The sequence below is a fragment of the Megalopta genalis genome, chromosome 9 (genome assembly GCF_051020955.1).
Source record: "Megalopta genalis isolate 19385.01 chromosome 9, iyMegGena1_principal, whole genome shotgun sequence".
Lineage (NCBI taxonomy): Eukaryota > Metazoa > Arthropoda > Insecta > Hymenoptera > Halictidae > Megalopta > Megalopta genalis.
This window is the reverse complement of record NC_135021.1, coordinates 15,732,520-15,965,179: the sequence shown is the minus strand read 5'-3', so window position 1 is coordinate 15,965,179 and position 232,660 is coordinate 15,732,520. Positions and strand designations below refer to the sequence as shown.

At 38.8% G+C, this 232,660-nt stretch overlaps 25 protein-coding genes and 2 long non-coding RNA genes across 57 annotated transcripts; 15 read left to right on the top strand and 12 right to left on the bottom strand.

Annotated features, from left to right (window-relative positions):
• Positions 1-3,003: 3,003 nt before the first annotated feature.
• On the bottom strand, positions 3,004-55,478 carry trc (Serine/threonine-protein kinase tricornered). The gene is given in 12 exon segments (XM_076524444.1): positions 3,004-9,259; positions 9,370-9,528; positions 9,862-10,014; positions 10,129-10,329; positions 10,410-10,549; positions 10,648-10,765; positions 11,104-11,311; positions 12,149-12,382; positions 13,332-13,408; positions 51,124-51,518; positions 51,520-51,661; positions 54,559-55,478. Coding segments are annotated over 11 exon segments (1,848 nt in total). The 5' UTR covers positions 51,567-51,661; positions 54,559-55,478; the 3' UTR covers positions 3,004-9,143.
• Positions 55,479-74,504: 19,026 nt separating this feature from the next.
• Taf11 (TATA-box binding protein associated factor 11) lies at positions 74,505-77,011 on the top strand. Of its 2 annotated transcripts, none has more exons than XM_033464931.2 (7): positions 74,505-74,934; positions 75,222-75,359; positions 75,464-75,634; positions 75,709-75,971; positions 76,173-76,260; positions 76,363-76,459; positions 76,535-77,011. In XM_033464931.2, the coding sequence occupies exons 3-7, from the start codon at positions 75,491-75,493 to the stop codon at positions 76,666-76,668; spliced, it is 726 nt and encodes a 241-aa protein (XP_033320822.1). In that variant the 5' UTR covers positions 74,505-74,934; positions 75,222-75,359; positions 75,464-75,490; the 3' UTR covers positions 76,669-77,011. The 2 variants fall into 2 exon arrangements, with proteins under 2 accessions (XP_033320822.1, XP_033320821.1); XM_033464930.2 differs by having other exon boundaries at positions 74,508-74,934; positions 75,450-75,634.
• Positions 77,012-78,850: 1,839 nt separating this feature from the next.
• On the bottom strand, positions 78,851-81,635 carry Blos4 (biogenesis of lysosome-related organelles complex 1 subunit 4). Of its 3 annotated transcripts, none has more exons than XM_076524446.1 (4): positions 81,516-81,635; positions 79,573-79,644; positions 79,281-79,502; positions 78,851-79,219 (listed from the first exon to the last, which is right to left on the bottom strand). In XM_076524446.1, the coding sequence occupies exons 2-4, from the start codon at positions 79,642-79,644 to the stop codon at positions 79,127-79,129; spliced, it is 387 nt and encodes a 128-aa protein (XP_076380561.1). In that variant the 5' UTR covers positions 81,516-81,635; the 3' UTR covers positions 78,851-79,126. The 3 variants fall into 3 exon arrangements, with proteins under 3 accessions (XP_076380561.1, XP_033320825.1, XP_033320826.1); XM_033464934.2 differs by lacking the exon at positions 81,516-81,635 and adding an exon at positions 80,254-80,453; XM_033464935.2 differs by lacking the exon at positions 81,516-81,635 and adding an exon at positions 80,197-80,223.
• Positions 81,636-82,283: 648 nt separating this feature from the next.
• LOC117217372 (putative fatty acyl-CoA reductase CG5065) lies at positions 82,284-88,924 on the top strand. Of its 2 annotated transcripts, none has more exons than XM_033464929.2 (9): positions 82,284-82,558; positions 85,136-85,343; positions 85,609-85,806; positions 85,978-86,174; positions 86,258-86,367; positions 86,865-87,060; positions 87,153-87,392; positions 87,467-87,724; positions 88,134-88,924. In XM_033464929.2, exons 2-9 carry the CDS (start codon positions 85,146-85,148, stop codon positions 88,294-88,296), a joined length of 1,560 nt encoding a protein of 519 aa, XP_033320820.2. In that variant the 5' UTR covers positions 82,284-82,558; positions 85,136-85,145; the 3' UTR covers positions 88,297-88,924. The 2 variants fall into 2 exon arrangements, with proteins under 2 accessions (XP_033320820.2, XP_076380560.1); XM_076524445.1 differs by lacking the exon at positions 82,284-82,558 and adding an exon at positions 83,516-83,973.
• A 498-nt stretch (positions 88,925-89,422) lies between these two features.
• On the top strand, positions 89,423-91,821 carry LOC143259991 (uncharacterized). Its single transcript, XR_013034057.1, has 2 exons — positions 89,423-91,214; positions 91,538-91,821. It is a non-coding gene; the product is annotated as an uncharacterized LOC143259991 (long non-coding RNA).
• A 1,600-nt stretch (positions 91,822-93,421) lies between these two features.
• LOC117217344 (otoferlin) lies at positions 93,422-130,578 on the top strand. Of its 3 annotated transcripts, none has more exons than XM_076524392.1 (27): positions 93,426-94,095; positions 98,701-98,759; positions 101,280-101,468; positions 102,607-102,878; positions 102,973-103,303; positions 103,547-103,723; positions 104,687-104,749; positions 106,445-106,529; positions 111,051-111,394; positions 112,020-112,330; positions 113,158-113,401; positions 113,466-113,702; positions 114,486-114,794; positions 115,080-115,232; positions 116,302-116,502; positions 117,307-117,555; positions 118,730-119,121; positions 120,563-120,927; positions 121,511-121,693; positions 123,807-124,551; positions 125,528-125,698; positions 125,788-125,957; positions 127,148-127,466; positions 127,601-127,799; positions 128,300-128,518; positions 128,609-128,709; positions 128,801-130,578. In XM_076524392.1, exons 1-27 carry the CDS (start codon positions 94,017-94,019, stop codon positions 128,979-128,981), a joined length of 6,348 nt encoding a protein of 2,115 aa, XP_076380507.1. In that variant the 5' UTR covers positions 93,426-94,016; the 3' UTR covers positions 128,982-130,578. The 3 variants fall into 3 exon arrangements, 2 of the variants coding, with proteins under 2 accessions (XP_076380507.1, XP_033320772.2); XM_033464881.2 differs by having other exon boundaries at positions 117,307-117,558; XR_013034054.1 differs by lacking the exons at positions 127,148-127,466; positions 127,601-127,799; positions 128,300-128,518; positions 128,609-128,709; positions 128,801-130,578 and having other exon boundaries at positions 93,422-94,095; positions 117,307-117,558; positions 125,542-125,698; positions 125,788-125,928.
• Positions 130,579-131,487: 909 nt separating this feature from the next.
• On the bottom strand, positions 131,488-133,400 carry Alg3 (Alg3, alpha-1,3- mannosyltransferase). 2 transcript variants are annotated; one of them, XM_033487220.2, is made up of 2 exons: positions 133,150-133,400; positions 131,488-133,059 (listed from the first exon to the last, which is right to left on the bottom strand). In XM_033487220.2, the coding sequence occupies exon 2, from the start codon at positions 133,050-133,052 to the stop codon at positions 131,742-131,744; it is 1,311 nt and encodes a 436-aa protein (XP_033343111.1). In that variant the 5' UTR covers positions 133,053-133,059; positions 133,150-133,400; the 3' UTR covers positions 131,488-131,741. The 2 variants fall into 2 exon arrangements, with proteins under 2 accessions (XP_033343111.1, XP_076380515.1); XM_076524400.1 differs by lacking the exon at positions 133,150-133,400 and having other exon boundaries at positions 131,488-132,910; positions 132,982-133,061.
• A 698-nt stretch (positions 133,401-134,098) lies between these two features.
• Positions 134,099-136,124, top strand: Manf (mesencephalic astrocyte-derived neurotrophic factor). 3 transcript variants are annotated; one of them, XM_076524405.1, is made up of 5 exons: positions 134,099-134,374; positions 134,765-134,863; positions 134,972-135,096; positions 135,171-135,312; positions 135,391-136,124. In XM_076524405.1, the coding sequence occupies exons 2-5, from the start codon at positions 134,779-134,781 to the stop codon at positions 135,564-135,566; spliced, it is 528 nt and encodes a 175-aa protein (XP_076380520.1). In that variant the 5' UTR covers positions 134,099-134,374; positions 134,765-134,778; the 3' UTR covers positions 135,567-136,124. The 3 variants fall into 3 exon arrangements, with proteins under 3 accessions (XP_076380520.1, XP_076380518.1, XP_076380519.1); XM_076524403.1 differs by having other exon boundaries at positions 134,107-134,402; XM_076524404.1 differs by lacking the exon at positions 134,099-134,374 and adding an exon at positions 134,431-134,450.
• A 268-nt stretch (positions 136,125-136,392) lies between these two features.
• Positions 136,393-148,591, bottom strand: LOC117230114 (sushi, von Willebrand factor type A, EGF and pentraxin domain-containing protein 1). 2 transcript variants are annotated; one of them, XM_076524390.1, is made up of 32 exons: positions 147,903-148,591; positions 147,527-147,814; positions 146,827-147,082; positions 146,454-146,651; positions 146,202-146,366; positions 144,924-145,106; positions 144,635-144,847; positions 143,898-144,098; positions 143,546-143,794; positions 143,162-143,410; positions 142,794-143,006; positions 142,607-142,695; positions 142,211-142,532; positions 141,928-142,140; positions 141,697-141,858; positions 141,319-141,615; positions 141,095-141,237; positions 140,935-141,034; positions 140,626-140,839; positions 140,332-140,488; positions 140,157-140,246; positions 139,986-140,095; positions 139,733-139,905; positions 139,308-139,522; positions 139,017-139,224; positions 138,706-138,879; positions 138,550-138,641; positions 138,356-138,492; positions 137,307-138,189; positions 137,073-137,232; positions 136,819-137,007; positions 136,393-136,756 (listed from the first exon to the last, which is right to left on the bottom strand). In XM_076524390.1, the coding sequence occupies exons 1-32, from the start codon at positions 148,167-148,169 to the stop codon at positions 136,587-136,589; spliced, it is 6,780 nt and encodes a 2,259-aa protein (XP_076380505.1). In that variant the 5' UTR covers positions 148,170-148,591; the 3' UTR covers positions 136,393-136,586. The 2 variants fall into 2 exon arrangements, with proteins under 2 accessions (XP_076380505.1, XP_076380506.1); XM_076524391.1 differs by lacking the exons at positions 146,202-146,366; positions 146,454-146,651; positions 146,827-147,082; positions 147,527-147,814; positions 147,903-148,591 and adding an exon at positions 145,512-145,661.
• LOC117217332 (uncharacterized) lies at positions 144,741-146,212 on the top strand. Of its 2 annotated transcripts, none has more exons than XM_033464867.2 (4): positions 144,741-144,993; positions 145,384-145,534; positions 145,598-145,718; positions 146,030-146,212. In XM_033464867.2, exons 2-4 carry the CDS (start codon positions 145,404-145,406, stop codon positions 146,171-146,173), a joined length of 396 nt encoding a protein of 131 aa, XP_033320758.2. In that variant the 5' UTR covers positions 144,741-144,993; positions 145,384-145,403; the 3' UTR covers positions 146,174-146,212. The 2 variants fall into 2 exon arrangements, with proteins under 2 accessions (XP_033320758.2, XP_033320757.2); XM_033464866.2 differs by having other exon boundaries at positions 144,747-145,216.
• Positions 148,592-148,819: 228 nt separating the features above from the next.
• Positions 148,820-154,155, top strand: LOC117230119 (uncharacterized). Of its 7 annotated transcripts, XM_076524397.1 has the most exons (8): positions 149,447-150,273; positions 150,907-151,206; positions 151,720-151,831; positions 151,911-152,208; positions 152,284-152,379; positions 152,473-152,687; positions 152,759-152,917; positions 152,981-154,155. In XM_076524397.1, the coding sequence occupies exons 1-8, from the start codon at positions 150,068-150,070 to the stop codon at positions 153,170-153,172; spliced, it is 1,578 nt and encodes a 525-aa protein (XP_076380512.1). In that variant the 5' UTR covers positions 149,447-150,067; the 3' UTR covers positions 153,173-154,155. The 7 variants fall into 7 exon arrangements, with proteins under 7 accessions (XP_076380513.1, XP_076380514.1, XP_076380512.1 ...); XM_076524398.1 differs by adding an exon at positions 148,820-149,440 and having other exon boundaries at positions 150,115-150,273; positions 151,911-152,687; XM_076524399.1 differs by adding an exon at positions 148,820-149,440 and having other exon boundaries at positions 150,115-150,273; positions 150,893-151,206; positions 151,911-152,687.
• On the bottom strand, positions 153,160-156,361 carry LOC117230120 (protein SHQ1 homolog). 2 transcript variants are annotated; one of them, XM_033487237.2, is made up of 9 exons: positions 155,841-156,361; positions 155,592-155,782; positions 155,328-155,518; positions 154,842-155,246; positions 154,644-154,767; positions 154,407-154,570; positions 154,184-154,338; positions 154,038-154,085; positions 153,160-153,720 (listed from the first exon to the last, which is right to left on the bottom strand). In XM_033487237.2, the coding sequence occupies exons 1-9, from the start codon at positions 155,981-155,983 to the stop codon at positions 153,588-153,590; spliced, it is 1,554 nt and encodes a 517-aa protein (XP_033343128.2). In that variant the 5' UTR covers positions 155,984-156,361; the 3' UTR covers positions 153,160-153,587. The 2 variants fall into 2 exon arrangements, with proteins under 2 accessions (XP_033343128.2, XP_033343129.2); XM_033487238.2 differs by lacking the exon at positions 154,038-154,085 and having other exon boundaries at positions 155,841-156,357.
• Positions 156,362-156,464: 103 nt separating this feature from the next.
• On the top strand, positions 156,465-162,756 carry RpI1 (RNA polymerase I subunit RpI1). Its single transcript, XM_033487225.2, has 6 exons — positions 156,465-156,703; positions 156,814-157,031; positions 157,351-161,696; positions 161,776-161,931; positions 162,009-162,312; positions 162,401-162,756. The coding sequence occupies exons 2-6, from the start codon at positions 156,848-156,850 to the stop codon at positions 162,526-162,528; spliced, it is 5,118 nt and encodes a 1,705-aa protein (XP_033343116.2). The 5' UTR covers positions 156,465-156,703; positions 156,814-156,847; the 3' UTR covers positions 162,529-162,756.
• A 455-nt stretch (positions 162,757-163,211) lies between these two features.
• Positions 163,212-165,712, bottom strand: LOC117217333 (thioredoxin-T). 2 transcript variants are annotated; one of them, XM_033464870.2, is made up of 4 exons: positions 165,554-165,712; positions 164,028-164,144; positions 163,847-163,960; positions 163,212-163,763 (listed from the first exon to the last, which is right to left on the bottom strand). In XM_033464870.2, exons 1-4 carry the CDS (start codon positions 165,575-165,577, stop codon positions 163,701-163,703), a joined length of 318 nt encoding a protein of 105 aa, XP_033320761.2. In that variant the 5' UTR covers positions 165,578-165,712; the 3' UTR covers positions 163,212-163,700. The 2 variants fall into 2 exon arrangements, with proteins under 2 accessions (XP_033320761.2, XP_033320762.2); XM_033464871.2 differs by lacking the exon at positions 165,554-165,712 and adding an exon at positions 164,762-164,904.
• Positions 165,713-165,862: 150 nt separating this feature from the next.
• LOC117230123 (pancreatic triacylglycerol lipase) lies at positions 165,863-171,901 on the top strand. 2 transcript variants are annotated; one of them, XM_076524402.1, is made up of 9 exons: positions 165,863-166,104; positions 166,195-166,308; positions 167,743-168,051; positions 168,427-168,529; positions 169,212-169,360; positions 169,695-169,940; positions 170,694-170,900; positions 171,349-171,505; positions 171,589-171,901. In XM_076524402.1, the coding sequence occupies exons 3-9, from the start codon at positions 168,003-168,005 to the stop codon at positions 171,644-171,646; spliced, it is 969 nt and encodes a 322-aa protein (XP_076380517.1). In that variant the 5' UTR covers positions 165,863-166,104; positions 166,195-166,308; positions 167,743-168,002; the 3' UTR covers positions 171,647-171,901. The 2 variants fall into 2 exon arrangements, with proteins under 2 accessions (XP_076380517.1, XP_033343136.1); XM_033487245.2 differs by lacking the exons at positions 165,863-166,104; positions 166,195-166,308 and having other exon boundaries at positions 166,349-168,051.
• LOC143259990 (uncharacterized) lies at positions 169,701-171,351 on the bottom strand. Of its 2 annotated transcripts, none has more exons than XR_013034056.1 (4): positions 171,176-171,351; positions 170,669-171,018; positions 169,913-170,172; positions 169,701-169,840 (listed from the first exon to the last, which is right to left on the bottom strand). It is a non-coding gene; the product is annotated as an uncharacterized LOC143259990 (long non-coding RNA). The 2 variants fall into 2 exon arrangements; XR_013034055.1 differs by having other exon boundaries at positions 170,669-170,894.
• Positions 171,902-172,048: 147 nt separating the features above from the next.
• On the top strand, positions 172,049-180,947 carry LOC117217334 (uncharacterized). Its single transcript, XM_076524572.1, has 21 exons — positions 172,049-172,458; positions 172,586-172,764; positions 172,851-173,159; positions 173,304-173,431; positions 173,556-173,717; positions 173,802-174,016; positions 174,085-174,299; positions 174,901-175,169; positions 175,632-175,841; positions 176,005-176,139; positions 176,208-176,236; positions 176,668-176,817; positions 177,168-177,337; positions 177,810-178,118; positions 178,356-178,483; positions 178,656-178,817; positions 178,936-179,147; positions 179,215-179,429; positions 180,000-180,271; positions 180,339-180,545; positions 180,736-180,947. Exons 1-21 carry the CDS (start codon positions 172,290-172,292, stop codon positions 180,830-180,832), a joined length of 3,942 nt encoding a protein of 1,313 aa, XP_076380687.1. The 5' UTR covers positions 172,049-172,289; the 3' UTR covers positions 180,833-180,947.
• A 148-nt stretch (positions 180,948-181,095) lies between these two features.
• On the top strand, positions 181,096-185,844 carry LOC117217342 (ionotropic receptor 75a). Of its 2 annotated transcripts, none has more exons than XM_076524393.1 (9): positions 181,096-181,331; positions 181,482-181,657; positions 182,753-183,070; positions 183,248-183,375; positions 183,464-183,625; positions 183,763-183,965; positions 184,525-184,739; positions 185,029-185,297; positions 185,365-185,844. In XM_076524393.1, the coding sequence occupies exons 1-9, from the start codon at positions 181,121-181,123 to the stop codon at positions 185,690-185,692; spliced, it is 2,010 nt and encodes a 669-aa protein (XP_076380508.1). In that variant the 5' UTR covers positions 181,096-181,120; the 3' UTR covers positions 185,693-185,844. The 2 variants fall into 2 exon arrangements, with proteins under 2 accessions (XP_076380508.1, XP_076380509.1); XM_076524394.1 differs by having other exon boundaries at positions 185,345-185,507.
• On the bottom strand, positions 185,793-190,869 carry MetRS (methionyl-tRNA synthetase 1). The gene is made up of 16 exons (XM_033487226.2): positions 190,638-190,869; positions 190,092-190,243; positions 189,900-190,007; positions 189,666-189,815; positions 189,456-189,581; positions 189,254-189,375; positions 189,053-189,169; positions 188,943-188,981; positions 188,689-188,853; positions 188,245-188,521; positions 187,756-188,137; positions 187,467-187,680; positions 187,153-187,389; positions 186,522-186,858; positions 186,213-186,446; positions 185,793-186,138 (listed from the first exon to the last, which is right to left on the bottom strand). The coding sequence occupies exons 1-16, from the start codon at positions 190,738-190,740 to the stop codon at positions 185,989-185,991; spliced, it is 2,913 nt and encodes a 970-aa protein (XP_033343117.1). The 5' UTR covers positions 190,741-190,869; the 3' UTR covers positions 185,793-185,988.
• A 713-nt stretch (positions 190,870-191,582) lies between these two features.
• Pus1 (Pseudouridine synthase 1) lies at positions 191,583-193,859 on the top strand. Of its 4 annotated transcripts, none has more exons than XM_076524401.1 (7): positions 191,583-191,738; positions 191,945-192,083; positions 192,250-192,636; positions 192,758-193,100; positions 193,170-193,425; positions 193,505-193,650; positions 193,718-193,859. In XM_076524401.1, exons 2-7 carry the CDS (start codon positions 192,011-192,013, stop codon positions 193,776-193,778), a joined length of 1,266 nt encoding a protein of 421 aa, XP_076380516.1. In that variant the 5' UTR covers positions 191,583-191,738; positions 191,945-192,010; the 3' UTR covers positions 193,779-193,859. The 4 variants fall into 4 exon arrangements, with proteins under 4 accessions (XP_076380516.1, XP_033343133.2, XP_033343131.2 ...); XM_033487240.2 differs by having other exon boundaries at positions 191,655-191,839; XM_033487239.2 differs by having other exon boundaries at positions 191,655-191,874.
• An 820-nt stretch (positions 193,860-194,679) lies between these two features.
• Positions 194,680-198,553, top strand: LOC117230117 (clotting factor C). 2 transcript variants are annotated; one of them, XM_076524395.1, is made up of 8 exons: positions 194,680-194,896; positions 195,457-195,493; positions 195,576-195,959; positions 196,043-196,455; positions 196,530-196,745; positions 197,247-197,545; positions 197,619-197,946; positions 198,020-198,553. In XM_076524395.1, the coding sequence occupies exons 1-8, from the start codon at positions 194,860-194,862 to the stop codon at positions 198,265-198,267; spliced, it is 1,962 nt and encodes a 653-aa protein (XP_076380510.1). In that variant the 5' UTR covers positions 194,680-194,859; the 3' UTR covers positions 198,268-198,553. The 2 variants fall into 2 exon arrangements, with proteins under 2 accessions (XP_076380510.1, XP_076380511.1); XM_076524396.1 differs by lacking the exon at positions 194,680-194,896 and adding an exon at positions 195,150-195,248.
• Positions 198,554-198,684: 131 nt separating this feature from the next.
• Positions 198,685-201,964, top strand: LOC117230122 (beta-2-glycoprotein 1). Of its 2 annotated transcripts, none has more exons than XM_033487243.2 (5): positions 198,685-198,851; positions 198,922-199,846; positions 200,588-200,627; positions 200,746-201,281; positions 201,357-201,964. In XM_033487243.2, exons 2-5 carry the CDS (start codon positions 199,810-199,812, stop codon positions 201,731-201,733), a joined length of 990 nt encoding a protein of 329 aa, XP_033343134.1. In that variant the 5' UTR covers positions 198,685-198,851; positions 198,922-199,809; the 3' UTR covers positions 201,734-201,964. The 2 variants fall into 2 exon arrangements, with proteins under 2 accessions (XP_033343134.1, XP_033343135.1); XM_033487244.2 differs by having other exon boundaries at positions 200,588-200,664.
• A 185-nt stretch (positions 201,965-202,149) lies between these two features.
• On the bottom strand, positions 202,150-204,337 carry LOC117217378 (charged multivesicular body protein 7). The gene is made up of 5 exons (XM_033464941.2): positions 203,991-204,337; positions 203,619-203,915; positions 202,752-203,523; positions 202,478-202,673; positions 202,150-202,403 (listed from the first exon to the last, which is right to left on the bottom strand). The coding sequence occupies exons 2-5, from the start codon at positions 203,894-203,896 to the stop codon at positions 202,315-202,317; spliced, it is 1,335 nt and encodes a 444-aa protein (XP_033320832.2). The 5' UTR covers positions 203,897-203,915; positions 203,991-204,337; the 3' UTR covers positions 202,150-202,314.
• A 2,101-nt stretch (positions 204,338-206,438) lies between these two features.
• Positions 206,439-221,027, top strand: Rtel1 (Regulator of telomere elongation helicase 1). 3 transcript variants are annotated; one of them, XM_033464939.2, is made up of 12 exons: positions 206,439-206,572; positions 216,934-217,067; positions 217,315-217,738; positions 217,810-218,326; positions 218,396-218,703; positions 218,779-218,985; positions 219,043-219,205; positions 219,282-219,539; positions 219,616-219,855; positions 219,917-220,405; positions 220,495-220,639; positions 220,699-221,027. In XM_033464939.2, exons 2-12 carry the CDS (start codon positions 216,935-216,937, stop codon positions 220,776-220,778), a joined length of 2,964 nt encoding a protein of 987 aa, XP_033320830.2. In that variant the 5' UTR covers positions 206,439-206,572; position 216,934; the 3' UTR covers positions 220,779-221,027. The 3 variants fall into 3 exon arrangements, with proteins under 3 accessions (XP_033320830.2, XP_033320828.2, XP_033320829.2); XM_033464937.2 differs by lacking the exon at positions 206,439-206,572 and adding an exon at positions 215,961-216,541; XM_033464938.2 differs by lacking the exon at positions 206,439-206,572 and adding an exon at positions 216,530-216,621.
• On the bottom strand, positions 209,529-213,036 carry LOC117217379 (uncharacterized). The gene is made up of 2 exons (XM_033464943.2): positions 211,934-213,036; positions 209,529-211,495 (listed from the first exon to the last, which is right to left on the bottom strand). The coding sequence occupies exons 1-2, from the start codon at positions 212,454-212,456 to the stop codon at positions 210,723-210,725; spliced, it is 1,296 nt and encodes a 431-aa protein (XP_033320834.2). The 5' UTR covers positions 212,457-213,036; the 3' UTR covers positions 209,529-210,722.
• On the bottom strand, positions 213,788-215,903 carry Oscillin (glucosamine-6-phosphate isomerase Oscillin). The gene is made up of 4 exons (XM_033464945.2): positions 215,625-215,903; positions 215,230-215,514; positions 214,785-215,143; positions 213,788-214,714 (listed from the first exon to the last, which is right to left on the bottom strand). The coding sequence occupies exons 1-4, from the start codon at positions 215,746-215,748 to the stop codon at positions 214,637-214,639; spliced, it is 846 nt and encodes a 281-aa protein (XP_033320836.1). The 5' UTR covers positions 215,749-215,903; the 3' UTR covers positions 213,788-214,636.
• On the bottom strand, positions 220,432-232,344 carry LOC117217381 (transmembrane reductase CYB561D2). Of its 2 annotated transcripts, none has more exons than XM_033464949.2 (3): positions 232,189-232,344; positions 224,765-224,945; positions 220,432-223,710 (listed from the first exon to the last, which is right to left on the bottom strand). In XM_033464949.2, the coding sequence occupies exons 2-3, from the start codon at positions 224,924-224,926 to the stop codon at positions 223,189-223,191; spliced, it is 684 nt and encodes a 227-aa protein (XP_033320840.1). In that variant the 5' UTR covers positions 224,927-224,945; positions 232,189-232,344; the 3' UTR covers positions 220,432-223,188. The 2 variants fall into 2 exon arrangements, with proteins under 2 accessions (XP_033320840.1, XP_033320841.1); XM_033464950.2 differs by lacking the exon at positions 232,189-232,344 and adding an exon at positions 231,797-231,984 and having other exon boundaries at positions 221,118-223,710.
• Positions 232,345-232,660: the final 316 nt, after the last annotated feature.

The following is a 232,660-nucleotide window of genomic DNA, read 5'->3' as shown; positions in this document are numbered from 1 at the left end:
GTGGGGGCATCTCACGATCGCTGAGCGACAAGCGGCGAGCGACGCGCGACGCGTCGTGGCTCTCGCATAATCGTTCGATTTGTACTTGTCGGTTTTCGAAAACGACGCGTACTACGGTTTTCTCGCGTATCGATTCCATTCACCGTACACTTTCCTCTTCGCGAGTCTTTTAAATACCGCGGCCGTACTCGTTTCACGCCGTTACAATACATACGTGGAAGAAAACTGCCGCGAGACGGTTAGCTACACACATACACGCACACACAAAGTTTGTAGTCTCTTTGAAACATTGGCGAGAATAAATGTGCTTTCTGCGTGAACTACAACCGATCGTTGCTCCTTCGGGGAAATAATAATAATAATCGCTCGAGCCTCGGATGCTGCGATTTCGGTTATTTTAGGTTATATTTTCGACTTGATTATACTTTAATCTAACCTAATTTATTTATATATACCGGTGAAAGCCCATTTTGTACAATACAGAACTGAAAGTTAATATTAATATAATATATGAATAGATTATGTAAACTCGTTTCGAATTGTGTAATATTGCCTGTAAATATGTATGTCTATTTCGTCGCTATTGTCGTCAACAATTTGAAGCGTCCCGTAAAAAGGTTAGTATCCTATAATTAGACGCGACAAAAGGATCGCCGATAATTTCAAGTTGTCGACAGAATTTACTTCTTCAACAGTTAAGGAATCGCGTTGAAAAACCTGTTGCTATTGGTTTCGAAAGAATCTCGACGAACGAATAAATTTCGAAGAAAATCTTGCACCAAAAATACCGTCAAGCGAACCAAATGGATCACTGGACGAAAGGATCGGCGATAATTTCAAGTGGTCGACAGAATTTACTTCTTCAACAGTTAAGGAATCGCGTTGAAAAACTTGCTACTGGTTCCGGAAGAATTTCGAACAAATTTCGAAGAAAATCTTGCACCAAAAATATCGTCAAACGAACCAAATGGATCACTGGTCGCAAGTCCCCGGAAATAATTATCGGATGGCAGTGGTCAGCAAGGATCTTCGACGTTGGCAAGCGTTACCATTCGATCCCCCTAACGTCCTCGATAGGCTATTTCGCGAGGCTCGACACCTTTCGCTATACCGATTGAACGCGCAACGCGTACTTGCATTTTTTTCATGCGAATATTTAAGCTTTCTCTCGGTTCCGTTGAAATCGACGTTTTTTACGGCGCAGTCGATTCGATATCCTACACGTTATGTGTACTGTAAAATTCCAATGGAACTTCAATTATCCGGCATGCTTGGAATCAGAACAGAATTGGATAATCAAATATGCCAGATAGTTGGTCCACGCCTTTATTTTCCTCCTTATTATCATTAGCTACTTATGGTCGATTTGTGGTATATTCATGCTCTATTTACGGTCTACTTATGATTTTTTCATTTTATCTGGCAGCGATAAACGCACGGATCGAATCTGTCGCTTCGGAAAAATTTATCTGCAGGATGTTAGACGAAGTCTAGCAATTCGATGGTTAAAGAAATATTTTCGGGAAAGGTGCACTTATTGTTATAGAGAAAATTGTATACTTTGTTATAGAATAAAAATGATTCTTGCCACGAAAATATAAAGTATAAAATAACTTGAAATTTAACAGTATTAGAGATAGATCATATATTTTGAAGGTATACCAAATTTTTTTTTATTACAAATATCGAGACCAGATGAATCCTGCAAGTTTTGCCATTAGAATCAATGCAAAATTCGGCACGAATCATCTGCTGCACGATTAGCTACACAGCGCCAATTAATAAGTGGCAAAACGCTGAACCTACTAGCCAAAGTTAGTTCAGAATTCCAACGCAGATGGTGCCACCATATAAATGCTATGACAGATGTAGATAATTGATGTTTACTACTTTATTATTTTATGTTAAAAATGTTTTCGTCACTGTATAAATATTAATTCATTTTTTATTGTTACCTACCGACGAGTAGAAAAATTTATAATAAATCTTCTTAAAGTGAACAGAGGTATGTATGAAACTGGAATAATTTATTTATTAATTCGATAATTTCGTATGAAAATATTTAAACTTAAAAATATCAAATACTTAAATAAATTATAAGTGTTGAGTGGAAATATTATAATCTATTAGTTTATTTATTCTATAACCCCGCAGTGCCACCACGATTGAGCCTTGTACGGTGACGCCATCAGTATCAAATTTTGTAACTATCTTTAGCTAGCAGTTTCAACGTTTTGCCACATACTAATTGGCGTTACTTCTATGTGGGCACAATACAGGATCGCCGAAAGATTAATTGCAGCTAAATTAGAGCAACAAGAAAGTTAACCGAGGGCTGACAAGTAGAATCTGTTGTTTTTTAAAACTTGAACAAGCATCGCGCTTTAAAAAATTATGCAGTGCAGGTATCACTCGCTCATCGTTTGAACCAAATAATCGTCTTCATATGCACTGTTTCATACTTCTTTTGTCTTCGCATCGATTTACAACAGTCTATAGGGTGTCCGAAAAATGTCTCGCAATCCGGAAATGGCGGGTTCCTCGGATCATTTGAAGCAACTTCTTCCTTTACAAAAATGTTCTCCGAGGCACCGTTAACGAGTTATCAACGAAAAACAGTGACCAATAAGAATCGAGTACGGCTGACGCGAGGCGGCCCAGTCAACCAGCGCGCGAAGCCCAGTTCCGCTCGTTGGCTCGATCGCCTCGCGCCAGCCGAGCTCGCCTCTCATTGGTCACTGTCTTTCGTTAATAACTCGTTAACGGTGCCTGGGAGAAAATTTTTGTAAAGGAAAAAGTTGCTTCAAATGGCCCGAGGAAGGCTCCCTGTATATACAGACAGAATATACAGTATCAGACTCTGCCATCCAGAGAAATAGCCTCGCGCAGAATTCAGCCGTACCTAAAAGGTTAATTAATACGGAGCACGTACTGCTAGCTTTCCCAGATCTGTTCGACTTATCAGATTTTAGCTATTTAGACTGCGAAGAAACGAGCACGGGCTAAAATAAAAAACAATTTATTAACGACGATCACTATAGTTACAATATTACATATCGCATGTGAAAAGCAATATTTCACTTTATACATTGTGTTCCTGGTTGTTCCTTGTTCTCTCTGCGATTGTTCGAGGATAATTGTACGGTCGAGTAGCAAGTTCGCCGATAAACACGTCCGGACGGTCGCGCGGTCGTCTCGACTTCGGGGCTTCTCTTCCGTCCACGTCTTTACTTTTGTCCTCTACCTTAATCCCCATCCTTCATCCTCACCTTCATCTTTATCTCTACCTTAGACTTTCTTGAAAATAGAATCGCAACGACAACGAAGATAGCGGGCGGTACGGACCGTGCAAATTACAAATATAGTACTTAATGCTACGTGCGATCAGACCACAGCCCGATCGAAACACGTTTATTCGAGACGAATGCGCCGTTTTCGTTCAACTTTGTACCAGGAGCCTCGTTTAATTAAAAAAAAAAAAAGAAAAAAAGAAGAGAGGGAGAGAGAACTGGGACGATCCAAAGACGACCGGTACAGTATCGATCGTCTTTGGATCGTCTCAGTTCTCTCTCCCTCTCTTCTTTTCTTCTTTTTTTCGGTTTGTACCGATCGTCTTTGGATCGTCCCAGTTCTCTCTCCTTCTCTTCTTTTCTTTTCTTTTTTTTAAATTAAACGAGGCGTCGTTTGTCCGACGCGTCCGCGACCGTCCGTAAAATTTAGAATCCTCGTGTTCACATAAGCGGAATGACCGTCGAATCGAGTGTACCCAAAAGAGCGCATTAATTTTCATGAATTTCATTAATTTTCGCAATGAAACGAACGCAACGCGCGACTTTCCTTAACCTTCACGCTTGTTTATGCGCGCGCGCGCCTGTAGAACCGGTGGACCGAAATATTTTGCGTCACGGGCCGCGTATCGAATTCCTCGAATGAAATGGGAGACGGGATACAATACATAGATCGCAGGCGCGCGTCGTGTAGCTGCGTTGCGCGACGCAAATCGAAACGAATACGATCACGCGTTTACGAAGGTCCGTTGCTGCTCGGCCTTTTGCTCGGTCGACAGTGGATTATTATTTATCGACAAGCGCGCTGAGATGATTTAGTTGTTTCCGTAATATTTACAATGTACACCGACGACAATTACTGGCATTAATCTATTGGAGTTTCTCTCGGAATACGTTTACATAGAGACGGTAATAGCTAGTACGCTCGCTCTCGATCACGCGTTTCGGTTCGCGCGAGGCGTTTCACAAATACATACTCTTTCCACATTCTTTGCACTCGTCACTCTTTGTTCACACTGTTCAACCGTCCGAGTCGATGCACTTTCGTTCCTGTCCGTTTCCTAATTCCCACGGGAACGCACGTGACACGCGTGTCCATCTAAATTCCCCGCTATCCCCTCCCCGCCCCCACCCCGCTACCCTCGCTATCTCCACTGCGTTTCTCTTGTCTCTAATGCGTACCGTTTATACGTCCAGGGCACCATACACTTGCTGCATACAAGGCATCTCGTGGCTATTGTTACTTTTCTTTTATTTAATCATCTTCTCTTTAAATAAATAAATAAATTGCGTTTCGCTTCGTTTCTTTACTGGGTAGCAATTGGACGTCAGAGCATACATCTGTTCACGGCTACAACGAAATTATGATATTTATTCATCTCTTCCTCTTCTCCTCCTCCTTCCTCTTCTTCTTCTTCTTCTTCTCCCACTCTCTTTCTCACGCGCATACACGCTCGCACACACGCACACGCACACGCGCACGCTCTCTCCCCTTCCATCTCGTTCAACATTCGTCCGTCGATATTCGTCGCGTCGCAATTGTCCTTTCTTTTTCTTTTCTTTTTTCATCGTCTTGTACATCCGTTTCTCGACGCTTATTTCTCCGCCGGTGCAGAAAATAGTTTGGCTTTCATCGTTTAAAAACTTCCGACTTAAATGGTACCCCGTAAAGCTAAGTGTGTCCGGCATCGTGAAGTCGGAGCATCCGAAGCCTTCCTCGACACCGTTGCTCGACGGAAACGGCGAACACGAGCGCGACACCTCGATTCGCGATTGCGTCAGCGAAAAGCAGGACCGCTTCGAAGAACGTGTATCGAACTGGCCGCGTCGAATTTTCTTGAAATTTTCCAACGTTCGAAAACGACGTAATTATAATAATAAACGATATAATCTTGTTTCAATTCCAACGCGGTACCGCTATCCGGTATCGTCCGATCTTTTTTCTTTTCTATTGTTTCTAAAAATCGAGCACGCAGAGTTTTCATGCGTTTTCGCGCGTGCACGTTCCATTACCTAATCGTGCTGTACTTGGGAGAAAATACGATCGAAACCGTATATTTGGTTGGATCGAGGCCGCTCCACACTCTCTCTACAGCCCGTACCCTTCTACACCCTATACCCTACGCCCTACACACACTACACCCTACACCCTATACGCGACGAGAGCGAGAAGCGGGAAGCGAGAAGCGTTCGCTGTGTTGCGCGAAACAAAACAGACGAATATATCGTTTCGTCGCGACTCGTCGCAGCTTCTCGGAGCTTCCGGATGCGGCGGGCAGGGGGCGAAACGTGTGTGTGTGCAACGTGCAAGTAGAAGTACTGTCAGCCGGAACACGCTACGTTACGCGTATCCTAAGTGTGGCGCGTTATTGTAGGTGTACACTTTGTATGCGAGAGAATAAGTTTTCAGCGGTGGTCTTACAATTAGAGTTTCGTCGACCCCACGGAATCATTGAGATTCTCGATTTTCCGTGTGGAACCCCTCCCTGCCGGCACCCTTCTTAGAAGATAAATCCTTGAAAAATCATCGGAAAGACATGGACGCGGCTTTCTTTCAAGATTCGTTCGAACTATAACAACTGCGACTCGGGGAACGCGTCTCAAAGGCCATCGCGTTCGAGGTTAAATCGTTCGATCGACGTAGAACGGTTGGCTCGTCGTTCGACGAGGTCGCATTAAACGCTTGAACGCTTCTCTTTCGGCGCATAGTGTCTAGGGACGGCTAGCCAATAGGTCGAATAGGTCGAATAGATTGGAGAGGTCGATACGGGAAGTTCGCTCGAAATGCTAACGATGCAGGGAAGGTCCGTAGGAAGGTAGGGTCTATCGTATTTTCAAGAATATACGAGGCGAATGATCGACTTTTTTTTCGATACAGGATAGAGTTAAACGCGCAGAGCATTGTGCGGTAATGTCTCTCTAACTGACGCTCAGATTGTCTACGAAAATGGACAATCCGGGAAGAGGAGATACGATTGTTCGAGCCTTGCGGTTTATTTTTATAGTTATGAATTGTCCACAATTATAAAAACGAGTCGCAACGCTCGAATAATCGTATCTCCTCTTCCCAAATTATCCAATTTGGTGAACGATCTGAGCGTCAGTAAGGGAGACATTACTGTACAGCAATGTCTCTCTAATTGACGCTCGGATCGTCTACAAAAATGGGCAATTTAGATAGAGAAGATATAATTATTCGATCCTTGCGGTTCATTTGTTATAGTTACGAATTGTCGACAACTATAAAAACAATCGTATCGCTTCTCACCAAATTGTTCATTTTTGTGGACAATCTGAGCGTCAGTAAAGGAGACATTGCTGTGCAGTAATGTCTCTCTAATTGACACTCGGATCGTCTACAAAAATGGACAATTTAGGTAGAGAAGCTACAATTATTCGATCCTTGCGGTTCATTTGTTATAGTTACGAATCGTCAACAACTATAAAAACAATCGTATCTCCTCTTCCCAAATTATCCATTTTAGTGGACAATCTGAGCGTCAGTAAGGGAGACATTACTGTATCGCGAATCTATCTCGCCAATAACATTCGCCATATTTTTCTTCCCCCCCGTAAGATATCGTAAGCTTCCCCTTACGCGTACGACGTATTCTTACATGTTATCTAGCAACTTGTTTTTACGATTAGTACTATCGCTACCATGGTGCCCTGGCTGTCTCTGCGAGCTACACAACATACAAACGTTATATCGTTCACGGTGCTAGATTCGAAATAAATCCGACAGAACATGCGGTGCACTGTTTCTCGTTCTCCTGTTCCGTGCATCGGTTGCATGGCGCGATCGAGTCGCGCGGCTGCTTCGAACGACGCTGCAGCGGCAGTGGAACCGGCAGTAGAACCGGCAATAGAACCGGGCGTAGAACTGGATGTAGTAGCATCGGGTCCGATGATATCGGTCGAATCGAATGGTCGGAGCAGGCTATGACGGTCGGTAAAACGTTCTTACCGGCAGACATTTTCGAACCTAGGATGATTAGTAACACGCGTTTATTTCTCATTTAAATCTATTCTCCAGCGAAATTAATATAAAAGCTATGCACACCGAATACCGATCGATTTTATCCCTCGATTTCTCTCGGTTACGGTAAATTTTCTCGTTTCTCGATTTCTTTCGTTTTCTCCCCCCCCCCCCTCCCACCCCCCACGTTTCTTATTACCTATATACGTTCTATCCAGGGACGAAGAGCGTTTCTTTTCCGTTTCATCGTTCGTTATGGATTGGGCTGCACGCTTGGAACGCGTTAGGAACCTTGATAAGGCAACGAACGAGCCCTGTGTATCTCACGAGTCGAGAGTCCTCTTCCGACGTCGCGTTAAAACTCGCGTTTGATTCGCGTATCTCATTAAAATACTCGGGCACGAACTGGAACATTTTCAGGAAATTGTTGTTCCGTAAGAAAGAGACCCGGTGCCTGTATGATTCTCCTTTCGCCCGGTCACGCGTCTACGCGATTCGATTCGTTGCAATCATAGCTTTATTCAACGATTTACATGACATACGTTGGTACAAAGGATCCCAAAGAACATAAAGTTACGCTGAAGCTCGGGCCACGGAGCAATTTGCTCGGCAATCGACAGTATTCCACGATTCGAGGCGGTCGCGTCGATTACGCGGCAAGCGAAACGTTTCCAACGGTCTGCTACGCGCGTCGGAAAATTTTGGAAATGCGATCGGTGAACGTAGAGAAACTGTAAACTCGATCGAAAGAGAAATAAATGATACGCGACCGATCGGTGGACGTTGCGGGGAAAATATTTGGGAAAATATTCTGTCGATCGTGTTTCGCGCGGGACTACAAATTCGGGCAGAAGCTCTCGGAGAAAGTACGCAACAAGTTTCGCATGTGTCAAGAAATATTGAAAATTTCGGGGCAAACGTAGGGACAATCGAGTAGAATACAACATTCGTAAAGATCAGTATTTGTTAACAGACAAAATAGCAATTTGTATACAAAACTTTCTTCAAACAATTTCATATCACAGCACTAGCTATAAATACAACGTTGGAAAGAGAGCTAAATAGGAGAGCCGAGCCAATGTTAGGATAAAGGGGCGAAAGAACGCATCGAATGAAATTCCACGCAAAAATTGTATGCACTGCGAGAATCACGGGACCGAGGCTCCATCTTGTTTTCATTTTTTCCCCCAGTAATGCGGTCACTGCAGATAGAGAGAGAAAGAGAGCTTTTACTGTGTTGCGCGCCGACCCTCGGATAGAAACAATGCCGAGAGCAAAACGCAACCTTTTCATCTTTTCAACTTTTCACAGTGTTTCGCGACGTTCCTAGAGAAAGGTTCGCCGTAGAGTTCTATTTCTGTCTGCGATTCTCTAAATGCTTCGGTTCTTCCTTATCACATGTGCATCAATTTTCGCACTCGCTCGTTTAGAAAATGTTGTTGCGGTTGTTGTTGATCACTTGTCGTTCTTTGTTTTCTGGATACAAAGGGGAGCAACGACGCGACGCGACACGAGGCAACGCAACGCGACGCGACGCAGCGCGACGCGACGCAACGCAACGCAACGCGGCGATCGTTGTCGTTATCGTCCCCGTCATCGTCGTCGTTTGCTTCCCCTTTTTCTCTTGTTTCTCTTGCTCCTCTTGCGTGTTATAGCGCAACGCGATCATCGCATCGCGTTTATATACAGACGAGTACAAGAATTAATCACCCTCGACGATGATTGACCGTGACGTATACGGAAAATAGAACGGATCAACCATCCGTTCGCGACGTCGTCGATGACAGCGGAGGGTGCGGATGATGTACCAAGGCCGGAATACCAGTAGCGTCAGACTGCTGACCGCCGGTTGAAGCCGAACAAGAAATAGGGTGTTGCTATTTCTTGGTCGGCGTTCCTCGTTGCGTCAGTCCCTCGAATCGCTTGAACGTGTAATTTATAAACACCCAGTCCTTGTAATTCACTTCTCCGTCCTGCGGCATCGGCGCGGATGCTGAAATCGACGGAAACCGACCGTTCAAATATGCCAGCAGGACCATGGGGTTCCGGTGAAACGGAAACCGTGACGTTCGTGGAAAAACGATAATGTAGCGGTGTACTCACGTATCTCCAATTTCACGTCCGGGAACTCGTCGAAGTTGGAGGTGTCGTCGATGGATCGAACCTCGACCGGAATCGCCGCCGGTCTCTCCCTAATGTGTTCCCAATCGACGCCGCGAAAGAAGGGTGCCAATTTCAGCTCCTCGATGCCTCGTTGCGCACCTACAAATTTTTATCGATTGTCAACTGCTCCTAATCTTGTCCCTACTTCCTAATCCATCGAGTAGCCGAACGACAACTGAACTATAACCCTCGCACCCCGTGGCCATTTCAAATCTGACTCTGGACGCGTGCCACCGCGGCAACGAAATTAAACACGTGACACGAATCGTCGAACGAGATGCAACGATGCGCGCTTAAGAAGCGAGACGGCGGCTCGACTGAACTTGATTAAGAAAACGAACGAGCCAATTTAACCGAACTCGTACCGCAATCGCGGAGCGTAATCGGAAATATTCCTTCCTCTAGAGAGTTGAACCTTCTCAAGATATTCACCTAATCTTCTGTCGGCTTCGCAACAGAATCTGATTATGGTATCCTTGGCTTCCTCGCTAATAGGGACTTCCGGTGGAAATACCAAGGTCTCCCTCCAATTCATAACTTTTCTGTAGGTCTCCTGCGGATTCTCGCTGCAGAATGGAGGATACCCTGAAAAAAATTCGGGGAAACTGAGAATCCGTGACGTACAAATCTTCTACGGGAGACGCTGACAAGAAACAGAGACGAAAGGAGAAAGAACGGACAGAAAATACAGATAGTTACCTATCAGCATTTCGTACATGATCACGCCCAAGGACCAACAGTCGCAAGCTCTTCCATAACCAGTTTGCAGGAATACTTCCGGGGCTATGTAATCGGGCGTGCCCACCGTACTGTAAGCCAGCGCTCTTCTATTTCTTTTCCAACTTTCGGCTCTCCTTTTGCTGTCCATCGCTCCGCCGCTGCCGCTGCCGCAAGACGCCACTAAGCGAAACACGTAAACGCGGTCAGTACGACACGGGAAAAACCGTATACAAAAAGATCGCTGACGCGCGAATACTCACTGAAATCGGAAGGTTTCGCCTGACTGAGATCTCTGTAGAAGTCGGTTCTATGGGACTTCTTCAAACCCGTGCACAGACCAAAATCGGAGAGCTTTATGTGTCCTCGCGCGTCCAGCAACAGGTTGTCCGGCTTGATATCCCTGCGAAGAAGGTGCAAGGAGGAGCACGGTCAGAGGAGTCGTAGACAAGAAGAAAAAAAACGAGAATTTCTTCTCTTCTGGTATTCGATCCGGCTTACCTGTGAATGAAGCCCAGCTTGTGGATCGAGTCGATCGCCAACGCCGTCTCGGAGATATAAAACTGCGTGCACTCCTCGGAAAGCGTGTCTTTCTTCATCAGCAGCGTCATCATGTCGCCTGGAATAATCATTGCGTACAATATACGGTAATGTCTCCCTAACCGACGCTCAGGTTGTACACGAGAATGGACGAATTCGGAAGAAAAGATACGATTATCTACGCTTTGCGGCTCGTTTTTATCGTTGTCGATTGTCAACGATTATAAAAACGAGGCGCAAGACTCGAATAATCGTGCCTTCTCTTCCCAAATTCTCCACTCTTGTTCCCAAACCGAGCGTCAATTAGGGGGAAAAAACTGTACTGTTCGTAGACGTTAGTTCGGAAGAAACCAGCTCGAAAATGTTCGCGCGCGAGATACCAGAATCCGAAGAATCGGAACGGACGAACACACTTACCGCCCGGAAGAAACTCCATTATTAGATAAAGGTTTATAGGATCTTGAAAACTATAGTACATCTTCACGACCCACTGATGATCCGCTTCCACCAGAACGTCTCGTTCGGCCCTGACGTGCGCCACTTGCTCCTTCTCCAGCATATCGGCTTTCCTCAGAATTTTCATCGCGTAGACGTGACCGGTGTCTTTCTTCTGCACGAGTCTCACCTGTTTCACACACGCGCGCGTGTTAAAACGACGCGAATCAGATATATATACAGAATGTCCCAAAAATGTCTCGCAATCCGAAAGTAGCGGGTTCCTCGGGTCATTCGAAGCAACTTTTTCCTTTGCGAAAATGTTCTCCGAGGCACCGTTCACGAGTTATTAACGAAAAACTGTGACCAATGAGAGGCGAGCTCAGCTGACGCGTGGCGGCCGAGCCAACGGCGCCAGCGGTCAAGGCGGTCGAATCCCAGCTCAGCTAGCGCGAGGCGACCGAGCCAATGAGCGGAACTGGGCTTCGTGCGCGGTTGGCTGGACCGCCTCGCGTCAGCCGCACTCGATTCTTATTGGTTACTGTTTTTCGTTAATAACTCGTTAACGGTGCGTCGGAGAACATTTTTGTAAAGGAAGAAGTTACTTCAAATGATCTGAAGAACTCGCCATTTCCAGATTGCGAGATATTTTTGGAACACCGGTGCATATATATATAAATACTATTTATAATAGTAATAATAATAATAAATACTATTTATAATAGTAATAATAATAATAAATACTATTTATAATAGTAATAATAATAATAAATACTATTTATAAATAGTATTTATATATATATTTCTTCGAGATTTTCGAAGTTATTCCGAAGGTCGTTTCGCGAAAAGAAGCGGGAGAGAAACGCGAATTCGAGAGGCTATTTTCGAGCGACCCTTGTAATCGATTCAAGGACGCGGCAGAGCAACCTTGTCTTAAAGCCGCGATTTCGTAGAGAACATTCGTTTGGCCGCGAGACGAACGGCAGACATTTCTAGACCGTAGACGCGTGGACACTTCGTAACTCACCTCGCCGAATGCGCCTCTGCCAATTACTTTGAGCGGCTCGAAGTCTTCGACGCCGAGTCGGGAGCGTTTCAGCCGAAGAAACTCGGTTTCTTTCTGGGCATGCTGCAATCGTTTCTCCTGCTTTTGCTGCTCCGAGAGCCCTTCGTCTTTCAGCGATTCCTCCAATTTGGCGAGCCTCTGCTGTCGCTCGATATGCTGGGCTATCAGATTACTGTAGTAATTCTCCAACGTTACCTGTTCACGGACAAAATTGCGAGTTCTCGGTATCGGTTTGCGAACAGACGAGGCGTCGAGCAGTGCAAACGACAGCGAAAACGACGCACAGTGCGCGTCGTTTATACGAGGGACGAAAATCATAACTTTTAAACTGATCAATTTTCGAACAAAATGCGAACGTAACAAAGACGCGTCGATTTTCATGAAAAAAAATATGTGATTTCATAAAAAACAAATTCTTATCACTTTTGTCTTTCATTGAATCGAAACTTCTACGCAGATTTAATTTGCAGACACGGTTTATTGTTAGCCGAATATTGAATGACTATCGAACGAAAGATTTTCTCATTAATATTGCATTAGTGCCTGAAAATTCGTAAGCGATCGTGTCGCATATAAGAATTCGAGACCGGTTGCGGTTACATATTTAATTAAATAACTCGGAAGATTGCAGCTTCTTGCAAAAAGGGATTTTATAATATCAAAATGTACTATCTGACGAACATGTTGGAATAATATTAACAATGTAAACAGAATATATTTTGAGCCGTTTCTTTTCTCAAAAACCTTATCCAAAGTGTGAGAAAATAAGTCGAACTCAATTATTTCATTTCGGATGAATGATTCTATTGCATAAAATTTCTATGGATTAATTACAATCGTATAACGACTGGCCATCATCATTTTCTGTAAAGATCGCATCGTAAAATAGTCTTTTGTTCATAAGAAAATGTGAATAAGTAACGTACTATACTTCCTAATGTTCGCTGAATTCTTTGAACATGCTATTGCAAAAGTATGTTTATTTAGACACTTCAATACATGGTACACATAGTTTTGAACAGACACGAAGCAGCGACTGTTTCGAATGTTGCCCACTGACGGCCGCGCTTGTGTGACAATGTGAACGACAGTGGAAGCGAGAAACGGATAGAGGAAACAAAAGTGTAGAAAACTCGGGTCTCACCTTGGCCTTTGTAGCCTTGTCCAACGTATGGCCGCTGAATCGGATCGTGCTCTCCGTGGCCGCCATCTCCAGCACCCCTGCAACACACGCAAAACGAGGTCAGAACGGAGCGTCGCGCAACAGTCTCCGGAACCGAGGCGGTCGAGTTGGTCAAGTTGGTCGAGTTCGCCGAGTTGCTCGAGGTGATGTGCCATGACACTGATACGGATCCTTCTGAATCCTCCGCTGACCCCCCACCCCCCTGAATTTCATTCAGAATCTCTCCTCTCACTCGCATCCAGGAAATGATATTCTTCGAACTATTCGAGAAGAAGTTCTTCAGAAACTACTGCAAAGTAAAACATTCGAACCTCTAGATTCAGACTGTAAATCCACGAGAATGAGGCATAAGGATATTAACGCTTTGCATTCGAAGACATTTTAACTGTAAATCTGAAGTAACTTTTTTCATTTATAATATTTCCATTTTATACGACAAAGTGTATTTCATGCATATGAAATTGAGTCTTGTGACTCGTACAACAGTTAGACTTTTAACAATCTTTTTATATCTATGCTCTTTGATAATATAAATATTATCTTGGAACGTGATGTAACAATTTTAGTGGTGCCTCGGAGTCACCACTCGAGTGCAAAGGGTTAAGTTACGCAGGGCGGCGGTTGCGTCAATTTTGACTCAGAGTATTTAAATCGTTTCAATCGATTACTCAATTTTCGACGATTAAATGAAATAAATTGCTGCCACATTAGGAACAACGGAAAGGTCAATAAGTCTGCAAGAAATATCTTCAAAAATACGTTTTGAAATATTGCCAAATAAAGGTCAGAATTGTTATAAACATCGTCGATGATATAAATTCAGACTAAATTCAAACTATAAATCCACGAGAATGAGTTATGAGGGTATTAACCCGCGCAGAGCAGCGACTGAGTCAATTTTGACTCAGAGTATTTAAATCGTTTCACTTGATTACTGAATTTTCGACAATTAAATCAAATAAATTGCTGTCGCATTAGAAACAACGGAAAGGCCAATAAGTCTGCAAGAAATATCTTCAAAAGTACGTTTTGAAATATCGCCAAACGAAGCTCAAAATTGTTATAAACATCGTCGTTGGTATAGGTCATATAGAGCTTTATTAAGAAGTTATAACAAAAATTCAGAACTTATTCTATTCTAAGAAGTTATAACAAAAATTCAGAACTTATTCTATTCTAAGAAGTTATAACAAAAATTCGGAACTTATTCTATTCTAAAAAGTTATAACAAAAATTCAGGACCTACTATTCCTAAATAGTAATCAACTTGCTGTTACTGCGAGCATTGGCTTGAATAGATCAGCACATGCCGTGTGTTTATGCAAGCTGTGTTTATCAATACATTTCGAAATGTATTAATAACCGTTGTTGACTATACATGATTGACATCGATCGAAGATTTCTTTTTTTATTTTTTATTTTTTTTTTAGTTGATTACTATTCCTATTCTGAATTTTTGTTATAACTTCTTAATAAAGCTCTGTATGACCTATGTTTACATAACATTTCTGTCTTACTTCGTGCCATAGAATAAACCGACAAAGTTTGAACATTAAAGCCTGGGACACTCTGTACAGTCATCGGCACTCAAATTCCAATCGCGAAAGTGAGATTGGAATTGAAATATCGGGATCGAAGTCGATAAAGAAGCCGAAGTCGATGCGAGTCTAGGATGACGCCAGGCGACGGCCATTTACCATTTACGTTGTTGGTAACTCGCAACTCGCAACAAGCAAGGATTAGGCTGCACACTCGCCCTCAAGGTGTACTCTGCGATCCGATCCACGCGGAACTAGGGAGTAGGTACAATGACGTCACGCGCTGATTACATTACGGATTACAAGGCCGCATTAAATCATTCTAGAAGCCGTACACCGCGAGGCTCTGTTGCGCTCAGTCTGCAAATAAAAGGTAATAGAACACGCGAAGAATTTACGGCGAGGAGAACAAAGGACAGAAATCGGCATGCGTTGCTCGTGCGGGGCTCCGTGTTCGTCGCTCGAGCGCGAAAACAGTTCGGAGCACGGATTTTTCGCCGTGGTCGCCGTGCCTCCTGCCGTTAGATTCGACTCGGGCGCACAATTTAATCGGGCCAGCCGATTCGCAGAAAGTTGTGTCGTTATCGTCCTCGTTATCGTTAACGTTATCGTTATCGGCATTGCTGTCGTCGTCGTCGCCGTCGTCGTCACCATTATCTTTGGTCCGTCCGACCTATAGACAGCGGAAATGTTGGGCTCGTTCGAACTCGCAATTGAGTCGCAGACGAATTGCAACCGAGTCGCAACAAGAGAAAGAAACAAAGGAGGATGAGAATGCACCCGATCGATCCCCGGCTGCAAAACGCGTCCTATAACGTCGAGGGCAGATTTGCAAGGACGCGTGCGGTAACCAAAATACAATACACTCGTCGCCCTAACGTCGACTTAACGTGCGGCTTCCGCGTGGTGATCATTACGTAAACCTAATCTCGAATATATCAACGGAGAAGCGAACGCGTTTCTGTCTCCGACGTCCACGTCGTCCTGGTACACTAAATTCTCCCCGATTGACGCGCGGATTGTGCACGAAAATGGACAATTTCGGGAGAGGAGTTTTTATAGTTGCTGACAATCGGGAACTGTAAAAACTATGGTTATCGATAACTATAAAAACTCTTCCCAAATTGTCCATTTTTGTGGGCAATCTAAAGGCCAATTGGGGAGAATTTACTGTACAGTAATGTCTCTCTAATTGACGCATAGATTGTACACAAATATGGAGAATTTGGGAAGAGGAGTTTTTATAGTTGCTGACAATCGGGAACTGTAAAAACTATGGTTATAGGTAATTATAAAAACTCTTCCCAAATTGTCCATTTTCGTGGACAATACGAGCGCCAATTAGGGAGAATTTACTGTACAGTAATGTCTCTCTAATTGACGCGCGGATTGTGCACGAAAATGGACAATTTGAGAAGAGGAGTTTTTATAGTTGCTGACAATCGGTAATTGTAAAAACTATAGTTATAGGTAATTATAAAAACTCTTCCCCAATTGTCTATTTTTGTGGACAATCTAAAGGCCAATTGGGGAGAATTTACTGTACAGTAACGTCTCTCTAATTGACGCATAGATTGTACACAAAAATGGACAATTTGGGAAGAGGAGTTTTTATAGTTGTTCACAATCGGTAACTATGAAAGCTATAGTTATCGGTAACTATAAAAACTCTTCCCAAATTGTCCATTTTTGTGGAGAATATGAGCGCCAATTAGGGAGAATTTACTGTACAGTAATGTCTCTCTAATTGACGCTTAGATTGCTGACAATCGGTAACTATAAAGACTATAGTTATCCGTAACTATAATAATTGTCCACAAAAATGGAGAATTTGGGAAGAGGAGATACGATTGTTCGAGCCTTGCGGTTCGTTTTTATAGTTTCGAATTGTTAACTATAAGAACTCGAATAATCGTGTCTCCTCTTCCCAAATTGTCCATTTTTATGCACAATCTGAGCGCCAATTAGGTAGAAATTTCTGTATCTGTTTGCGACTCCGATTTCACGTGGACAGAAACAATTTCCACGAGCGATTCTCAACGACCACACTTTTTATTGTTTCGAGCAATTTCTCGAAAGACGGGACGCAGATACGAACCATTCGTCCGTATAAATTCCGAGAGCTCGAACTTCCGACTTCCAAGTTTCGAGTTCCGAGTTTCAATGCGTAATGATGAATAAGGCGGTTCAACATCCGATAGAAATCGTGTGAAAGTGAAAACTCTCTGACCTCCGTTAAGAATCTCAACGTCCTGGTCGATGGAAAAATTCGTATCAGCGTCTGTCGCGAGTACGGATCGCAGGAACTACAGTATTCGACGAATTCTCCCTAATTGACGCTCAGATTGTGCAGAAAAATGGGCAATTTGGGAAGAGGAGATACAATTATTGCGGCTCGTTTTTATAGTTATTGATCACAGTTTAGACTCAAAGAATCGTTAAAAGTGTAACTGTTGCATGAGTCACAAGACTCGATTTTACACGCATAAAAAATGCACTTTGTCGTATAAAAAAGTTACTATAAATTATTATAAAAAAATCATTTATATAATTATTATTACTTACATAAAATTATTATAAAAATTATTTCAGATTTACAGTTAAAATGGCTCCGAGTACAAAGGGTTAAGTGTTACATATTAAGTTAAATTTGTTGAGAAATTATACAACTTGTTTAATAATTGCTTGTACAATAAATATTCCGTTTACAATAAATAGACAAGTAAATAAACGAAAAAATGGAATCTAATCGTAAAACTCGACGGCTAAGGCCGCGCTGCTACGATTCGTCGGTTTTCACGGTAGAGATTCGATAAAAAGTATCGACTCGCGAACAAGCGGACGAGCAGAGACGAGCGGGGCAACCATCGAACAGTGCGTGAGTCATCTATGCAGGCGTAGGCGTCGGTGGTAATACGCTTATCGCCGCGAGTGCTTTTAGAAATTATTTACTCTGAACGATCGTGTAAATAATGGAAGATGAACCCATCGGGGCCGGCTTGCGTTCAACCGACGACACGAGACAACGAAACGAAACGAATCGAACTGTAACGAAGCAGAACGGAACCAACCGATTTCGACGTCGTCTACAGGGCGTCCCAAAAATGTACCGTAATCCGGAAATGGAGAATTCCTGAGGTCATTTGAAGTAACTTTTTCCTTAGCAATAATTCAATCCGCGGCTTTGTTTCCGAGTTATTAACGAAAAACACTGACCAATGAGAAGCGAGCTCGGCTGGCCCGGGGCGGCTCAGCCAACGGGCGCACGTAGCTCAGTTCCGCTCATTGGCTCGGCCGTCTCGCGCTAGCTGGTCTCGCCTCTCATTGGTCACCGTTTTTCGTTAATAACTCGTAAACGAAGCCGCGGATTGCATTTTCGCTAAGGAGAAAGTTGCTTCGAATAACCTCAGGAATCCACCGTTGAGAGATTGCGGGACATTTTTGGGACACCCTGTATAATTTCGAAAGCAGGCACAGGTCGCCTAAGTAATTGCTAGAAACCGATAGCATATATTGTCCTAGGTAGGTACGTGTCGTGCGCCTTCCACCGTAAACGTTTGTCTACGAGCGTTGTCGCTGTCGCGAGTCGTTTCAGAGACGGGGATTTTCAAAGAGCACTTTGCCTGAATTTCTGAGAATCGGATCTCGCTATACCGACACACCTAAGTATTTCTTTGCCGTGTTTACGACCACGTGATCCATCTGTATACGTATCTTTTTATTGTTCTCGTATATATTTGTATATACAAATAAAATTATTATTATAATAATAATTATTGTGGTTATTATTATTATTATAATGTTATTATTATGGTTATTATTACTATAATTATTATTATGGTTATTATTATAATAATTATTATGGTTATTATTATTATAATAATTATTATGGTTATTATTATAATAATAATTATTATGGTTATTATTATAATAATAATTATTATGGTTATTATTATTATAATAATAATTATGGTTATTAATATTATAATAATAATTATGGTTATTAATATTATAATAATAATTATGGTTATTATTATTATAATAATTATTATGGTTATTATCATAATTATAATTATTATTATGGTTATTATTATTATTATTATTATTATTATTATTATTATTATTATGGTTATTATTATTATTATTATTTTATTATTATGGTTATTATTATTATTGTTATTGTTATTATTATGATTGCTATTATTATAGACATGCGACCATAAGCGCGATTATATGTATACGAGAGCGAGCGAACGAGCCTCTGCCACGTCGGAATCGAACAAACGGTACATTCACCTACAAAGCCAAACGGCCATACCGATTTCGTGAGAGGTGGTTTTGAGTTTTTCGAAACTGGCTTCGGTTCCGTTTCATGCGCAAACCGCGTCGACGCCGGCGCCGACGCCGACGCCGAGGCTGCACAAATATACAAATAAAACCGACAAAAGTTACCGCGATCCAGTTTTTCATTGCGAACGATATGCTCGCTAGCTCGAAATATCAGCCAGTCGAATGGCGGCTATCTAGATAATCAGACAGCAAGACATATTAAATATTTTCATTCAGAAGAGAGCAAACGAAATAAAAGAGTAAAACGATTTAATTGGTGTTATTCGAGAAATATAAAGATAATTATGCACGAAAAAAAATCAAAGGAAGCGCAATTGGTCACTCTAAAGTAACTGGATCCACTACCCTAACGACAAGTTCATGCGTTTAATATTTGTTCCATCAGAAAAGATTTGTTAGCGTCTGAAACATCGGAAAATCGAACGAGACGACACCAAAGAGCGATGCATCGATTTCTCGTTTCTCGGAGAAAAGAATATTCCTGAAAATATTCTTGTATTTCAGAAAATATGTAGATCCTTTAACTGTTGCAACCGTATGTTTATGCTTGCCGGTAGCGTTCACGTGGATGCTAATCTTTTCGATAATTCGTCTACCGTGCTGAAAACTTCGCTACGTAATATTCCTATTTAAGTTTGGTCTATTTAAGTACGAAATTAAACGACGCGTCTTAATCGCATCGGCAAATAGGGATTTGCTTCTGCTTTCGTAGCAACCGGGAAAGATACGTTTAGAAACGTACAGTGGCCCACAAAAGTGTTCGCACACGTTTCAAAACGCAATAACTTTTTCAAAAGTGAATCGAAATGAATTTTTTTTTTACATGACAGAGGTGCTAGTCTACTAGACGATAACTAAAAACCTTTTCTTTATTTTGCCATTGCTCGGAATGAAAAGAAAAAAATTAAAAACCCTCGTCTTTTAACTTATATGTATGCTGAAAATTTGATCGAAATCGGTTAATCTAGAGTCGAGCTAACAGGCGTCGAAGAATTTTAGAAACTGCAGAAAAACTGCAGTAAAAATCGTGATAAAACTGCGACTGTTGCTATATTTAATTTCTTGTGATTCGTAACAACGTGTACCGGTTTCGATAAAATTTTTAACATGCACACAAGATGCCGAGATCTACGGAAGACTTAAATTTATTATTAAATTTATTTTTAAATTTTCGTTACAGGCTCGGATAAAAAGGTTAAAAAGAAACGAGAAATTTTTATTTCTTCGTCATCCAAATAATAGCAAGATTAGAAAGAAAAGCATTTCGGTCGTCGACTAGTAGACTGGTGTCCCTCTATCACCTAAAAAAGAATGCCAGTCATTTGGCTCAGTTTTAAAATAGTTATTGCATTTGAACAGGTGTACGAACGCTTTTGCCGGGCCGCCGTAAATCTTCTCGAAAACTGCGGTTCGTTCATCGTAGAAACGATTTCGAAACCGAGAAGGTGAACCAGCAGGCAAACGTTGTATGAAAAGTATTCCGAATGTTTCAAAAATACACGCCTCGCGCCGCAGACGGTCGACGGGCTGCGACGGTATGTATCTGTATCTGTGCCATGCGTATTATACGAGTCCGAGCCTGAGTTCGAGCTCGCATTCGAGTTCGAGTTCGAGTCGGTGGCGCATTCGCCAGCACGGTCGCTTCGACGCAGGCCATTGTGCCCCGGCCTCGTGCTCTTTCACCTACTAACGGTTGCTTTATTACGGTTCTTCCGAGTCCCGGCAAACGCAGCTATCGTGCCTCGCGATGCCGACCTTCGCCGCGTCGGCGACTCATCGAATTTCCATCCTGCTTCCACGATCCTGCGCGAGACGTTTCGCAGAGGTCTCTACGGCGACCGACGGGTTTCGATTTGTGATCGAGAAATCGACAAATTCGAGTGGGAGAGCGCGCGGTCGACGACGAAAACGATACTCGCAGGTGACGAGGATAACCTTCTGCCTAGAATGCGGGTCACGCGATTCTCCGTATCTAAGCCAGACCTTTATAAATAATAATAATAATAATAATAATAATAATAATAATAATAATAATAATAATAATGATAATAATAATAATAATAATAATGATAATAATAATAATAATGATGATGATAATAATAATGGTTTGTTGATGCGTCGACGGGAAAAACTCTTTGTTACATACTGTAGAAAATAAGATATGAGATGATATATACAGAATTAAATAAATAAATAAATGTTTCGTAACAATGATTAGATCAAACCGAATTTCATTAGATATTATATTATCGAAGTTCTGTTTAAATATACCGTATTTATTTTTACGAAGTCGTCTTCTTTTACAAGAGGAACACGCGTAGGACTTTATTTGGCCAATTGAACTGTTTGAACAGGATTTTCATAAATGTAAATAAATATTGTACCAATATTGTAATAAATATTGTAATATTGTAATATTGTACTAATATTGTAATAAATATTGTAATATTGTAACATTGTACCAATATTGTAATAAATATTGTAATATTGTAATATTGTACCAATATTGTAATAAATATTGTAATAAATATTGTAATATTGTAATAAATATTGTAATATTGTACCAATATTGTAATAAATATAGTAATATTGTGATATTGTACTAATATTGTAATAAATATTGTAATGTTGTAATGTTCTAATATTGTAATATTGTACAAATATTGTAATATTGTACCAATATTGTGATAAATATTGTAATAAATATTGTAATATTGTAGATCTAACCATAAGTTTGAGCTTGACATTAAACATTATACCACCAATGCTGTATAACTAACTTTAAGTACCAAACAGTTTACAGCCGTCAATAAATAAATAAATAAATAAATAAATAAAGAAATAAGCTTTGTGATTTCGGTCTCCTTAACCAAAACCTGTACTTGAACTTCGCGAGATTTCCGAAGGCGCGACGTGGTGCGATGGTCGGCCGCGAGGTTCCCGCTCGCGCGGCTTCGAAGCGGAATCGCGACGCGACCGAAGCGAAATTGACAGCTATCGTTCCGGGAAGTCGGCGATTGGCGCGAACAACACCGCGAACGAAGTCGGCCGTCGGCACGGTTTCGAAAAAAAAGAAAAAAAGAAAAAAAAGATTTGAAAAGACGGACGCGTCGGTCGCGGCAACGGCGGCGGTCGATCTAGTAGCGGCCGTGCACGTCGTTACGTAAAGTGTAACGCGAAGGAACGTTCGAGGTTGGAAATAGCTGTCGGCTGTCGCTGGTCGGCTGTCGCGGGGATTCGAGGGAAACCGATTCCGATCCCGACGAAGGCTGAACCCCGGTTGGAAGAGCACGGATGGTTGTATAGCTCGGCTCGCTCTTACACTCGCCACGAAAAAAATGTACCTTGCTACTCGTTATAGTCGACTCGAGGTTTTCACACGACTGCGCATCGTTCGACGGGTATTTCGATTCGGTCAGCTGAGAATATCGCGTGGTCGGTGCGCCGTGTCCAATTTTAGCGGGCCTCGGGAGAGAGAGAACCGCCGCGCGTGTTCCGTGGCTCGGGCCGCGTTGCAGCCGGGATCGCGAGACCGACGACGGTGTATACAGATCGACGACGTGTCCGTCCGCGCACTTCGCTCGATTCGGCGGCGGTCGAGGTTGTCGCGCACAAAGGTGACCCGACCGCACAGCGATCACCGATCGCGGGAACGCGCGAGCCGCTCTCCTACGATTCTCCGAGCTCGAATCTCGGCTCGATCCTCGACGCTCGGGACGCGTCGTCGCGCGAGCGCTAACCGGCGACTCAGTCCCGCGCGCGCGCTCTCTTCTCTCTTTCTCCGGCCTGTTCTCACCGTGTGCTGGCCGTCGGTGCGCGGAGCAGTACGGAGCGGAATGGAGCGGCGTGGAGCGGCGTGCAGCGGCGTGCAGCGGCGTGGAGCGGTGTGGAGCGGCGTGGAGCACACAGCGCGGCGAGATCGCTTCGGAACTCGAGGGCTCGAGGGGAGCCGAGCCGAAGAGCCGAACCGCCGAGGAATAGGAGAGACCGAGGAAAGGGGACGGACTGAAAGAGCGCGATTCCAACTTGTCACCTGATCGCGGCCGTCCGCCTGCGCGTTCTCCTCCCGCTCCCCCCTCCCTTCGCCGCGCTCTTCTAGATTCCTGCTTCGCATCGTTCCTCGCGTCGTTTCGATCGTCGCATCCCGCGATCAGAAGCCGTCGTGGCTCGAGGCACACCGACCGCCTCGCAAACGGTACCGCGCGCAGCACACCTCGTCCACATCCGCATCCGCGTTCACCCGGTCGTTTATCCTCTTCGCCCGGCATCGCCGATGCCACGGATACACCGCCGCAGCCGCGACAAAAGCGAACACCGCGACTTCTCTGCAGCGAGACGTTCTCGCTCTCGTTTCTCGGTCTCGGTCCCGTTCTTGGTCACGTGGCACTCGAGACGCGCCAGGCTCTGCAGGACTCATCGAGTGAGCCGAGGAGAGAGAAAGAGAGAGAGAGAAAGTGTACTTGCTCCGACACCCGTCAAATCCATCGAATCGCGAACAAGTGAAAACACCGTGCGAGAACGTGTAATAACACAGTGCGCCCCTGACAAAATGAAACGGTTTCCGATCGAATTTATTTTATTTAGTTTCATTCGGATCAACGGGAAAGAACCCTTTGCTATACGGAATGCCTAAAAGATAGAGTGGAAAATAACAATAACGATGGAAATAGAAATTTAGAAGTGCAATGTAATTCCCGGAGTATAATTTACCGACGAGATGCGTTCGTCTCTTTTCTTGGCTTGGCGTCGCCTTGCAGTCTGTCTGTCTGTCTGTCACCTGTACGTCGTCCACGCGTATTATTCGCACGCGTTCGTTATTAGAAATCTTCCGACAATAATAAATAGGATCGATAAATGTCGCGGATAAAAAGCAGAAGAGTACAGGATACGGTAAAAAAAAAGATGAATCGGAGCTAGAATTATACTTTGAGAAATTATAGATAGGGTAGAGACTGATATAGAACTTGGTAAAAATTATTTCGATACGTTCATAATAGATTGGTATAATAAATATAAATATTTCACTCTCAGCTCTGCCTAAGTTCGGACGCGTATCCGCAGAAATAATTGAATTTTTCTAAAAAGAAAAAAGTAAAGAAGTTATTGAAGGAATGAAGTGCTTCGCGATAACGATTAACGTTTAAAACGGTCAATGATGAATCGACTCTCACGATCCCCCCAACAAAAGATAGCTGCGAAGGGCAACCGATTCGTTACCATGATCGACACATTTCTCCGCGACGAGTTTTCCCTCGAAAAACACGGTATCGACGAACAACGTAGAACTTATTTATTTATTCATTTTATTTGAACGGGATAACCCCCATCGGTGCAAAGAGGAATATAAACATTAGGATTGGAAGAGGCATTTTTATTTTTATTCTTATTCTTATCTTTTTCGTAATTTTATAACTAATGTTTAACTGCTCGTATATATTAAATAAATAAATAGAATAAATAAATAGAATAAATAAGTAGAATAAATAAATAGCATAAGCAAATAAATAGAATAAATAAATAAATAGAATAAATAAATAGAATAAATAAGTAGAATAAATAAATAGAATAAGCAAATAAATAGAATAAATAAGTAGAATAAATAAATAAAATAAATAAATAGAATAAATAAATAGACTAAATAAATAAAATAAATAAATAAGTAAATGGTAAAAATAAATAGATAGAATAATTATCCCCATCGATCGGTAAAGCGAATCGCCTCGTTGCTCCAAAGTAGAGTAGTAAAAAAAAATAGTCTCGTGCACGCGTAATTCTCGTTACGCGACTAGTGCGTTGCCATCTATCTCGACGGCGTGCATCACCTTCGAGCGATCGTATTCTTACGGGAACGGGAACGCGATTCGTAGCGGCGAGATTATCGTTTCGGTGTCGTGAGTCATCGACGAGGAACGTTGGTTGCGGTGCAAGCGAGCGAAAAACATTCGTCGGCTCTGACGTCGCGGGACCGGCGCTAAACGAGACTGATCGCATTACCAATCGGATGTCCCGTAAATCGAATTTTTGCGCGCGAGCCGTCGAGCTTTGTTCGAATCGTTCGCGCTGTAACCGAGCCGTCTTTTCTACAATATTTCGCTTCGCGTGTTTCGATCGACTTCACGACCGACGCCCTTGCGAAATATTCCGAAACAAATGCATTTTTCATGCTCATATCGTACCCTTCCAATCTGAATCTCGCCGCATTCTACGCTACAAATTTAATTGCCAGATCGTTTTACTCGCTTCGAATCTCGTTTCTACCGATGCTCTTGATTTTCTTTTTAATCATTTCTTGTGCTTCTTTCTTTCCTCTCGGCCTCACTCTTATCTCTTTGTATATCTTATTCTTTACTGTTCACCACGCAACAATTTCGCCCGTTGGCATCGGTAAACTGTTGTTATTCTGATTATTTTCGTCGGCTCGGACACTGCTACACGAACGCCACCGAATTAACCCTTTCGCTACGGGCGGATTTTCCGCCGCGGTACTTCTGCTGAACGGCGCGCTGCGACATCACTGCACGCTACAAGACGTCGATCGTTGCGGGGGTACTGCAGCGGAGAAACCGCCCGTAGCAAAAGGGTTAATCCAAATAAAGTTAAACAAAATTGAAAGAAAAAAGATAAAGGCATATCTATTTATCCCTTGTTGAGAGAAAAATAAGGTGAATTATCTTTCTGCAGTAAGCACTGACTTTATTCGCTACAAACGATCGAACTTATGGAGGGCCACTATACAGGGTGTCCCAAAAATGTCTCGCAACCCGAAAGTGGCGGGTTCCTCAGGTCATTTGAAGCAACTTCTTCCTTTGCAAAAATTTTCTCCGAGGCACCGTTAACGAGTTATGAACGAAAAACAGTGACCTATGTGAGACGAGCTCGGCTGACGCGATGCGACCGAGCCAATGACCGGAACTGGGCTTCGCGCGCTGGTTGGCTGGGCCGCCGCGCGTCAGCCGTACTCGATTCTTATTGGTCGCTGTTTTTCGTTAATAACTCGTTAACGGTGCCTCGGAGAACATTTTTGTAAAGGAAGAAGCTGCTTCAAACGATCCGAGGAACCCGCCATTTCCGTATTGCGAGACATTTTTGGGACACCCTGTAGCGGCCCGTAGCACCTCGGTGGCATCTTATGGAAGGCCGCTATAGTGGCCCGTAGTATCGAAAGGGTTAAATACGAATCGCTCGAACGATACTCGTACAAGAAAAGCGGCGGAGTCCGCGTAACCGTGTCTCGGAGCTTCGACGTATGCAGCAATCGGTCTTCGAAGCGGACGAGAACGAAGAGAAGCGACCGGCGACAGAGGCGAAGGAGAAGCTCTCTCGGAACGGAAGACAGCGCGAGGGAGCAAATACAACCGAACGCGAGCTAGCAAACGGAGCTTTCTCTTTGACACGAGACGCGTTACGAGCATTACGAGCGTCTCGAACGTTCGCGAAATACCTGGCTGGCGTGTCGTTTGCGGACAGCAATGCAATGGCGCGCGGTTCGAGGTTCGAGGCTCGAAGCTCGAGGCGCGCTCACATTGCCCTCTATCCACACAGTCTACCTCTACTTACACGTGGGAATATTGATTTCGCCGCGTCAGCTGCGAGCTCGCCTCCGCGTCGTTCCGTCCATGGTTCGTGTCTTTGGTCTTTCGACTTTTACAGTCTATTTCTGGCCAGGAAATCTCTGATCGTCGGGTTATCGGTGCGATCGACGATTCGCGAAATTTCGATTTTTCGTTCTATATTTACTCGTCTGCTCATTTAACCCTTTCGATACTACGGGTCACTATAGTGGCCGTCCATAAAATGCCACCGAGGTACTACAGGCCACTATAGTGGCCCTCCATAAGATGCCACCGAGGTACTACGGGCCACTATAGTGGCCCTCCATAAGATGCCACCGAGGTACTACGGGCCACTATAGTGTCCCTCCATAAGATGCCACCGAGGTACTACGGGCCACTATAGTGGCCCTCCATAAGATGCCACCGAGGTACTACGGGCCACTATAGTGGCCCTCCATAAGATGCCACCGAGGTACTACGGGCCACTATAGTGGCCCTCCATAAGATGCAACCGAGGTACTACGGGCCACTATAGTGGCCCTCCATAAGATGCCACCGAGGTACTACGGGCCACTATAGTGGCCCTCCATAAGTTCGATCGTTTGTAGCGAATAAAGTCAGTGCTTACTGCAGAAAGATAATTCACCTTATTTCTCTCTCAACAATGGATAAATAGATATGCCTTATTTTTTTCAATTTTGTTTAACTTTCTTTGGATTAACCCTTTTGCTACGGGCGGGTTCTCCGCTGCGGTACCCGCGCAACGATCGGCGTCTTGTAGCGTGCAGTGATGTCGCAGCGCGCCGTTCAGCAGGAAGTACCGCGGCGGAAAATCCGCCCGTAGCGAAAGGGTTAACGCTGGAACTACCCTTGAACGTTAACCCTTCTGTGGGTCGAATTTTGTTCTTAAGTATAACAAGATTCGTGCAACGGAAAATCTATTATTATAAACCTTCGTATGGTAATTGAGAAAATATTTAACAGTTTCAACAACTTTGTTATAATTAACCCCTTAACGCGAGCTTGCGCGTTAAGGGGTTAACCGATCGGAATCTCGCGGAAGAAACATTTCCGAACGCTTCCATCAGCCTCGATGCTTCGATACCGTTCGGATCGAACGCCGAAAGCTGTTTACGATTTTCGAGACGGACGCGTATTACGCATTGATCGGGCCTCGCCGATCAAATTCGTCGTATTCCGTATTTCGTACCACCGCAACGGTAGCCCTTCTGTATTTCGTACCTGTGTTGCCACGGTAACAGCCTAGATTAGAGAGACTGGTAGATTCGGAGCCACGAAGGAGACAAAGGGGCAAACAGAGTGCAGAGACAAGCTCGCGCGCGCGCGCGCGCGGCCGTGGACGCGTCTAGATTCTACATAGATATTTCACGTATACGTACACATACATATGTATATATACGCATACATATGTATATATACGCATACAGATGTATACATACACATACATATGTATACGTACATATACATCGGCGTAGAACGGCGACAGGAAAAAAGAATCATTGTTGCTCGTTCGTGCCTCTTTGTTTCCGATTTCCGGTATCGTAGGTTGCCGAGCCGCGTAAACATCGATTCGCTAGAATATACGAATATAGGAACGAGGAGCGAAGTGTGTGCGGGGGCAGATAGGGTCGATAGGTAATAGCATGAGGTCCAATCAGAGACTGGAATATTTTTCCGTCGAACTCGTGTGTTTAATGAGACGAATAAATGAATAATTATACAGGGCGGCATATAAACTGGTGGTGCAATAGGGGTTGATTCTACGTCAAAAAATAAAAGTCGAGGAAGAAGAATAACATTTTTTCCACTGAACTGTTGCGGCATGGCGAGAAGTAGAAAAGGTATGCGATGAGCAGACACGCCACTTGATTCCCATTCAATCGTATTATTTTGACCGTTGTATGAATGATTGTATTTTATTTCGGTGTAATTTATTGTATTTTATTTTCTTGTTTTATCTTGTCTATTTTATTTTATTGCGTGGTGTAGGATGTATAAGGAGATGGACCGTAATGAAATCAATAAAGTTCATTATAGTATTATCTTTTCAATCTACTTTTAAGAAAAAGAAGTCTCGAAAGAAAAAGATTTATTCTACATTTTCGACTTTTATTTGTTTTGTATTGTATTTTATTTCAGTGTAATTTATTGTATTTTATTTTTTTGTTTTATCCTCTATTTTATTTTATTGCGTGGTGTGGGATGTATAAGGAGATGGACCACTTGTAATCCGTAATGAAATCAATAAAGTTCATAATATCTTTTCAACCTATTTTTTCTCGAAAACGAAGTCTCGAATGAAAAAAATTTATCCTACATTTTCGACTCATTTTTTGTCTTCGAATCAGCGCCTATTCGATCGTACCAGTTGCCAATTACATGACACCATCTATATTTCCGATGTAACTTGCTACACGTGCGACGCTATAGAAGCAATTTCGACTTATTTTTTGTCGTCGAATCAGCGCCTATTCGACCGTACCAGTTGCCAATTACATGACACCCACTATATTTCCGATGTGACTGCTGCACGTGCGACGCTATACATGGTGTCCCAAAAATGTCTCGCAATCCGGAAATAGCGGATTCCTCGGATCATTTGAAGCAACTTCATTCTTTACAAAAATGTTCTCCGAGGCACCGTTACCGAGTTATTAACAAAAGACAGTGACCAATAAGAATCGAGTACGGCTGACGCGAGGCGGCCCAGCCAAGCAGCGCGCGAAGCCCAGTTCCGCTCGTTGGCTCGGTCGCCTCGCGCCAGCCGAGCTCGCCTCTCATTGGTCACCGTTTTTCGTTAATAACTCGTTAACGATGCCTCGGAGAAAATTTTCGTAAAGGAAAAAGTTGCTTCAAATGACTCGAGGAACTCGCCACTTTCGGATTGCGAGACATTTTTGGAACACCCTGTAGAAGCATGCCAACGAGCACAGATATATGTAATCCATAATAGGAAGAAGACAGGCGACGAACATTTCCCTAAAACAAAGATCGACGTTCAATTTTTCAGCCTCGAATTCCTGGATCTCGGATCGCGGCGGAACATCTTCTAAATTCGAAATATTTACTTTCTCTTCGCGTATCTGATACCGTCGATCCCAACGCGAACGGAGCAAGCATTCGCTGTTTTAGCGCGATCAACAGCCTTGAACCGATTACGCTATCTTGCTCTCTCGTTACGTTTTTGTTCACAGGCGTCCCGAGTTCGATGGAATCGCGAGGATTTCGTCGACAACCCGACCTCGTCCCGAATTTCGTTTCTCCGGGGTCAGGCCTCTTCCTCCACCCTCTAACCTCCCCCTACCCCCCTCGCCCTTCTCCTGTTCCTCCACCGCCCTTCTGTTCCAGCTGCAACACCGCACCGCTTCGCTTCCGTTCCTCGAGGAGTTAGGGCACGCTGCCAGCCCGAAGGAAATTGTTTTGTGGAGAACGTTGTGCCCGAAAACGACGCGAACAAGTACGCGGCCTGATTACGAATTCCCTTTTCGCTCGAAGTCCCGTGTCCCGAAACATTCTTCACCGTATAATTCGCGACGAGCCCGCGGTTCCCAAGCTCGCGGGACAACGATGTGAACGGAAACGCGGCGTGGCCCAACTGTGCGTACTATAATATCGCGGAAAAACACGATGCCCGCGAGACGACGAGACGCGTGTGCGCGTGCCCGTGCGCGACAACCACACGCGTTCGAAAAGATTAGCACGCGATGGATGGCTTCGAATGGGTGTCGGAAAGTGAAAGTACATCCGTCTAACCAGCAGGCAACGTTTCGTTTCGTTTCGTCTCGTTTCCTTTCGTTTCCAGCTATGTATTCTGTCGCGAACAAACGCTACCCGCTCGCTTCGACATCGTTGAATAAACGATGCGTAGCGAAGGGTGTCCCAATGTTTACGGCACGGCCGAGAGGGTGACGACATCGCGTTGAAAACGTAGCCCGTGATATATAATAACTTTGTTTACAGGCGGTGCCGTTTTCAAGATAGGCGAGCAAGAAATGTTCGCGAGCCACGCGTGCTGTGCCTAAGCGATAGAAAACGGCTGACGCGTCCGATCTCGACTTACCATTTCTACTTTATCAGTGCGCTGCGCGACGCAGACGTGCTCGTCGACCTTTCAGGCTCGATGTGCTTTCGGAGAAAAGTTTTGTACGGATAACATTCTATTTTATACACGGACGGTGCTTCGAACGCTACGAATACTAAAACACTTTGTATTTACGCAGAGCTTTAGGAATATTGAGCTCTTGTAGGTTTGTATCTGTTAGAGCTGGCTGTTGCAATTATACTGTAGTTACTGCAAGTTACTGCGATTATACTGTATACAGAGTATCCCAGAATTATGGTATTTACGGGAAATGAGGGATTCCTGAGATCGTTTGAAGCAACTTTTTCCTTAGCGAAAATGCAATCCGGGGCTTCGTTTATCAGTTATTAACGAAAAACGGTGACCAATGAGAGGCCAGCTCGGCTGGCGCAAGGCGGCCGAGCCAACGGAGCTGCCGCCTTGCGCCTGTCGAGCCAACGAGCGGTGGAAGTCCAGTTCCGCTGATTGGCTCGGCCGCCTAGCGCTAGGCGAGCTTGCCTCTTATTGGTCAGCGTTTTTCATTAATAACTCGTAAACGAAGCCTCGCAGAACATTTTCGCTAAGGAAAAACTTACTTCAAATGACCTCAGGAACCCCTCATTTCCCGAAAATATCATAATTTTGGACACACATATTATTTGATTTTCTTCATAGTTTGTTTAACACTGAATCTACCGAGAAGTAATGGTAACGGGTAATGACTCATAAGTGTGAAAAGATAGAATTCATTTGGATTTTATAAAATCCAAGTCATAATATTTGCTCTAATAATGTAATTTATTCAATCATTTATCACTGAGAAGTCTCTAAAGTTTGTGAAATCTCTAAAGTTTGTTTGTAAAATTAAAAACTGGTCATTTCGACCGTGCTAGATTTAACGTTAAACGAATATGTAATTTAATCAAGAATATCAAAATATGCATTCTACTTAACCAGTTTGCAGATATTAACAAGCATACTGCTCACGAAGAAATGGCAAAATTTTGTTTCGCAGCGAGTATAAAACAGTCAACTGGTTAAACCTAACACGAAGAAGAAGAAGAAGAATAATACAAAATTGATCGAGAGAAAGAATAGGACCAAAAGTCCCGCGAGATCGTGGATTCCGTTTTCATCGTTGCGGATTACAACAATCGTCGACTCACTACTCGCGGCGCGATAACCGACCGAACTGATTGCGATTGCGGCTACCATCGAGATTGCGATTGCAATCCCGTATTACAATTGTCCGCGATCGGAAGCAGCGATCGTCGATCGAACCTGATACACGTCGATACTTCGATACTAGCCGGTCTCGATACCGGAATCGCTCGTTCGTCGAACTGACCTGAAAGATAAGACTTGGCGCAGGTAACGTAGCTGCACATCTGACCTATCTTGGTCCACGCGGTCTTGAACAGTTCCGAATCGTACATCGATAACAACTGCGGCAGTCCGGCGACCTTCCGTAACTTGTCTCTCGAGTCGGCCGACTCGACGTTGCAACGTCGTTCACTATTTTATCGGTTCACCATCAATCGAAGAAACCACTCGTCCCGACCCGATCCGATCCGATCCGAACCGATCCGACCCGAGCCGAACCGACCGGCGAGAACGCATCGACGCTACTGTCTGATTCTTTTATTCCAACGAACTCTTCCTTGGTAGCATGATCTCGCGATTCTGCATCATCTAGTAGATATTCACAGGACGCTTTACCGTAATGTCTCCCTAATTGACGCTCGCGTTGTCCGCAAAGATGGACAATTTGGGAAGAGGAGATACGATTGTTCGAGCCTCGCGGCTCGTTTTTATAGTTATTGGCAATCGGTAATTATAAAAACGAGTCGCGAGGCTCGAATAATCGCGTCTCCTCCTCCCAAAATTGTCTATTTTAGTGCACGATTTGTGCGACAATTAGGGAGACATTGATTACCGATTGGCGAATTACCGATAAGGGCGAACAATTACCGATCGTCAATAACTATAAAAACGAGCCGCGAGGCTCGAATAATCGCGTCTCCTCCTCCCAAAATTGTCTATCTTAGTGCACGATTTGTGCGACAATTAGGGAGACATTGATTACCGATTGGCGAATTACCGATAAGGGCGAACAATAACCGATTGTCAATAACTATAAAAACGAGTCGCAAGGCTCGAATAATCGCGTCTCTTCCTCCCAAAATTGTCTACTTTAGTGCACGATTTGGGCGACAATTAGGGAGACATTACTGTATTTCGTCCCACACTCATATGTATATCGTGTAATCGTGCAATCGAAGGAACAGAACGAGCATTTTACGTAACCGACGCGTACGGTGTGTCCCTTTCGAAACGAGAACACCTGCCGGAAACCGATCGACAGACTTCCGGATCGCCGTGTTGCATCGGAAACAAGTCGCGAGATCTTCTTTTCGCGGGAATTTCGCCACCGTCTGTCGAACGACGGAAAGAGAACGGCGTTCCGTCGTCGAATCGGCATAATTTCACGCGCGACGAACAAAACAAACGAAGCGATCAGCATAATCGCTCGCCTCGAGTCACGCCTAAACCATTAGGCTACTTCGTTTCTTCGTGTCCTCGGGATTAGCAAGCGTCAAGGCCTGTTCGGTTACTCGTCGCATCGGCAAAAACTAACGGCTGGTATACTTTGCGGGACTCGTCGTCGCTCGTAACACCGAGGATCGCTTCGATTCGTTGGCAGAAACATTGTATAACGTCGATGCAGCGATTTCCCCTACAATTTGGAGGAATCTAGAAGAATCTGCGCGGAAGAATTTATACAGAAGAATCTGGGAGAATCTATGCGGAAGAATTCGTGTAAACAAATTTAGGAGAATCTATGCAGAAGAATTTATGTAGAAGAATCCAGAAAAATCTATGCAGTAGAATTCGTGTAAAAAAATTTAGAAGGATCCATGCAGAAGAATCTATGTAGAAGAATTTATGTAGAAGAATCTATGCAGAAGGATCTATGCAGAATTCATCTAAAAAAATTTAGAAGAATCCATGCAGAAGAATCTATATAGAAGAATTTATATAGAAGAATCTATGCAGAAGAATTCATGTAAAAAAATTTAGAAGAATCTATGCAGAAGAATCTATATAGAAGAATTTATATAGAAGAATCTATGCAGAATTCGTCTAAAAAAATTTAGAAGAATCCATGCAGAAGGATCTATATAGAAGAATTTATATAGAAGAATCTATGCAGAAGAATCTATGCAGAAGAATTCATGTAAAAAAATTTAGAAGAATCTATGCAGAAGAATCTATATAGAAGAATTTATATAGAAGAATCTATGCAGAATTCATCTAAAAAAATTTAGGAGAATCCATGCAGAAGAATCTATGCAGAAGAATGCATATAGAAGAATCCAGAAGAATCTATGTGCAGAAGAATTCATGTAAACAAATTTAAAAGAATCCATGCAGAAGAATTGATGTAGAAGAATCCAGAAGAATCAACGCGTACAAATATCTGATTACTATCCTTGACTCTGTATTAAATCCTGCTACATCGACGTGGCCTTCGCACTCGCCACGAATTATGACAAATTATGACAAATTACGAGAAATTACGTCATCGAAGGCGAGCCAACACCGACTCTCACAGCACGGTACAACACCGAGCGTTCCTCTAAAATGCAGCTCCAACCGAACACAAAATCTCAAAAATGTATTCCCCGCCAAAGATACACGGATCAATTTCTATCTGGAGCACGGTTTTCCAAAATGGAAGACCGATCGTAGAACGTTAACCCTTTTTAGGGCGTTGAACTTCAACCGTCGCATCGACGAGCAAGAAAAGTCTAATCGATTTTTCAAATGAAGCGCGCGTTTAAAATAGCCTTGGCACGAGATCCCTCGATAGACCGATTTGTACGTACATGTATACCGTACGAATTGTACAGACTGTACAGACAGTAGGGACAACAAAGGCTGTACAGATTGTACAGATTACACAGATTGTACAGATTGTACAAACAGTACAGAGTCTTCGCGATTCGCACAGAATTTCCGAACGGATAACGCACTCACCGATTCGCGCCAATGAGCCCCCGAAGACGCCTCGTCGTTTACTCGGAACTTTTTCAACGTGGAAACGATATTCTTTTCGTTCTAACCCCGTTCTAGCCGCGTGCCTAGTCCCGCTTTAGTTTGCGGTTTCCTCGTCGGCCGTACATCGATAACAGCTCGGCCAACGAAAGCTTCCTCCTCTTCGAGAAAGAATATCGATACGCGACACGTATTTCGTACGTTATCGAATGCACGCGATACATTATCGCGGCTCGCCGTTCGCCTCTGACGGTTTGGTAATTTATGTCGGAACTGTCCCTCGATTTCGTCCTCGACGATAATACGATAATACGATGATACGGAAAGATCAGAATATCGAGAAATCGGATCGGAGAACTAAAGCGCCAACTGTTCTCTTCTTCCTCCAACCTGCAACGTTCCGAGACCCGTTGTATAAATCGTTCGGTTCGATCGATCGAACGATTAATTAGTCACGAAGACGATTCACTGGGAGCGCGGAGAACGTTTCGGTAACCGTGCGCAGGCGCGCGACTCGTCGGAGAGGCTGGACCAAAATCACAGTGTACGTATAAGGGTTCGAGGATCGGAGTCGATATTGGGATTCGAGATCGAGATCGAAATTGAACGTAACAACCATCGGCAACTGGTTGCGCTCGTCGATGATCGCAACTCGGTGACCGTCTAACCGAGTGACTGAACGATCGACTAACCGTTCGTTGCTCGGACGAACTCGATCGTACACGAGCAAGTCCGACTAGATGACACGCGTTATGAAAATAGGGGGAGAACACGATGAGCCCACGCGTGAACGTGCACGAACGTGCGCGTTGTACGCGTATGCGAGTGTGTATGTATTAGGTCTACCGGGAAGTTCCGTCCGTTTGAGAAATGAAAGGGAATAATGGATTTTTCGTAAATTTAGTAATATCTCTATTTGTACAATATAATCTTCCGTCGTTACTTATGACCTCTCTTGCCAGCGTGATGGCAATTCGTGAGCGTGTACTCAAATGAATATGTGCATTTGCAACGACATTATCGGGCAGAACTTTCCGGTAGACCTAATATGTACGCGAGTCTACACCGATCAGGAAAATAATAATACAATAAATATAATAAATAAAAAATAATAATACAATCAAATAATACAACAAATCGATTATTATTTTATCGAAACGGTCGATAAAAGTATGCGTAAAAAAAGCAAGCGTAACGAACGTCGACACGCGTTTCTGCGAAGTCCGAAGACATCATTGTTCTTGTTTCTGCTGTATTTTTCTAGCATTTTTATGAATACAGTAATGTCTCCCTAACTGACGCTCCGATTGTGCACAAAAATGGACGATTTAATTAATTTAATAATTTGGACACGAATAATCGTGTCTCCCCTTCCCAAATTGTCCATTTTTGTGGACAATCTGAGCGTCGATTAGAGAGACATTACTGTACTTCCACTTTTCTTCCCGAACTGCACCGTACACTGTTCGATTGCCATAACTGTTTGAACCGCTTACTAGTTAAGGCAAATCTCGTTATCGACTCTTTTTTGATTATTTACCGTTCACCGTCCTACCACCTAATTTATCCTATTTATTATTGAGCTCTCGTTTGTATTTTATTTTTAGTTTTTGTTTAGCAATGCTACTACTTGTATGTCCGATCGTTTTACATTTGTTATATTTCTTACATCTTACTTTTACTTCTAATTTATCGTATTGTATTATTATATGTATACGTATATTTGTATTGTTCTCGTGTGACTTCTTTTTTTATTACGTTTTTGTAACAGAGGGTTGTACATACAATATATTTGTATATACAAATAATATTATGATAATAATAATTATTATTATTATTATGGTTATTATTATTATATAATAATTATTATTATGGTTATTATTATTATTATTATATAATTATTATTATGCTTATTATTATTATTATAATTATTATTGTGCTTATTATTATTGTTGGACATTTTTGTGGACAATCTGAGCGCCAATTAGAGAGACACTACTCTATACTCGTGCGATTGTTTTTTTATTTCTCCCCGTGTATTTATAGTATACAGTCCCCATGATTTTTCAGCCCTTTCCGATGGTCTGACAAAAAAATGTTTCCTATCGAAGTTAATTAGTACTTTACCGACGAGAAATTTCAGTTGTTTAAATTTAAAAACAAAGTGATATTGTCGATAAAAAATCAAGATCACCGTGGTATTTTTAAACGTAACTAGGAAATTTCAACTTCGTAGTATTGTAGGCGACGTCGAGACGAATTCAACGAACTGCTAATTGTTGATGCTCGGATGACATCGAAGAAAACATCGCCATGGATCGATTGCCACAATATTTGAAATAATTCGGCGATACATAACACCAAGGACTCGCCTCTTGTAAATGTAAGCAAATGAACGTAAACATTACAGATGTTCGTTTATTCAATTTCAGAGCTCACGAGTGAAACAAAAGATATTCTTCCTTGAATGTCGTCTGAAGGTCATATCATCATGTAGCAGGTCGTTGAATTCGTTTCGACGTCGCCTACGATACTATTAACAGTTAAAATGGCCTCGTTTCATTTAAAAATATAACGGTGACTTCGTTTTTCTGATCGAAAATCAATTCGTTTTGAGATTTAAACAATCGGAATTTCTCGTCGGTTAAACACTAATTAGCTTCGGGAGGAAACATATTTCTGTCAGACCATCGGAAGGAGCCGTGAAATCGAGGAGTCTAATCTGTGACTCATCCTGTAATATGTATATGTATATACGCACACAAGATATTTCACAATTCATGGTACACAAATTAGGTCAGGTATATTCTGTGGCTGGAAACATGACGAAAATCAAGATTAATAAAATTGCGCGGAAGCCTTCGTTTTCGAGGAAATTCAGTTCAAATATCAGTCGAGTATACGTTTAGTTAATTAATAGCCTATCGTTACGGACCGCTAATACGATCGTTTGTTTACACGGCACAATGTCAGGACTTGTTTACTATCTGGATACGATTGAAGAATACATCGAGCACAGGATACTAAAATAATCAGCGTACTTTTCCTTGAACTTAGTTCACTATTTTCAGTCAAGAAATCGTTTGAAATGCGTGTATTTGACTGATAATTAAATCTGATAATTTTCGCCTCATTTCCAGCCATATAGAATCTACCCGACCCAATTTGCACCATTAATTATCAAACACCGTGTATACAACGCGAGGTAAGATTACATGTCGCCAATGTAATAAACGATCGTCCCGTACACGTATTCATAAATAAATAAATTATTATAAGAGAAGAAAGGAATCACCGAGCAATCGAAAATAATGATTAATATCGGCGAGCCGCGACTGATAAATACAATGAACGTCGTTGACCGTCCGCTGTCCGCTTTCCGCCGTGCCAAATGCTAGATGGCTGTTGTCGGCTGGCGGTTGGTGGTTGGTGGTCGGCGATCGGCGGCGGTTGCCGTTTGCCACGATCGGGCCGCGTGACGTCATCGGTCCAAAGTTGCACGCGCTCCTCGAATAACTGTACCTCGGATCGAAGCACGAGCGGCATACCCATTCTACGCACGACCGTTCGGACACGACCGTTCGTACACCCGTCCAAACGGCCGACGAATAAAATAATCTCTGAAATCGATTTCCGCGTCGCCGCGTGACTCTGTGTGTCGCCCGGTCGACGACAATAGATCGAACACACCGAGCGCGATGCTCGTATCGCGCGTACGAAACGATCAATATCGGTCGCGAAAGCGATCGAACGCGCGCTATAGTGGCCCCGATTGTTCCACTGGCCGAGATAAGCTCGCCGACTCATCGATTCCCCGAACCCCTCGATTTCGTTTTACCGAATGGAGTATTATTATTGTTATTATTAGCATACCCAACGGATTGACGACCTTTCGTATACAAAACGTAAAAGTGTATTTCCAAGTATAGCATACTATTAGCAGTATCCTACAACGTAGACGACCTTGCTAACATTTGCAAAACAGTCGACTGCTTGAGAAGAGAGTTACTAAAACGAAACAATTACGATTCACAACGAACGAAATCCAAAATGATATTCTAATTTAGCTTGCAAAATTATTTAGACGCTTGCCGATTAAGCTTCTGGTGAGAATAAAAACACCCACGCGTTTGGAGCAAAATTATAAACATTTTTAATGTCCTGTAATTTACCCTCGGTCTGCGATTATGTTGTTTTAACCCTCAGTGTATTTAAATTGTCTACTAATTAGCCAATTCTCGGCAACTGAATTGAACAATACAAAAATATTGCGCAGAAACTGCTCGCGTCGACACTTTCTTAAACTTTGACATCAATTTGTTGCTATTTAGGACCAAAAACAATTATTCGGGAAACTCACCTCTATCTTTTAACACCAATTAGAACTTTCTAACGTTTCTACTTTTCATGCAATACCTCATTTTTGTCGAAAATTTTGGGTTTTTACAGAAGTTCGTTTATTTAAAAAACTGAGGGTGATGGAGCAATTCGGTTTTCGGATTCTTGTTCAGGGAGTGAAGCTCTACAAGAGTTTCATAGTGGCTATAGGAACCCAAAAATCGTGTCGAACAGTGTTATCAAAGTTTAGATTTTTTTTGAAAATCATTAAAAACGTAACTGTGTTGTATGAATCGCGAGACTCAGTTTCATATACATAAAATGCGCTTTGTTATCTAAAACGGAATAATATATATATTTTTTTTATAATATATAATATATATTATAATATATAATATATTTATATAAGGCAGAAAAATTGTTTTAGATTCACAGTTCAAGTGGCTTTGAGTGCGAAGGGTTAATCGGTAGTCAATCGTCGCGTATCAAACGAGTTTTTACCTGTAACTAAATAAATAAAAAAAAAGAATGTTCAACGATTGGAGCAACCGGCGGGACCCGTCGAACAATTTGACTCGCGGAACCGCGAGATCCTTGGAAAGATACCGACCTCGGGGATGGAGAAGCGAGACCGCGAGAAAAGCGAAAGGAGCGAACTATAAGCGGCCACGGTCGATCACAATTAATCGGCAATAGAATTTCAAGCTAGTTGCGAAACAACCGGAGTTGGAAGCCGGAGCTCCGGAGTGGTTCGATTTAAATCGCGCGATGTTGCACGCGGAACGCAAAATGCGGAAAGCGTAAAAGTGTAAAGGCGTTCACGGCGTTCGGCTGAAAAACCGTGGCGTCGAATCGACGCGACGCGTGCGCAACACAATGCTCGCTTTGTTCGCGAACAAACGTCTACGTGTACGCGTCCCGTATCGGCCGTGTTGAAGTGTGTGCAGTGAGTGTGCGTACGCGTGTACACACATGTACGGTGTAGACGGCGGGTCGGTAAATAGTGTAAATAGCAGTCTCGTTCGCGAGCAGACCTCACCCGTGACACTCTTTGTCTCGTGTCTCGGTTTTAAGGATGACCGATTTTCGATTTTCGATTTCCGATACGTGCCATACAGTCCCATAATATTGGCCATTATTTATGGTTATGATTTCAGACTGCGGATTTTATGCATTTATCACAAAACGTAAATAGATAGTGCTCGGAAGAATTTAACACACACAATTTGATTGTATTATTTATAAATCGTTAAGATCATTCAAGGCGGAAGTAAATGTTTAGCCAGTTTCTATTTCTTGCAAGAGACGCACACAATTTTTATTTTAGTATTATTATTATTAATTTACTCATGTACACGGATAGAAAAGCCCTTCATTGCAGAAAGAGTAATAACAAATAGAGAGATTTCATGCAGCGATCGCGTGTGTACAAACAAAGAGAATTTTGCACAAAGATCCGCAGTCTATTCATGACTATGAACCTATTCAATGCAGCTTAATCTGATATCTCTCGAATCCGGGCGACCGACGGCTGACCCCTTGTTTCACCATAAAATTATTAATGCTCGCATACGCGCAGTCTACGAGTGTCGGTATTTATTAACATAAATGCTCCGTCGAGGCGTTCGAGAAATTTTTAAATTATCTGGTCGAATCGACATTTTTAACCATAAAATTATTAATGCTCGCATACGCAGTCTACGAGTATCGGTATTTATTAACATAAATGCTCCGTCGAGGCGTTCGAGAAATTTTCGAATTATCTGCTCGACTCGACACTTCTAACCTCTTAATTTGAAACGTTGCCAATAATTAACTTTCTTACTTTGTATATTAATCTCGCACGATCATTTTACGCTGCGTAATTTTATAGTTCTATTTCATTTCATTTCTTTCCCCGTAAATGATGTTCCTTCTCGCAACCGACGCCCTTAACACGTTGAATGCCACAGGGGTCACCGGTGACCGGCGCTTAACTTGGCGGTGGTGACGCCATTGGGGGCCACCGGTGGCCGGCGCGCCCAAATTGATAGAATTATATATAATTTCAAACAAATGTCAATATCTAAAATTTGGTATTATTACCATCGTCGATTCGAACAGTGACCCCTGTTTCAATTAACATGTCAAACATTGTTATACACTCTGTAACATCTGTTGCAGATAATATTTCAACATTATATGTATCACATAAAAGAAAATTCATCGTGGCGCCACGGCGTGCCGTTCAACGTGTTAACGAACAAACGTCTTCCTATATTGCGTACTAATGAGTTTTTCGACCGGCGCGACGAATGAACAAATAAATAAATAATCGCACGGTTTTAGAAGACCGAGTACATACTAGCGACCGGACCGCGAATCGTCGTCGCGGACGATAACCTTTACGCCCGACATGCGACAAGTAGCAAAGACAACGCACTCGGGAATGCGAGAGAATTCCGATTACCTATTCGGAGAATTTCAATTCCACGTTTGTTGCTCCCGCCACGAATTTCGTAAAGACCGTTACGCGCGAACGTGCCTTGAAAAATAACAGCACTTTCGCTTTTAGAGCGTTGCGTTGCCGGTTGCCTTCGACACGAAATACGCTCCGTTCCCGTCCCCGGCTCCCTCTGGATTTTCAAAGTCCAACGCCGCCGACGAACAACTGGAACGCGATCGGCCACGATACTATCCAACACCGTACAAACTTTCCTCCCGCTGTTGAAACCTTGAAAATCGTCCGTTGGGAAAGTAAACGGCAACGCCGCTGCTCGAAGCGTTACACGACCGAGGCGGTATCGTTTCGACTGTCGTTGTTAAAGATCGTATCGAGTATTTATGCCGAGACCAAACAGCCAACAGAAACAACAAATAACCTCGCGTTTCGCTGTTCCTCGCGTTTCCCGTTTCACGGTTTGCGTCACGCGTCCCGCGCGTCGTGCTATTGCTCGCGCGCACCTAATATCTTTCTTTGTTCCTGTTGGAAACGACACATTGCGGACTCGGCTTGCGACGGGACGTCATAATGCGCGAGGGCACGTCTCTTCTCTCCTGATTGTAGGCAATGCGCGAGTAACACGTTCCGTCGCCCGGGTTCGAAAGAACGATCGTGACTTTGACGTCTAGATTTATGGTGTACTAAAAGCAGCTGTTTTATTTATTGGTTTATGCAAAGCTGACAATAAGACGTTTATTCGGACTTTTAACGAGTGTCATTGCGATAATAATTCGCAGATTCTATATCGTGTTGACTCTTCGTACTTGAGGTCATTTTCATTCTAAATCCAAGATAGCTTTTTCTGAATTACGCTGTTTCTATTTTATATGACTTGGCGAAGTTTATGCGTATAAAATCGTAACTTATAAAACAGTTACCATTTTAACAGTCTCTTAAATATAAACGAACACGATAACGTAAAAATCATTTTATAACGTGATGCAACAATTTTCAGTGGTGTCTCAGAGTGACCACTCGAGTGCAAAGGGTTAATAGTAACTTTTAGTTATGTATTGTAAAAATGAACAGGTTTTTACCCATATATTTTAAATAAATTAAATTAGATATTTGCCGCGAGTAACGCATATAGTGACCACTCGGAAGTGGCCACTCGAGTGCAAAGGGTTCATATTAACTTTTAGTTATGTATTATAAAAAAACGGGTTTTTTTGCTTGAAGAGAGTTACTGAAACGAAACAATTACGATTCACAATAAACGAAATCCAAAATGATATTCTAATTTAGCTTGCAAAATTATTTAGAAGCTTGCCGATTAAGCTTCTGATAAGAATAACAACAGCCACGCGTTTGGAGCAAAATTATAAACATTTTTAAGTTACCATTTTAACAGTCTCTTAAATATAAACAAACACGATAACGTAAAAGTCATTTTATAACGTGATACAACAATTTTCAGTGGTGTCTCAGAGTGACCACTCGAGTGCAAAGGGTTAATATTAACTTTTAGTTATGTATTGTAAAAAAGAACGGGGTTTTGCCCGTATATTTTAAATAAATTAAGTTAGATATTTGCCGCGAGTAACGCATATAGTGAATAAATAGCTCATAAATGTATGTTTACAATCTGAACAATCGTAAATTAAACAATCGGTGACCCGTCGTTTTGACCGGTTCCGTGAAGCTAGTATTAAAGCTTGCTTGTTGCTACCCTCGATAGCTACCAGTTGCGACCGGGGAGCCAACTCGTAGGGTTGGAAAGAACGATTTCGAGCAAGTGACACGCACTCGACGTGGTTACCTGCCCGAGCACCTGTTTAAAACCGCCTATGACGATTACGAGGCAATGACCTCGCGGCATATGCGATAGCGGTAGTAACAACGCAACGTCGCTCTAGCTACCCCCCCTCTTTTCCTCTCTTTCTCTCCCTCTCCATTTTTTCGACGAACAAAGGCGTAGCGACCCTGATGTTGTAATTACAAATGCAAGGAAAATTCAATGGAACATTTAAATACATTTCCATGACCGAAGCCGACGAAATCAAATAAAACGAGCATTTTGTAGTCGGTCTAGTTTCCGCATTGACACACATTTCCGGAAATAAAATTTCCGTTACGAGAACCTTCGACGATGGAATAAGATCGTTGCTATATATTTTATTTCTATCATTCAGCAAAACAGTTGGTGTTTTCCAGTGTATTGTTGCTAGAATTCGCATCTTTCTGCAAAATAAAAATCATCTGTGTCCAGTGCGAAAGACTGAGGTCACGTAGAAGTTTCGTTTCTTTTCTTAAGAATTTTAGTAAATAGCAACGTATTAGTAACACATCGACATTATTAAATGCTTTTAATCTTTTTGTTGTTACGAATTGCAGATACAATAATGTCCATTTTTATGGGGAATCTGAGCGCCAATTAGGGAGAATTTACTGTACAGTAATGTCTCTCTAATTGACGCTTAGATTGTACACAAAAATGGACAATTTGGGAAGAGGAGTTTAGTTGGCAACTATACAATAATAACTAATAAATAAAAGCTAGTCTACAACTATAAAAACTCCTATAACAACTATATATAATAATATAATATAATATATAATATAATATAATATAATATAATATATATATATATATTATATTATTATATATATATATATATACATTATATTATATTATTATTATATATATATATATATGTTATATATAATTGTTATTAATATTGTTATATATAACATATATACCAAAAGTTATTTACATAGTTGGTAACTATAAAAACAAAAGTAATAAATAAAAACTAGTTAACAACTATAAAAGCTTCTCTTCCCAAATTGTCCATTTCTGTGGACAATCTGTGCGTCAATTAGGGAGACAATTACTGTAGTTCGGAGGTTGTTCGAACGATTCTCGTGCATCATCTCCACCCTGTCCGGACCTCCGCTTTCGTTCGATCGGCAATCATTCTCCCCCGATCGAATCGATCTCGATGAACGGTGTATTTCTTATTCCGTTCGATTTTGTGCGCGCGGGCATCGGGTTCTCGAACGTCGATCGCCACACGATCGCGCCTGATATTTGGAGCAAAACGAATTCTTGTGTAACGACTAACGGGTTCGAAAAATCCCGAGGAAAGAACCCGAGCTGCGCTTCCAGCGGCGTACAGTAATGTCTCCCTTACTGACGCTCAGATCGTCCACTAAAATGGATAATTTGGCGAGAGGAGATACGATTATTCGAGCCTTACGGCTCGTTTTTATAATCGTGGACAATTTATAACTATAAAAATAAACCGCAAGGCTCGAATAGTCGTATCTCCTCTTCCCAAATTGCCCTTTCTTGTGCACAATCTTAGCGTCAATTAGAGAGACATTACTGTATTCGCCAAAATGATACCAGAAACATCGACTACCAAATACAGTAATGTCTCCCTTACTGACGCTCAGGTTGTCCACTAAATTGGATCATTTGGGAAGAGGAGATACGATTATTCGAGCCTTGCGGCTCGTTTTTATAATCGTGGACAATTTATAAATATAAAAATAAACCGCAAGGCTCGAATAGTCGTATCTCCTCTTCCCAAATTGCCCTTTCTTGTGCACAATCTTAGCGTCAATTAGAGAGACATTACTGTATTCGCCAAAATGATACCAGAAACATCGACTACCAAATACAGTAATGTCTCCCTTACTGACGCTCAGGTTGTCCACTAAATTGGATAATTCGGGAAGAGGAGACACGATTGTTCGAGCCTTGCGGCTCGTTTTTATAATTGTGGGCAATTTATAACTATAAAAATAAACCGCGAGGCTCGAATAATCGTATCTCCTCTTCCCAAATTGTCCATTTTTGTGCGCAATCTGGGCGTCAATTAGAGAGACATTACTGTATTTGCCAAAAATGATACCAGAAACATCGACTACCAAATACAGTAATGTCTCCCTTACTGACGCTCAGATTGTCCACTAAATTGGATAATTCGGGAAGAGGAGACACGATTATTCGAGCCTTGCGGCTCGTTTTTATAATCGTGGACAATTTATAAATATAAAAATAAACCGCAAGGCTCGAATAGTCGTATCTCCTCTTCCCAAATTGCCCATTGTTGTGCACAATCTTAGCGTCGGTTAGAGAGACATTACTGTATTTGCCAAAATGATACCAGAAACATCGAGTATCGAAATATTCCGCGGACAAATTATACACGGAGAAACGATACCGAGAATCGTGAAACGGGCGCCGATCTGAGCTCGGTTTGTATGAAACGGACTAAAGGACCCGACGCGACAGCGTAGAATAACGTGCGACAGCGTCGGACAATAGGCAGAGATTTAATATGCGTGCGTTAGAAACAAGCAGATCGGAACGATCGAGACGGTCAGGTTATAAATGGCAAGCTTGCGTAAGCTGTTTTTTTTCTCTCATTAGACTAATTCGCGAGTCGAGCGATGCTAGAGCATCGTCTGTGTTGGTTGTGTGTCGCGATCGTCCGTGGTCGTAACGCGTGCTCTCGATTCAGAGAGTCGTTCCCGTGGCCCGTGGGTGACGAATACAGAATACGGAATACGTAACGGATGTTCCGCGAAGAATAGTTATACGACTCGCGACGAATCAACCGCAGAGAAGGAACGATCGTTGGCGTTTCCTCTGCATGCGAAACGCGCGCGTGTACATTTCCAGTGTTCATTTCTGTAGCGTGTGCCGAACCGATGACCAATGATCAAACAACGATCACTGAAAAGGGAACGGCACCTTCGCAGAACGAAAGACGTTGCGCAGCGAGGTGCGCTCCAACGCTCTTGGTGCTCCGGTGATGTGCCCGTGATCGTTTAATTATTAGGTCTACCGGAAAGTTCTGTCTGATAATGTCATTGCAAATTTCGATAGATATGCACATATTCATTTGAGACATATATTTTTGAAAAATGTTGCTCACAAATTGCCATCACGCTGACAAGAGGTCATAAGTAACGACGGAAATTATATTGTGCAATAAATGTTACTAAATTTATGAAAGATCTATTATTTCTTTTCATTTCTTAAACGGACACACACACACACACAGAACTTTCCGGTAGACCTAATATTAACCCTTAGCGCTCCGAAGGCTCCGCTACGGAGACATTTATCAATTCTTCCGTAACTCCGAAGGCTCCGCTGCGGAGCCAAATGGTTTTAGCATACGTTATCGTCGGCGTTAGCAATTGTTATCCGCAGTTAAAACGTGCTAAGTCTGTACCGTTACGATTAAACCATTTGTTGACCTTTTCTATGGTCAGCAACATGGAGAAAAGTAAATATTACGATGAGAATTTAGAGCCGAGTGATACCGAAGAGGTATTTGATTTTGAAGAGTTAAAAGACATCGTGGAAGACAATGTTGGTTACGATTCCGACACTTCGAGTAGCAGTAGCGAAATTATACTACCAAAGAGACGAAGAATGAGAATTATTGAAAGTGAAAGCGAAGATTCGTTACAAGACTCGGACGAATGGCGCGGATGTTACGGAAGAATTACATATTCCAGATAGAACACCTTTTAGCGTATTGCCACAGGTCATAGGACCACAAGTTCCTACAAACGTTGAACAGCCGATACAATATTTTAAATTATTTCTCACGGACGAATTGGTGAATGAAATTATAAAGGAAACCAACAATTACGCAGAAAATGTTCTAAACTTGAAAGAAATATCTGGTAACTCTATTTGGCAAAGCGAATACTGTGACACTTGTCCAAGTAGACCCAGAATGCGCATGGGAAATTGTTACCAAAGATATCGCAGCGTGGTGAATTACAGAATTAAAAATGTATCTTTTATTTACAATAGGAAAATGTATATTTAAAAAATGAATAAAATCAAATGCATTCGCAAGGACGTGTAATCTTTTCCGCTGAAAATAAGGCTTCCTTTATCTCAGGCACTCCGCTCTAAAAATGTGCCGCAGTTGCTGGCCAAATGGTCAAATTATTATTATTATATATTATATATTATATATTATATATATATATATATATATTATTATTATTATATATATCAAAATTATTTTCCGCTCAAAATAAGACTTTCTTTATCTCAGACACTCCGCTCCAAAAATGTGCCGCAGTTGCTGATAGGCAGTACTCGAGAAACGCGCGGAGCACTAAGGGTTAATACACGCGCAATCGCAGAAAGAGGAGGCCTAGCACACAGAATGAAACGAACTAAGCGCGGTTATTACGAATTCCGAGGCACGCCGTTACCAGCAGCGATCGCGACCTGGTTTGCGCACCGACTCTAATGTTTATTTATCAAGTTTACGGTTCGTCCTCTTTCCGGCCCAGTTATCGTGTCGCCCCGTTACGCTGCTCGCCGCCAACTTCCAATCTCAAGAATAATCTTCTTTTGTTGACACGCCGCGCGGAATACGCTCGTTCATTTCGAACGACGTTGAACCGCGCGCAAGTGTTCTGCTGCCTCGTACCGGTCATACTGCTCGTGCTGCTTAAGAAATGTACGTCTGCATTCACGTTCAACGAGCTCGACGCGTCGACCGCCGTATGGCCGTATACCGTACATCGTACACCGTACGCCATATGCCGTGTACCGTCTGGCGTCTGCCATGTTATCCGCATTTGACGGAATCTAGTTCTTCGGACGGGAACATTTATTTGCGACCAATCGAGTGTACGAAATTTTCGTTGGGACCCGCGAAACGTAATGTATCCTCCCGCGCATTTACAATTCGAATATATTTATTTATTTATCGAATATGTACGCGAATATTTTCAATTTAGATTTTATATTAATGATTTTATATTATGGGGAATAAGATTATAAATAAATTTAATTTTTGATCTGTATTTAGTGATTATTTAAGTTTGATTATTTTAATTTTTAATTTAAACTTTATACTAATTATTTTATTATCGATAATGAAAATTATAAATAAATTTAGTTTTTATTTTAAAAGTTGGGCTGAGGATTTAATTATGCAGTTTATATTTTTAATCTAAATTTTATAGCAATGATTTTATTATGGGGAGTGAAATCATAAATAAATTTAATTTTTTAATCTGTATTTAACGATTATTTAAGTTTTATTATTTTTATCTTTAATTTAAATATTACATTAATTATTTCTTTTTACAAAATCACAAGAAAAAAAAGTTAAAAAATACGGAAGAGTAGAATTACTTGAGACTTAGACTCGAATCGAGAAACTTTCGTCGTAGATTGTTCTTCCGATTAGAACACACTGGGTTGCTCTCTTTCGTACGTACAATTTCGAGGTTAGAACCGCGTTCGATTCGGCAACGTCTTTCTTTCCCGCGTAGACGAAGAGGATCGTAGAAGAGACAAGACCCGTTAATACGATTCCGTGCTCGTCGTCACGGTAGCGCGAGTACATTGCGCCGAGTACTGCTCGACCGATCGTTAAATACCAGAAACTTTTACGCGGGCAAACAGATGCCGCGAACGGGGATACGAAGTCGCGGCGTTGCTTGCGTTCACACCGGCATCTGCGTGAAGCGTGCCACTCGGAAATCAGATGACGGGACGACGCTGGGCGAGCAGTCGCGGAAGCTTGTCAATATTTCGGGGCAAGAAGAAGAATTCGGTGTCCCGGCGTCGCGGTATCGGGAGAAGACACCGTTATCGGTCGAGCTCTGGTATCGATTGCGCGTTCACGAGCGTTCCATCCACGTTACGAGAGCAAGTGTCCCCGCGACCGTGCACTGTGCACGCGTCGCGCGGTAAGCGCCGTCTTTTTATTCAGTGGTCGCTGCCGTATGCGCGGGGCACCTGCGACTAACAGCAACTAACAGTACCGTGCGGTTCATTCTAATGCCGAGACGCGCTCAAACCCACGCTGTCTCCAGCATAAAGTTGCCCAATACAGTAAGTTCTACCAAATCGTTCCTCGGCTTCGAAACAAAAATGGACAATTTGGGAAGAGGGGGCACGATTATTCGTGCGTCTAGTTTTTCTAGTTATTGATACAGGCGGCCCTCGACTTTCGCACAATTCGCCATTTCGCACATTCTAACCCTTCGCACTCGAAGCTACTTTAATTATATTTTAAACATATTTTCTGATCTACAGCGTTTCTATTTTACATGATTTATGGCGATTTACGCATACGAAAGCCTATTGGCAAGTACAAAACTTACAATTTTAACCTTTTAGGTACGACTGAATTCTGCGCGAGGCTATTTCTCTGGACGGCAGAGTCTGATACTGTATATTCTGTCTGTATATACAGGATGTCCCAAAAATGTCTCGCAATCCGAAAGTGGCGGGTTCCTCGGGCCATTTGAAGCAACTTTTTCCTTTAGAAAAATTTTCTCCGAGGCACCGTTAACGAGTTATTAACGAAAGACAGTGACCAATGAGAGGCGTGCTCGGCTGGCGCGAGGCGATCGAGCCAACGAGCGGAACTGGGATTCGCGCGCTGGTTGACTGCACCGCCTCGCGTCAGCCGTACTCGATTCTTATTGGTCACTGTTTTTCGTTGATAACTCGTTAACAGTGCTTCGGAGAACATTTTTGTAAAGGAAGAAGTTGCTTCAAATGATCCGAGGAATGATGACATCCGCGAAAGCCACTATAGTGGCGCGTCGTGCCTAAAAGGTTAAGAGTCTTTTAGATATAAACGAGTCTGATACTATTACAATTATTTTGAAAAATAGTGTAGCAATTTTTAGTGGCGCCTCAGAGTCGCCACTCGAGTGCAAAGGGTTAAAAAATTCAACTTTGTAAGCCCTTGCGGTCGAATGTTCCCTCTGAGCGGACATCGTGGGTCGAGCAGGCTACATTGTAATTGAATGCCCCCTCTCAGGGGACATCAGACTTTAGCCATCGGACTACAATGTTGATCCGATCGAGAGGTCGAGACTTTGACAATTAAAAATATGAACGAAGCCTTTGTGGATCTAGACAAATTTTTAACTATTATGGAAGAATGCGATCCCAACGGAGAACGTATATCTCAAATACGTAGGGCAATACAAGAAGATACTGCGTGTTATAGAAATCTTCATCACGAAAAGAAAGAAAAAGGAGATACTCAACTAACTCTTGACAAATTTATAAAGAAAACACCCGAATGCTAAATAAATAAATAAATACTTTAAAACACCGTTTTTGCTGCATATTTTTTTACATCCCAATACTTTCGAACATTCAACATTCGCACACACTTTCAGGAACCAATTGTGTGCGAAAGTCGAGTGCCCACTGTAATTAGCAACTATAAAAACCGTCGCGAACGGTCGTCTAATTCGAATCTACCGATTCGCAGGCTCTTTTTGGAAAAGATTAAAGTACTCGAAAAGGACTTGGAATACTTTTTGTCACGACGATCGAGATATCGTTTCGTTGGACGTTCGAGTCAAGAGATCGATCAGGATTTACCTGACTTTCCCATCGGTGGTTGTCCGAGTCTGCTAAACCATCTGAGAAATCTCCTAGCCGTGGTTGCGGCCGGCGGTCTGCATCCTTCGAGTATGACAACACCATTATTATTGTTGTTGGCAGCGATGTTACTGTTGCCGCTACTGTTGCTGTTGCGACGGTGATGGTGATGGTGGTTGTGATGATGGTGGTGATGATGATGGTGGTGGTGGTGGTGATTGTTGTTGTTGTTGTTGTTGTTATTATTGTTGTTATTGTGGGAAGACGGCGTTCTGCTGTACGGCGACATCCAAGCTGTAGTCGTGCTTTGAATGGTAGCACCTTTGACAGTGGTGATGGAACTGGTTATGTTGGCCGGATGCGGCATCCAGTCTTCCGACGCGACAGGCATTTGTTCTCTCGTCGAACCAGTCGAAAACGAATCCACCAACTGGGAAAGTCATTCAACGGTTTCCACCTTTGGGACGAAATGCGTGTTTAGGCCGATGATGCGTGTCAAATGTCGGGTTCCGATAAGATCGACACGTATGCGGCGGCTCTGTTTCGATTATGACACTGTTTATCGCGCGAACGGTACCTCCGTCCTTGGTCAATATCGTTAACAATCTCGTGGAATGTTACTGAAGTAATAACTTATTTATTTATATTTAGCGGCGAATGCCCATTACGGGGTAACGCTGAACGAATATGGAACAAATACAGCAACAGCGAGTACACGATGAAGGGAATCCAGTAGAAATGTATAGAACAATTTCGGTGGATATAAAGTACATGGCCGAAACAATTAGGAGGATAAGCATCTGTACACTCGTGATCCAAATATGGGATCATACATTGATATACAGGTTGTCCCAAAAATGTCTCGCGATCCGAAAGTGGCGGGTTCCTCAGGTCATTTGAAGCAAGTTTTTCCTTTACAAAAATGTTCTCCGAGGCACCGTTAACGAGTTATTAACTAAAAACAGTGACCAATGAGAGGCGAGCTCGGCTGGCGCGAGGCGACCGAGCCAACGAGCGTGCGACGCCGCAGTTGCGCTATTGGCTTGGCCGCCTCGCGCCAGCCGAGCTCGCCTCCCATTGGTCACTATTTTTCGTTAATAACTCGTAAACAAAGCCACGGATTGCATTTTCGTTAAGGAAAAAGTTACTTCAAATGACCTCAGGAACCCCTCATTTCCCGGGTGTGCCATAATTAAAAAAAAATTAAAGTACCATAATTATATTAATATTAAAGGGAGAGATTAAAGAACAATAGTCATGGTCAATGATGGACACTGAACGGCCAGTTTTGGAAGCAATAAAGCGAAGCATTTGGTGCTCGACGGTTTCAAGCATATATTTATGCTTCAAGGTACGCTTAAGGCTAATTAACTAAGGAATAAACGCTTCCGAAAATGACGAACATCGACAGAATCGTACGAATAGCTTGTTAAATCCGAAAAGCGCGAAATGATTGTCTCGAATGACAATTACGTATCGAGAACTCGCTGGGGATCGTCGTGGAAACTGCGTCAATTTAAACAAACGTCATCCGATAAGAGATACGAGATTTCTGTTATTCACCGAGCAATCCGACATTTCGTATGTATCAATCTACAAGCCCGCGCAACGAGACGAGAACGAAGAAATAAACAAAAAGTTCACGCGTAGGCGCTGCGTCCACTCACTTGCTACTTCAGAAAAGTAGCTTGTTATTTCCTTATACATATTTTAGGGTACATAAACCGTGCGCCGGCCCCGTTCTACTCACGCTTCGATCACGTGCCTTATCTACTCTCTCGTCTCGTTGCACGGCCTACACCCTAGTATATTTTTGGCCAGGACTCGATGAAAAGTGCTCGATGCCGAATGTCTTCTATGCACGATCCCTCGCCCCCCTCACCCCCACATCTGCCTTATTCCCAGCTGTTCTCGCTATGTTACTAAATTCGCCGAGATTTCGACCATCCTCGAATCTTTCTTACGACGGTACGAGAAAGAGAGACAAAGAGACACAGTGTGATAGCGAGAAAGAGGAACCGAGAGAGGAACAGTGCGCGGGATAGAGAGGGCAAGACGGATACGCGATTCGGATAACGTCTGCGCTACCAACGTTATCTATGCTGTTGCTCGGATCGGATGTTTGCTTCGGTAGCTGCTCCAAGGGTCACGTGCTTCCCTGAACTTGTTGCGTACACCACGACCACGCCGAACCACTTTCCGTATTACGCGTACTAAATACTCCGTGTGCTATTACACGTACGTGCTTCTCTATATATATTCGAAGCGCAACGGTAGCTGCGCGCACGATCGCGCGATCGATGCAAGACCTGTTATCGTGGTTGCACCGTGAATCGCGCGATCACACGTGTTTCGCAAGATCCTCCCAATCCACGTCAATTCCGAGCGTTTATCCTTATCGGTGAGTTCGCGGTAACCAAGTACGGGGGAAGATACCGCTTTCTTTCAAAACTAGATCCGACAACGATCGTCTGGTCGTTTTCCTTGGGACACACTTGTCGGTAACGTACCCCCGTCGCTCCGACCAATTTGTTTAACCTTTTAGGTACGGCTGAATTCTGCGCGAGGCTATTTCTCTGGGACGGCAGAGTCCGATACTGTATATTCTGTCTGTATATACAGGCTGTCCCAAAAATGTCTCGCAATCCGAAAGTGGCGGGTTTCTCGGGTCATTTGAAGCAACTTTTTCCTTTACAAAATTGTTCTCCGAGGCACCGTTAACGAGTTATTAACGAAAGACAGCGACCAATGAGAGGCGAGCTCGGCTGGCGCGAGGCGACCGAGCCAACGAGCGGAACTGGGCTTCGCGCGCTGGTTGGCTGCGCCGCCTCGCGTCAGCCGTACTCGATTCTTATTGGTCACTGTTTTTCGTTGATAACTCGTTAACGGTGCCTCGGAGAACATTTTCGTAAAGGAAGAAGTTGCTTCAAATGATCCGAGGAACCCGCCATTTACGGATTGCGAGACATTTTTGGGACATCCTGTAGTCTGTTGTAAATCGATGCGAAGACAAAAGAAGCGTGAAACGATGCATATGAAGACGATTATTTGGTTCAAACGATAGTGGCGCGTCGTCCAGAGAGATAACATCCGCGGAAGCCACCAATAGTGACGTGTCGTTCTGAAAGATGACATCCGCGGAAGCCACCATAGTGGCGCGTCGTGCCTAAAAGGTTAATGCGTCTAGGATCGGGCCGAATCGAATCGAATTGAATCGAATCACGTGGATTTTATAATCCTCCTTGTGGCGCGGTACGAATAAATTTCAGCTTGAAGGAAACTGTGGCTCGCGAGTAACAGCCGCTTCCTTAAGTAGGATTATTGCACTTCGTCCTACTTAGCTCGATCCGATCCAGGCTCGCGATTAACGGTTTCTGGTGGAGCAGCGGGCGTACCTCGGCACGCATGCCGATAACCGAAGCGCGATTAACCAACCTAAAACGAAAATAATCGTTTCGACGAATAATCTGCTGGCCGATCGCGCGAGTCCCTAGGCCGGACAACGACGGTGCGGCAGGCCGCGGCGGTTCGGGATCGACGTCGATCTTGGCTGGTCGTATCGATGGTCGTGGCTCGGTCGGTCGCGCAGTTGCGGCATCGTCCACGGCCGGTCGCGCTATAGTCTATCGTCCGTCGTCCAGTCTCCGCGCGCCGGTTATTCTCGCCCTCTTCCTCTTAGCTCGATTCGAAACCGAAGAAATTCACGGATTTACCAGTCCCTTATCGTTCCCGCGCGATGCTCGCGGTGCTCTTCCTTGTTCCTCGCGCCGACCGTATATTACGTATACGGCGCATAGGCGTATACCGCGCATAGGCGTATCCAAAATCTCATTTTCTGCCGCGATCCACGCGAAGCCAACGCATATTTACATACGTGTAAATACAAATAATAAATGGAAGCTGCACGATCGACGGCTTGATATTACACTATTCCTCCTCGTCGCTCGATCATTCTGCCGGGAACGTATACAATAATATTCGAGGGCTGCCCTTTGTACGATTCAACGAGCGTACGTACGGTCACGTTTAAGAGGTGTAAGTCGATCGATCGGTCGGTGGCACACGCGGTTCACTCTGCACTGATATTCCGCACTCGTGGAGACACACTGTCCGCCGTGGATTACGCGGGACGCGTAATCGGATCACGATCGAATACGTCGGGATAGGACCGTTTAACCCATCTTGGTGACCGAGGGGAACACCAGCCGTACCAGTGGCCAGCAAGCGATTCGACTCTGTGCGCGAAGCTCGTCTCCTCGAGCCTACACGATACGCGGTACGGTATACGCGGTACGCGTCGACGCTTTCGCACTGGCCGTCGTCGTGCACGTCGTCGATCGCTTAGCTCGAGCCAACTCGCTTCTCCGCGCTGCTCCGCGACTCGCGTTGCCCGCCGGCATGGGCACACGAGGGGGCAGGGGGCCGCGGTAGAGACAGAGGCAGAGGCAGGGGACGGCGACTCGGGCGGGAGCAGAGAGGCAGAGGTAACAGCAATGGCAATCACTCCCTCTCTCCCTCTTTCCCTCTCTTCTTTTCTCCCTTTCTCTTGCTCTCCCTCACCCGTTCTCTGACTCCGTTTCGGTGTCGGCCGGCTACACGTGTATTACGCTGTCGCTCAAAACTGTACGGACACTCGGTACCTTCGACGAATCCGCTCTGGAACGATCATTTCACGGTTCGTCATTCCACTTGTACGCCTTCGGCGTTTACATAGACGCGTTTATTTGTTTGTTTATTTACGGGTATTTATGTAGCCTTGGGGTTCACACGAATAGTTTTACGTGGTATTACGTTGCCATATGTAGGTGACATAGTGGAGGAGAACGCATGTTTGGAGACGCATCGCGAGCAGGGGAAATCGACGGTTTTGTAATGGTAATTAGCAGATAAGAGAATGCGGTTTACACGGTTACAGTCGGTGTACAAAGGGATTAGTTTACTAGACGATGACTGGCTGAATAAATGTTTTTGAACATTGCAGTTGACTGGCATGACGAACAGATTGTAAAATGATGTTCTTGTATCTTTTTTTGTGTGTGCTATAAGAAAAATTTTTAAACTGCATTTTTTAGACTTAACTTGTATATATATGAAAACTTCATTGAAATCGGTTGTTGTTATTTATTTATTTATCGAATACATGCGAAAGGTTAGTTATAAAATCATAAATGAAAAAAATACAGAGGTTATGAGCTGTTAATATTTGAAGTTCGCGAAAATAACAGTTTTTCACGAATTTCAAAGAGAAAAAATTTGTACATCGTTCAGTCTCGACCATGCGTTAATTTTAATGAAATTTTCAGCGTACGTACAAATTACCGAGATCTAAAAAATACTTTTTGTTTTCATTTTCGTTATAGGTTCAAATGAGAAACTTGAAAAAACGTCAATTCTTTCATCGTACCAAGCAATTGCAATTTCCGAAAACAATGTTTAGCCATTGTCAAGTAAACTAATCCCTCTAAGATCCAACAACAAATTTAGATCGCCTGGCACAATTAGAAATAGGTTATTCCGTTTCAAAAGATGTACAAATACTTTGTGTACCGACTGTATGTTGACCATATAACATTTGCTTCGAGAGAAAAACCAGATCAAATTCGCAGCGAACAGGCAGAAGAGTATTTAGTTTAAATAAACTATTAGGGTGTCCCATAAGTTCGTTTCCTTTCTTCTGATGCGAAATGACTACACGATATTTGTTGTTTAAAGTTGATTTATCGAGTTATATATGAACCGTTCTGCTCTATTACCTTCTTCCATCTTTCGGGAAGCCTCATTATGCCGTCTTTCCAAGATTGTCGAGGCTTATTTGCAAAATATCGATCAAGGCGCGTTTTCATTTCGCTTACGAATTTAACCCCTTAATGCACAATTTAAAAAAAAAAACCGACCAAAAAAAATCAATTTTTTTTATCTAAGAAAATACATATTTGGACCTTAATTTCAATAAATATGTAAAAAAAATGCAAAAATTACTAAAAATTCAATCAAAATAGTGGATAAATAATTATAGTGAATATCGAATCGCATTGCAGATCGAATTTTGTACCCATCGTACTGTTTTTCAATTAACCCTTAAATGCATATTGTTGCCAATTGTCTACATTCCAGTTCCACTTAATTTTATTCAAAAACCTGAGTATGTGCGTTTCCGAACACACGTTGATAACAATATACAATAGACCATGTGTGAAATAAAAGACTTGACATTACTTTTAGCGAGTAAGTTCTATGTTTTTTGACATTTGAATGTGGTGGGTGATAACCTTCAATGTGTTACTTGGAGAGATATTTTCTTTCTTCGAGTTTCCTATAAAGGAGTGATTTATTTAATTGAAAAAGAAAATTACTTCTCATCTGTTGTCACGTAAGCTATGAATGTTTGATGTTGCATTTGAAAATTTTATTTTATTTATTTATTTTATATATTTATTAATATATTTATATTATATATTTACTTTATATATTTATTTATTTTCAAAATAAATACTCAATATTATTACCTAGATTTTTTTATTTATTTTTTACGTAACCTACGACTCCATTCCTATAAAAAACGATGTTTTAGAATTCAAAACAAAAAATCATGCATTTAAGGGTTAATATAGGTAACATAACATAAGTTGCGACGCCGACCGTATATATGCGGGTCTGCACATTTTGGCCGGTTTTGCACGCCCGTGTTAATACGTTTCTGCGCGTTAAGGGGTTAAACCGTTTCTCACGGAGAGAATTTTTTAACGAGAAGAACAAGTAATAATCGGATGGAGCAATGTCCGGGGAGTACGGAGGATGAGGTAAAACGTCTCGATCAAACTGCAATAATTTTTGTCTTACGACCAACGCAACATGCGGTTTTGCGTTGTCGTGATGAAAATTTGACGGTGTGGAACTTCGAATCGATTTACATATCCCATCTCGATTAAATTTATGCACCGTTGTCCTGGGTATGTTAGTGGCATCCGCTATCTCGCGCACACTATATCGCGGATTTTCAGCGAGCATATCTTTGACAAGGTCCGCATCCGTCGTTGTTGTACGGCCGCTGCGGTCTTCGTCTTTCAAATCATAATCGCCAGCTCTAAATCTCTCAAACCAATCGCGGACTGTCCTAATAGTCGTAGAACCATCACCGTAAACGGTGCAAATCTCGTTCGCAGTGTTCTTTGGCCTATCACTTTTTTTAAAGCAATGAAGCATAACATGCCGCAAATGCTTCTTTTGGCTATCCATATCGAACGGCGTAGAAGAAATTGTACAAGGAACTTTGTCACCAACGAAACGTACTCTAAAAGAGCTCTGGGACGACTGAAACCGATGCCCTAAACAGCCAAGAGGTAAGTCTGCGTGTTTATATAAACACAGCCAGTTAGATTCATTAACCCTAGAAAGATAACCATATGACAACGTACGTAAAAGATAACCATACGCTTCAGAGGCGCATGCTTTTCTAAGGCGTCAATTTTATACTAACAATGGATATTTATTTAAGTTAATCTAGTCATTTTAAAGGTTTGGCATTATTGTCAAAATAAAATGCATTTATATTATATTTTTTTATATTTTAAGTAATTTTAAACTTAAATCACTAGACCTCTATGAAAAATTAACAAAAATCAACAGTCTTCGCAGGCGCCTCTGCGACGTAGGTTATCTTTCTCGGGTTAAAGGAATGTCACTTCTCTTTCTTAATTTGCGTCCCTTTAAACACTAAATTTACGGATCATTCATATCGTGAAGATACATTTATGAGTTATTTATTCGATTTATGTGTTACTTACGGCAAATATTACAATAAGCCTTATGTCTTCTAAACGTCTTATTGTTACTTTTATAAACTAATATAAAACAGCTGTTTTGTATGCTCCGCAAATCTAGTGTTAACGACATATTATTCGCAGCCAGTGTTAATAGATTTGAAACAAGTCTTTATAAACTGATTCGCTGATTCTCCGCCATCCAACACGAGTTATACTTCTGCTTTTGTTATTATAAAAAGTGAGTGCGTTAAAAATCCGAATAAATGTTCTATTGGTACTTTTATATTAGCTTATTATATACATGTATATTGTATATTATATATATATGTATATATATATATATGTATAGTATCTTATTATATATAAGCTTAATATATATAGCTTAGCTTATTAATATATATTAGCTTATAAAACAGCTGTTTCTCGTGCTCCGTAAATCTAGCGTTAAAATTGTCCAATTTGTCACGTTCCGCAAAATTTGTATAATTACTTTCCGAAACCTAATCGAACTGCATGAAACAAATTTAATATTATTTACACAACTCTTTCGATCTTCGCAGGCGCCTCTGCGACGTAGGTTATCTTTCTCGGGTTAATAGCGCGGCGCGGAAAGAACTTATGGGACACCCTAATATAATGTGCAGATAAAAAAAGATCGCAAAAGGAACCGGAGAGATGCGAACAGCGATGGAAAGAGAGGAGGCGCGGTAGCCTAGGCTGATGCAACCATGATCAAGAAAAGCGGTTCGTTCGTGTTCGCGCGGCGGCGTGCCATTCTCGAATCTCACATCTCAACCCTCAACCTTCAACTGCTCAACTCCTCATAAATCCTTCCACGGAAGAAGCGTAAGAAGCGCGAGCGGAGTTAACGCGTTTCTTGTCGCGATCTCGATGTTTGCACGTGTCTCTTTTACTTCTGTTTCGAAGCTGCAACATTCCCACCTTCCCACCCCGACCTAGGCCGGAGAAATCGCGAGCAGCAAGCGCGCGGTGTCTTCGAAGCAAACGACGAAACATCGTTCGCATTGAAAATGGAAAGTCGTTGTATTTATTATTCGAGAGAAGGAACGTAACCGACCGTTCTACGGACCAAGTAAAAACAGAAAGCGTGTCCGATCGAGTTCACCCGAGACTTCGCTCCTTTTCGTGCACCTCCCTTCTATTTGTTTCTCGACGTTCCCTTGGCCGCGACATTTTTGCTTTCGACAAAAACACAAGTATCCATGTATAAACGTATACACGAACACGTCCCTGCTCTCGAGGAGAGGTTATTTCGATCAGTGGTCAGTAGACTCTATGGATTTTATGCGTTTATGACAAAACTGACCGGGTTAAATACAAAACATTGTACTTAAATTATTTCCAAATGTAGGAGAAAAGTTTAACGGTGCTGTTGTGTAGGTCTTCAACCTATTAAAACCCTTTGCGCTCCAGTGGCGACTCTGAGGCACCGCTAATATTTGTTGTGTCACCTTTTAGGATAATTTTGATATTAACAAAGTTCACGTTTGAAAAATTAAGTTTAAGAGTGTAACTGTTCGCGAGTCCCAAGAGTCAACTTTCATATACGCATAAAATGCATTTTCTCGTATAAAATAGAAATATGTTGAAACATATGTATGATAGATATTAGATATGTAAACATATATAGTATATTAGATATGTAAACATATATACTAATACATGATATTAGATATGTAAACATATATGCTAATATATGATATTAGATATATAAACATATATACTAATATATGATATTAGATATGTAAACATATATACTAATACATGATATTAGATATGTAAACATATATACTAATATATGATATGAGATATGTAAACATATATACTAATACATGATATGAGATATGTAAACATATCTAACATGAAAATGTTAGAAAAATGATATTATATTTTCAGTTGAAATAGCTTCGAGTGCGAATGGTTAAAAATATTCAAAGTGAAGATAAATATCTATTCAGCTCTGCTTCGTTGCAATCGAGGAACGAAATATTTATTTTGCATATCCGGGGGCTGGCGATTAGAGTATCGTTCGTAACGATAAAAATGATCAGTCATTGCCAGCACGTGGAGACTCGTGATCGAAAATATCTTTCGCTTTTCCTGATCGCGAAATATCGATATCGTCGCCGATGAAATTTTGCGTTCGAACATAAAATCGTTCGCTGACGTTGGTCGCGACGACTTCCAGGGGGAAGATGCTCTCGTATCAGTCCGAACGCATGCACGCGTTAAACCTAGACATCTAGATGTCTAGCTACGCATGATACGTGCGCCGACTAATTGTGCGAGCCGCCGTCCAGCAACGATTCTACGGTAATTAATCGTAGAACGACTCCTCCAGTCGCACCCGCACACGGCCGTGCTGATTCCAAGTACGACCGCGTTGCAAATGAGGAGATCACGCCTACTCGGTCTGATTCTCTGTACGCTGCGATGGATGACTTAGCGACGAAAAACGGCGAGTAAAACTGACCGACGGAACGATACCGTAGAAAACACACGAATATTTTTGGACGACGTTCGTCGAAGATTGGTTCGTTTGGCTCGCCCGCAGTCGTATGGTGCAAATGTTTGTTTGGAGGGAACGGTGCCACGGCTCTCGTCCTCGCGGCTTCGGTTCGATCCCTCGAACGTGGGTTCTCGTTCGACTCATAAAAAAAAAAGAAAAAAAAGAAAAGAAGACTCCGTCGACGTCGCTGACCATTAAAATACACACTTGACCCAGAATACCTACAAGCGATCGCAATACAAAGAGACAGGGACAGAGACAGCGGCGGAGGAAAAGCGAGGACGGAAGCGAGGCAGGAACTTTCGGAGCGACGAAGAGGGAGACAGAGAGACTGCTGGCAACAGTTCAAAGCGCAGCCCGACCCAACTGAAATACCGCAGTACTCGACGCTACGTGTCGCATACCAGGTGAAAATATTGCGGAACCGTTGTAGCCGAACGTACAGGCTCGCCGACCAACGATACGTATCGCCGCGAACCACTCGGAAGTCAAACCGATCAGCTTCGGCTTTTTTAAAGCCGAGCGAGCAATCGGTAGCGCTATACAGGGTGTCCCAAAAATGTCTCGCAATCCGAAAGTAGGGAATTCCTGAGGTCATTTGAAGCAACTTTTTCCTTAGCGAAAATGCAATCCGCGGCTTCGTTTACGAGTTATTAACGGAAAACAGTGACCAATCAGAGGCGAGATCGTTCGGCGCGAGACGGCCGAGCCAATGAGCGGAACCGGGCTCCGTGCACTCGTTGGCTGGGCCGCCGCGCGCCAGCCGAGCTCGCCTCTTATTGGTCAGTGTTTTTCGTTAATAACTCGTAAACGAAGCCTCGGAGAACATTTTCGTAAAGGAAAAAGTTGCTTCGAATGACCTCAGGAACCTCCCATTTCCGAATACTTATTACTATAAATATTATTTACTTCACTTTATTTGAAATATTTACTTTTCGTTATCTGGCTATTGAAAATGCGTAATATTTACCTATTACTACTCGCACAAATAATTTATTTAGCACTGATGCTTACTAACGCGTGCACTAACATCGTAAATTTGAATGGTGCCTCAGGGTCACCACTCGAGTGCGAAGGGTTAATAAACATTCAAAAATTGCAACACATCCAGTTCTACGTATTTAGAAAATTCCTTAAAAGTCCGAACATGTCCGCACCAAAAGTGTGGCGAGCTCGCGTGAAATACCTCACGTCGTGCAACGCGTCCCGTAGGATATTGACGCAGCACTTTCTCTGTGAGAACTCATTAGAAGGCGCCATTAGGTATTCGTCATCGATATCGACATCGGCATCTCCCTCGCCTCGGACTTCGTATGCGAGCGCAACGATCGCTGTCACCGATTCTAATCTAGTCTAGTCTCGTCTCTGATTGTCAGTGTCTCGGAAGAGCAGTTTTCGAGGAAACAGAGAATCGTTGGAGCGGTCGCGTAGATACATCCAAACAGGATTTCCACTCTAATAACGTTAACAAGCTAGGGAGGTGCACGCATGACTGCAAAAGTGGCTGCAAAAGTAGCTGCTACAGCGAATCCAACAATACCGGGATCCATGAAACGGGAGCCCGAGGCGCGGCTGCGGTTGCAATTACGATTGCTATTAGTATTACGATTAAACCGCGACCGCGGACGCGTCCACCTTTCCAACTCGGATGCTTCGTCGATCACCTTTCAAAGGTATCTACGTTACCAACGGACGACAGCACCACCAGCAGCAGGTGAACGAGCTCGACTGATAATACGTATCTACCCTATATAGCGTTTCGAAACCCTAAAATACGTTGCAAACGAAAAAATCGACAAACGGCTTCATGGATCTCTTGAAACGGACGGCGATGTACTTATACTTGTTACTGGACTGCTGATTTTTTGTATTTACGACAATGTTCGGGGGTTGCAATTTGAGATAGAAGAATGATCAACCCTTTGCACTTGAAGCCATTTAATCTAAATTAAACTAAAAATCTAAATTAACTTCTCTGACTTACAGTATTTCCATTTTATACGACAAAGCCCATTTTATGCATATGAAATTGAGTCTTGTGACTCATACGACAGAGTTAGACTTTCAACAATTTTTTATATCTAAGCTTTGATCATGTAAAACTTATCTTGAAACGTGGTGTAACAATTACAGTGGTGCGTCGGAGTCACCACTCGAGTGCAAAGGGTTAAAAGAATCAAGAAGTGTCAATGTTTTATTTTTAATTTATTAAAGTGATCGAAGGAAGAATGGACTTACTATTTAGTTGCAATTTCTTGCAACTAGTGCAGACAAGTTTTATTTTGCATAAAAGTCCGCAGTCTACTTATTACGAAGCAAATTTCTGGGTACGATTAATCAGCGTGCCTATTGTTCTTCGAGCTTTGTTCTTCGAAAGCTCAATAACTCAAAAAACTCGCGACTAACAGACGCATCCAAACAGAAATAGTATTTTTAATTTATTAAAGTGATCGAAGGAAGAATGGACTTACTATCTAGTTCCAATTTCTTGCAACTAGTGCAGACAAGTTTTATTTTGCATAAAAGTCCGCAATCTACTTATTATAAAGCAAATTTCTGGGTACGATTAATCAGCGTGCCTATTGTTCTTCGAGCTTTGATAAACGACTCGAAAGCTCGATAACTCAAAAAACTCGCGACTAACAGACGCATCCAAACAGAAATAGTGCAAGAACGCCAGTGGCGTTGGAAAAGTTTCGTCGGGGAACGAACGAACGAGAAGAAAGATTCGTCGAGGAAAACTCTGAAACCGGAAACAGTCGGAAAGTAACTTCCGTCTATTGTAGGAAAGATACGGGCGGAACCTTCACGCTGCACTCTCCATTTCTTCCGCACGAGTCACGGAAACAATGGTCCCTGTCTTTAGACAATTTGTGCGCCGTACTGTGTGCGCTGGGATATCTTCTGTTCAACTATTTACTTCCTGCGAACCGGCACATAAATAGTTCAGACCGATCGAAGTGCTTGAAATTTCATCGGGCAAGGGGAATTGCAACTGTCGTAGAACATTCCTGGAAAATGGAAATCGATCGGGGACCGACGAGTGTCGGGTGGTTACGATTAACACTTTATCGACCGCTAGCCTATTAATCGGCTTTTCGATTGCCAATGTTTATCGATCGCTAGCCTATTAATCGGCTTTTCGATTGCCAATGTTTATCGATCGCTAGCCTATTAATCGGCTTTTCGATTGCCAATGTTTATCGATCGCTAGCCTATTAATCGGCTTTTCGATCGCCAATGTTTATCGATCGCTAGCCTATTAATCGGCTTTTCGATCGCCAATGTTTATCGATCGCTAGCCTATTAATCGGCTTTTCGATCGCCAATGTTTATCGATCGCTAGCCTATTAATCGGCTTTTCGATCGCCAATGTTTATCGATCGCTAGCCTATTAATCGGCTTTTCGATTGCCAATGCTTATCGATCGCTAGCCTATTAATCGGCTTTTCGATTGCCAATGTTTATCGATCGCTAGCCTATTAATCGGCTTTTCGATTGCCAATGTTTATCGATCGCTAGCCTATTAATCGGCTTTTCGATCGCCAATGCTTATCGACCGATAGCCTATTAATCGACTTTTAGCTGTCGACGGTTTTCGCTTCTTTACTGTTTTGTTAGTAGCTGACCTCCTGTATGCTGACCTCCCCATATCCTTATGAATTATAATTATAATAATAATTATTATTTATTATTATTTTTAAAGGAATAAGCAGAACACGATGAATAGCGAAAATTTAGCCGGTACTGGGAGCAAATGCGCGCGCGACTAAGCCAGTCCTTACTGAGTGGCAGCCTCAACCACGACCGGACGATAAAGTGTTAACCACGTGGAAAATAACAAGATCGTGTCGAGACGAGAGCAGGAACATCGTCGCGCTATCGGTACTCTGTGTTTTCTGTAATTCCACCATCGTCGAGAAACCATTGGAGCCTTTTTCAAGCCCGTGAACGAAAATTTTCGTGGTCAAACGCGTAGAGCTACGCGCAACTACGTTCCAACGACGACTTTTCAGTGGATTTTCGGTGAACCCACGCTGGACCGATTACATCGCGGATTTAATTACTCCATGGTACAACGGCGCGGTATTTACACGCTTTGGGTACGCGCAGTTCTAGTCAAATACATCTGACCCTCCTTTTACACGGTATTTTTTTTGAAACGATTTTATAGTTACACGGTTTGCATTAATACGATTTATTCAAAGTCGCGCGGATTTTGTTAAACGATTTACACACAATTACACGATCCTTTTAAAACGATTTACTCGCAACTGTACGATCGTTCTAAAACGACTTATTCACAGTTACACAATTAATTTGTTTTCAATACTTTATTGCATTGATTCTACGCGTTATAGTTATTCGATAATAATGTATACCATTGTGTACCGCAATAATTAAATCGAACGCTTTAACGAATGCATTTCTATGTTTCAAGTTACTTTTTGTTGGTCCGCGCCCCTTGAAACAAGTTTTATATATTTCTGTTAACACGTTTCGTGCCGAGCTTTTTTTACTCGAATCTTCACACTTTGATATTTGACTAAAACTTGATGTATTACGTGCAATCATTAATTCTCGTACACATAACAACGTAACAAAAACTTATCAACGCCCATTCTTGCGGTGGAAATTGATTCTTCGGTTCTAAATTTCTTGTAAACAATTTGTTCGGTTCACTAAGTAAACATGCAAGCGTGTACCATCGATGGTACACGTGGCACGGAACGTGTTAATATTCACATTTCTACGTTACACATATAATTTCATGTCGGCGAAGCTGAAAGAACGCAGTGACCCTTGGGAACACAAATACATTATACCACCATGTTATCAATGAGCAATATTTTTAAATTTATTAACCCCTTAACGCGCAGAAACGTATTAACACGGGCGTGCAAAACCGGCCGAAATGTGCAGACCCGTATATATACGGTCGGCGTCGCAACTTATGTTATGTTACCTATATTAATTGAAAAACAGTACGATGGGTACAAAATTCGATCTGCAATGCAATTCAATATTCACTATAATTATTTATCCACTATTTTTATTGAATTTTTAGTAATTTTTGCATTTTTTTTACATATTTATTGAAATTAAGGTCCAAATATGTATTTTCTTAGATAAAAAAAATTGATTTTTTTTGGTCGGTTTTTTTTTTTTAATTGTGCATTAAGGGGTTAAAACGTAAAAACCTTAAATATCTGGATTTTCAAATGAATGGACTTTTCGGCCACTTTCAAAATAAACGGCTCATATTATACTACTCAGTGCACGAGTACACCTTGATTCTTAGACGAGGCCAAACGAGCCGGTCGCACGTACCTTCTTGATTTGGATTGTTAACGTTAGGGTTGGGATGAGAAGTCAAAGAGGATGGCGTCTCGTCCTCGGCGACGCCCATCGTTGTTGCCGCTGTTTGCTGATGATGCGTCTCCACTTCTGTAGCCTCTTCGCACCTGCGTGAAAAGAAACATTGAAGATTGTACTCGCCATTCGCGCTATATATTCACACTGTTCGCGTTATTCGTACTAGTCGCACCGAAACAGCAGCAGCACGGTGCATACTGCATACGAGCGAGTTAGAATCATAGTCGCCGTGAGTCATATTTGCGATAACTTTTACTCGTGCCTTCAAACATAATCTACACATGCCACAATGCGTTAAAAAGACGTGCTGAATAAATTATAAAGTTGCTATAATTTATCTTACCTCTAAATTATCTTAGCAATAAATTTGACCACCGAGAGCCGACAACGCTCTTTGTGTTTCGTAACGAGGAAAATTTGACTTACGCCGCTATCGTTCTAACCCACTCATATGTGCAATGATAACTACTGGCGAGGGTTACTAACAAGAAGCAACAAAACTCGACACGCGTCCATGGAATTGACCAAATAATTGACACGTATTCCTGAATGTTGTGCTCTTGTTTTTTTTCACATTTAGAGAGATGAAAAGCACATTTCAAGAAACGAATTTCTCGTCTTGGATACCGATAGAGAGACACGCGAACGTGCCGGACGATGAAAATTAACACTTAGCCAACCGAATGGGGAGATCTCCCCGTTTTTAATTCAGCCGATCGATGATAATTTTATTACGATTTGCATGGGGTACGAATGCTGAAGAAGTAATTGATGCCATATAAGCTTGGTTATATTATATTGATGCCATATAAGTTTGGAAATATTTTAATTTCATGAAAATTTTTGAGGTCCCTAGCCCGGTCGTGGAAGTGTTAAAAAGAGTATCTGGCTGATTTATGCTAAATAAATAAATAAATAGATAGATAAATGAGTAAATGAGTAAATAAATAAATAGATAGATATAAATGAATAAATGAGTAAATAAATAAATAAATAGATAGCTAGATAAATGAATAAATAAATAAATAAATAGCTAGATAAATGAATAAATGAGTAAATAAATAAATAGATAGATAAATGAATAAATGAGTAAATAAATAAATAGATAGATAAATGAATAAATGAGTAAATAAATAAATAAATAAATAGAGATAAATGAATAAATGAGTAAATAAATAAATAAATAGATAGATAACTGAATAAATGAGTAAATAAATAAATAAATAGATAAATGAATAAATGAGTACATAAATAAATAGATAGCTAGATAAATGAATAAATGAGTAAATAAATAAATAAATAGCTAGATAAATGAATAAATGAGTAAATAAATAAATAGATAGATAAATGAATAAATGAGTAAATAAATAAATAAATAGATAGAGATAAATGAATAAATGAGTAAATAAATAAATAAATAGATAGATACCTGAATAAATGAGTAAATAAATAAATAAATAGATAGATAACTGAATAAATGAGTAAATAAATAAATAAATAGATAAATGAATAAATAAATAAATAAAATGGCTCGTCTCCGCGCAAGGCTCTTATAATAACGTACGAATACCTGGTTTCTGCTGTGCGAAAGATACGAAGGCATACCGAAACTTTGAATCGGACAACCACGCGACAGTAATCGAACTCGGACAGGCAATCGTATCAAAGAAATTCCTTGGCTAGTTATATTGGCAAACGTTTGCGGTTTGCCGCAAGACTGTGCTTTTCGCCAATCACTGTTCAGCGTGTTCAGAGTCTCGCGGATAGAAAGTGCTTACGTAAAGTTTCGCCTCACTTACGAGCAGTGGCAGAGTCAAGGACCCGAAGCAGCGCGGGTACAATGAGAAAGGAATGGGCTCCGTATTCGCATTCGTATTCGTACTCATGTAAATCGTTGCCTGCTACTGGCACGGGACTCGAGGAGATATTCAATTTCCCATCACGATCGTACTCGCGGATACGTATATTTACTACTATTTAGTATTTATTGCTCTATCTACGAGAAACAACGTCTCTCACGGTCGATCAGCTATTCTACTTGAAAACGAGGTAAACGCGGCGCCGCGGCGATGCTTGCGTTCGACGCGTTCCCGCGTAATCCTCTTCGCGAAACGGAAAAAGAGGATGTCGCGTCAACGGCCTAACGGTACATCGGCCTCCCACGCGAGCTCTCCTGTGCAATAAACGCCGTATTCCATATCTCGATAGACTTTCGCGCGTCGATTTTCCATCCTGGCTGGATTTGCAACGGAGTCGATGGTTCGCCGATAATTGCCGGATTATCGGGATCGCACGAAAGCGTCACGACACGGTAACACTTTTGCTCTTAACGCTTCCACGACCGCGCCAGAAAGCTCAAAAATTGTCATAAAATTAAAACATTTCATTCGATTAAACAAACATTATGAAGCAAACTCATATGACATCGATTGCTTCTTCAGCATTCGTACCTCTTGCAGATCTTAGTAAAATTAAGCAATTATTTTTAATTTTTCATTAACCCCTTAATGCACAATTTAAAAAAAAACCGACCAAAAAAAATCAATTTTTTTTATCTAAGAAAATACATATTTGGACCTTAATTTCAATAAATATGTAAAAAAAATGCAGAAATTACTAAAAATTCAATAAAAATAGTGGATAAATAATTATAGTGAATATCGAATCGCATTGCAGATCGAATTTTGTACCCATCGTACTGTTTTTCAATTAATATAGGTAACATAACATAAGTTGCGACGCCGACCGTATATATACTGGTCTGCACATTTTGGCCGGTTTTGCACGCCCGTGTTAATACGTTTCTGCGCGTTAAGGGGTTAATCATCCATTCGCTCGTCCACCGACTGAATTTTAAAACGGGGAGATCTCCCCGTTCGGTTGGCTAAGTGTTAAGGAACAGAGACCGAGACGAAGAACACGGTAGGAAAACCGTGTCTCGGCGCAAGTCTCCCATGATTTTTACTTTCGGATCTGTGGCGCGCCGACGCGACGATTCTGCGATCTAGAAATCGTTGGCAGAGCGAACGAGCAGATCTGACAGAGCGTAGCTCCGTACTAAAACAGGTCTCTCGGATCGTCTCGAGCGGGAAGACTTCTCCCGGTCGTTTCTCCTTTGGCCAACGACCGTCTTTTCTTCACCTTTCCGCGCGTTCTACGCGCCCCGACGCACGCAAGGCACACGCGACACACGACTTTTATTTTCCAATCGGTCCGTTTCGATAACTGACGAGTAATTCCTCTCTGTAAACCTGTTCTTCTGCATCACCCTCCTGGACGTATCCGAGAAACGATCGGGTCGTCAACGATGAAATTTGTAGAACAGAAGGTAAAGTTGCTTGATAACTTACAAATATGAGGAATTATTTTATTCATCAAAGCATGCACCCATATTGCCTATGCACTTTCGCCATTTAAGCGGCAGGTTGTTCGGGCCAGTGGTATAAAACCCTGGCGGACGAGAGTCAACGAGCTCCTGGAAGACCAGTTTTACAACATTATCGGAATTAGATTGTTTTTCTATTAGAAAATTGTCCAAATTGTGGAAGAAGTGGTCCGATGAGTATGGAGGATGATGAAGAAGTACCAACTCCGATTCCTGTAGTTTTGCCACCGTTATTTGTGCAGTGTGTGGTCTAGCGTTATCATGCAATAAGATGGGAGTCGATTTGTTGACCAATCTAAGCTGTTTTTCTTTAAGTTTTTGCATCATTTCATCCAGTCGGTTGCAGTGTATTTCTGCTGTGATCGGTGAGCCAGGTTTCATAAAATCATAATGAATCTCGTCCGCGCTTAGGACGAGGTTAAAGTTACATGTACGAAATTTGACGAACCAATTTGATACTGTCTGCTGTGTAGTTACACTAGAGCCAAATACACTATTAATGTTTCGTGCAGTTCGCGACGCCGTAGTTCCACGTAAGAACTCGTACTTTATAATAGTGCGAATTTCCGACCGTTCAATTTTCAACAGAATTAATTTTCAAAAACAGTTTCCAATATTTTTCAAAGCTTACAATGATTTCTTTAAACAGGCGAGATGTATAACTTTCGAACGAAAGGAAAAATATAGAACGGTGAAATATTAAGCCAACGTTAAATAATAAGCTGTTAAAGTTAGCAATATTATTAACTACAGATTTCATCCTTGCCAACCTAATGCATTCCGAAAAATGTCCAATCTTTTTTCGGGAAAATTCAAAAGTCCCTGTTACCGTCGCTGCGGATGGATACCGCCTTGTATGCCGCAATCGATTTAAATATTACTCAAATACGCTTCGATGTTCGTAATGGTAAGAAACAAATTACATTCATCGTTCTAGCTTTTACGAATTTGTAAAAAAAGAAAATCTTTTGCGAACTGGACCAACCGTCTATCAGAAAATACATAGATTGTTGATCCTTAGGTGCGCTCGAGCGCACCCATGTTCGAATGTACGCGACATTTGCGATTTCAGCTACATAAACCCCGTGCGTACACGGTGCTACGCGCATCTAATAAATAATCGGCGAAGGTGACACGTCGAAACGAAACCATTGAAACGTACAGATTCGATGCAATGGGACGCGACGCGGTAATTCGATGTTGTTCGAAACAGTCGAAAAGCATTTTGATATTGGACAATGAACAAGGATTAAAGTTTGCTCGATAAAAATGAATTCGCATCTGTACACGACTATAAATAAGCAGATCGCCATTCAACGGAATCGTAACAGGCTATGTATTAACCCCTTAACGTGCACGCTCGAGTTAACTCGAGCGCGCTAAACTGGCCAAACTGTGCTTGTACTTTATGTTGCTATAATTTTTCACACTCGAATGCAATCGAGAATTGAAAATAACAATGTGAAAGCAAAAAGAAAAAACAATCGTTTTATTGATATTTATCATTTACATGGGATTGTAAGCTATAACACTTACTTATTCAAGTATAAAATATATCCTTTTTCTACTTATCACTTACGACTTATCTCTTCCTTGTGAGCCGCTTTCCGACAGCGTATTCATATTCAGATTCTGATTTGCTCATTTTTCAATATATATTTTACTAAAATATAATGTAAAATAAAATATAATAATAATAATAATAATAACAATAATAATAATAATAGTAATATTCTGAAAATTAGAAATCATACCAATTGTATAAATATCCATTATTTTTGTATTTTTGTAATTTTCTTGCCAAGACAACGTTCTAAATTGTGTTTTTTTACATTAAAAAAAATTGATGTTTTTTTGGCCGGCCTTTTTCAAAAAAACTGTGCATTAAGGGGTTAAATACGTACTACGTGTATAATAGAAACGATGATCGATCGATGCCCAAAATACGTACAATTTCTTACCGCCTAAAGGAAACGAAATTGCGCGGCGTTCGAAATAATAATAATAATCGAATTGTCGAGAAAAACTTCGGAAACGGTAACAGTGGACACGAACCAACCGATAGTGACTGACAAAAGTCGATATCGCGTGGATTAAACTCTAATCGTTGGATTAGGATTAGAGGGTAACCGATCGCGTAACGTTTCAACGTATGTATATGTCCTTTGTTGGAGAACTAATAACTACACACATGCGAGTACGTATACCGCGGATTTTATGCATTCACGAGGTACACGAGTATCGACCGCGAACACACAAATATTATCGCTATAGTTTTCTCGACTTTTGTTTCAATTTGAAATGGAATCCACGCGTTTCCATTCAACCCCCGCTTCTCGAGATCCGCTCGAAGAATAGTTCTTCCGCATAAAGATCCGCAGTGTACTAATAGCCAAAGATGGAGAACTTTTACGGGACCGACGGATTTTTGTAGAAACGAGAAATGCGGGAGGAGGGCGGACCGTTTCAACGGTTACAACGGTTACAACGGTTTCGTCGGAACAGGACCGGTTTCACGCGTGATCCTGTGTCACGATATTTCGTAGTTTTTTTTAGTGTACGTCGTATAAAATCCGTGCACAGGCACAACTACAGCGCGAAATCGTTTGCTAAACCCTAGCCTGGTGTGTCTGTATACATGTATACATACGCAAGAATGTATCTACACGCATGAGGCAAGGTAGGTACGCGCGACAGTATGCGTGGAGAGAGACGTGCGCGCGTCCATCGCGTACCTACCAGCTACCAGGATCGCAAAGTAAATGATCGCATGAGAATGTCTCTTATGTACAGTACAACAATGGTCCTTCGTACCGTCTATGAAGACGAGACAGTCAAGGTATTATGTTCGGCGGAGAACCGTCGCTGGAAACCCTTTCTTTCTTTCCTTCTCCTCCCTCCTCCTTCGCATAATTTTCCGTGAAATCCCGAAACGGAACGGCTATCGAATAGCCGTGCACATCAGCTACGGCAGCTACATACGACTTCGGCTCGAACAGTTCCAAGCACGTTCCAAGGCTCGCACACACCGTACTCACATCTTAATACGCGGCTCCGTCTTGAAGCTGCATTCGTAGGCTCGCGGTGTTCGATGATATATATGTAGAAAGAACTCGCGGCTAAAAGCGGTCACAGCTCTTCGGCCGATCGTTTTCGATATTTCACTGTGTCGCACTCACTCACTGTACCATCTACCCCCGTTGGCTCTCGAACAAGGTAGGCCAAACAATAGACTCGCTCAGGCGAGCCAGCAACCTACCGAACTAACCAGCTAACAGCTAACAGTTAACAGCTAACAGCCACCAACTATGCATCGAGAGAGTCCCGGTCAGTTCACGATGTCCGTTTTTCGCGCCGACAACTCTCTGCACTTTTTGATCGGGTCTCGGGACTCGCGTCGTCGAACTCGTCGTCGAATTCGCCGCCGATGGCTGACCAACACCGGTATCGTCCTCGGACCGTCAACGACCGTTCCCGTGTTGATTCTCGACCAACGAAAGTACTTATGAACCGTGAAAATCACGAAAACGAGGAGATATTGACAAATACGTCGCGGCGTCGCGACACCGTCGACTAAATTTCACTCGACCGCTAGCTGGCGCCACGCTGCCAGCGTGATTCGATCATGGTCCTTTAACTCGTTGGATCAGAGGTTCTCAATCCCTGATTCATGATGTATCTTCGCGCGTCGACCCCTTTCTCAAATTAGATTCGATTCATAGATTACAGGTGTGACTCGCTCACGGCTTACAGATTTACACCGAAACCGTAGAATAGTCTCGTAGAAGTATAATTGTTGTTGGTACATTTCACGTTCGGGTAACCTTGATGATCTATAATCTATATACAGACAGTGTTGTCGCTTCTTTCAAGATAATACGAGCCGTTCGATTCAAAAGGAACAAAAGACTGCCGGCGAAAAATTGGAAATGTTGTAAAGCGTGGTGCATATAATACTTAAAGAAAACAATGCGAATATGGAAAGTAGTATTTAACAAGTATTCAGAATTTTATGAACCAAATATTCTTCAACAAATTATTTGTACCATATCGAACGTGTAACTAAATATTTCTATATATGTACATATTCAAAACAAATTTTATGTATGTATGTACATAGTATACATATACATGATGCATATGATTAGAAATTGTATACGCAGACGCATTGGATGCATAAAGATCTCGAATTGTATAATGTATAGTAATGAGTCCCACTCCTGCACAGCTTTAGGCCACAACTCGATCTGTTAGCGAGGGTTAATATAGAAATTTTCTCTGCTCTGATTGGCTGACGATACACTGCTCGGACTGGATCCACTGCAGATTGGATGTGCAGTAAAATGGTGGTGTTGCGAGCGCTAGCTTAGGTAGTAAGAAAAGCGTGCAGAAGTAGGTCCCATTACTGTATATACGTACACAACATTCATGCATCATACATGAATTTATGTACATGTGCATTCGCAATGAGCCTAACTACTTACAGACGCATGCACACTATTGCACACTATAAGTTGGTTTTATAGAATGCCAGAGTTTCGTTTCTATAAGAATGCTCTACGGCGAAAACAAAAACAAATATATACATGTACAAAATCGGACATGGTATTGAAACGAGTGACTTTTTAAATAGAGAGTTCTGTATCCTATATACATGTATATATAATACTGAATTACATATATTTTTTCACGCGTTTTATCGTTCGCTTTTATTAATGCCTTCTCCACTACTTACGTGTGGTTTTATTTAACAAAAAGTGAGTGTAGAATGTATTCAATATATTTGTTTACAGTGTTTGCATAGTTTCAGGAATCAACAAAATACATATAGAAATATAAGAATGAAGCAGATAAATGATATTTATTTATTGTACAAATTTACTAAAGAAATCCAAAAATTGACTTATTAAATAATGCATTAGTATTTTGTGTATACTTCTTGAAATTTGTGCATCATTTGATTGATTGCACAAGACACTGTCAAAAAATAATTACATGTGCATATCCTCGTATTTTGTATACAATTTAAATGCTTTGGTTTCAGTTATTTTCTCAACAAACAATTGAACAATCGAATAACAACTTTTCAATGGTGTATTATGAATCAGAGTGTTTTAGATATTTGAGTTGACATTGCTTGATATTACCTTTTTGGTACAATTGAGATAGCTGTTTTAATTAGGTAAACCTTTCGAAATGCTTTAAAAGTTGTTCCTTCTTTGTATGCTGTAATTGCTCCTAAATCTACAACAATATTCTTATGTTTTAATAGATTATTTTATATAGCTTTGGAAATATATAACTTATTGCACGATGGATAACATTTTTGGGAAAGAAGATTCTGGAAATGAAAGTGAACACATAGACATAGAAGATAAAGAAGGGAAGGATAGTCCATCCCGAAACTCTATATCTAAAGATACGGAATCAATGGATGCCGATAATATGCATGTTAAGGTATGTCGTAAAAAATCTCTGGTATATTGTATACATATTAAATAACAATAATCGTGAGCTACCAAATGTTATAGGTAGAATCTGATGCGATGAGTTCCCAATCTCAGTCAGATGTGGACGAAACAAGTTCTAATTTGCTAGGCACATTGGCGGAGGATCAAATAGATATTGTCAAACATGAAATTGACACTAGTAGAGAAGAGGAGCAAAGTACAGAGGATCTATTTGGAAATGACATAGTATTACCACATGCGAATCCAATAAGTCTCAAAGAAAGAAGAGAAAGTAAAGAAAAAAGTAAAAGAGAATTAGAAGAAGAGGAGAGAGAAAAAATGCAGTATGTATTTATCTATGTGTACCAATAATGCTATATTTATATATATGCTATATTTCACTTATGTATTATTGGCTATGATGCTATGACTTTTATGTGACCTTTTGTTTTATTATCAACATTAAGCGAGATATTTGAGATGATTAAGTTAATCCAGCCTCCTTTTACATGAATTTAAAACTACCTATGCTGTTTTCTTAACAGGGTATTGGTTTCTAATTTCACAGAAGATCAATTGGATAGATATGAAATGTATAGGAGAGCTGCATTTCCGAAAGCAGCCATAAAAAGAGTATGTGATTAATTTTAATTTATACATATATATGCACTTTACATTTCCTTTAGCGTTTTGCTTGTTATTAAGTGCGCTTTACGGTTCGTATTTTTGTTATAGATTATGCAAACAATTACGGGTTGTTCCGTTTCGCAAAACGTAGTCATTGCTATGTCTGGTATCGCCAAAGTGTTTGTCGGAGAAATCGTGGAAGAAGGTAAAACCTATATACTTGACCACATTTTAATGAAATGAATATGCTTTTATTTAGCAACTGTATTTCAAATTGTAGCTCTCGATGTTATGGAAGCACATCAAGAAACAGGACCACTACTGCCAAAACATTTAAGAGAAGCTGTGAGGCGATTAAGGCTTCAAGGACAAATACCAAATGGTCGTGCACATAAGGCATTTTTTAGACTGTAAATAATTTAGTATAATCTATCTAATGTTAATTCAAATTTAAATTATAAATCAAAGAAACACAACATATTGTTGTGAGAGAATGTAATAAGTGGAAAATATTTTTCTATCGAACATAAGCGCTACGTGATAGATTTAAAACGATCATAAAAATGTTGAGCGTGAAATTTAGAGGAACACAGCGTGTCGGAACGATATGATTATAGTATTAATTGATATAACATATACAAAAAGGACAGAATAATGAAATACATCTAATATACACATGTATTCGATACACAATGAAATCAGTCAGTTATTGTAGTAATGCTATTTTCAGTTTAGCAATAAATAGAATTCGATTTAATTATCGCACGTATCAAACTTTTAACTGATTTTTTTTCGTTCACGCGCTTCTGCTTTTAATTACATAAGAATTCAAGGGAACGTGCTATGCAATTATTATATGTATTCACGATGATTCAGTGTTTTGGTTTCGTATTCCAAGAGAATTCGGATAGTGAGGTTGGATTAAAAGTCAGTTAGTAATTCAATATTAATAATATAGTAATCATCGTATAACGTAATAATTGTAATGATTTTTTACGAAAATATTAATTCAGCTCACTATGTAGATTAGCGAATTAAATTCTCAAAAATATATAAGAGACCCATCGATCCTGAGACCTCAACAGAGTTTCTGTTCTTTAAAAAAGTCAGAAATTTGTGGTCGAAGATTGCTCAATTATTTAGCAAAAAGTATCCAAGAAAAACCTATCAACAACGATTTATTCCATGAAAATAGTGCCGGGTCTTTAAAAAGAAACGAAGATGAAACTAAGGAAATATGTACGTGTATGATGTAATCGACAAATATTTAAAGATATGTAACTATATTTGTATGCATGTATGAAGGATTAACATGTTTTTTTTTCATTACACGTATTACAACTGTAAATTCAATTTCCTGTTACTTGTTATTTAGCTTACAAAAATTTGTTTGGAAATTTTATAGATCATGAACGATGGGATGAATGGGGTAATTGGAGCATATGTAGTGTAACTTGCGGAAATGGTCGACAGGTTCGATGGCGTCATTGTTCGGGAAAAGACTGCACAAAGGGATTAAAAAAAGCACAAATAAAACCATGTCGGTTGAAAAAATGCGACAAAAATATTCTGAATTGGCTTGGGATTAAAGCCTGATAACGATAATCTACCAAACATCATTGATATTTCCCACAAACACATCTCTATTTGCACATGTACTTATCCTACATACATGTATTATGTAGTATAACAATACCTTATGTTAAATATACTACAAATTATTTAGACTCGATTCGTATGCAGCATATGTACCACGAATAGACCGTGAATTTGTGTACAAGCAGAAATTTTTAACAGAATGTTTACTAAACTTTTATTTTATGAACACTCCGTATATGCTGACAGCTTTGTCTTTTTCATGAAAAGTGTTTGTTTCAAAATAATAATTTCTATTGTATTTGATCGGTGGTATTATGTATTTTAAGTAGATTAACAGATAATTTCATTGAGATGCGTATGCTACGCGAAATTATTACTAATACAAGTTGTGTACATACAATATCATGCCACATACGTTAAAAAGCAAATTGTAAAATATACCTATGGTATACTTGCAAGCCTTAAATGTTCTGACTACTGTCATGTCGTATTTGCCTTATAAAATGACACTATCCTCTTTTAAAGCGGGTAATGTTCAAAATGAAGAATTGCTACGTAAGAAGCAGTCGCTTGAATTTGAAACTGCCAGTGAATACGACAACGACGAACCAGACAGAAACGAAGAAAATGACGTAGGTGCGAAATCTAATAAATTATAAAATGAACATATAATCGACAACTGATCTGTTTAGTCTACGGTTGTTTAGACTACAAAAATATACGTTTCTAGACGTATAATGATATATCGTCAAATGTCTCGAAAATTTAATACACAGTTTATGATTGCAAGAGTATGGAAATATAATGAATCTTTAAGCTTCGAATAACTGAATCTTCCAATAGGCGAGGCAGTTAGATCCAGCCCAAAAATATGGGATCAGTGGGGTAACTGGTCCACATGTTCCGTTACTTGTGGTATCGGAAAGATATCACGATGGAGACATTGTATAGCTGGAGGTTGTTTCATGGGTGAAAAAAAGGCTCAATTGAAAACGTGTACTCTTGCAGCGTGTTAATATTTTTATGTAAACGAAATCGACGTTGTCTATACGATATGCTTGCTTTATGCATTAATCAAGAAAATAATTCCAAATCAATGCGATCAATACAGTTTTACCTTACATCTAAAATAAAAATATACAACGTTCTCTGTTGGCATTTCAGATTTTTTAAAAGATTAGCATTTCTTTTCAACATTCAACAATAGACTTTTATCTATCCATTAAATTAATCTTTAAATTAGTATTGCACTTTCGCGACTCGATCGTCTAGTCTACTCGCCGTTGAAATAATCATTTGTTCTATATATCGTGGGTTGTTCGTATACCGGTAATTTATTCGGTAACAAGGGTTCTTGATTTTTTTTCTGAAACACAATGCAATTTAAAGACATTTGCTACTTTGTATTTGAAAAATGTGCTACTTACAAAAAATGACAAAGGATTTAGCATTCCAAATAATCTATCAGAAATTCCTAATTCAGCTTCTGCATTTTCAACTGCAGCCTCTAAAGTAGTTAGATTTACATTAGCCATCGCTATAACATGCTCTAGGGCGTCTATACGTCTACAGAGGTTTGCAACTTCTGGTTGCATATCCTGTAATTTTGGAATGTGTTGATCGATGCATTGCGTTCTTTCGGTTTGAACCTTTCAACAGAAGATATAACATGTCTATAATAAATTTAACAAGACATTTCTCCCTACTACTATATCTAACCATTTCAATGATCGATTGAAATTCTTCTAAGCGCATCATTACATCCTCGATAGTGTCATGAAAGCTTTTCATCTGCAACAGAAACATTTGTTTTGTTTTATATACAAAGGATACAAAAAATATGAGGACATTCAGTCTTTTAGGATTATTTCCTGCAAAGCATAACATATTGATGTAACGTATACTTTTTAATGCTTCACTGCACATAGGAAAAGTATACTCAAGATATAAGAAAAAAAAGAAAGAGTAAGAAAAATACAAATTTCATAGCGAAAAATGTATTTGCACATTGCTGTTTGTATAGAGCGTACATTTAGGAGTGTTGTGTTATAAGAAGAGCAACGAAAAAATCATCGGTAAGCATTAGAATGTTTCTTCAACTGTAAAAATAGTATTATTCCCTCCTGCTGCGTTTCTCTACGGGTCTTTACAAATCTAAACTTTTTTTTCTTTATCTAAAAATTATTGCTTTCGTATATAGTGAAGGACTGTGAAGTGTAGGTAAGATTAACTACAGGAAGTTGTCCTAAAAAAAAAATTGAATACGTGAATGCATTTTTGACTCCGCTTGTACTTCGAAATACGAAAACCACTTTTTGGATATGTGAAATGCAATAAAAGAACCTGCTTCAACATCGTTCACGGATTGTTTATAGAGGTTATGTAGGACATAATACTCGCTTGATTAGACAAATCCAATTTTGCATAATTCGCATAGTCCTTTGCCAATTCTTCGACTAGAGCGGTAGTGTGTGAGGACATTTTCCTCGATTTTTTTTACAACAATTTATCAAAACGTCAGATTATATGTAGACATGGTTCATATTCGCTGAATAAACGTCGTCGGCGCCATTTTCTTTACACCATTTTCAGCGAATTTTTAATGCAACTACACAATATTACATATGTTATAACAGATTTTCATGAATTACTTAAATTTACTTAAATTTATAATTCACATAATTAGAAATTCGAATCAATAAAATATTATTATCTCTTCTATTAGAGACCCTATCATGTTTAAAAAAAAATGTAAAAATTCAATTATACGTATACGCAGATATCTGTATGTATTTTAAACATTTTACCGTATTCGCAGGGATGAAAAATTGTAAGTATTGCAAACATCCGTTACAGTTCCATTATTTACTTTTAATTAGTTAGATAATTAAATGACAACACGTAAAAGGAATATTGTATTATTATTAAATTCTATATCGCGCTTCAACTTAAAATTACAAGTTGATATGTATCTAATAAATATCAGCTTGTAATTTTAATATCTAATAAATATCAACTCAAAAAACACAAAACCTATTTCTAAAATTCTATTATGTATCTAAATCTAATTCTAATCTAATTCTAATATCTAATTCTAATATCTAATTCTAATATCTAATTCTAATTCTCTATTATGTTTATAAATTCTATTATGTATCTAATAAATAATAGAATTCATGGTTTTGTGTTTTTTGAGTTAATTACTGTGTCGTTACGACGAAAAGCTTCTCTAGATACTCTTGCTCGCGCAGAAAGTGCCAATTATCCATAAGTTTGGAAGATTCTTTTGAAGACGAGTCGACGCGGCGAACCGACTGGCATAATTATTTCGACATTTGCTGTAAAACGATTAAAATTTGGTTGTACGCGCACGTATAAAGAGTGCCTTAGAAAACGGAGAAAACGTAAGTAACAAGCTATAGCAATCGATGTGTTCTAATGAACGAGGAGCCGAAAATCTCGCGATAAAACCGAACAATATATAATTCGAAAGAGGTCGGCGAACTATAATGTGCATCAACTTTACGTAATGTTGTTTGCGCAATGAAAGTTTATGGGGTACCGCGGTAAAGTGGTACCGGTGCTGGTCGCCGGTAAAAGCAATGCTAGAGACTATGTAGAGACTCTCGTGAAAGAGTTCACAGCGACAGAAATGAACATACCTTCGTTGTTTTAGTCTAGCTTCTAACGCAATGTTTTCGATGTTCTCTCGAAAGGCCCAACACTTTCAGATTTTTGTCCAGATTGTCTTTTTTGACTTTCCCGTTCCCGGAAGCACACGCGCGCTTCCTTGTTAATGGAACATCACTATTTTATACGAATTAACAACACCTGACTCAGCTGAAAATGATCACGGAACTAAAAGGAGTATCTTCATTAAGACGTATCCACTTCATTTATTTCTTTGATACCCACTTTAGGATTTGATCTACATATCTCGATAGAACAGCGAGCGCACCGTTAATTGCTATTACCGTGCAAAAAGGGACCGTAGGATTAGACTTTGGATTAGATTTCTTTGATTCGAACGAACCACGGGTTTCATCCTTTCACGTTCCATGATCCACGCTCGACGCGCATAAGTATTTCTTTTTTCCCGTCGAAGCGGAGTAGGTCGTCAACAAGAATAACCGTATGCATGAATTGTACATTATTTAGAACGAGGTCTTCTCTTCTTAATTGATCATGGTAATTGCGGAAACTTTTGTAGAGGACACATTTTAAAGATTATCGAGAATGGGCGATAGAAATCCTGTGAGAGGCAGCATCGGCATAAAAAGAAGAACGAAAAGAAAAAGGAGCAAAAGTGGAGGAAGAAAAAGACGAAGATGATGATGATGATGATGGTGATGATGATGATGATCGTAAAGTTGAAGAATAATAGCAAAAATAACAGTGATAAGGAGAAGAAAAAGAAGAGGAGGAAGAGCAAGAAAGTCGTGAACAGGTGGGGAGACAACGTTATTTCGCTGGATAGAACTGTTGCGCGAACCACGGTGGAGCTCAGTGGGTTCGAGCACGCGGTTCGTGATTCTTTCTCTCCTTCGGCACGGCACGTTCTGCACATTCACCACGTTCACCACACTCTGCCCAGCCAAATTCGGCTAATGAGAACGAACATTAACACCAGCCAAAGCTGCTAATAACTCCAAATCGACGACTCGCATTCTAATCTATTTTCCTCTGGTAAACTATTAGGCTGCAGGTAAGTCCGTCGACAAGTTTTAACGCTAAAGCGTTCGCAACCCGTGCAATTTGAATCAACGCGATCTATTCACGCCTCTTCAAGACGCGACGATGCGATCATTAATTGGAATTCATGATATCTACACCTTGGGGGCGAGTTGTTTGGTAGATTCAGAGCGGGACGTTCGAACCGTTCAAGTCGAAACGCGTTAAAAATGCCGCGCGTAGTGGTGTCCGAGTCATTCAAAACGTGTCATCGAAACAAGCACCGCGGCTACGACCGATGCCGATTCTTTAAAGTACAATTTACCGGTACTAGCTGTACAAGTGCTTTATCCCGAGGGTTCGGATCCGTTACGAGCCGTCGCGATCGTCCCCAGAGTGTTACTGTCAAATCCGAAACTTACACCAGCTTTTACACAAGTATCGTGGTCAATGAACTCGTCGAACTCTTCGCTATCAACCCTCGACAAGCTGTGCTGCCGCTTTCCATTCCATTCCCACATCATTTGTCTGAACAACCGCAGCTGCCATGGAAAGAGCATCGATGAAACCTTTAACTCGAATAAATAGAATGTATTCGCTCGCGTATTTACATCGGTCATATGTGTCAATATCGTTTCTCGGAACCGTGGTCTTCGATGAAACGTAGCAATTACGATTTCTGATCGGTAGTTTGCCGTTTCCGATACAGTTTGAATGATTTCGTGCGGTTCTCCCTGCAGTGACTATAGACGCAGATATGCAATAGGCAAGCCAAGTTTCTAAATGTAATTACGTAATATACATTTGTATAATTACTCGTACACGCGCGTGTACATATATTGTAATAAACACACAGCTGTACACACGGTGTTCTAACTGTCTCGCGTATATTCGTAATACGTATTAGCGCGTATTTCCTTTCACTCGAGTCTTATCTTCTTTCTCTGGCTTTTTACCGGATCAGCCACTTTTATCGGATAGCTCTCTACCAGATAGAACGGGTTCGCCCAGATTAGAATGATGCTCTACGATTTACGTATCCATAAAATGTAATTGAAGTGCTCAGGTTCTACCGCATAAATTTACGTAATCTTTACGTACGCGTAGCTGCCACGGCACGCAAGTGTAAACAGTGTAAACATATCAATTATTCAGTGAATTATTCAGTGAATTATTAAGTGAAATTAAGAATAGGAATTTACTCCGTTTACGTAAAACGTAATGATGGTTAATTATTTTCTCCTGATACTTTTTTCCAATATGCTTCCGCGATTCGATCGAAGCGAACATTGTATCTTGCTCCATAAGATTACTACGGTTCTGACACAGAAACATGGATAATTATCTTATGGGAACTCGATCATGGACAGGTCAAGCCAGCCAGCCAGTCAACCAATCTATTTATTAGAGTGATACAATGTTGCATGAATCGTTGCTGAATCGTAAAAGGTGACGAGAACCAGTTTGGTGTTGCAACACGTGATTTTTTGTTGTTGTAAGATTTTACTCTCGACTCCCGAGACTGGAATGCATCTGGGTACACTGTTCAAATTTCTATTCGCTTATCTTCTCTGCTCCATCGCTTTCTATTTCGGTGTCGACCGCGACGACGGCGTCGAATCGACGCGTTCATATTATTTAATTGTTATTTCATTGTCCGTGCATCGACAACGATAGCTGCGACACCGATTCTAGTCATTTAGATCTTAATTAGCGGATTGTATCTGGTTTCTCGAAGAGCGTCTTATCCTCGGTCTCTCCGTAGAAATCATCGAACTAATCGAATGCTTGCTCAGAGAACCGCGGAACGATTTCACTGGCCGAACTGGCTTCACTTCGGCACCGGCTGAACGATATTACGGAAAGTGAAAAAAAGAAGAGGATCCAAAGTTGGACGCGGTTCGCGAACTTTAGAAATCAACGCGACCGATGTTTCGCAACGAAGAGCACCTTTTTAATCGTGCATTCAACTGTCCCTTGATTGCAACTCGGAACGCGCAGCCGTACAACACAATTAACACACAGCAACGAGATCTGTTGCAATCGGACGTCGAGAGCACCTTTACTCGAACGGGCGTCGTTTTATCAGCGTATTAGTACCATTGAATGTTTTGTCCTCCTTGAACTTTGTCTTCTACGTACTAGTCAAAGTATCTTGTACTCCTAAGTAATGCCGAAACCTCCAACTTCGAGTGACAACGAGCGAAGAAAGTTCCTAAAACTATTCCGCATAATGAAATTCGAACTAACGAAGAATTAAAACAGAGACGAATGCGATGATTCCGAACGATACCGAATTGCTTTACTAGGGAATGGGGTTGCAAACTCAAACACTGTCGGGCATCTGACTCGGAAGGGATGGAATTTTGGAAAGTTGTTGACTTCGTTTCACGTTAACGAGATGACATGGAAATGATTATCGTCCACCGCGCGAAAGTGAACGTGTTTTCCGCGTCTTAGTTAATCGAAAGATTGCTCCCGTAACGATGATTTCGGATTCCTTTCGAATAACATAGCGGGGCTAATACTTCGCGCAATTCTAATCTGACCACGCTAATCGCGAGCTTCCCGGTTCGCTTCGAATCTTTCTTTTTACTTCGTTTCGTTCTAGGGTCCCAATTATGGGCGAGTTAACCGAGATACAGTCCTTTTACAAGGGAAAGAACATTTTTATAACCGGGGGAACCGGTTTCATGGGAAAAGTGCTCATCGAGAAGTTGCTGTACAGTTGCACCGAATTGAATAAGATTTATATTTTGATAAGATCGAAGAAAGGCCGGTCCCCTGATATTCGTGTCGATGATATGTTCAAATTGCCGGTAAGTAGCTTCCCCTTTTCGATTCTTTACACTTGCTTGTATAATAGTATGTACATTCCATATTACATTCGTAAACTATCTACTATTCGATATTAGACATTCTACGTAATACCTGCAGTTAATTTATTAGAACTTGCTTTATTTTTTCTTAATCGAGAAACGGGTAAAAGTATGCTACACGTACACATCTATTTGGAACTAAGTACTGTAATTAGAAAGGAAAGTTAAGGTTGCGAGCGTATAATCCAGCTCGCATCAATTACAGATGTTCGAAAGGATAAGAAACCAGAAGCCGCAAACAATGAAAAAGGTGATTGCGTTGAACGGAGACGTGTCCCTCGACCATCTAGGATTGACCGAGGCGCAACTGGAAACGTTAATGGATGAAGTCGACGTAGTGTTTCACTGCGCGGCTACGCTCAGATTGGAGGCAAAGTTGACCGATGCCATCGAAATGAACACGGTAAACATTTCTTCGCTAGAAGTGAACTTTCCTTTCGCGTACTCGAACACGCGTATACCGGATTTCCTCGGATTGGAATCCGTAATCCCGCGCGACTGCATCGGTGCTCTGTTCAAATTTATTCTCAATCAAGTGCTCTCGATCAGTGCTCCGTTAAAATTTGCTTTCCAGATTGGAACGAAAAGAGTGTTGGATCTCGCGAAGAAGATGAAGCGCCTGAAGTCGTTCGTCCACTTGAGTACGGCATTTTGTCACCCCGATCTGGACGAGCTTGGAGAACGAGTATACGACGCACCGGACGATCCCAACAAAGTTATGGATCTGATACAGTGGATGGACGAATCTGCCATCAATCTCATCACGCCGAAGTAATTCACAGAAAGATTCACACTATCTCCACGATCGACTAACTGAAACTCGTGCGACGTACTATCGTTATTCGTTGTTTCAGGTTGTTGGATAAACATCCAAATACTTACACGTACTCGAAACGATTGGCCGAGAAATTGGTGTCTAACGAGTATCAGAACTTACCGTGCTGCATTGCTAGACCATCGATAGGTAAACGTATTAAGGCTACTTATTGTCATCGATAAGCATCTCGTGCGAGTACGAGAACATTACATTCTATACACAGAGTGTCCCAAAAATGTCTCGCAATCCGGAAGTCGTGGATTCCTGGGATTATTTGAAGTAACTTTTTCCTTAGGGAAAATGCGAACCGCGGCTTCGTTTACGAGTTATTAATGAAAAACGCCAACCAATAAGAAGCGAGCTCTGATGGCGCGAGGCGGCCGAGCCAACGAGCGCACGCAGCCCAGCTCCGCTCGTTGGCTCGGCCGTCTCGCGCCAGTTGATCTCGCCTCTCATTGGTCGCTGATTTTCGTTGCTAACTCGTAAACGAAGCCGCGGTTTGCATTTTCGCTGAGGAAAAAGTTACTTCAAATGACCTCGGGAACCCCTCATTTCCCGGAAGTACCATAATTTTGGGACAGCCTGTATAATTAGACCGCCGATTCGATGCTTATAGTCCAATAACGATACCGTTGCTTGTACAGTGACTCCAGCTGGGAAGGAACCGCTGAATGGGTGGGTAGACAACTTGAATGGTCCGGTCGGTCTGTTGGTGGGCGCAGGGAAAGGAGTGATAAGGTCGATGCACTGTAACGCGGGCTACCACGCCGAAGTGGTACCCGTCGATCTGGCGATCAACGCGTTGATCTCGATCGCCCACAAGACGGCCATCGCCGGAAAGTATGTCGAATCTCGATCGGAGTTTCCTTCTTCTTCTTTTTTTCATTCTCTTCCACTTTCGCTTTGTCCACGTACGATACCACTCGTTTCAGGCCAAAGAACATGCCAGTGTACAATATCACGCAAAGCGGCGTGTTGCCGATCACTTGGGGAGAAATCGTGGAGAGGGGTAAAAGGATCTGTCACACGTATCCTTTCGAGGGACAAATTTGGTACCCGGACGGCGATATACGCAGCAGCAAGCTGGTGCACAAGATCTTCGTTTTCTTCTTTCATATTATCCCGGCATATCTCATCGACTTCCTTATGTTGATATTTCAACAGAAACGATTGTGAGTATCGGAATTGCAATTATTTCTTTCTCTTTTACTTCTGTCTGATCGTTGCGCGTCGTTTGTTCGTCCAGTATGGTTCGAATTCAAAAGCGAATCTCGGACGGGCTGGATGTGTTGCAGTATTTCACGACCAAGGAATGGGTCTTCCACAACACAAATTTGTTGATCATGTGGGGCGAAATGAGTCCCAAGGACAAGGAAATATTCCCGGTAGACTTTCTGGTGATCGACATCGAGGATTACATGAAATGGTGTATTTTAGGGGCACGGCAGTACTGTATGAAAGAGAATTTGTCCACTATACCGAAAGCTCGTAGACATCAAGCAATGTACGTATACGATATCTATACCTAGACGTTTATCTACTCGTTGTCAGGGTGTTCCAAAAATGTCTCGCAATCCAAAGGTGGCGAGTTCCTCGGGTCATTTGAAGCAACTTTTTCCTTTACGAAAATTTTCTCCGAGGCACCGTTAACGAGTTATTAACGAAAAACAGTGACCAATGAGAGCCGAGCTCGGCTGGCGCGAGGCGACCGAGCCAATGAGCGGAACTGGGCTTCGTGCGCTGGTTGGCTGGGCCGCCACGCGTCAGCCGTACTCGATTCTTATTGGTCCACTGTTTTTCGTTAATAACTCGTTAACGGTGCCTCGGAGAAAATTTTTGTAAAGTCAGAAGTTGCTTCAAATGATCCGAGGAACCCGCCCTTACATAACCTTGACATAACCTTTGTTTCACAGAATGTACATTGTACACTTGATCACTGTGTACTCGTTCCGATTGGGAATGTTGTACTTGATCTACAAGAACGTCGCGATCGCCAGATTTTGCGTGGACACTGTTATACAGTATATCACATCGTTGCCGGCTGTGAGCGCAGCGATTTGGAGGATTCAACACTGAAGACGCGTCGGCATCGGGGATAGTTTCAGGTTGATCCGTCGCATCCTTTTCTTGGGAGAAAAATAGTAGCAGTAGCGGTTGCAGCAGTGACTGCAGTGGCGGCAACGATGACTGCTTTGGGCGCGAGCAAGTAGGCCAAGGCGGCTGGATCAACTTCGAAACGATTTCGTTCTTCGAGGACGTTCCTCGAGCATCGATACTTCTACCATCGAATCATTGGAAAATTTAACATTCCCAATTTTATGTTACGTAGTACCTTTACGCTCGAACTACGCGGCGATCGATGACGAACGCGTAATCACGAGAATCTGTAACCTGTAATCTCCTAAGTAAGCTGTATGCATTAAGTTCTATGGTAAGCCCTAAGCTGTAACGGAAGCGATTCAATTTCCATACTTGAATTCTGGAACGGACCGAGTCGCAGTTTTTGTGTATGTGTAGGTGTGCATGTCGGGGATTTAGGTGAAAATTTGTTCCAACTAAATAAATCGTGGTGATTTGTGCGCGGTTTCAGTCACTTTACTAGTCTAAGCAACAATTTGTACCTACGTTTGTTCGATGCTGCAGCCGTCGATCGCGATGCAACGAAGAGTTCATTTATGGAAATAAAGCGACATGTGTTTTCTTTTTTCTTGTCAAGTTTCTCATTTTTTATCGCTCGATTTAAAACGTTCGCTTTCACCGACCGCTCGAGCCAATAATAATCCCGATACAATATCGTGATGCAACGACGCTCGCCGAGGTATGCACTTTCTTAAAACATCGGACGCGGCATAAAGCGTGCCCGTAGCAACAGTTTCCGGGGTAACGTGAGCCGTGAACCCGTAAAACCGAAAATCGTAAATCGCAAATCATAAATCGTAAGCCGTAAAGTCGTAACAGTTAACGTAACTGAAAGCGGATATAGAGCATCGTCGTTGCTGCGACGTGATCGATACGAAATAACCGACACGTCTCTGTTTTCTATTATAAAATATATATATATATTTTATAACAGATTTTTTAATATTAAAATAGTATTATTAAAATAGTATAAATAATAATAAATAGTATATATAATATATATATAATAATATAATATATATATAATAGTATATATATATATATATATATACTATTTATTATATTATTTATACTATTTTAATAATACTATTTTAATTAATACTATTAATTACATATACTATTATAAAAATCTATTATATTACCCATGCTTCGACTTCACCAAAATCGGTACTCGATTTTGTGCGAAATAAGCGTTTGCGAATACGATATTCCGCGTGTTAATCCGTCGACAAATTTTGCGTTTAACGTTCTCGCTCTGCTGTCCTTCTTCTAGTACATCTCCTCGTATTACATAAGACTAGGCATGGCCGAGTCATTTCGGCCGCGGGCCATAAGCTCCACTACTACCACTCGGTGCGCATTGCTACACATGACATGTGGCAGCCCCGCGCGGAGAGCAGAAGAAATAATGTCATATCGTTTCTCGCGTCGCGCGAGTGTGCGAAGGATGTCTGAAGAGCCAAGATTGGCCCACCAACCGAGGCTCGCCTATGCCCGGGCGTAAGTTATATGTAAACATACTAACGTTACCAACATCGCGCGCCGCTCGCGTACACGTGAGATGCAACAGGACTCGGCGCTCGGCGACGATTATGTCGACAGAATCTCGAGTTCCGTATGCAATTAGATGAAAACGATTCGGTGAGATGGATAGGGGCAAGGATTGAAGAAATTCACGAGTCAGCATCCACGCAATTTAACACGAACGTGAAAGAAAAATGCTAGATTACGATACGAGGAGGCACGCCTTCTCGTTGCCTACCAAACTGCTTCTGCGCTCTGCCGCACGCTCCTTGTCCATCTCTCCCACACACAGACGTGCATAACATGGTACACACGTTCTTCATTGGTCTTCTGTCATTTGCCTCGATGCGACTCTCACCTTACCGACATGGGTATCTGCAAAGAAATAGGCAATGACGCGACGTATTATTTAATTACGTGGAAGCGATGCGAATCTCTAATTCGGGTAAAAAACATAGTACACGTCGAATTTTGCAAAAGAGCACGACTAATTGTGCGACTAATTGTGCGACTAATTGTACACATAATTGTACGTGACGAGTATTTCCGCAGCTTCGCTGACGCGATAATTTCTTCGACATCGTCGCGATCGATTAGCCCGTTAATCGTCCGGTTATACTGAATCTAATAAGATCAAAGTAATTCAGTTTTATCGAATCGAAACTGGAGAGGATGCAGTCTGTCATAGTTGTTATCCCTGTAACCATTGATCAACCGTTGGCTATACTTTGCGACAGGCAACGGCATGTCAAATACATAATTAATGTATGCGCGTCAAATACATAATTAATGCCTATGAATAGACTATAGTAGTACACGTACACGATACAGAAGAGCGAGGGAAGGAATTCGAATGCGTATTGACGTATAAATGATGCGCGATTAGAAGGTAAGGCGTTGGTGATTTCAGGAGATAGACGAGGTCGAAGTTAGAAAAGAGCAACAGTTGTTAGTTCCAAATCGTGTATTAGGGTGGCGCTGAGAAATTTCAGACCTAACTTCTACCATATTATTGATCTATCCGGAAGCCCGGAACCCCCAAAGAACCTCCTTTGAAAGAACGTCCTTTGAAAGAACCTCCTTCCAAATAACCTTTTCCCGAAGAACTTCTCGAAGAGGCGAACAAGTCGACTCCTAGTCTCCCGTAACAATTCGATTTAATTTCCTGCGCGGTTTTCGCTAATTTCGCTTCGTTGTTCTCGCGGTATACGGGATCGCTCATCCATTCTATTTTTCCGTGCGAGTCAGGGACGCGAACGCTTCGATCTTTGGTAATTTATTTATTATTCAGCCGATCGAAAGGAAGCTGGATAAATTTGGACGTTCGTCTGGTACGTATTTTCTCCATACGAACGCGCAAACAAAGTTTAACATCCAGCTCGTACAGTTTTCAGAAAATTTGTCTCATTTATTCTATTCGTAACACTCTACACTCTACGTATAAACTATAGTCGCTAGATTATTGCAGGCTAGTTTTATCCTTATCTGATCATGATGATTAATGTATGCGTATTATATTAATTTAATTATCTTAATTTAATGTCTCTTGAACATACTAAGTTCGATCTTGTTTATGCCTATAAAATGATAAACGGATTCATAACCGCCTCCGATATTCTAAGATTAATTTTGTAACTTCGCGTCTCTCCCTTAGGCACCATCATCTCCTAAGAGAGGAAACCCACTGCATCATTTATGGCATCGATATAATTGTATCGATAGAATTATCATCAGTTAATTTCTTTCTGTGATTCCCAAATCTTCCAGCGCAATTTACACCGAGCACTCTCTCACTAAATTATTAGCTCGTGTTATATTGTGTAATATAATAATATTATAATGATATTGTATAATGTATAATAATATAATAATATAATAATATTGTGTAATAATAATATTTAGTCGGTTTAATTAATAAAATAATAATGATATAGTCTATATCTATTGTCTATTCTCTATGTCTCTATGTACAATAGACTGGTGAAATAGCCGCGCGACATGTAGGTTGACAAGAAGTCGAAGATGTTGGACCGAACGACATTCGTTTGCCTCCACGCCTATCACGCGCTGTTCAACCAATTTCAGCTTTTCTTTTGCGCCTTGGCATTTCAGCGTCAGGCGAAATGACCCAGTTCTCAAGTTTTCTAGTTTTTCTCTGGTTATTTTAATTTACAAGAGAAGAAGACGGAGAAATATCCGAGTAAATTGGTTCGCTACAAGCGTCACCCTCTTACAAAACAATGTTTAAACGCGTTAGAACGTTTACAACGTACGAAAGAGCGTACTATTGTGTTCGAGGGAGTGTATGAAGTTCTTTCATGCAAGAAATGCTTCTACGGTCGAAGCGTAAAAGAATTCTTAACTCGTCGGGAAACAAGATATCGCGTTTTCTACTGAAATTACCGCGCCGAAGGGAAACGTGATATGTCGTTTAGAGCTTGGCGTTACAGTCGATGGGTATATATATTTTACATTAACAAAAGAAAACACTGGATAAAATCGATGCGTCCATTATATTGCAGTCTTTGCATATTTGGTTACTGGTTTATATACACAGGTTGCTGGTTCCTGGTTACTGATTACTGATTATTGATTACTGATTACTGATTACTGGTTACTGATTACTGATTACTGATTACTGATTACTGGTAACTGGTTGCTGGTTATTGGTTATTGGTTACTGGTCACTGGTCACTGGTTATTGATTACTGGTCATTGGTCACTGGTTATTGGTTACTAGCTAGTTGCTGGTTACTATTGCTATTTAGTTACTAGTTGCCGGTTGCTGGTTACTGGTCACTGGTCATTGGTTACTGGCTATTGGTTATTGGTTACTAGTTATTGGTTGATTACTGTTTACTAGTTACTGGTTATTGGTTGATTACTGTTTACTGGTTATTGGCTCATCACTGTTTATTGTTTACTGGTTACTGGTTATTGATTATTGGTTGATTACTGTTTACTGGTTACTGGTTATCGGTTATTGATTATTGATTATTAGTTGATTACTGTTTATTGGTTACTGGTTACTGGTTATGGGTTACTGGTTATTGATTACTGTTTACTGATTACTAATTACTGATTATTGGTTGCTGTTTGCTGGTTACTGATTACTGATTACTGATTATTGGTTACTAATTACTGTTTACTGGTTGGTGCTTGCTGGTTATTGGTTACTGATTACTGATGACTTGTTATTGGTTACTGGTTATCGATAACTTGTTATTGATTACTGGTTATCGACGACTTGTTATTGGTTACTGGTCATCGATGACTTGTTGCCGAAGGAAGGAAATCCGCGAAGGAATCGGATGCTGCTTACGTCACCGATTGCGCTGTGACAAAGCAAACGAGTACAGACTCGATGATTCTTCGGACGAGAGTGATGGAGAGGGCGAGGACGAAACGGATCGCTGCCGCGATGCGTACGGTTCGTGTACACGCGGAGAAGCGAGTAGCGCGTGCGCCGAATGTCCTGGATGCTGGCATGGGGTGGACTGGTAGGTCGGGTAGGTCGGGTAGGACGGGTAGGACGGGTGTAGGACAGTCAGGACTCGAGGGTTGTTCGAGATGCGAACGCGGGTCAGTGCGAAGCTGACTATCGTTCGGCTCGCGTACATGCTTTTTCGGTGGCCGATCGCGACAGAAACTTCTCCTTTCGGGCATCTCGGCGAGAACATTTTCTCGTGATCGAAACGCTCGCGTCTCGCTTAACGCGGACTAAACAGTCCGTAAGCTCGTCCGGGGGAATGAACTTGCTCCGGTTGTCGTTGTCGGTGTCGTTGTCGTTGCCGTTGATGCTGGTCCACCTTTCGTGATCTTTACGGGGTCGATAGACAACCGACGGATCGACGGCTGACGATGACAGAGACGCGGAACGCGGTCAGTGGTGAGACGTGTTCACTGAGGCACCTTAAATCCTTCGCCGCAAACGAACGTTAAATTGCTCGGGATCTTCGATCTGAAAACTCATCGCATTACGGATTACGGATTACGGACTACGGATTGCGGATTACGAGTTACTGATTACGGACTAAGGACTACGGATTATTGATTACGGATTACTGATTACGGATTACGAACTACGGATTACGGGTTACCGATCGTTGATTACGGATTACGAATTACGGAGCATGGCGCTTGTTGTTCTGGTAAAGAACTTTCAAGGACTGAAATGTAAAGGGGAGAAGGTAGTTAAAATTGATTTCCGAGGTAAGTGTCCTATCAATTAACGCGTATCGATAAATTCGATCCTACTGTGATAGTGCAGCAACCTTTATCTATCCGCGATTCTGTTCGAGACTTTGTAGAAAGCTTTACTCAATGTCGACGGTGATTCGAGCTTCCTTATATAATAATATAATAATATAATATTCGTGGTTATCCGCGTCTTAATTACCGTTCACACGGTATAAAATTACCCGCAGAAGTCTTCGCGCATCTGCTAACAGTCGCACATTTAAAAAAGAGACAAAGGGAAAAGAAGAGAAAAAAGTTTCGGAATTTTGTCTTATTTCATACAGATGCCGATGAACTTGTTGATTTAGAGAGAAATATTCTAAACTCTAGATTCAGTTTGCATGTTTTCCATGTACTCTAGGAAATGGTAAGATTGCATTGCAGAATCTCGCTGAATCATTGCGGAAGCTGGAATCAATTAGGCGATCGATGCGCGAGAAGATTTCCCCTCCGTTACTTGACCTACACGCACGTGTAATAGCGGAGAGAGAAGCTTCTGCCGCGAAACGCTTGATCCTCCCGAAGTCGAACTTCCGCAATTCCGCGCCGTCGCGCAAAAAAATCAAATGTCGCGTCCGACGGTGCGGAAACCCGTGTTTATTATCGTTTGTCCCACATTATCACTCTCGCGTAGTAAATTCGCGATATCGATTAAAATTAACGCGTCTATAAATAAACTGTTGCTATCTGGTATTTCTGAATGGCTATCAGGGCACGAGCTCGTGTGATATTGAACCTTTTTTTTTTACAGGATTACGCGTTGGCGTGGGTCGCGAATAAAAGTCTACCCACGCGCAAATCATTCGAACATATTTCCCATGCGGTTGAAAAGTACTCGTTAGCGGCATCATATCGGTTCGAGCATAATCGTATCGAATCGACGGGTTTCAATTTTCAATTTGGAACCGTTGGCGCGCGGCCACGGGCTGACCCCCGTTCGCGATTAAAGAAACGCGAACCCCGACGATTACTTTTTCCTCGGGAACCGCAGAAATGTACGCGACAGTTTTTATCGCGCTTATAATGTCGGCGCCGAGCCGAGTGGTTCGGTGAACCAACTTTGCGTCATCGCAATTAAAACCGCAAATGTAATCGATACCATAACGTCACAGCGACGTAAATGGAATTAGTTAGAATGCACGATTACTTTTTGTATTCTCGCCGCGTGTTCGTTTTATTCTGTATACGTGGACGAAACGTCCACGAGGCAACCGGTGGGAACGCGTCGCAGTCTGAAAACATCTTACACCTTGCAACCTATATCTTGTACCCTGCTCCTTGCACCTTATACCTTGCATCCTGCAACCTGTATCTCGTTCGTCATCGACGAGAGGGTCTATCGAGCTGATATTTTCATATTCCCGTGAAGACGAATCATGCAGTCTTAACCCTTTGCACTCGAAGCCATTCTCTGGCTGTAAATCTAAATTAACTTTCCCGACTTATAGTGTTTCCATTTTATACGACAAAGTGCATTTCATGCATATGAAATTGAGTCTTGTGACTCGTACAACAGTTAGACTTTTAACAATCTTTTTATATCGAAGCTTCGATGATATAAATATTATCTTGAACCGTGATGTAACAATTTTAGTGGTGCCTCGGAGTCACCACTCGAGTGCAAAGGGTTAAGTTACGCAGGGCGGCGGCTGCGTCGATTTTGACTCAGAGTATTTAAATCGTTTCAATCGATTACGCAATTTTCGACAATTAAATCAAATAAATTGCTGTCGCATTAGAAACAACGGAAAGGCCAATAAGTCTGCAAGAAATATCTTCAAAAATACGTTTTGAAATATTGCCAAACGAAGCTAAACATTGTTATAAACATCGTCGATGGTATAAACTCAGACTAAATTCAGACTATAAATCCACGAATATGAGTCGTAAGGATATTAACCCTTTGCACTCGAAGCCATTTTAACTGTAAATCTAAATTAACTTTTTTAATTTATAATATTTCCATTTTATATGACAAAGTGTATTTCATGCATATGAAATTGAGTCTTGTAAATCGTACAACGGTTAAACTTTTAACAATCTTTTTATATCGAAGCTTCGATGATATAAATATTATCTCGGACCGTGATGTAACAATTTTAGTGGTGCCTCAGAGTCACCACTCGAGTGCATAGAGTTAACCCTTTGCACTCGAGACTATTTTAACTCCAAAATAAAGATATTTGTTTGAATCTTATAGTATTTCCATTTGGTATGATTGTTTTTTATTTCATACATATGAAATTGAACGTGTATGCTTATATTATTTGACAATATTTATATATATAAATATACATATATATTTATACAAATAATATAATAAAACAATATATATATATATATATATATAACAATATATATATAAAACAATATATATATATATATATAAATATATATATATATATATTTATATAAATAATATAATAAAACAATATATATATATTATTTATTTATATATGTTGACTTCTATTATTTGACAATTTTTCGAATACAGACAAATTTAATAATGTAACAATTCTTTTGAAAACAGTGTAACAATTTTTAGCGTCGCCTCAGGGTCGCCACTCGAGTGCAAGGAGTTAATAGTAGAAGCGCTATAGCAATATAGCATACGCGTAGAATAGCACGGGCCGCCAATCGGGGGTTGAAACGTGAACTTATTTAATTTGAAAGCTAGAGTCTAATTTCTCCGGGCCGCGGATGTTACGAAAAATGTAAACTGTCGCGGATGAAAAAATCGTTCGCCGGATGCAACGTGCGACGCAACGGCGGAAATGTCGACAAGTTAAATAGTCACCGTCACCGTTACCGTTACCGCTGTTACCGCCGTTACCACCGCCAGTACCGCAGCCACCATCGTCGCCATTCAGTCAACGTTAATTAACGCGATCGATCGCAGACGCGCTACTTGAAATATTTAACAAACCGTAATCACCGGAATGGTGGAACCTACGGTGGGTAAAGGGTATCGATGGGTTAAATGGTCGAATGATCCAGGAGATTAGTGGTTTTCTCATGGGATCGTTCTGCTTATTTAGAGGCCAACGTAAACCGAATTGAACGGTGGAGGAAAAGAAAACAATAACAACGACGGTCTCTTAGCTAGCGATTATCGTCATCTAGCCTTCGCGAACACCGTGGCAATCCGGACTCCGAAGCAAAATCTAAGATGCGAATTTGCTATTTGGATTATATTTTTTATTTATTATTTATTATCTATTATTATTTATTAGTATTATTTATTATCTATTATTATTTATTAGTATTATTTATTATCTATTATTATTTATTAGTATTATTTATTATCTATTATTATTTATTAGTATTATTTATTATCTATTATTATTATTTATTAGTATTATTTATTATCTATTATTATTATTTATTAGTATTATTTATTATCTATTATTATCTATTACTATTATTTATTAGTATTATTTATTATCTATTATTATCTATTATTATTATTTTTTTATTTATTATTATTTATTGTTATAATTTATTATTCATTATTTGGAATTAGCTATTTGGAATCTAGGCTGGATTCCGGAAGTATAGACAGTTTACGCGTCTATATCGAAGGCAGAGATACATGTCTGAAACAATAAACTTGAAAGCTCGGTAATCTTCCCAGAGGAAATGGCATTTGCTTAACTCTAAGCTTTCGCTCCAAGCAAACACAAAACGAGCTAACGAAAGACAAGTCAACAGGAATCGTGCGAAACTAAGAAAATTTGATTTTACAGAATGATCGACAGTTTAGCGGATGTACCGGTTACGCGGTACGACGACGATGTTGTCAATTGGTTCCCACCTGTCGCTTCGTGTCAAGATACGATTGAAAAACAGAGATAGTCTAGCTACACAGTGTATATCACGTATCGAGAAAATCGAGCTATAGCAATATTATGAGAACATTTAATTTACAATGTCTAGTAAATTTATTTTAATTTATTTTAATTTATTCTAATTTATTTTAATTTATTTAGTTAATTTATATACACACACACACACACACACTCTCTCTCTCTCTCTCTCTTTCTTCCTTCTCTCTAGAGCTTACTCTATAACTAAATTATTAGTTTGCATAATATTCTGTAATCTAAAGGGTAATTAGCCGGTTTGATTAATACATAAATGAATGAATAATAAAAACAACTTTTCGGAACAATGAAAGCCGGCTTGATCTTTCCGAAAATGAAATTCTGATGAATTAAATTCGTGTTCGTAGATTCACCTTTAGCTCCGAAGTGCACATTGTACAGGCTCCGGACGTTAAGAATTCATGATAGTAGGAACGTGCTTGCTTGCCCTACTTCGTCGAACCCGTGAACTCGCGTGACACGAACAAGTTGGACGACAGGTTTCCTTGCTAAACCCCTTTCAACCTTATCCGAAAATTTCCTTGATTCACCCAATTGAGTTGCTTACAGTCCGTCAACGTGTTCCCTCGATTAAGAACAAATTCGACGATACACGATACGATACTGTAATAATAACATAATAATATATTTCGCATTTTGCATCGTTCTTTCAATTTTACCAGGGCGTAACGCGTTGATGATTATTTCATTGCAGAAGTTCCGCACTATTCGAAATGTCTCGAAGAAAACGGTGACCATATCCCAGTGGACGAAGTAAGTTCTATTACTTATACATCTTCGTATTATACCATATATACATATATATATATATATATATATAATAATACATATATAATATACCAAATACCATTTATTATTATTATTATTATTATTATTATTATATATTATATATTACATATTATTATATACATAATGTATATTACATGTATTATAATAATACATATATAATATACCAAATACCATTTATTATTATTATTATATATATATATATATATATATATATATATATATATATATATATATATGTATATATAATAATACATGGTATGTGGTATATTACCATATATATGTACAGTGTATCTACATACGTACAGCGTGTATACGCACTCGATACATATATGTATATAATATATATATAATTTCGTGCAACAAGCTCTCGCCGTGACCCAGTTCTCTCCCCGATTCAGGTGAATCCAACGAAAATAATTTCACGATTTAAAGCACTTTGCGTCGTATGACATGACCCATCGATACCGATATAACAATATCGACATCGATAATGCGCATACAGCAGAGTATCCACGCAGGTATTTTCGCGAACGATAAGTATGCGCAACGGGTAAACAGCGCAAAAAGGTCGAACAACGTTTCAGTCTGCTGACACAAAAAAACCATACACGTTCCTCCAGTTTCGCGATGTTTCTAGCTATTGTTAACTGATCGATCATTCTCTATTATATGCCGTGCACGCGGAAAGTTTCATTCTCGAACGAATACGGAAATAAATAACGATGTGCCCGAGGCGCTTATGTTAATACGGGGCAATCAAATATCGTTTAACTGCTTTTGGATGTCAACGAGAAAATTAGATCGTCGAGCAGCGCGTTTTGTTATGATTGTATGCCACGGCCAACGAAAGTGTGCGTGCACGGATAGGATCGATGGACGAACGACGAACGACGCGACGAACGACGAACAATGAACAACGAACAACGAGCGCTTAACATTATATCTCGATTAACCGGTTCACATGTATTAAATCGTACGCGTTAACGCTCGACTTGCTGGCTGGCTATTGTTTGGATTTTCGAGGAAAATTGTTGTACGGCAAATGAGAGCTCGATTATTTTCTCCTAAATAACGATGTCGGGAGAAATTGTTACGCGATATTGATCTAAATCATTCGTCGATTTACGAATGGAATTTCTGCTGCTTTCGAGGCGATCTTTAAGAAACTCTCTCGTTTGGATTCCCGGTCTTATGACACACGGAAAGGGTATTAATACCTTTCTGAAAATGTACTTTTATAAATTTTGTTATATATTTGGCAGAAATCCCTTTAACACTAAACCCACCGCGGTCAAAGCGACCGCTTTCTTATTTTGCAGTTCTGCAAAGTTTCGAAACTCTTTCGTGGAAAATCCTTGAATAAGTTACATTATTGGAGCAAGTTTTATAGGGAAAACTTTACAAAATCCAAATAAATTCGGTCTTCCCACTTTTGTGAAGCAGCGCGCGCCAGTTAGTATTACTGCTTGGTAGGTTTAGTGTTCAAATCCTAAACTTCCAGTTATATGCTTGTTATCGAAATCTTATTGTTCACTTTGAAAATATTAAATATTTCCTAAAAAGTGAATTTTTCGCGAACTTCGCTGGGTTTCTTCTGTTAGGCGTGATCTGTGACCCGCAGAGTGTTTTAAAAGGATTGTTACTTCTTTCGTAATTTGTATTTTTTTGTATATTTTCGCATTCATCTTCGTACACTTCGTATAATACCGTATGCTGATTGTGCTAATCTCTAGCTATCCGAGTACAGTAAATTCTCCCCAATTGTCCTTCAGCTTTTAAACGAAAATGGACAATTTGGGGAAGAGGAGATACGATTCTTCGAGTCTCGAGACTCATTTTTATGGTTGTTGATAATCGGCAACTATTAAAACGAGCCGCGAGGCTCGAATAATTGTTTAGTAATGTCTCCCTAATTGATGCTCAGATTCTGCACAAAAATGGACAATTTGGGAAGAGGAGATACCATTATTCGAGCCTTGCAACTCGTTTTATAGTTACCCATTTTGTCAATAATTATAAGAACGAGCTGCAAGATTCGAATATATATATAATAATAATAATATGATATATAATATATAATAATAATAATTTATAATAATATATATGATAATATAATAATATAATAATAATAATAATTTATAATAATATATATATATATAATATAATCTACTCTTCCCAAATTGTCCATTATTGGGGACAATCTGAGCGTCAATTAGGGAGACATTACTGTATCTCCTTTTCCTGATTCTTGTTTACAAGCTGAAGGACAATTGTGGAGAATTCATTGTATAAGGCCCAGATGGACGCGAGCGTTCTCTTCCGGTTAGCAATAATCGATAAGATGCAGGATACAGGATAGAGCCATTCTCACAGTTCCGCCCCTATTTTTGCTCTCTCTTTCCATAGATATCCACCGAAGTTAGAACCGAAACGGTCGGTAATTTTTCTTCGGCCGGCCGGCTGCTATCGACAATCTGATTTCAGGCGTTCACTTGGAATTTGGGCAGGCCAGTCGACGAGTCGGAAGTATTGCAGCTGACGGTGATATCGCGGGGTGTTCTCAGGAACGAGAAAGCGATTGCAAAGTATGGCCTGGTCCTTCAAACGGTGGTGCGAGAAGGCCGAATCGTGGTCACCGATTCTTTGGTAGATCTGAACAACAAACCGCTTCCGGTACGTTCTCATCATCTCCGAGGTCTTTCAAGGTCAACGGTATACCGAAAGGGAAAGAGAGCTCAACGATTTCCTTTCAAATGAATTTGAGAATCCTCTGAAAGAACGATCGTTGGATTGCGGTCTCGAGATACATTGTTGGTCGGTTACTGGGTTAGATCCAGGAACGAAATTGCTATACTCGCAGAGAAATTGATGGAAAAGCCCTCGTCGTTCTACGATCGGCGACCAAACGAAAAACTCCTCCGAAATTGAGCAACGTCGATTGCAAACTGTGTCGTAATTAATAAAGTTACTATAATTTGTTCTTTGATTTACGTTAGCTATAACCTTGAGAATCCTCTGAAATAATTGGTATATTATTTATACAAAATAATTGGTATAATTATTTCAGAGGATTCTCAAGATTATACATATCGTAATTGAAAAAAAGAACTAATTATAATAACTTTATTAATTATGACACCGTTTTGTAATCGACGTTGCTCCATTTCAGAGGAGTTTTTCGTTTGGTCGTCGATCGTAGAACGACGAGGGCTTTTTCAGATTTATATCTGTGGTGAGCCAAACATATATAGATTATACCTATCGTAATTGAAAGCATAAATTATAATAACTTTATTAATTACGACACAGTTTGTAATCGACGTTGCTCTACTTCAGAGGAATTTTTCGTTTGATCGACGTTCGTAGAACGACGAGGACTTTTCCAGATGTATATTTGCGATGAGCCAAACATATATAGATTATACCTATCGTAATTGAAAGCATACGTTATAATAACTTTATTAATTACGACACAGTTTGTAACCGACGTTGCTCCACTTCACAGGAATTTTTCGTTTGATCGCCGTTCGTAGAACGACGAGGGCTTTTTTAGATTTATATCTACGATGAGCCAAACAAATTTAGGTCATATCTATCGTAATTTAAAGAACAAGTTATAATAACTTTATTAATTACGACACAGTTTGTAATCGACGTTGCTCCGCTCCAGAGGAGTTTTTCGTTTGATCGCCGTTCGTAGAACGACGAGGTCTGTTCCAGATTTATATCCGTGATAATCCCAACATATTTAGTCGTAGTTACGCTCGCGATTCCAGGGAAATCTGGCAAATCTGTACGGTATGCGTTCCAGGCTGTAATTTGCTTCGAAATCCGATACAATCCACCGGACGGGAGCTGCAGCTCGTACGCGGTGTCCGAAGCAATGGAGGACGAGCAACAGATGCTGATCGACATCGAGCAGAACATCGCGAACCTCGAGAGGAGCTTCGAGCAAGCAAACACCAGTTCCTCGAACGGCAAACGTAGGAGCTCCTGGCAAACCCCGGAGAAGATCTTCAAGAGGGGTTTCTTACAGAAAGGCAACTCAACTTCGACGGCCGAAAAGTCATCCGACCGTAAGAGGTGTGTACCCGCCGCGTCTCCCCTCCCCCCTCCCGTCGATAATTCGGTGGATAAGGTTCTTTTTTACGAAAAACTCTGGTTCCGTGTGCGACAGGCATTCGACGCTGAGAAGCATGAGATCGTTTATGAAGCTCGGCAAACAAAGGCCGGCGGCTGCGGGATCGCGATCTTGCGACAGCGGTTCCGATACTCGCGAATTGATCGATAAAGGGGATTCGAGCTGCGCAACGTCGAACGAGCCCTCGCGGACCAACTCGATGACGTCGCTGGAATCGAACACATCCGATTACGAGAGCCGGATCAACGGAAACGAAGACGGGGACTCGGGTCCGGCGACGATAGTCAGCGCGACCGTCAACGCGAACGCGGCCTCGACCGAGTCGCAAGACGCGATCGTTAAAACGACCAAAAGATCGAAGCCGAAGGTGCGTTGGATTTTTCCGCGTCAACGAACCCTGCGATTCCCGATGGAATCGGCGCTGATATTATCGACGATTAGAGCGCGGATCTTTGTGCGAGATCGAAGTTTTCGTGCTCTCGGTTGTGAGAAACGGAAATGAAATTAATATATATTTTTCCTTTCGGTATACGATCGAAATTTCCTAACTGGTATCGATAGGTATATAAACCGCGATCGAGCCGAATTCGTCCGTATTGATCTTTTGCAGACCACCGATACCGGGCAGTCGGCGCTAAAAGCGCAGGATTATCAAGTTTGTGTGACCATCATAGAGGCGAGGCAACTCGCCGGCTTGAACATGGACCCCGTCGTTTGCGTGCAGATCGGAGACCAACGAAAATACACCAGCGTCAAGGAATCGACGAATTGTCCGTACTACAACGAAGTAAGCGCGCTGTAAAATGCTCTTCTGCCGAAACGCCGCACAGTGGGCTTAATCGAGAAATCCAGTGACATTCGGTTATAGCTTTTGAACCATCAAAGATATTGCAATGAAATTTTCACCAAAAATATTTAGAAAATGGATATCTTCAACTATAGATAATCAAATTTTTTTGCATTTGTTAAACAATAATTTTTAATTAATTTTCATTGACATTTCTTGTGAACAAAAATAGTTTAAATATAACGTTACGAAGTATTTGTAACATTACAATACTAACGTACCTGGAATTACTGGGTGGGTCCTCGTAACCAGTGTGGGTGTAATACCGACTGGAACACAGAGAGATTATCTTCGATATCCTCAACCTCAACGTAACGTAACGTTGATATCTTTGAAACGTAATAATTTACAATCTGGTTCGACTTGGTATGTAACTTTTACAGAATTATGTAGAGGAAGGTATCCTGGAAATATACCGTTTGTCCGAAACTGTGAGTCCTTGGGTGTGAAAAGATATTCCTCGTCAAATGTAAAGAATTTTTACACTTTTTGTATTTTATTAAACATTATATTTTTCATATGTAGGATACAATAATCTTAATTTAAGCTACTGCTTCCTAACGAGAAATATTGCCTCCTAATGTTAAAAAAGAAAGCAAGGGAAAAAATTAATTAGGTTCGTCAGGACATTGCGAGGGAAAGAAGCATATTTTTTGGCGTCAAATGTAGCGTTCAAAATGTTCAACTTTAAATTGTCGTATCTATTGCAATTTACGATCATTTTTATCGATGTTTCCACTTTCGAGAATAATGGACATTTAACAAGCAATAAACATCGACTGGGCATCGATATGAGAAGATTAGGTTTCCGTCAAAGAGTCACTAAAATCTTCGATCCGACCCACTGTGCGCCGTTCCAAAGCGATGTCTCGCACGCTTCACGTTTCCACTTTGATTTTTCAGTACTTCGTGTTCGATTTTCATATGCCGCCCGTGATGCTGTTCGACAAAATCATCACGCTCTCGGTACGTTCTTTTGCTATTACTCGACGCTTTGTTACTCGATCGAGCGCTTTAGCATCCGTTTGAAGGTCTTAAACGGTGACAGGAGAACGATCGCTTCGTTACGCACGTGATAGATACAACATAGCGCAGGGAATTTTTGGCCGATGTTCTGAGAAAGATCGCGACGATAGTGACCACGCCAGTAAATCGTTGTACCCGTGCTTCGCTTCATACAACGAGCGCAGTTTCACAAGAGTTTCGTTCCAGTAGTTCACGAAATTCAATAGAAATTCGTAGAAATTCCTCGATAGTTCCTCGCGCAATCTTCGCACGATCTTCGCGTACGAATATGTATGTGCCTACGTATAATACGTATGCAAATGGTACATAAGCACGGCGAGATCGATGAACGAAGAATCCTTACGGGACGGTACAATATCATCGATAACGTCGCGTATCGGTTGAACAAGTAATTCCGCTCGCCTTACTCTTGTCAGATTAGGAGATACGAGGATCGCGTAACAACGCAAAGTACACCTATAAAGTTCGTGCATACGACGCACGAACGACGATCGTACCTGCCTAAGTACCTGCCTACCTACTTACAGTTACTCCCATCAACTTTTTGCACTCGAAGCCGTTTTAACCGAAAAATTAAAATAATTTTTCTGGCTCGTAGTATTTCCATTTTATATGACAAAGTGCATTTTGTGCGTATGAAATTGAGACCTGTGGCTCGTACAACAGTTACACTGTTAACAATTTTTTTCATTTAAACTTTGATGATATTAAAATTATTTCGGAACGTCAATTTTTAACGGTGCGTCAGAGTCACCAATCGAGTGTAAATGCACAAAGTGCATTTCGTGCGTATGAAATTGAGTCCTGTGGCTCATACAACAATGACACTATTAAGAATTATTTTCATTTAAACTTTGAAAATATTAAAATTATTTCGGAACGTGATACAAGATTTTTAGCAGTGCCTCGGAGTCATCAATCGAGTGGAAATGCACAAAGTGCATTTCGTGCGTATGAAATTGAGTCCTGTGGCACATACAACAGTTACACTGTTAACAATTTTTTTCATTTAAACTTTGGTGATATTAAAATTATTTTGGAACGTGATACAAGATTTTTAGCGGTGCCTCGGGGTCGTCAATCGAGTGCACAAAGTGCATTTTGCGCGTATGAAATTGAGTCCTGTGGCACATACAACAATTACACTGTTAACAATTTTTTTCATTTAAACTTTGATGATATCAAAATTATTTCGGAACGTGATACAAGATTTTTAGCGGTGCCTCGGGGTCACCAATCGAGTGCAAAGGGTTAACGTTCGTACACCTTTCGAAAGGCGAACATTTTTAAAACTGGACTAAACGATTTGAATTGCTTTTAGACGATAGAGGGACCAGTCTACAGGAACGTAACTAGAATGTTCTCTTTTTTCCCTCAAATTTTGCTGTCGCTTGGAATGACAAATGAAAATTAGAATGAAAAGCTCTCATCGGTTTAACTTGGACAAGCAGCGGAATCCGGTGATCGCGAACGCGTTAAACATTAAAGAAAGATCGAATAGGATAATTAGAATGAACCCGGGATCGTTGTAATTATAGCGTAGCACGCAAAAAGCAAAGGAAATTATATTTACGCGTTCGACGTCAGCAGGGATAAAGAAGCGAACAATAGCGTTAACGTTCTACTGGTACGCAGGTGCAGCAATCGCGGAATCTCTTACGCGCTAATCTAACGCTGGGCAGCTTTAAATTAGACATCGCGACCGTATGGGCACAACCAGGTATTATCAATCGTCCGAAAACGACGCTAAAGACTACTTTCGATCATATGTAACCGATCCCCTCGATCGACACATTCGAACTCTCATCTCTCGTCGAGACCGAGACCGAGACTGAAAACGAGACCGAGACAAAAACTGTGATTGAGGCTGGCTAACAGATCGATTGCGAGGGATGAGCAAAATACAGTAAATTTTCTCCAATTTTCCCTCAGCTTGTAAATAAAACTGGACAATTTGGGAAGAGGTGATACGATTATTCGAACCCCGCGGCTCGTTTTTATAGTTCTTGACAAACGGCGACTATAATAACGAGCCGCGAGACTCGAATAATCGTGTCTCCTTTTTCCAAATTGTCCATTTTTTTTTATAAGCTGAGGAATAATTAGGGAGAATTTATGTACACTGTACATACATGTCCAATAAATTCTGCCTAATTTTTCTACAGTTTCTAAACAAAACTGGACGATTTGGGAAGAGGAGTTACAATTATTCGAGCCTTGCACCTCGTTGTTTTAATTGTTGACAATTGGCAACTATAAAAATGAGCCGCGAGACTCGAATAATCGTGTCTCCTTTTTCCAAATTGTCCATTTCTTTTTACAAGCTGAGGGACAATTGGGGAGAATTTATGTACACTGTACATACATGTCCAATAAATTCTGCCTAATTTTTCTACAGTTTCTAAACAAAACTGGACATTTTGGGAAGAGGAGTTACAATTATTCGAGCCTTGCACCTCGTTGCTATAATTGACAATCGGCAACTATAAAAATGAGCCGCGAGACTCGAATAATCGTGTCTCCTTCTTCCAAATTGTCCATTTTTTTTTTATAAGCTGAGGAATAATTAGGGAGAATTTATGTACACTGTACATACATGTCCAATAAATTCTGCCTAATTTTTCTACAGTTTCTAAACAAAACTGGACATTTTGGGAAGAGGAGTTACAATTATTCGAGCCTTGCACCTCGTTGTTTTAATTGTTGACAATTGGCGACTATAAAAATGAGCCGCGAGACTCGAATAATCGCATCACCACTTCCCATAATCGTCCTTTTTTGTTTATAAGCTGAAGGAAAGCTTGTTGAAACTTGTCTTAATCCTCGCAGTACCGTCGGGCGTTCACGCGCAGTCTCTGTTCGGGTCCAGGCGGACCCATGACCTTATGTGCACAAACATTTTGAACTAAAATTTTGTTGTTATCATATCATCATTAATATTATTATTATTACTATTATCTTACCGTACTTGTTTTTTACATGGTAATTATATTTCTTACATTTGTTTTTGTACTTGTTGTCGTTGCTCTAATATAAACAAATGGCAGACACCATCAAGTGTCAAAGATCAATGCAGATCTCGAGCTCTGGATCCGAAAGGCGCGGCGAGGGTTAAAAGCGATATTAAGTGGTTTTTTAATTGTTTAATTGCAACGAATGCGAACATTGCATTCCAATGTAAATGATTATGTTCTTAAAATGTTCCATAAATTTGAAACCGGTTCAACTTTTTATCAGGAATGGTACTTGTTACATTTTAATCGATAACAAGAATATGTACGCGAACGCATAAACGTGTACAGTTACCCCCAAAATTGAGCGTACACCGTTTATTACGTAATAACATTTTCAAAACTGAACTAAGTGACTTGAACTCTTTTTAGATGATAGCGGGACTAGTTTACTAGATGATGACCAAAATGGATTTTTCAAATTTTGCTATTACTTGGAACGACAAAAAAGATAAAAGACTTTTCAACTTTTTTATTTAAATTTAAAAAATGCCTCCCATAGATCTCGATAAATTATATGCGTGCTAAAAATTTTATCGATATCAGTTAACGTTGTTGTGAATTACAACAAATTAAAGATGGCAAAAATCGCAGTTTTATCACGATTTTCACCAAAAACTGGAAAAAACCTGCAGTTTTTTAAACCTTTCAATGTCTGTAGACAAATGTCTTTCGAGATCTACGAAAGACATTTTTTTCATTTTTGTTACAGGCTCGGATAAAGAAATTTATTTTTTCTATGTCGTTCCAAGTAATAACAAAATTAAAAAAAGACATTTTAGTCATCGTCGCTAGTCCCTCTATCATCTAAAAGAAAAGTTCCAGTCACTTAATTCAGTTTTGAAAAAGTTATTAAAAAGGTTATTAAAAAAGGTACGCTCAATTTCGTAACTGTATATCCCATATCTAGTATTATGTATCTATATGCGTGTCGCATTTCACGTTTCCACGTATTATATACTTTATCATTTAATCGTGCAACAAAATCGTCAATCCGAAGACGATGATTAATTTGTTTACATGTCGCGACGAAATTACAGCGAGATATATGCCTTGCATTTCTTAAAGCCTGTTCTCATTTTAGCCTGCGTTTTTCTAACTCGATAAAAGTCGTTCCGTAATTATGATCGTAAAATTATCGTCGACAAACGTGCCCGCGAACGTTCTCATCTCGTTCGGGATACCGTGTCGCCTGGAATACGATTTACGTTTTATCATCTATCATTTACGATTTACGATCTACGACGTCGAGAGGTACATATGTCCGTGGCAAGAAATGACGACGAAGCAATCGATCACGTTGAGACCCGCGCCGAATAATCGTTCGCTGTTTCCGCGTTACGCTTTTCATTATTATATCGTCCGCGTGTACCAGCAGACCACGACCTATAATCTACAACCTAACACCTACAATACGTACCATCCCACAGCAAGAGCATGTCGTCTACGATCTTTTTGTGCGCACACCGCTTGTCGTTCTCGAGTCATGCCGCTTCTGTTGCACGCAAACGGAAGACGATTTTACCTACCGTCGTCTTCCGAGAAGAAGAATTTTACCTTCCTCCTTACAGCAGCTGTTGTTCTCGCAGTAGAATCATGACATTCACGAAACGTACACGTAACGAGAGGAGTTGTCGTACTTTGGAGCATCCCGTCGGCCGCGTCGCGGCGACGCATCGCGCGCGTCGCTCCGCAAACAACTCGCGTTGCGCCGTCAAAATGGAATTCATGCATTACTCGTATCGAATGTACATAAGAGGCTTTTACCACCGCTTTCAGAGTATAGGCGCATTCAACTGTTGCGTACGTGCATACGCGGCCCCATTGAAGATCGACCAACGCGATAAGACGAGTACGCATACGTGTACTGAAAATAACAAAAATGCATTACATACGGTAGCGTATATGGGCTATTCCGCGCCAAGCGATCACTCGTTGCTGGAAGAACGCAATGTGCAAATGAAAATTCCTTATCGTAATTTATTCTAGTTATTCTATTTATACGTGGGGTGGGGGGCGGGGGGGGGGGACGCATTAGTACATAAAATATGTGTGCAAGGTTAGATTATATGATCAAATGTACGAGGTCAGGGCAGATTAACGAATTTATTCGCAAAATATCAGGATGGATTTCAGTTTTCTCCAATAACGCGATTGCAACACGACACGAACGTACTTTCTTATTTAACTGTAGTGGTAGTAATAACTGTAGTAGATACAGTGGCCCACAAAAGCGTATACCTTTTAAAACGCAATTATTTTTTCAGAACTAAACTAAGTGACTTGAATTCTTTTTAGGTGATAGCGGGTCTAGTCAACTAGACGATGACCAAAATGATTTTTTTCACATTTTGATACTGCTTGGAATGACAAAAAAAAGATAAAAAATTCTCGTTTTTGTACCATTTTAATTTGAGGCTGTAATGAAAATTTAGAAAATGCCTCTGGTAGATCTCCGTTGAGCGTACACCGTTTAAAATGCAATAACATTTTTAAAACTGGACTATTAATTACAATTTTGCTATTACTTGGAATGCCAGACAAGATAAAAGACTTCTTAACTTTTTTATTCGCGCCTATAACGGAAATTTAAAAAATGCCTAACTTATATGCATGCTAAAAATTTCATCGAAATCGATTGACGTTGTGGGTTACAACAAATTAAAGATGGCAAAAATCACAGTTCTCTCACGATTTTGCTCAAAAACTGGAGAAAAAGTTCGGAGTTTTACAGTTTTTTAAATCCTTCAATGTTTATAGCTCGACTCTGGGTTAACAGCTTTCGATCAAGCCTTCAACACGTATACGTATAAGTTACATACCATGCCAGTAAATCGTTGTACCCGTGTTTCGCTTCATATAAACGAGCGCAGTTTCACAAGCGTTTCGTTCCAGTAGTTCACGAAATTCGATAGAAATTCGCCTCTCGTCCGCTAAGGGTTGAAAATCGTGAAACTTTCGACTCACGGTTACCGAATTTACTTGGCACCGGTAGCCGATGCAGATCGTAACGAGTGGAATGGAATAGCCCTTATTGCATCGGATGCTCGGATAGAGTGGATCACTGTCCTCGCACGCTCGCACATCATGCTGCATTCTACGGTGTTTCCGAACGTTTCCAAAATCTTACTCCGCTTCGATTTTTCTGGCTCTTTCTCTTCGTTGTTTATTGATCGTCGATCGCGCGTAGCCCGTATCTGACGTGTCTAACGAGAAACGTACCCCGATAGATCATCAATTTTATCACAAATGGGCGCTGCTCACGGATCCGGACGACGTGGCCGGAGGGCCGAAGGGTTACCTGAAGTGCGATGTGAGCGTGATCGGGAAAGGCGACACCGTCAAGGTCCCTCCGAAGAGCGAGAAAGACGAGGACGACATCGAGGGCAATCTGTTGCTTCCGGACGGTGTGCCGATCGAGAGGCAAAGGGCGAAGTTCATCGTGAAGGTCTACAGAGCCGACGGACTCCCGAAAATGAACAGCAGCATCATGGCGAACGTGAAGAAAGCTTTCACGGGCGAGATCAAGGATCTCGTGGATCCTTACGTGCAAGTGTCCTTCGCTGGATTAACGGTAATTTATTCGTTCACACGTCTATTTATTTATTTATTCGTTGTATGGACAAAAAGCCATTAGTGCACGGTATTGAAAGGCATTTGTTTAGTTGCGATGGAGAACAAAGTTCATGGAGAAAAGAAAGGGAACGTAATCTATCGCGAACGCCTATACAGGGTGCCCTAAAAGTGCCTCGCAATCCGGAAAAGTGGGTCCCTAAGGTCATTTGAAGTAACTTTTTCCTTAGCGAAAATGCAATCCGCAGCTTTGTTTACGAATTATTAACGAAAAACAATGACCAATGAGAGGTGAGATCAGCTGGCGCGAGACGGCCGAACCAATGAGCGGAGCTGGGCTTCGTGCGCTCGTCATCTCGGCCGCCTCGCGCCAGCCGAGCTCGCTTCTTATTGGTTGGCGATTTTCATTAATAACTCGTAAACGAAGCTTCGGATTGCATTTTCGCTAAGGAAAAAGTTGCTTCGAACGACCTCAGCAACCCCAAATTTCCATATTGCGAGAGATTTTTGGGACACCCGGGTAGAATATACAGATTTATCGCAAGAAGAAACAGCAACGCGATAATTAAAATTAACGTAATTATAAAATTATCAAAGCATCGAACGATTTGTCGCTTAATTTTTAGGGCAAGACGAGCGTCAAGAGGCACAGTTACACGCCGGTTTGGAACGAACAGATCGTTTTCACGGAAATGTTTCCGCCACTCTGCCAGAGAATTAAAATTCAACTGTGCGACAACGACCCGGTCCACGCGACCGTGATCGGAACGCATTTCGTCGATTTGAAGCAAATCAGCAACGACGGCGAACGAGGATTCCTACCCACGTTCGGCCCGGCTTTCATCCACTTTTACGGAAGCATAAGGGACTACAGTCTCATAGACGAACATTCCACCCTGAATGCCGGACTTGGAGAAGGAATTTCGTACAGAGCAAGGTCACTGTTTTCTTCTATTTCCTTCATTGCTCTTCTCGCCGTTTCGGGTAACAAAGTGATTCGGTCGGAAAAGGAGCGCTGTGTACGCACAGCCAGAGCTCGGTAATATTTATAGTGAAAATATCTGAAACAATATTTTCAATGATAGATTCTTCGCGATTCGAATAGAATAATATTTCAAAACATAAATTTCGGCGAATAAAATATTTTATTTCGTGGAATAAATATTTTATTTCGATAATGTGAAACGTAAAGTTAAATAGTTTATTTTAATAGCATAAAGCATCAAATAGAATACGTCCTATGATTCTCGACCTACAAATAAATCGTGAAGATGATTAACACAACGCAATACGTGATAATGAAGAGGAAAAGTGCTTCGTTCGTTTTAGATTACCAGAATAATTATACTTTGCACTATCATTATAAAATGATGATGGTAAAATAAAACTATTTAACTTGATGGTAATAAACTAAATGAATGAAATATTCCAAATTATAGCTCAAATATTATATTTCTCAAATAAAATACTATTTAAAATATTATTTTAAAAATCGTTTACAAGGAACGAGATATTTTCTTTTCAAAAGTACATTCATTCGAACAAACACAATATTCTATTATCAAAAATATATGCACGATTTGAAATAATATATATGAAATAAATATAATATATAGAATATAATATATATGATATAAAATATTTTATTCATAAAATATATATAAAATATAATATCCATTTACTATTTGCCACTTAAAATACTATTTTACCCAGCTCTGCGCACAGCTAATTTTTATCTAAATTTCATCGTTCCGTTGTATGCAGGTTGTTGATAGCGATCAGGACGGAGATCAGCGACAACGTCGACATGGCTCCGTCGGAGGTCGAGGTGGAACCCACCGTGCCGATCAACGAGTCCGCATACGCGAGGAACGAGGAGTTCTTTTTGTTCGCGACCATCATGGATGCCACGATGATCGACAAGAAGCTCGGCGACAAACCGATGTACTTTGAGATCTCGATAGGGAACGCGGGAAACTCCTTGGACGGTCACAACGAAAGCTCGAAGGTAAAGCTGTACGCGTACGTCGCTTCCGACGCTTTCGACGATTCAGTCACTTTTTTAATCTCAGATGTTCGAGATGGGCCCGAAGTGTGGCACGGGCGGAGATCAAGAAGAATTGCAGGAAGTGTTGAGCGGATCCTGGCAGAGCACCACGCCGCCCAGCAAACCGATGACGCACGACAAAATTTATTATTTCATACCGTACTGGGACGACAAGCCCTGCCTCCACGTTCGAAGCATTTGGCCGGACTACAGACGCAGAATGTACAATAGCAACATAATCAATAAAATCGCGGACAAGCTGGTAAGTCGAAGAAAAGTATAAAATCCTTAATAGAGTTCTTGATTCTCCAGCGTTAGTGCAGAAGTTCTATCTGAATGCTCCAATATTTCGTCTCAGATCGAAAGAACTACATGTTCAGAAACATGTCCCAAAAATGTCTCGGAATCCAGAAATTTAGGGTTCCTGGGGTCATTTGAAGAAACTTTTTCCTTAGCGGAAATGCGATCCGCGGCTCCGTATACGAGTTATTAATGAAAAACGCCAACCAATGAGAGGCGAGCTCGGCTGGCGCGAGGCGGCCGAGCCAACGAGCGCACGAAGCCCAGCTCCGCTCATTGGCTCGGCCGTCTCGCGCCAGCCGATCTCGCCTCTCATTGGTCACTGATTTTCATTAATAACTCGTAAACGAAGCCGCGGATCGCATTTTCGCTAAGGAAAAAGTTTCTTCAAATAATCTTAAGAACCCACTTTTCCGGATTACGAGACATTTTTGGGGCACTCTGTAGAACTACTTATGGATATCATACTGAGCTCAATCATGTTTTCTTTATTGTAAATAGTGTGCACTCTTCTATCGATTTTCTCAATCATCCGCTACTCTCTTTGAAACAAAACTTAAGTATTAATTAATATCGCAATATTATTATAATTCGTGGAGATATATCGCATTAATTTAAAAAATTACATGCGGTTACCTTATCATACCTTTTTTATAATTTTCTAACTAATAGATAACTTCCCGTATGTATTCAATAAGTAAATAATAAATAAATGAAGAGGAAAGAACGCGATCTGTTCGTTTAGGAAGAAGGATTGGCGGAGGCTCAAGCGCACGCCGACGACTCTTCGAGCGAGAAGACGTTGAAGTCGACGCTCGAGGAATTGAGCAGCAACTGCAACCGATACGTCAGCATAAACAAGTCGAGCCTCGCCGGGCCGGGAGTCGGGAAAACGAAGCTCGACAAAGAGAGGATGAAACTGTGTCAAAGGGAATTGGAAAACATAGGGATCCTGTCGAGGAACCTGAAAGCGGTGATCACGAGGAGCAGCTTCAAAGAAAGATTGAAAACTGCGCAAGGCTACTTACAGAAATTGAAGTTTCTCATCGAAGACGTAAGTGGCTCGTCTCAAATCGAAGAAACGGCTCCCGGTGTCTCTGGTTCGCTTCGAATCGGAGATACATTAATTTCTCCCTAATTCGCGCTCTGTTACCGATACGTCAACAACTATAAAAACGAGATGCAAGGCTCGAATTAGAATCGCATCTCGTCTTCCCAAATAGTCCATTTTTGTGCGCAATCCGAGCGCGGATTAAGGAGAAATTACTGTAGATCTTGCAGAATGTAATTCTGTTCGACCTAATTTCCCACGTTGCACGTTGGATCTCTGTATTCGCAGCCTCAAGATTCGTTGCCGGACGTGTTCATTTGGGTAATTAGCGGTGGGCGACGCGTCGCCTACCACAGAATACCTGGAAGGGATCTAATTTACTCGATCGTGGACGAGGAGTGCGGCAAATATTGCGGCAAAATACAAACGATGTTTCTCAAGGTGCGCGTTACATTAGTATTCGCACACCTTTTAAAACGCAATAACTTCTTTAAAACTGGTTTGAACGATTTGAATCGTTTCTTAGATGACAGAGGGACTAGTGTAGCGGACATCGACTAAATTACTTTGTTACAATTTTACTTTTACTCGGAGTGACGAAACAAAATAAGAAACACTCGGTTTTTAACGGTTTCTTTTATCGAAGTCTTCATGCGTGCTGACAATTTTGAAATCGGTTAACGCGAAAGCATGTTGAAAGCGTCAAAGGATTTGAAAAACTGCAGATTTCTCACACTTATTGGTCGGAAGTGTCCAAAAAGTCGGGACAAAAATGCGATTCTCGCGATCTTTAATTATTTACAACTCGTACCAAGGTCAACCGATTTCGATGAAATCTTTAAAATGCATATCAGTTATCGAGATCTACGAAATGCATTTTTTAAATTTTCGTTATAGGCTCAAATAAAAAAGTTAAAAAATGAGGGTCCTTTGTTTTCTTTAGTAATTCTAGGCAGTAGCCAAATTAAAAAAATATACCGATGCCTCTGTCATCTAAATAAAATTCAAATCATTTAGTGAAGTCCTAGAAAAGTTATTACGTTTTAAAAAGGTGTCCGAATGTTAAAAAGTTAAAAAATGAGGGTCCTTTGTTTTCTTTAGTAATTCTAGGCAGTAGCCAAATTAAAAAAATATACCGATGCCTCTGTCATCTAAATAAAATTCAAATCATTTAGTGAAGTCCTAGAAAAGTTATTACCTTTTAAAATGGTGTCCGAATGTTAAAAAGTTAAAAAATGAGGGTCCTTTGTTTTCTTTAGTAATCCTAGGCAGTAGCCAAATTAAAAAAGTATACCGATACCTCTGTCATCTAAATAAAATTCAAATCATTCAGTCAAGTCCTAGAAAAGTTATTACGTTTTAAAAGGTGTCCGAATGTTAACGAAAATTCCTATAAATAATGTAAAATATCATCCGTTTATCCGGTCTGCGTCTAGTATACTAACCGAAATGTTTCACGGAGTATCGACTCGAATTCGATTGAACGATCTAAACAGCGATGTTCCGATAGCTTCCAGGGAAGAAAAGATTCGGACCATCCGGCTGGGCGATACAAACGAAACTGCAGATCTACGTGTGGTCGGGCATATTAAAGCACAGGAAGTATTTCATTCAAGGATTGCCAAAAGGCTACGAATTTGGCCACGAGCTACGAAACATTGATAGGCAACGGGCATTACCACCGGTCGTTATACATTACGTCGAAAAACACGTGAGTGTCCCCTAACCAGTGCCAGACTGGAATCAGTTAACGTGCCTACCCTTTTAACAATTCTTACGTGCAACACATACATAATACATATACATAATATGTGTACACTTATAGCGATAGTAAGAAAACGGATCCGAGCGGATTTATGCGGATTTACGCGGATCTATAGGGATCTATATAAGGATCCATGCTGGTTTCGTATGCATGACTTTGTCTAGAATCTCGATTACAGCATGAGATACAGATACAGATACAGGCACATATACAGGTACACGTACAGATACAAATGCAGATACAGATACATCGCGACATTCGTAGGCTATTGTAGACGATACAGGGTGACCCAGAATTATTGTACAAGCGAGAACCGAGGGGTTCCTGAGGTTATTTGAAGTAACTTTTTCCTTAGCGAAAATACAATCCGAGGCTTGGTTTACGAGTTATTAACGAAGAGCGCCAACCAATAAGAAGCGAGCCGGGTTGGCGCGAGGCGGCCCAGCCAACCAGCGCACGAAGCCCAGCTCCGCTCGTTGGCTGGTCCGCCTCGCGCTCGGCCGAGCTCGCTTCTTATTGGTTAGCGTTTTTCCTTAATAACTCGTAAACGAAGCCGCGGATTGCATTTTCGCTAAGGAAAAAGTTACTTCAAATGACCTCAGGAACCTTTCATTTCTCGCTTGTACAATAATTTCGGGACAACCTGTTGAGTTATTAGACTGTATGCGCTCGTATGTAGAGATTACATATTACGCTTAATCACGCATAGATTACGAGCTACTAAAAAATCTTGCAATAATTATTGAGTAGAAATTCCAGTTGAGAGCGCACATGTATCAAGCCCGATCTTTGATCGGTAGCGACGCGTCCGGTCTCTCGGATCCATTCGCGCGAGTAATTTGCGGCGAATTTTGCAAATGCACGCAAGTCATCGACGAAACGCTCAGCCCTACGTGGGACGAGCTTCTCCTGTTTGATGAAATTTTGATCTACGGAACCGGAGAGGAAATCAAGAAGGATCCGCCGTCCATCGTCATTGAAATCTTCGACCAGGATAAAGTGGTGAGTCGTCGAAGTAACAGCATCGTTCTTTATCTTTTCTGTCTTTTTTCGATATTTAACCCAACAAATTTCATAACAGCAGGCGATACGCTATCGTATTTCTTACGTTGTTTTCTAATTCTTTCTTACAGAGTGATTTTCTAACTATGGGCATACCTACATACTACGCGAGGGCTCTGCTTTAAAACCGTCGATATCTGCGACATACGGCAACATACGACAGCATACGACGACGTACGACGACATACGATAATATGAAATATACGACGTCATACGATGACATACGATGACATACGAAGACATACGGCATCATACCATGACATACGACGACATACGACATCATACCATGACATACGACGACATACGACATACGACAACATACGACGACATACGACGACATACGATATCATGCGACAATATGCAACATACGACATCATACCATGGCATACGATGACATACGACGACATACGACGACATACGACGTCATACGACGTCATACGACGACATACGACGACATACGACGACATACGACATCATAGCATGTCATACGATGACATACGACGACATACGACGACATATGACGACATGCGACGACATACAATATACGATATCATGCGTCATGCGATGACGTGACGTCGAACGACGACATACGATGACATAAAACATACGAAGACATATGACGACATACAACATACGATGTCATACGACGACATACGATGTCATACGACGACATACGATGACATACGATGACATAGAACACGACATACAATACTTGTACAGCATCGAACGACACAATTTGCCATTCGACTACTCGCAACAACACTCGACCCTCGTAGGTAGCACCCGTACACAACTGTAAAAGATACACAAGTATACGAGCATGCAGAGAAACACGCTTCCACGATTCAACGAAACGGGTGTAGTTAGCATGACGAGTCCGTCGCGTGAAAGATAAGTAAAAGATCGATGAATTACGGCTTGCAAATTACACAAAAACCGACACCCCCAAAAATTCCTGCACTGGAACCGCAACAAAGGAAAAAAAAAGAAACCGAATCGAACGATTCGAACGCACTTTTGTTTCGTCACTGTTTACTTAACGGAAGAATTCGTGGGTAATCCGTTTGAAAGTTCGAGGGAAATTTCAAGGGAAAACGGCTGTTGGTTCCAGGGGAAATCGGAGTACATAGGACGAGCGGTAGCGAGACCTCACGTGAAACTCGCGTTCGAGAGTTACTCGCCGCCGGAGTTTCCTCCGTCCTTGGAATGGCACGACGTGACCAGGGGTGCGGCCAGAGCCGGAGAGCTGCTCGCTGTCTTCGAATTGCTCGAACACCCGTCGACGAAAGATTACGGGTTCCCGACCCTACCGGATCCGAAGGAGAAAGGAACGGGTCAAACGCGTGCCACCGTTCCAGTCACTGCTGCAACCACTGCAACTTCCTCCACTGCCGCGGCTGCCCCTGCTGCCGTTACGGCTGTTGCTGTTGCGAACACCGGTCAAGATCAAGGACCTATTCTTCCGGTACCCGTCGGCATAAGACCGACTCTAGCGAAATATCGGTAAGCCGAGAAAGTTGTTGCGATAGAAAAGCTCTACTGTAATTTTTCCAAGATATTTGGGATCATTTGGAAGTCGGAATCGAAACGCGCAGATCTGAGAATACTAAGTCGCGCTAAGGCACGATTCTTCGAGCCTCTCGCGACTCGTTTTTATAGAAACTCGGGGCAGGCGGCAAAAAAGGCAGCGGGCAGCATGCCGGTATGCATTGATATGATGGATGTCCCAAAATTATGGTACTTCCGGGAAATGAGGGGTTCCTGAGATCATTTGAAGTAACTTTTTCCTTAGCGAAATTGCAATCCGCGGCTTCGTTTACGAGTTATTAACGAAAAACAGTGACCAATGAGAGGCGAGCTTGGCTGGCGCGCGGCGGCCGAGCCAACGAGCGCACGGAGCTCGGTTCCGCTCATTGGCCCGGTCGCCTAGCGCCGAGCGAACTTGCCCCCTCATTGGTCAGTGTTTTTGTATGAATAATTCGTTAACGATGCCTCGAAGACAATTTTTGTAAAGGAAAAAGTTGCTTCAAATCAGCTTAGGAATCCCTCATTTCTCCGAGATACTATAATTTTGGGACACCCTGTATAGTAGTGCTAGAATAAAAACGGTGACTTAACTTTTGTATTTCTAATTTTTTGCCACGATTCGAAGACAATTCGGAGACCACGTGCCACTATTCGAAGGCAATTCGGCAAAACTCCGATACCCTTAGCGTCGACGTAACAATAAATTACGTAGGCGTAGGACTAACGTAGAGAAATTCACAGCAACCCGAAATTTGGCATTTCCGGGAGAAATTACTGTATTTCTACGCTCTCATGCGTAATATCAGAAGACATTTTCACACCCTTCCTGAAACTCGCCGAACGCTTTATGTCTACCATAACTGTCCAAATCATCTCTTAATTTCCAAGCAGTATTGCCACTTATTAGACTTTTTTTGCCGCCCGTACACCTCTTTCGAAATATCTGTTATCATCGCAGTTCGATCTTCCCTTTGAGCACTGACTTTATCTTTCTTTTTGCGTCATCTATTGTATCTTTTCCTCTCTTTTTTCTTTATTTCGCTTAATTTGCTACTTGTGCGACTAACTGTGGCACTTTTGTAACGCAGGGACTTGCCCCCCGTCGATCAGATATTAACCCCTTGACATGCCATTTTCCTCGCAGTTACTGCGATTCAAAATTTTTCGATTCTAATAATTTCTTAGAAAGAAAAAGAAATTAATGCTTATTGTGCACCTGAATTTACTTGAATGCTTAAATATTGACGACCAAAGAATAGAATTTTATTACAATTTTAAAGGACAAAATAACATCTATACTCGATGAGTTAATAATAGAAATTTTCATGACGACTCGGACTCGTCAAAGTACGGCAAGGGGTTAAACATTATTACTATTTCGTTGCGACGAATTTCGAGGTTTCCTTCTCTGTTCCAGGATCGAAGTATTGTTCTGGGGGCTGAGAGATTTGAAAAGGATACACCTGTTGACCGTGGACAAGCCACGCGTGGACGTCGAATGCGCCGGACACATTCTCTATTCGTCCGTTATAGCGAACGCGAAGAAGAATCCGAATTTTGGTACGCCGGTCAAGTTCATGGAACTGGAGCTACCGGAACAGGAGCTTTATCGGCCACCGTTGACCATCAGGGCAGTCGACTGTCGAAGTTTCGGCCGGTACACGCTCGTCGGCACGCACACCATCAACTCGATTCACAAGTACATGTATTGTCCGCTGACGAAACGGGCGAGGGAGGCCGAGGACAGAAAAAAGAATTTGTATCAGCTGCAACAGTACGCGGGTGAGAGGACGATCCGTAATGCACTAAATTCTCCCTATTGGAAATGGGTAGATAAATAAAAGTAAAACGCAGCGAATTAAACTTATCCCTTTTAGTTTATTAATTTGATGTACGAGGAAGGACCGTCTTTACTCTCCTGATTGCTCCAGGAGACTGAAGACTGTTCACAAAGACGAAACCAAAAACGTCACCTAAAGACAAAGAGCACTCTGTTCTATATACATATGAAATCATTGTTTATCTAATGGTACTCTGGCGAGACTCTCGGCGTCGATTCGTTTTTGTAACTTATATGCTAGAAGGAAAAATTTCTGAGTATTAAAAGAGAGAAAATAATCCAATACTCCCTAATCGACGCTCTTAAAAAATGGACAATTTGAGAAGAGGAGATGCGATGATTCGAGCCTTGCAGTTTCGTCATTGCAGCCGCCGTTTGTCAACAACTATAAAACGTGTTTCTCTGCATACTCTGATCTCCTCTTTACAAGTTTAACCATTCTTGTGCACAATCCGAGCGTTAATTACGGAGAATTTACTGTATTCACCGAATTCTCCGTACAATTCGTCCCGTTCGTCCAAGCAGGTTTCGACACGTCGAAAACGAGGTTGCAACAGACGTCTTTGTTGGAGTCCCTGGCCGATCTCGAGTTCGTTTGCGGCGACACAACCATCGTTCTGGGCTTGGAGCAAGACTGGCCAACGAAACGGGAGAAAACCGAGCAAAATATAAGGAAAAAGCACAGTTTGGTTTACGATGGAAGTACGGGTGAGTCACGGCGAGATAGAGCTGATGGGCGAGCGAGCATAATACTATCGTAGGAAGAGTTGTGCTGGATTAAAATTGAATTACTTCGGGATTTTATTAACTCTTTCGTTACGGGTGCCGACTATAATCGGCGTTCGCGCGACGATCTGTTAACCCTTTGCACTCGAGCGGTGACTCTGAGACACCGCTAAAATTCTTAATTCACGTTCCAAGATAATTTTTATATTAACAAGGCTCAATTTCGTATGCACAAAGTGCACTTTGTCATATAAAATGGAGATGCTATAAATCAGAAGAATAATTTTAGATTTACGGTTAAAATGGCTTCGAGCGCAAAGGGTTCATAGAGCGACATTTTTCTTCGCTCTGTGTACCAGTTAGAAAAAAACCGAAATAGAAGGTGCGTTGTTTGATACGAATGCAAAAATTGTAATGCAGGTCTCTGCGTTGACCATTGTTTTAGAATTTACCATACTGAATGAAATTACTAAGAATTATAATTTGATGATCTAACTACCTGAAATAGGTCCAAATGCCTTACTTGTAACAATAGCAAAATTTCTAAATATGTAGATAACTTAACCCTTTGCACTCGAGTGGTGACTCTGAGACACCGCTAAAATTTGTTATATCACGTTCTAAAATAATTTTTGTGTTAAGAAAGTTTAGATTGACAAAATTGTTAAAAGTGTAACTGTCGCGCGAGGTCACAAGGCTCAATTTCATCTGCACAAAATGCACTCTGTCATATAAAATGAAAATGCTATAAGCCAGAAAAATTATTTTAGATTTTTATATTTTCAATTACATTAATATATAATATTCATTTTCATGTTTTTCATATAACACGATGAAACAGTTGTTACGTAGCTCTTAAAAAAGTGTACATACAAGACAATCGCAAAGTGGTGTTGAAAGACGTAAGTCCGAACATCGAAGACAACCGGCGCGCAAAGTGCACGCTTCACGGCGCGGTGCCCTGTTCACTGGTATCACTCCAGCGGAGCGGGCTGCCGTAAGGAAAGGGTTAATTATTATAATTATAATTTTATTATAATTACGAAGTGACTCGAACACATTGTAATTCGTAATTGATATCGCGATCGAATCAAACTCGAAAGTAATTCAATTACATTGTAATTCGTAACTCATCGCCATTGAATCGAATCGCAAAGTACAGTAATGTCTCTCTAATTGACGCTCGGATTGTCCACAAAAATGGACAATTTGGGAAGAGGCTTATTCGAGCCTTGCGGTTTGTCTTTATAGTTACGAATTGTCAACAATTATAAAAACGAGCTACAAGACTCGAATAATCGTATCTCCTCTTCCCAAATTGTCCATTTTTGTGCACAATCTGAGCGTCAGTTAGGGAGACATTACTGTCTCCCTAAAATTACTGTCTGTGTTGAGTGTCTTACATGGTACAATAAAATGATCTTACATATAAATATTATCTTACAAAAACATTATATTTCGTTAGTTTATCTATATTCACACTTTTATGAATATAATTTTACAAAAATTATGATTTCTGGTTTCGTTTGCTAATCTCTAACTATCCGAGTACAGTAAATTCTCCTCAATTGTCCTTCAGTTTTTAAACAAAGATGGACAATTTGGGGAAGAGGAGATACGATTCTTCGAACCTCGCGCCTTCATTTTTATAGTTGTCGACAATCGGCAACTATTAAAACGAAGGCGCAGCGTCACCCTAATTGACGCTCAGATTCTGCACAAAAATGGACAATTTGGGAAGAGAAGATACCATTATTCGAGCCTTGCAACTCGTTTGTATAGTTACCCATTTTGTCAACAATTATAAGAACGAGCTGCAAGATTCGAATATATATATAATAATAATAATAATGTATAATAATATATATAATAATATAATCATAATAGTATATATATATATATATATATAATATAATCTACTCTTCCCAAATTGTCCATTTTATGTGCACAATCTGAGCGTCAGTTAGAGAGGCATTACTGTAAACCCATTGCTTCAATTACGCAATTGGATTACAATGTAATTGAATCGGCAGAACTACGATCGTAGATCGCATTGTAATGTATCGAATTGGTAAAATCGACTCGATCCTCGCAGGTGATTTCGACGCTTCGTTCGAAGACGGCGACGGCTGCCAGGATTGGTGGACGAAATATTTCGCCTCCGTGGAAGTGATGATCGAAGAGAACAAGGAACTCCGCAAGGAGAAAACGATGTTCCAAGCACCGTTGAACGGCACTGTTTCGATGTACTTGGAGGAGAGCTATAATCAACCACCGGGAAACCTCTCGGGTGAGAAGAGTCCGAGCGGAGTCGGCGGCTCGAAGAAGCTTTTCGGAATGAAATCGGCCGCGAACGCGGCGAGATTCGCGTCGAAGGTTAGCCCGAAGCACGCCTCCTCTCGGGCTCGGTTCCCGCGAACAGCACTATTGAAAATCTATCCGAACGAATTGGAAGCCCAGCCGGAATTCGAGCAGTTCAAGGAATGGCTGCACACGTTCGAGCTGTACCGGGGCAAGAAGACCGGGGACGAGCCCGAAGACGAGTCTAGAATCGTCGGCAGCTTCAAAGGCGCCCTAAAGGTCTACAAGTGGCCCCTCCCTAAAGATCTGATAGATCATACGATCATGGGCTTCGACCCGCAGTATGGCTTCTTCCAAGGTGTACCGTCGAACGAACCGATTCACGTACTGGTACGGGTGTACATCGTGAAAGCGAACGACCTGCATCCCTGCGACTTGAACGGCAAAGCGGACCCGTACGTAGTTTTGCATTTGGGCAACAAGAGGATCAGCGACAAGGAAAATTACGTGTCGAAACAGCTCAATCCTGTCTTCGGCAAGTACGTACGCGTAGAGCTCGTAACTATTTATTATTTATTTATTTACTTAATCCTTGTCTACTACTACTTGTCTTTCTCTCTTTCTCTCCTCCTTTACTTCCTTCCCCATGGTACCATTTACATATGTATGTTTGTCATAACGTAACTACCACCTCCCATTTCGTCTTCATTGCACGGTCTATTCGGTTCGTTTCAGTCTCTTTGGTCCTCAACACCCGTTCCTTTTTTCTCCCTTCCTCTCTTTCTCTCTTTCTCTCCTCCTTTACTTCCTTCCCCATGGTACCATTTACACATGTATGTTTGTCATAACGTAACTACCACCTCCCATTTCGTCTTCATTGCACGGTCTATTCGGTTCGTTTCAGTCTCTTTGGTCCTCAACACCCGTTCCTTCTTTTCTCCCTCTCTCTTTTTCTCTCTTTCTCTCTCTTCCTCTCTCTTTCTCTCTCTTTCTCTCTCTTTCTCTCTCTCTCTCCTCCTGTACTTCCTTCCCCATGGTACCATTTACATATGTATGTTTGTCGTAACGTAACTACCACCTCCCATTTCATCTTCATTGCACGGTCTATTCGGTTCGTTTCAGTCTCTTTGGTCCTCAACACCCGTTCCTTTTTTTCTCCCTCTCTCTTTTTCTCTCTTTCTCTCTCTTCCTCTCTCTTTCTCTCTCTTTCTCTCTCTTTCTCTCTCTCTCCTCCTGTACTTCCTTCCCCATGGTACCATTTACACACGTATGTTTGTCACATGTAAATCTCGCCCTGCTCTTTTCCTTTGCACTCTTCGTCTTCTCGCACTTCCGTCTCATAAGCTCGCAACTGCATAACCACGCAAACAAACTTACCTATTCACTACGTTTCCGCGGCGCCCGGTTCTTGCCCGCGGGCACGTTTAACACGTTTAACACGTTTAACGCGTTGAACCTACACGCGTAACATTGTTCGCATAGTATCACGCAGTTTCACGCGCTTTAATTTCCAAGGTGTTTCGAAATAGAGGCGACCTTCCCCCAGGATTCGTTGTTAACCATTCAAGTGTTGGACTGGGATCTGGTCGGTGCGGACGACATGATCGGCGAGACGAAGATCGACTTGGAAAATAGGTTCTACAGCAGGCATCGGGCCACATGCGGCCTACCGAAACGCTACGACGAGTAAGTTGAACTCGGAACTTCCGTTCCGTTCAAGTTTCGACACGCTTCTCTCTCGAGGATTTCCTCGAACACCATTCGACGCGTTTCAGGTCCGGATACAACAAGTGGAGGGACGCGACGAAGCCGACCCAAATTTTGTCCAAGCTCTGCAAAGATGGGAAAATCGACGGTCCCGTGTACTCGCATGGCCGAGTGTCGATAGGCAGGAAAACGTTTTCTTTGACGAACGAGGAAATGGAGCACTACGTTCATTCGAAAGGTGACGAGGATTCTACGGCGATGTCCGCTAACAAAACGTGTCGGTTACGCAGCTGTCGCTCTTCTATTCTATTGTTATCTGTTTGCTCGCTTAATCCTTGCCTTTCGGATTTCGACGACTCCCGACTTATACAACTTCGTTACACAACTGAAATCTATAGGAAATTAATCGTATTCTAAAAATAACAACAAAAACAAAATATAACTGTCTATGGAATAACTTAGATTAGAATAATTAAACTAAACTAACTAAATAGAATAACTAAACGAAGCCTCGGATTGCATTTTCGCTGAGAAATAAGTTACTTCAAGTGACCTCAGGAATCTCCCATTTGTGGATTGCGAGACGTTTTTGGGACACCCTGTACATCCCCATAAAACTTTGTAGAAACAAGAACAGTTAACAAATGTCCGCTTTATGATTCGAATAATCGTACAATGCTCGAATAAATAAACGGAATAGCTTGTTCGAATAAGTAGATGGAATAATTTGATCGAATAAATCGATGGAACAGATTGTTTGAATAAGTAGTGGATGGAATAATTCGTTGGAATAATGAATAATCATTATTCGAATAAGATATTCGAGAGGCAAGAATTCGGATAATTATGTTAGTGAAATAATTTATTTGAAACAATTCGACCTCAGGAATCTCCCATTTCTGGATTGCGAGACATTTTTGGAACACCCTGTACATCCCCATAAAACTATGTAGAAACAAGAACAGTTAACAAATGTCCGCTTTATGATTCGAATAATCGTACAATGCCCGAATAAATAAACGGAACAGTTTGTTCGAACAAAAGAATAGATTAGCTTGTTCGAATAAATAGATGGAATAATTTGATCGAATAAATCGATGGAACAGATTGTTTGAATAAGTGGATGGAATAATTTGTTGAAATAATAAATAATCATTATCCGAACAAAATATTCGAGAGGCAAGAATTCCCATTCGGATAATTATATTATCGAAATCATTGATTTGAAACAATTCGACCTCAGGAATCTCCCATTTTTGGGACATCCTGTATAACGATATTCCAATATTCTAATATTCCAGAAGAATATTCTATCATTCTGCTATTTATTTATATTCTATTATTTCTATTATTATATAATCGAAATTCCGATTAGGAGCATAGCCCGTCTCGTCCTCTTTCTACTTCAGCTGCTTCTATTCTTTTCAGGAATCGAGGAGCACCTCGCGTTGGCGGTGCTTCATCAGTGGCACGCTTTTCCAAGAATCGGCTGCAGCTTGGTCCCCGAACACGTCGAAACGCGACCCCTCTATAACCCCGAGAAACCCGGCATCGAACAGGGAAAGCTGGAAATGTGGGTCGACATGTTCCCCATGGACATGCCTTCCCCGGGACCGTCCATCGACATATCGCCGAGGAAACCGAAAAGTTACGAGCTCAGGATCGTCATTTGGAACACCGACGACGTCGTGCTGGAAGACGACGCGTTCTTCACCGGCGAAAAGATGAGCGACATTTACGTGAAGGGGTACTGAGCGTTTACTTTCGTTTCGTTCTCTCGTTCGCTTTCTCATTCCGCTTCGGCGGAATTCGGCGGGCGATCGGTATTCACGGCGATACATACGATTCTGCCAGCTGATCTTAAAATCGCGGTTTCGACAGATGGCTGAAAGGACCGGAGGACTGTCAAGCGACCGATATTCATTATCGGTCCTTGACCGGAGAAGGGAATTTCAATTGGCGATTTATATATCCGTTCGATTATCTCGTGGCAGAGGAGAAGATCGTCATTAATCGAAAGGAGAGTTTGTTCAGCTGGGACGAGACCGAGTGCAAAATTCCAGCCCGGTTGGAGTTGCAGGTGAATAACAGTACCGTCATCGATGACGGATAATATAATAGTAATATATGTATATATAGTAATGTCTCCCTAACTGGCGCCCAGATGGTGCACAAAAATGGACAATTTGGGAAAATGATTATTTTTATAGATTATTAGAGCCTTGTAGCTCGTTTTTATAGCTGTTGACAATTCGTGATTACAAAAACGAGCTACGAGGCTCGAACAATCGCATCTTCTCTTTCGAAATTCTCCATTTTCGTGGAGAATCAAGGTTATGTCAAGGTTATGTCAAGGTTATGTCAAGGTTATGTCAAGGTTATGTCAAGGTTATGTCAAGGTTATGTCAAGGTTATGTCAAGGTTATGTCAAGGTTATGTCAAGGTTATGTCAAGGTTATGTCAAGGTTATGTCAAGGTTATGTCAAGGTTATGTCAAGGTCATTTTCGTGGAGAATAATTCCGCGAGAACGAGAACCGCGCTACCACGGTATTTTACGATCTCGTTCCTTTGTTTAACAGGTATGGGACGCGGATCACTTCTCGGCCGACGATTTTCTAGGAGCTATCACCCTCGACTTGAACAGATTTCCCCGTGGCGCGAAGAACAGCAAGCTTTGCACTTTGAGCATGTTGAAGACCGACGGAACCGTGCCGACCGTGAACATTTTCAAGCAAAAGAGGATCAAAGGCTGGTGGCCGTTTTACGTGAAAAAGGAAAACGAAAATATGGAATTAACGGTACGGGCATGTTCAATTTCTTTGGGAGATCGGTTTCACATCGTACGCCGCGTCCAGGGTTAGATGTTTTTCATCGCGAATGTTCAACAGGGAAAGGTGGAAGCGGAGATCCATTTGCTGACCAAAGAGGAGGCTGAACAAAATCCCGCTGGTTATGGTAGAAACGAACCGGATCCGCTCGATAAACCGAAGTGAGTTCTTCCGATCGGTCGAACAATTTTGTCGTTGATAAAGTATGACAGCATTTATTCAATATATCGAAATATCTCTTGCCTGTTGCAGCCGCCCCGACGCCTCTTTCATGTGGCTGTTAAATCCCCTCAAGTCTATCAAGTACATCGTGTGGCACAACTATAAATGGGCAATTTTAAAAAGTATTGTCGTCATCGGGATAGTAATACTATTATTATTGTTCTTTTACGCGATACCCGGCTACTCTGTAAAAAAGTTGTTAGGTGCTTAAATCGATGACAATATACTGCGTACGTTATACGTGTACGCCCTAGTCGTGCGCGTTCAATTGTAAAATATTTGAAACATTGGAAACGATATTTTATTATACTGAAGAAAGAGAGAGAGGGAGAGAGAGAGAGTACTCACATATTAATTAAATAATAGCAACCACATCGTCACGATTTGTTACACTTGACGTACAGTAGAGTTTCGATTATCCGGCACCCGTTTCCATAGATTCCAGTCGTTTATAGAACGTATTTTAAAAGTGAAACAGCGAAACGGAAACGTCTGTCGCCATCAATATATTAAGGGCTCGACATTATAAAGCGTCTTTAAAGACGTGAGAATAAGGATAATATTATGCAAGAATATAATATCCTATATCTCTTCTATAGCGACATAAAAGAGCAAAAACACAATCTTGAAATACTTTTACTTGATTCTGCTTCCTCTACTTCGTAGAGCCTACTAGTGCTGATACTCTCTAATGTCGTTGAAAAAACCTGAAACTAAAATTGAGCTATTAGATATAAACTTGCCTTACTTTCGTTGCGATGAAAATAGGAGCGTAGCTCAATCATGCTCGCAACCGAGACCATCACTATTTCTTCTTTTAATGTTACTTCGATTAAAATCTAATACCAGTCGAGACCAATACTCGATCAGAAATCTCAAACTATTCGTGGCGATGCTGCGCTGTATAGTTCGCATTTTTTAGAAAAATGTCTGATTATGGTTTTTTTTCGAAAATAGCTTTCTTCTATTGTTATTGAAATGACTTTAGACTATCGTGGACCACGAAACATTATCACCACGTAGCGATAAACGTTTTTTGAGCAGATTTTATGTATAGAACATTGAATGAATTCTAGCAATTTCAAATCTCAACAAATAATGCGAGGGCACAAGAATGTTCAGGGAAATTTTCTGCACCGGTTTTACGCTGTGAGAGACTACGTACAGTAAATTCTCCCCAATTGACCCTCAGCTTGTGCACGAAAATGGACAATCTGGGAAGAGGAGATACGATTATTCTCTCGGCTTGTTTTTATAATTGTTGATAATTGGTGGCTATAAAAACGAGCCGCAAGGCTCGAATAACACCCCCACTTCCCAAATTGTTCATTTTTGTTTCCAAGCTGAAGGTCAATTAGGGAGAATTTACTGTAATCATGGCAATATAAAGAAAATTGAATATTTGTTATAGCTACCAGAGACTTAGGATTCGTATAGAATTATGGGCTTTTCTATCTAGGGTTTGGTGGATCCTACATAGGGATGTCAATCTAGGGCCGATCTTTGAAAGATCAATCTTTTATGGGCATCCCTAGACCCCCCGTTCCATTTCGATGTCGCGCCCAGCGTTCATGAATTTAGGAACATTAGCACGAAGCAAATATTCTATATACTTTATTTCTACTAAGAGTGCTGAATATTTTGGTGTTTTCAGTTCCCTTATGATTGAAAAATACATGAATTATAAATTTCAGCATTTGTAACAATTTAATATGTACAAGAAACTAGAAAAGAACTTTTGAACAAATCAACGAATAGCCACATCATTGTTTAATAAAAGTATTTCAAATAAAAAATTTTGTAGCTTAGAGATTGTTTCTGCACTTCAATCGTTCCGACAATACAGACATAGGATACTTATGGATCCTATTTTTTTATTATAACTGTAGAGAATAGATAATTCTCGTCGCTCTATCGTCATAAAATTCAACGTAGAGCGTAAACTTCTGAAAATTAAAAGTAGCGCTATTTGCGGTTAAGTGGCGCTTCTTGTGGCGAAATCTCGAAGCTCTATCCAGGTTCTGTACAGCGCCAATTAGTAGGTGACAAAACGCTGAAACTGGTAGCCAAATTAGAGCTTTCAGTTTTCAACACAAGTTTTATCAACAATTTTTAAATATCGATTAAGTTTACGAATACCAACGAATATTCAATTTATAATAAATATTCTTAGAGTGAACACGTATGTATGAAACGGGAATAATTTATTGACTAGTCTGATAATTTCATATCAAAATATTAAAATTTTAAAATATTAAGTACCTAAAAGATTATAAGTGTTGAGTGGAAATATTATAGTCTATTAAATTATTTATTCTATATCCCCACAGTTTCAGCGTTTTGCCATTTACTAATTGGCGCTGTACGGACCTTGAACAGAACTTCGAGATTTCGCCACAGGAAGCGCCACTTGCCGCAAATGGCACCATTTTTAATTTTCAGAAGTTTTAGACTCTACATTGGATCTTATGATGATAGCGACGAGAAATATCAAATAGGATTACGAGGATTATTTGTTCTCTATATTTATAATATTAAATAAACTGTATTTATATGATACAGATCCAGGAGTCTATTTCTTGAACCTTTTTCTTTACTCTTAAAATAATTTTTCAGCTCCTCTATTACTGTATTTTAATCGAAGTGATAATAAAAAACGTATGATAATAATGTTACTTTAATCAATGGAAGGAAATAATAATTAAAACATCGGATAATTACTTCGACCTGTATAGATGTATTTACAATCTTATTGTATCAATCACATTTCTCTTACAATTCTTTCTTATATAAAATACAATGACACAGTTTTGTTTTCTGTCATTTTTATGAAATAAAATGTAAAAATGATTTCTTCATCATAGAAATAGATGTAACAAAACATTCCAGCCGCAGAATCCATTAAAAAATTAAATAATCATGTGGAAGAGTAGGGGATAAGAAATAGTACACAAACATGGTCCCTAAATTTTTATTTCTCTTTCTCATGGCCAGATTTATCTTTAATAACTCCATAAAACAACATTAGATGACATATGTGTAATGAAACACTACTAAAGACTGTGCTTGGATAAGTGTTCCAACATAATTCTATGATACCTAAAATGGTCAACTTTACAACAGTCTTATAATTTGTACACCATGCAACATAAGGAAGTGTATGATAATACCATACATAAAATTGATAATGCAGTGATCTACTGAATGCAATACCAATAAAATTGGCAGCAAACATTGGTAAAATGAATAGTTGACTCATAACAGACATATCCACTTTTTCTTTCTTTTTTAATTGAGGCTGCAGACTTTTTTCTACCGCTTTTAATTTGGCATACGATTTCATATATGTTATCCATTTTGGTGCACAATAAATAAGAGTCAATATGTGCAATACCAACAATGATACATGGAAATACGGATGAATGAAAACATGTTCTGGCAAGAATCTCCAATTAACAGTCCACTTAAATTCAAAAACTCTTCCAAGATCGAATGAACCTTTAATATAGGCTAAAGGATTGTTGATTATAAAAGGAAGACCTAACATTAACTGAATTGAGCCAGCAATGAACAAATGGATTATTGTTTTCAATAATCCTAAGTTACACAAGTAAGCAGTCAACAGAGCCGGTGCAAATAATAAAACATTCATTTTAATGGATACAGCTAAGCTGTAAAGAACACTTCCTAAGTACCAGCGATCATCTAGAAATGCGTTTAAGCTCGCAAATAATAGAAACATTGCAATTGGATCATTAAAAAGTCTCAAAGTAAATATAGAATGGACACGATAAGATGTGCAACACATAATAATAAGAACGTAAGGAGGAACTTTTTTTGTCCTCGCATAAATGCGAAAGACCAGCATAAGTAGGCTTATGTAAAGACCTGCAAAGATGTACTGTGCTATTTTGATCTTCACTCCGTGGTCCGTAATGTAGTACAGCGCGGAAAATGTGTAAACAAATCCTGCTGGATAAACCAATGGTCCAGTATCACCTTTCAGTTTCGAGTAATCCATTGTGCCGTTTAAAAAGCCCTCGACCTCTTGCATATATGCTTTCCAATCAATTTCAGTGTATGGTACACGTTCGATAACCAATATGTTCAAAACAATTTCCAGGATTATAAACACTCTTCCTATCAGGAAAATTTTCTTTGGGTCTGTAAATAAAGAAACGTGTTTCTCCCATTCTAAATAGTTTTCGTACCATTTCTTCACGTTTTTCTTTGATGATTTGACCGAATTTTGGTTAGACCGGTGATCTCTGCGTGGCGCCATATTGCTACTAAATCCATGGAATATTGTAAATTAGTATGTATGTATCATACGTCAAAACGCAATAGAATACATATGTTCATCTGAATTGAATACCTACTTATTGCATATGTTTAGGAAGAAATTGTTAATGTTTTGATCCTAGTAATATAGTAACAATAAGATACTAATGTTAAAAATAGTATGTGAACAGAGGTTGAAAAATGGTTAGCTATTTTCTTTTAAAGAAATTGAAAATTGCCTAAAGAATGGAGTAGAAATTAATACTCTAAATACAAGAGGCAAAATAATTTTAAATATTACATATGAGAAAGATTATGAGTATTAATTAGATTTCTTTCCGCAGACATAATTAACAGAATTAACTTGCAACAGCAAATATAACAACCAGTTAATACTATTGATAAAATATTCCTAGTTTCGTTCATGGCTTCAATAATTGCGAAATTATTCGTTGCTTACGAAACTCTTTTTTCGTGCAGTAGAATATTGATTGCTGACCGTCCCAGGTAACAAGTACTGAGATGGCTGAATTAACAAAATTTTGTAGATTCATAACGTTGAAACCATTAGCTAAAATGTAGCTTACGGGTTTTTGAAAATTTTAATAATTATAGAAATGATCATCGTTTCAAAACATTTGCAAAAATACACTGGACTGTGTGGTCGAGGATCTTACAGGACGAAAAGTACAAGTCGAATATCGCGCCGAGTGTTTCAGATGAAACGCCAGGTATACGGACGTGTAAAAAGAGTGAGACCGCAAGCACAGTAAAGTGAGACAAGGTTGCGGTGTGACTTGTTTCGTTTGTGCCGTTCTGATATCGTGCTCTCTTGCTCACTCGCCACTTCCTCTCTTCGTTTAGAACTGTGAGGGCAGCACTGTTTAGTTGTGAAGCCAACCAATCAGAAGAGAAGCAGTTTCTGTACCTGTTTCATAATTTTAAGCCGGTTGTTCTCGCTTTGGCTTACTATGGTGAGGCACGACTGTATTCTTATCTAACAATAAGAATTGGAATATGTGTATACATATACATACGTATATACGTACATACATACTCTGTGGATGCACATTTTCACTTTTTCCTCCATACGATAACCAATTGAAAAAGACTTACGTTGATCGTGAGTCATAGCGTATGTGAACCAATCAGCACTTGCCAGCTGGGATTCCGGGCTTTTGACAGAGCCCAACGTGTATAAAGCCAAGCGTGAGATAAACTGATGTAGTTCCATTAGGAATTTCTTTCAATCTGTAAGTGCATGAATTAGAAGTTCCAGTGCATTTACAATACGAATTCACGGGAATATTCTCTGTGTGGTGTGTAAGTTGTTTCATTAGCGCAACGCTATGTAAGTTGCATTTCTTCGTTATTCTTGTTAACCTAATAAACAGTAGACGTAAGCATTCTTTTATTAATTAATGTCATTTTTACATTCTACCTATAATAGGTACACTGTATTGGAGTTTCATTCTTATTTATATAAAATCATTGTATACATATATATTTCTTTCAATATTTTGTATTTACACTTTTTACAGACGCGTCTATTTTAAGTTGACATAAACTTTATCGTTTTAATTTATTGAGGAAGTTATTAATATTAAATTATCTTATTATTCTAATGATATAATTACGATCAATTATAACTGTAATATGGACTTTCTCAATGTTATGTAATAATATATGATACAAGATTATTCTTTTTTTTAGAAGACAAATATAAAATGAATAACTCACTGATGTTAGTACTACCCATTCTTGTTGGAGTGATCTGTACTGTAGCAGCTTTAAAAAATGATGAATGTGAAGGTATATAAATAAATATTCTGTACTTCTTATAGGATTTCATTTTATTCCTTCATATTTATTTTTATTCATTTTCTCAGAAAACGATACTAATATTATCATTTTTTACAGTATGTATATCTACTGTGGAAAAATTTGTGAACACATTATCCGATGATGTTAAAAAGGACACTAGAAAGATAGAAGCAGCATTCAAAACATTTTGTAAAAGCACAAAATCTAAAGAAAACAGATTTGTAAGTTTTTATATTGATAATTAATATAAGAAAAATAAGTTTATAATAATCCAAATATATTGTTATTTTCTCAGTGCTATTACTTGGGAGGTTTGGAAGAATCTGCTACTGGTATCTTAGGTGAATTAAGTAAGCCTGTATCATGGTCAATGCCTGCATCCAAAATATGTGAAAAGCTGAAGAAGAAAGATGCTCAAATATGTGATCTGAGATTTGGTATGCATACTAAATGTTCTTACATTTACTTACTGTTATTTGATTCTTACACATAATAACGACATCTTTAAATTTCAGAGAAACAAATTGATATTGACACAGTTGATTTGAGTAAACTCAAAGTGCGTGATTTGAAAAAGATCTTGAGTGACTGGGATGAAGCATGCGATGGTTGTATAGAGAAGACAGATTTTATTAAGCGGATTGAAGAATTAAAACCTAAATATTCCTACAGTTCAAAGTCGGAACTCTGAAAGGTGTTCAGTGATTTAGATAAATTATTATGTTAGTATAGCTAAAATTTTGGATAATCTTTATTTTACAAAATGATTAATTGTACTTAAAATACACGTGTTCGTAATTGAACACATTCAATTATCATTTTGTAAAAATTTTATTTAACAAGATTTTTGAGGCCAGATCGACGCATTTATATTTCACTGAAAGTAAAAATTGATTCTCCTCTTATTTGTACAAAACAAGTCATAATTTAGTTCTAAAAGATTAGGATTCCGAGCAATGAAAATTTGTGAGAACAGTACATGTCTTATTTAATGTAGCTATGCTAATAAGTGTTGAATATCATAAAAGGTGCTCCGTTTTTATCGTACCAATAGTAGACAAGTATAAATGACTCGAACATTTCATACTACAAATTATTTTTATGGTTTTACCGTTCATTGCTCTTCCTCGAATATTCTGATACAGTGCGTTTATACATGTATGAATCCTATTTATACCAAAAGGCAGTGTACTATATCAATAGATGTGTATATGTGATGAACTATTAATAATGCGTTGTTATATACATATATATCTTTACTTCTTTCTCATTGCACTCAAGGTTTACAAAATTCAAAAATTTTAAATACATATGATCAACGATTATATATCATAATACATTATCGTTTTTATATCAGTAAAAAGTTTCAGTTCATTATGGAGTAAATTAAAGACTTTAAAATTAAGAGTCTACGGAATGCTCAGTATTATATATTGATTAACAATTTTGTATTTGAAAGAATCAGGTTCCACTGTGTTACAAAGACATATGCATAAGTGCATAAAATATTCTAAGAATAACATTGCAATTTTTTATTGATAAATGTATCTCTTGTACAGTATTAAAATATTATTTGGTGAAAACACACTTATGGAGTGTTGAACAAAAAAAATATAAAAATTGAAGATCTGATAATTTTGACATTGAATAAAAAACTGTCACATAAATTTATTACAATGATTTATTTTAATTATGCTAGAAATTTCCCTTGTCAATGATCATTGCAGTTTGGTGGATCACTCCATTGACCGTCTGCTTTACACGTTATCAATCCCTGTTTCCTGCTGTTAGGACACACATACGTCAACTGATCTTGATATAAATATGAACGACCATGTACAGTGACACCGGGTGGAAGTTTTGGTTTATTACATGATAGCTCTACAAATATAAATTAATTTTAAAAAGTTGATAAAATATACTTTCTATGTGGAGATACTTACTTGAACATGTACCGTACACTTTGGACCAATTTCCACTTGCGAGACATCGTGCATTCGGTTGGCCAAACATTAAGTATCCAGGTAGACACTGATATGTAATCATGTTGCCAAATATGAAACTTACTGTTTCAATACTGTCTTCTTTTAACACCATATTTATAAGTTTTGGTGGCTTCCCACATACTACAGCTACAACATATAATACTTTCTTGATAATGTACCAATTAAGTTGATGCTATAGGTTTTATTCTTACGTTTACAAGAAGGAACTGATGACCATGTGCTGTTTGGAAAACAGACAGATTCTCCATTGCCTTCAAGTATATAACCATGACGACATTTGAACATAATGCTACTGTTAACAATTCTTGAATAATTATTACTATTTCCAACAATGTATCCATATTCTGGAATCTATTGCAAATTTTTATTTGGATCTCGCTGTTCTTTAAATTGCTTATCAAAAAATAGTCATATACAATACTTACTGTAACTAAAGGACAAATCGTTTCTTGGCAGATATCAACTAATCCGTTGTCAAATAAATTTTCAATTATGTTACTATTTAATTTCAAATAATCGATTTGCCAAGTACCATTCTTACTACAAGACCACGTTAAATTGGAAACATGTATATTACCATTACCATCGGTTATCTTGATTTCATTGTTATTCTTACAAGCAAGAACTATTTGATCTTTATAACTATGACCTTTTACAAAGTATTCTAAGTTTTTATAGGTCCCATTAAAATACACATTCTGTTCCCTAATATTATTCCTCCAGATATTAGTATGATTATTGTCACCTATTTCTCTATAAAGATATTTAAAAAGTGGACACTCTGGGATAGAACATTCAGTAGGCTTACAAGACGGTAACGTCAATGACCATTTTTCATTGTTCATGCATGTCCCAATGTTGTCTCCAATTAATTTGTATCCTGTATCACATTTTATCAAAATTTCTGAGCCAACAACTAACTGATCTTCCAGATCACTATTTTCTTTTAATGTCGTATCCTCCTTTGTAGTATTTGGTACTACAGCTTTTAAGAACTCGACGGTATCATTTTGCGTTTTTAAAAATATTTTGCCATTATCTATGGTACCAGGCCAGGAACATTTAAGCGGCACACAATCAGGAACGAATCCACTCCAAGTACCATTTTCCGTACATCGAAGTTTAAATTCAGTCAATAAATTATGTTGTCTCTGAAATTTGTATCCCGCATGACAAGAGTATCCAACAATATCATCGAAATAATAATTTCTTTCGATAGTTTTATTAAACGTCTTCGCATCCAAGCTTATGGTAGAAGTCTCGTGTAGATTATTGGAATTGGTAAAAATTATGTAACCGTGATCGATTCTGTAAACAGAAATTGAATAAACTGAAATGAACGGTTATCTTCAATGCGATAAAAATGCCGGCTAGAACCAATAAATTAATTAGACAAATCGTCGTGAAAATGTGAGATTACATATATGTTGATGACAGATCACTTTATGTTTATTATTATTCTTGTTTAACTCACTCCTTTGGCGATGGACATCCGTAAATTTCACACGTTGGTCTCTCATGATCCCATAATCCCGACTCTAAGCACGTCAAGAACTTCTCGCCAACTAAATGATATCCCGTATCACATTTAAACTCCAGTTGCTGACCCACCTGGAACAAAATTTCGTTAAAAGCTTTTATCAATCAATGCATTTCTGCGATTCATACCTGAAGAATCGACAGATCGTCTCTCTCGTATTCCTCTCTCACGTACTCGATATCACCGTGTTCTGGAGCCAGTAAATTCTTACACGTTCTTCCTGTGGTAGAAGTTAATGTATAATACAAGATATATTATTGCACAAAAACAAATGATTCGTTCACCTATGCAAACAGGAGCCACGCCAGTCCATTTTCCTTCAGCATTACAGATTCTACGAGGATTTCCTAGAAGCTGATATCCGCTCAAACAAGAATAATGTATCTCGTTCCCGAAGAAATACGATTTACCGTGTATGCGACCTCGAGGAAAATATCCTGGGAAGCCACACCTTTTCCCTGAAACGAAGAACAAACTTATTGCCATGAAGGATGAACAATACTTCTATAATACTAGAAAATGTAAATAGTTAATGGTCCTCCGTAATTTGATCGAACTGGTCTAATCATTGTCCTCAATTTATGTTTGATCTTACTAGCGCAGACAGGGCTATAGTAGCCTTCCCAATGTCCTTGTTTCAGACATTTCATTTTCAACGATCGATGCTCCTTTCCCCGAAATCGCACCGCGTAACCGAGATCGCAGTGGTAGGTAATCTCCGATAAATCTTCACTGACATTTATACTCCCTTTAAACGGAACGACTGGCAAAGGACATCCGCGGCAGAACGAGCTGCCCAGTATCTGAGAAATATGTTTTTTCAATCAAAAGTCTCTTCATCCGAATCGGAATTGTTTAGTGTAAGAAAATTTAGTGTAATAATTACCGCGATGTCGCCGTGTGCGTGCACTTGCACCTGCGGCCACGCGATCATGTTACCATAATATTTGTCACAGGTGTTGAATAAATGTTTTACTTCTGCCGCTGATAAAATTCTGTTCCAAATATCTAGCAAAGTTACTTTTCCCAGGAAGGATTCTGATTCGGAGAATCCACCCCCGACTCGATCTTGCTCTTGCCCGATCACGAGAGTACCATTGCCTTATTATAAAAGAATATTGAGTGCTTCGTTCGATTATTCGTGAATTTAATAAATCATTGAGAACAAGGAATCACTTTATAAGAGCTAGAGGAATTATTACACGCCAGTGTTCGGAATGCTTTGAAACGCAACATTCCGAGCACTGGTCTACGCGATTAATGATTTAAAAATATACTCTATTTCCTTGTTGCCATAAGATATATTATCACCTTGAATAACAGTATTTTTGGCTAAACGAGATCCATTATCTCGCAAAAGTCCGTCGATAAATACATTCCAGATGCCATTTTCGCCTTCCCAGGTAATGCAAACGAAATGCCAATGACCATCGTTCACCTTGATATCGGTGACTACTTTCTGCCCATTGATGTATATAACGAGTCTATAATAGAACAATATCATTTATCATGTGGTATACTTTACAAACTGTCATACTTCTTTTTACAATAACGTTTTTGTTACCCGTTGTAATCGGTTAATGTGAACGTGTTGTCATAATAACGCGTTGCGTACGAGAGCACAGTTCCATAATTAAATGTGTCCTTCGATTGCAACCACAAGCATGCCGTTAACTAAAAGTTTATATATGTATGTGATTTATTTAGTTTATCATTAAGCCATTTCATTAGTTACCTCGGCGATATTAACTGCCGGACCGTTCATTCTGACGTAGTCAGTGGTCCCTGATTTAGTAAAATGCACGACATAATCGGATGGCAATTCTATAAATAAAGGAAAATATTATATGAAACATTTGTTCAAGTCTGATAAACAAAACAGCAAGATGTTCATCAAGACTATACTTTCCAGTCTCGCAATTGCCTCCTGTGAACGGGATAGGACAGGTGCACGTGTAATTGTAAATTCCATTCGAACATGTTCCATTATTTCGACATGGAAGACTACCGCAGTGATCTATTCTTGTTGTGCAATTTTCTCCGGTATAACCATCGTTACATTGGCATCTAACAATAAAGTACCATTAACGACACAGTTAAGTTCATCTAATTGATAGTAATCGGTTAATCCTAGTTAACCAACATCAATTATCAAAATATGTATGTCTACTTTCTCAAGTAATTACCAATTTACTTTTACACACCTGTAGCTCGACCGTGTTGCATTTTCCTCTTCAATATTCACGCAGTAGGAATTCCCTTGACAAGGCAACCAGTCGCAAGGCAACAAATTGCAATGACGCCCGAGGAAACCAGGCTTACAAATGCATTGCCAGGTTTCATTAACAGTGCGACAGGTAGATCCCTCCAAGCATGGCGGAGGATCGCAGCGATCCATGAGAATTTCACAAAATTCTCCTAAGAATTGAAACGCTTCGTTAGAAAGAATGAAAACGTTCTGATCGAATACCTGGCAATTAAGAAGGCGTATTATTCTTGATTCGTCAAAATACCTTCAAAACCATCCTTGCATTCGCAGTTATAATCGTTTTCCGTGCTAACGCAACTGCCATTGTTTCGGCAGGTGTTCAGAGCGCACTCGTCGATGCGAAGCTAGAAACATGAATATTATTTATCACATTCTACTAATGTATTAGAGAATATCGCACTTACTTCGCAGTTATGCCCCGTGTAACCATTCTCGCACGAGCAACTATAATTTACTGCGCTGTTCGCGAGATTATGAATGTTACAAGTTGCGCCGTGCAAACATGGCGAAGAGTCGCATGGATTTCGGAACATCTCGCATTTTGATCCTGGTAATATTTGTTTATCAAATTAGCATGGTAAACAAAATTTCATTTAATTGTAGCAAAAGGCATAAGAAAATTGCTGACCGACATAATAATCGAGACACTCGCAACTGAAGTCGTTGTCTTCTTGCACGCACTGTGCACCGTTCAAGCATGATCCAAATTGGCAAGTATTTGCGTCGATTTTATACAGTGGCAAGCAATCGTTTACATCCCTGGAACCACGATTTTCTGTGGTAGTATTGGATGGACAAGACAGACAATGATTTTGTCCATAGTCCGACTGGTAAGATCCAATGTCGCATTTTAGGCAAGGCTCGAGAGCTATACGGATACCGTGGTATCGTTTCTTTCGGGAGTAATATCCTGGCCGACACAAAGCTGTGAAAGAACAAATAATGTTACTGTAAAAGAAATAATCGAAACTCTAAATGTTCCTAAAACCAGCATATTTTCATTTACGTATGCAATCACGCATAGATCTCGAATGCATTCTCTTCGTGGACGTCTGTTCAGGACACCGTTTGCATTTTAAGGAGCCGGTAGTATCTTCGTATTCGCCGAAAGGACACGGTCGACATCGATGAGCCGACGCGTCGAAGAAAGTTCCCAACGGACATTTCACTAGGTTCGAGGAAAGATTGATAAAACATTGACAGATGAAGATGTAACAAAATTAATGAATTTATTTACCGCAAGAGTGCTTTTTGAGAACGCTTCCTGGCTCGCAAAGCTCTTCGAAATTTTTGAAAACGACATGGAGGTTCAACGCAAGTTCGGCGATCTGTCGATTAGTCTTCTCGTCCAACAAATTCAGTTTCCCGAACTGCAACATTGACTCCATCTTATGCCTCAACTTTTTTATTCCTTCTCTCGGATTGTTCACGTTTTCCTCGACGATTTTTCCTGCGCAAAATGGATTCCCGTATAAAACAAACAGAAATTTTCTCGCAAGAATATTTCAGTATTTGTTTACCGAGAATTTTGAACTTTATTTCGATTTTTTCTTTCCTTTTCATCGCCCTTGATTTGTTTCTACTAGAATCCTCGTTCCTTTTAACGTTCTTCTTCGTTTTATCATCGACATCGTACGCAGGGTCTTCGTTGAAAAACAATTCGAATGCAAAGATGTTAGAATTTGAGTCCCTCCGTTTCCTTAACGAGTTGAAATAGAGGTCTTCCGCTAATTCGGCGTCCGCCTTGCACTCAGGATCGAAGGTGATCAGATTGCATTCGACGTCATTGCCACAAATGTTGAGCAACGTCGATCTTAGATCGGCCGTGATGTACTCGCTCAACTAATTCAGATAATAATCAAGTATTTAACAGGATCTAATTCAGAAGTCGACGAGAACGAAGAATGTATGCTTACTTCGCGCAGGGTCGTTCGATTGTCGCACGTTGCATTCCCTTCTAAGACGATGCTTCCTTCTTGAGATACGGTCTTCGGCGCAGTTGATTCTGTGTATAGATACAATCGTCTTCAATTATTACTGCGAATCCCTATATGTATTCAATATTCTTTGTTCGTTCGAATTTTATAGATATTTCTAGCGTACCAGAACAGTCGTAAATATAATTTTCTTCGGTCCAATTCATGTTACTTGTATTGCACTTTAATAACAATACATCTTCCACGGCACGAAGATTTGGAAGTTCGTTAGCGAACTGGAACCCATCGTCGCAAACCAGAGCGCACTCGTCCGTCTTATTCTCCAACGTCGAACAATTTGAATATCCGTGCAACACTTGCGGAATTTCTTGACATACATCTATAAACAACAGAATATACGTTACACGAGGTATGCATCGAGTTTTTTTTGAAATTGAAAACTTCGCAAGTGAATCGAAGAGATAATAACCGGCTAATTTACTAAGTGTAAGATCAAGATCGATTCACGAATGAATAATTACTTCAGCTGGGTACCTTTTATAGTGATGTTCAACGCACAACTCGCCACGTTATCATACTTATCGATCGCGTTGTACATGACTGTCGTAAGTCCAATCGGGAATGTGCTTTCGCCAGGACGATGATTTTGTTCCACTCGTACCGGTGTTTTCGAGTTATCGTAAAAACCGGGTTCATCCCAAGTCACGTTGCTTATCCCGATCCCGTTATCAGTGAAAAGTATCGGTGGATCTACACAGTTCTCGATCATCGGCGGCTCGGTGTCTAAAACAATCGACAATTATTATTATTATTATTTTATTACAATTATTATTACTTATTATTTAATTAATTATTATTATTTATTATAATTATTATTATTTTGTATATTATCGATTGAACTAAGTCTTGGAATTATACCGAGAACTTTGACTTTGAATTTGCATCTAGCTTTATTCCCGGTTGAGTCCTGCGCCATGTAAACGACAGTACGCGAACCGATTTTTGCTTTCCAAGGCATCGTAACGTACGGTTTGCTCCAAACCGTCGGTGAATCGTCCGCGTTGTCAGTGACCACAGGGCTCGTCCAATTTACGTGAGCATAATTTTTCCCCGGCAAACTTTCAACGACGACGTCCGGTGGACACGTTATCGTGGGTGGTACTTTGTCTGACAAAGAAAAATTATTTAAAAAAATCAGAAAACTGACTGCGACAAATTGCAAAATTTCATTATCCTTCGAAACAACAGATCTTTGGAATTTTGTAACAACCTATGCAGCGGTTAACGCTGCGTCGTTGCGTCCAGACTCCGGAGCGTCCTCCGCACATTCTTGCACGCGGACCCTCGAGTACGAAACCTTTCTTGCACGTAATTGTGCAATTTGTGGCGAACGGTACCTTCTCCGGCCCGGAACAGATTTCGGGTGAGATCTTTCCATGCGGTATTCGCTTCAGAGGCTCGCATTTTATCCCTGAAAATGAATGGAATGAACAAACAGATTCAAGTGCAAACGATGCACGATTCGATTGTTTAACATTTTCTTGTTTATTAATCTCTCGCTTAACGAAATCATTGAATTAGCTGATACCGACCAATGCAAAGGATAACGCGGTTTTATTATTTTCAAAAGCAATGCAGTAAATTCTCCCTAATTCGCGCGATTATTTACAGTTGTTTATATTGTACAGTTATTTGTTATTATACGTTTCTATAGTTAATTCTCCCTAATTCGTGCGATTATTTACAGTTGTTTATATTGTACAGTTATTTGTTATTATACGTTTCTATAGTTATTTTGACAATCGGTAACTATAGAAACGAACCACGAGGTTCGAATAATCGTATCTCCTCTTCCCAAATTGTCCATTTTGATGCACAATCTGTGCGCGAATTAGGGAGAATTTGTTGTTCTTTGCACGTCTATCTAAAATAATTTATTTCATTGCATGCAGTATTTCCAGTATTCCCAGTCTAGAAAATGCTAAGCCAAGGCCAACAAAACTTTACCTTTACACGTTGCCTTGAGGCCATCCCATTGCGACAAAGGCAAACAATTGCGAAGCTTGCTCCCGCGAAGCTGATAGCCATTGTCGCATCGAAATTGGCAACGAGTGTCGATCGGGAATGCTGTATCGCCCTCTGTGATCAACTGTTGATCATCTTCGTTCTGGCACCGCACTCGACCGTGCGAGGGTGCTCGAAGTGCCGGACATGTTTTCACTGTCTCAGAAGAATGCGAGAGAGATTTCCAAGCATTCAGCAATATATTCGTAACCTAATTACTTGATAAACTCACGTAAACATTTCGGCTCGTTTCCAGACCAATTACCATCTTTGCTGCAAAGTCGAATACTATCGCCTGTTAGGTAGAAACCGATTCTGCATCTTATGCCACAAGCTGCATGCACCACGTTATTGCACGCGCTCGCTTTAACCAGATATCCATTCTCGGGGATCTTCAATCTGGGACACGTGATCACTGCGAAGCACCATAAAAAGTCTTCACAAAATTGTGAGAATTATAATCTCGCGAAGTTATCGCAATTTCGGTCAAACAGTTTAAAGTCATCTTGCTGTTACGACTTCAAGGTAATACTTCAATCGTTTGCACGAACAATCGATCGAGACTGAGATTGTGCTTTAATACGGAGAAGTTATCAGCTTTCTTGCGTCAGTAGCCAGTACGCTTCCAAACTTCATTCCGAACGAACCGAAATTGATCTCGTCAATTTTATGACATTTAAATAATTTTATAGTATTTTTATCAAACGCGACAATGGATCCACGCTCGAATAAACCGCACGACTTCGTCTCCACTTCAAGGAACTTAACCGAGGCGATAATTAAAGAAAGGCTGTTGCAAATGAAATGGTTGGATACGTACGAATGGTTGTTGGACGAATATGGGTAAGTATCGTAAATAAATTTCGCGTACGAATAAAAAAATAACATTGACGATTAAACATGCAGGAAATTGGAGAAAGAAATGTCGAAACTGTGCGAACAGAAGCACGCGATCATCGATACCGAAAAATTTGTTTGGGAAGAAGGGAAAACGTGCTTGCCGTTTCCGGTGACCACGAGCGCCGAGGTGAGAATTAACCCTTTGCAGTCGGAGACATTTTAACTCGAAATTCAAAATAGTTTCTTCGACCCATAGTATTTCCATTTTATATAGCTTAATGCACTTTATACGTATGAAACTGCATTTTGCGGCTCACGCAATAGTTACAGAAAAAACAGATTTTATATACAAACCGATTTGATAATGTTAAAATTATTTTGTAATGCGATATAGTAGTTTTTAATGGCGCCGTAGAGTCGACACTCGAGTGCAAAGGGTTAAATTAAGTAATTGAACAATTCAACGACGATCCAAAAACAAATCTATTTACTTTACAGTACGGTTGGCTCGCATCGAAAACAAAATTCCGCCTCGAAAAGTACGGGCCGTACGTGCCGGAATTTCCTGATCCCCTTAAAGATATAATACGTTTGCCTGGTGGTATGCCACGTCTCGCGCCTGGTAAAGGATTCATTTGGTAGTTGAAGAAACGCGAAATAAATAAATTACCTTCGCACTTGTTTCCGTCGGTGATGAATCCTGACGCACAAACGCAATCTTCCAACGAAGTTGCTGGTACTTTAACAGTCACGTGATTCACGTCAGGACAAGGTACGCAGGTGGACGTTGAATCGCCGGAAATCTCTTCCAAGGCGTAGGTGCCATTCGGGCACGCTTGGGAAAGCGAATGCAACGAGAACTTAGTATAATAAACATTTCAATTCCGCTGAGATCGCTGGATTGGATGTTTGTTGAACTCACGTTGACAGGATCCTTTGAAACCCGAGCCAAAGTACCCGGTCGGGCAAATGCAAGCATAATGCCCGGTCGCGATGCCGCAGGAGCACGTCGCGAAATTATCGCAGCAGCTCTGATCGTTTCCGGTTTCGCTGATGTTGCCGCACAAGATGTTGCAATTGTCCGATAACGTCACTGGCTCGTATTTCCCCGTTCTCAAATCTGAAAGACGAAAGTATGCACAACAGACCATTGCGCGGCCGACCGAAGTGTACGAATCATCTTTAAGCTTCGATAGTCGAGATCTTAGATATTCTACGAAAATTGAAATTTCTACGAAATCGAGATGCGGCGTTTGTCTTACAACGCTAAGTTCAGCGAGGCGCGTCGAACTTACCGCGATGCAAAGCGCGTCGCGCAAAAGCCTCGAACTCTGCGAAACTATCGAGGAAGTAGCTGTGCGAGTATCCGGGAAAGCTGGCTATATCTTGGAGCTCTTGAACGTTGCCAGTTCGAATCCCGAAAGAGAATATCGTCGCACCTGCACTTTTCAGAAGATTCGCGGCGGGTCGTGGGTCGCCGCCATTGCTGAAGCCGTCGGTGATAAGGAACACTGCTTTCTTCGCGGTCTGCCGGGCTTTCTCGAGGATCCTCTAACACCGAATGACGGCAAGCATTTTAGAACAATAGACCCAAGAACGTGCAAAACACAATTCGAAGAAACGCGCGGCTACACAATTGATCTAAATACAGTAAGTTCTGCCTAATTGACGCTCAGATTGTGCACAAAAATGGACAATTCGGGAAGAGGAGGTACTATTATTCGAGTCTTTTTGTTTTAATCGACTCGTTTTTATAGTTGTTAACAATCGGTAACTATAAAAACAAGCCGCAAGGCTCGAGTAATCGTATCTCCTCTTCCCAAATTGTCCATTTCTGCGCGCAGTCTGAGTAAAATTAAAGGAACCGTGTATATTAAGAAAAGTAATAACAAGAAAGTTTCCAGTCACAATTTCGCCAAGCTTTACTTGCACAAATTCGTCGCTCTAAATGAGAAATTGCATGATAGAATGGCTGAAGAATTGAAAAGTGCTTACGATGGCCTCGATGAGAGCGCCGCGCGTGTATGTCCCGCCGCCGGTGTAATTAACGTTGCTTAATTGTTTGTTTAATAAATAGCACTTGTGATCGTTGTCGCCGGCACGAGATATTTGATCGACGTTGCGCCTGATGTTTCGTCTTCCGCCGAACGTTACGATCGCGGCTCTGGTAGCCGTGGGCCCCACGATGAAGTCCGACAGAAGGTTCTTCACGAAGTTCAGCTCGCATTGGAAGTTCTGCAAGCCGACGGAACCCGACGCGTCGACCAGGAAAATTAATTCCATCTGAAAGACGTTTCGCTGGATTAACCATCTGCGAGATACCGGCGATTCTGCGTGGACGAATTACGGATCGAGAGAGTATAGTACTCGCCTGATCCGTTTGATTCTTCAATCGATCGATGTTCATTTTGAAAAGACGCGACAAAGTGTCGGGCTTGTTTTTGAACGGTTTCTCCGTGTTCTCCGTGCTCTCGTTTTCACTTATGTCTTTGTAATAATCGTAGAACATCGAGGTCGCTTTGTCCTCTTCGACTCCTACGTGCAACCCCGTGTCGATTCGATCGGAAGACACGATCAGGACGAACGGAATTGATAATAATCCGATCAATATCCACTTGCTCGCAATGGGATCGGTCATCTTTGCAATTCACATTTGTTGCTCGATACTGTCAGGGCATATTACACGGAGGGCGATCTCGCCGATTTAACACAACAGTTCAGAGTCGGAGGGTAACAGAGCTCAATCCTCCTGCGGCGACGTTTACACATATCATTGATTGCTTTCTATGGTCGTCTTGATCGAACAGATATCGACAGCATCGAATTCTGTAATGCTTCTGCATAATTGTCATAGCGATAAGTATGCTCACTGAAATATCGGATACAGTTCCCCATTGAACACTTAACATACTATGTAGTTAATCAAGGATCGACGTGTCTACGAAGCATGATTGGCGCAACGAGAATTCCCAACGAAGTTTTAACGATTCACTTGTTTCGACAGAGTTCGAAAGACTTTTGGCATTATCGTTCCACGATACACGGGCGAACAAATCATCGAAATCGTCGGAATTCGTTACTGTTATAAGTCAGCTTGTAAGGAGGCACTGCTTCGAATGACACATGAGAGAGTGTCGATAGATCGAGACAAAATGCTACTGCTTCGCAAACGAGCATCCGGCCAGTAGCCGAGCATTGAAAAGTTCAGAACAAGGGACTCTCTGTTCCATTTATACTGTCTGCACACGTGTTCATTTTCATCGACTGATCTCGACGAATGTCCGATCTATGAGGAAATGAAATTGAAACGGCCGGCACATCACGAGTCTCTTAGCGATAAATCAGAATTTTGCTGACGAGGTTTCCCATCGGACAGATCGAACGTGTTCTCTCGCAGCTGACAAATCTTACTGACGATTTTGCTCGATGCTCTCCGATAATCTTTGAATCAACTAAGACTACCGTTGTATCGTTCTCAACGTGTTCAAATTACCAACGAAAGGGAACAATGTCTATTCGATTCCTGCAGCTTGCGATCGGTGCAAATCATTTTTATTCCGAACGAAGATACCACGGTCTAATGATAAAGTATCGATTAAGATGTTTCTAGGGATTGGTAAAGCGTGCCTAGATCGATCGGATCGATGCGCGATTTCGCGGGCCCGTTCTTCCACGCGTTTCACACGCTGCAAATCAATAATTCGGATTCTAAAATAAGACACCATGATGGAACGTCATATAAACGAGGCGTCACATGAACCACCAACGTGTCGACGACAGTATATGAGGAAGGGTGTCGTGTTCATGTCACGTGTAGGAGGGATGTTGAACGGTAGTCTGCTACGACAGCAGCAACAGCAGCAGCAGCAGCAGTAACAGTAGCAGGAGAGGAGCAAACCAGCATGCGAGGTCAGAAAAACGCTGCAGTCCCCGTGTGACCCGCATACATATCTCATCAATCCGACGTAAATTGATTCTTCTGCTCGGATATCGGCAAACCACGCGTGCACGTCGGCCATCCACGATCTACAGCGGCCGATCGTCTGATTCATTCTTGCTTTCTCAACCGGTTTATCTCGCGGAGACAGATAACCGACGTCGTTAACAATTTATCGTGGGTGTATTTCAAATCGGAGTGACTATTTAAACGGATTCGAATTTTATTCACGAATGAATCGGACCCGTTCAAATTGATTTTCTCGTCGGACGCGAGGGTCGTTCGACTCGCGGGATTTTTCTAGAGATTTTCAAATTTTCACCTCGACGGCGAGGGAAGAGTCTGCCCAGTTACCTAATCGTAAATCTCGTGGACAATCGCCGCGTGTTTGTGTATCAAACAGCAGTGTCTGAAGAAATTTTGCTGGCAAATGAGCTGAATCCATGAAAATCGAGCTGCTCGTTGATCAAATTTAACGAGTGACACTCGAACTTGGTTTCGCTTTGATTTCGAATTGCTTCCGCGGTTTCTGTTTGTCGTTTCGTTTTGTGCGTATCGTTGCTGAGCAGAGGAGGCATAGTCGCATAAGTGTAAACGTTATGTCGATGTTAACACTTCTGCTGGTGGTCGCGCTGGTTTTCGGCAGCTCCGCTGAAGAGGAGGACTATCGAGGGGGTTCGCAAGGAGATCTCGGATACGCGGAACAATGTCGCGCCACGAACGTATGGAAGGCGCAATTGGGATACGTGAACGTCTTCGCTTTCTTAGATCCTTCCTGGAATTACAGCTATAGGCAGGCAGTCATGTGAGTCGTCCAAATAGCCGTTAACAACTAATTTTTTCTCAGACCCTCGCGAATACGTAACACTTTATCTAACGAAAATCTATTAACGATCAAGCTGTACGACGATCAAACTCGACAATCTTTCGTGTTGATTGCAATTCATTCGATTATGCAGGAAACTGCATTCGCTTTTGGACAATTTTTTGAAGGAATCTACTGCGAATACGTAACACTTTATCTAACGAAAATCTATTAACGATCAAGCTGTACGACGATCAAACTCGACAATCTTTCGTGTTGTTTGCAATTCATTCGATTATGCAGGAAACTGCATTCGCTTTTGGACAATCTTTTGAAGGAATCTACTGATCGCTTTTAAAAGAAACGCTAAGAAACTGCCTGTAAAAAGGTGTTATCTTTGATTCTTTGTATTGTATTCCCAGGAAAAACTGAATCGTTTAATAAAAATATTGTTTACGCAGAACATTGTATGAAACTTGATTGATTCGATAAGCCGCAACTAAATTAAGATGAAGCTGATCGCGTGTATAAAATTTGGAAAGGAATTATCAACCGAGCACGTTGTCCTTTTCACGTTTTATTATGATAACGGAGTGCTTCGAAATGAAATGTTTTAAAGTCATTCTGTGAAAGGTTGGAGTTACTGAAGAAACGATTAGAGCGGTCTGGCTTTTTGGACATTTTGTTCTTCGTTGTGGCGCCGTCGTCGAACTTGCCGGAAAACAGTGTGGAGAATAATATAGAGATAAGAACATGGAAAGAGATATCAAAGAATATGGTCGGTCAGGAATATATCTGGGGTGTCGAGGAAACGCAGCCCAACGATCAGGAAAAAAACAAGGGAAAAGGCATCGTTTTTCTCCGGGATACGCCCGAGTTAGGTATCTGGCATCATTTCCGCGCCTCGAGGGATGAAGTGGTTGTTCTCGATCGGTGAGTGCAGCGTTTTTTAATTTGACGAGAACGATTTTAATTAAACAATACTCGACAATTATACAAATTCAATAATAAAATTATTCGGAACAGTTTTGTCGAATACACCGCAGCTATTAAAAAGAAAGAATCTATAAATAGTCTTCCAGTGGCTAAATATACTTTTCATCTGAAGCTGAAGAGATACGCGAGTATCGCGATGCATTGTGCGTGTACGAAATTAATTGATCGTCTGGTCAATTCATTTTAAAGATCGTAATGTTGCGTTGGATCTTCCGAGAATTTATATCTAAATCTTTAGTCATAAACATTAGTGAATAAATTGTTTATTGTACATTATAATTTACAATTGATGTCCGTTTTCCTGATTGCTCGGATGTTTCATTCTTACACTATTGTTTCATAATTAATTAATGAGGAAACATGTCTACAATCGCGAGATTAGGAAATATCATTCGTTTTAACCTTAATAGTACGATAATATACACGATATACACGCTTCTGTTGTTGCAGATGTGGTAAACTAACATATCAAGTGATAATACCTTGGAGTATACTATATTTCCCTTATGTTAAAGCGGCTATTCTTTCTACGTACAAAGAATATCCTTGCGGCCCTTGTAACGTAAGCATAATCGTAAATTTAAAAAACATATTATTCAATAAAAACTACAGAAAATTCATCTATTATGTATAATAACCAGGAACAACCATCACCAGTCTATAACACAGTAGAATACGAAAAATATCTGTTCGAGAACGCAGAAGCAGCAGAGAAGAGTCCTGATCCTTATATAGAACAAACTCCTCATAACTTAAAGTTAAATTTTCCCGAACTATTTCCTGAAAATTTAACATTGCTTTCGAAGGAAGCAAATGCGGAAGAGAAACATGAAAATACAAGTATTCTATACTCTACTAACACGAATCTAGATATTAAAGAAACTGCAGCTTCTCTAGTCACGATAACGGATACGCCACCTTCGAAAATAGATCAGACAGGTACGGTGTCCGCAGAAAATCTACTGCAAAATAACAATGCGAAAGATAATGATTCCTTCGTCGATGATAAAATAGAACCAACCACAGAAGTCTCCTCGGGACAAGGACAAACTGAAATTTTGCCTACGGTCTCGGACTTCAAGACGACGGAAGATTACAGAGAAACGCAAGGTAGCGATTCTCTAAAAGAACAAACAGTCAAGACTAGTGACAATTTATTGTTTACCATTATCAGTACGCCCATTGATACGATGAAACTTCCAGAAGAGCTTGAAAACATAAAGGACCGTGCGGGTGTTAAAAGCGCGAAATCGCAAATAAAAGATAATCAGGATCTGCCTTTACGCATCATTTTGTACGCGCCACATGTTCATCAAGAAAATCAGACGTCGAAGGAGTACACGCATTTAATTCTGAAATCAGGAAGTCCTGATTACCATGACCATTTCCATAGTATGAGTGGAATTTACGAACAAGAGGTAACATTCATTTAACTATCGTAAAACTTTCCGAACAGATGTCATTATCTTTACATATCCAATATTTCAAGCCGAAAGTGAACACGAATTCAAGGAGTAAATTAGCGAATAGTCCGAATGAGAGCCCAGGAGTATACGGGGAAATAGCATACTATTGGAGAACAACCGAAGACGATGAGTTTAATAACCAAGACGAGAATACAGAGCTCTTGGAGCTTGACGATGATACGGTAATCATTTTAAAGAGGTTCATTACAAAGTGTAATTTTGTATTTCTACGAATATCCTTTTAGATGGAAGGAGCCGAGACTAAAATTGATGACACTATCGATAGTGATGATGGTACACTGGTTCAATCCAGTGATGACGATGCAACAGATGCGAGTATGAAAATGAAGGTTGATGAAGATTCAGAAGAGTTTGTACAACGTAGATTGATTGAACATTATAATAAATTAGTGCCGTGGATTCGTTATATTCTTTAACAAATAAATCATATTTATTTAATAAATGTATATTACGGAAAGGCTACTGTTATATATTGTACATGTTCGCTCCATTAATAACTATTACACTGTTGTAAAATAGGCAGGAGAATCTAGCTTACACATACACACGGCTATTGTTAAGTTTATGTATATTGTAAGTTTATAGAAAGCTGGTTGTAAACACGGAACCATATTGTGGATCTTGCAAATAGTGTAAGTCGCGTATGTACAGTTTTTGGACACGTATGGTACAATACAGTTAAGTAAACGAAAGTATTTCCAAAATGGTCACTTGCAAGTTTCCTGGTATTATGACTTTATCCAGATAAAGACGTAAAAATGCATTTGCCTTTATCCAGATAAAGGCAGTTGAATGACCAAAATTCAAACATTGAACGCGACACTTGCATATTTACTCGGGTTCGCTTGCATCGTCGGAATCTAAAGTACTGTGGCTTGTAGTAGATGTACTGGAAGTACTACTGTCCGAATCGCTGTCTGAATCTGTATCGCTGCTGTCGCTTGAACTTGAACTGCTCGATAATCTGTATAAAACATTAACATCATGTTAATTCATGTCAGTAAACTGTACTTCAAATCATTCTTTATTGTGCGTTTGTGGCCATGCTTAGTGTGCAAACATAATGGCAGATTGTTATTGCTGTGTACCACTGATAATAAATGTATATCTTAATTGATATTTACAAAATTGATCAAGGGATAGTGCGATTCAGTTAGTACATTATACTAGCACATTTTGGAAAGAGTTTACACATGTTTGTTTGTCTATTAAGGTGTACACAATTAAGCCATGTTAGATAAGAGTTATCGATATTCTAAACAGTCCCGTTGAAATACTTACAAATACTTTAAAGAATGTTTGTCTTTAATGTAGTATATAGTCTTTGGCCTTTAAAATAAAATCACACAAAATAAAGACATAATAACACCTTCCAATGAAACCTTAAATTTGAAAAATATGGAGACAGTTTGATTTGTTATACTTACTTATCCTGTACATTGCCATTAATTACTAAGTCATCCATTTGGTCCACTATTTCATGAACAGAATTTTCTATAATCAGATCTTCCTCTTGAACTGAATAAGCTGCATGCTCTAGTTCCACTAAGTCGAAACCCATATCTTCCTTGCTTGGTTCAATCTTAGGGTGAATATACGGTTTTTAATATTTCGTTAAGTAGAAATTATGTTATACATGTTTATACTTACATTGGCTATTAGCGAATTCAGAGATTCTATTGAAGATTCGTTAATTTTTTGTAGCCACACTAAATAATCCTTTATGTATAACTGATTCAATATATACCGTGGCTCGCATGAATTGTTGAACAGACTGTGTATTTCGCAAAAGCGTTTTATAATATATTTTTTACCTGATAAAAGGACATATTAAAAACTAAATAACATAAATAACTAAACAATTAATGTTAAGTAGGACTTGCTTACCCAATTTAATAACCTTCTTAACATCTTCCAGAACTTTCAGAGAAAGTTCCCAGTTCCTAAAAAGAGGGTAACATAATGATCTTCTAAAACATGCTCTTATAACTTCTTCTGCATCAGGGAAGTCCTAAAAATGTATCAGTTGTATGAGATATTGTAACAAAAATATAATAATAATACCAATTGTAAAATATTACATACTTCAAACCAAGACAAAGTAGAACTCAGTTTATTAATGGTCCAACTACTTTCGACTGTATTATCTCCTAAAGTAGTTCTATGATTATAACAACTACCAAATAAAATATCAACTAAACTTAAAAGCAATTTATATGTTTCTTCATGGGTTAACAGATATTCTTTGTTCGGGAGTTCCTTTAGTATATCCACTTCTATGTCATTTAGCACAACATGTTCTTTTTCAAGTGTGTCCCACTCTGGAGTATACTTTATGTACACTTCTGTATACTCTGGTTGCATTAAATCTGCTAAGTAGTGTTCATTATTAAAGTCTGAATGTTCAGTCTTCTCTCGTAAGCTTTTCCTTTCAGATTCGGGTATGGTATCAGGCGATGGAAGATCTACTATTTCTTTAATCCATGCTGACTGTAATTAAAAGATATAATAAAAATATGTATATACATTTTAATTGATTTTTATATAAAACATATATTTTAAACTACATACCTCAAAAGCTGCCAAAGCTCCAGAAACTTTATTTGCGAAACCATATTTTGGAGAAGTAGTCAAAGGAGGTATAGTGCTTGTAGGAACATTTTGGTCCATATACCATTCATCCCCATTTCCACTATCATTAACTATGGAATCATTTTCAATGGATAAGTCATTAATGTCTTCTGAATTTGCTGAGGGATTTCCTAGGATGAAGGAAACATAGAATTAGCACTAAAATAATTGTAATTAAATATACATCTATGTGGTTATATTTACCAATTACTTCAATGTTGGGCATAATATTGGTCTTCTTCTTTGCTGGTGCTAGTAAAGTAGTTATCATATCTAAATTTTCAAAATGTTCTCCTTTATGTACTTTTGAAAATCTTAAAGAAAAATCTCCCTTCTCACAATCATATGATCCAAAAGAAGAATCATTCTCCTCTATTTCACCTGGTAGAATTAACCTGAAATATAATATCTTGTAGAACAACAACATGTATCTACTTTTCATTGATAGTTTACCTTAAATAATATGGTGCAGAATAAAATCTGAAATCCGTTTTCTCCACATAAACTTCCGTATCTTTAATATTGGCATATGGTGCATAAATAATGATTGAAACTTCAGTGTCAGTTTGAGTTATTTCAAATCGTGGAGTCAACATTTTGATGTCTCGGCTTTAATTTTGTTTAAAACTGTACCCACACTAATTTATAGCTTTGCAAAGACACACTGTCCAGTAAACGTTAAATAAGATACCCATATAGGCATTGGAATGTATATGTATACATATATTAATAAATGTCGTCGATTATTTACGTGTTGTACGTATGAATCAATATCTTTAATAAACTGATATATTATAGCAAGAACATGAAACGTATGTAATATTAATTTAACCTTGTGAAACCACGTTTCACGTTTATAATTTTTTCAAATATTTACGTATTGTATATAGATTTGTTTTTATGACATTCCAGACAAATACATACATACATACATACAATACAAATACATTCTCTCCCTCTCTCACATTATTTCCCACACAACATCGATGTTGCTACATATCGATTTTCGATTCGTCGAGAATTGATTGGATTTAGTCGAGTCGATACTGTCGCTATCGTTGCTATCGTCGTTATCGACGTCGACTGTCGAGTTGTTGATACACGTGCTATCTACTATGTACGCATACATTGATACACACCACATCTACAATACATGTGGCTACATACCACCATGTGGCATAACCTCAATTGTTTAGAACTTCTATCAAATTTATTATTATAATGTAAGATATTAATTCAATTATCAAAAAGCTGTACGATTACTTCTAGAAGTTATCTGTATACACCAGTCTTTTACATGAACATTACACTAAATGGTATGAATATCATATTTTATTAACATCAATAAAAAATATATATTATGCTGCTTGAAATAATACAATTTGATTAATTAAAAGATTTCTAAAGTATATAGTTTTTTTTTTAGGTATTGAAATAAGAGTAGAAAAAGGTTTACCAAAATGGCTCAAATTAAATATCGAGCATCACGGTTAACTCCAAAACATTTGGATCCAAACTGCTTAATGTTTTCTATGTTCACTGCAAATGACATACGAAATTTAAGTGTTACTAAAATAAGGACACCTTTATCATTCAATATATTGGGACATCCATTGAAAGGTGGACTATATGATCCATCATTAGGTAAGTTATTTGGATCAAACAATATAGATGACTATAAATAATGTTAACACGTTGGGCTTTTAATCCTTTGACTTACAATATTTAGAGAGATTCATGATATGGAATTTAGACAAATATAGAAACTATTAACTATGACATGATGATTAAACTATTGATTGTGACATGACCCATCGTGACGTCATAACTTAAATCATAACTTAAATCGTAAATCAAGGGGTTAATATTAATACTGTGTTATTAGCCATTAAATTGTTAATAGCAGTATAAAAGAATCATATAGGATTTTCAGAAGCAGAAAATTAAGTCTGTTTATTTTTAGGTCCACTTATAGAAAGTTCTGATCCATGTGCAACGTGTGGATGTAATGTAATAAAATGTCCAGGTCATTTTGGTCACATAGAATTGCCAGTACCTGTTGTGAATCCTTTATTCCATAAAGGATTATGTATGCTGATCAAGCTATCCTGTTTAAAATGCTTTGTTCTACAGATTCCACCATATGTAAAGTTACTATTGCAAGCAAAAATGAAGTTACTTCAAGAAGGATACATCAGTGAATTGGAAGGGTTGGAGCAGGAAGTAATGTTTCTTGTTGCAGATTCTAACAACCCTTATGACATTGATGTGGTACTAATACAAGATATTATTGATACATACATAGAGAGACTTGTTAATCGATCCAGATTTAGTCAGTCCATTGTGCAGCACGATAAAATGCAATTTAACACAAAGAATATCAATACACAATGGCATGTATATGTTGAAAATATACTGAAGCAATATTTGACACCAAAAACGTGCAAATATTGTAAAGAAATTATACCAAAAGTTACAAATTTGAAGAATAAAATTATGACTGTTAAAATGATAGATGATACTACTGCACAGTCAAATGAAACAATTCATAAACTGGATACGGTAATGATAATGCCAAATCAATCTAAAGAATATCTTAGAAGTCTCTGGCAAAATGAAAAAGATTTTCTTAAAGTAATTATTCCCTGTTTTGGAATGGTAGACATCGAATATCCAACCGATATATTTTTCTTTGAAATAGTACCAGTTTTACCACCTATTGTTCGACCAGTCAATTTTGTTGATGGTCAAATGGTAGAACATCCGCAAACTCAAGTCTACAAAAGTATTATCCAAGACTGCTTGGTTCTTAGAAATATTATTCAAACAATTCAAGATGGAGATACAAATCAGTTGCCAGAAGAGGGCAGGCTTGTTTTCGAACAAATAAAAGGTGACACAGCAATAGAAAAATTGCACAATGGTTGGCAAAGTTTGCAAATAAATGTGGATCATTTAATGGATCGCGATATGAACAGAACAGTGGATTCTGCTAACTGTCAAGGACTCAAACAAATTATAGAAAAGAAGGAAGGAGTTATTAGAATGCACATGATGGGTAAACGAGTCAACTATGCTGCTCGTTCAGTTGTTACACCCGACCCTAACTTAAATATAGATGAAATCGGAATTCCCGAAATTTTTGCAATGAAATTAACGTATCCAACTCCTGTTACACCTTGGAATGTTGTATATCTACGGCAATTAGTTTTAAATGGACCTGAAGTTTATCCAGGAGCAGTAATGATTGAAAATGAAGATGGAAGTATACAACGAATCTCTTCTACCAATGCTACTCAGAGAGAAGCAACTGCAAAACGATTGTTAACGACTAGTGACAAAGCGAACAAGTTCTTCAGGGGTATTAAAATTATACATAGGCATTTACAGAATGGAGATATTTTATTGCTCAATCGTCAACCAACTTTGCACAAACCTAGTATAATGGCTCATAAAGCGCGCATTCTAAAAGGAGAGAAAACGTTGCGTCTTCATTACGCTAATTGTAAGGCATATAATGCCGACTTTGATGGTGACGAAATGAATGCACATTTTCCTCAAAATGAACTTGCTAGAAGCGAAGGGTACAACATAGCAAGTGTGCCTAATCAATATCTTGTACCAAAGGATGGTACTCCATTAAGTGGTCTTATTCAAGATCACATGGTTTCTGGTGTACGCTTAACAGTAAGAGGAACATTCTTCACTAAGCAAGATTACATGCAATTAGTTTATGCTGCCTTATCAACAATTCAAGAAAACATCCTTCTTCTTCCGCCTAGTATTATAAAACCTGTACCGTTGTGGTCTGGAAAACAAATTGTATCCACTGTTATTATCAATATCATTCCATCGAATCAAGCACGGATTAACCTAGTATCAAATGCCAAAATTAATGCAAAAGAGTGGCAAACTACAAAACCCCGATCTTGGAAATGTGGTGTTGAATTTTCTGATCCAAAAACGATGTCAGAAGCGGAAGTAATTATACGAAATGGAGAATTATTATGCGGTATACTGGATAAAACACATTATGGTGCTACTTCATTTGGTCTCATACATTGCTTGTACGAGCTGTATGGTGGAATATGCTCTACAAACTTGTTGAGTGCCTTTGGTAAATTGTTCCAGGCTGCTTTACAAAGAAACGGATTCACACTTGGCATCGAAGATATTTTACTGGTAATGAAAGCAGACACAAAGCGTAAAGAAATCATTTCCAGGTGTAGACAGATCGGAGAAGATATTCAAAGATCTCTGCTAGAAGTACCAGAGGATACTCCAATGGATATGGTTACAGCAAAAATGGAGGAGTCTTATTGGAGTAATCCAAAATTTCGCACGCAGGTTGACAGAAAATACAAAACTGCATTAGACATTTATACTAATGATATAAATAAAACATGTTTACCAGCTGGTCTTTTGAAGAAGTTTCCAGATAATAATTTACAATTAATGGTGCAATCTGGTGCTAAAGGTTCAACCGTAAATACTATGCAGATATCGTGTTTGTTGGGGCAAATTGAATTGGAAGGAAAAAGACCACCTTTAATGATAAGTGGAAAAAGTCTTCCAAGTTTTCCTGCTTACGATCCAACACCAAGAGCAGGAGGTTTCATTGATGGTCGATTCATGACAGGCATACAACCGCAAGAATTTTTCTTTCACTGTATGGCAGGTCGCGAAGGTCTCATTGATACAGCCGTGAAAACTAGTAGATCAGGATATCTGCAACGATGTCTTATTAAACATCTTGAAGGATTGGTTATTAACTATGATTCAACAGTACGCGATTCAGATGGCAGTTTAGTACAAATTTATTATGGAGAGGATGGACTTGATATATTAGGCTCAAGATTTTTAAGAAAAGAGCTAATTGACTTTTTAGTTGATAATAGAAATGCTATTGTTAACGAGGAAGTGGTTAAAAGTTTGAAAGAAGATTCTGATATTAGCAAAATTTTAAAATTGGTAAAGAAAATTAAAAAATGGGAAAGTAAACATGGAAACGCATTGCAAAAGAGAAGAATTAGTGCTTTTGCAAAATTTTCAAAACAAGATATGAAAATTAAGACATCAAAGTATGAGCAACTCGATGAAAACAGCGGAAGAAGTAAAGCTACACTTTCACTGATGAGAAAATGGATAAGAGCCTCGTATGAGGAAAAAAATGCTTTTTATGCGCAATGTAACAGATGTCCTGATCCTGTAACGTCACTCTATAGACAAGACATAGACTTTGGTGTGCTTCCTGAACAAATAGAAAATTTAATAGACGAATACATTACTAATAAATCTGTAAATACCCATATAAGAAAAAGTGATTTAAGAGATCTCATGTCAATGAAAGTAATGAAGATTGTTTGTCCACCTGGTGAACCAGTAGGTTTATTAGCAGCACAGTCAATTGGAGAACCATCAACTCAGATGACATTAAACACATTCCACTTTGCTGGTCGTGGTGAAATGAACGTCACTTTGGGTATACCAAGATTACGTGAAATACTTATGATGGCATCTAAAAATATTAAAACACCTAGCATGGAAATACCTTTTAAAAAGAATTTGAAAAATGTAACAAAGCAAGCTAATAAACTACGAGTAAACTTGAACAAGTGTATTTTGTCAAATGTATTAAATGATATTACAATAAGTAGGAAACTGGAACACTGGCCAAATAGAAGATTGCTATACACTATGACCATAAATTATTTTCCATACAAGTCCTACAAAGGAGAATTTTGCATGCAACCATATGAGATACTGAAAAAGACAGAAGAAATATTTTTTAAGGAACTGTTTAAAGAAATTAAGAAAGTTGCCAAAGTAACGGGGGCTTTGTTACATATTGAAGAGGAAAAGAAGTCTACGCGCGATGATACTTTGTTAGATGAAGGTGAACCAGATGAAAGAACAGAGTCTTCGATGACATCACGAAGACGTTTAGGGGAAATGCATGAATCTTCGGATGAGGATGAAGCGGCGGAAGACGCAGACGCGACCTTGTCTCGATCAATTTCTCGACATAGAGAAAATCAAGAATATGAAGACCCGGAAGAAGATGAAATGGATGATATAAACGAAAAGGAAGATGATACTACTGTTGAAAATGACAATGAGAAATCGAGACCTGTACAAGAACAGCAAAATATAGATGACGATGAAGACATCGAGAATGAAAAGTCAGGATGTGCTGCAAGTGAAATGTACAATACACAAAGAAGGAAAGATGTTGTAAACATGTATCATCATGTAGAACAATATGACTATGATGAAGATGAATATTCATGGTGTAAATTAACATTTTGGGTAAATAATGAATATACTTTTAGGTTTCTTGTGTAGCTATGTTCATATATATTATTTTATTTAGTGTTATATTTTTTAGCTACCTCTCCAAATGGTGAAATTGGACTTACCAACAATCATTAGAAATGTTGCAAACAGAGTCGTTTTTTGGGAAGTACCATGTATAAAACGTGCTTTTACATTTCAGAATAACAATGGTGATACTGTTCTCAAAACGGATGGTATAAATATAATCGTAAGTAAAAAGAGTTCCATATTATTCACGTACCACCATTTTATAGCTCTTTTTAACTATACCTTTTTATGTTACAGGAAATGTTTAAATATGACATTGCATTAGATTTAAATAGATTATATTCTAATGACATTTATGGTATTTCTCAAACTTACGGTATTGAAGCAGCTAATAGAGTTATTATTAAAGAAGTGAAAGATGTATTCAAAGTGTATGGTATCACAGTTGATCCACGTCATTTGTCACTAATTGCAGACTACATGACATTTGATGGTAGATTTCAACCTCTTAGCCGAAAAGGAATGGAAGATTCTGCATCTCCTTTGCAACAAATTAGCTTTGAAAGTTCTCTCAATTTCTTAAAATATGCCACATTACAAGGTAAAGTAATTAAATATTTATGTATAAATATGTTCTACAAATAACAAAGTAATTATATAAATTATTCAATATATATGAATATTTTCAGGAAAACAAGATTATTTGGTGTCTCCTTCTAGTCGTTTAATGTTAGGCCAACCTTGTAATTCTGGAACTGGGGCCTGTTCACTGTTATTAAAGTTACAAAAACAACCAGATATTACTTTGTCGACATAATTCGAAGAAAAACTACTATTTTTACTTTATTACACTACTTCTTATAAAACATAGACGTAAAGAAGGCGTAAGAAAAATAATTTTACTGTATATAAACTTTTATAAACTGAATGAATATTTTATTTTACAAAAAGATACATATATCTTAGATGTGATGTAATAAATCCAAAATCATACGTAATGTACGAATGTAAACGAGATCTAGAAATAAACTTAATATTTAATACATTTTGAAATAAAAATTGTATTATTTTCTTGACATCCTACTGTACCGATTGGAACTGATATTATCTACTTTACCAACTTTGTATATACTAGTTCTCAGTTTTATCGATTATGAAAATATTAACTTAGTAATTTGTGGTATAAATTAATTAATTTATTGTTACGCATTTATTTAATCTCATAAACTATTCAATACAATCACTGAAGTTTCCCACAGCCATCTTACTTTATTACTTTGATAATTATTATCAAAAGATTTTGATTTTTAAAACTGTCCATTAAAAATATATTTTGCATTAACTGAAACTATTTATTTACCTTAAAACATCAAGTCTATGATTGTATGAAATTGTTTGTGCGGCCCTTAAATCTGTGACCGAAATGACAAACTTAACTACTTGTAAAAATGAATGTAACAATAAATGTAAGGTAGATCAGGTTGAATCAATGTAACAATAAACGATAATGATTATTTTAATAAAATGTGAACATTTCGGTGTAATATCTCCAAATGTTTTGACAATTTTATTACACTTCCTCTTTCTTTACAATGGAAGTGCTTTTTACTTTTATCTTTTACAAATCAAGCAAATGCTTCAATAATGATTGGATGGAACTTGGTATCGTGTCTTATTCAGATATTACAAGTTCTACTAACTAAAATGTGTTCTAAAAGCTTATCAAACTCAATCAACTTTTAAAATTGTAGGAAACATTATAAACATTGACCAATTTTAGCGATGATGCATAGTCAAGATAGATAGGCTCCTTCAAATAGGGCACAAGTGGAGATGAGGCTTCACAAAATGCTGCTGCTGGAGTACAAAGCTAATGTAAGAATATCTTCAATGGCCTAACTGCTAGCTCAAATTTTGTAAGTTCTATTTATTAGTGCAAATTATTAATCGATTTTGCTTAACAATATTATCATTGATCAAATTAATTATTCACATGTGCTTCTGAAGTACAAGTTTGAGTTTCTCGTAATTTGCACCAGAGAAGGTTTCCAGCTAAAAAGAAGTTAAAAAATATTTTTATTTTATCTTTGCCATTGCTTCATCATAGATACATTTAAAACCAAAGCGATACATACCACTTTACCACCCTTGATAAATATAAAGGTAGGCATACTGTTAATGTTATATTCTGCAGCAAGATCTGGGAAATCGTCTACATCTACTTTTAAAAATATAACATCTGTCATTTGCTATGAAAAAAAAAAGATTTGTTAAGAGTGTCATCATTTTTATATTGTTAACCAAAATATATCTAACCTCAGACAGTTCCTGAAGTTTAGGTGCAATTGATTTACAGGGACCACACCATGTAGCAAAGAAATCTACTACAATTAAACTATCTCCAGACTTCTCAAGAGTGCTCTTGAACTCTTCCTGTGAATGAAATAAAAAGTGTCAGATATGCATTTTATTTTATATATGTATATTGTGCCCATGCTTATTCGTTGGACTATACTACATAGAGTACACATTATTGATAACCAAGAACGCGTTTGCGATAATTCAATGAGATAAGAGATACAATGTTGGTCACGTACTGATAGATTCAGATTAATATACAAACTATAGCTTAGCAAATACGACAATAAGAAAACTCGTGAAGTTTTGTACCGAATAATTACAAATTCAGATTAATAATTAATAATACCCGACTCTAGATAGAAGATACGCTAAACCGTGGCAAATTATTTCAACGCCGTTAACCATGTACATCTATGGAACAATTCAAATTGTTGGTGGTTGACATAATACTGTGCAACGTCACATTCGAAAACGATCGTCATACACACATAAGTACATATGTACTCAGGAATGCAACACCGACACATCGCGGCGCTGCGAGTCATCACAATTTGTTACTCAATTTATAGTTATAATTTACTGTCTCCTTATGAAAAGAAAGTTTGATAATTAACAATATCCCAACCATCACACCACTTTCAATGATCTTTTAATTTACTGTAGAAATTATCATTTTAAACAACTTTTACCATTATAAACAACGCAGTTCGGCTTAGATTCCGAGATCTTTACAAAAAACTTTCCATGTCATACAGTGAATTCTACCCAAAGTTATAGTATGTGTTGATAGTAGCGTGCGCAGTATTGTTGGTGACCGGCCGCCTTGCGGCAGTCAGTTAAAATATCTGATCCAAAGCTAATTTCAATTTTTTGTTTACAATGTGTACATGTTAATTAAGCTTGCATAGCGCTTTTAGTCTGGTCACTGCAGTTTAAATATTGAACAGTCCTCACGCGCTTGGTGCATATAAAAAGCGATATTCTCTGGCATCTCGTGTCCCGGTTTCTAGCAACGCTACGCGAGACGGAAACACACTGCAGTATAGTAAATGAACCTAAACCGAAATTAAACGGCATCCAGTACACATCGACGTAAAACCATCGAAACTATTTCCATGAATATCTCGGACACTAAGGCCGAACGGTGATTATATGTGTAGGGGAAACTTGTTCGAAATGTTGATTTTTATAGCATATTTAAAAATGATCGTAGTGTGCGAGATATCGACAATTACCTGAAGTTTCGTATAAAACGAACGAAACTACGATCAATTCACTCAAGGTCAACTGGTTTCACAAAACGTATGATATAATCGAACGAACCACGTTGCGATCCGATACTTGTGTTCCGTTTATTTCATGTGCCACGTTCATTAAAGCATATGTTCTCAACGTGCAGGAGGCGAGTGCGGTTAATTCTTGGTGTAATATTTTTAATGTCGCGAAGAATTACATGGTGAAACAATAATTCTATTACTTACGTCAGTCTTAATCTCGACAACCATTTTTATTCGTTGTAGGAAATTGGTTTGTGTCGGTGCTAGCACAAAGTAGCGTCGAATCGAACGTTTGGACGACTGGTGAACGTCTGCGTGTTGTGGCTACTGTGTGTGAATCTCATATAATAGTTCCGTTTCTCCCTCTACCGACCGTTCCATCACGTCACGTCTTCCCTTTTCCTCGTGCATCGTTCCTTCTTTCTCCAACGTGTTTAAATTCTTAGAACAGTACATACCGTGATTGTACGCATGACATGATGGAGCCGAAGCCGAAGCGGCTTGCGCACCGGCCGCGTTTTACTCATAATAGCACTTCGGAAAATCTACGATGATCTATGAGCACCTACGAATTCTTGGATCATACTGTAATTCCTAATAATTTATTTGGCTAAGTAAGCAGGACACACGTGTTCTCCAATTCCCTAAAAGAAACCATGTTGTACCGATACGTGTTGTTGCCTTGGAATTGCACAATGCATTTTGAATTCAATATTCTCCTTATCTGCTTCGAACTGTACGTCGAAGCATCGATGGTATTATGAATTTCATTGTTTATTGATTTATTGCTGTATGCATTAGTACATCTACAATTATGTTAAAAATAATCGTTTGTCACGATGCAGGTTATGAATCGCTGAAAGTTTATGGTCCCGCCCAAAAACGGAAGTACAGGCATAGGAAATAAATAAACTATAATACATACGTAGAAGGATGTATGAATGTATGAATGTATGAATGTAAGTAAATCCTTCGAAGTTTGGAAATTTGAACATTTTGCAGAATCGGTTTGGAGTTGCAATCAATACTTAAAGGGTGCTATTATAATTCTTTGGAAATACAGTTGAGAGTATGTAGCCTTGACATAAAAATGATATGGCTAGCATGCTAGCATGCATTCTGCTAAGTTTAAGAGAACTCGATCAATATCATACTAGGACACTTTTTGTTCCTTAGTTGCTACAGTAGAATTGTAAAATTAAAATTCGTTGGTTCTTAGAAGTGGTAGGTCTGACGTAATGGCATAGAACGACATGAAATTTAATTAAAACGCTGATCGAGACGATTTCATTTATAAAATAATGATGTCAGTCTGTGACGTTTCCGAGTCGACTACTTCCCGCTGATATCCTGTTGTAAATGTTTCGACATGACCTTCATAATGTGCACTAGCAACTGTTTCTCCGGAAACCATACTTTGCGATAAATGTGTTTCCTGTAAGTCCATGATTTGCAATATTGATTAAAGCTTTTTTTTATGACATACTAGTACGTATAACATATATGACAACTGTACTTATTATTAGACGTAGTGACATGTACGTTATAGTCTGGGTATAGCGAACATTGAAGTCGTTTTATTTATTTACATTCGAGTATAATTGACTAGTATGTATTAGCGTTTCACCCACTCTACCATATTATCAATGACTACAGCTAGCAAAGAATATAGAGAACATGTACTTTGTTGTAATAAAATTTACATAGGTTGCGAGTTGAGATAGAGATCAGTGATCGATCACGAATTTCTGTTTGCGTGCCTACAACGGAAACAAACTTTCTGTGCTGCAGTTTGATGTAGTTCATTAGCTGGCCGTTTTATTCGGTAGAGGACGCGAGGAGACGATCGATTTTTAGCAACGTCGGTATTACAGATCATGCGAAAGGAAGCTGCTTAGAACGACCTCTTCCAGAAACTTAAACGATTAAAACGCAAAAATTTATAAACAAATAATTTGTTTAAAAAAACATAACAAAGTACAACATCGGGAGAAATGTAATTAAATGCTTAATTATTGCTTCATTGTATTAGATAAAAAAAATCGTATAAATGTTTTGATACGCAACGTATTTTTCTCAAGATTATATTTTCCAAGATTTCAAGGTTATCGATTTTTTTTTCAAATGCCGTCACATAATTACCAAGGTCAAGGTGGATGTATTATCTATAATACATACACAACCACCATCTATAATAAGCATCTATAATACATACTACAATACGTGACCTTCATGTGACCTAGAGTACGAAAAATAAATGTAAAAGCTATTGAGAACCCTCTGAAGAAAAATTGTCTATTATAATTTTGCAATTTGAAATGAACACATCTTTCATTTAGATTGCAAATGCTGATTATTGTTCTGCAATGATAATCATTCAATTTCTCTTCAAGCATCGGACTACAACGTTGAAGTCTGAGTTTTGTGAACGAATGGCATTGCGTGAAAAGCGACGAGCCCTCCCGGTGGGGGGAAACTCGAAAGTTGGCGCCGCCAATACTTCGACGGAGTAATTAATTCAGTAAATGAACGATGCTCCGGGTTTATCGGGTCATCGATAGATGAAGAATCCCGTCGGATGAATGACGGTCCGTCGCTAAGACGGCTGCAGTAGTAATTCAGTGCAACATCGGGTGGTATTGCGAGAAGAGACATGCCACCAGTCGGGACTATCATCCTTCTGGCGATTGTTCTTGCATCAGGTATAGTCCAATAGACCAAATGACGAACTAATATTTCAATCCTAGGGACGAATCTCTTTATACATGTGATACCAATGGTATCTTGATGAAACAGTTCTTTTAAACAGAACGCGAGCGATGAGATCATTTGGTAAATGGATAAAATGATCGACGAGCTAAAAATCGGTAGTCCTAAAATCAGAAAATGGAATTTTTAGATGTCACAGCAACTCGTTAGATCCTAACCACCGATTATAAGACAAGATCTCGGCAATCTTATTATTCGATCATTATATTTCTTTTTTAACAGCATAATTTTATGGTCACATAGTTGTTTGTTAGAGAGAAAACATCCTCGAAATGCTTTCAGTTGAAAACACGTTACTGTGATTCTAGCGTACGCACATCCGCAGAACACGCTGCTAAACGATGTCGAGAATGTCATCAAGACCGTTTTCAAGACCGTATGGGAACCGGCCACATTCAATTTGTACAGTAGGTATGCAGACGTTGTCAATTACAAGACATTTGGTTACGAGAGATCAGGATCTTATATGGTGAATACGGATTCACGACTTAAATGATCTCCGGGACAATAATTCTCCAGGAGTCCAATCTTCTATTATTCGTCTCTTACTTTTGGCTTTCTTTTCTAGAACTCGTTATTTGGGACACGTTTTCGTCGTCGAACAGAGTACAATGTACCAGTTAGAATTTCCGTGACCGAAACGATTATATTGAGTTCGATGGAAGTGTAACAGTCCGTGGTAGCGTGTTCGCAACACCGAAGAAAATTCGCGTCCCTCCTTGGTAACGAGCCGCGAATTTTTCGCTGGCTCGGAGAGACTTTATCGTTCGCGGTCGTAAACGATGCAACAATTTTTCAACGATACGTCTATCAGCGGCGAATTCTATTCTCAGCGCTGACGCTCGACTGGCTATCGTCGACGCTTGAATATCTACGGACGCGCCTACTTTTTCTTTTTCTTTTTGCTCGACAATCTCTTCGCCGATCGAGCCGATCGGAACCGGTGGAGAAACGAGACGCCACATTGTTTGCGAGCTTCGTTTTACAGATTAGGCAAATGCTCGAACATCTTGAACTCCGCCAGTAACGAGACGCTTTTGCGAGTTTACAATTCTACTTCGTCTGCTCCCCTATCATGTCCTTTTCTCAACAGGGAAAATCCATTCGGCGAGGAGCAGTTGTTCTTAAACAACACGGAGGTTCTTTATGCGTCCCATTTCAACGAAAGTCGTCCGACGAAGTTCATTATCCACGGGTACAGCGACACTGGAAATGAGGCCTGGGTGCGAGGTTTGATAGACGGTACGCAAACATCTCTCACGTAAATGGCAGAGGTAACAGGTATCCTGCAAGAGCTTCCTCTGATTCATCTCTTACCGCTTCTAGGAAATAACGAACTTTCTGTCGAACATGCTTGTCATCCTTCTAGAACAGTCATCGCAAAGTCATTCAAACGCGGAGTCAGAGAAATTTCATAATAATCGTTGTAATTCGTTTCGATAAACACGAAATCGACCACGCCAGGTTCAGGGGTCAAGCCGATAATTGAATTGAACATTCGACAATTTTTTACCGCGACGCAGAAATGTATTTTCGCAATGATAGAGCCCGCATTGCTATGTTCTTTTAATTACAGCCTATTTGCTTCACGAAAACGTGAACGTGATCGTCGTCAGTTGGGGAGTTCTCGCCAGTGCTCTCTACCCAATGGCCGCGAACAACACCTGTCGAGTAGGCGAATTTCTAGGCAATTTCCTCGAGTTCCTGAACCGCGAGTCGAACCTAGAATATAAAGATGTTCACATGACGGGACATAGTTTGGGTTCGCACGTCGCCGGATGCGCTGGCGCTTACTTGAATGGACGAATCGGCAGAATAACAGGTCTGTTTCGATGAGAACGATCTTGTCTAGTCCCGACCGAAGTGCGAATCCTTATCGAAGGTTCCACAGGTTATTTTATATTCGTTTTATACCGTTTTCAACCTATCGAAACTGTTAACCCTCGGAATGCGTTTAAATTGTTTGTCTTAAAACGTTGACGGACTACGGTATACGAGGCTTGGGACTTGTTTTTATAGTTGTTGATAATCAACAGTCATATAGTTGTTGGTAACTATAAAAACGAGCCGAAAGGCTCGAATAATCGTATTATTATTATTATCCCAAATTGTTTATTTTTCTGCGCAATCTGAGCGCGAATTAGCGAAAAATTACTGTATTGTGTATTCAGTACTCGGCGTTCGATAAAGTGTCGATATAGCCGATACAAGTGTAGAACGAAGTGTTTGAAAAGCCGAATCGCGAAAAGTATCTAATCGCTGCAATCCGAGATTTAATACAGAAGATAGCATTTTACTTGATCCCAAACTTTCGATGCTTGATTGCAAAAATATGTGCAAGCATTCCGGTCAAACCTGGATTGCGGATTTTAGATTCATTTACGTCAAAACCGAATAGACGAAGTACAAAATTGAACTTATTCCAATTATTGAGAGAAGCAATACACGTTTATTGAATTAGAAAATGTTTCTTTCGAATAAAGATCCGCAATCTAGTTGTAACGGATGATATAATGAAAAACGAATGCACGATATGTAAGAAATAATTACTTAACGCGACGATATCGCGCGATAGGCCTAGATCCGGCGAGTCCCCTGTTCGAGACGATTTCTGGAATTGTTGACCCGAAATTCAGATTAGATCCGACCGATGCGCAGTTCGTCGACGTGATTCACACCAGCGGATCTGCGTTCGGATTCTTGGCTCCGCTCGGTCATGCTGACTTTTATCCAAATAACGGAAAGTTTCCGCAACCTGGATGCTCGTTCGTGCCGACTACAAGTAACATCTTCATTTTTAATATTTCCTTGGCGATATTTGTTGTGGCTGCAAGACGAAACGACGTAAAACAGATTTTCGCGAAGTTCGCTAAGAGATCTTGAAGACTGATTTTGTGTTCCTGTCAGAAAAAAGATTAATACTAGAGAACCTGAGAACATTGACGTTAAAATAAACTGAAACCGGTTGTAAAACTAACTGAACCAGTGGATGCATGTTTTCAAAAATATTCTAACCGAGAGAAACAATGTATTTTTTAATATACAAGAATGACTTACGGCTTTTAGTCTTGCCTCCGTTGGGTCGATGCTAGAATTAGTAGAAACTGATGAAAGAATTGATCGCTGTACATAAAGCAAAATCGTGATAAGTAGTAAAGAATAGATGACTGGAAATATAATTGGTAAAATTATTATGTATCTGAATGAAATTTGTGCGAATGATTTGCCAGCTTATTGCAGTCACTCAAGGGCGCACCAATTCATGACAGAGAGCATAAGGAGCAGTTCCGGTTTCAAGGCGAGAACCTGTGAAAGTTGGGAGAAATATAAGGATGGACGTTGCGATTACAATCCGGTTGTGCTGATGGGCGAAGACGCGTCCACATCGTGAGCAATTGTTTTCCTCTTATCTAACAACTCGTTTGGTTCTTCGTGAAGTTTCAATCATGTTTTAATTACCGTTCGAACAGATTGCGAGGAAAGTTTTATTTGACAACGAACGACTCACCCCCGTTTGCGATAGCGTGAAGAACCATGACATCGAAGGCGGAGCTTGGAAACAACGGCGGAAATTGTGTTTCCGCGATGCAAAACGAACCGTACTAGTCATTTACGAGTTATTTTTATTTATGCAACGCGAGCAGTTACATTCGAAACGGAGATGCCCGTAGAAAGTACAAATTGTATTAATTAATATAGTATGATTAGATGATACTTATTTTCTCGTCTTTGTACCATTGTAAGCGAGAAGAATAATAAATGCTTTGTCGGTCACATCGAGAATCCTGATTTTCGTTTTGTGTTTCGAAGACGTAGAGGTTTCTTGATACAAAACAACAGCATCGACAACTCGATTGATAACACAATAGGATGGTTCACTGAAAGAGACACTCGATTTTATGAAAACGAAGACGAGATGCTCGGTTATGTTCTAGAGAGAACACTAGAATAATACGATATTCGGATAACGGTGGCCGAATCATATTTTATTGAAACGCCGCGCGTATATTTTATGAAACACATATGGTAATATTTTATCGTGATCATGATTAAGAAATAAGGGAATGCATTATTGAGTCTTGATACGGTATCGATGAAAAACATCAGTGTCAGACAGAGCCAAATGTTGTTTAGACACTGCTCTTTACGAGAATGATTTCATTCGATTTTAATGCAAGTGTACTTTGAGATTGACAAGATGAATTTGGTGAACGCGTGGCTGCTTTTGTTGCCGCAATTAATCAGCGTTTTGTGTGCAGATGAACAAGAGATTATACGCGATTATTTTACGTTCAGGAAAGTGAAGAGGGTAGTGGGATTCTCATGCGGGACCCTGGAAGGTGTGCAGATTCTCTTCTAAATATTTTCAAGCTTCTAGAAACCTTGCAATGTAACCGGATTGTACGCGTTATGTGCAAGTAAATTCCATCAAAAATATCTTCACCGTTTTTATGCTGTATCATACAGATGACATCATGCTCGCGAGAACGTTCAATGACATGTACGTTACGTACACTTCGCTGATGGAATTCAAAACCGCTCAGCGCATGGACGTCAAGAAACTTTTGAAAGCCGAGTATCATCGGTTGGGCGTCTTTTTAGATACTCGATGCGACAGTAAGCGTTACACCAAAATCATTCTCGATGTGAGTGTCCCATTGTGTCCATATTTCCCCAAGAAGTCAATCTCTTAAATTTTCACGGAGAATACACAATATCTTCACACGATTAGGCAACAAAGTATTCCATGTACGACGAGATGCACAAATGGTTGATCTTCGGATCCAATTTGACTCACAGCCTGGGTATATTAAATGACAACGCGTTTAGTGTCTTCACGGACATAGTAATCGTCATACCATCGGCGAAGAATTACGTTTTGTACGACGTGTACAATCCGTGCAAAGATCGCGGAGGAGCCATGAACGTGACGAACTTCGGAACATGGAACAGGAAAAAGGGCCTGAACGTTACCCTAACTCAATCGAAATTTCATCGAAGATCGAATTTGCACGGAATGAGACTGAAAGTCGGCATCGTAGTGAGTTTGCCTTAATCGTGTAACCGATCGTTGCTTGAAATGTTCAGAGACTTAGTGAAAATTAACTCTTTGATCGACACACTTTCTTGTAGATCGTAAACGATTGTAATCGTAATGTAATGATCATGTAAATGAATCTTACAGATAAATTACAAACCGGAGAATCAGTCACTGCACGAGATGATGATGGAGTATAGCATGAAAGCTAAATACGGCCGAACGAAGTTCTTATACATAATCCTGTGTCACCTGTCGAACCTCTTCAATTTTACGTAAATGTGGAAGACCATTGCAGAAAATCTGAATTTCCAATTGCAGGAAAACAAATTACTTAGTAATGTCGTGCTAATATGTAATGATGTAATCCCAATTAAGATTGATTTACGTGTTTTCCAGCATGGACGTCATCCAAATAAACCCGCAGCGCAGATTCGACCATTCCGGTCCCGTTTTCGAAGCCTTCAAGAAGAAGACCATTGATTTATCGGCGAGTCCAGTCGCGATGAAGGTCGACAGATTAAACAATGGCGATATAATCGGACCAGTGTGGCCAATTCGGTATGCTATTGCTGTTATTGCGAATTGAATTCAGTAGTGAAACGAATCAATTTCCGATCTATTTTCAAACATTATTTGCCTCAGATCGTGCTTCATGTTTCGCACGATTTCCTCGATGAAGATCAAACCGGCTCAGTTTCTGCAACCTCTATCCGCGAAAGTGTGGTACGGGATCTTAATGATGATAGTAATCGTGATGACGGTTCTAATCGTTTTTATAAGACTAGAAGGTGTCCGCAGGCCTGCTGACAATTACGGACTCTCCGTTTTGCTGACAATAGGCGCTCTGTCGCAGCAAGGTAGAGGATTCCTCTAAAACAAAGCCCATCGATAATGATGATAATGAAGTGTAATTTCTTCCGTACAGGCTCGGCATTCGTACCGACACGTTGCGCAGCTCGCATCGCCTTCTTGCAGATTTTAATTTTCAGTACGATCATTCTGAACTATTATTCGGCGAGCGTCGTGTCGAATCGGTTGAAAAACAAAGGCGAGAAAATGAATGATTCGTTAATCAGTTTAGCCAAAAGCGGCATGAAACTGGCGGTGGAACCGACGCCTTACGTTCTCTCTTTTCTTCAGGTAGTGAATCGAAATTTTATAGCCCACAAAAAGAAAGGAACGACACGTCAATTGTTGGTAGATGCACAATTTAATATTATTTTGTGAGTGAAATAATTTGTTGCACAAAGCTAGCGATTGCCTCAGCAAGAATCCGCTTCTAGATAATCTTTCGTCTGCAAGTTCTTTGAAAAAAAACAGCATTATCAAAAACCGCACCTTAGAAGCTCCTGACTTTCCGTGCCAATCTTGCAGTTATGTAAGATCAACACGTTGAGTGTTTGCATTTCGATAATCAGCGTTTTTTTCAAACATTTCATCGTTAAACAAACGAAATTTTTGCATCATTTTTATATGATTTGAAAAATTAAGGATTCGACGACCAAATCTAACTTTCTATTCACGAACTGGTAAACAAATTTGGGACTGATTACGAATTCCGCATAAAGAATAAAAGATCGTGAAACCGGAACTATCTTACTTACCGTTGCGTCAAATTTGTGTCAAATCAAATTGTGTTAAATCTTAATTTATACGAATTTTTGTCTTATTAAATAAGTTGCTTCGGTTTCATTGAATTTTTCTGATTGTCAGTTGTACCGAGAATTTGTTTGCGCAACAGGTGCAGGATAAGGACGTTCGATACTTCTATCAGAATTGTTGGATGAAGATACCCGAATACGACAGGTATCTGCCACTGGAACAAGGACTCGATCAGGTAGCCAAGGGAACTTTGGCTTACCACACGATGGTCGATTCCGCTTATCCTTATATCGAGCATACGTTCAGTGATCGAAGCATCTGCGAGCTGACGGAGGTTCATCTGCTAAAGACGAGTTTGGCGTTTTACGCGAGACATAGGAGTCCGTTCACCAAACTGTTGAGAACGGGGTATGAAAATTGATTATTAAACTGCGGATCTTTGCGCATTAAAATGTTTAAATTAACAAGATCTAAAATAGCATTTTTCTTTTCTTTTTACAATGAGTAATCTTTTAGATAACGAAGGAAACTTTTCTTTCATTCTAATTCTTATAAAATGACGTATGAAAATGGGAATTTGCACAAAGATCCGCAGCCTACTGATAATCAAGCATTATGGAGACAGTAAAGATGCATTTTTAGGATATTCTCCAATCTCAGATGAGAATGTGAATCTCCTTGCAAAATAATTTTATTAAATTCTCTTGAAGTTTTCGCTGCCAATAAAAAACTCTTGATATTTAGTAAAATTCTATGAAATAATTTGCATTTTTATAAAGTACTCGCTTTAAAGGAATTAGTAACGAATTCGACAAAACGAACTGTTCGAAACACGAACATCATCTGAAATGGTAATATTATTCTGCGCAGACTAACGAAAATCCGGAACGTCGGGATTCAAAGGCGCGAAATAAAAAGATGGTCAGCAAGACAACCATTCTGTCCTAGTAACCTGCTTATCGCCGAACCACTATCGATCCATGAAGCAGCACCGGTTTTTGTATTTTTATGTATCGCGGTCGGATTCGCCATTATTATTTGCGTGATAGAGAATTTGGTTTACTACCTCGCACAATCAAGGTAATTAAAAACCGGAAAATAAGATGTCCATAACGGAAGTATGGAACTCACGACTCAAATAATCGGTTTTGAACTTTGCGAACTGTAATTTTTATTTAAAAAATGAAAAAGCGCGTATCCTACTTATCAATACATTAATTAAGAATGCGTCATTTTTTTACAGTTTATTAGCCGCCATGATAGACGGAAGAAATCTAGTCGACATGAATTTAAATATACCTTCCTTACGAAATATCAATCTGCAAGCATTAAGAAATTTCAATGTATTCAGCGAATCGACGAATCCAGCAACGCCCTAAATCGGGGCTCTAGAAATTGCAAGTTAGAATCAACAATTCCATCATAGTGAACAACTACAAACATAAGTTTTCTTCATGTTAAAAATGACTTGAACGGTTTGGAAACAAAATAAACCCGAACGGAATTCTACACCGAGGAATGTACATTCATTATAATATCCATTTCGAAGTTATAAATGCGTGCACGTCCAATGATATCGAGCTACCCTATGAATAAACAACTTGGCACGTTACCATCGATTACCCTGGTGTCGCGTTTGCTATTCCAAACCACTGAAACATTCATTCGAATGCCATACCATGTCGTGACTCACGCAACTCTTCAAATTACAGAATTGACAGGCCGTCTGTCCTATTGGCATATGGAATGACGTCATGGTGCATTCGATGCATGAACTAAACAAACTCCAATAAATTCATGTAACTCATGCGTGCTGGGCCCTCGAGGACGTCGCGGATGGCCACCGAAGTGTTACAAAAATATTGATCACCGTGCGAGAAATTTTAAGACGGATTTATGTCGTGAGAAATTATTATTCCCGCCATGTACGTTACATTCTTCTTCCTCTTGCAGTTTGCTCTGTTATCCACTGCACAAGATCATGTGTTCATCCGCGACTATTTCGTGCACAAGAGGGTTCGGAATGTCGTAGGATTTTCTTGCGGCGACACAGTGGGTGGGTATATGCAGTCTTTCAAAACGTAGATCAGTGCCAAAAATGTCGTATTCGTTGTTTCGATAAAGGATTGTGCTCGAGGCACCTCAGTTCCCGGAAGATTTAAGACAAATTCATAGCGGATCTGTGTGTTAAATAGGAGCTTCCTGTAATTTATTCTTAGAAAAGAATAGAATTGCAGAAAAATTTAGAATACGCTTCTACAAAACGGTTGGACCTTTATCAAGTCCTTTAATCATGACTTCTAAATAACATTCATTTTTCCGTTGACCTGATTTTCTAGAAGAAAAGATTGCTATGAATTTAACACACTTATAAGGTTTATCTAATTCTGTGTTGCTCGAAATTAGGCGACTTCGAGCTTCTGAAAACGCTGAGCACCACGGGTATATTTACGATAATAAGGGAGCCGACCATAAAGATCAACATCCGCAGATTCTTGAAAAGCGAAACATGGACGCTCGGTGTCATCGTTGATCTGCGTTGTCTCAACGACACTGCGGTTCGAATTTTTGCCGAAGTATGTTTAACAGTAACTGCCTCCGTAACTCGAGAATGTACAAACAACAATTACAAGATAATCTACGAAGTCGTTCGTAATCACTGAACTGCAGACATTCGTATACATATATGCATTTTTGTTTGTTTTTGAATCTAATGAAACCCTCGATAGTATTGTTATTAGGTGTTTAACACGTTCCGTGCCACGTGTACCATCGATGGTACACGCTTGCATGTTTACTTAGTGAACTGAACAAATTGTTTACAAGAAATTTAGAACCGAAGAATCAATTTCCACCGCAAGAATGGGCATTGATAAGTTTTTGTTACGTTGTTATGTGTACGAGAATTAATAATTGCACGTAATACATCAAGTTTTAGTAAAATATCAAAGTGTGAAGATTCAAGTAAAAAAAGCTCGGCACGGAACGTGTTAATAATGTATCATGCACGATAATAAAATCGAGTTTCATTGACTTTCCGAAATGCAGAGCTCGAAATACAGAATGTACGACTATTCGTACAACTGGTTGATCCTGGGATCGAATTATAGCGACAGTGTTCCACTTTTGAACGACACCACTTACAACATGGTGACCGATTTGGTCCTCGCCATATCGAACAAAAGTGGCTACGATCTGTACGATGTTTTCAATCATTGCAAATATCGTGGTGGTTTGTTGAACGTCACCAAACTTGGTACTTGGCATCCCGGCGAAGGGTTGAATATCGTTTTAACGCAGCCTTTAATTAACAGGAGAGCTAATATGCACGGAATGAGACTGAAAATATCCGGCGTGGTGAGTGCCATCGAAGTTACCTTTGTAATCGGATAATCAATGCCAAATTTAAACCGATCATGCATTAGTAACTACCTGGATAAGTTATCTTTTGTTCCCGAAACATCATCGGTACTATATTCTTGCGAGAGTTCAGAGATTTTCAATCGGTTCATTGAAGTTTCACGCAGCACACTGGCAGATTTTAATTGATTCATGGTTTAAAATTTTCGAGCTGAAACGTTACGTTTGATTCAGATACAATACCGACCGAAAGATATGCGCCTCGAGGACTATATGCAGGACGTCAACACGAGGTCCTTGGATAGCATGCACAAATTTGTGCATGCCATGATCTTGCACACTGGCGATCTCTTCAACTTTAGGTAACGAGAGTAAAATCGATGATCTCGTGTTAAATTTGATACATGTTAAATCATGCGTCATCGTGTGATCTGCATAAACTCGATCACATCGATCGAAGGTGTATCTACTATCATTTTCGACTGTAAGAACGATCGAAGATGTCCGATATGTTAAATCTCTATTGCTTTTCAGCGTGCACGCTTCCGAAATAATTTACTGGGACAGACACAGCGTGCACGGTTTGATCTTTGAATTTCTGCAATCGAATTACATCGACTTCGCTAGTAATCCGAGGATCATGGTGTCTGAGCGGTTGGATTATGCTTCACTGATTGGCGCCGCATGGCCGATACGGTGAGAAAAATGAATAAACTACGCCATCCATCGGTTCGCAATAGTTACATTACCTATTGTTCAATGATTCATTGGGCGAGAGAAAATTAGATAAAAAAGGAAACATTATGTTCATTAGGCCATGTTTCATGCTGTTGTCGACGTCAACCAACAAAATCAAACTGGAGATTTTCTTGAAGCCGTTCGCGAGGCAAACATGGTACACGTTCGCAGGATTCGGGTTGTTCTCGATCTTCGTGTTGAAAATGATAATGAATTGCGAAGGGATCGGAAAGAAGGAGAAATATTCTGGGGCGGTCGTGTTATCAGTGGGGATAATATCGCAGCAAGGTAACAGAAAACATCCTGCGAAGCTATACTGTCTATTTCTTCAATGTCTATCTTTCGTTTTCGACAGGTGCGAATTTGACTACGAAACGCGTGGCTAGCCGCATCGCCTTGTTCCAGATCACCATACAGAGCTGGATAATGTACAATTACTATTCCGGTAGTATTGTCTCGGCTCGGTTAAGCGAACCTCTCGACATGATGGAGGATTCAGTGACCGTCCTAGCTGACAGCAATTTGAAAATCGCTGCGGAGGCCGTGCCTTACTTAAATTACTTTTTGTATGTAAGTACTCGTCGCTTACCTGCGATCATCTGTAGAAGAACATCGTTCAATCGTTCTTATCGGCTCTTACAATTGGTCGAACGATTGACTAATCCAATAATAACTGGATCCGTCCAAATCCTGATTAAACGTTTCTTTGCGTATTTGCGAACCCTTCAAGATCGCAAGTAATTCATTTAATATCAGTTAAATATTAATTAAATATATATATAAATAATATTATATATATATTAATAATATATAAATTAATAATATTATATATATAAATATTATATAAATATATAAATTAAATATCAATTTAAAAGTGGAAAACACGTTCACTCACCGGGAAGTATCGCCAGGCCGAAGAGTTTGCAGAAGATACATTTGACTTTGCCTAAAAGAATATATGATGATCAGTTTAAAAATTAGCATGTAACAACACAATAACGTTTGTGGTAGCATATATCTGAATTTCAAATTTTCGTATTAATAATTTTACCTCTTTGCGAAAATCGCATTTACAAAGAAGACACTTTAACAAACCTATTACATACTATCACCGCGTTGTCACATTGTTCCAATCGATAGAAACTAAACTGGGAATCCGACTACTTCCGGAAAAAACGCTGGGATCCCCTGCCGGAATCGAAAAGATACTTGCCGATAGAAGAGGGCATTAGGCAAGTCAGCGAAGGTGTTTTAGCGTATCACACGGATCCTAACACCGCATATCCGTACGTCGAAAGGATGTTCGATTCGAATCAAATCTGCGCGCTGACAGAGATACATTTGTTCAAGCAATCCGTGATGGGAATGTACGCGAGTCACAACGCGCAGTTCGTCGAGATGGCAAAAATCGGGTGAGCAAGAGTGTACTTCTTTAAATCAGGGGCCGCGTTTTAATGCACTGCTCTCTGTTCGCCAAAGGCTGACGAAAATGTTCAACACCGGACTTCGCGATCGTCAAATTAAACACTGGTCGTCGAGAAAACCTCAATGCCAGTCTGATACCTTGTCGACGAGAAGCATCACGATCTATGAAACCGCCCCCGCACTGATCTTGCTGGCGTTCGGCAGTTTTATGGCTGGTATATTTTGCTTAGGGGAAAATATTGCTCACAAACGTGCGATGAAGTGAGTACAGCTTGTCCTTAATCGGTCCGCAAGAAAACCAGCGTAGAACAATTGACAATTGCAATCCGTAATATTAACTTGTCCCAAAAGCAAACGTGTGATGCGGTCCTAAGTCTTCGCTTGTTCGATCGTTATTAAGATCGAAGACAAGTCTCCAATACCGATTTCAGTGTCTCGTAATCGTTTGCAGAGCGAAATCTGGGAACCGAAAGAAGATGGTCGGTGCAAGAGGAAGCGTCATCATCAGTGGAAGCAGCAGAGACAACTTGTTGGATATGCAGAATTAAACTTGTCACCGTAAAACGCGAACATCGCGACAGTTTGATTAGTTGATTGATTTTAGTTGTGCCTATATAGCTTGACATGTTCTTTGAACAATAAAAAATGAACTTATTTAATACATACAGGAATCTTCTACTTCACCACTGACAGATCTTCGTCGTTTCGTTCGCAGTTCATTTACGTTATCGGATTTTCACGGTACGAAAGGATCGCTTTTGTTCCGTGGAAAACCGTCATGTCAAAATTGACATGATTTCTCATCTAAAATAGAAGAGCGAAACCACTTTACGTGCATGAAGCTGCAGCACGAATGCTTTGCATGCAGTTGTTTGATTCGCAGGCTACGACGAAGAGGGTGGATCGCAAGTGGGATGTACTTTCGAATGTTCCTCGGTCTGCAATTAATTATTGCCTCTTGTGCCGATAATACCGATTTCATTCGGGACTACTTCCTTTTTAAGAAGATCAACAGAGTCGCCGGATTCTCTTGCGGGAATCCTGAAAGTAAGTTTCATTTATCGGTATTTCGAGAAATCAAAAGCCCGCACTGTCTTTAGAGTAGTTAATTACTGATCTATTTATCTGTTTTTAAAATAATGTGAACCACATTTTCGAGGAGTCTGGTGTTTTTATTCTCATATTGTTTCGATGTAGACGATTTCAAGACAGCCAAAGTATTGAACGATGCTGGGATGACAGTCTCGTTGACGCGGTTTGGATCAAACATCGATTTGTTGCGTTTTCTTTGGACGGAATACGGAAACTTAGGTGTTTTTCTGGATTTAGGATGTTCGGATGAAGACGATCATGTCTCGAACATATACGACGAAGTAACTGAAACAAACTCGTGCGCTTTTCTTTATTGGTCATACTAATAAATAGTCCATCTTTTCTGGGAGACTAATAATTCATTTCTATTAAATTCTTGAAGAAACAAAATTAGATAATGTAATTGGGACTTGAATACGGTAATCGGAGGGTGAAACAAATATTTTGAGGATACGGAAATGTTTGTTCATTATTATAAATATAGAGAACAGATGATTCTCGTTGCTAAGGTCGAATGTAAACTGACAATTAAAAATAATGGCATTTATGACAAGTGAAGTCTCTAATGGCGAAATTTCGAAGCTCTGTTCAGGGGTCCGCGCAGCGCCGATTAGTGAATGGTGACACCACTATTCTGATGAAAACAGAAGGGTCTATTTTATCACTTACTAACTGGCGCTGTACGGAAGTCGAAAAAAGCTTTTTGATTCTGTCACAAACGTTACTGTTATCCTATAAAAGATAATATACAAAATAATGCTTTATTGATTTCATAAAGGCCTTAAATGAATGCTAAAAGATCGTACTTTATGATAAATTTCTTTAAGTTTGTAAAAAGTTTCAAGATCATGCCAAAAAAAAACAGTAAAATCTGATCTTAATAGGTTTGTATGTATAAACATTTTTCGCAGAACAGATTTGGAAATAAACATAATTACGGCAATTTGAAACATGGAATCGGTGCATGGGATCATTTCGAACATTTTGGAACCAATAACATTAATTTTAAGCAATTAGTTATCGAGTTATTTAGGCTTCTCCATGATGGTAGGAAAGGAACGAGAACATTTATGTACGTGCTTTGTAGAAGAAGAACAAGAATCATCTATATCTAATAATGAATATTTTCTCTATATTTGCATCAATTTGTCTCAATCCTCTTCTTGATATGGAATGGAGATGCAGAAATTTTTCTTGAACACTTCTGTACACTCGGAATATTTTCTAATCAATAAATTTCCCTTAAAAATAGATTTAAAAATACGCAGAAGATATCACCAGAAGTACAAGATTTAGCAAAACAATGGATATTTGTTGGTAATGCAACGATTGGTAGTATGTACTGATTTTTTTTTTTTTAAACAAATCGAATTCAGGCTTCGGCTCAATATTTATTCGAGCACCTGCATCATTGGTTAATCCTGGAAGAGGACGGAAAGAATTTGACGGAAACCGCGCAATTATTGAACGAGAGTACTTTCAGCGTGATCACCAATTTTATGATCTCTATACGTAACGATGATGGCTACGCACTGTACGACGTTTACAATCATTGCAAACACTGCGGTGGCTCGCTCATTATCACAGAATTTGGTACGTGGACAAATAACACTGGCTTAAGCGTTAATTTGTTAGACGACACGTTCTCCAGAAGATGGAACCACCACCAAATAAAGGTGAAGGCTGCTGGCGTTGTAAGTATCGTCGTAGGTACTGTTCAATTATGATTTTATTATGTTGTACTTTCCCGACTCATATTTATCATGGAACAAGAAAGAAGCAGATCTGACATGATAAAATGATAAAAATAACGAGGAATCAAAGATAAACGAAACACCTTGTAGACATCTCAAAATACTATTATCACGTAGGTAGGAAACAGGCCGAAGGATCATGATCTGATAACGTATCTTCAAGAACCGAATGTAGTGCCGCTAGATAATTGGGCAAGATTCGGCTTTGCTCTCACGGTACACATGGCTGAAATGTTCAATTTCACGTAATATTTATTCACCGTTCCGGAGGTTTGGGGTTCTGTAGTTTCCCTAATCGAAGGAGGCATGATCAATCGGATATTTCATTTACAGCCTCGACGTAATAGAACTGAATTACTGGGCGAAACATGATAAGAACGGCCCATTGATGAATGGTCTGAAACAGCGGAAATTCGATTTGGGATTTTTTCCGTCGATTGTAACGAAAGAAAGACTTGCATACGCCGATGTAGCGCTGCAAGTTTGGCCCGCTAGGTATATCCTCTAATTAAAAACGTATCGAGTTGTCCGTAAATGGATTTATGTACTCCAGTTTCTTTATTTTATAGAATAAAAATTAAAATTTCTGGTATTAATGAACAGAGAACAATTAAGTGTTAACGTTTTCGTAGAACCTGCTTCATGTTTCTCACTGTGCCATCGCTGAAAAGTAAATTGACTACGGTCTTTCGGCCATTCGAAGCAAGCGTCTGGTGCACGATTTTCGCCTTGTCGATCCTGATAATATTCGCATTATGGTTGATTTGGAAATTAGACAATAATTCCAATAATGGGGAAAGCGTTTTTGTTCTCATTGCCGCGATATGTCAACAAGGTGCGGTAAAACACAAATGATGAATACTTACGGTCTCGATACTGATAAGCAAATGATATGCGTATTCGATTTCCAATATCGATCGAATTCAACAGATTCGAAACGAATTAGGATGAGTATAAAATTCGAAGTGACTCAGTGCTTTCACGTGTTACTTATCGGCCTTGCAAAACCACAAAGTGCCTATCATTTCCTTAACATTGTGTAATCGAAATCATTCAAAATATCACGTTTTCAATGATTGATAAGACTGCCTTATCAGTCTTGGGTCTGTTAACTGTATGTTTGTTAACTATACGTGAGGTACAGTAGCGTCCGCACGAAAGATGCATATTTTTCATTTTTTCCACATTTTTAACTTTTCGTAATCGAAAAAGGAGCCTTAAGTAAACCGCGAGAAATAACATGAGTTTGCAAATTTCCTTTTTGATGATGCTTCCCTTGATTAGTACAGATAATCGAGATTCTACTGTACCTGGACTTTGACTTTTAGTTAATTGAAATTCTTCGGTACGCTTGTATGTTTTATCGCGTCAGAGACAATCATCTTAATTTACAGGACTACCGTTTGAAAGCAAACAGTTTGCCGGTCGCATTGCTTTACTGCAAACTATGATTTTCGGTCTGCTTGTGTATAATTGTTATTCAGCGGCTATGGTATCAAGTCGACTAAATATTCCTTTGGACAAACTGAACGATTCCTTGTACTCGCTGGTGAAAAGCAAGCTGAAACTCTCGGCTCGCAAAGAGATCTTCTTCAACATCCTAATGAGTGTAAATTTCTGGAGGTTGTGATGATATAGCAAATATTTATATAATAAATATTTATAAAATATATATATATTAATGAATATATATAATAAATAAATAAATATATATAATCGAAGCGATCTTTGATTCCGAAAATTAAATGTAATATTGATTTACAACGAACTACATAGAAAATATTATTTATACCATCACAACTGAAGGGAATGTATAGGTGCTTGCATACACAAATATCCATAATTGATAGTCCATAGTAAAAGTAACAATTAATATTGCCAAATTAAACTGTTCATAGTCTGCAGACCCCGAGGTTGAATATTTTAAAAGACATTGGGAAAATATACCGGAGGAGAAGAGATTTCAAGAGTTGCAGGATGGTATAACATCTGTTATGTCTCCTGGACACGCATATCATGCGAATCCCGTCGATGCCTATCCAGTAATTGAACGTCTGTTTACCAAACAAATGATCTGCCAGCTCACCGAAATACATTTGCTTCGACCTTCTGTATTGGCCATCTGGTTCATGCGGAACGGTCAGTTCCGGGAGATATCAAAAATAGGGTGAGAAAGTTATGTGTTAGAGATTATAAAAATTTTGAGTTTTTAAGGCTGCATCAATTAATTGCAGATTAATAAGAATGACTACTGCGGGAATTCGAAACAGACAGATACACCAATGGAGTTCAAGGAAGCCATTTTGCGAACAAAATAAACATTATGTATCAAGTGTAACTATTCTTGAGACAACATCGATCATAATATTGTTACTCGTTGGTGTAATATTGTCTGTTATAATTTGTATGATCGAGAACGTTGTTTTCCGTATGTCCCAAAGAAAATTAGTAAAAATAACAACATCAAAACATTCGAAGAAAATTCAGCATCAGAATAAAGCAGTAGATAAACAGAAACCTGCACCGAGAACAAAACTAATTACAACTTCAATTAAAAAGTAATATCTTCTTCATTAATTGATTCGTTTTCATGCCAACGTTCTGGACTCTAGACTAATCGCTATAGTAGGGTATAAAATAGAAAATTGTAACAATTTCTTCATTTTACTGATGTATAAATTAATTTTATTAAATAAAATGTGTTAATAACATTATTTGACGAGGAATACCACAGATATGAATGCAGTTTTAAGGAAATTGTATGGTAATAGAAAATGAAGGATGGAACTTTATTACAAAATAGTATGATCATTTTCTGTCAATGGGAAATGGATGTCCGAAGTTGTTTTGTAATTAAGTTACTTCTTCTTTTTTGACTTTTTGTCAGTCGATGCTGGAGACGCTCCAGTGAGATCTGCTAGCTGTTTCTTAAGTTTCAATAGTTTTTCCACTTCGGGCTGCCACACGGATTTTTCTTCTTTACTTTTCAATTCACGTACCAGATTGCCCTAGAGGAAGAGTCTACATTAGAAAATGCTGAAATTAAGTATATATTTGTTGACATGTATTTGTTTTATCATACTTGTTTAGCTATAGCTGCTTCAATAGCAACCACATCGATTGAAGCATCTTGATTTTGTTCAGGTAGGGACACCGCTGTAGGCTTATCATTCTTGCTACTTTTTCCAGGCTCAGAAGATTTAGCTTCTCCGCCCATGAGATCAGCAAGCTTCTTCTTCAAGCCTAAAAGAACCTGAACCTCGGGTTGCCAAACGCTCTTGTCATGCTTGGATTTCAGTTCTCTGACCTTAGTGCCCTATAGCATAAAAAACATAATATTTAAATAGAGATCGATGTCTCGGTACAACTTTTTTTTCTAAATTTTATTCACTTGTGCCAATATTGCAGCTTCCAAAGATTTCACATCACAACTCGCATCATTAGCTTCGTTAGTTTTAATTGCTCCTTCTTGTTTTCCACTATATTTTTTTCTTAATGTTTCCACATCTTTATCCTCAATCTTTTTGAACAGTGGAGAGGGTTTACCAATTTTATGATCTGGCGGAAGTATGTTAGTAATAATGTCAGGAATGTATCCATAATTGCTGCTATCCAATCCTATTTGCTTTCTCAGTTCGCGAGACGTATTGGGCATAAATGGAGCCAATAGTGCTGCCAATAGACACGCTAAGTTACAACATATACCGATCACTGTGCCAGCTCTTATCCTGCGAACAAAAAAACATAAAACATCATGTTCCAATGGGCTACAACACCACCAGATAGATATTATTCACAAGCGCTAAGACACAGACCTGCAATGTAATTTGATGTATCAAGTTTTTTAATCTTTTAGCAAGTAAACATTTCTACACGAACAAAACTGTAAAAAACCTATTATGTATTTTACAATTAAATAATATCAGTCTAAAAAAATTGAAGACTAACGTTGAAAAAAAAAATAAAAATGTACGTCTATGAAAGAAAATTCTACAGTACTATTTTGTTGAGAAGTGGCTTACTTATCATCATCAGTTCCTTTAATTTTCACCCACGGTTCTTGGAACTGCATATACTGGTTTCCATGCTTAGATATTGCTAAAACATGCTTCAAACCGTCTCGCAACTTCGCTTGTTCCAAAGCCTGAATATAAGACGACAATTCACGCTGCGCTAACGCCAACAGCATTAAGTCATCTTCCTGAAGTACCATCGGTGGAACTTTTGAATCGAAATATTTTTCCGCGAACATCAAAGCTCTATATACGTGAAAAGTAATTCTTCAATATCATACTTAAACAGAGACAATCAACGAGTTGACCAATTTTTCACACACCTGTTCACAAAGTTACCAAAATTATTTAATAATTCGCTATTGTTCTTAGTCACTAAATCTGCCCAATTGAAATTTGAATCCTGCGTTTCCGGTCTAACGTATGCAAGGTAGAATCGCCAAACATCAGCCGGTATACCCGTATCTCTAGCATCGGTACCAAATACTCCAATTCCCCTGGATTTCGAAAATTTGGTGTCTTCGTAATTTAAATACTCTAAATAGAAATAAAACATTAAAAATTGAAGTTTATGTTTAATATAAGTATATTTTTTTTTTTTGTTAAACTTACCCGTTGCCATTAAATGCTTCATTATTGTATAACCTTGATTAGCTGCTAGCAGACAAGCTGGGAACATTACCGTATGAAAAGGTACATTGTCCTTCGCCATAAATTGGTATAAATCAACATTTACATCCGTAGGTTTCCACCACTGTTCATACTCTTTAGTATATCTCTTTGTAATACTGATATAACCAAATGGTGCGTCGAACCAAACATAGAACACTTTATTTTCGAAACCTTTCGCTGGTACGGGAATTCCCCATTTTAAATCTCTTGTTATACAACGAGGTTTTAGACCGTCACGTAACCATGGTTTTGAGACTACTCGGGCAACGGTCGACCATCCTTTTTCCACAGTCGCAGACCATTCTTTTAGTTTTGCCTCTAACTGTGATAGAATCTCATAAGTAATGCAAAATTCTTTTCATATTTTTGATATTTATTCTCATTTTCTATGGGTTGATCATAGAATATATGAACTACACTAATACTTGCCTTAGGTAAATCCAAGAAAAACTGCTCCGACTTCTTCACAACTGGTCTGTTACTACACATTTTGCAACGAGGTGATATTAACTCGGTTGCATTCACTAAATGACTACATCCATCGCATTGATCGCCACGCGCATCTTCATACTTACACCTTGGGCACGTGCCTTCTACAAATCTATCTGCCAGGAATCTATCACAAGATTCGCAGAGAAGTTGATCTACCGTTTCGCTAAACACATATCCTTCCGATTTTATTCTAGAGAAAAAAGATTGCACGATCCTAGAAGTAAAAGAATGCACACATGTAACATCAGTACTTGCTTTGTGTTAATACGACAGCAAAGAAAGAAAAGAAAATGGTAAAATCTTAATCTTTTGTTCAAAAGTTTAGACAAAAACCTTAAAAAATTACATCCTATAATGCAGGTAGTACGAGATCCATCTTACTCTGTTTGCTCTGGTGTAGTAGTACGACCGAAATAGTCAAACCCTATACTAAACCATCTATATACATCATTATGTATATCAAAAAATTTGTCGCATACAGCTTGCGGTGTTGTTTTCTCTTCTAAAGCTTTGGCTTCTGTAGCAGTGCCATATTCGTCAGTTCCGCTGTAATGTCGATACATTCAGTTGTGTTATATTTTATATTTGAAATCTACAGACATTAATATTATAGATATTCATAAAACGATACATACCTAACAAAAAGCGTATTATAATTTCGTTGCCTACAATATCTGCAATCAAAACAAATAAATTAAAATAAATCCATTTTGATAATATTTAGAAATCTAGTTACAAAACATACCTGGCAAAAATGTCAGCAGAAAGTACACAACCGATAATATTTCCCAAGTGAGGAACATTATTGACATAGGGTAATGCAGATGTTATTAGAATATTTCTCTCGCCTTTTCTTGGCAATCTAAACATAAAACATGTTCATTAAAATCATATTCAGTACTCTATGTACATGCATATACACAGATTCGTCTAAATTAAAGCTTACATAGGATAAGATGAGTTCTTCACAGCAGGATAGGATTTTGACGACCAATTACTAGTAACATTCTGAATTTCTTCTTTACTAACTGCTTCAACATCTTTTTCCTTCTCTTTAGTGGGACTAATCTGAAATAAAATAATTGAAAGTTTTATAAAATTACACTTTGTGTATTGTTATATGAATACTCTGATCACAGGAAACGTACATTACTTAGAACTGGCTTAGAGGATTTTGAAGATTGCATAATAGTATTAACAGGAAACCATGATGCAGCTTGTACACTGAGAATTGCCTTAACACCTCTTTCAAATTGGTATTCTTTCAAGGAATTCTAAACGTATGAATTAATGCTTTAATTGTAATAACAACGTATGTATACATATAATATTAAACTGATAATAAAAAAGTTCCATACTTGAATAATTGGTAATAATTCAATATTTGATAACCAACTTTTAATTGATGGGTAGTGTTTGCATAGTTCTTCTCCAATCTCTGTAACTAATATAGTAGACCATATAGTTACCCAAATGCATGCATCTGCCAATGATAAATCATTTTTATCCTAAAATATTGTTAATTAAGTCTCAGTTCTATCAAAATTGTTAATGCAGTTTTCTTAACAGTAGGTATGTATATTTCTTATTACCTGAATTAAGTACTTTTTATTTGCTAATGCACCATCTAACTCTTTTAATAGATACCACAAGCCAGATGTATTTGCATTAGTTACATTGCCATAAGAGACTATAGCTGGCTAAAGTATACAATAGTCATAGTATTAGATTTAGTTATATCTGTACATTGGGTTTTAATGATAGATCAATTTATTATTATATACCTGTAACTGAGAAATATCCCACTCTAACCATTTGTTGTTGTCAATTTTAGATTCTTCAGGTAGAGGTACTAACAGTTGCATTGCTGCACTAGTGCTAAATAGCACTGACCCACAGGATAATTCAATAGCAGGTAGACGACCCAGAAAACTTGCTAAACATAAAACAATAAAAATTATGTGATATTATCAATAAGAATTAGAAATTTAGGAACTTTACAATGATCAAAGTATAACCAACTCCAAAAATATGTTATTAAATTAAGGTTAACAATGTCTAAACAAAATTACCTACAACATTAGATATTTATAAATAAGAATATAATGTTTAAATATTTTTTTCAGAGACAAAATGGTAAATGACTCTAACATATGAGTTATAAATAATTGTAAAAATAAACAGAAATTTATATTAGTAATAAGAAAATATTCATTGATTATATATTATTGCATCACCCACGTGTTGGAAATCTCCAGGTGAAACAAACACCTGAGATTTCATCATGTGGATGGGAAATTAAATTCAAGCTGAGAGGTTAAGTTACTCACTACTTGGTTCTACCGTCTGCATGGTAACAGATTTTTCAGCTATTTTAGCTGCAACTATCAGCTTTAACGTGTTTGGATTGCCTTCGTTCGTTGAAATAATCATTTTTATTAATAAATTAATAAATATTCACAATAAATAGATGAAAATATGTTCAGCACACAACCGACACATGTGAGCGACGAGTAAATGCCAGACCAGGCTTATATCTCATATATTCAGCGCAGCGTGTTGAATATGCATATGCTTTCTACATACATACTCAGTGTATACATATGACATATGTGCGCTTGTAGCTTCACAGGCATGCCAACGGTAAGTCAACGTACATACATAGTAACATTAATTTTTATTATACATTGTTCATAATGTACATAAACATATATATTGTCATGGAAGTTGCTTACAGTACGTTTTACGCATTGTTTCAAGAATTTTCGTATTTTTAAAAGTCCCCAGTCTCTTATAAAAGTCACTAGACATCTCAAAAAGTTTTTTTGGATAAGTGAGCAATTAAAACTTATTGGTGAACAATTGGAGGCAATTAAAGAGCAATTTGGTATCATTCAAAAGAAGAAGGCTCAATACAGTGCGCGAATGTCAGATTATTATCCAAAAAAATCATCTAATGGCATAAAACTGCTTGGATTCTATGGCTGCGGCATCATCAATTTTTACCTTACTTTCGTCCTCTATCTTTATCTGCTCGCTAGGGAGTCTAGCCTCTTATACACTTCATTTGTAATTTTGGTATTAACAGATATTAATAACGATGTCATAAATATAATCTCGGTAGATATTTCACAGATTTAAGATCCGTACAAACACTATATTCATGCAGTGCAATTTTCTATCTTACAAATTCTACAATAATTGTAAGCTACAATCAGCCAATTAGGCAAGCTGTATATGGTCCTGAATTACCGACTGTTGCCGACTCTGTAGAAAACACCGTGCCACAATAGGGGACTCTAAATGAAACTTACTCTACATATATAGGCACGTATATACACACTTGTTCTTACTCAGCTGCAACAGAGAAGTGTGATCGAAGGAACTGCTGCATCTGCATGCATCGCGCGCGTGCGTTTGTGTTTATTGATGTATGTACGATGTATTCTACTACACAGTTCTTTCCATTCTTTCCCATGCGTTTAGCAGAATGAGTATTAGTAACTGAAATTATAATTTTCGATATATAAAAGTATGTAACTTTCCGATATGTCCATCGTTATCAAGGTCCATCCATCATTTTTATTGTATTTAATTCATTAGTAATTTCATATTACAATACGTCCGATTTTTGTAGGTTAGAAATGTGCATGGGAAATTTTACGATTTTATGATCAGCCTGTAACAGATTAAAAATCTGCAAATGTTTTCGATTATAAAACACTGTAGTATAACCGATAATTTATCTTTTCTCCATTTATTAAGACTTCAGTGTGGTAAGATATTTAACAAAATTAATGTTTGTAAAATATAAATTCCTTTTAAATCAATTAAACTTTTTTTCCTGTTTGTATTATGTAAATATAACATTAATTGACTCTAACGTATTAGATTATCGTATGGAAAAATATGTAAATTATTAAAACAATTTTATGTTCACAGCTAACATTTACCGAAACATGTCAGTAGATCTTACTGCTAATATCACAGAGGTGAATGGTACTGAGAAAAATACGAAAAGGCATGTAAATGATGAAAATAATGATGAAGTTGCAATAAAAGTACCGAAAGTAGAAGAAACAACTGAAAAAATAAGACAAAAAACAAGCAACTTTGTAATAATGCTGGGTTATCTTGGCAGAGATTACTATGGAATGCAAAGAAATCCTGGCCTAAAAACGATAGAAGAGGATTTAATACTTGCTTTGTTTAAATCTAATTTAATTAACAAGGCCCAGTTTGATGATATTCGGGAACTTAAGTTTCAGAGAGCTGCGCGTACAGATAAAAGTGTTTCTGCAGTTAGACAAATTGTTTCTCTTAAATTACGTAAGTCTCTTAAACAAAGCATTTTCTTAAATGATTGTTTAATTTATATTTGTAACTATATATAGATGCAAAGTACATTATTTAATCTCTATAGTTAACACAATTAAATGATATTTTTTAGCAAGAGATATAGCAAAGCAAGAGGTAATAAATGAACATTTGCCTAAGGAAATTAGAGTATTTGGTCTTAAAAGGGTAACAAAAGGTTTTAATAGTAAAAATCAGTGTGACGCAAGGACATACAGATATGTTATACCAACATTCGCATTAGCACCAGAAGATCCAAATTCCTTATTAAATACAGAAGATGAAATAGATGTCGACAAACGCTTAGAACAACTTTCTACTATAGATGGAAAACCATATAACGAATTTCGATTAACCAGAGATATGATCGATAAACTCAATGAAAATTTAAAATTATTAGAAGGCACAAACAATTTCCATAATTTTACTATAAAAGTGTAAGTTGTGTTTTGATTAATTACGTTGTTATGTAGTAATGCGGAAGATTGCAAAATACTAATTTATAGGAGACCCAAAAATCCATCTGGTCGCCGCTATATTATATCATTTAATTGTACTGAATTATTTGTCGCAAATAACATGGAATTTGCGGTGTTAGAAATTAAAGGACAAAGCTTCATGCTTCATCAAATTAGAAAAATGGTATCTTTAGTAGTAGGTATCTGTAGGAATATTGTTACGCCAGATATTGTTAACACGGCGTTTTCATTAGAGAGGATAGATATTCCTGTAGCACCGGGTCTTGGATTAAGTTTACATCATGTAAGTTATATACAAAAATACCAAAATTCAGTTGACTTCTGTGAATCAATACCTGTATAAAATTTACACATTTTTGTAGGTCCATTACCGATATTACAACCAGAGGTATGGAAATGATGGAATTCATGAAGCATTAGATTGGGAAGAATGTGATAAGGAAGTGGAACAATTTTATAAAGACTACATTATTAAAAACATAGTAGACACGGAATGTGCGGAAAAAACGTATCCTTTTTTATAATTACTTCTTTATAACATAATTCAAGTATTTGTCTTAACCAGTATAAAATAGGACATTAAATTGGTTGGCATCATCTCTCACACCAAAAAGATTTTGTACCAGAGATGTTTGACATGATGAAAATACTGTTCATAATAAATAACATTGTATTTACGTTTCAAACTTGTACGAAATACATTTCTTAATAATTAAATTTATTTAGTTTATAAATAACTGCAATTAACTGCAAAGATTTTATGCAGCTTAGTACTTAAGTAGTACATAAAAATAATGCACATATACATATTTCCTGCTTATTCTAGGTGTAATTAATCTTGAAAATATTAACTAAATCAACATGTATGCAATGAAGCTATGGACAATTTAGAATGTTATTTCTCATTCATATTTCAATTGGGTTGATAATTTGAATACAGAAATGTAAGAATAGGAGGTCCTTTCCCGACTTCAATTTTATGACAATATTTTTTACTAACACGCTGTAAATATTGTTCGAAATGTTTCCACTTTTAAGAAACTGGAAATTTTGTGAAAATCAACAAGATAACAAATGAAAAAGGACATAACCAAGTTTCTGTGGAAAACATAATGCTATCAAAATTATGCCTCACTCGTAATCATTTCATTCTACAGCAAGATAATCTAAAACTCACGTTAACATTATGTAGTAATTACCTGAAAAAGAAAGTAGAGGAAAATCTGTTGAAACAGTGTTGCTATACTAATCTCCAGACTAATATATATACATTAACTTTAAGAAAGAGGAGCAAATACTCCCAGGAAAAAGAAGAATCTTAGCAACGATTGCTTTATGAAATCAAAATTTAAAAAATGCTCCTCTTATATTATATTTCCATGTCTAAAACGACCATTGAATTGAAATGCATTAGGATTATCATTGCCACAAATAGATAACCATTCCTATTTTTCTTTCTTTTTTCTGTTGAATGTTGCAAAATGTACGCTATATGCTAGTTACTTTACTCTTCCGCGTATAATTCTTCAGGGAGAGTATGTTTCATGTGTGTGCTGTGTTTCCTTCCACAACACAATCACACTAAAACTGTTATTACTACTTGGAAATCGTGTTTGGCTTGAATCTGGTAATTCCCGATTGATTCAAGATCAGTACACGATCAGCGAGTACCGGCTGAGGAGCTGAATCGTGACTTTAAAAGTTTATCTCCATTAATATGAAAAATATTGTGATAGCACTTTTTTTAACAATTAGTAAGTATAAACAAGTATTACAAGTAACTAATTCCAAAAAGTTTTAAACAGAAGATTATTCAAATTTATAATGACAAAATGTAGTGTATTTTAAAATTTTCTAAGAAATTATAACTTCATTGTTTGTCATAATTTTTATTTAATATATAAGATTAACTTGTTTATATTAATAAAGTGATACAAATACTATCTACCAATATTATCAATGCTGTAAATTGAAGAAAACAAATCTACAGCCATGTTCAAAAACTAGTTTATTGTTGACCTTGAACTCTAGAGAGACATTTATACAATCTCAGTCACACATGTTACACATATCAGTCACTTTAAGAAGATTCTTTATCAGAATAAGGTGTTATGAAATTACATTTTATCATTTGCGGTTTTATTTCAATTATTAAACATCTAAGAACAATTTAAATAATTACAGTTTTATGATATAGACTCAGAATATAGTTATTTTATTGAAAATTTTATAGAATCTTGAATAAAGCAATTTTCATTTGACTCCAATTTTTGTAAATCTGTTCATAAAGCAATATATTTTCATTTTTTCACAGGCGCATTTAAAACGGGACATGGAAAATCGAGTTGTGGGTGAGGCTGAAAACTTCAATATGCTATTTTGAGGGAATGTTAAATACATAATAAATTATTAACCAATTTTCTTTTCCAATAGCATGGAAAAATTTCAATGCAAAAATGGAGATTGTATAGAAAGTATATTATTATGTGATGGGGAAGCAAACTGCAAGGATAAATCTGATGAAACAGTTGCAGAATGTAGTCAAGCAGACATTAAATGCCCACATACTGCATTTCGATGTGCATATGGTGCTTGTGTAGATGGAGATGCAACTTGTAATGGAGTAAAAGATTGTGTTGATAACAGTGATGAAACATTGCCAAAATGCAATACTTCAATTAGTTCATCTTCAGAATGTCGAGACAATGAATTCAAATGCAACAATGGGCAATGCATTGCTAAAAATAATCTGTGTGATGGCAATGCAAATTGCTCTGACGGTTCAGATGAAACGTTTATTCAATGTGGAGGAATCTTGTAAGTTGCGAGACAGTCAATGGATAATTACAGTTATATATATTGTCTATAGTTAATCTATGTTTCTTGTACAATTTTCCAAGGTGTGAACAATTATTTTTCCGATGTCGTTACGGTGCTTGCATTGAGAATGATTTAAAATGCAATGGAGTAATAAATTGTGTAGATGGCTCGGATGAAAATCCAACATTGTGTGGAACAGTTTCATCAACTACGGAACGTCTAGAACCACCCATAACACCTTTGATAACAAGTACTCTCCCTCCTTATGTGCCATCAGTAACTTGTAAAACACCGCCACAATCACAAAACGGTGATTGGAAATTGCATAAATCACAATGCCAATCTGGAGAGCACTGTCATGTCGGACAAGACTTTCAGTTCCAGATAGGAACACATTTGGTTTACAGTTGTAATCGTGGATTTAGGATTAAAGGTTCTACTGATGTTTTCTGTGGTATAAGTGGTGTATGGTACAAAATACCTGAGTGTGAAGGTAAGAAAATTTTTGAACTCAGCACATGTGATTGTACACTTATATAAAAACATTGTTAACTTTTTGTACTTCAGAGGTACGCTGTACAAATCTAAATTCAGCTTCAATAGTTGCTGATTGTAAATACCCTGGACCAGATTTTATATCATGCGATTCACCTAAACCTGGTACAATAGCAACTTTAAAATGTCGCGACAGTTATCGCGAGGACAGAACACTGCCATCGCCTACAACTGTCAGGTGTAGTGATAATGGTGAATGGACTCCACAACCACTGAGATGCGTTCCAGGTCCGCCAATAAATATATTTATTAATTGGGCTACATTTGCACTGCAAATAAGCATAGCAGACAATAATTTTATTGCAATAGAAAAAGTAGATGATAAAATTATTATATATGAATGCAAAGGGGAACTATTTAAACCAGACATTGATATTTGGACTCTAATATAGAATTATTATGCTAAAATATTGAAAGATATGAAATTAAAATTGAAAACGTAGCATGAATAATATTTGCCTGAATGTGATTTGAAATGACTAGAATAACTGTCAAAGACTGATATATACTTTTATATATTTAGGTAATTCTCATATGTTATAGCAATTTTTACATATTTCTAAATACCAGTAAGATATCATATTTGTATAAACAATAAATATGTGACGCATTTGTTTATCTTTCAACTTATTATTTATTCCTGTAAAGTGTTCTAAAGTTTTTCTACATTACTTTATTATATGCATTTGTTGGATGCATAATTATGATATAATTTAATCCATGTTTTAGTGTGCGGTATCATTCCTAAATCAACTACTCCACTTATTGTAAATGGAACTACTGCTAATATTACTGAGTTTCCATGGCATGCAACACTTTATAGAGCTGTAACACCGACTGCACCGAAAGAGTTTATTTGTGGTGGAACCATTATTCACGAGAAGTTAGTAATTACTGCAGCTCATTGTGTTTACGATGAAAATAACAGACGTAAACACGATGCCTCTAAATTTTTTATAGCGACGGGTATTATGTATAGAGATTATGATTCTCCATACCACAATAATATTACATTAGTACGAACGGGGGTACGCATATTTATATTTCATTGTTTACTTAAAAATTATATTTGATGCCTTTATTAATATATGCTGTTTGCAGGTAAAAAAAGTCCATGTTTCTTGCGATTACAACGGAATATTTGGAGCTTACAAAGCAGACATAGCTATATTAGAGGTAGCTAATCCTTTTGTATTTTCGACATTGTTACAACCTATATGCTTAGACTATTCCAGCAACATTATATTAGAACCTGATATGATTGGAAGAGTAGCAGGATTTGGTAGAACTGCTTTGGGCCCATCTAGCTACATATTGCAAACAATTAAAGTACCATATATTTCTAATAGGAAGTGCAAAGAAGAAAGCAACATCTATGAGACTGAAAATTATATCACATACGATAAGTTCTGTGCGGGTTACACGAACGGTAAATACGTTCACAAATTAAAATAACTCATTTGTACTGTGTAGAAGTTTATTAAAAAGTATACAAATTGTAGGTTCATCAGTATGCGACGGCGACAGTGGTGGTGGACTAATTTTCCAATGGAGCAACCTATGGTATTTGAAGGGCATTGTTAGTGTTAGTCTTGGAACAAAAGTGGTAGGAGGAACTAGGCAATGTGATAGTTCCACATATTCTTTATACACTGCTGTTTCTGTTCATATGCAGTGGATGGAGGACTTTATTCTTGGAGTTGATAATATCCAGAGATTCCATACATCATGTGATAAAAACTTGAAATAGTATAAAAATACTATATGAGACAAATACATTGTAGACCATTGAATATTATCAACTATTAATAATATTTAAGTATAAGTTCTGTAATATTACAAATCATTCCGAGACAATAAAGAAGCAGCAATAATTTTGTAAACATAAAATCAAACTAAACCAATACACTTTTAAAACTTACAGTCAGCAAGCAGGAAATCATGAATATTGTTTACATAATAAGTTCTGGATGCCATTTTATTACAATTATCAGAATCGTGTAAATTCGCAAATAAAAATATATATATATGGATTATACACTGATCAAGTTTTTGAGATATCACAGAAACCAATGTTTCTCATTTAATAATACATATTTAATACATACTCAGATTTGGATAATTTCTGCTTTTTCGGATAGATTTAGATGTTAATTCCAGTAAAAATATTTTGGATATATAAGTTCAAGTCGCGGACGAAACAACCGAAGAAACAAAGCTCAATCGTTGGAGCAGCAAGCGAGTGGAAAGGAAGAAAAGAAGAAGAAGAGTAAGAAAATTGCAGGTGTGTTGAGAATCAAATAACAGAAATATGAGAGAAGGAAAATCAGGAAGGTAAGAAGGGAAATGTAAGAATAGATAGTTCTTCCCACGATTTCAATTTTATAACAACATTTTTTATTAGGATACTGCAAACTGTTATTGAGGACTACCAAGATTAAATGAATAAAAATTTCAAATATTGTTGGAAATGTTTCTGTTTCAAAGGAGCTGGAGATCTTGTAAAAATCAACAGAATAGCAAACAAAGAAAGACATGAAAATACTTTAATTCTACAGTAAGTTTAATCTAAAAAGTCTGCTGAAAACAGTATTGCCAGGCTAATTACTGAACTAAGATTCTGCTAAGACTCTGTTATCCGAACTACCTTTATAGTAATTACTACAAATATGTATATTAGTTCTAAGAAAGAGCAGCAGGTACTCCTAGAAAAACGATGTATAATGTCAAAGGTTGCTTTTATAAAACCAAGATTTGTAAAATGCACCTCATATTCTTGTATTTCTATGATTAAGACGACCATCGAATTGAAATGCATCAGACTTACCGTCATTATCGTAAACAGATAACCCTTCGTATTATTCTTTCTTTTTTCTATTAGATGATGTAAAGTACGGTTGAGACTCTCTTATTTAAAGATTTATTTTTGTAATATCCTGATACCAAAATATTCTAAATCTCAAAACGTCATTCAAGTATCTAAATAATACAGTGATAGATAATAGAACATTTGGATATCAGAATATTGTGAAAATAAATGTTCGGATAAAGGAATCTTTACTATATATATATTACTTGTTTACTTCTCTCTTCCGCGCATAATCCTTGTGTGTGTTGTGTTATCCCCTTTCACAACACACTCATACTAGTGTACAATTGCTGCTGGAATTTCCAAGTTGGAAATTATGTTTGGCTTGAGTCCGGTAATTCCAGATATTCTTATGGTTAGTATACGACCAGCGGGTACCAGTTGAGGAGCTGAATCGTGACTTTCAAAGTTTCCTCCATTAATATGAAAAATATTGTAATAGCACTTTTTTTAACAATTAGTAAGTATAGATATTTTTATTAAATTAATTATTTACTAAATTCATTAAATAACTTCGAAGATTAACTGAATAGTTACAAATAACTAATTTCAAGTACTCTTAAATGAAAGAATTTTTAAATTTATAATGACTGAATTTAGTGTGTTTAGCATAAATGAATAAGAAAAATTATCTTTGATATTGTAAGATGTTATAGCTTCATCGTTTATCATAGATTTTTATTTGACATATAAAAATAATTTGTTCATATCTGTGAAAAATATGAATGTTATATCCCAACATTAGTAATACTGTAAATTGAAGACATTGTATATATATATATATATATATATATATATGTATAAAATAAAAGTTTGATGGATATTTACTTTTTCTAATAATGTTAACTGAGTGAAACTAGTGCATTGATATTGTTTAATGATTTTTATTTTTTCAGTGTTTCAAATTATTAACTTAATTTTATCATAAATGTATAAAATCTAGAATTTACTAATCACAAGTTATTTTACTTTAAGAAATTTCTTTATCAGAATAAAGTATTATGAAATTACGTTTCGTCATTTGTAGTTTCATAGAAATTATTAAACGTCAAAAGAGTAATTAACATAATTACACCTTTAGGATATAAAGCTTCAAAACATACTTAATTTATTACAATATCTTGAACAAAGGATATTTATTTGATTCCAATTTTTGTGAATTTCTTCATAAAAACAAAATATATTTCCATCTTGTTCGCAGGTGTATTAAAAACTGGACATGGGCAAAGTTGGTATTGTGGGTGAGTTTAAATACTCCAATACCATTAATTTTTTTTGGTAATACCAGAGAGTAGAGTACAAGAATAAACTCATCTCTGGTAATACATAATTAATTATGAAATAATTCTTTTTTAATAGCCTGGATACATTTCGATGTAAAAATGGAGAATGTATAGAAAGTACATTATTATGTGATGGACGACCAGACTGCAGGGATAAATCTGATGAAACAACAGCTGAATGTTCTAAACGAGGCATTATATGCCCATATACTACATTTCGCTGTGGATATGGTGCTTGTGTAGATGGGGATTCAACTTGTAATGGAGTAATAAATTGCATAGATGGCTCAGATGAAAACCCAACATTATGTCGAACAATTTCATCACCTACAAACTATCCAGAACCACCAGCAACATCTATGGTAACAGATACTGTCACTTCTTATGTGCCATCAGTAACTTGTAAAACACCGCCACAACCACGAAACGGTGATTGGAAATTGCATGAATCACAATGCCAATCTGGAGAGCACTGTCATGTCGGACAAGACTTTCAGTTTCAGAAAGGAACACATTTGGTCTACAGTTGTAATCGTGGATTTAAGATTAAAGGTTCTACTGATGTATTCTGTAGTATACATGGTGTATGGTACAAAATTCCTGAGTGTGAAGGTAAGAAAATTTTTGAACTCAGCATATGTGATTATACATTTGTATAGAAACATTGTTAACTTTTTTTTACTTCAGAGGTATACTGTACAAATTTAAATTCAGCTTCAGTAGTTGCTGATTGCAAATACCCTGGTCGAGATTATGTATCATGCGATTCATCTAGACCTGGTACAATATCAACTCTAAAATATCGCGACGGTTATGATGGCAGAACACTGTCATTACCCACAACTGTCAAGTGTAGTGATAATGGTGAATGGATTCCACAGCCACTAGGATGTGATTCAGGTCCGCTAATAAATATATTTATTAATTGGACTTCACATGGTGTAATAACACACAAAGCAGAAAATAATTTTATTGGAATAGAAAGGCTAAATGATAAAATCATTATATATCAAAATAAAGAGGAACTATTTAAACCAGACATTGATGTTAGGAGTTTAGCATAGAATTATTATTCTACGATAACATAGCATAAATAATATTTGTACGTATAATCAAAAATTATCAAAATTATTTCCAGAGACTGAAATTAATGTTTTATACGTTATAAAAATGTTGTTTTATTTATAAATATCAGTATAATATGATACAGAACATTTATAATGGCGAAAGTTTAATGTGATAAAAACTTGAAAGAATATAAAAGCTGTACATGAAATAAATATATTTTTCAGCAATGAATGTATCACAAAACAACATTATTTAGGTATAAGTTCTATAAGATTAAAGGCAATATTCCAAGATTATAAAAAAGCTATATTCATGATTGAGAAACTAGATGGATACAAAATTGAAAATTAAGTATGAATTTAAATATAAAATAAAAGTATACCGTTACAAATTTTTAAAGCATACATTCAACTTGCAAGAAGTCATGAATATTATATTTACATAAGTTCTTGATGTCATTTTATTACAAGTATTGTTATCGTGTAAACACGTAAATAAAAAGATATGTATGGTTATACATTGATCATGTTTTTGAAATATCGCAAGAATCAAAGTTTGCAATTTTAGAGTACATATTTTATGCACATTCAAATTCGGCTAATTTCTGCTTCTTTCGGGTTGATTGGGATGTTGATTCCGGTGAAGAAGTTTTGGATATCGTAGGACCTACAAAAAGGAAGTTATTAGGAGAATTACAATGGAAATTGTGTGTTATATTTGTACCATTATAAATATCTTACTTCCAAAACTCAAGTTTTTAAAACTATCCTGAAGTTCATCAACAGTGCTTTTCAATGGGGAATTTGGAATTATCGGGAAAACAACTTCATCGCGTTTCATTAATTCTTCCAATTCTTGTTCCAAATCAGTATTTGATTCGTTATCTTCAAAGGATTTTGATAATATATATTGTACTTCGTTTTGTTCTGCCAACATCTAAAATTTACCATTAATATCAGTTCACAATTTTTTATATAAAATAAAAATGAGTGGAATTAAGTTATTTACAATTACCTCGGATAAGTCATCCATAACATCCTTAACATTATCTTCCGATAATCCACTCTCATTCATTTTCTTTAATACATCAGATCCTGTTTTAAGAACTGATAATACAGCTGTATTTGTGTGAGTATCTTGAATGCGTGATATAAGAATTCGAATATTATCGAGTGTTTGTGCTCGTTTTTGGATAGTATTTTCTAATTCCAATTTTTTTCTTAAATGTGTTTTTGCTACCTGGCGTAGACCTCTAGCTAAATAGGATTTAGCTTCATTTATGACATTAAGTTTTGCTTCCTCCATAAGTTGTATTTCTTTCATAAGTTCGTTTTCCTGTTTGAGCAGTTTGTATAATCCTTCTTCAATTTCTGTTACATTATCGGTTGAATGAACAGTAATTTTTATCAATAATTCATCATTATCTGTGTTCTTTGTAAAGGTGATTCTTTTCTCCCGTCTCAACCAAATTAACACTAACATTACGGTATTATCTGATATATCTTTGTTTATTTCAGATTTACAATCTTTTACTATCTCAGAAAATGCTACAAGAACATTTTCTTTTTTATTTTTCAAAATAGAGAACACCAGTTCCCCTAGATTTTTAAGGACTTGCAAATGTATGTATATAGTTTCCTTGTTAATTTCATTGCTAACAACATAACTTTTGACCTTGGAAAATGACCATGCAAGTGGTCGTTTTACAAAGATGTCGATTGACCATGCTGTCCAAGAAACACAAGGTTCTTTCAAAAGATCAACCTCTGAAATTATTTCATTATTTCTACAAAATATTACATAAATTAATAATCACCCAGAAACAAGTTTCTTCAAATTGATATTAATCAAACATGCATTTAAGAATAGAACTAACATTACCGAAGAAGTTCTTCAACAACAGTTACTAAACAAACTGGTGTGCATCCTTTTCTTTTAAAAGCTACATTTAAGTCTGCAATGGAAAAACTGCACTGCAGCTTGTAATTCAGCCATTCGTATATCAAATTTTGCCAAAACTTATATTTAGATGACCAATCCAAGGGATTTGCCAATTTGCTTCGGAAAGGGGAAAATAGGGCATTCATTCTTTCCTCTTCATTCCAACATTTTGGCATTTTATCAGGCGGTAGTGCTAAATTTTTGTCCACACTTTCCATTTCCCTGGACGTTTCTTTCCTGGAAGAATTTAATTAGTTCTTTAAACTATGCATTTGTGACATTGTAATATAAACATTCAAGAATAGTACTTACTTTTTACAATTATAATACAAAGCTATTACTGCATATAAAAAGAATGTTTACTTAATTCGTTGAATATCGACAAAATTTCATTGTCAATTGAAAACTTTCTTCAGTAAAAAAAGTGGAAATTTTTAGTGAACCTTATTAAAATTTTGTTTACATCTATCATATAGATAATTATGCTTTGCTGCACGTGTATATACAATAAACTTAAACAAGTAATATTCGTATGTAATAATCAATAATTAAGAACATTTAAGTTGCATCGCGTAAATGATGTTTTTTACGTCTTTATGCACTGAAGTTAATCAGCTGTTCGTTAGCTTATTCAAGGAAAACTATTGCTAATAATAGAATTCACCTGTAGAGTACACCACCAGTCAGTCGAACCAAAAGGGCGGGAAATTAAACATAACTATGCATCGTTGCTTTTTCAATTACACCCATGCTGTTTAACAAATAATTTACTATTTTTGATAAATATTTAATAATTTGACGATGTTTTTGTAGTCTGTTAGTAACAGTAGATATAGAACGGTCCAATATAGAATCTCCCACCTGCAGAATACATTTTAATTACAAATTACACTTAGCTATATTTTATGTTTTTTAAATAAGAGATTCAAAATTTGTAATTTATATTTCAATACAAATTTTATTATGAATATGAAATTATTACACACGAAACTTATGGACATTTAATAATAAATATAATGAAAAATAGTTCGAACTAATATAAACATTATTAAATAGAAAGGTATAAATATGTACAAAAACATATAGAAAATATATTTTACCATATCCAACAACAGTATCAAGATACATTATATTCCTTTACAACTAGTGTGTTAATTATATTACTATCACAGCTTTATCACAGACTAATAAATGTATTCAAATAATATATTATTTTTTTACATTGTATTAAGAAATTATAAAAATTAAGAAAATTTATTTACAACAGACTTTTTGGATCGAAATGAATGTAGGAAAGATATAAGATACACTAATCTATTACGAACTTAAAATTAATTAAGATATTACAATATAGCATATTATAAGAAAAAATGTTCAAATTTATACATTTATAAAAATAAGGTGTAAGAAAAGTAGAAAATCAAGTAACTTCAGAGCTTTTTAGGGAAGCCATAGCAGATTGGAAAGCAGAATATTCTCTAGTTTCTTTATGTAACTGAGGAAACATACATAAATGAATAATGATCAAACAATAAAAATAGTCTGAAAGCTTAACTACAATGGCACTTATTTGTTTACAAGTATCACAAAATAGCAATATTGTTGTACCCACACAGTATTGCAAAAGTTTCCAGCAGGAATTAAGACTCAAGAGTATATAATATCAAGAAGTTCCAATGTAGAACCATGTCAAAAGCTCTCTTGGAATCTTTTGTCTCTAATGCGTTGATTCAGATAAGATCACTGAGGATATCTAAATAAAATCAAATAGAAAACGATGGCCAAAGCATAAATATACTGACTAATCTATGCCTTCTTCCTCTGGTCTGAAATATAAAATAAAAAAATCTATTAAAAAATTAAAATTTTAAGAAAAACACAGCATTATAAAATATGCAGTATTTCAAAAGGTTCAAGATTTTCTGAGAATAACTTACGGGTTATTGTGTAGGAATAAAATTGCGTTTACAATTTCTGGCTTTGTGCAAGATATTCGCTCAATAAGTATATATTCTGCTCTCTTAACAGATTCCTCGTTTGGAGCACTGCTTGCTGGGATTGCAAACAGTTTTCTGGCAATACCGCTCAATTTTGGTAAAAGCAATGTTTTTTCCTTCCACCATTGTAATAAATCATCATCTTTTGAAGCTTCTACATTCATATATGTGCTAATCTCATCTGTACAGTCTACAGATCCTGTATCCGAATCAACCCATTCTTGAAACATAAATCTCAGTCTTTTTAATTCTGGTCCTTCATAACTTGTAGATGCAACAGGTTCCTCTATCTTAATATCAATCAAATTGTCAACAATCAAATCTCTCACATGTTGTAGAACCTCTGCTCTTTCTGCCTCTGACAGCATTCGTAATTTTCTGAAAGCAGGTACTAAAAATGTAGCTATTTTACAATACTTGTGAACGATCAAATTCTCTTGCAAATAATCTCTGGTAGCACGTTTGATTCTCTCCATTTCGAGACTGTCATTATCGTTGCTTGAACATTGTTTTATCAATTTCTTCAGCCATAGTAAGACTAGATACAACCTCGGCGTCGTGTCCACTTCCAAAATTGCTATTGCATTCTCGAACGGTTCCAAAAATTCGATCAAATCTTCTACTTTCTTTAAATCGTAACCTTCAAGTTTCGCACTCTCGTTCACGTTCGCTAAAATATCAACAATCTGCACGTATTGTTTAGCAACAGAGCGCAGCATGGCTACCTTCGAGCACCATCTACTTTCTGTTTCTTCCTGCAATAGGTTAGGAAGCCGCGACTCGTAGCCGGAGTGTTTAAAATACGCGACTATATTTTTCGTTTGTACGAGTATCTGCAATAATCCCGGCGCGTGTTCGGAAAGGAATTGTTCGTTAAATACGCTACATAAACACAAGGTAATGTTATAAATTATACAATCCAATCTGTCGAATCCTTTCAATGCTTTGATAATGTTATTCTCCTGGTCCGTGACGAATGTAATGTACTGCAACATATCACTGGGAATTCCGAACTCTTCGAACTTGCGGCACAATTCCAATTTTATATTCTCTGTCGTTTTACTATCATCTGGTAAGTCAGTTGTAAACAGAACTCTTTTTTTCAATATCCATAACTCGTCGATGTAGTACAACGTAACCGTGTAATACGTTATCTCTATGCAACTGTCACTCCAAACATCTATCGCAGCAGCACAATTACCACTCTGAACTGCATTCAACACCTCCGGTAAAATGTGATTTCTCGTTTTATCGGTTAATCGTAAAAGATATCTTACTAACGTCGCCGAAGTCGGAAGAATATTTTTCACTGACACACTGCCATATCTGCATCCGATATTTATTATTGTCTGTGCTAATTTCTTAAATCCTTCGCCACCTAAATTGCTAACCGGTTGCACATCGCGTAAACAATATTCCGTGCATTTTTCCAAAATTTTCCTCCTGTCATTGGTCGATATATCGTTCATGATTGTCCTACACGTGTGCCTAATTAAATGAGACGTTCCACTTTTGCCTTTGTACTGTAATATCTTTTTGCACAATTTGCACTGAACGTATCCACTGTTCCTATTTGTCTCGGTGTTTTTTATCATCAAGAACTTTTCCCACACTGCACTTTTCCCTTTAGTATTCCACACTAATTCGTATTGTCCACTGTCGATCTTTTCTTGAATATTTATATTCTCGGTTCCATTGCTGTTGCATGTTCCATATTCGGTCCCATGTTCCATCATTAGCTCCTGATTACCATCCATAATAAATTTTTGTTTTTCATGCCGAAATGTATCAATCGTGTGATTCGATTAACACGTATCAATCTTGCTACTAAATCGACGTGCATGAGATTCTCTCACCAACAGAGGCGTCAAGTTTGGCGGTCCCAAGCGCACTGAAAATCTAGAGATGAAAAAACACTGAATACGAAACAGCTTTAGAATATAAGGGGTGGGTAACAAAAGTCTCGTTTAAATTTCCTACAGTTTGAAGTTGAAGAAGAGTGGACTTGAAGAGGGGACACAAGGGCAAGCGGAGAACGCCCTTGGCGCCACCTACACCGACCTACACGACATTTCAAGGAATGTTCGATTCATTATTATAACTGAACAGGAAATTCTCTCTGTGTGTTGTAATGAATAACATGCCTAGGAGATAATTAGCGACAGAATGGATATTAAGTTTCATCAATTTTTACTCTTAAACCTTAGAAATACTCAAAATCTCATAGATTCCGGATGCGTAAATGTATTAATGTACACATATGTAGTCTTCGATATTAGAAAGAATTCAAGCTTATACAAGTCATATTTATATAAATCAAGATTTTTTATCCATAGTCACATATACATCCTATATAACAGATTTAATTATGTGCATTTATATTAAAGATATTTACAAATATTTATAAAGAATTCGAGCTTATCCTGTCTTGGTTCAAAGTATTGCTGTTCTCTTTTGATCTACTTGTAAAGTATTCGAAACTATTCTGTTAGATCCGAAACTATTTTCAATATACTTCATCTATAGTTACACTAGTTCAGCTAACGATGTTTACAGATAGGACCCATTAAATGGAATGTTCTGCTTTCATGAACCACAAAATGAGCGGGAAATGCTCCCACTAAATAATCATTATTGGAACCCAGAGTATAGGGCAAGGTACTTAATCATAATCTCTGAAATTCGAATTCTTAAAAACAGTCGATACTTTGCAGGGACTAGAAGAGAATTTCCTGCTTCCACTAATTTAAAAAAACTAAGTCCCCCTTCCTCCCAGTACCTTTTTTCAATTTTTTAGAAGGTATAAATATCAGAGAAGTATGTCTCTCGTGCATATAAAAATGTTTTAATATCATTGAAAAGTATAGTAATAAATTTAAAAAATTATAAAACAAAAATTTGCGGTGCAAAATAAATGAATACAGTACAAATTAGACGCGGGCGTGGACGAAAATTGAGGACCGAGATTCGAGGTCGGGCCGGAGTGCGGGTTGGGCAGACTTGGGTAAGCCCGAAATATTGTAGTAGGGACGTATGGTTTCGAAGGATTGAGTGGTGCAGATGCGGTCAAAAGCAAGACAGCTTTAGTGGCCTTGGGCAACCGTTGCAGCGGAACGTACCAGCCCGGCCCGGCCCGGCCCGGCCTAGCTGGATGGATAAATCAATAGGCGGAATTGGGCTTGCCCGACCAAGCCCGCTTGTTACTTTCCCACTCGGACCTGTGCAGTATTGCCAGATCTGGAACGTGCAAGGTTGCCACATTATTTAGGACTTTGTAAATATTTGCACAAAACTGCTTGAAATTTAGCATTTTAAATGTGCTCCGAAATTGTTATTGCAATTTTTGACAGTATAAATGCTATTTTATTCGAATAATTCGTTAACACAGCTCAGCTTTTACAATAACAAATTTAGGAAGATGTACAATAAAATAGAAAAACGTATCTAAAAAAATGAGCAATCATCAGATAATGAACTTGTGTCTTCATTTGAAAATTATATAAATGAATTATTTGACTGCATAAATTGAGGCAGAATTTCTTAATGGAACTTTTGGGAACGTTTTTAATTAATACACAATATTTTCTTATTGTAGTATAATTTAGGTATAGAAATAATTATCAATTCCTTGTTACTCCCTATCATACCGACCGGAGTTGGAATTGCATGGCAGTGCCATCGCTGGTTGAAGATAAAAGCTCTATTTGAGAAGAAGTCTGCTTTATCTATATAGCATAAACTATATTAATTATCAATTAAAGCCAATATATAAATTTACTTCATAAAATTATTATATAATTATTCTTAAAGGTGCATATATATTTAATTATCAGTGATAAAATGATATCGTTCGTTAATTTGAAACGTTTATTTTATTTGAAAGAAATGACAATATAATTAAATGTTACCAACACGTTCCTTAAATATTTTTTTAAGAACTACAATACGTTCTCCCTAATTGACTCTCAACCTGTACACAAAAAAATGGACAATTTGGGAAGAGGAGATACGATTATTCGAGCTTTGCGGCTCGTTTTTATAGTTACCGATTGTCGAATAATCGTACCTCTTCTTTCCAAATTGTTCATTTTTGTTTCCAAGCTGACCGTCATTATTATTTAAAACAAACGTGATTCATGCACATATTGAATATCTGCATCCGCAAATCTAAAGCTTGTTCTAACTCCATTATCCATATCTTAGATATCTTGAGTATCGGATACGCGATATAAATTCATGCGATTCATTCTTACTTTTCGCATCTTAAATGTACTCGAGATCAATCGTGCTACGCTAAGAAAGACCATTCAACACAATTCATAAAATGTTTTAGATATTCTGCGTACGTTCCATTTAATCCACTGCTACAGACGCATTTAGAGAAAATGAATCAGAATATTTTTAGAGTCACACGCTCGTACAAGTATTCTTAATAAATGATAAAAAAATTTTATCTGATGAATTAATAAAAAGTAGTTGCCTAATACGTTCTATTTTGTACAAGAAAAATGCCGAGATAAATAAAGACACAGACCAATTTGCCCGATAAAAGTGAATCGATCTTCTATGAGTTTTTAAGATGTTCATTGCACCTTGTAGCGAACGAACAAATTCATTTAAACATTATATCAGACTTATTGCTGAAAATGAACGTGATTCCATGGTCATGAATATAAAGATGTATGTAATGCATTTTTTTATTGGGTCAACGCGAGAATTCGAATTGTAAAAAAATTATACGTATCCAAATAGCTGTTTATTCGGTCTTGTTACTTCGGAAAAGGGATTACAAGCTTTTTGAATGTGTTATCAGAAAATATCTTCGAACTTTTCAAGAGGTTCAGATTAATCCGTCGGCTGCCAAATCAGACGATAAAAATTCCACAAAATCGTTGTCCCTGCCTTGGCACAACAAAATCTGATTGGTCGAAGCTTATCGTAACACTCAGAGCCCGAAATTACTTTGAACACGTGAGCAATTATTTGGTTGACGCGACAGTCAACGCGTTAAATTGTAGAACGATCTATCAACATAAAATGAACGTCCTCAGGACGTCTTCTCATCTACAGGTAACCAATTGCGCTTACAGAAGTACAATACCACTCTGCGTAATCGATCAACGAATGTTTTATTGTCTTCCTGATCGATAATAGCCGTGTGTATGTTGTCATAATCGAAGTTCGATTCCTTTATGTCCATCGTCATTATCTTGATCATCATCAGTAAGTGTACGAACTCGTAATGAGCATCTTCTTTCAACTTCTCCAAGAATAATTCTTTGTCGAAAGCCTTCGTATCGCACTTTAGTTGGTTCAGTCTCTTCAGCAGCGTCTCATAGTATAAATCTAGCAGGCTTTCGAGCTGTTCGTCCGTGATGTCAACCTCGACGCTCGTAAACAGATAAAGGATTACATCGCGCAGCGCGCTGGAGTACACGTACGTTTGGAAATCGACGAATTTCACGTCGTCGATTTTCCCCTTGTCATCACGATGAAACAGCACATTGTTCACCCAGAAGTCGGTATGGATGATGGTCATCCAAGGCTCCCGGGGAACGTCTCCCCAGAACCCTTTGCGCACTATATCGTTGACGACGTTTTCACAGACGTCGTAATAGACGCACATGTCGGGATCCTCCTTGATCGTATTCAATGCTGCTTCAAACATATCAAAGTCAGGTGCTGCATCTATCGAGTAGGTTTTCGAGTGCATCTTGAACATGTGGAACAGTCCTGGTTGCTTCTGCTTCATGGCCATCCCCAAAGCATGAAACCTGGCCAGGGCTTGCAAGGCGACTTTCGAATGCTCCATGTCGTATCCTGCATTAAACGATACATTGTATGGACAATTTGAAAATATTTATCTGTTCACTTATAATGCTTAAATGATGTTCAAGATAGAAATAGTTATGTGCGAGCGAGTGCAGCAGACTCGTCTTTTTTTGAATCGCATCAGGAACGGCCTCGATCTATCGTAGAAAGCAGACTATTACGAATCAGGCCGTTCAGTTGCTTCGAACAGTTGTAAAACTGACATATACGTCAATCTACGATAAAAGACTGCCAGTATGAAGCGAGTTAAACCGGTTGATCACGAATAATGATTGCAGGCAGGCCGCCTTTATGACACAAACGAACAACTCGGATATTAAACTGTAGAGAGATATCAGACTTACAATTAGATAACTCGTCATTTTGCACAATGATCCTTGGTCTAATTACAAGTAAGCAAATGTAATCACAGGAAGTTGGACATACCGACACTCCTGACGCCGTGGTAGTATCCGTAGGCCTTCAGGTTCTCCATAAGGAAGACCGCGTCGTCGTCCATCTCGACGTCCGGTTGCAGGGACATCCTGGACCCGTAGAACTTCGGCAGGAAGTTGAAGACCTCCTTGGGTTTCAGGCTAGCCTCGAGCTTGCTGTAGGCCGGCATAATTGTCTCGTACATGAAGATTTCCTTGACGAACGTCTTGGAGCTGTTGAAGATGCGCCGCTGAAACTCCGTCGGCGGCAGCATTTTACCGATCAGGTGGAGCTGCTCCTGTTCACCGTCCTGCCCTTTTTTCAGGTCGACGTCGACCTTGAGGATGGTGCTACCATAGTTCTCGCCGGGGGGCAACAGGGACTCGACAGTGAAATTCTCGACGACCACATGGTCCCCGAGTTTCTGGCGCAGCAGAGGCTCAACCTCGCGCAACACGATCTCTTTCATCTCTGCCGTTTCGTTGTCTTTCATGATCGCGACAGGCTTCTCTTGCTTCTCTCCTCCTTCCTGCATCGCACGATCTATGCAACCGTTCTAGTCTCTTTCGAAAAAAAAGATGATCGATCTCAACGACAGGAACCGTTTCGAAGCTGAATTTGTATTATATTTCGTCGGACAGTTCGACTTTGTTTGCGGTCTTCGAGGCCGCTGTCCCCCGATCGTTGTCCTTATCAATTAATTCGATTCGTGGATCATTACGCAATACTAGCCGGTACATGTGGAATTTATCACGAAACCGTGTTGGAATGGACACGTGAGCCCACATACGTGTTGCTCTGTCATCGTTCCATCTGACGCGACTGTCATGATAACTTTTATGAGCGAATGGCCCTACTTACTGCAGTTAGGCTCGTCCCCGATCTGTTGCTCTTTCATTGTGTACACTGATCACATAACATTAGAAGTAGCAATTTATGCATTTATGACAAAAGTTTGTGCAATCTGAAATACCAGCAAGATTAAAATAGGCCTACTGAAATTATTAGAGAAGAAAAGTACCAAAGTGGTTCCTGTTACTTTTTTTAAGACATTTTTTGTGGCAAGTTCTGGGTTGTATCAGTTCTTTGTTGTCGTCATAGATCTAGTTAAACTGAATAATATTTATTTAAATCATTTTTTTTTTTAATATTTTAGAACCAATATTTCGTGATCAAGGACAATGGCATATTAATGAAGTATTAAAAATAAAAGATACAAGATAAAACAAGATTTATATAAATAATAATATAATAAAAGATAAAAGCTAATGATTCATTGATCCTTATGCTCACCGTGTATTAAATTTAATTTATACAGTTTCATAAATGAAAACGTTTTTGTGTCATTGCGTTTTGATTACTTGTTCGATAGTTTATTAATTTATTTATATTTTTACTTTGTCAGCTATCATTTACCTGCCGTGTTTTCGCTTGAAAAATGGTGTCAATCGTAAATGATTCAACACGTGATCTAACTATGTCTAGGATAGATTTCCCAAGCATTCGATTAGACGTCCTTGAAAACAATGCCTACTTTTACACGGTAAGATTTCCAGGCTACGAATAATTGTGTAACATTCAGTTTTCAGAAAAACAATTTCCGAAGATCGATTAAATCAATTTAAATATGCTACGAATTTTTTTTGTTACGTAATGTTGTTGAATCGCTTGTATAAATTTCAGGCGTGTGAGGAAACTCGATGTTACGGGATCGGGACGACTTTTTCCGACCCGTCTCGAACTTCGGGTTCCCGAGACTCGGATGAGTTTGTACACTCCTAATAAATTTCCATTTATTATAGCTAAAACAAGTTTGTATATTTTTACTCGTATCAGTGAAATCAAAAAGATCAAGCAATGGGGAAATTATCATAAAAAGGGTAAATTTATTTATGAAAAGTATAATGATACAAAAATATGGCATTTTTGTAATAGTAGAGCAATAGTTATAATAATAATTCATGTAAATAACAATATAATAATGAATGTTCCATTAAAACAAGTACGTTATATATTATATAGTATTGTTGTCAAAAAGTAGTTCGTCAAGTAACATACAGAAATGTCATTTAAACTCTATAAAAAATATAATTTACATGTTCCATAACGTTTGGTAAAGTATGTGGTGGACATGTTATGTAACAATGAACTTTAGAAGTATATAATACTATACAGTAAAACCCGGATAATCGTTTGAAATCATTTGCTGCATAAATACCCGGCAATCATCCGCACAATGGTAGGGATAATGCGATAATCTTCAATGATAGAGGTAATCCTCTTGAACTCGAAATAGAATGTCAATAAGACAGCACTAATTCAACAATGAAACTATGTTATTTTATATTTTCTTGGAATTGTACATTTATTAATGTATCTCTCTTTTCGATTTTTCTGATTAAAATAGAACCAAACACGATATAATTTGCATTATATTTACTGATTGATATTTACCGACTGTACGATAAATTACAGAAAAGAATTGTGCCACATTTAAAATAATTATACCGCGCGCGCGTATTTCATCTTATTATAATCATCCAAACCTTTCGATTACATTGGTAAAAGTTCCAATGAGCAAGAATAATAAATAATATCGTTTAACTGTTGTATTAGTGTATTGTTTTATAGATAGAGTCAATTTCCCTATTTCATAATTGCTCGCTTTGAGTTTCAAATTTCGGACATTTACCCAAGTTTTACTGTAGTAATATTTTAACTATCTTGAATTCTCTGACGAAGGATTGATTCTCCATCTGCTTCAATTAATTTATGATGTACAGCACTGAGAGCCTGTAATTTCAAACAGAATAATTATAAAAGTATCTGGATGCTATAATATCTTATATATTACAGTATATACCTTAAAATATTTAACAGTTTTAACACGCAGCTCCAATGTTGCATCTTCATCGCAAATGATTATTGTTCGAGGGTGTTGTTGGAAGGCTGATACAGTCCACATATGATTGATTCCTTCCTCTATTGCCTTATACAGTGCAAATGCTTTGTGAGATCCTGTAATAAGAATCATTACTTCTTTAGCATCCATTACTGTGCCGACACCCACAGTCAGTGCCTGCTTAGGAACTTTGGAAATATCATTTCCAAAGAATCTTGCATTGGCTTCCAATGTATCTTGTGCCAATGTTTTCACTCTTGTACGCGATGCTAGAGATGATCCTGGTTCATTGAAAGCTATGTGACCATCTGGTCCAATACCTGCGAAACGATTTCAGTATGTATCAGGTCTTTGAATAAAATTATCTATTACACAAAAGATCTACTAACTATTATAAATTACAAACCACCAATAAACAATTCAATTCCACCGGCCTCCTTAATTTTCATTTCAAAATCATCACATTCTTTTGTAAGATCTGGTGCATTTCCATCAAGAATATGCACGTTCACTGGATCAATATCTATGTGTTTAAAGAAATTATTGTACATATAATAATGATAAGATTCTGGGTGATCTCTGGGCAAATCTACATATTCATCCATGTTGAATGTCTTTACATATTTAAAGGAAAGTTTTCCTGCTTTACAGTACTCTATAAGTTTCATGTACATTCCCAAAGGTGTGCCACCTAAATAATAAACAGTAACAGATAAGATTTACCACAAAAATGATGTAGAAATATTGCAAAAATCAAAATTATTTACACCTCGATTTAATAGAATGAATAATAAAACATACCTGTCGGAAGACCAAGAACAAAATATTTCTTTTCATTCGGCTGAAAATCATTGATTCTTTTCAAGACATATTTGGCAGACCATTCTGCCACATGATCCACTTTATCACAGATTACTAATCGCATTTTTATATAAGCTGTAAGTCAATTCACACTAGACACTGAAAAGACGTCTAATAATTATAAATGTAAATATTTATTGAAGCAAATTTTGAAGCGTAGAACGATAAAACTGCACGCAAATAATGCTGCTATTCTCTTCGCATACAAGTGATGCACTCTATAGCGCTTTACGAATTTACAATGATATTTACGACCGTATGGCGATATCTTTGTGACAACGACCTTTTATCGTGTATAAATATAATGCAGGAAAGCTTCACAGTTTCTCAACATTTATTACATGCATTTATCTTTGCAATTCAATTTTTTTCTTGCTTTGTTAAGCAAATTTGAATTAAAGTAAAAACTTCTTTTGCAATTATTAGTTTTATTGATTTTCTCCTCCAACGTATGCAAAGGACAACAAAGCTAGAAAGTTTTCTTAAATAAACTTTACAAATTATACAACTTGTAACACCGAATTTGCAATACAATAGTTCGAGTTTCGCTGACTGGTTCCTCGGGCTTAATTTTGAGGTCAATAACCAGTGGTTGTCGTCTTTTAGAATGGCGCACTTATTAACTTAAAATACATCACAAATCAAGGTTTTCTATTTGTTAATTCAAATTCTGCAACAACAGCGGGAAACGAAAGCTCTCTCTCGCGGAGGAGAGGGAAATATAATTTAGAAAAAATACAAATCTCCGATAGAAACGAACCTCTTCTCGTCGTTCAGTCGGTCAGCCAGCCAACCAGCAAATTAGCGAATGCGCGACTAACCTAGTCTCAATACTTTGCCACTTTGAAATCTAAAATGTACGAATTAATCTTTCCCCATTGCAGTTGCCACTTGAAAATGAGTTATTTGGAACAGACTTCACGATAACTTGATAAAAGTACTACTTGATAGACACAAGCGTTTACTTCATAGAAATCAAATTTATTTCGTCACAAATTGAATTAATGTCCTCATATTTTATCGAATAATTTATATTAATATTTATATAACAATTTGTTCTTTTCTGAATACTGTTTTGTTAGGGAATATTTATTTGTTATTGTATCAGGTACAAATATCAATATCGATCAACAATTGATTAAGATTAGAATTGGCGGGAACGAGTACATAATCGGTATCGCTGTTCGTATCAATCGGACATAATTTTGCATTTAATAAAGGCATTTTTGTATATTCTGTTGATATTTAGAATGCCTGAAGTGACGATCAACAACGTTATTATTAATTTTCCTTTTAAACCATACTCTGTTCAAGAAGACTATATGGCAAAAGTAATAGAATGCCTTCAAGACAGTAAAAATGGTGTATTAGAATCTCCAACAGGTACACTTCAATGATATTTTTATATCTTGATTTTAAAGTTAGAATGATATATAATTAGACATACGTGCGTAATTTAGAGACTACATACCACTTTATTGTTTAAAAATAAAATCGCGTACTGATCATTTGTAGGCCAATTTTGTCATTACACTAAAAAATAAATACCTTAGAACAAAGTAATTTTTACCAATGAAAAGAGTAAAAAATTTATAATGTATTTGATAATGAAATTTACTAAAAATTTCAGGCACAGGCAAAACACTATGTCTTTTATGCTCATCCTTAAGTTGGCTACTAACAAAAAAAGCACAACTACAAGCGCAATCCTTAGTGGGAGCAATAGAGAAACCAAATTTTGGAGGACATTTCTTCAATAAACTTAGCAAAGAACTGAAAGGAGCTACAGGTGACACGGAGCCTTCGTCAAGCTTTATTTCGGCTGCCCCAAAAATTATCTATGCATCTAGAACGCATTCACAACTATCACAGGCAATGCAAGAGTTAAAAAGAACTGCTTACAAACATGTCAGTACGGCTGTATTAGGATCTAGAGATCAGCTTTGTATCCACCCAGATGTTTCAAAAGAAATCAACTCTTCGAATAAGATACATATGTGTCACTCTAAAGTAAAATCTAGAACATGCCTTTATTACAATAATGTTGAAACAAGGTAAAGGTTTTTAATATTCTATGTTCACATAGTAACATACACTAGTATCTAATTGAAAATCAATTTTTTAGGAAAGAAGAACCCTTGTTCAAGCAGGAAGTGCTGGATATAGAGGATCTGGTGAAGGCTGGTCAGAAATACAGATGTTGTCCATATTTTTTATCCAGAGAACTGAAACAGAATGCAGATATAACTTTTATGCCATACAATTACTTGTTAGATCCAAAAGCAAGAAGATCTCAAGGCATAGATTTGCAGAACAGTATTATTTTGTTAGATGAAGCACACAACATTGAGAAGATGTGTGAAGAGGCAGCGTCATTGCAGATATGCAGTACAGAAGTTGCGATGTGTATTGATGAAATCACAGCAGTAATGGAAGACTTGGCTAACAGTATACAAGAAAATGACTTCACAGTGGAGAATTCGGGAAATGTACAAAAAGATTTTACTGCTGATGATTTATGTATTTTGAAAGCCATGTTTTTGGAATTGGAAAACGCAATCGACGATATAAAAATCGTGAAACGCGATGAAGGGGATACGTATCCTGGGAGTTACATCTTTGAGTTGTTTGGAAAAGCTCAAGTTAGTTGACAATCATATTTCCAATAAAATATCTCTAACATAGTTAGCTTTAATAATTTCTCATCCTAGATAACGCATGGCAAGGAAATTCTAGTGACTGAGAAATTAGACAAGATTGTTCTTTATTTAACGACCACAAGCACATCTCCGTTTGCAAGAAAAGGTAATGCGCTGCAAAAATTCAGTGACCTATTAAGAATAGCATTTAACAATAGTAATAATATGCGCCACAGAGAAAAACTCAAGCAATGTTACAAAGTATACATTCAAGTAGAGGAACCAAAAAAGAGTCATAAAAACGATGTTTGGGAGACAAAGAAAACTTTAAAGAATGAAGGCAAAGTTATTAGCTATTGGTGCTTTAGTCCAGGATTTAGGTAAAAGCAGTGTTCTACTGATGGCATTACATTTATGCACTATCTAAAAGTTCTAATACGCACATTTTTATGCAGTATGCAGCAGTTATTTGAACAAGGCGTACGCTCTATAGTCTTAACAAGCGGTACATTGTCCCCTTTAAAACCTTTCATATCCGAACTCCAAATACCAATCGATGTCCAATTGGAAAATCCACATATAATAAAAGGAGATCAAGTTTGCGTGGGTGTTCTTAGCCAAGGTCCCGACGGCCATGCATTAAACTCTTCTTATAACACAAGGTACTTCCATTAAAAATACTTTCACAAAGTACATATTCAAATAATATATTTTTTCAGGAATGATCCAAAATACATAGCATCTCTCGGAAGAACAATATTCAATTTCAGTTGTCTAGTACCTCATGGATTGTTAGTATTTTTTCCTTCATATCCAATAATGAAAAAGTGTCGAGAAGAATGGCAAATTGCAGGATTGTGGACAAAAATCGCAGAACGTAAAGTAATTATTTTTGGTATTTATGTAAGAGATGTCCTTCTACATATTTATGAGTGTTATTTTAACTTATGTTTATTAGGCCATATATGTGGAACCACAACACAAGGATAGTTTTAAGAACGTCATGATCGAGTATTGCGAAAAGATTAAAGATCCTTCCTGCAAAGGGGCAATTTTTATGGCAGTCTGCAGAGGAAAAGTGAGCGAAGGTCTCGATTTTGCCAATGCAAATGGCAGAGCCGTTTTAATTACCGGTCTTCCATTTCCACCCTTGAAGGATCCAAGAGTGATATTAAAACAACGATATTTGGAAGAAATGAGAAGTACCGACAAAGAAGTAATAAATTCATTAATCCATTTTCCATATATCAAGAATTGAGCAAGAACTTCAGATATACTGTTTACTGTTTTAGGCTTTGTCTGGCCAACAATGGTATCAGCTCGAAGCATCACGAGCTGTTAACCAGGCTATTGGAAGAATTATACGTCACAAAAATGATTATGGTGCTATAATACTCTGCGATTGTAGGTTCGATAATTCAAACTTCAAGAAGCATTTGTCTGCTTGGTTGAGGCCTTATATCAAACAATTTACTAACTTTGGAATGATTACAAAAAACTTACGAGATTTCTTTAAGTATGCGGAATATACAGTAAGTTTAATTGCTCTACATAATGATTTAAAACAGAGTTGTAAATAATTTATATTATTAGTTACCGCAACCAGCTATGCTGTCAATGAATCAAAGTAGTGCCTTGTTGCCAGCGTCAACAGCTACTTTTGATACAACTGCAACCCGAGTCGCGAGAAGTAGTTCAAAACAAAAATCCGAAGTAATTCAGAAGACAGAAGAAGATACTTTCGATATCGATTTGTATAGCAATAAAAACGAACAGAATAGCAAAGTTGAAAATAAGAAAAAGAATTTCTCCGAGCTTTTAGCAACGGAATCGAAGCCTGTTATTAATTTTAGCGTTTGCAAATTGAAACAAAATTATTCTACATGCGAGCTAACAAAGGGGACCAGTGAACCACTTGCAAAAAAGAGAAAAATAAAACTGTTACCAGTTGAACTCAATGCACATTTGTCTGGTCCATCGACTTCTTCTTGCGCAGACACAACTGAAAATGCTTCAAAAATGATTGAGGAGGCCGCTAATGAAACTGATAAAAAAATTTTGGGGAAAACATACCTCAAAGAGGTGGACATATATTTAACTACCTGAAGTATTTTTAAGTAAAAAAATATTTAATAGTTTGTATATTTAATACACATCGAATATAATTTTAGGTAAAGCGTTCATTGTCGGAGGACAATTATAAAATATTTGCTAAAATGATACAAGAATATACAAAGACGAGTAATTTAGACAAACTGTTGAAAACACTTCAGGACCTGTTCCCACCGAAAGAAGGATTACTCCACTTATTTATAGGTATTCATTTAACTTTACGGCTTATACATAAATAAAATGATTAATATACACATTTTTAGGGTTCAAACATTTCTTGAAGAAACATCATATCAGTGCCTTTGAAACTCATGTTACACATTTAAGTAATATAAAGTCTTGATGATTGATGTATAAGGGAATTAAGAGATTAACTTTATATTTTGTACAATGATCGTTAAAAATGTGTTACAAGTAAGTACTGGCGATTTATTATATACGCAATTTTTTACTTTAACCGACCTTTAAATCGGGGATTAATTTAAATATTTAATAATGTTTCTAATCGTCTGAAGATTTGTCTGAGGTATTGTCTAAGGATTTCAATAAATGTAACTTTAAGCACATAATAAAAATTTTGTACAAAACATTATTTTGCTATAAAAGATTTTGTAACACCAAAAAAATTAACGTGAAGAAAATTAAATTCTACGTACATTCAACTAATATGTACACATGTATATAAAGTAAAATAGGATATATTTAGGTATACAGACACTTGCGTAAAAATGTTAACAGACGGAGTAGTATTACAAAATTTGATAGTAACGATGAAAAGAACCGGGAGAACGAATTCATACGCGATGAGCTTGCGTGATATCCAAAAATAAGAAATTCTATCAATCTACATATACATTGCATTGTGAAGGATATATACATTATGTCAATTCTATATATACGTATATGTGATGCGCGTGTAATTATTATAATAAACTATCGATATTTATACATATATTTCTTCTAGGTCGAATTATATTAAATATTTATGGTCTAGTCTCTTTTTTTCTTCTTTTTGGTGAATAAAATAGGTATGCTAGAATCCGAACCTCAAGATGAATTTTCGCCTCATCTCGATCCAAGCTGGACTAAAATTTTCGGCTTCTTGCACATTTCTAGGCAATGCCTTGTTTTTTCTCGTTTCAAAATAATTGAAATTTACCGCCAATAATTTCTTTTTACAGCGCCAATGGACGTAATGAGAAAATGCCCACACTATTTGCCGAAATTATTCACAAATGATAACTCTGAAGACGTATCTTAATTCTCGAATTAACGATACATGGTGCTGCACGGTATTTCCCAAGAATTAGCATGGTAGCGTCATCTGTAATTCCTTCAGAGTTATCATGCGTAGATAATTTTAGCGCTTCCTCACTACGTCAATTGGCGCTGTACACAGGTCGAAGGAAGCTTCCTAGTTGTAACACAAGGGGCGCCACAAGTTCCGCGGTAAATTTGAATTGGTTTGAATCAATGAACATACGTACTTATAAATACTACTTAATTAAATCTAGTAAAACAATTATTTTCCGTCAGCGACTTCGACACTACTTTTTTCATTTGTTTTCGGTACATTACTTGGAATATACGTTGGCAACACGTTGAACACAATAATGGTAACGGAAAGAGATATACTTTATGGAGCACAGTTGCCCTAACAAGCATTCTCAGCTGTTTCAATCAGATTCTCGTAGCAGCTTCTTCGAGCAGCTGTCGAAGGACGGAATATATAAAAAGTTAAGTAACAAATTACAACTAGTCGCATGTATAAAACGAACTTGATTTGGATAGTTTTCTATCCAGTGGTGGATTACTATCATTGGCGATCACGCTTATATTTAACTATGTTACATTTTGTTATTAACATAATTAGAGAATAAAAGTGCCCTTTTCCTTCAGAGATGTACAGTTTAAAGTGAGGGGCTCAAAAGTGATTTCTCTTCGTGTCTCACGAAATTCCACCACTACTTATAGTGGCTCCAAAAAGCGTACACTAAGTTATCAATTTCTGAATAATTGTCGATATTTTAAACTGCCATGATTTTATAAAAAATCGTTATAAACATCAAGTTTCCAAATGTTTTCTAGAAGAAACTAATACTTGGATTGCGAAGATTTTGAACGAGACCATAATTTTTCACGGAACTACAATAGTTCAAATACTTTTCGGAGCCACTGTTTTTACCATCTACGAGACTCTCAAAAAAAGAAGTATATTAACTTCCACTTCCAGCAATTTGGCAAACAAAGCGTCGGTCGCGATATCGTCTACAATACTTTATCTGATCGTACGTGATCCGATAAGTGTCCAAGTATGTTTTTCTACGGAAATGCAAGTTATCGATGCCAGCGAGCCAGCCTGGCTCGAAGCTTCTTAGTCGATACTCGTTATTCATTATTCATCATTATTATAATCTCGAACGGAGTCTAACATCCCTTCCACCAATCTAAAAACTCTTTGATCGACCGGTGAACGAGTTTTGAACACAGTGATTATCCAAAACATAAACAGCGAGTATATCTTTCGCTAGGGGTTGTTATCCAGAGAAATAAATTCACCGAGGGACGTCCCCCCCCAAAAAATGCATCTTTGCATTCTGAATGATCCAAAAAAAGAAAAAAGAAAAATGTAGAAGCCGCGGATAGAGAACGTTTTCTGAAATTCATTTTTTGTTCAAACTGAAAGTTCACAACAACCCCAAAGTGGAGCAATAACGTCGATGACCTCGGAATGTCTGTTAATGGATTACCGATTACGTGGTGGTAGGGGGTGGCCCGAAGACGACCCTGCTCCTGGAGACGGCTCCCAGGATCGGTTTCAGCAGGATGAAGAAGCCAGCGATGAAGAGAGACGCGAACACCAAGTTCCTCCCTGTCTCGCTGAACTTCCACCAGCCGGTGTAGGTGCCGGTGATGATACAGGCCAGCAGGAGTATCGTGACAGCGATGCCACCGAACGCGTGCATGATTTTCAAGAGGACGGGTCTGACCTTCGGGTAGACCCACTTCGGATTGTTGGTCACGATGCCGAAGCCTGCGGTCAGGAACACCATGATGATGCTGATCAGCCCGAGGATCGAGTGAGGCGTGACGAAATGCGATTTATTGTGCTGGTTCTTGTTCACCACGATGATGATCAGACCGATCAGCAGCAAAACCAGGCCCACCGTGTGTAGGATCCAGTGCATGGTCACCCGTTTCGACCTTGACAGCTTCCAGCCGAGATACGCCTCGCCGGAAATGCTGAAGACGGCTTCCATTATCAGGAGGCCGACCTACCGAGAAGATCACGTCAGCATCGTGGTGGTATTTAGTGCTCGAGGTGTGAAACCGTCTAAATAGTTTGTGGATTTTATCGCATCGTGCTCGACCTCTCCGAGTTCAGCGATAGAAGAAATGCATTTTCATTTCGCTTCGATTCTTGCCAATTGACTTCGACAATTGGCTTCCATCGCGGAACGATAGTCCATTGATAATTCCGACAATAGGCGGTTCAATTGTTCCTCGCGTTTGGAAAGAAAACGCCTTTCCGCGCGACGGGAAATCCTCCCGGCGGTTCGGAACGCGCAAAATTTTCTTTTCCCAAGGCAGAGGAACACTCGCCAGTATAAACACGTTTCATAACCGTGTGTGGTTGCAATAAATGCCTCCGGTATGCGTTTGACGTGACAGACGCGGTTACGTAAATTTTGTCTTTCGACTCGAAGGCTGCCGGAACGAAAACCGACGGAAAGAAAGGGAATCGCGAGATATCGGGAAACCATGGAAATTCGTTTCTGGGTTTCGTCGATGTTGCACCGTGCGTTGCGGACACGCTGTATCGATTCAAAACGAGCTTACGTACGCTGGAACGAAATCTTAGTTAACGGGGAACTCGTATATGAATTTATTTGATCATAATCTTGTTCGTGACTGAAAGTTACAAACCGAAGAGGGATTACAAAGCAATGATGCGCTATTCGAGAATTTAGAACGTTCGAGGGACCGCGAGTTTGAAGAACAATGAAGTCATACTGTAGAACCCGTTTCCACGAATTAGAACAAAAACTCTCGAGCTCGAGATCTGTATGATTCACGAGATCTTCATCAGGCACTTGTCTCGAGTACCTAGTTAATTCTTCGACGCCTAATACGATTAGGTAACACGTTCATTGCCACAATTCCGTATTTCAGTTAATTCAATTTTTCTTTTCTTTTCAGTAATTTCATGTCAAAAAGTAAGCACTTAGGGATACGATATTGAAAGAAAGTGTGACTGGATTATCGTATACGATAATAATATACGGTTCAATTCCTTATTATAGACAATGTATAATTCCACGAACTTACTCCGAGGCTCATGCAGATGGGGTGCCAAGAGAAAAGTAGCAGATTCCAGAAGGCGAGAGTAACAATGTACAGCACCGGCGCCAACAAAAGGACATGGGTGAGGACGGAGAACACCATTGTTATGATGCTTGGTGGTCCTTTGCCTGCCGGAGGGTCGGACATCTCTGTTTCACCTTCGACTCTGTAAGTGAAACAAGAATTTGAAATTTCCTATTCTTCGCAATCTCGACGTCGTCAGAATTCATTTTTCTTCGGCCCAATTAGCGCCGGATTGATCTATGAACGAACAAATGTAACAACCGTGGGACCGTAATTGTTCTAACTGGACTGCGGATTTTTATGCAAAATAAAAATTGTCTATGTTTGTCGCAAGAATTATGTGTTATTTAGGAATTTTTTCTTTCTTTTTTCTTTAATGTAATGAAAATAATATAATAATATATTATATATTGATATAATAATAATATAATATAATAATAATAATATATATTGATATAATAATATATCAATGCTCTTCGATTCTTTTTCTCTTTCTTGTCTTTAAAATTACAGCTACTCGTTTTTGTCATAAATGCAGAAAATCCGCAGTCTAGTTATAACTTATGTGCAAGAAACACGAGCGAACGGTAGAAGGATTAAAGCAGTCGATGAACATTGCAAAGGATTAAATTATTATTTGCGACGAAATTATGGCGAAATTTTCATTTTGCATGAAGATTTGCAATTTGCATTTTGCCCAGTTTTTGTTTCTCTTGAAAACGGTGTCATTTTTCCCAGAATTTGCGCAGAAAAATGTGAAATCGTATAAACACTCGCGGCCGGTCTTCTTATTTAGAAAGTAACGATCCCTCGTTCGCAAAGAAAGATCGCGTTTTAAGTATCGAGCGACACCCGTTCCTCGATTCATGAGAGAAAAACGGCAAATTCTTTTGACGCAACTGCTCCTACGATCGTTTAGATGCACGGCGTGTGATTCATTGCTAATTGCGCGGCACGATTCCCCGTTTCTTTCAGCATCCACTTGGACGAACCGACGGAACCTCTGTCTTCTAAGATTGCACAAGCTCCAGCCTAATAAACGAAGCTACTAATTAAGTAGACGTCTGTTTAGATCGAACAGCCTGCTACTGCCACCAATTTTTCGATTCGCTTCGCAAACGCGCACAGTGCGGTTGCATTCTCGAACTTTTTATCTCGAACAGGTTTATTTTTATCGCGAACAATTATGCAGATTTCTATGATTATCGCATGAAATCTGCACACATCCGTGTGCAGACTTCGAAAAAATAATATTAGAAAAAGAGCACACTCCGAACTTTGACCCTTCGAAGTATCTTACGCAAAATTGTTCCACGAACTCTGTGGAAGAATGCGTTATGATTTAGTGTCGCATAGTCGAAAGTAACGCGATGATATTCGTGTTGTATCATTATAATCGGAGTCATCGTCGATTGCCGACAGTTCAAGCATGGTTATGTCAAGGTTATAGAATAATATTAGAGAAAGAGCACACTCCGAACTTTGACCCTTCGAAGTATCTTACGCAAAATTGTTCCACGAACTCTGTGGAACAATGCGTTATGATTTAGTGTCGCAAAATCGAAAGTAACGCGTTGATATTCGTGTTGTATCATTATAATCAGAGTCATCGTCGATTGCCGACAGTTCAAGCATGGTTCAAAACAACGAACGTATGCTTGTACGAATTAGTGGAACGGCTCGTTAATCCCCGAGTTAGTCGAATTTTGTTTCGGAGTTTATTATTAGGAGATTATTCGAAATCTCATAAACGTGTTGGTAGCCGTTCTGCGTTTACAAATTTAGTCTTCTTCTAATTGAACAATAAACGTCGCATTTCCAAAGAACTCGAGTGCAATTGTCATCGGTTTACACAATCATCGACGCATCAAGGGCATTGTCATCGGTACGTGTACCGATAATCCTGATTTTTTAGCGCAACATCCGCACCGTCATGGCCTATCAGTTCGTTAACATTATCTCGTTTATAGGATTATCGAGTTCCTCCAATAACGCCCCTCTATATTCGTGTCACAGAGCATAACGGCGTAATTGTGGCACACCGTGGCCGGTTCAAGTGTTAACTGCTGCAAATTCCAGCGTGCGTTTCCTTAAATTGAATGAACGAATGGCTGACAATGGGCGGGAAGGTTTCGGATGACCGACACTGTCTGTCGACCCGTTAGAAAGTAGAATGCAACTTCTTCAACTTCCCACGTTCCACTTGCACAAGAAAGGCTAATTTCTCAATCCAGAAAATCAAAATACAGTAATGTCTCCCTAACCGACGCTCAGATCGCGCACAAAAATGGACAATTCGGGGAGAGGAGATACGATTATCCGAGCCTCGCGGCTCGTTTTTATTATAGTTCTTGACAATTCGTGACTACGAAAACGAACCGCAACGCTCGAATAATCGTCTCCCCTCTTCCCCCGAATTGTCCATTTTTGTGGACGATCCGAGCGCCAATTAGACATTAATTCGTTGTTAAGGGGCGGCTGCAACCCGTGAGATAGCAATTTGAAATTTGCTTCAATTATATAGAAGAAATAGGAAGAAGCAAGAACAATTAAACTTATTTAGACAGGAAATAAATTTGTACTTCTATTCTGTGTCAAGATTCGTAGAGCACCGATACTCATCGAAAAATGTAGGATTAATAAAAATAGAGAACCGGGAAGTGAAAAAAATAGAAATATCGAAACGAGAGAAAAAAAGATTCTAGCGTGACTGGGAATAAATCACCGCAGTTCAGTTAATGGCAGAGTATCGACTGTGGTGGTTCACAGGAGAGGAAAAGAGAGAGCGAGAGAGAGAGAGAGAGAGAGAGAACGAGTGTAAGTGGTTAATTACAATAGAAACGGTCTTGATAATGACACGCTTGTCAATGTCAGTTGAGCACACGTAACTTCGCGGATGTATGTGTGTCAGCAAGACGTCGCTGCAAATTCGAAGACGTTGTACGTACAGTTTTATTGCACATGTAAACAGCGCGGGGAAATACGATTAAATTCAGCGATTGCTAATTATTTTAAGTATCGCTAAACAGGAGTGTGTTCGAGGCCGAACACGAATGGTAAACAAGCAGCAACGTTCAAAAATAGTTACGTTACGGGACCGGTATGAAGTGGAACGTCGGCTTCAGGGATACGTAATTGTTTACGGGCAGATTAACATCGAGACGCGAACGCGAATTCAGGCGAATAAATTTCGCAGGTGTGCAGGGAACGAAGAAGAAACCTTATCTGTTTCGTTCGCCCAGATGCGAAAGCCGCGAGAGATCGCGAGGATTAACACGTTCCGTGCCGAGCTTTTTTTACTCGAATCTTCACACTTTGATATTTTACTAAAACTTGATGTATTACGTGCAATTATTAACTCTCGTACACATAACAACGTAACAAAAACTTATCAACGCCCATTCTTGCGGTGGAAATTGATTCTTCGGTTCTAAATTTCTTGTAAACAATTTGTTCAGTTCACTAAGTAAACATGCAAGTGTGTACCATCGATGGTACACGTGGCACGGAACGTGTTAAAGGGGTTTCAAGAAAATCAATATTAACCCTTTGCACTCGAGATTATTTCAACTGTAAAAATGAAGACATTCTCTTCAACCTACGGTATCTCCATTTGACACGGTTGCTTTTATTTGATCCGTATGATAATTGAACGTGTACGCTTACCGAAGACTTTTATTATTTGACAATTTATCGAATGACAGACAAATTCGATAATGTGAACATTCTTCTGCAAATAGTCAAGCAATTTCTCGCGTCGTCTCAGAGTCGCCACTCGAGTGCGAAGGGTTAACAACGTGCCCGTAATCGATGGTCTTTGGAATTTGCCGGCGAAGTTACAAACTCCGAGATTCTAAAAATCAATTCGATGAAATAGATCGAGTCTCTAATAATCTCGCCGCCTGCAATAAAATCATCTAATAAATCAACGATCGTTACGATAAATAACAGATTCACCGAGAAGTGGCAGGTTCTTTCAAATACACGCATGAACACTTTAAAGCATGATTTTGAATCCTAAACGATGTTAGAGCAATCAACGGCAGCCGGAGTCGGCGAGAAATTCGTAGAGAAATTCGCTAGGATCATTCACAGCGGGCAAAAATCGTCGTTCCCGCGAAAAGAAGAACCGGGTTTGGCAAAAAGCAGCGCGCGCCTTCGATATAATCGCCGGCAAGATAATCGCGATCAAAATCGCGAAGCCTCAAATTGCGCTATAATGAACCACGGAGTGGTCGGTACGGTTGTCGATGAACGTCGTTCGCGAATCGTGATGGGATTGGCGAATCGGTCGGCGGCGATTTTCCGATTCGTTAGTCGGCAGTCCTCGGCCAGAGGCTTGATTACACTTTATCGTAATATAATCACGAGTATCTGATTCGTGACCCACAGCGGCACACTTTTTTTTTTCTCTTTTCAGCAGACCGTGCTCCGCTTTCACGGTCCGAATGAAATATGGCCGCTCTAGAACGCGCGAATCTCCTGTTTACATCGCACGAACGCGTGGCCCTGTAGGAAGAAACGATGGAAAATGCAGAGCTCCTCCTCGTTCACGGTTTCTCGGTATAGCGATAAAACGACCGCCGAATGTTTCGTTTCCCAGTTACGCAATGGCCGCGGGCAGAAATAGTCGCGTTGAACCTGAAGGAACCTTCTTAACAAAATAATCGCTCGGGTTATCAACCCTTGCTCCGATTGTGGAACGTCCTCTTTTTCGATACGCCGCTCCAAAAATACTCTTCGACATATCAATCTGTTCGAAGTACAGCAGAATCACGATTAATCGAACTGGATTCTCCGCGATAGTTTTTTGTTTAGATCTTTTATTGTTCCAAGTAACAACGATGAGACTATAGAAAGGCCTCGGTTAAATTGAGCTATACCTCGACCTATCATCTATTATAATATTTTATTATATTATAGTATAATATATATATATATATATATTATTAGTATTATATTATATATAATTAAAATTAAATTATAGTTATTATAGTATTAGTAATTATTAATTACTAATATATTATACTATAATATAATATTATACTTATAATATATATATATATATATATATATATATATATATATATATATATAAAAAGATATATATATTATATATATTATAAGTATAATATTATATTATAGTATAATATATAGTAATATAATATATTAGTAATTAATAATTACTAATACTATGATAACTATAATTTAATTTTAATTATATATAATATAATACTAATAATATATATATATATATATATATTATATTAATATATATATTACTATAATATTTATATTAATTAGTAATTATTACTAATAACTTAATAATATAATAAATTATAATAATACTAAATTATTAGTAATTATATTATATAATACTATCGTATCAATAATTTATCGAAGATAAAAACAAATTAACTATCAATTTTGAGTTCGGACAATCGAAGTTCTACTGTAATTGATTTTAATTGTTTTGTCTTTTATAATGTCTTCACATTTTACTTTCAACTTTTTTGGAGAACAGTTTGTCAATTGCGACAGATTGCAACGAAATAATAATGTAAATAGGTATCCGAGGCTGTGGCTGACAATGATAAGAACAATGGCAGACATCGTTAAAAATGCTGTCGAAGATAAATCCTGATCCCGCGATCATTATTCGATTGCCGAGGCGTGGTATACCTATATGCAACCATAGTTTTGTAACCGATACTGTAACGTATACACCGCATTTGCATTAATGTCCATATTCTGTGCAACGCTCCACCATTATCTATGCGCAACATTATCTCATTGATTACTGCACGCTACCTCGCCGTTAAAGAAATGAATAATTCGAAAGGAAGAAGCCCGTAGACTCCTGAAAAAGCACTATTATTTACCCGTTCTAGTACAGCGGCCAGCAAAAATGTTCGTACAGCTTCTAGAACGTAATAACTTTTTTAAAACTCAACGAAGTGACTTGAATTTCCTTTAGTTGATGGAGAGACTAGTCTACTAGACGATGACTGAAATGCCTTTTTTAAATTTGTTATTACTTGGGATGATAAAAAGAGAAATAAAAGACTCTCGTTTTTCAACCTTTTTTATCCGAACCTATAACAACAATTTAAAAAATGCCTTTCGGTTAAAGAAAATCGGTTAACCCAGAGTCGAGCTACAGATGTTGAAAGATTTAAAAAACTGCAAATTTCTGTCAGTTTTTGGTGAAAATCCCGATAAAATTGCGATTTTTGCCATCTTTAATTTGCCGTAAATCATAACGTCAACTGATTTCGATACAATTTTCAGAATGCATTTATTAAATTTCCGTTATAGGCTCAGTTAAAAAACGAGTGTCTTTTTATTTTATTTTTTGTCATTTACTTGAAAATAGCAAAATTTAAAAAAAGGCATTTCAGTCATCGTCTAGTGGACTAGTCCCGCTATCACTTAAAACAAAGAAAATTCAAGTCACCTAGACCAGTTTTAAGAAAGTTATTGCGTTTTAAAAGGTGTACAAACACTTTTGTTGTATACACGACATACTCTGAATTTTGGTCCATTAAACTGAATGTGCAAGTACCATAAGTGCCGATTCTCTGTGTCTCTAACATAACTTGCATAGGGTACCAAAAGTATATTTTGTTTATAGGTACTTTTCATTTTCAAGTACACAAAAAGTATATATTATACCGTTCCGAGTAAATTATTATAAAAAAAATTTACAAACGTACTATTCCCAACTATTTACAAAAAGAGATTTCACTAAAAGAACAACACCACAGTATCATCACCAGACTTCGGACTTTTATGCAAAATAAAGATTGTCCGCGCCGATTGCAATATACAGAAGCTACGTCTATTTATTTATTCGTCTTTCCTCAATGATTTCAACGACCCGAGCATATACAATTCCGTAAATGTTCTCACTGTTTCTAAATACGATGTACTAATTTTTGCCATAAACCCACAAAATCCGCAGTCCAATCACCAATGCATCAGAATATTTACCGATTAACGAACGAGTTTGTCAATACAGGCACTCGCGGTGTTATCTAGAAGGATTACTCAACCATTTCTTTACACCAGCCGGAGAAAATACAGCTTCTACCGATACCGCACCACGATAAAAGCGAACGAATAATTCAATTCGGAAGAAAGTGAAACGTTTCCGGAGCCGAGTGACCGACGTGTCGGCTCGTCGACCGCGGTCCCTGGACTTTTAACGATCGTCCTTTACGACGCGCGCCTCATTTTGGAGAACACTGTACGACGCAGAACGTATGCCCGCGGAGCGATCGAAGATGGCTGTCGGAGCACGAAAATACCCGTGTCGTGGCTGCCCCTGAGAAAAATGCTAAATGGAACACGGGGAAGAACAAGAATCGGCTTGCGAAACTCACCTGGAACGTTTCACAGCCCGATGGACGCGCGCTTGCTATCGCGGCTATCCGAGAACGGTACCAGCTGCGTGGTTTCTTTCGCACACGCGAGAGAAAGAGCACACGGATTGACGTTCGCGGCTCGACTGATCCACGCGGCGAAGCATGCTCGCGCGATCCATGATCTATCGCTGCGTTGCCGATACTTCTTGTCGGGATACGGCCGCCGCGTCGGATCTAGGAGAAAGAATAACCGCGCGATCTAGAGCTACGTGGCTATGCCCCGAATGAAATTTTGATATTATTATTTATTTAATTTCGAATTCTCGTGGTCAAGAAATGGCACCTGATTTACTGTATTCGTCTTACGCATTTACAGTAATTTCTCCCTAATTCGCGCTCAGATTACGCATAATTTGAGGAGAGGAGATACGATTATGCGAGCCCTGCGGCTTGTTTTTATAGTTACCGGTAGTCAACAACTATAAAAACC

What these genes read in the sequence shown, in the direction of transcription:
- Taf11 (XM_033464931.2), top strand. Translation starts at nt 75,491, where the DNA reads ATGGATAACATTTTTGGGAAAGAAGATTCTGGAAATGAAAGTGAACAC. An exon ending in CGAAAGCAGCCATAAAAAGA is followed by an intron (nt 76,261 to 76,362) that starts GTATGTGATTAA and finishes TTTTTGTTATAG; the next exon opens with ATTATGCAAACAATTACGGG. An exon ending in CGGAGAAATCGTGGAAGAAG is followed by an intron (nt 76,460 to 76,534) that starts GTAAAACCTATA and finishes TTCAAATTGTAG; the next exon opens with CTCTCGATGTTATGGAAGCA.
- Blos4 (XM_033464934.2), bottom strand. Translation starts at nt 80,334, where the DNA reads ATGTCCTCACACACTACCGCTCTAGTCGAAGAATTGGCAAAGGACTAT. An exon ending in AATTGGATTTGTCTAATCAA is followed by an intron (nt 79,645 to 80,253) that starts GCGAGTATTATG and finishes TTTCTGTTGCAG; the next exon opens with ATGAAAAGCTTTCATGACAC. An exon ending in TAAATCCTTTGTCATTTTTT is followed by an intron (nt 79,220 to 79,280) that starts GTAAGTAGCACA and finishes ATTGTGTTTCAG; the next exon opens with AAAAAAAATCAAGAACCCTT.
- LOC117217372 (XM_076524445.1), top strand. Translation starts at nt 83,942, where the DNA reads ATGTTGCATGAATCGTTGCTGAATCGTAAAAG. An exon ending in CATTGCTAGACCATCGATAG is followed by an intron (nt 86,368 to 86,864) that starts GTAAACGTATTA and finishes TTGCTTGTACAG; the next exon opens with TGACTCCAGCTGGGAAGGAA. An exon ending in ATATTTCAACAGAAACGATT is followed by an intron (nt 87,393 to 87,466) that starts GTGAGTATCGGA and finishes TTGTTCGTCCAG; the next exon opens with TATGGTTCGAATTCAAAAGC.
- LOC117217344 (XM_033464881.2), top strand. Translation starts at nt 94,017, where the DNA reads ATGGCGCTTGTTGTTCTGGTAAAGAACTTTCAAGGACTGAAATGTAAA. An exon ending in TGAAGTTTCTCATCGAAGAC is followed by an intron (nt 114,795 to 115,079) that starts GTAAGTGGCTCG and finishes CTGTATTCGCAG; the next exon opens with CCTCAAGATTCGTTGCCGGA. An exon ending in TACATTACGTCGAAAAACAC is followed by an intron (nt 116,503 to 117,306) that starts GTGAGTGTCCCC and finishes ATTATTGAGTAG; the next exon opens with AAATTCCAGTTGAGAGCGCA.
- Alg3 (XM_033487220.2), bottom strand. Translation starts at nt 133,052, where the DNA reads ATGGCGCCACGCAGAGATCACCGGTCTAACCAAAATTCGGTCAAATCA.
- Manf (XM_076524405.1), top strand. Translation starts at nt 134,779, where the DNA reads ATGAATAACTCACTGATGTTAGTACTACCCATTCTTGTTGGAGTGATC. An exon ending in AAAAAATGATGAATGTGAAG is followed by an intron (nt 134,864 to 134,971) that starts GTATATAAATAA and finishes CATTTTTTACAG; the next exon opens with TATGTATATCTACTGTGGAA. An exon ending in AATATGTGATCTGAGATTTG is followed by an intron (nt 135,313 to 135,390) that starts GTATGCATACTA and finishes TTTAAATTTCAG; the next exon opens with AGAAACAAATTGATATTGAC.
- LOC117217332 (XM_033464867.2), top strand. Translation starts at nt 145,404, where the DNA reads ATGGATCCACGCTCGAATAAACCGCACGACTTCGTCTCCACTTCAAGG. An exon ending in TGGTTGTTGGACGAATATGG is followed by an intron (nt 145,535 to 145,597) that starts GTAAGTATCGTA and finishes TTAAACATGCAG; the next exon opens with GAAATTGGAGAAAGAAATGT. An exon ending in CGGTGACCACGAGCGCCGAG is followed by an intron (nt 145,719 to 146,029) that starts GTGAGAATTAAC and finishes TTTACTTTACAG; the next exon opens with TACGGTTGGCTCGCATCGAA.
- LOC117230114 (XM_076524390.1), bottom strand. Translation starts at nt 148,169, where the DNA reads ATGACCGATCCCATTGCGAGCAAGTGGATATTGATCGGATTATTATCA. An exon ending in CCTCAAGGCAACGTGTAAAG is followed by an intron (nt 144,099 to 144,634) that starts GTAAAGTTTTGT and finishes ATTCATTTTCAG; the next exon opens with GGATAAAATGCGAGCCTCTG. An exon ending in ATCGAACGACCCTGCGCGAA is followed by an intron (nt 142,533 to 142,606) that starts GTAAGCATACAT and finishes TATCTGAATTAG; the next exon opens with TTGAGCGAGTACATCACGGC.
- LOC117230119 (XM_033487232.2), top strand. Translation starts at nt 150,068, where the DNA reads ATGTCGATGTTAACACTTCTGCTGGTGGTCGCGCTGGTTTTCGGCAGC. An exon ending in AGCTATAGGCAGGCAGTCAT is followed by an intron (nt 150,274 to 150,906) that starts GTGAGTCGTCCA and finishes ATTCTGTGAAAG; the next exon opens with GTTGGAGTTACTGAAGAAAC. An exon ending in GTGGAATTTACGAACAAGAG is followed by an intron (nt 152,688 to 152,758) that starts GTAACATTCATT and finishes CAATATTTCAAG; the next exon opens with CCGAAAGTGAACACGAATTC.
- LOC117230120 (XM_033487237.2), bottom strand. Translation starts at nt 155,983, where the DNA reads ATGTTGACTCCACGATTTGAAATAACTCAAACTGACACTGAAGTTTCA. An exon ending in TAAGAAGGTTATTAAATTGG is followed by an intron (nt 154,571 to 154,643) that starts GTAAGCAAGTCC and finishes TCCTTTTATCAG; the next exon opens with GTAAAAAATATATTATAAAA. An exon ending in AATGGCAATGTACAGGATAA is followed by an intron (nt 154,086 to 154,183) that starts GTAAGTATAACA and finishes TTTATTTTAAAG; the next exon opens with GCCAAAGACTATATACTACA.
- RpI1 (XM_033487225.2), top strand. Translation starts at nt 156,848, where the DNA reads ATGGCTCAAATTAAATATCGAGCATCACGGTTAACTCCAAAACATTTG. An exon ending in ACTATATGATCCATCATTAG is followed by an intron (nt 157,032 to 157,350) that starts GTAAGTTATTTG and finishes GTTTATTTTTAG; the next exon opens with GTCCACTTATAGAAAGTTCT. An exon ending in CGGATGGTATAAATATAATC is followed by an intron (nt 161,932 to 162,008) that starts GTAAGTAAAAAG and finishes TTTATGTTACAG; the next exon opens with GAAATGTTTAAATATGACAT.
- LOC117217333 (XM_033464870.2), bottom strand. Translation starts at nt 165,577, where the DNA reads ATGGTTGTCGAGATTAAGACTGAC. An exon ending in TTGTCGAGATTAAGACTGAC is followed by an intron (nt 164,145 to 165,553) that starts GTAAGTAATAGA and finishes TTTCATTCACAG; the next exon opens with GAAGAGTTCAAGAGCACTCT. An exon ending in AACTTCAGGAACTGTCTGAG is followed by an intron (nt 163,961 to 164,027) that starts GTTAGATATATT and finishes TTTTTTTCATAG; the next exon opens with CAAATGACAGATGTTATATT.
- LOC117230123 (XM_076524402.1), top strand. Translation starts at nt 168,003, where the DNA reads ATGCCACCAGTCGGGACTATCATCCTTCTGGCGATTGTTCTTGCATCA. An exon ending in GGCGATTGTTCTTGCATCAG is followed by an intron (nt 168,052 to 168,426) that starts GTATAGTCCAAT and finishes CTGTGATTCTAG; the next exon opens with CGTACGCACATCCGCAGAAC. An exon ending in GGCGAAGACGCGTCCACATC is followed by an intron (nt 171,506 to 171,588) that starts GTGAGCAATTGT and finishes CCGTTCGAACAG; the next exon opens with ATTGCGAGGAAAGTTTTATT.
- LOC117217334 (XM_076524572.1), top strand. Translation starts at nt 172,290, where the DNA reads ATGCAAGTGTACTTTGAGATTGACAAGATGAATTTGGTGAACGCGTGG. An exon ending in TGTTAAAAATGACTTGAACG is followed by an intron (nt 176,237 to 176,667) that starts GTTTGGAAACAA and finishes TTATGTCGTGAG; the next exon opens with AAATTATTATTCCCGCCATG. An exon ending in ACTTAAATTACTTTTTGTAT is followed by an intron (nt 179,430 to 179,999) that starts GTAAGTACTCGT and finishes TCCAATCGATAG; the next exon opens with AAACTAAACTGGGAATCCGA.
- LOC117217342 (XM_076524393.1), top strand. Translation starts at nt 181,121, where the DNA reads ATGAAGCTGCAGCACGAATGCTTTGCATGCAGTTGTTTGATTCGCAGG. An exon ending in TGCCGCGATATGTCAACAAG is followed by an intron (nt 183,966 to 184,524) that starts GTGCGGTAAAAC and finishes CTTAATTTACAG; the next exon opens with GACTACCGTTTGAAAGCAAA. An exon ending in CGGGAGATATCAAAAATAGG is followed by an intron (nt 185,298 to 185,364) that starts GTGAGAAAGTTA and finishes AATTAATTGCAG; the next exon opens with ATTAATAAGAATGACTACTG.
- MetRS (XM_033487226.2), bottom strand. Translation starts at nt 190,740, where the DNA reads ATGATTATTTCAACGAACGAAGGCAATCCAAACACGTTAAAGCTGATA. An exon ending in CTAAGCCAGTTCTAAGTAAT is followed by an intron (nt 189,376 to 189,455) that starts GTACGTTTCCTG and finishes ATTTTATTTCAG; the next exon opens with ATTAGTCCCACTAAAGAGAA. An exon ending in TATAATACGCTTTTTGTTAG is followed by an intron (nt 188,854 to 188,942) that starts GTATGTATCGTT and finishes TCGACATTACAG; the next exon opens with CGGAACTGACGAATATGGCA.
- Pus1 (XM_076524401.1), top strand. Translation starts at nt 192,011, where the DNA reads ATGTTTTCGATTATAAAACACTGTAGTATAACCGATAATTTATCTTTT. An exon ending in TTTATTAAGACTTCAGTGTG is followed by an intron (nt 192,084 to 192,249) that starts GTAAGATATTTA and finishes TTATGTTCACAG; the next exon opens with CTAACATTTACCGAAACATG. An exon ending in CATAATTTTACTATAAAAGT is followed by an intron (nt 193,101 to 193,169) that starts GTAAGTTGTGTT and finishes ACTAATTTATAG; the next exon opens with GAGACCCAAAAATCCATCTG.
- LOC117230117 (XM_076524395.1), top strand. Translation starts at nt 194,860, where the DNA reads ATGAAAAATATTGTGATAGCACTTTTTTTAACAATTA. An exon ending in CAAAATACCTGAGTGTGAAG is followed by an intron (nt 196,456 to 196,529) that starts GTAAGAAAATTT and finishes TTTGTACTTCAG; the next exon opens with AGGTACGCTGTACAAATCTA. An exon ending in TTACATTAGTACGAACGGGG is followed by an intron (nt 197,546 to 197,618) that starts GTACGCATATTT and finishes TGCTGTTTGCAG; the next exon opens with GTAAAAAAAGTCCATGTTTC.
- LOC117230122 (XM_033487243.2), top strand. Translation starts at nt 199,810, where the DNA reads ATGAAAAATATTGTAATAGCACTTTTTTTAACAATTA. An exon ending in GGGCAAAGTTGGTATTGTGG is followed by an intron (nt 200,628 to 200,745) that starts GTGAGTTTAAAT and finishes CTTTTTTAATAG; the next exon opens with CCTGGATACATTTCGATGTA. An exon ending in CAAAATTCCTGAGTGTGAAG is followed by an intron (nt 201,282 to 201,356) that starts GTAAGAAAATTT and finishes TTTTTACTTCAG; the next exon opens with AGGTATACTGTACAAATTTA.
- LOC117217378 (XM_033464941.2), bottom strand. Translation starts at nt 203,896, where the DNA reads ATGGAAAGTGTGGACAAAAATTTAGCACTACCGCCTGATAAAATGCCA. An exon ending in GTTGTTGAAGAACTTCTTCG is followed by an intron (nt 203,524 to 203,618) that starts GTAATGTTAGTT and finishes AATATTTTGTAG; the next exon opens with AAATAATGAAATAATTTCAG. An exon ending in TTATGGATGACTTATCCGAG is followed by an intron (nt 202,674 to 202,751) that starts GTAATTGTAAAT and finishes GGTAAATTTTAG; the next exon opens with ATGTTGGCAGAACAAAACGA.
- LOC117217379 (XM_033464943.2), bottom strand. Translation starts at nt 212,456, where the DNA reads ATGCAGGAAGGAGGAGAGAAGCAAGAGAAGCCTGTCGCGATCATGAAA. An exon ending in CCACGGCGTCAGGAGTGTCG is followed by an intron (nt 211,496 to 211,933) that starts GTATGTCCAACT and finishes CGTTTAATGCAG; the next exon opens with GATACGACATGGAGCATTCG.
- Oscillin (XM_033464945.2), bottom strand. Translation starts at nt 215,748, where the DNA reads ATGCGATTAGTAATCTGTGATAAAGTGGATCATGTGGCAGAATGGTCT. An exon ending in AATTGAATTGTTTATTGGTG is followed by an intron (nt 215,144 to 215,229) that starts GTTTGTAATTTA and finishes ATCGTTTCGCAG; the next exon opens with GTATTGGACCAGATGGTCAC. An exon ending in AAACTGTTAAATATTTTAAG is followed by an intron (nt 214,715 to 214,784) that starts GTATATACTGTA and finishes TTGAAATTACAG; the next exon opens with GCTCTCAGTGCTGTACATCA.
- Rtel1 (XM_033464939.2), top strand. Translation starts at nt 216,935, where the DNA reads ATGCCTGAAGTGACGATCAACAACGTTATTATTAATTTTCCTTTTAAA. An exon ending in AGTTGTTTGGAAAAGCTCAA is followed by an intron (nt 218,327 to 218,395) that starts GTTAGTTGACAA and finishes TTCTCATCCTAG; the next exon opens with ATAACGCATGGCAAGGAAAT. An exon ending in TGAGAAGTACCGACAAAGAA is followed by an intron (nt 219,540 to 219,615) that starts GTAATAAATTCA and finishes TTACTGTTTTAG; the next exon opens with GCTTTGTCTGGCCAACAATG.
- LOC117217381 (XM_033464949.2), bottom strand. Translation starts at nt 224,926, where the DNA reads ATGTCCGACCCTCCGGCAGGCAAAGGACCACCAAGCATCATAACAATG. An exon ending in CCATCTGCATGAGCCTCGGA is followed by an intron (nt 223,711 to 224,764) that starts GTAAGTTCGTGG and finishes TCTTCTCGGTAG; the next exon opens with GTCGGCCTCCTGATAATGGA.